Source organism: Triturus cristatus, chromosome 12, assembly GCF_964204655.1.
Source record: "Triturus cristatus chromosome 12, aTriCri1.1, whole genome shotgun sequence".
Lineage (NCBI taxonomy): Eukaryota > Metazoa > Chordata > Amphibia > Caudata > Salamandridae > Triturus > Triturus cristatus.
The window spans coordinates 160,976,320-161,264,677 of record NC_140595.1 but is presented as its reverse complement, the minus strand read 5'-3'; the positions used below and the strand labels follow the sequence as shown (position 1 = coordinate 161,264,677).

Genomic DNA, 288,358 nt, shown 5'->3' with positions numbered 1-288,358 from the left:
GCTGCATGCACTGGTACATGGAGACAAAACCTTGCTATGTCCATCAAACTATGCCCTATGGGATGCCCGAGTGTTGAAAACGATGAACATGTCTTATTTTTCTGCTCTGCTTAAAAAAAACAGTGTTCACATTGGATTCTCCCTCTTTGTCACCTCCTCCACCTAGAGATTCATCATTTAGTCCTGAGGATCTGCAAGTCAGACACAAGGCCCAGTGTTGTATACTCAGTCTCCAACATTTTACGTTCAGTGTGGTATATCAGACAAAAAACTGTTGGGGTAAGTTCCCTTTAAAGGTGTGACCAGTATGGCACTAAAACCACAATGGTTTAAATGTTATTCTTTGCATTCTTTTCTTGCACTGCGCACTTTAAAACACTAGCGAAACCTAGTGTTCTGAAGGAACCTCCAATTTAGACTACAACCTTAGTTGCCTGGATGGCAGAGCGGGCCCAACGAGAGCTTACTCTGGGCTATTGTTAGAGGTTTTTGTCCATCTGTGACACCAGTTGATTGAGGGGGTAGCCATGTGTGTTACTTTTTTTGAGTGCAAAGTTTGTGATTTTATCTATCTTTTTTTGTAAATTTACCAATCTCTAAAATTTGTTTGGGAATGTTGGCTCCCTGAGAGGGTGTTCCTGGTCTTCGAAAGCTTTGGGGGCACCTTACTAAATTCTACTTAGTCTTATTGTAACTCAACATCTCCAAATGCCATTATTTTTCATTTTATTTATACTGCTGAGAATTGTATTTTTTTTTAATTAATTTATTTTATCTTTTTATATTGATATATTGTTTTTAATCTAATGTGTTGATATGCATTTCTAAGGCTCTCTGAGCTGAAATAAAGTTGGTTGACTGATTGTAAGTTGACGGTACTGCTCTGTCATGTTGACAGAGCCATCCATCAAACTTACAATGCATTGACAAGAACTGCAGTGATGGTGGCTCCTGCCAATTCAGGAAATGTCTGCGCCAGCGGACACTTCTAAATTTGACAGACGGGACCTCTGTCAGAGTAATTTACTCTGTCGCCCTGGCGGTGAAACAGGTTGCCCGCCAAGATTTATATCGGGCCCTCAGGTTTGGAAAGCAGGAATTATTTTTTGTCATCAAACGTTTATTCAGATAGGACTGAGAAAGACAGAAAAAACTGAAAGTAGGAGGAAGACAAAGATAGAAAAACAATATGAAAGGGATGAAAGTGAACCTTTAAGGGTGAGATGCAAAGACAGGAAGTTTCGGATAGTGCAAGAAAAAGGCATGAGGTGCAATGGAAGCCAAGCAGCCTTGCAATCATCAGTGTCGGTAGTGGTCTCCCTTGGAAAAACGTTAGATCCTACACTTTTTTAAATATTGTTTTCTTTAAATAAATAAATCACTAGAGAAACTTTTACCTTGTGAGATGCATGTTCTACAGGATGCATTTGCAGATGCGAGGATGAAAAAGAAACTCATCCTGGTTTGTTGTGAATCAGCCTTGGAGGCAGAGCAGGCCCTTGCTAGGATAGCGCCCTGGGCGGAGAGAAACTTGGCGCCCTGGCTGATGCGAGTGAATAAAATGAGGCAGCAGGGGGCCGCTTTGTGTTCACTGGTCAGTACCTGGCTGAGCAGTGCCTGGCCCCTGAACACAAATATGTCTGCAACTTCCCCAGCCCAGCTAAAGATCCCATAGCTTAGCTGCCTTACACCGATGAGGGTTTTGTGGGTGTGTGTCAGAGTGGGCTAAGAGGGGGAAGGGAGGGCACGGAAGGCGGCTAATAGGGTGCTAGAAACCTCACCTACGGTATGATAAGGATGGACCACTTTAAACTGGCAAATCTGTCAGAGAAAGGAGCTCGCAGTGACACGGACAAGGATGGAGCAAGATGAGAAGGGTGCTGCAGTGTGCATAACCTTAATGCACACAGCTCCGTGCACCCCCCAGAAGACTGGCGCCCTGGGCCTGGGCCCCATGCGCCCATACCAAAAGTTGGCCCTGTTATGCCATGTTATGTTATGTCATGTTATGTTAAGTTATGTTAATACAGCTTAGTATAGCGCACGAATCACCTCCGAAGAGGTATCCCAGCGCTAACGATAAACACAGAATATTAAAAAAAAGATTATTTTAAGCAATTTTCTAAATTTGATGTAATCACGGCAGAATGCGTGAGGATGTAAGTGAACAAGGCAGACTGAACAAGATGATGGAATAGAGTCAGAGAGTGTAACGAGTCTAGAAACAAGGACAACAGAATGAGAGGACTGCAAAATATAGGCTGTGGCACATGGAGAGGCAGAACAAAGGCCTTATGATATGAATGAAGGACTATGATACCAGAAAGTGTTATGAGGGTGAAAATTATGAACAGGTGGAATTTGGGAAAAACCAAACCAGGCGCAGCAGGACACTCGACCCCGTCTCTGACCCCGTGCGGGGCAGAAAGTAGCGAACGGGATCGTCAGTGGCATAAACCTACTCTGCAGCTTGAGGTGTCCCTAGAGGAGGCCGCACACGTCTGTGTAGTGTAGTAGTTGATTAAAATGTAAGTTGTGTGAACAGGTTCTTCCCATCTGTGGTGGTTCTGCAGCATCTCCTCTGCACAGGAATGCAGAAATGGTGGTCTATAAAAGAAGCACCCATTTAGTTGTATCAAGCAATCTTGTTTTATTCTTATAGTCCCTCCTCATACATTTTATGAACTTAGGGCCATATGTATCAATGTTAGGTTTTGAGATTCTCAAATAGCGAATTTTTGAGTATGTAGGATTTGCAATAAATTTTGCGAATCCTACATATTCCTTAATTGCGATTCACAAATTGCGATTCACAATTAAGGAATACCTCCCCATTTGTTCCTATGGGCCTAGAGGCCCATAGGAATGAATAAGAAGACATTCTCATTTTGCGATTCCCAATTAGAGAATCGCAAATTGAGAATGCAATTTCAAGTGTGCCAGGGTATCAAAAGGACACCCTGTTGCACCCCTAAAATGAGCATGGTTGCACATGTGGCGCACATATATGCCCATATATGTGTTTGCGCCACATGCCATTTTGAAAAATGCAAAAATGTGCACTTTTGAAAGAAATCGCAAATTACCACCAACCTGTAGTTGGTGGTAATTTGCGATTCCTTATGCCTTATTCGCACAACTTGGGTGCTTCATACATTGCATTTAAGGAATCTCAAATTGCGATTCCTTAAATGCATATGCATATCACCTTGATGCATATGGCCCTAAGTGTCACTTAGGAGTCCAAAAGTGTTATTTGTGGTAAGAATTTTTCAACTCCCAACTCCACTTACTATTGGAGAAATCCGCTTGTGTGTCAGATCTGCTGCAGTGACGCATTTAAAGATGTGGCGGGAACATAAGAGTCCCGGATGAGGAAAGGAAGGGGGGCATGGCCGAAAGCCTTTTCAGCCCTTGAAACAAATGTAGACTTAGTCCAACAAAAGGATGCTGTGTTTTTGGGTGGGAAAGGTTATGCTTGTACAGGACAAGTTTTCTGCACCAGGTGGAAAAACACACAAAAAATCGGATACACTGATGAGTGAATTCCCATGACCCCGCGGAACCCACACAAGATAGACCCGTGCATGGAAGCGCTTCCTGAATGCAAAAACCACAATTTCCTCCGCTTCAGACTATGTGCCAAGGCGAGGGCTACGGTACCTCCTGCCACTCCGGCGCTCCACGGGTTAAAGCCGTCTGCTCTCCCTGTAAGAACAGACTGATTTGGGTCCCCAGAGGGCCTGCGCAATATGTCACCCCCTGCTCCTGCCAGGGCCTGCCTCTCTCTGGTGCACTGTAAAGCGCCGCCATGTTTCCCCCTCAGCTGCCTCTGGCCCGTGCTCCCCCATGGCAGCGTCACGCCGTTCTAAAGGCGTAAACACTGTTTTTTTTCCTGTCTACACACATAACTTGTCATCTCCTGGACCTGTGAATCTGACGTCTACCCTTCATATCATTACCAGCACTTTCGCACTGCTTAGATTCACAAATTAGCAAAACAGGACAGAAAATAAAACGTTTTATCTGCTTTGTGGCATCGTGTAGGGCATGTGGAGGAAGCTGTTCTCCAGTGACGTTGCAGCATGTGTTCATATGCTCTCTATAATCTGCTCGTCTGCAAATACTCAGCAGCCAGAAGTCCACGTTGAAATAGGAAACATTTTGCTAATAAAAGTAATGCTCTATAAATTTTAAAAAATCTAACAGCAATAGAAAACAACAAGAAAAGACAAAGAAAAAATTCTTATTACAGAATGCAGCAAGCGTAAAGGTGGCCGAATTATGTAAGAAGTGTTGTATGAATTGTCTATTCTTGTTTTTACCTTTTAAATTGCATTTTATGGCAGCCATGCGCTTCCTTAAAAATGGTTTGTAAATTTCAAATTTTTATATTGTTCTAATTCAGTCTTGTGCTGTGTACTTTTTAAGATCTCTGTGATCGAAATAAAGTTATACATGATGATGAAAGAAGTATGGAACTATACAAATGGTAGTGAGGGCTAGACAAATGCACTTAGCTCATCGCATAACATCTTATACGAAAAATGTGAGTTAGTGCGTCCTGTGTAACAGATTACACAGTTTTGTAAACAGCATCACCGAAACCAGAGAAATTATAAGTAAAGAGAAAGGCAGTTAAACAAAAGTAAAAAACAATGTATTGAAACAAATTTCTATTATGTTCTTTTTTTTTGGCAGAGTTTTATATAGCGCGAACTTGACCTGAATCCAATCAGGTATCAGAACGCTTTACATAGCACCAGTTACTGTTACGTTACATGAGGACACACATTCATTTTTTGTTAGGCACGGGGAGATTAAGTGATTTGCCCAGAATCACAGGATGTTTAGCGTCGTTACCAAGACTCAAACCCAGTTCCCCCAGGTCCGTGGTCGAGCGCCCTAGCCGTTAGGCCAACTCCTCTGGTAACACTTTAGTAAGAACTGTATCTTTTTCTCTCACGCAGAACCTGCGCTCATCATTTGTAGCTAACTGAGGGAATACTTCCTTGAGAAAACTGGACTCATTCCAAAAATCAACCATGCCCATTCTCATGATCGGTTAAAAACATGATTTGCACGTAGGTAATATGGAACCGTTGAGATTGGCTTTTGAGAGATGCTAATTTAGGTCTAATTTGTTCCCTATAAAGACCCTTTTCCCATAAGTGATCTTAAGTTAGGCATTCAAAGCACTTAGGAGGTCAGGGTCTGCTAGTTATAAATACAGCACACTAAGGGGCATATTTACGAGGAAGTGGCGGAGCGCGGCATTAGCCACCTTGGCTTAACGCCGCGCTCCACCACTTCCAAAACGCAGGGCTGCAACGTATTTACATGGATACGGTGCAGCTCTGCATTTCCCCCTGCGCTAGCGCTAAGTTTAGCTGCCTCGCGCCAACGCAGATACCCTTGCACCATAGTGCAAGGGTGCCTGCGTTGTAGGGGAAGATTGTTTATGGGCAGAAAGGTGCCCCTTCCTACACATAAACAATCTGAAATGACATGATGAAACTTCTATGTGCGCTGCTTAATGCAGCACACATAGCAGCTGCAAAACTGCCTTTTTATTATGATTGTTAATGTGCAGTAAGGGTCACCTTCCTGCACATGAACAATCAATTGCCTTTTGCTGTTTCTATGTGTGCTGCACAACGCCGCACACATAGAAACAGCAAAAACAAGGGGATATGAAACATTTCTCCTCGTTGTGCCTGTTTAAGACCAGGTTTTCCCTGGTCTTCATTTTGGCACTGCACTATATTTACGCTGCCTTGTAAAGATTTTGTACCGCTTTGTTCGCCATAAGTTGGCAGGGTATGCTCAGACGTGAGTTCCTTGCTCACTTTGCCACTGGAGTCAAGCTATCCTGGCTGAAGACGGCTGAAATGCCAGAAACCGGTCCTAGGAAGCTTGTTTCCGGTCCAGGGAAGACATGGCTTGGCAGTTCGGGCTGGACTGTTCCCATGAGGCACAGGGTCAGACTGATTTGCATATGGCCATGTCTGAACTGGGGTGGCAGAGTGGGCTAAAGAACGGTGATGGATCAAACCCAGATCTCTTGACTGGGTGTGAGTGTTTGATTGGTTCTGATGCTCCGTCCATCACCACCCCCTTTTGTACCGCTTTGTAAATATGGGGCAGCGTCAAAATCAATCGGTGTTGTGGTGGAACACCCACCCCAACACCTATAGCCCACCCCTTTCACGCTAAGTATAGTGTGAAAGGGGGCCTCGTTCACAAGGCGGTGTTAAGCCACATTGAGTGGTTTAACTCTAACTTGCGAAAAAGGCGAAGCCTCTCTCGCCATCAAAACGTCAGAAAAATTTATGTTATGGTGGCGATAGGGGCTTATAAATATGCCCCTAGGTTTATTTACCTTCTCATACTGTCTGTCCATGTGCCTAAGGCTACCTCATACTGTCTGCCCATGTTTCCTCTGGAACTCATCATACCTGTCCAAATCCTCAAGCTAACTCACAATGTCTGCCCATGTTTCCTAAGCTCTGCATGCAGTTTGTCCATGTGCCTCGGGGTACCTCATACAGTCTGTTCATGTTTGTATATGCACTATTTACTGTCTTCCCATGTTTGTATATGCACTATGTACAAGAATTGAGAGCACCAGCCATGAAATATGAGACTGAAAATGAATAGACACTGGAAAACCCTTCCGCTGTCTCTCCTAGGGAGGGCCACACTTTTTAAGATGATGTCCCTCCCCCGCTTCCTCTATGCCTTGCAAAATTCGCTTGACGTTGTCCCCGCTTCTTACTTTAAAGAAATTGAGCAACTCCAAAGGAAACTGCTATAGAATGGCCCACCGCGTATAGCTCTCAGTAAATTAACCTTGAAATGGTACGATGGAGGTATAGCCCTTCCCGATATTAAGAAATATTATTGGGCTGCCCACCTGGCTGCCATTAATCAAGGCACCTATGGGGCTCCTGACGACCCAGGCTATCGGATGGACAGGTGGCTCCTCTCGGTTGGGGACTATAATCGAGCTCTGTACTCTAAACCAGCAAGAACTCCGCTGACGGGCCCCACAGCGCATTCGGTGACTGTTTGTCGGGCTGCCCACAGATCTCTAGGTTGGGAGGGTAAATTGACATTGACCACCCCCTTGTGGGATTCCGAGAAACTGGGAAACTTGTGGCGAATGAAGGGATTTGACAAGTGGGACATAATTGGGATCTCCCGCATCCATGACATGTGGGAAAAGGAGGACATAAAAACATTCGCCTCCCTTCAGGCACAATATGAATTGGCCGACTCAGAACACATCCGCTACAGAGAGATAACACATGCCTTGCGCTCCGCCATAGCCATGGGTTCCTCTCCCCCCGAGTCCTCTCCACCGGAAAATAGGCTACAAGATGGCCACCTCCCAGAGAAAACTATTTTGCTGATATATAACAAACTGATTTATAATATGGATGACCCCCTCATAAAATTACGACAAAAATGGGTAGCGGACGGTATCGAACTGGATGACGAATACTGGCAGGAAGCCTTGTCCTCCCCTAGAGTGGTGGTCATCCCTGCAAGACTGCGACTGGTCCAACTGAAAATCCTGCATAGAATATATATGACAGGGCCTAGATTAGTGTTTTGACGGGGAGAGCGTCCACTGGGGACTGCCGCAGATGGTGTGGTCAACTGGGTACATTCTTACACATCATCTGGGAGTGCTCTCTCATTCAATCCTACTGGAGGGAGGTTCACGGGGTGGTGGGGGAGGTCCTGGGAGTTCATATTTGCCCAGAGGCACGCAGGTGTTTGCTCAATATATGGGAGCCAACAGATCTTAACACACCCCAAACACAGTGGACTACACTTGGATTCATGGTGGCCAAAAGGAACATTGCTTAGGCTTGGGGAGCCTTTGCCCCTCCCAATTTGAAAGACTGGAAAACGAGCATGGATTGGTCCATGTTCCGAGAGAAAACAGTCTACCTGGCTCGTGGCTGTCCTAAGAAATGGTCCCGTATATGGGGACCGTGGAATTCCTATAGAGGGAACATTTGCACCCCACCGCATTCTGTAGCTGCTGATGACTCACTTTCTCCTTGAACTGTCCCAAAAGTGTAAAATGTGCAACTTGGTTATCACATGAAAACTATTTATGGAAATTGTTGTGTCATTGTAAGATATGCTGTTTGTCAATGGTTGTTAATAAAAAAGAATTTAAAAAAAAAGAAAATGAATAGACACGAGTCTACTGACAACGGATGAGTGCCTCTCATATGGTCTGAATACCTCATACTGTCTGTCCGTCTCTCATACGTACCTCAAACTGTCTGTCCATATCTCATATGCACCTCATACTGTCTCTCATACACACCTCATATTGTCTGTCCTTATCTCATATGCACCTCACACTGTCTGTCTGTTTCTCATATGCACCTCATACTGTCTCTATGTGTCACATGGGCACCTCATATTGTCTGTCCATCTCTCATACGTACCTCATACTATCTGTCTGTGTCTCATACGCACCCCACACTGTCTGTCTGTGTCTCAAACGTACCTCATATTGTCTGTCTGTCTCTCATACGCACCTCATACTGTCTGTCCATGTCTCATATGCACCTCATACTGTCTCCACGTGTCACATACGCATCTCATAATGTCTGTCCATGTCTCATATGCACCTCATACTGCTTGTTTGTATTTCTGAAGTTACTCATACTGTTTGTCCGTGTCTCATATGCACTTCATACTGTCTGTTTGTGTTTCTGAAGTTCCTCATACTGTCTCTCCGTGTCTCATATGTACCTCATACTGTCTGTCCGTCTCTCATATGCACCTCATACTGTCTGTCTGTGTCTAATACGCACCTCATACTGTCTGTATTTCTGAAATGTATTTTTCTGTGTCTCCATGTGCTTCAGGCTACCATCATACAGTCTGTCCTTTCCTTAGATCATGTGTTGTCTGTAAATGTTTCTTAAGCTCCACCAAATTTTGGTGATGTTTCATATGTTCTCCTACTGTGTACAATTTTCCCAAATTCCACCTGTTCATACTTTTCACCCTCATAACACTTTCTGGTATCATAGTCCTTCATTCATATCATAAGGCCTTCGTTCTGCCTCTCCGTGTGTCGAAGGCTACCTCATGCAGCCTATGTTTTGCAATCCTCTCATACTGTTTGTCCTTGTTTTCTAGACTCATTATACTCTCTGACTATATTCCATCATCTCGTTCAGTCGACCTTGTCCACTTACCTCCTCATACATTCTGTACATGAACGTAAGTTCCTGACTTTGATCCTGCACCTGGCCCCAGCTTGTCACACTATGTGCCCTCAGCCTCCTTCGATGATCAGCTAGTAAGAAGAGGGGAGTTGGCTCCACCCCACTCCGCGCTACCTAGAAGTGGAAGCCATCCTACTGACAACCCCATGCCCTCGACCTACCACAAATGCCCGTGTCTGATATAATTCTTAGCTAGGCATAGCTGAGGACCGCTCAATAATATATCTTGGCAATCACCAGAATATGTTCAACAACCTTAAGCCAAACTGGGAGGACTCTTTTAATAAAGCGGCAGCAGTATTTCCTAATTTCTACAACAACAAAAAAACGTTCAACAAAAGCTATGGCTAAAGTCATGGAATTTGGGCTATACCTGCCTGACATGAGCACAGACGAAGAGAGAGCCATCTTTGTAGTATTTTTATACAGGGCCGGACTGGGAACCGAAACCGGCCCTGGCAAACTGCTCGGCCGGCCCACCTATGGTGCGGCTGAGCTGTTTGCCAGGACCGGTTTCGGACGATTTTGTTACAGGAGGCCAGGGCTTTAAGTGGGATGAACAAAATGGGGGGGGGGGGGCTCTCAAAGAGGCGTGGCCAATGTAATTAAGGGCATGGCTTAAAAACACATAAGCTAAAAATCTTGCTTAGCATAGTGTGCCGCTCGACTTGTATTTTGCTGTTTCTGTCATTGCATCCAGATATATGATACAAGTAACATCATACTTACAACAAGGCAGGACTATTGGCTTTGTCAATGGTTGTTTGTTGCATAAGATAAATAAGCAGCAACTATGGCTTGTTGTATATAATATTGAAAAAGCTTCCACTTAAAGCCCTGCTGGCACCACAACGTTGTTGCTGGTTCTGAGTTTCAAAAAGAGAAGGGAAATCCCGAGAGAAAATGACTCTCTTTAAAGGATTTCCCTTCTCCTACAACGCTCACCTGGCATGACGTCATGCTGTGACTTCTCTACTAGTGAGAAGAGCAGTGTGAGCAGGCGCCCATCTATGTGCCTGCGGTCACTGCAGTCTGGGAAAAAACGGACCGCCTGTGCCAGGGCACGAAACAGAGCCTGATAGAGACCTGTTTGGAGGCCCCATTAAAAAAACTGCCGGTGCTCAGACCCGGTGAGACCCGGCCCAATTAAAGTCCTGCAGGGGGCCAATATTGACGGCCCCCGATAACAAAAACGGACCCCCAGGGGCCCAAAATTCGCCCCCACCCTGGCGGCCCACTGGGGAAACACCAGTGCCCGCTACAGCCAGTCCGGCTCTGTTTTTATTACCGGGCCAACTAGACATTGTGCAACCTGTGGATTACCATGTCACAAGCCCAGCAACAGCCACATCAGCAGAAACCCATAATCTTACTAGAACATGTAAAGAGCAGTCACAGCCTGAAGAAATGATTCTGTGCTCTTGGACAAGTTGTACTAAAGAAACCTGAATATTCAGATGCGAAAGGTAAGCATTGACAAACAAGAGGGGTGGGACTTTTGTTTGCTTGAAGGAAGCCAGAAATGTCAAAGGAACTGGCCTTGGACAGAAATGATATAATATACTTAGAACTTGGACACCCAAGTTTCAGAAGGTAGAACCATCTCTCATGATACACTGAAGTCAGCAGAGCTAAAACCTGAGTTTACAGAAATCTTATTGGTTTAGGCCTCAAATGGCATAGTAGGCCTCCTTTTAAACAGGTCACGGATGCCTAAACCTAAGAAAGCAAGACTAACTCTCAGGTTACAGAGATCATACATCTTCAGACATTGACCGACAGATTTATCTTCCAGGTTACTCAAATCTTACAGTCTCCTTGACCCGAGTCCTAACAATCTCCATCACTCGTCATTCTTCACCGTCACCTCTCTTACCCCAGCCCTCTATTTCTCCTTTTGACCAGGTTCCTTTCTTTCCAGCCTGTTTGCACTATTGCCATGGAGCTTGTTCCCAGAAGACCATGTGAAGGGATCAATTGAGGTGGTTCAAACCTGCCATTTTGGTGTGAGAAAACAAAAGACAAACAATTCATGGATGGAACGCAGAACAAATCAAACATTCACCCCTGTCAAGAGATATGGGTTAAAGCCATCCTTCTTTTGCTCACCATACCACCCCAGTTTAGACCTGGCCATATGCAAATCAGTCTTGACCCTGTGCCTCATGGGAACAGTCCAGCCCGAACCGCCAAGCCAGGTCCTCCCTGGACCGGAAACAAGCATCCTATGACCGGTTTTGGGGTTTCACCCCTCTTCAGCCAGGATAGCTTGATTCCAGTGGCACGGTTTCGGGGTTTCACCCCTCTTCAGCCAGGATAGCTTGATTCCAGTGGCACAGTGAGCCCAGGACCACGTCTGGGAATACCTGGTGCACTTAGGGCGAGAAAGCAAAAGACGCAAAATTGATGGACGGAATGCAGAACAAATCAAAACATTCACCCCCAGTCAAGAGATCTGGGTTTAATCCATCATTCTTTTGCTCACCATGCCACCCCAGTTTAGACCTGGCCATATGCAAATCAGTCTTGACCCTGTGCCTCTTGGGAACAGTCCAGCCCGAACCGCCAAGCCAGGTCCTCCCTGGACCGAAACAAGCATCCTAGGACCGGTTTCTTTTCACTCCTCTTCAGCAAGGATAGCTTGATTCCAGTGGCACGGTTTCGGGGTTTCACCCCTCTTCAGCCAGGATAGCTTGATTCCAGTGGCACAGTGAGCCCAGGACCACGTCTGGGAATACCTGGTGCACTTAGGGCGAGAAAGCAAAAGACGCAAAATTGATGGACGGAATGCAGAACAAATCAAAACATTCACCCCCAGTCAAGAGATCTGGGTTAAATCCATCATTCTTTTGCTCACCATGCCACCCCAGTCTAGACCTGGCCATATGCAAATCAGTCTTGACCCTGTGCCTCATGGGAACAGTCCAGCCCGAACTGCCAAGCCAGGTCCTCCCTGGACCGGAAACAAGCATCCTAGGACCGGTTTCGGGGTTTCACCCCTCTTCAGCCAGGATAGCTTGATTCCAGTGGCACAGTGAGCGCGGGACCTTTGGTGTGTACAAGCCTGTGGGCCACAGCAATCCGGTACTCTAAACTGAGCATTAACACTAAACATTTACCCGCACAAAAGCCAGGAAGCATGTTTTATTTACTCAGTGCCGGAATTATTGCTCATTCAAAATGTGTGTTTTTCTGTAATCGAGCACATACCGCCTTTGTGGTAAGTGCACCCAGCGAGGGTGCACACCGGCACACTCTGAGACGGTACAGACAGCGAAGACATACTCTCCATTTTGTGTACTCTAAGAAATGACATCTCAGAAATCCCGTAAAACTTGATCTATCTTTTGACTCGAATGAATCCTTTAGGTAAACGTCATTCATTCGTATACAGCAGCCTACGGGAGTGAATGTGTGATCTTGTACAGTACCAGACACACTACATGCGCAAGAAGTGATCACTGGGTATGGCATGAGCCTCAGACAATGCTGGTGTAAAAACTAGACTCCACGGGGAAGACTGAGCGGTGGGCCAGAAGCTGCTTCAGGGGTGTTTTTCATCTTGCTTGAGAATACTTTTTTACGCTCATCATTTCTTGTCTCGAATTCTTGGTCAAATCAACGTCTGCCAACATCTTGGATTCCTGTGTTGCCTCGGCCTCCTCAGGTGGTGAATTTATTATTAGTATTTTTTTGCTACTGATGATAATGCACATACGTTGACATGTATGGGTGTCAATGCGTTTGTTTGCGTGTATGTTTTTGCTTGTCTAGATCTGTCTGTACAACTGCATATAGTATTTCTGTGTATTTACTTCCTGTATGTTTGTCTGTGTAAGTGTATGTCTCTCGGCTGGGCTGAGTATTAACCTTTACAGGTGCGCATGTGTGTTGTGTGTGTGCCTGTTCCTGTGCGCCTTGAGGTCCCCCCATCCCTGTCCGTCTGCATTAGCCTCCCACATCCCTGTGACTGGTCTGTGTGCGTTCCCTGGTGGCGTTGCTAAACTCACCAATTACCTAATTATCGCGCTGCCGCCCCCTCTCCCCGTCTGTCTCGCCCCTCACCCGCTCTCCGGTCGCCCTGCCGGTGCGCGCTGAGTGCGCGGCCGCCAGACGGCCTCGTCCCTCCATCCCCTCGTCCCGTCCTCTTTTATGGAGTCCAGGTTTTGTGTGTATTAGGTGACAGAAGGGCCCCGTGCTCGATAGCAAGGCAATCTGTCACTGCCGCTGCGGACAGATTTCGCACGGAGCCCCTTCGGTTGGCAAGTGCGCCGCACCCCCTTTGTTTCCCTGCTTCCCTCCCCGGGAGTCTCCCCTGCGCCTTCCTCGCCCTCCCCGGCCTTTGTTCCCCCTTGAAAGCCAGCGTGTGACAGAAGCTGCCAATCATAATATCGGACTAATCGAGTCTGCCATCATCCGATCCACTCTAATTACGTTTAGACGTCACCCGCCTTCCCGCGCCTCCAGTTCGGACTCTCGCCTCAGCCCAGCCTTTCTGTCCATCTGTTTGCCTCGCCTCTCTCCCCCTCGGAAGTCCACTCTTTGTGCGCGCCTCCATCTGTCTGTCGCTTTATGTCTTTGTCAAGCAGCCACCCCCCCACCTCACCTACTCACCTATTTGTTTGTTTCCTCAATGGTGGTTGGATCTCAGGGCCTCCCACCGACCTATGGGACCAGCGGCCTCCCAAGCCGGGGCCTAAGCCTAGAACAGTGGGTGTATTTATTTATTTATTTATTCATTTTTATATGGCGCAGACATTGACCCAAAGATGCTACAGTGCTTTGCAGACAACATGGATCATAAAGGTACACAATTACGTCTTCCGAAGATCTTGATACAGAAGATTTGAAGAGCCAATCCTTCCATAGGGTAAAAAGTTACATTATCCAAGGACAACGCTGCATTAAAAAGCCATGAACATAGGAGTGTAGTAATGTTGCAGTAATAGTAAAAGGTGCACAATAGGCTGTCGATTGGTGCAATTTTCAGGCTGGAGACCAACGAAATGGAAGTAGTGCAGTAAATCTTTACAGCAATTTTTATTGTTGAGAATAAGTAATGGTGGTGAAAACTGGGGAGATACATTTAGCAAAAATGTTGCTAGTTAAAATATTTTTGAAGGAGAAGGGCTGTCAGCTCCGATTTAAAGATCACCTCTGAGATGGTGGCACCAAGTTTCGGAGGCAAGGAGTTCCATATTTTGGTTGCGCTCCTTTGGGCCACGAGTCAGTCCTGTTTTATTAAAGGTTGAAGGTTCTGGTAGAAAGCTTTGGCATTTTGCGATGGTCACGTGTCCCCAGATAGCTTAAGTTCGTCAGTCGGGTAACTTTGAGTGGATGTGTGTAGGGCCTTATGAGTGCTTCAAGACTTCTTGTATGTGGCCTAGGATTTGATGGGCAGTCAGCCGAGAGTGACCAGCATATGTAAGATGTTGTCATTGCTCTTGGCTCCATAAACAAATTGAGATGCCGGATGCAGGATTGATTTAAGAGGAGTGAGAAGGGTCTTGGGAAGACTAGTGAAGAGAGAGTTACAGTAGTCGATGGTGGAAAGCACCAGTGATTCAAAAAGATTTCTTGGGTGAGTAGGCCAGAAAGGTGATGCGTTCAGCATGTTGACACTTTATTTGTGCCTTGTGGGTCAGTGTCTGCAAGATAGTAATGTTTTTGTGCAAATACATTGATAGTAGAAGCTAGGAGCATAGGAGGCAGCCAATTTCTGGGTGTGGTGCACAGACACACGGGGGAAGAGCCTAACCAATGGGTCTGGCGTGACTCTAAATGCCAGAGCAGAAGCGTAGCAACAAGAAAATGTAAATCAAGCAATACATGTCATATATAATATGACAAAGACTTCAAAGTTAGAGGAGAGAAGAGCAGCCGACCTCGATGCTAAGGAATCGGGTTCGAGTATCGGCAACGACGCTCAACATCCTGGGATTCTGGGCGAATCACTTAATCTCCCCATGCCTAACAAAAATAAACGTGTTTTTATGTAACGCAACTGGTACTCATGTAAAGCGCTCTAATATCTGATATCTTCGGGTCTAGCTCGCACTATATAAAACTCTTTTAAAAAAAAGTTTAAAAAATATTTTTCAATATCTCAATTAAATGCAAAAAGATATCACTGAATTGAGTGGCATTTACTGAAAGTAATTCCAACAAGAAACGTTCATGAATACCCTCATGCCTTGAGAATGTTGCCGCAAGTAACCCAAAATGCGCTCATGTTCTCTATTTACATAACGTATATAAATGTGAAGCAATATCTTTTATACTAACCATATTCAAGTGAAGTTTGTGAAGAGCATAGATGCTGTACCAAATTACTTCAATGTGCTCTCAAACTGTTTGGTTGAGGAAAATGATACAAAGTGAAGTAAATGATGGACCATGGATCAAGCAAATTGGTCAAGTGCAGAAGCTGTGATTTGAGACCAGGGTACTTACTTCCAGTTCAGAGAGGGTTAAGGTAACTTCCTTGGTTCTCCTGTTTAATAGCAATGATATCTCACCAACGGTGTGGGCATTTATACCTCGGCCCAATTAGTAGATTCCTCTCCTTACTGTACCTTTATTCCCTAAACAACAAATAGGGCACCGTTGTTGTACTACGGCGAGGCAAGAGGGCAAACCAGTGATGTCATCAAAAGGTGCCCGATGTCACATCCAGTACTCCTCGCATTTTGAAGAATCGACATCTATTGTATTTTTGAGTTGGCGAAAATTAACTCCTTTCCACAGTTAGATTATTTTTCAGAATTCACAGATTGAATCTCTCAAATTTGCTGCATGCGTTGCTACTAATCTTTGCAATGTGCTGGATAGAGCATCTCCCTGGAGCTTCAGTGGTGTCAGCTGTAAAGGCGTCTAAATAATCCTTTACATTTTTCTTGAATAATCCGTGAACAGCGGGGGGTATCCATGTTGCTTTGTTCTATATTTAATTTACCTTACTTTTCCTCCAAAGGCGTTGCGTCATTGTTTTCTCGTGCATCTATGCGGGGCAGGGTAGTCATAAAGGAATGGCACCTTTATAATCAGTCTTGTTGGTCAGCTTCCTCTTTCTATCATGCATGCTTTTTTGTCAATATACTTTAGAGTTCGCATGCGTCTCCCGTGTTGCTGTATCTTGTTTGTTGTCTTTTAATCTGGCTATATCATAAAAGCTATTTTCCCCTCATGAGGATCCAGATTGATTTTGCAACTGATGGTTTTCTAAATCTGAGTGCACTTTCTGTTTTGAAAATCAAATCTTTTTTAAACTACTTTAAGTTTAATAGATTTCATCTAAGATTTTTCATTACTGCGTGTTAACATATATATTTTTTTATTATTAAAAGTATTTATTTAAACCGAGTTCCTTCAAAAATGCATTCACTTTAAAATGTGATCGAGTTAAACTTTTTTGACAACTGCTAACGATTTACCAGGTCCCACTGCCTCTTTGGAAAAGTGCACATGAAGCCTCCCCCCTACCCAAGGGTTCCTTCTAGGTACAGAATAAACTGAAATGCGGAGGTGGGACATGGCCTTCCTGTGGTTGTCTGTCAGAATACAGTTGGCAAACATGTAATCTGACAAATATATTGTCCCCCAAATACAAAATATCTTCCCAGTAAAGCCTGGCCCCTTCTGTAACATTGGAGTTATTTCCCTTGCTTCTCTCTTGAGACCCTCAACAAGGCCCCATGTAACATCCCTTGTAGGCAATTTACTGATATCTGAAGGCTCAGCGCTCTCCAGTTGTAGAGCCATATGGCTGGCTTCTTTTTATCCCTTTTGCCCATACTTAGTTTGTGAAGATCTCTTACATTTAGTCCCAAAGCAGAGGCATCAATCATCTCCAATCTTCCCTCAGCCGCGCGTTCACATCGCTCAGTAATGAGGTCAGGATCGTTAGTGGATGACTGAAGCTCTTCACCCATCTTTTTTGTGACCAACCATCACAGATGTTGTCTAGCACCTTCTCAGTTAATTCATTTTTCTCCAGTTCTTGTATCTCCCCATGTGACTGCCTTAACCTTTCTGCACTGTGATCGCACTTGTAGGAGGTGCACTTACTGTTTATGCAGCAGAAGGTTTACAAGAAACACAAGGGCATAAAAATAATAACTTTTTTATGTAATCGAAGGATAAAAAAACAACTCGCTGTTCATAGTGCCCTAGTGATCCCCACCAGGCTTCCAGCTGCACCCATGAGCTAACATGCTGCCCAGCTTCGGCTACCTGTCCCCAGTGTGGGACGACAACACTCATCTGCATAGGTCTAGTCTTATTAAAGAGGGTGCCCAGTATTGGCCAGCCAAGACTTCTGGATGGAGGACTGAAGTATTTCCTGGTGATGTGTGTGTGTGTGTGGGAGTCTGTGTGTGTGGGAGGGGGGGGACTGAAAAGCCCTTCGTTAAAAAAAAAGTTCACATGGACCCAAGGTTTTTCTTGGAAACTCACTGGCTCTGCCAAATGCTGGGGCTGCTGAATCCCAAGGAGGCGTAGTCTTGAGTCCACTTCTTACCTCTTTCATTCACCATCCTACACTTCCTGTATATTTTATCTCACTCTGGTAGGCACTTTTCCATCTGGACTTTCTCTCTTTGTCTTTGTCTTCCTCTTTCATTCTCTCTTTTCTGTTCCTCGGTCTAGTGCCTTGTGGTTCTTATCTTGGTGAGGTTTTGAAGAGGTTGTTCCAAGGTGGCTGGATTGGTTATAAATTGTCCGCAGTTCTCTGCCATTCCAAGAAAGCTGTGCACCTCACTTGTGCTTTGGGGCTGCAGATGGAACAGTACCCTCCTGTGTCCGAGTCCTACAGGCTTTTATGTCGTGTTTGTGAGCAGTTTGATGAGCTTGTTTTTGAACCGTCCTAGACCAACCAATAGGTGATTTCCTCAATGTCCCAGGAGTTCATACTGCATGCAATGGAAATGAGGCCCAAGTCTTCAGGGCCACCCGGCCCAGAAGAGGGATAATGCTGCTTCATAAGATAGGGTTGTTTCAAATGTGCCTACTGTATACCTCCGTTATATGTAGTAGTTGTCATTTTGGGTCTTTGGCATAGTTTAAAGAATTGATGATAGTGCATTACATTAACTGATATGCCTGAGAGGTAGTGAGGCTTTGTATCTAGACCAAACATTTTGGTTGTTATCTAATGTGTATTTTATAGTGCACTATCACCTCAAGAGTGTCCTGGCACTGAGCAGGTGTGTGTGCCTAACCCTACTTGGTATGGTAGGTTGGTTAGTTGAAAAGCCAGGTCTTCAGCTTCTTGTGGAACTCAAGAAGGGAGGAGGAGGCTCTGATGTGGAGAGGGAGGACATTCCACACTTTAGGAGCGATGTAGGAGAATGCCCGTCTTCCTGATCTGGTTCTGTGTATGAATGGGATGTAGGCGAGTCCTGCAGAGCAGAGGTGTCTGGATGGTTGGTAGAAGAACATACAACTGTTCAGGCAGGTGGCGCCTGACCGGTGAAGTGCCTTAAATGTGTGTGGGACGAGTTTGAATTGGCAGCATTTTTGTATTAGAAGCCAGGGCAGTTCCCTGGGGTGTGGCGTAATGTGAGTTCACATATGGGAGGTTGAGGAGGAGTCTGGTTCTTAGAGTTGTGGCCTTTGTTCTCTAGAGGACCTATTGACAAACAAGATAAAAAATCTTCTTCTTCCACACCCCCTGCAAGCTCAGCGCACTGTCTCAGTTTGAGGTTTACAGCCAGTTGTCAGGTTTTTGCAAAGTGACTTGAAATTCTCTTTTTGTAATGAGGATATGCGTTTTCTGCTTGGGCAGCTTCTCCAAAATCCACAGCGTACCCTCTCAAAGAGATTAGACCTGCTACACGTATAGTATATCTTTTCTTGCGCTGTGCAATCATTATGGGGTTCATATCCAGCATTCTGTCATGAGGGCATCCACAGCTCCTATTCAATAGGCCTCTGGTGGAAGACCAGCTTCTTCTGGCGTCAACCTGTTCTGTCTTGATGGTTCTGATTCCTAAGACTCTGCCTTTTCTGTCATGCAAGCTAGTGCAGATTCCATCGTTTTTGCTCTAGTTTTGACAACTCATGATCTTCAGTGGGCAAGTATATCGTTTGGAGCCATCCGGGCTCATGGAAGATGAGGCTTCAAAGAACTGACAGAAGGAGAAGCCATGAGTGTTTCACTCGTCGTTCAGTATCTATTGTTGTTCAGCAAGCCTATTTAACCAACCCATCTGCATGCTGCCATTGTGGGTGCAGACAATTCATGTCACAGCAGTTGTGGGCTCACCACTGCACTGATGTGTAGGGTAGGATTTGGGTCAGCAGCAACTGGTGCAGGTGCAGACAACTATCAAACCAGGTGGGCATTGTCAGAGCCGGACTGGCCAGTCGGGCAAGCGGGCAATCCTCCAGGAGGCTGGAGCCCCAGGAGGCCGGTTTTGACACTTGGAGGCCGGTTTCGGCCTCCAGGAGTGGTGGTGCACGGTACGCGAATCCAGAGGCAACTTTAAAACGTTGCTCTGGTTCTAGCGCACATTAGCACTTCTGGACACGGGGGCTGAAGTTAGACTTTTTGCCAGGACTGTTTTAGGTTCCCAGTCCGGCCCTGGGCATTGTTATTGCATTTGTAATTGGACTAAGTAAAGAAAGAAAAAGGAGAAGGGAATAGATCTTATTAAGTGCTTCAAGGATCTTCTGGTTGGTGATCTTGAAATTGGTTGATATATCTAGCAGAGTAAGGCATGAACACAAATGACGTTGACTACTATTTTAAGACGTTCCATTAAGGATACTAATACAGAGTCAATATTGCGACTAGAATGGAATATATATTAGATGGAACTGGGTTTAGAGAAGCCTTTGACATGCTTGTAGCTTTTGAGTTGTAGCTCTTCTAGAACATTTCCTTGAAAGGGCAGGGAAGGGCTGTGTATCGACAACTCGACCCTGGGGGATGCGGTGTGAGTATTGCCTTCTGAGGATGGAAGCTCTGTTAGCTCGACCTTTCCCACAGTTGGCATAGTTGCCACCTGGATCTAACTACGTGTCGGGTTGCACTTAAACAAATTATCATCCACGAATGTTGGGTGAGTTTCATGGCCTTTGTAATCATTCAAGTGTTCATGTTGTCCAATATTGACTTTGTAGTTGTATATTTCATAGTTAATTTATTACAGTGATATGCCAGCTTTCAAACGCATAAATTCCCTTCTCCCAGTGCATTATAGGAATTGGAGCCAGTCATGGGGTAAATATTTCCTCAACTTTTGTCACATAGCAAATCAAAAAATCTATTTCGCACTGGTAGAGCTTATCAGGAGAGTTTAGAAGTATCATTTTGTAAGTAGTTAAACATTGCTACATTATAATGATCCACTGATGTTGAAATAACAGTCTGTGCCTCGAAGGACCAACCCTCGGTGCATAGCCACCAAGCCTGGGAAGTGCCTCATTATCATTCAAGCCTACATGGACCTATGCAATGCAATCAATGCAATGCTCGACATCCAGGTTACCCCCTGTATTGTTCAGATCGGGAAGACCAGGAACTAATGCTTCCCACGGGATCTATGCTCCTCTCCACCATAGACACCGGCCAGAACAAATAAAGAAGTCACTAGCCCCTCCTGGAAATCAGCAGCTTCAGCTTTGGCGTAGCTCTGTCTAAAAAGGACAAACTCCAGTTGCACTAAGGGCACGTAGGAATATCCGTAAGGTGCTAATCATGGAGAAGATTGATTCTAAGATAGGCCTTATCATAGATTACAAAAAATAAAGTGAATCTCACCATAATTGGGTCAGTATATCAGCTAGCACCCTGAAATCACACAAATAACCCGGAACACTCTACCCACTGGGAGTGATCTCCCCTGAGTGGACACTGACTTCATTGGGGAAGTAAGCCGGCCCTCCCTGGGGATGACCTGACATGAGCCAGATATTTTTGGAGTGGGTAGGCTACAGAGTCCTTGGGTGATGGTCTTTCTCTCTCTCTTTGCTTCTGTGTATCAATTGAGACGAAAAGGCTGAAGGCCTAACCTGTGGTGCAGATCCATAGACTGAAAAGTCCTTGTGGTCTTTTGGAACTCCTAAGCTTGGGGTGGGATGAGAGCCGCAACACCCCATTCAGCAGGGAGACCTGAAGTCTGCTTTTGCCGCTCATACAAACCTCGCAGGTCTGCATGCTGTCGATCAAGTGCAGACGCGTTCTTAATCACAAAGCAGGAGTTTGGTGCATTTGTATCCTCTTGGTGACATCATGAGGAGAGATGAGTGAGTAGTTCATATTATTTGAACTTTTCTTGAATGTCATCAAATTGAGTTATATCCTGAGTTCTGTAATCTTACATATTTGTTGGGATTGAAAGAAGTGACCCGAATTAGGTCACCCGGGTCACTCGCTACCTCCTCTCAGCCTTCCAAACAAATGAAGAGTCGGTCAGACAGTAGAGAATACAAACCAAAGTTATTTATTAGTCATGCACTCGAGTGGAGTCCAGTCTGACCAGCCTCCTTGGATTGCTGCAGAGGGACTGACCCCCATCAACATGGTAATACGTAATATACATTTCCAATACCCCGAAAGACACACCCAGACTGGAATTTTCCAGTTAGTAGCTGGTGAATAAAGGAGACACAGAGGGATGAGCTGCAATCCTGAGACCGGGTACATGCTATTTCAGTTCCAAGGTTACTCTGCCCGTGCCCACCACTCTTAGGGTGGGAGCAGGCCTATTCTAACGAGAAAGGTATGTAATGACAAAACAATCTATTCATTAGTGCAGCTAAGCTTAACCTTGGAGAAATAGAAAAATCATCGAGGCTGCTTTCTGCTGAGGCAAACAGAATGAGACAGAAGCTTAGTTTCAGTCATAGTACAAAATGGCAGCTGAATGCATAAGGGTGCCACAAATGCTAAGTTAAATTGTACAATTCAAGGGGAAGTTGACCAAAAACATTTTCCATTACAACAGCACTGTTTTGAGGTTAGGAATGGAATTTTGGTGGTTGGTTTCTGAGTAGTTGAGAAGCATAATCAGAGATTGTATCTAGTCTTGTGTAATTTGAGCAAGAGTAGTTTGATGATAGAAAATTAAAATCTGAATCTTTCAGTTTTTGAGCCACATCATTAACAAGGATGCGAGTAGGCATGGGGTGAAACAGGTGTGCACAATCATTCAGTTATTGCCCTACTAAGCCTAAATTTGTATGTATGTATGTGTGCATGTGTGAGCACAGACATATGTGTGTGTCATACACAAAAAGGATGTTTTTTTATTTGGATTGACAGTCAGTAAGCCTAAAAAATGTTTAGAAACGATTTTTGAATGCTCTAGTTTTGTACATTTTTGCATAAAGTACAAGACATGCAAATATAGAATGCAGCAGTGCTCTGACAGACTCAAGGTGCTGAAAACAAAATCATCACTTATGCATCCAGAGTCCAGAAGGAGTTTGAGCGGCTGCATTCTGTGGCAGTGAGTGAGGCCATTGTGTTGATCGATTTCAACTCACAATAAACCTATAGGCTAAAATATAGCAGCTTGGCTAAATTTAATGACCACTGTTACCAGATCCCTTTTAAGTAATGTGGTTTATGGTGACCTGATAAATGTAGTCAAGTATTGCTCTCTCAGAGTCAAAGTGAGAGGCTGGAGGCAAACGGAAGCTGATGGTGTTGGAGGTTGGCGCATTCCCCATAGTCTCACTTCCACCTGGCGTTGTTCGCTGGACTCAAACTTTCCCAGGCTGGTGATGCTGGAGTGTGCTCTCTGGGGTGGTGCAGGACGGGTGTGGCCGATGGCGATTCTAAGGACACTCCACGGAGCCAGGCTGAATTTTACTCGACTTGACAGCGGGTCATTGACACTCCACATTTATTTGAGGGGAGACTTGCACTTCGTATGTGTAGAATAACTGTATGCACAGATAAACGTCTCCTGCCTTAAATCAGTTAGCGAGGAGCAAAGGTATTTGAGCGAACTGATTTGAACAAACTATCCAGCATGTTATCTTCATAAAGAATGGGTCCTAATTGAAAAGCGGACTGATGCTTAGGGACTTTTTAAACAATCGACTGTATGTCCTGAAGATGGTCTGACGGGCACTTGCCACAACAGACCGAAACATCGACTTTCTCATCTATTTCTGTAACATTTGTTGTAACACAGTGATTGTTTTCTGTATTTCCAGATTCCTCACTTACCAGAATATGTGGAGAAGATGATTGCACTCATGATTTGTAGGTAGCTTCACACATCCTCAATCATGTTGTGTTGTTATATTTGAATGTACCCTTCTCAATTTTATCCATATTAAAAAACTTTTGTACTTTTGGAAAAAGATTCTTCCGTGCTTTTGAAATTTCTATTTACCCATTTATTGCATATCTCCATACAAGTACAGATTTGTTCAAAGGTTCAAGACCATTTAGGGTTGAACATAGAAGTAACTATGTGTATTCTATACTAGAGTAAGAATATTTAGCAAAATCCCTTGTAGGAATCCTTTCACTCATTATCACATAGATTGCCCAAGGGTATATTGGGTCTCCCACCTCCTTATACTATCTTTGTTCCCAGCATCAAACACACAGTAAAAAGTATGTGCTATGACCAAGAGAGGGAGCTACCATAAATGGCTGAGGGGGTTGTCTTGAACCTGTTAAATCCCCAAACCATGACCAGTTCAATGTGGGCCACTTCCTGATCAGGCACATCCTGTGGAGCACTGCGTTCTTCATAAGATTGTTGCTAATATGTTCCGATAGAGCTGGGTTCTCTCCCCGGACTCACATATTTTCATGCCTGCATTGAGCTGGGTCTTTGGCCCAGATAATGCCTGCGGATTGCAGATCCCCAGGGGATATAAGAACAACACCAGACACACATGACAGAGGGGACTGGTCACACTGGGTGAGCTTAAAAAGTACCAGCACCCACCACTAGGAGTCTGCCCTGCAGTGAATTTACCATCCAGTAAGGCTCAGAGCTCCTTTTGATGACTGGCGTTCGGCTCTTCTGGTTTAGGAGTCTGCTTCAAGGACATGTCTGGGGTTGCTTTCAGGGTTTGCTTGTGGCTGGGTCACGAACTACTTTTGTGAATCTGTGCGGATTGCTTGGACTATAGATCCGATTCACAAGTTAACATTTATGAGTATGCAAAATGTTACTACAGAAATACTTTTACATTTTCTTACAAGCCTCTGTCTTTCAGCCCCAAAACGTTCGACTCATGATTAGTAAATGTGCAAAGAGGGCACAGTCCTTTCTGTTTGAATCAATTATAAATTAATATTTTCTGGAAAATTGACATTGTATTCCCAGTTTAGATGTTCTGGGCACAATTCACAAAGGCATGTAAGAGTACTCCAAAATGTCTTTGGAATAGGGCTCTGTGCTTGGGGCACACTGGGATTCTGGTACGTTACGTGTCACGATTGCTGGAGGGTTTGATACTTCCGTTGAATCGCTGCTATCCTGCTGCCACACTTGATTTTACGGGATCCTAAAAGCTTCTAAGGTTTGTGATACACATCGAGGATCACATCTGATATTGTTTTCATTCTCTTTTAAGCTTGTGGTAATGCATATTTGTTTGTCTCTCCCAATTTCTCCTATAGCCAGGCTCCTCACAGTTAAATAACAATGTGTGTGTGGTCCAGTGCATATATGTCCTTGCGACTAGACCTCTGAAATATCTGAGAACCTATGCATCTAGTGTGTGAACAATCCTTTTGAATATCACCAGCCAGATAATAAAGCCCTAAGCTGGCATTTAATTAAAAAAATGTCTTTAAATCTTCCTGGGAGAAGCTATTCAATCTCCAGTATAAACACTCCAGCAGTAACTGTAAAGAGAAACCCCAAAAATGTTGCAGGTGGTGACACCCACAATAACTGCCTGCAAACCCTCTTTTCTCAGACATTGGAAAACAATCCGAGTACCATCACAATATGACTGCATGTGTCCAGGATACCTCAGATCCGATTCTAGGCGTTTGTTTGCCACATCAGTGCATTTTGAGACCTGTGGCCTAATTTTTTTTCTCCATTGGCCAATGCAACCGAATGTAATTTACGCGTAATATGAAAGTTGGGGTTTTGAGAATTTGTTTCCTGGTAACATCAAGTTCTGTGGCAACTACAACTAATGGCTGCTGTGCAACCCTCTTTTCTGTTTCGTTACTGGCAGCTTGTATAGACCCATGCCAACGCATCTCACTTCTACCCTCCACAAAGGCCTGATTCAGCACTTTCGTATCAGTGGCACTCCATGACAGTCTAGAACTGGCACCCATGGATAACTCCCCAAAAGGAAACCGATTTGGATTAGATTTCTAATATGAAAAGAAATCCTGGACCTAAATTATAACACTGTGTATTTTAGACTAATTAAACAGGTGTTGCTGTCAATCATTGATGAGAGACAAAATACATGAAGGGATCAACCTCGAATATTAGTGTATGAAAACCTAGCAATATGCAGTGTGTTGAGAGGGGATGTAAAGGGATATGTGGCCTGGGCGATTGGTGAGTGAAGTAACGCAGGGCATGTGATGAAACGCACTAGTGCACCATGGCAAGTGAGCGGCAATTTTGACGTCAAGGAGAAAATGACGCGGATTTACTTGGAAATCCATAGTGGTTGTCACTGGGACAACAAACTGGCACAAGGGCATCAGCACGAGGCAAAGCTGTGCCACAGCAAGTTTAGAACTGTATACTGTATTATCCATGGGCATTCTTCATTTATGTTTGGGCTGTAGTAATTAGTAAGCAGGTTGAGGAGTTGTAATAAACGTGTTGTGAACGTGGAGTCTCTAGGAAAACGACAACAGTTAAACACTTAGCCATGTTGCTGTCTTGATGCAGCCTGTGGTCACCACAGCTCATCAAAGACACTCTGGGTACAAAGCTGACCTCATCTACTTTGCTACACTCAAACTCGCCATGCCATTGTTATGTTATGTTTAGTGGAATTTGTAGAGCGCACATACACCAACAGGGCTCCTGGCGCTGTTGTTTGCAGCCATTTTCCTTCGCATGCAGCAGATACATGGTAAACCAAGAACCATGTTTTTGACCACGCACTAGTCTGTCATTTGATTGGCACTCTAAAAATGCCAACATATATGTGTATAAAAAAAGATTGTGCCACTGGAAGCTACTACAGACTTCTGAGAATACTGTGCAGCAGCCATATGTTTGCTAATACCATGTTTAAAGATAGAAGCGATAGCATGTGCACAGGTGAGGTGCCAGTAACAAGGCATGTTGCAAATAGACATTTTGCTGTGGACCTGACTGAGATTTAGAAATGTTCTCGCAATTCAACCCCTGGCCTGCTGCCTGAGATGGCTTTCATGAAAGTTTTGAGACATTTGACATACATAGGAAAAAGTTACTGAGCATTTTCTAAATCTTTTGCCCTATAAGAATTACTTCTCTGGGGGAATGGTATATGGTGTGACTTAAAAATGATGCAACTTTCTTGACATAATGTTTCAGGTTTATCCCAAACATAGCTTTTGAAATTGAAGAGCTGTGTGATTTCAGCAAAATACAAGCATTGACTAAGCTAATATGTCATGCCTAAACAACAGATATTGGTTTTGGCAATGCGTTTTTGCCATGATGTATGCCAGTGTGGCTGCTGTTCAGCATGGCTAAAAGTTAGTGGCATGGAATGTCCTAGAGTAGAGTGGGGGGAGTAGAGTGACGTAGACTGGACTTGTTGAAGTAGAGTGGCATAAAGTGGAGTAGGGAGAGTATAGTGTTGTAGAGTTGAGTAGAGGGTAGTAGAGTTCAGTGGTTCAGTGGCAGAGAGTGCCGTAGAGTGCAGTGGCAGAGAATCGCGCAGAGTGGAGTGGCATAGAGAGGAGTAAAGAAAATTGATGTAGCTGAGTGGATTAGATTGGAGTAGATGGGGTGGATTGGACTGAGGTGGAGTGAGTTGGATTGAGTGGAGTCAGGTGGATTGGAATGGGTGGACTCAATGGTGTGGATTGGATTGGAATAGGGAGGATTGAAATGTGATTGGGGGATTGGATTGTGGTGGATTGGAGTGAATTGAATTAGATTGGTTTGGGGTGGGGTGGGGTGGGGTGGATTGGATTGGGTGGGGTGGATTGGATTGGATTAGAATAAGGTGGGTTGGAGTGGGGTGAATTAGAGTGGAGTGAAGGGGTGGATTGGATGGGAGTGGACTGAACCGGAGGGGGGACTGGAATGGGGTGGATTGGATTGGAGTGGAGTGGAGTGGGGTAAACTTAAGTGGGGTCCATTGAAGTGAGTGGATTAGACTGGAATGAGGTGGATTTGATTGGAGTGGGGTGGATTGGAGTGTGGTGGGCTGGATGGATTGTATTGAGTGGACTGGACTGAACTGGCTTGGGGTGAATTGGAGTAGAGTGGGTGGATTGGAGTAGATTGGGTGGATTGGACTGCAGTGAAGTAGGGTGAATTGGAGTGGGGTGGGATGGACTGGATGGGGTGGATTAGATTGGAGTGGGTAGATTGCACTGGAGTGGACTGGAGTGGGATGGATTGGAGTGGATTGGAGTGGTGTGGATTGAATTGGAGTGGGGTGGACTGAAGTAGGGTTGAATAGAGTGAGGTAGAATGGAGTGGAGTGGGGTGGGGTGAATTGGAGTGGGTGGATTGGATTGGGATGAGGTGGGGCGGGTGGATTGGATTGGGGTGAGGTGAGGTGGGGCAGATAGGAATGAAGTAAATTGGATTGCAGCAGGGTGGATTAGATTGGAGTGAGGTGGATTGGAGTGGTGTGGATTGGATTGGATCGAGGTGGGTTGGACTGGGGTGGGGTGAGGTGGATTGGACTGAGGTGGATTAGATTGGGGTGGGGAGGACTGGAGTGGGGTGGGGTGAATTGGAGTGGGGTGGGGTGAATTGGAGTGGGGCGAGGTGAGGTGAATTGAAATTGGGTTATGTAGATTGGATTGGAGGTGGATTAGATTGGAGTGGGGTAAATTGGAGGGAGGCGTTTGGGAGTGGGGCACATTGTTTTGGATTGGATTGGGGTAGATTGTTTTGGATTGGAGTGGAGTTGATTGGAGTGTGGCACATTGTTTTTGGACTGGGGTGGGGCCGATTGGAGTGGGGAAGATTGCTTTGGATTGGAGTGGGGCAGATTGTTTCAGATTGGAGCAGGGCTGATTGGAGTGGGGCAGATTGGTTTGGGCTGACTGGGGCAGATTGTTTTGGACTGACTGGGGTAGATGGTTTTGGATTGGTGTGGGGCAGAATGGTATGGTGCAGATTGGAGGGGGCAGATTGCTTTGGATTGGAGTGGGTGGACTGTGTTGGATTGGATTGGAGTGGGGTGGGGTGGGGTGGGGAGGAAGTGGGGTGGCTTGGATTGGGATGAGGTAGAGTGGATTGGAGTGGGGTAGATTGGATTGGACTAGATTGGGGAGAATCGGATTGGTGTGGGGTGGCTTGAATTGGAGTGGGATGGATTGTGGTGGATTGGAGTGGGGTGAATTGGGATAGAGTAGATATTTGGGGTGAGGTGCATTGGATTGGAGTGGGGAGACTTGGAGGTGGGTGGATTGAAGTGGGTCACATTGGAGTCTGGCAGATTGGAGTGGGGCATATTGGAGTGGGTGGATTGGAGTGGGCAGATTGAAGTGGGGCAGATTATTTTGGATTTGAGTGGGGCATACTGGAGGGGGGGCAGATTGTTCAGGACTGGAGAGGGGAAGATTGGAGGTGGATGGATTGGAGTGGGCCGATTGTTTTGCATTGAAGTGAGCAAATTGAAGTGGGCAGACTGTTTTGGAGTGTAGCGGATTGGAGAGGGATGGACTGGAGTGGAGGGGGACTGGAATAGGGCAGTCTGGAGTGAGGCATAATGTTTTGGATTGGAGTGAGGAACATTGGAGTCGGGAAGATTGTTTGGGTTAAAGTGGGGCAGATTCTTTTGGATTGGAGTGGGTCAGATTGTTTTGGATTGGAGTGAGACAGATTGCTTTGGATTGGAGCGGGGTGATTGATTCAGAGTTGGGCAGATTGGACTGGGGTGGGTTGGGAGGATTGGAGAGTGGTGGATTGGAGTGGATTGGGGTGTGTGGTATGGATTGGAGTGGGGTGGATTGTATTGGCCTGGGGGGATTGGATTGGGGAGAGGTGATGTAGATTGGCGTGGATTGGAGAGGGGCAGACTGGAGTTGGGGGATTAGATTGAGTGGATTTGGGTGTACTGCATGATTATGTGTTAAAGGATCTTTTCAGAAATTACACATAAGAGATTAAGAACGTCGCTTTGCAATTAAATAATCCTTATCTTTTGAGACCAGTGCCCACGAGCAAAAACAAAATAAAACATGAGTGCAAAGTGAGAAAATAAGACTTGGTAAAGTAAAAGAAAGTTAACTATAGAAAATAAAACTTTGCAGTTTATTTGTCCTGCTGGGCATGTTTTTGCCAATCACACGCCTTTTGTTTGCAGGGCGTTAAAAGTTAAATTAAGCACAATAGTACATAAACCACATCCAGAGCAGGAGATAGGAGCTGATTAAGTTGAATCAATCAGTGCTTGGTCCCTGCTCCACAGAGAGGAACATAAATGATGTTAGGCCTGCCTTGACAAATTCCAAGGTTGTAAAGAAGAGTGCCACACAAGTCAACAGATGTTAAGCAAGGGGCAGGCTTCAAGCCCTTTTTTGTTAACAGTGTCTCTCAAGCTAGAGACATGCGCTAGCACAAGCTTGACTCTAAAAAACGTGATGTTATTTTGTGGATCTCTGTCCAGCAAGTCACATATATTTATTCTGCCTCTAAATAAATGGAAGGGTCCATTTGGTGTTCCAACAGCATTGAATATGCGTGCTAATCCTTGATTCATTCAATACTTGTAAGGCAATTGATGCTATTCCTTGATTTATTTATTACTTGTTAAGCAATTGATCCTTCCCGACAGAACCATTGTTGCTTCTCATGTACGTACCCAGGTTCTGAGGGACACAGGGTTACCCCATTTTGGTTATACTCAAAATAAATGGAGCCACTTTTTAACAGTAATCCATGATACCCAAAGATCTTACACTGGCTTTCAAAACACAAAGAAAGAATGGTAGTTTGCAGTTTTTAATCTTGGTCAATGCCACGGATTTTGTGCCTGCACCTCCAACACTGTGGCCACTGATAACCCAGCTTTAACAAGTAATAAACAGAGACGACAGACTCTCCTGGGTACTCTGTTATTCCCTCTGCTCCTTGATCAGTAAACATGAGCTATCATTATCCATTATGGTGATGAGCAGCACCTTTTGCCTCCTGTGGGTATACAAACATCTTAGCTTCACAAAAGCCTTCTCTCTCGCGCGGAAATTCTTGGCAGCCACACAAATTTAACAATAAAGCGAGGATCTAAACGCGCAATTCCGGCCGCCGAAAGGCTCTTGTCGGCCGCCATCTTTACTCTTCCCCCTAATGTGAGATGTTTCATCATTGGGAATAACCAGCGGAGATGAGTCATCTGCCTTGTTTACACCGAGCGGTCCGCAGGGACGCCGCCGAGGACAGCTGTAGCAGCTATTTACCAAATAACATATGGCTGAATGCAACGACAACAAAAAATGGGTCCGTGCATGCTAAATCGAATTAAAGCAACGCGGCTGCATCAGGAAGCCGTGAAAAGATGGCTGCGCGTTAATCAGGGGAATTCAAGTGCACTGGCGTGAAAATGTACTATCTCCAAAGCGAGTATTATTTCTTCCTTTCCCTCAGCAAACGTCCTTGTTTATTTATTGCACTCCCTTGCAACGTCTTCAACCCTTTCCCAATTGCATGGTTGGAAACCTTCCGCACTCTTATTACCAATGAGAGAGCAGGACACTTCAGTGAGTTAAGGCCTAGCTACAACAAAGAAGTGCAAATAACTCTCCGGTCACACAGTTTTGAGTACATTACCTTTAAATTGATTAGAATTAATAATTGGTATTCAATCTCCAATCTGCAATTCGGAATATGGTTTGTACTAATAAAAAATGATTATGCATTCTCCTCTGTAGTATATCAGGGGTGCCCAGCATTGATCCTGGAATGACAGCGAAATGCTACTTTTTAGAATATCCTCGTGAGGTACATAGGGACATGGGCATATGTAGGTTATAAATGTATCCTTTGCATGGCCAATGGATATTCTGAAGATATGGCAGAACTCTGGTCCTTGTGAACTAAAAGTTGGAAATCCCGAACTCGAACAATGGGACACAGTGATCCAGGCATGCAAAATAGGCCTCCACCTTCTAACTGCCCCAAATCGTACCATATATACTGAACACCATTCTCCCTGTAAAGCGCCTCCTAACGTATCCCTCCGCGACCAATAGCCAGGGCAACTGGAACCGTATGAATCTATAAACTGTAGAATTTTCCACATAGTTAGGGATTTGCGCGATTTGCCACATAACCCACCATCTTCTGTCACAACTTGCAGATTTAAACAAAAATATTTATAATTTAAATAGTTACAAAAACTAGGAAAAGGGTCCACGTTAGGTGTTGCGCAGTGACAGACACTCTGCAAAGGTCACCTGATCACTTTTCAGTTGCTGATTGGTCGATTGAGTTGTTAAACGTCTACTAATGAAGTGAAATGTTTGCTCAAGCAGTATTATTGTGGGAACGTATGCTAAAATGACACAGTAGTAAAATGATGCTGCCACATAATAAAAGTTGTGGAGGGCCAAAGAGTTTTCGAAGAGACAGATGGGTTGACCGTCTTGTTGCGCCTTGTTGAGAATGCTCCAAAGCATGTGTCTTCTTGTCCCCAAGACCAGCGTCTTCGTTTGTGTTCATTATTGTAGAGCTGGAGAAGGGTCCAGTTTTAACAGCACAGCTACACTGTGTGTTGTGAAGAGAGTATCATGGTCCAATGTATTGTATGCTGCAGATAGAGATAACCAGGGCCACTGGAATTATCTGGCAGAGAAGGGACATATTATGTGACAGGGTTGACTAAATTATGCAGTAACAAAAGATAAGGTATTCAGCATAATGTGGCACATTTAGTGGTTGTATTACCTTATTACTTTGACATTTTTACAAATGTTGACACTATCTGGCCAAATATTTTCCCTCATTGAAAAGCGCCTGCCACTGGTTGGCAACACCTGTTACTGCACTTTTGGTAACTTTTAATCCAATTAAGCTAGAAACATATTTTGGGTGAATGTACAGATTGTATCAGATGCAGTATATGATTAATTATGTGGCAAATGTGTAAAATCCATAATGATGGATAAAACGCCGCAGCCACAAAATGACAATATTTCAATGGCCCTGACAAAAGGTGAGTAATTGCTGCACAGGTAAAGGGCACCACACCGCAAAGTGCATGCTCTGTTCTCCTGGAAGATCTCACACCAAGCTGGGGGTCATGGAGAAGGTCGAAGACCTTCACTTATGATGAAAGTTGTCCGGTTGCCCCGGTTCCTAGAATTTTGCTGGTGTGAGGTAGGTTGGAAATAGACTAGTATTGAATAATAGTTTATAGTCTACTTTGTATGTTTTTCAGCAGAAGGGGTTGATAAACAATGTTTCATGAGATGAGAACCAATATCCCTACAAACAAACCCATTGACGGGTTCAATGATGTCAGCACTGCGCGCGGGTAATCATTCGATGGAGCATGCAGCCGAGCAAGATTTCGATTTTTTTCTCCTTGTAGTGCCTCATTCGTACCCATTGGATTGAAGATCGAGAGACAGCATTGTGGTGTGTGTGGGAAGGTGAGTAGGAACTAGTGAGGGTTAGGATTATTAACCAAGGCCTAGGGACATGGTTGTGATTTAAGGGTAAAACATATTGGTAGGTCCCTTCAGTGTCGTTGTATGGTGCCGCTAAGCCTCGGCTGGTTCTGTGTGGCATCTGATGCCTATTTTGTCATTGCAAATGTCTCATGGCTTTCCAACATGCGTAGTATGCAACTTTTCAACCGTTTATCAGAGTTAAAGCTGTGCTATTGAAATCACAACTCCTTCCCTACTGTTTCCATTTATAGATCTCTGTATTTGTTCATTTGTGAGTAACTTTTATCCCAGATGTCCTTGTTTTCCTTTCCTGTTGGGTGCAAGCACATCGAAAGTGAACTTGTTATGCTGCTGTAGACCTCTAGCAGGTCAGGTTCTACAATTGTTGTATTATGAATCTGTAGTATATTCATGTAATGTTATTAGTGCTCCCTTTTACCTTGTAATTAGCTGCTCAGCCAGTGTGAGTGTTCTGTGTGTAAATTTGACATGAGTGGAATGCTTGGGTGCCTGGTGTGTGTGAGACAGTTGGGAAGATGGAACCAGCTTACTACAGAATCTTTAATCAAACTATGGATCAGGCTGAATGGTATGGGATCAAGCTGTCCCTTGTTAAGGAAGGAATAACCCTAGTTGGTTAATTTTGCTGTTCTAGGTTAATGTCCAGACAAGAATCCTGGGGATAATGCTAGGTTTATTATTCAATGTTGTGTACATGGGCAGAGGTATAAAATACTGGGGTTGTCAATACCATGACTGCCTATTCTTCATTTAACCACATAATTGTTTCTTTCACCACCTTACACTTCCTCTCTCTTTATCTCACTCTTGCCGTTTTATTTACATCCCTCTTCGACATCTATGCCACTGTTTTCATGTCTTTCTCTTGGTATGACACCTTTACGAAAGTCCCACATTTACCACAAACCTTTTACTATGCATGACCTTTTACAATGCATGCCTTTACAATGGAGGGGAAGGTAAGTATCTAGTAATAAGGTACGGTAAGGCACCTGCTTAAGAGTTCAATGATGGGGAGAGGTAAAGGGAGGTAAGGGGTTTTCTTAGGACTCAGGAGAGGGTGGAGATAAAGGAAGGTAAGAGTTTTTAGGGGCTCAGTGGTGGGTAGAGGCAAAGGGAGCTAAGCAGTATTTATGTTCAGGGCTGAACAGTGGTAAAGGGAGGTAGGGGATATTAACTTTCAGTGGTGGGTAGAAGTAATTTGAGGTAAGGAGATTTTTAGGCTTCAAGGGCAGCTATGTTGTAAGGCATGGGCAAAGTGGGCTCTAGCCCAGGGTCCCAGCCTTTCAGGGGGGGCTGATAGAGCCAGTTATGTGCTGCAGAGTCTTGGCCTAATGGCCTTGAATAATTCTTAACCCCTTCCCTGCTCATGACGGAACCACTCCGTCATGAGCCACGGTCGCGCTGTGCTCATGACGGAGTGGTTCCGTCATGCCGCGGCCGTTGGCTGACGCTCCGCCCACGCGGCGCCTTTTCCCCGCCTGTGCGGGCGTGTAACGTAAGTGGGCAGCGCCGTGACGGAACCACTCTGTCATGAGCACAGCTCGCCCGTGACTCATGACGGCGTGGTTCCGTCATGAGCATGGCGGCGCCGCGCTCACCGAAAAACCCCCCAGCGCCGCGGCGGAATTCGCGCCGCGGCGAAGGGGTTAAAGGGATTGTTTTAAATAGCGTTTTCCTTTAATTTATTTTTAATATGGGTGATGGGTGAGTCTACTGCAGATAGTTTGCAGAGACATGCTGTGTTTAGGTTTCATGCAACATCCATAAAAAGATTCTATTAGATCAGGACCTCACATATGAGAAATGGGACAGTGTAACAGAAGTTATTCTCAGTAAAATTAGTGAGCTGCTGCTGTGTTACAATTTTGAACAAGCATTGGCATAGCCAATAGGTCTCGCTTTTGGGATCTTATAAGTATTTAGTTATGCAGCACAATATCCTTGGTGCAACAATAACTGTTGCATGGCAAAACACTTATAAGGTCCCAAAGGCGAGACCTATTGGCTATGCCAATGCTTGTTATGTCTTTAAAGCACTCTGATGGTCCCTGGGTCAGAGTCGCTCCCATGAAAGATTTAGAGGAGGGAATGGGCAAACAATATATGTCATGCTATTTGCTATACAGAGGCAATGGGCCAACATATTGGTCTTAACCAAGTCAATTCAATTTCAAATCTTTATTTCGATTTTTTCATCGTTAAAGACAATAAAACAAATGATAAACAAAAACAATAATAATAATTGACCAAGTTCATATCAAGGACTGCAGAAAAAGCATAAACAGTGGGAGTATTAAAAGAATAAATATTACATTAAAATATCAATTTATCAATAAAATAACAATATAATAAATATTTCATATCTAAAAAAGAGCAATAAAAAGACAGCCTTATTGTCAAATGAGAGATAATTTGCGTGCACGTATAATCCAAAACCAGTGGAGAAACTTTGCTACAGCAATAATCACAGATTGTGATGTGTTGGTTTTAAGACACCGCATAGCCTCAACACCCGTCTTTAGACCTAATAATAAACATATGGGTTTCAACCAAACCCGCCTAGGATTATTATACTCAGGGCATATAAAAAAGACATGCGCAATGCTTTCCCTATGGGCGGAACAAAAGGGGCAATCTGGTTTGAGTCCTAAACGCCACTTGGCTACAAAACAATTGATAGGAAGAGTTCCCACCCTAAATTGGTGATACCGCTTCCTATCTTCTGGGACTGTAATACAGTCCCAATAATTTTCAAAGAGAGGGCTATCCTTTTGTTCGAAAAAGTTCATAGTTATAGACGAACTAACACTAGAACCAAATCTCTTTCCCGTGTCTATTCGCCAATAATAATCTTTTAGAATCTTTTTTGGGGGGAAAATATGTTGTGTAGGTTCATCCCATAGATTAACCAGCCCCATAGCGAGGTAAAGTAATCTGACCTCACTCATCCAGGCAATTTTATGTGCCTTATCAGCCCCCCTGACATCCAGTAGTGCCTGGCCATACTTGAGGAGTTCGGGAGTTACCCAAAGCCGCCTCCAGTAGGCTACTGGACGATAATGTGCAATATCCTCTAAAAACAAGACCCCCAAGTCGTAATAGAGTGTAATAAGGGGGGTAGATGCTGGAAGGCCAGTAATATTACGTAGGAACTTACTTTGAGCCCTTTTTAAGTGGGTGAGATTACTATGTCCCCACAATTCTGCCCCATATAGGATTGCCGAGCTAATCTTAGCATCATATATTTTGAGAGCAGGTAAAATGGGTTTGGTCTGAGACAGGTGGAGTTCTTTAGTAAGAGCGCCCGCTAGTTGGGCGTGTTTAGTTAATACTTGGTCTATATGCGGTTTCCAATTCAGCTTTGACGCAAGAGTGATGCCCAGGTACGAGAAGACCTCAGTCTGATCCAATTTGGCCCCATTCATAAACACGGTCCCTCTGACATGTTTGGATTCATGGAGGACCATGAATTTAGTTTTTGATACATTTACAATAAGCCTGTGATCCTTACAGAAAACCTCAAACACGTCAATGGCTTTCTGTAGGCCTTGTTGAGTTTTAGATATAAGTAAGGTATCATCCGCGAACATCAACAAGGGGATCAACTTGCCATCCAACTTAGGGGCATCAGTAGGAGTATTCTTAAAATAGTTGATCACCCTGTTGATGTATAGGGAAAATAAAGTTGGGGCCAGGACGCACCCTTGGCGAACACCCCTGGCAATTGGAAATTTATCTGTGGTATTACCCGCCTGGTTCCATCTTACTTGGGCAAAATTATCTTCATGTAATTTCATTAAAAAATTTAAGATATCTAGAGGCATGCCTTGGTCAAAAAAAACTGACCACATTTTTGCTCGGGGGACTAAATCAAAAGCTGATTTTAAATCAACAAAGGCTGCAAAGAGTAAACCGTCACCCAATAAAACCACCGGCCAGTAGATTAACAGAAACCTAAGTACCTGGTCTACGGTACTTATATGGCTGCGAAAGCCTGCCTGAAGAGGTGAAAGGACTTCCTCTTCATCGATCCATTCCTGGATCCTTTTTAAAACAAGTCTAGCTATCACCTTTTGTATACAGTCAATCAAACTCATGGGTCGGTAATTACCTGGATCAGAGCAATCACCCTTCTTAAAAATCGGGATGATCTGAGCTCCCTTCCAGGTTTGGGGTATGGGTGTGCCTTTTGCTATGCAACTTGCTAGGCACAAAATATAAGGTGCCCATAGTTCACTGTCGTGCATAAACAGATCAGCCGGGACCGAATCTAAGCCAGGCGCTCTGCCTCTAGGGAGAGATTTCAATACAGCATTCACCTCATTTAAAGTAAAAACAAGGAAAACTGCTCCCTTCTTTGGATGGACAATAGATGGACAACAGTCCACCAAATCTTCATTTGATGCAAACTGGGATGCATAATGTGAAACCCATAAATTAGGTGGCACATGATTTGAGGGTTCTTCTTTCTTTGATCCCTTCCCCCATTTAATCAAGTCCCAAAACGAACACATTGAACGTTCTTTGCTGGCAGAGTGAAGATCCCTCCAATATTCCTGGTCCCATGGTCGTTTTGCTTCATATTGTGTTTTTTTATAAAGTGCACGGGCATTCCTAATAGAAACAATGACTTTAGTTTTAACAGCTTCTGATAGGGATCGATAAGCAACCCTACAAGATTTCCCATACCACTGATTCTCCTTTCTAATTGGTCTATTGGGCTTAACATGAGTCTGCTTTGTAAAGAAGAGACTAAGTTGATTAAAAAATTGAGTATGGATAATAGTGATATTATCCAAAGCTTCCTCCTTGGCAATAGAATTTTGTAGGGCATTATTAGCCTAAATAGTTAAGTTCCTAATAGTTAAGATCTGCTTATCATTCCCCAGACAATTAGCCCACTTAACACGCCTTAAGTCATTGGTTGGGACAACTTCAACCTTCGTTAGAGGTGGCTCATGACATTTGGTTTTAAATAGTTGGAAAGAGAGTAGTAGGGGGTCGTGATCACTCTCTACTCATGCCACCACTTCCATATCATTAATTCTACACCAATGTTCTTTGTTGGTAAGTATATAATCAATACGGCTTTTACAAAGGCCGTTATTAAACGTATGGGCCCCTTGCTTATCAGAAACTGATCTACCATTTGTAGCGCGGAGCCCATGGCCAATGCAAAGAAGCTTGAGTTGTAATGCTGCCTCCGTCCACTTCCTTATCGGCGTTAATGTCAAGTGGGGAATATTCCAGGCACTGTCCTCCTCGAACGTGAGGTCAATGTCATTAGTGTCCAGGGGTTCAAAAGAGCAATTAAAATCACCAGCCACTATAACATGGCCCTTTCCGCAGTACAGATCTAGGAGTTGGTCCAACTCCTCCACCGTTTTTGATGATTTACCCCCGGGTAACCCCCTGGCATAGACATTAAAAACATACAGGTCTTTTTGGCCAATACACTGGACACGCATGAGCAGAATGTCATTGCTTTTAGAGTCCAGTTGAGTCAAAATATATCCACTGTCTTGTTTGATCCATGTTAGAAGACCCCCCTTGGCCCTTCCATGAGAGCTAGGAACTGCGGGGACAAAAAAACTGAGGTAGCCAGATCTATAGTCCATACTAGTCGTCCAAGTTTCCTGTAACAGTATAAAATTCCTATTGTCAAGAAAATTGGACCAATCATCAGAGCCAACCTTATTCCTAAGTCCTGCCACATTCCAAGAAATTAGGGAGGACGGACCCTTGGGCTCATCACAACCATGAGTGGAGCTTATCATGACTTCCTGTGAGACTTCAGTGGCCGGGGCCCCACGATGATCTGAGCAAAGATCATCATATAAAATGGATTGGGGCAAAACATTCTCACCATGGGATACAACATTGTGTGTTCCCTGTAAATCTGTTCCTAAGCTATGATCAAGTCAGTCATTACAGTCTAGTGAGCTCAGTACTTCAAATCTATTACTAATAGAGATAGGTCTAACATAATGATCAGTGACTTGAGCTCTCCCTGCTACTGGAGCCATAAAACTAGGTGGGTAAAAATACCCTAAAGGGAGAATATTGATACGATCTTGGTGGATAATCAAGGAACCAGCCTGTCTCAAAATGTGCTCAATCAATTGTGGGGATGCAAAGTTAACAACTACACAGTCTCCTTCAAAACGTTTTTTAGTATCTCCTATCCATTCCACCCTACGGGCCATCTTAAAATTTGTATACAAGGCACCACCCAACACTGTTCTGGTATTTAAATAATGCAATACTTTGTTTTTTAGTGAAAACCAGTGTTCCTCCCTCCCATCTAATGTTTTAGGAACATTGGCAAGAATTATAGAGTAGGGACACGCCGGGGGGGGGGGGGAGGTGAAATTTGGGGTGCCTCGTAGGAATAGAATAGTTATCTCTTCTATGAGTTCCAGAAATTTTACTGGCAGGGATAGAATCTCTTTGCTGGATAGGGTTAGCAGGAACAGAAATTATCTGTGGTGTAGCCTGCACTCTAGATGTATAAACACCAGTATCCATGCAATTGTCTAGAAGCATTTGCGCTGGGACGTTCTCAGGGCATGAAGTTAATTGCTTGTGTCCAGTAGGAAAGCCCTGTTGGGTTAATATTTGTTTCTCCAAATTTGATAGTCTAGAATCAATTGTCTCCAGTTTTACCATGACCGGGGTAATCAAAACTTTAATGCGTTCCTCTATAATTTTCGCAAATCTAGACATGAAATCACCCTCACTAGATTTATCAGGAAAGGAGATAGTCTGAAAACTATCTGGTAGAATGATAGTAGGATTATCCTGAATCGATTGACTACCAATTAGTAAGTCTTGGGCAGTATTTATAGGGCACTTCCTGGCTTGCTTAGCTTTAGGTTTAGTAATGTTACCACCACTACCAGCCTTCCGCTTCCTCTGGGGCTGTTTGGGTCTGGTAACTTGCTCCCTACGAGCCTGTCTATTACGTGTATTTGGAAGAGAAAATGACTGACTAGTTGTGAGGGGCCCTGGAGTTGGAGTAATAGTAGTAGTAGTCCCCCTAAGCGAGCCATCCTCTAGTAGAGTGACTGCGCAAGAAGGCGAATCAGTCACGGCATTAGGACTACTCATAGGGGAAGTTGAGGGGACAATATTCAAAGTTGTTAAGATATTGCACAATGGATCAAGGGACAGTCTCCTCTCAACTAATTCAATCTCTTTGGCAACTACGGTTTCTGCACGCTTAAGAAATGCATCCAAAGTGCCAGACCCCCCTTTCACGTTCCTAGTAGCTTTAGCCATAACGCAAATGTAGTCCCACAAATCAAACAGTCACAAAGTCCAAATGCTCAGGGCATCCGAGGGAAACAGTTAATTAACACGAAACGGCAGGGACTAGTCCGTGTCTAGATTAAGTAAATATGAACTGTTCTGGTCAGGATAAAAATGGTGGGAATATCCAGAAACGGTGCACAAACTCACTTGTCAGAGGGGGGGCCCAGCCCGGCCTGTGTCGGCCTCAGACGGTCCCGCCCTTGTCCCGGGCTTAGCCCGGCGCCGCCCGCGCGCGTCCCGCGACGCGGAGGGAGCCGCGATCTTTTATGCGCCTTCGGGCGCGTGGGCGGCGTCGGCGGGCGCAGAGACTCCTGGGAGCTGTAGTCCCCCCCTGCTGATGGCCGCAAGATGGGGTGGCGGCAGGGGAGACTCACAGCAAGAGGTGCACAGGAGCAGCAGCGGCAGTGCGGACAGAACAGGGCAGCAAAGAAGATCCCCAACAGGTTAGGCGGCCTCACTTCCTCCGGATTCGATTTTCCCGCTCCCCCGAGGGAGCCGCGATCTTTTGTGCGCCTCCGGGCGCGTGGGCGGCGTCGGCGGGCGCAGAGACTCCTGGGAGCTGTAGTCCCCCCCTGCTGACGGCCGCAAGATGGGGTGGCGGCGGCGGCAGGGGAGACTCACAGCAAGAGGTGCACAGGAGCAGCAGCGGCAGTGCGGACAGAACAGGGCAGCAAAGAGGATCCCCAACAGGTTAGGCGGCCTCACTTCCTCCGGATTCGATTTTCCCGCTCCCCCGAGGGAGCCGCGATCTTTTGTGCGCCTCCGGGCGCGTGGGCGGCGTCGGCGGGCGCAGAGACTCCTGGGAGCTGTAGTCCCCCCCTGCTGACGGCCGCAAGATGGGGTGGCGGCGGCGGCAGGGGAGACTCACAGCAAGAGGTGCACAGGAGCAGCAGCGGCAGTGAGGACAGAACAGGGCAGCAAAGAGGATCCCCAACAGGTTAGGCGGCCTCACTTCCTCCGGATTTGATTTTCCCGCTCCCCCGAGGGAGCCGCGATCTTTTGTGCGCCTCCGGGCGCGTGGGCGGCGTCGGCGGGCGCAGAGACTCCTGAGAGCTGTAGTCCCCCCCTGCTGACGGCCGCAAGATGGGGTGGCGGCGGCGGCAGGGGAGACTCACAGCAAGAGGTGCACAGGAGCAGCAGCGGCAGTGCGGACAGAACAGGGCAGCAAAGAGGATCCCCAACAGGTTAGGCGGCCTCACTTCCTCCGGATTCGATTTTCCCGCTCCCCCGAGGGAGCCGCGATCTTTTGTGCGCCTCCGGGCGCGTGGGCGGCGTCGGCGGGCGCAGAGACTCCTGGGAGCTGTAGTCCCCCCCTGCTGACGGCCGCAAGATGGGGTGGCGGCGGCGGCAGGGGAGACTCACAGCAAGAGGTGCACAGGAGCAGCAGCGGCAGTGAGGACAGAACAGGGCAGCAAAGAGGATCCCCAACAGGTTAGGCGGCCTCACTTCCTCCGGATTTGATTTTCCCGCTCCCCCGAGGGAGCCGCGATCTTTTGTGCGCCTCCGGGCGCGTGGGCGGTGTCGGCGGGCGCAGAATAGGCAACAAAAATATCAAAAATATCATGCTAATATCTAAAAGGGGGGACAGAGCCGTAATGGAGGCTAGACCCATTCTGTGGATCCGGTTTTATACATGTATCCGTTTTGGTTCGTGCGCCAAAGAGGAGGAAATGCACGCAGTTTTAAAAGGCCTCTGTGGCTTGTGTATAGTGAAACACGAGAGTGAAATCATTTTGAACCTTTGTTCAGTCGAACAACTGGGAATGGGTTGGCATGGTGCATGTGCATGTACGTAGAAGCCAAAAAAGGGGTACTTTTAGTTCAGGACAATGAAATAACCCGCGGGTAATTTAACGGGAAAAAACAGTTGTCAAACATGGAGTACAACCCACTAGGAGGTATCAGTAACATGCGGGTATTTTTCCGATAGAAACAAAGGTACATACACATACAGGGTGGGGTTAGTGAGCCAAGGTACATAATATTGTAAAGACAGACTAATGAGAATCTGGGATTACTTGTGTAATCACTGTCACGTTCAATTTACCAGGAATTCTTATGCGGTTGTTGTGAAGTATCTGTAAAGTTTATAGAGAAAGTCTGAGCGGAGAGTGTAGATTGAAAACAGGTGGTGGGGAGAAACGAGAAACGAGGTCGGTATTGCATCGCTGTGTTGGGGGCCGCGATGCCATGGTAGAATAACCCGCGGCATCAGGGTGCCCAGCGCCGGTGTTCTGATAATACGCAAGTGACAAGGGAGGGATTGAAAGCGAGATAGCAAGGTGGCGTGTAGGCTAAAGTGCGAGAAAACGGTGCTGAAAAGATGCCAGCGATCAGGGAGGGTTTTGAAAATGATATAGTAGGAGGCACATAAGTAAGAAAGCGAGAGGACGGTATGAGGGATCTCCAGGAGGGGCATGGTGGGAGGCGCTGGGGAGGTGTTTGAAATACTCACGAGAGAACGGTGCACACAAGTCTGTGGTAATCGCTGGGTTTCAACTGCGGTCCAGATGCTAAAAGCGCGGTGGGTGCTGGTTCCATATGTTGTAAAGCAAATGCCGTAAGGTAGGGGGAAAATGACAACGGAGAGTCGTTAAAGTGACAAATTACAAATCCCAATAATGAGGTTCGAGGCTGCAGTCTGCAGTTAGCGAAAACACTAATTGATCTAACAGTAAGGCTGATAAAAGAGAATACAGGAAATCAGTTTGGTGAGGATTAAACTCGGAACAAGGGGTCCGAGGTTTAAGTAAAAAAGTATTAGAACGGGGAGCCGTGAAGGTGTCTAAATAACTCCTGCGGCAGGAGTTCGAGCCTGCAGTCCGCAATATCCAGAGGTGGATACTCTTGGATTACTGACAGAAGAAAAATATAGACAGAGTTCGAAGCTGCAGTCCGTGATATCCAGAGGTGGAGACTCTTGGATTACAGACAGAAGAAAAATATAGGAAGAAGAAAAATACAGAAAGTGGTGGGCAATAGCAACTAGGAAGGCAAGTTCGCGGCTGCAGTGTGGGGTGTTACCATGTCAGAGTCTAAAAACAAGGGCTGGAGCAGGAAGGTATTGTAATGGTGCAGACTCCAGGCGCAGGGGAGCAAAACCTCTTAGGTATGAAGACAAAGCTCGGTGACCAGAGGAAACAAGCAGCCGTGAAAGTGATCGCAATCGCGTCCGCGATCAAACATCAAAACGGCCGCGAAAGTGAAAGTAATCGCGGTAAAGTGCGGCGCGCGCGGCCGCGCACATGCACTGTAGGTCTAGGCTGGCCTGGTAGCACTTTTTGGAGCCCTCTCAATAAGTCTCGCCAGACCAGCGCATGCGCTGGGTCAGGCGAGACCTAAAAACACACATACCTATCCCTGAATATTAGATGTAAACATATTTAGATGAGTGTGCCTGTGCATTGACAGTGACTTGGCCATAGAGGGCATGAAAGAGCTAGAATTGTATCATAAATTAAAAACTGTTCTAAACAGGGGCCCCCACATATGTGTGGCCCAGGGTCCCCAAAATCCTTAAGATGTCCCTGTTCAGCATTGGGTAGAGGCAAAGGTAGGTAATTTCTTTCAGGGTTTAAGAGTGGGTAGAGGTAAAGGTAGGTAAGAGGTTTTTATGGTGCAGATGTGAGTAGATGCAGTGCTTAATTTGTAAAAATCAAGTTACAGGGCCTTTGACAGTAGGCCACTGCACCTTGCACCACCCACTGCCTCTGCCAGTATTGCCTGTGACAAAGCCAACATAACTACTAACCATCCCACTTAGGAAAAAACTGGATCTGGTATGTGAAAATAAAGACTACACGGAAAGCTGTTCTGTTTCTTTTGTGTTAACTAAATCAATTTCTCTTTAAATGTTGGTGTGTTGGGAATGGCGTCCATCCGTGAACAAGGTTCGAAGGGAAGAGCCGAAATGCTTTGGGTCTGTGATATATGTTTAATGAAGATTAAATTAAAATGTTTCTAGCCTACGTGTTAAACTCTTCTTTTATACAGAGACAAATTGAAGTGTGTATATATATATTATTTTCCCCCACTGGAAAAACCAAAGGTTACAGGGATGTTATAGTCAGGCTCACATTTCGCTCATACAAAACCATAGAAATTCAGCAGCTATAGTTACCTGAGCTAACTATAACATTCCCCCACAATGCACTGTTTATGACCTCGCATATTACATCACTCATGACATGGTCAGTGACATCGCTGATGACATCACTGATGACATCTCAAACGACATCACTGAGGACATCACTCATGGCATTATCCACAGAATCACTCACGCACCCACTCACATCCCATACAACCATTGACATACGTATTCAGAGACCCATACAACTACGCAATCACTCATCCATATAGCCACTCATTCACACCCACTCACTCACCCATACAGCTATTTGCACAGCCACACACTCACCAATACAGCACTTACACACCCACGTATTCACCTATACAGCCACTCACACACCCATATAGCCTCTCAACACAGCCACCCACTTACCCATACAACCACTCACTCACCCATACAACCACTTATACACTCACTCACACATCCACAGAACCACTTATATACCCATTCACACATCTATACAAGCACTCGCACATCTGCTTACTCACCCATACAGCCATTCACACAGACACTCACACTCCAATACAGCCACTCACACAGCAACTCAATTAAACAAACACCCACTCAAACAGCCACTCACCCACCCATACAGCCACTTACACACCCAGTCACTCACTCATACAGCCATTCAGACATCCACTCACTTGCCCATACAGTAACTCAGCCATTCACCCACCCATACCACCACTCACACAGCCACTCACTCACCGATACAGCTACTGAAACACTGGGTCTTTGAGTGGGTGTGTGAGTGGCTGTATGGGCCAGTGAGTGGGTGTGTGAGTGGTTTTACGGGTGTGTGAGTCAGTGTATGAATCGCTGTATGGGTCTGTGAGTGGGCATTGGAGTAGTTGTATGGGTCACTGACTGCGTGCGTGAGTGGCTGTATGGGTCTGTGAGTGGGTGTGTGAGTAGGTGTATGGGTCTGTGAGTGTCTGAGTGGGTCTCTGAGTGGATGCATGAGTGCCTAATGTGTCTCTAAGTGGGTGCATGAATGTCTGACTAGATCTCCAAATGGGTGCATGAATGTCTAAGTAGATCTGTGAGTGGGTGCATGAATGTCTAAGTAGGCCTGTGAGTGGGTGTGAGAGTGTCTGAGTGGGCCTGTGAGTGGTTGCATAGGTCTCTGAGTGGGTCTGTGAGTGGGTGTGCATGGGTCTGTGAGTGGGTGTGCATGAGTCTGTGAGTGGATCTAAGAGTGGGTGTGTGAGTGTCTAGGTGTGTCTATGAGTGGGTGCATGAGTGTCTGAGTGGGTTTGTGAGTGGAGACTTGAGTCCCTGAGTGGGTCTGTGAGTGGGTGTGTGAGTGTCTGAGTGAGTCTTTGAGTGGGTCTGTGAATATCTGAGTGGGTCTGTGAGTGGGTGCATGAGTCTCTGAATGGATATATGAGTGGGTGTGTGATTGTCTGAATGAGTCTGTGAGTTGGTGTGATATATATTTTTAGATTTTTTTGCACGGATATTTGCCAATTAGTCGCGCCGTTACATGGAAAGCCCTGCTGAGTGTCTCGACCAATTCTCAAATATCGCATGTGGGGGAAAGGAAACCATTTTTCGATATATTTGTGGAGGGATGCATTCAAACAATCAAAGTGACGTCTGAAACCTAAATGCTCCAGATGTGGTACAAACACCAGACGAGGGAAAAAGGCAATTTCATTAAGACTAGGGAACTGAAACAGACAAGGAAAACATCCAATCATGAACACAGGACAGACCCAAAGGGCACTTTAAGTATATGTTATAGAACTGGTTGATATGCTGTCTGCAACAAACAGCCAAAGCTGTCGGAAGGAAGACTACAAAACAAGCATTTACAATGCAATGGTCTCGGCATTGGTAAAGTTAGAGCTATTGGCATTGCTCATGACATTATTTTTGTTTATGTTTTTTGTTTTTAAAACATTTAAAGAAACGGCATTGTTATTTACAATGTCAATAGCTTAAGCACTCTCAAATGCGAGACCTATTGCATTTGCACCCACACACAGAGCCACCTACACACACACTGATTAAGCTATTGACATTGTAAATAACAATGCCGTTTCTTTACATGTTTTAAAAACAAAAACATAAACAAAAAGAATGTCATGAGCAATGCCAATAGCTCTAACTTTAACAATGCCGAGACCGTTGCATTGTAAGTGCTTGTTAATTACTAGCAGGTCTGAGACCTGGACAGAGTGGCCCACTTATAGGCCGAGCCTTAATTTATAGTGGTGGTCGATGTTTTGGATTCGACTATGTGTAGTTAGAATCTTTTGTCCAGAAAAAAAGAGCAAAATGATTGTTGTGCTACATTGTTGTCGTTGGCAAAATCTTTGTGCAATAAGTAAAACAGGCCATCACAATCCATTGTATGGACGTCACCATGCAGACAAACTTTTAAACACCGTGTTGTCCCAGGGTAAAATAGCCCAAAAGGATGTAATGATTTGTATACGAGCAACAAAATACATGTTTTACTGAGTTTCAGAAATTTTGTAAGCCGTTGAGACCTCGCAGTGCAGAAGTATAAAGTGCGCACGCATCAAAAATGGCGCGGCCAGTGTTTTGGCTGCATTTGTACTTCCGCCTCGGTAATCGCTGTGACGGCGGACCCCTTCCGCCGCCCTCCTGTATGGATGTCTGACATACACAGGGTTCCCACACCTCTGCTGCTGGCGTTTGTAGCCTGGCTGCTCTTCGCCACCCGCCCTCCCTCGATTTAACACACTCGCTAACAAACCCCTGCCCTGCATTAACCTATTTTTTTTGTGGCGCGTTCAAGGAAAACTGATGGCTGTTGCTTGTTGGCACCGCTAACCCCGCTAACAGCCAATCAGATTTTAAACAAGCAGAAAATGTCTGAGGCGGCGGAATAATCGCCCTGACACGCTGAGCTTGGAAGCGGGGCAGCTGGACAGACAGACAGACCGGCCAGAAGTCCTTCCAGAGTGGGGGGTGAGCCAGGTAGGCCCCTACGCCTCCCTATTGTTTTCCGTGCATTTGGCTGCACGGTGTGGCTCAAGGCAGGAAGTCCTCGAGGTGAAACGGCTGACAGAAATATTTACTGATTAGCCCTGATTTTGGCATACTATTGAATTTTCCAGTTCTTCGGGGCACTACGTTTAATACATCTTGGATTAATTTCAAGAGCCTATTAGGGTGCTTAAGGCGCCTACTGCCGACAGCCGAGTGCCCAAACTCAACAGGTTTCAATTCTAGTAAGATAGCTCAAGAGGTTCACGTCAGCTGCGAAGTTTATCTTAACATGCCACAGGCCCCAGTCCTGTAGGGAGGTAAGTCACTCGGTTAAGGCGCATGCTGCTTAGCTGTGCGAGTTACCTGCACATAAAACGACCCGGTTGGGATCGGGTCCCCGCTTCAAACCACACCACTCAGCTTCCGCAGGGGGGGGCGATAACAAAGAGGCATTGAGTGCTGAATTCGAAGCAGGCTCGCGGTACCCGGCTGCAGAGAATATGTCATGTTCTAGCGCCTATCCTGGCAGGATACTGTGTCTGAGTTAAATTATTTCAGCACTCACGCTTATTGCGTGGGTCTTCCTGGTGAGTGGATATCACCCGAAAAAGAGCCTGTTAAGGGACAAAACGGTGTTCTCGCAAATGGTATAAAAGACCATCTTTTCAAGAATGTTTGTGGTCATGCTGTTAAAAATAAACAAAGGTGTGCGCGTCCGCCGCCGCTCCACCGGTGGCACACACCCTCCCAGCCACTCGCTCCTCTGTCTCTACGTGCAATCTGTCTGCCTCGGTCCCTTCCCCCTTTTGTCCTGGAGACTGCCACTGGCGAAGACTTTTCAGGATCTGTGCAACCCCCGGCTCTGCCCCCCCCCCCCGCCCTCCTCCTGTGTATGCTGATTCTTGCTAGTGCAGAGGTTCCCTCCCAGCTCGCAGCAACTTCAAACCCACCCCCCCGCCCCCTGCCTTCCCCACGCCGATCACTTACTGGGCGAAGTTTCCCTCCCTGCGTGCTGCAAATTTGGGCTTGCTGCCTCCCCTCCTCCCCACCCGCCGCCGGTCGCTGCTGCTTATCCCTTCCCCTCACGCCTGCACCCCTGGCCGGGCTCGTCGCCTCCTCCCCAGCCGCAGCTAGCCTCTCTATTCCCTGTGTTACCAGGCGATGCCCGAGGAGGGTCCGTGCGCACTGCGTGGAGGCACCACTGGCTGTGTATCCCAGCCCTGACCTGCCGGAGGACCACTGGAGGAGGAGAGGAGTCCCTTCAAAGGAGCCAGCTCCCCCGAGCAGCGCCTCGACGTCCACTACGCGCAGGCAGGCGATACTCTTCTTGCAAGTGATACTCGTGTGTGGGGCGCTCTTTGTGGTAGGCGTGTGCAGTAGCGCTGGAGGAGGCAGGACGCGCTCCCGGCTCGGATCCTCTCGGGGCGTAGGGCGGCAGCTTTCTCCGGCATGAGACTGTTCGCGGGCGCTACCTGACTACAATGCTCGCGGAGTTCCTGCACTTCTGCCTTCTGTGTGGAATGATATGGACCTCCTCTGGTAAGAACGCAGTCGCGAATGCTCATATTTAAATATTTAACTGCCTAGATTGCTCACATTTTAACCGTTGATTTCCAGTGCTACTTGATGCCCGTTTCTTAGCACTTTCTGTCGCTTAATTCAACGTAGGCCTTATAATTCATAATCTGTTAAAGTGGCGACTGGTCTTTAGGTAGGTAAAGTAGTGTGCATGCCTGTTTAGGGACCCGATTGGGACCACACAGCAGAGGCACCCCACGGGGTGCTGTTAATTACAGATTACTTTGCAGTGTTCCAGAAATAAAGACGAGGTCCCTGGAGGGCCGTCACATGAATATGAAACTCTGTGGAAGACTTTAAAACACGACGAGGGCACCGGAAGACACCACCGCCTTTCTCCGAGGCACAGCAGAAAATGCCTCGGAGAAAGGGAGTGTCCTTTTCGGATTGGGGGGCGTGTTTTGCTGTTGTCTCCTCCCTGAGACTTCTCGCAAAAAACACGCCCCCCGATCCGAAAAGGACGGGGCCTAATCGGAGTGACTGGACCTCTTCTCCAGTGGCTGGCCAGCATTTACGAGGCCAGCCAATGGAGAACAGGAGAGAAGAGGGGCGGGTGCAAGCCCCTCTTCTCAAAGTCACTCCAACTCATTAAATCTCGGAGCGAGACTGCGCAAGCGCAGCCTTTCGCAGCCGAGACCTAACAATGGTGCATGTGTTTTGCATGAAAGACTTTCGTCTTAACATACTCTCATACATTATGCCATGCTTTGCTTAATTTTCCCAAAATGAATAAATATCTTATGAGCAGGTTTTCTTACATAGCGGTCACGCACTGCAATGTTCTTCCTATTAAAATCAGATAGGCTCAAAATCTTGTTGGTTTTAGTAAATTATTATAAATATCATCTCTTCACACATCATGTTTCTAAGTAAGTAAATAAATAAATCGAACCCTTTTCGAATTTTAGAAAATTCACTGAGTTCAACACATTTTCATGTTACGGGCACACGGAAATTGTGGATAAAAATGTGAATGCAGACTTGAAAACTATGCGATACTTGTATGTTATTGATGCTTAAATATTGATTCATTACAACTATTCAAATATATTTTCAAGAACCATTTACCTGTATTATTACATTTAGCAAATGTGAGTTTCTTCAGACAACATGCATTATGTATTAAACACAGGATCTACATTTGGTGAATATTGGCTTTTCTAATGTGCTCAAATAATTGTACGTATTGATTACTTGCCTGGGATCCTCGTCCGTGAAGCATGGCTAAATATGGTGGGTCATGGTCGACATCAGTAATATCATTACCGCTATGCATTTACACTGTATTCAGAGGTGTGTGGCTAAGGATGGAACATAACCGAAGGGACTGAGGCAAGTAAAGTATTTTTTTGGTGTTCTTATACACAGCGTCCTTAGCCCGTGTTTGACATTATCCTGTGGCAGCCTAAGTATTGTCACTGGCCACGCTTAACAAATACTCTTCATTCATTCACTCTGGGGTTAAAATGACAGAATTCCACTCACCAGAAATTTCAAAAGCTCAGCTGCATTACAGACAGAATAATTAAACAAGCAAGGTCTGGATTAAAAACAAAAGTGCATCTTCAGTCACTGATTGGTCTAGGTACTCAATAATAACTCGGAACCCGTCATCCACTAACTGACTCATTCTTACATTTGCCCACATACAAAACTACAATAAATCACACTCACAAACTCAATAACATATGCAAGATAACTTAGAAAAATAAAAATAAAAATACCTAAACATGGAACATAAGGGGCCTCATTGTGATGTTGGTCGGAAAGGCTCCGAACGGCATTCAGATTTTCCTAAAGCATGTCAGAACCCATTTTTCCCACCACTCGGAAACATTTTCCATTGATTACAATAGAAGGTAATTGTTCGGTCTTTCAGACTCTGAGTTGGTCGGAGCCCAATCGTACAGGACTATGGACCGTGTTTCCGACCGACGTATTATGATGTCGGAATCGGACAGCCTTTCCGAATCGGTCTGTCCGAAATAAAACGGCTGTCAGAAACGGACTTTGGAGGACTGTAGCAGGTCCCCCTTCACCCGGAGGCCTCGAATTGGGGCCCGTGGGGGTACCCAAGGTACCTCCTTTAAAACAATGCACAGTGTGGCAGTCACCATGGGGTGGCTGCAACAGGGTGCAAAGCTTTCCGGAACCACCCCTTTTTACATTGGGAGCCTGTGTTCTGTCTGTGCTCTCGGTCGGAACACAGGCTCTCATTGAAGTCAATGGGAGTCCGAACGAACGGTGTTTGGAAACATCGTAATCGGTCGGACTCACCGAACCTGAGTCGGTTGGAACCGATGCTTTCCAAACAACATCGTAATGAGGCCCATAGTCTTTCAATAACAAATGAAATTAAAACATAGCAAAGGGTGGCCATCTTGCAATGGTGTTCTACATAGTGCACAGGTATTTTAAAAGTCCACCATGACCGCCACATTTAGCACCAATGCGTCAGCCATCTTTAAATGATAAAACAATTATACATGATTTCAAATACCATTACAAGATGGTTGTCTGGATTGGAGGCAAATTCTTTCACTCACAGTGCAGAAAGCCAATGGCTGACGTGGGCTTACCAACTATTAATCCATGCTGGAGCCAACACCCACCAGCAACAGCGTGGCTATTGGATGTCTCCTACTGTCAGGAACAACTTGCTATATTCTGGGACGTTATGACTGCAAAATCCAGACCCATGGACATTTGGGAACCTTTCATTACAAACTTCAGAAATAGGACTGCCACTGCACTGGACGTGCCTAATCAGACCTAGCCTGGTGTTCTGACTGCCTCCTCAGGGCACGCCCAGATATACTACAGACCTCATGGAGACGCTGGATGTGTGTCACCAGTCTTGGGTAATGCTACGTGGCATAATTGTGTTGCAATTACAATATTGTTAAATGAGCACATATAGTAGGTATATAAGTTGCTTGAGTACCTGTAACATCAATGCCATGGACGTTGTGATGCTGGGAGGATCTGTTGAGCCTCAATATTGTAATGTATGTCTTTATTCAGCTCAATAAAGGTTAAAAAAGAAACAAACTATTAATCCATGCTGTAAGTAGTTATGGATGGAAGTAGAGTGCAAATTGCATCCATACAGAGCAGTGGCAGAAGGGGGCTGGCCAGCCCCTTTGTGTAAGTATAAGTATACGTATTTATATAAACATGCATGTATATTTTTTATTGAATTGTCTTCTTACGTGATCCTGGTAGACAACTAAGAATGTTAGGCCGTCTGAAGAGAGTCTGTCAAGAATGATCAAAGTGTGAACCTTCTCCCCCTAGCATTTACCAAAGGGTGCAGTTATCACCAAAACCCTTGCCTACCAGGCAATCTGTGAGATTTCTTGTAACAAGATACATGCCTGCAGGCTTTAACACAGTGCAGTGCCGTTCCAATCCACCCTTGAGGGTCTATTGGCTATAGCATATGTGTTTCATAATGAATAAATCAGGGTTAATGCCTTTGTCACAACGTTTCAAACTAAACAGGTCTGAAATAACTTTTTACGATGAAGCAATCATACCTACAGACTTTATCATTGGCTTGTCGCCAGAGCAACTGCCTACTTTATTGAGCATACGTTGTCACACAAGTCAGCTACTAGGAATACCATAGTAAAATTACAAATATGTTCAAAATTACAGTTGTCAATACAATATAAAATCCCTCCTCAGACAGTGTAATAATGATTAGCATAGTGCAAATGTTATACCACCACAGTTTGTTCAACTGCGTCACCAACACCAAAATTCTTGCCTACTATTATAATCTGTGATATTCTGTATAACAAAATAACTTCCTAGAGGCTTTAGAACAGCTTAATACCAATCCACTATTACTGGCCTGATGACTTTAGCACATGATTTTTATAATGAGTAAATCAGGTCTGCTTGCTTTGTTATCAATTGTCATAATAAACAGAATTAAAAAAAACATGGAATTTGACATAACTTTTCCCAAAGAACCAATAGGGCCTACGGCCTTAATCATAAACCTGTACTATTGCCTTGACGCCGCAAACAGCACAAGCTCCTGAGGTGCCCATACAATGGCATTCAACATGCACCGAGCAGTTAACCCCTTCGCCGCGGCAGGAATTCCGCCGCGGCGCTGGGGGGGTTTGGGGGCAGTTGCGGTGGCGCTGTGCTCGTGACGGAACCACTCCGTCACGAGTCACGGGTGAGCTGTGCTCATGACAGAGTGGTTCCGTCACGTCTCCGCCCACTGCGCTAATCGCCCGCACAGGCGGGGAATTAGCACCGCGTGGGCGGAGCGGCCGCCAACGGCCGCAGCATGACAGAACCACTCCGTCAGGAGCACAGCGCACCCGTGGCTCATGACGGAGTGGTTCCGTCATGAGCACGGAAAGGGTTAAATTACAAATAAGTACACAATTACAGTTGGCAAAATATAGATCCCCTCACAAAGAGCCTAACAAAGATTATCACAGTGAAAATCTTCTACTCTCATGGTATGTCAGAGGGGTCGACCACCACCAAAGACCTTGCCTGGTATGGTAATCCGTGAGGTTTTATGAAACAATATACAGCCTGTAAGGCAATAAGACAGTGTGATAATAATTCACCATTAAAGTCCTATTGGCATTAACAACTGCTTTCCACAATAAATAAGCCAGGCCTACTATCTTTGTCACAATTTTTTATGATAAAAATGACAGACCTATGGTATTGACCCTAACTTTTCCCAGTGAACCAATCGGGCACACAATCACAAAACTAGAAATGTATACAATATTAAAATCTGCATAGCAAAATACTATGTCTACCAAGCGGGACTAACAAGAATTATCAGAGTACTTTCACAGTTTGCCAGAGGGGTAACTTTTGTCTACTCTGGAAATTTGTAAGATTCCAAGTAAAAAACATACCTCCCTGTCAACTTTAATACAGAGTAATAATGATCCACCCTTAATTGTCTATTCACCTTAACATATGCTCTGCACACTCAGGGCTCGATTACGATGTTGGTCAGAGTTGCCTCCTACCGACACCGTCACGGTCTCGGGACCAACCGACCTCCATTCGGTGGTCCCAACACTACAATTACAATGCGACCGCACTTGGTGCGATCACATACTACCATTTCTCCGTAAACCGGCCGAAGCACAAGTTCCCACTGAGAAATGGGGGACTGTGTTAATCCCTGCATCGCGTGGCAGGCACCTCAAGGTGCCAGCCACACAGTGCAGGGTTTAAGGGGTGCACCTAATCGGCTCCCAACCGGAGGCTGCAAGGAGAAGGTGGCCATGCCAGGGGCCCCCAAACTAGCTTTCAGACAGGCTTTCCATGTCAGAAAGCCCAGCATAGAAAGCCTTTTAGAAACCGAACATCATAAACCCTATGGCAGAAATGCCCATAGGGATTATGGGCCAGTCCCCGACTGACCGATGGACTCCTTGAGCCTGTTGGAATCCAGCCATAATGACCGCCCGGTTTCAGTTTCCACCGCCTGCATGATAATGCGATGGTCGAAAGTAAAACCCGCGATGAGACCCAGAGAGCCTCCGACCAGAGCTCAGAACCATTCCGGGCCTCATCGTAGTGAGGCCTTAAATATTTCAAGCCTATTGCCTTTATTGTGATATTTTATAATAGTTCAGGCCTTTAGCCTAGATCATTGGCTTGCCACCATAGCCAACTCCATCCTGTTGCATTGGCCATAAGCTATCTCACATGGAAAATTTGTTATACAGGCACTCATTTTCAGTAGAAGCACACAATTTCTGCCCAATCAAATGCTGCCCTCTATGGAATCAGCATGTGGGCATACCCTAAGTAAATATCTTAGCTCTTTTTCTTTTGATAATATAAGGTCTAGATACCAGACCTGAGCCAGACCTACAAAGAGTTTTTTGTGCTAGGTACTTCCAAAACGTATGTTTTAAGTTCTTGAAGTGAGTTAAAGGCTGCATGAAGTAGCAGCTCAACAGGTTGGGCATTTAGATTTCTGGGGCAGTTCTGCTGGTTTGCGGGATTGTTTGGTGCACGCTCAATTGAGCTGCCAGCGAAGGGTGTCCTTGTTTAACATGTACAACACCATACAATAGACTTACCTCTGCCAGCCAAACTCAGCCCCAAAGTAATCTATAATGTTATACCACAGACCATAACAATTATAGGGCTACTGGGTGAAGCTTGACTGGTAAACATTATACTTTGCGGATACTTAAAAACACATTCACAACGTTTTGTCACCCTGGAAAATGTCAGTGGTTTACTCCTGTCAAGGAAAGAAGAAAATGTGCGTCCAGGCAGGATGTGATGGGGACACCGCCAACATTGGCGGGTTGTAGTGAAAGGGATTTCTCCACGTGTTGAATATTTTCCCCATGGCAAAAAAACCAGACTTAGTGTAATCTCACTCACAGAAGACACTTTTGTATGTGTATTATATATAAATGATTGTGCAGAAATGCAATCATGATAGCGTAGAAGGGCATCATCAAACGTTTTCAGGAGTATTTCTCTCCAGTCTCCCTGTGTTGCAGTTTTTTTTATATTTCTTCCTCCTTCTTTCTCCCTTTTCTGCATTTCTCTCTCTTACTCTGTGTAAGAATCTGATGATGAAAAATGTGTTCCAGTCTCCAAAAACGAGTGCTGATGCCCACCACCCACCTGCAAATGATGGAGCAGGGTTTTTTCTTTTAAACCAATTATCTGTTTCATTTTCGTATGTTTTATTAAAAGTACTACTGATTAATTATTAATTATTAAAGTTTGTCGGAGTCTTGATTAACCAACCTTATTAACAGAAGAATTACACGTGGGAATGCTATTGCATGGCTAAAATAATAAGTGAACTAAGTTGGTGAGCAAATTGACCAAATATATGTTGCTTATGTGGTGTTATTGTATTTTGCGCTTATAATCAATACGCATTAATGGCTTTTGATGTCGCAAATGGCTAGATAAATACATACACATAAGGGGATTAGCAGGGGAATAAAACTGTATAATCATTTCCGTACAGTAATTATGTTTTGTGTCTCCTTTCACTTAAGTTGACCATTGTGGCCTGCTAGAAAATGGCTACCACCCGCAGCCTGTATTTGAGTAGATGGAAAATCTAAAAGGAGGCTTTGCACTGACTGTGACCTTGCCCTCCTGTCGAACTGAAAAGCCATGATCATGACGACAAATCCAGGAGAGATGCCAAACGCCCCTGAACATAAAATTTGTTGCAAATCCAAAATACCGAATTTATGAACTTGTAATGATCCCACGAATGGGATACAAATTATCCAAAAGAGACATCCGTAGAAGTAACGAATTAGTGATGGACACCTTATTTCTATTCATTATTTTAGACGATCAATGTGTGTGAACAAATACCAATGTAACCCTATGTACCAAGATGACATTATTTCCGCCATTCATCCGTTTTGTACGATATGATTGCAACATTTTGGAATGTGATTTTCGTATAAATATTAGTAGACTAGAGAGGTCTAGCGCCACTTCTTCCCGAACCAATGATCAGAGGTCCCGACGCTGACGGAGAGGACGGTGACTCTACATGACGGCTAGAAACTTTGATTATTTTGCTGAGGACCAGTTCTGACTTAGAAAACGACTTTTAGCCAGAATAGGTAAATATGAGAATGATGATTTTGCATTTAATTGGCTTTTCTTACAAATCCTAGATAAACAAATATTCTGTTTGAATTACTGTGTCGGGTGGTTATTTTATTGTCATGTTTATTGAATTTATAGAGTGATAAGATGTTTTCGCCAGATCTATAGCAACTAGTTGATGCCATTGACCTCAGGGTACATGCAGATTGGTTAGGTATCGAAAGGTGTTTCCCCTTATATGTAGACGGATAGAGTGGTAGGATGAATGATTGGTGTTATGGGCCCCACCAGCGTGTGATGTGTGTGTGCGCGTGTGACTGTGAGATCACTCCGTCCGTGGAAGTCGAGGGGATTCGGAAGCTCCGATCTGCACCAGTTTCTTGGTAGTAGAATGATGGTTAGCTATTGTCTTGATTTGGTGAATTTGCGTGTATATAAGCTTATTGATTATTGATTGATATATGTACTAACACTGTATGTTGAAGTCGTGTTGAGTTTTATGTGGTGTGTACGGCTTCTGGGACGTAGAAAGTCGGAAACAGTTCCGTAGTAGGGCAGAGGGAAGCGCTGCTCTCGGAAGAGGCGGGATTGTTGACCCTGTATGTAGACAGGGGAAAACGTGTGACAATTGAAGTTGCGTGTCGCATTGTCTGGGTTCGATGAGGTAGCATCGCCGTGTGTTGCCATTAGAAACGTATTTTCTGTGGGAGAGAAGTGTATATGATAGCGAAGGTTATCTGTGAAGTTCTGGTCTTAGGTATCAGGGATCCTTATGGCATTCCATTATCACTTATCACTAGAAAGGTAATAGGTATTCTCTGAGCTTGTTAGAAGGACAGAGCAGAGGTAAGCGCTGTTTTGTTAACGTGTGTTATAATTCTGTAGTAGGACAGACTGTTCGCTGTTCTCGGGAAAGACAGGATTCTGTGTGAATGTACTACATTTTCTGGTGTGAAAGTGCGTGAATGAGAAGGCATTCTGGTTAATTGTAGAACTCTTAGGAGCATTCCGGAGAAAACAGTTAATTGGTGCTTGTTAGAAGGGTAAAAGTAGAGGGATGTGCTACTTTATCAACGGAAGTAACGATTCCGTAGTAGGGCAGAGGTAAGCGCTGCTCTCGGGAAAGGCGGAATTCTCGTGGGAAAGGTCTTTTGCGGTTCTGTGGTTAGCGAAGCAGACAATGGAGATGTTTGTATGTTGTAACTAACAGACTCGTAGAAGTTGAAACAAAGTCTACCGAGTAGTTTGTAAAGGAGGGGTAGACGAGAGAGAGACAGACAGGAACAGAAGCTGGTGCAGCAACTGCTGACGTCAGAAGGACCGCGCTGTGATTGGACAGTGGGTTAGAACGGTGGAAGCACGGTGATCGGTGTGCTAGTGTACGCCGCGCAAAGATTGGGAGACATACAGGGTGACGTAGACGCTCCAGGATTGGTGCGTTGATGTGAGTCGCGCTGGGATTCGTGGACTGAGTCAGTTACGTAGACGCTCCAGGATTGGTGCGTTAGTGTGAGTCGCGCTGCAATTGGACAGGAGATCGTACAGTTGTAGAACAGACTAAAGGGTTGCGGAAAACAAGAACATGTATTATCACACTGAGGAAAAAAAAAAGAAATCCTTGTTCAGTAAGGTTAAGAACTGGTTTGACAAGGATAAGGATATTGTGACTAGGGAAGGACAGTTACTTCCTCCGATAAGAACCCCCGCATCCTTTATGGTTGCAAAGTATGGGCAAGAAACATGTCGACCACCACAGAAGAGCATAGCCATGCTGAATCATAATATCAGCTAGCTGCCACTCTGTTTTCATTTTTTAATCAGGTGGAGAGCCACTTTCAATAAAATTATATTTCTGGACTTTCCAACTTGTTTTAACCACACACCTGCACTCACATCTACACCACTAGGTCCCTCTCACACACACTGCATCATACGGCCAGGAACAAAAGATCTCCGCTAAAGAGCCCCTTTTAGGGTGCCCGTCGGGCATTGCAGCGCCGGCCCGACGAGGAGCAGGTCCATATGATGAAGCATGACACCTAGCTTGCTGGGTGTGTGAGGACCCTACTTCCGAATAGAGGAATTCCCCTTTCTTACGGTCTCTTCTCTACACCATCACTCCCCCGTCTCTCTGAGGAACTGCATACTCTTTCTTTACGATATGATTAATTGGGCATATATGCTGGACCTCCTATAAATAAAAGCCCGTCAGTCCCTCTTTTGATAACATAGTTTAATGCACGGGCCACCCCCGTGGGACATCATTTAGGATACCACACGGTGCTAATTGCACTAAGTGGACCATCTTCATCCTTAAGCACCGTTCACCTAACGGCTGCTTTGTGTTGACCTACCTACCATGGAGGACAACCTAGGACTCAGCTTCAATGACGAAGCTGTAGCTGACATTTTAAGAAAAACTCCCTCCCTTCTTGGGGTTGGGGGTTCTGTGGCCTCAGGGTCACAATCAGAAGACTGGACCTCTCTCACAGCATTAAAAAGGGAATGGGTCAAGATCACGCTGCATGGGGCTCTAATGACGGAATATCTAAGAGCCAATATAGCACCCAGTGGACTCATCATTAACATCTTTCCCAGGCTTTTCCTGGAAGACCCAACCTTCAAGAAAGAATGGAGCTTAGTCTCTTGGAAGTGCACCAGAGACCTCTTGGTTCTCATTATTAATACGGCCCAACGATTAGCGGATGCCCTATTAGCGAGAATTCAGGCAGCAGAGAGTGCACTCAAATCCACAACCCAGAATACCGCTTTCAAAGCGAAACTGGCGGAAATAAATAGTGAGATCTCTGAGAATAAAGAGTATCTGCTCAAACTAAAGATCAAAAACTTCAGAAGGACATTCAGAAGTTTGATAAAGAGAAGATCTATCCTTATCTGAAAGCAGACTTCCAGGCAACCAAGAATAGTTATTCATCTGATGAAAGTCCAGACAATTCAAGAAGGGGTTCAACGAGTAGTGACTCGAGCTCAAATAGTTGGGGAGGTAACCAGCAGAAAAGGAATTTTCAATCTTCATACCCTGTTTACAGTAACGCTCCGGTCTATACAGGCCCACCACAACCCCCCTTTTGGCAGTTTCCTATGTTTCTGCATGGACAGCCCCAGTTCTATTCCCCAGGCAACCCTCCTTTTTTAGACAGAGGCTGGGGCAGAGGAAGAGGGCGAAAAAGAGGGGCACCCAAAGGAGTACAATGGCAGGATCAGGAACAATTCCCGTCGGCTCCCAGGGGCAGAAACAGAGGGAAAAAGAACTAGTTGTGAATCTGTCAGACAGACCCTTGAGTCCCTTGGAAGAGGAGGTCCTCGAGAAGGGACTCGGTTATGTCCCTACACCGAGAACAGACAAATTCAGAGACAATTGTGAGATCCATGAATTCCTTAGAAAAATACGTCTAAAGGCATTCTTTCAAGACCAACCAGCCATTGAGTCTACGGATACGGGTTTACGTAATCCATCCAGATTTACTCCCACTAACAACATGGTCCCCCCGGAAGTACTCACATTTGAGAAGGCTGTCCTTCGTGACCTGGGTACAATTCCTGCCAGAGGTACTTTTCATAACATGTCTAATGCGGAGTTGTCTGCAGCAAGAACCTTAGCCAATGATAACAACATTATTATCAAACAGGCTGACAAGGGAGGGGCCACGGTGATACAAAACACCATTGACTATGATCGAGAGTGTAGACGACAACTTGACAACACAAGGTACTACACTCCCATCTCCGTTGACCCTACACCTAGACTCACCACTATGATCACGACCATCACTTTTGAAGCTGAAAGTAATGGTTGGATCAGTAAAAAGGAAGCTGAATTTCTCAATACAAAGGAGCCTAAGATCCCATATTTTTACACTCTGCCCAAAATACATAAGGGCACGACACCAGTCCCAGGGCGCCCCATTGTATCGGGTATAGGTTCACTTTTGGAACCTCTTTCGAGGTTTGTTGACCATTTTTTACAACCCTTGGTCAAAAAAACTCCCTCCTATATCCGTGACACTACAGATATCTTGCAAGTCATAGAGGAGACACACGACACAAGAAATATTGACCTGTTGGTCACGCTGGACGTGGAGGCATTATATACGAATATCCCCCAGCGTGCCACCCTGACGGCAATTGAAAGTGCCCTCATGAGAGAGGAATGGACGTCACCTACCCCCATCTCCTTTGTGATGGAGTGCGCCACACTGGCCCTTACTGAGAACTATTTCGAGTATAATAAACAGCTGTTCCACCAATCGCAGGGCACTTCGATGGGGAGCACCTTTGCCCCTAGTGTGGCCTGTATCTACATGGCCACCTTCGAGGAGGAAGTCATCAGGCACCCCAGCAATCCCTTTATCAACAATTTAACCTTGTGGAGGTGCTTTATTGATGATATTTTAATCTTCTGGAAGGGGGACCAGCAGACATGTTTAGCATTCTGCGAATGGCTCAATGCCCAGAATCCATTCCTTAAATTCACACACACCATCTCTGACTCCAATGTACCTTTCTTGGACCTCATGGTCACACTAGGGGACACAGGCCTTAGCACCACACTTTACAAGAAACCTACTGACAGGAATAGTTTGCTCCTATACAGTAGCCATCACCCTAGGGCCCTAAAGGACAATCTACCCTTTGGGCAGTTTCTCCGTCTCAGGAGGAACTGTTCCTCCACCAACGACTACCTAACTGAAGCCTACCAATTGAGCTCTAACCTTAGACAAAGAGGTTACCCTGACCGCCAGGTAAAAAACTCATTGAAGAGGGCTCGTAACAATCCACGAGAAATCCTACTACAACCCAATAGTAAGGAAAAGTCAGAGACACTGACCTGCGTCACATCTTTCACTCCTAACTCTACATTCATAAAGGGCATTATCAAGAAACACTGGGGGATTCTCACTGCGGGTGACCTCACTATCCCGCCCCCACGTTTTGCCTTTAAACGCACCCAAAATCTGAAGGACATCCTGATTAATACAAGACCAAGACCAACCAACCACCATGATCAAAGCACCCTCTGGGGTCTCCCCCCAGTGAAAGGACACTATCCTTGTGGATCTTGTACTGTGTGCTATCAAACTGCGGTGATCAAGGAGGTGGTTTTTTCAGACTCCTTTACCTGGAGGTTACAGCGACATACCAATTGTAACACCACACAGTGTATTTACTTAATAACCTGCCCGTGCGAACAAAGGTATGTAGGCATGACCATGCGATCAGTTAAGACACGCATAACAGAGCACAAGAGTAATGTGAGATGCCAGAGAATAACCACGAAACTTTATACCCACTGCAAAGAGAATAATCACACACCAGACTCCCTTAGATGGTTAATCCTTGAGGCACACCCTAGGATTACACAAAGAGCCCTATTTAAGATTGAACAGCGATGGGTGCACCGTCTGAGGACAGACCTAGAAGGCTTGAACGATCAGATTCCATGGGCAGCACTCATGGACAGATAATACAGACCTTCTCTCATGTTAATACTGTGTTCTCTAAGGAGTAGACGTATCATTAACTCGCTACCCTGGGCCTTCCCCCTAGACACATTAGGGACACTTGTTAGGTTCACCCACTCCAAGATGGCCGCCGTCATTCTCATTCACTCTATAAATGCAGCCTTAGATGTCTAACACTGACCAGTGCTTCTAGTTAGCCAATTCATTGTTCAGGCTACAGGGCCACCGCATTGTCACACCCTTATTTGCAGGACAATGTTTTCCACTCTGTACCCAAGCAGGATTCATATCACTAATCATTGAGAAACGATGAGTTTAGTATCTTAGATCACATCTCAAGATGGCCGCTGAATTTGACACTCCCTTCCATGGGTCTGGCTCCGCGCACTCACATTACACACTTCCGGGTATTTTGCCCGCCCCCTGCCGAACACACCGGCCTGTATATCTTTCATGGAAGACTGCCGGGCATTAGTATTCCTGGGTCGAGTGGCCGAGGGTAGGTTGACAGCCCATTCCGGCAGCAACCTTCAAGTAAGTGCTGCAGCGATACTGCAACGAGCCCAGATGTAAGTGATGGGTCATGTGAGTGGTCTGAATGCATGTCCGCAACTTATGGGGTGATGTTTAGTGGTGATTGCAATCCCGCAGTTAAACTAGAGAAGTATTACTAAGATGCGGTGTTGTCGGTGCTCGCTTGTATACAAGTTCTGATATTACATGCTGTCAGTGTACCACACAAGCTGTACTTCTATCGGTCTCCCGGCGCACTTTGCTTGGCACTCCGTGGGAGCTGGGGGCTTCCCTTGGTTCTCGCCGGTTCCCTTTCACCGTTACGGCAGACCGGGCTTGCCCCAGACTCAATGCGTGGTGCGAGCAACGACGTGTTGGGGCCTTTATTTTATTTTATTCTGTGGCTACGCATCTCTGACTGGCTGATACCTTGTCCTGGTTGGCATTTACGATCCATACGCCTCTGGTGTGACTTCTTCTTTTTTAGTTTACCTCGGGGTGCTCTTTTATCATCTCATTGTCCCGTGTGTTTCACGACTCGCACCACGGCAGCTCATGTGACGGGATCGCACACGGGCGATATTGTTTTTAGTGTGCTGACGATACTTGTCGGGCTAGTTGCCCTCCGTGTATCACTCTGTTTTTCCATTTACCATTCTATTTCTCATTAGGACACCAGAGTCTTGGTGTCCCGGTGGCGCCACGGCCACGGATAGGAGCAAGATATCACACCACAATAGGTGAGTGCCCCATGACGCCACTATGGAGAAACTTGTAGTCACTTCATATTACTTCCTCAGAGGGAGTACAACACTTCCAGTCTTCTGTTTTTAAATAGCTTGGTTTTATACTCACTTTTGTAGGAGAACTCCTACTCACTGTATAGGATATTTTGACACTTGGTGACAATGGACGTGTACTTGTGCCATTCGGTCAAGGGGGTTATCACCACTATGTGAGATTTACCTGTACAGTACTAATTTTAATCACTGCCTATGCTTGGGTTGCCTTCCTAAAAAACTTTCTTTTTTCTAGGTCCCCTTAGACATATGGCGAGATCGTTTTCCATATAACGTGTGGCAGGTAACATTTGTACTTACCACGTTGTGTAGATCATTGACAGTTCAGTAGGTCCTGAAGAATTGCCACGGATCAATAGGACCACCGGGCAAGAAACATGTCGACCACCACAGAAGAGCATAGCCATGCTGAATCATAATATCAGCTAGCTGCCACTCTGTTTTCATTTTTTAATCAGGTGGAGAGCCACTTTCAATAAAATTATATTTCTGGACTTTCCAACTTGTTTTAACCACACACCTGCACTCACATCTACACCACTAGGTCCCTCTCACACACACTGCATCATACGGCCAGGAACAAAATATCTCCGCTAAAGAGCCCCTTTTAGGGTGCCCGTCAGGCATTGCAGCGCCGGCCCGACGAGGAGCAGGTCCATATGATGAAGCATGACACCTAGCTTGCTGGGTGTGTGAGGACCCTAGTTCCGAATAGAGGAATTCCCCTTTCTTACGGTCTCTTCTCTACACCATCACTCCCCCGTCTCTCTGAGGAACTGCATACTCTTTCTTTACGATATGCAAAGTATGGGTATCACACCTGTATTTGGTTGGATAACTGGGTGAAATATACTAAGGAAGATGGAGTTTTAGCTTTCCCGGAACATGGCTCATTTAATCTGGCCATACTAAGGAACTTACGGGAGCGAATGATGGGTCTAGAGCCTCGGCCTAGGCCGACACAATTTGAGGCATTAACTGAATGGGAAGATGAAATGCATGAACGAGAAAAGCAGAGGGGTGGAGGAAGTTACCGATATATGTTCGGGCGAAAGTATGAGCGTGAAACCCATCATGACCGGATGAGACGATGGCGTGATGCCAGCATGACTGAGGGATTATATCCTGTAAGAACAGCAGAGGAGACCGAATGGGAGAAAGTGTACAGAGAAAGAACATAATGTAGAGACAAGGAGGTATGGGGCGAATGAGTCTGATGATGATGTCCTAGAGGACATGCTCTATAAAAGACCACCTCCGTATAGACGAGAACCAGAGGTAGGAACAGCAGTTACCCCAATGAGAGACACCCTGCGGATCATAAAGACAGAGGTTATGACCCCTGAATTGAAAGGCTGTAGTTCTCTGGCAGAAAGAGAGAGAGAGAGAGAGAGAAAGAGAAAGAGAGAGAGAAACAGAAAGAGAAAGAGAGAGAGAAAGAGAGAGAGAAAGAGAGAGAGAAAGAGAAAGGGAGAATGAAGTTGAGGATGAAAAGACCAGAGAACTAGCGAGAACTACTTTCGAATTGACAGAGAAAATAAGAGAACTGACTAAAAATCTTGAGGCAGTTAACGGTGCCTGTGACAATAGGTCCGGTTATGCCGATTTTCGATAAGCAGAGGACTGGGGAAAGTGGTTTGACAGTGCCATATGTGGGCAATAGATTGGTTGTTCCTCCAGAACAGGCAGAAATGAGAACGGGAGAAAATCAGTGGAAACCAGGAGAAAATCAGTGGAGACATACCATATGTGGAGGAGAGTTGAGTGTGCAGACTAACTCAAGTTTGAACTCTGGATGTGTGGAAGAGAACAGAGGATCGATCCTAGAACCACAAAGAGTGTCAGAACCAGGGGGTGCAGAAAAATCCATGGGAATAACTGCTGAAGATTTGAATTATTGGCTGAAGGCTTTGCAGAGGAAAGAAAAAGAATCCCAGGGAATTGATGTAGCTAGGCTACGTATGGAGATGGAGGAGCTGATTGTGGGAACAATCCCTACAGACACGCTGAAAAATTATCAGGAAGGGGAGATTCTATTTCTTTGCAAGAGTATCACATGGAGAGCAAAGAACATACATGACAGGTTGAAAGGAATAGCCAGTGAAATGGGGATTGACATGGACAAGGTAAAAGCTTTACAAAAGCCTTACCGAGTGGATTTTTCAGATAAGGACATTGAGAATCTGAATAACGCAGGCCGAACAGGGCAGATTAAGGAGATGATTGCTTTGCTGAGAAAATGGGGAGATGTGGAGAGATGGAAATATAGATGGTATAGAAAACGAGAGGATGCAACAGACAGGACTTACTCAACATTCCCTATGAAAGAAAAGGAGAAAGCAGTGACAGCTTATCCCATGAGGGAGATTCCAGGAGGTGGGTACGTACATGTCCCATGGACCAGACAGGATATTTTATCATTTACAAATGATTTCCCTCGACTAAGGGAGAAGCCCGTCGAGTGGTATAGACAGGTCGACAGATTTGTGAAATTGTCAAAAGTGCTGTGGATTGACCTGAATAGTCTGTTTGATATAATTGTACCAGCAGACCTGTGGGCAGAATGTAAGATTGTCATAGATTGGCCCACTAAAGAGTACCCGAGAGATCCAAAGACAGGAGCTCCAGATCCGGAGGTCATGAAAAAGTATGAACAGGTTATGGCCTTCTTGAAAAATAAGGTACCCCCCAAAGAAACAGACTGGGTTCAAATAGATCGAACACATCAGGAAGTGAAGGAATCAGTCCATGCTTACTATGAAAGATTAATACTGGCTTTCAAACAGTTCAGTGGAGATGAACACCTGGGTGACAAGGATCTGAGCCATTTTGTATATAGATTTGTGTATGGCTTGCGACCTGAAATCAGTGAAATGATCAGGCAGCATACCGTAGACTGGCAGAGCAAAAAGATTGACGAGATCCTGAGACATGCAAAATACTTCAGTGATGAGATTGAGGCAAAACAAAGAAAGCTGAAAGAAAAGGCAATGTGGGCACAGGTGAAAGTTGCAGAAAGACAGGAAGCTCAGTTGGTTGAACAAGCAAATAACCCAGTAAAATAAACCCAGGTTTGGTCCAGGAAAAGGGAAAGGAAATATTGAGGAAGCCAAGAAGAAATTTCCTTGCCACAACTGTGGAAAATTAGGGCACTGGAAATCCGAGTGTAAGAACCCACCGTCTACTAATGATGACAATCCATCATTGAATCCACAGGTGCAGAGTGAGGGGTGTGGCCAGCATCAGCAACAGCAGAAGGCTGTTAAGCAGCAGAATCAGGTGCCAAAACCACCCTTGCCACAGAGAAGAGGATCCCAGAAGTACAGCCAAGAGTCGGGGTCCTACGATGAAGAGCAGGTAAACAGGCCAAAACGCGCAAGCGCTGTAGCTCAATATTGGCTGAAAAATGAGGGAAGACATTCAGAGGGTGACTTCTGACAGTGCCAAAGAGAGGAGGAAGAGTGCGTACTTGGCGCAACTCTAGAAATAGACCAGGCAGGACCTTTTGTAGATGGGAAAATCAATGGAGAAAGTGTTACTTTTCTAGTTGACACAGGAGCTACAAGATCAACTGTCAGGTCAGCTGATAAAGAATCTTCCTCTCTCGGACGAAGCAATCCAAGTAGTTGGTGTATCGAACACCCAGATAAAAACTCATCTTACGGAACCAGTAAGAGTTAGAATAGGGAAATTCTCCGACATGCACCGATTTGTGGTGTGTGACACGAGCCCTGTGAACTTGCTAGGCAGGGACCTGTTGTGCAAGATGAATTGCACTATTTTCTGTACACCAGATGGAATAACCTTTGAAACACCAGATGAGGATGTCCTATACAGAATGACCATGGATAACAGGGAATGTGAGGCTTTGGGAACATATGCTGTGTTTAATCCAGATGTATTACCCCCAGAATTGAAACAGACAGTGAAAGCAGCAGTTTGGGATTTTACTTTAGAAGATGTGGGTCTGATGAGAAATGTAGATCCAGTGAAAATTACTGTAAAAGAAGGAGTAGTTTACCCAAACATTCCACAATACAGACTGACACCTGAAATAATTGAAGGTATAACACCCATAATCGAGAAAATGATCCAGCAGGGGGTGTTAAGGGAAATATTGAGCAGCCCGTGTAATTCACCAATAATGGAACTGAAGAAACCTAATGGAAAGTTCAGAATAGTACAGGATTTGAGGAAAATTAACAAAATTGTTGTGTCATGCTGTCCCATTGTGCCAAATCCATCAGTGATTTTATATCAGATTCCCCATGATGCAGAATGGTACACAGTAATTGATTTGTGCCATGCTTTCTTTTCAATCCCGTTGCATCATGACAGCCAGACGATATTTTCATTTAGATTTGGAGAACGAATTTTGGCATGGTGCCGAATTCCACAAGGGTACACAGAAAGCCCCTCTATATTTAATCAATTGCTGAAGAAATCTCTGGAGAGTTTAACAATGCCTGAAAATTCAGTTTTGGTCCAGTACATTGATGACCTGCTTGTGGCATCAAAAACACGTGAAGCTTGTGAAGTAGACACCATTGCTTTACTGAATCATTTGGCAGACGGAGGATTAAAAGTATCTCCAGCCAAATTGCAATTCTGCAAGAAATAAGTCCAGTATTTGGGACATAATATTGAGAAAGGCCTGAGGAAAGTGACCATTGACAGGATTAAAATCATCAGGGGAATGAGGGCCCCAATGACACAAAGGGAAGTAAGAATGTTTCTGGGAATGGTTGGCTACTGTCGTCAATGGATAAGTAACTTTTCCTTGATTGCCAAGCCATTGATTAAATTGACCAAAAGTGAGGTGAAAGAACCATTGGAACTAAACCCAGAAGAAATGGCAGCATTTAAAGAATTAAAGAACAGGCTGTGTGAAGCTCCTGCCCTAGGAATGCCAGATTACGAAAAAGAATTTGAGCTATACTGTAGTGAGAGAAATGGATGTGCACTTTCAGTATTAATCCAGAAACATGGATGTCTGAGAAGGCCAATTGCCTACTTCTCATCAACACTTGACCCAGTAGCTGTGGGTTTACCAGGTTGTCTGAAAGCAGTAGCTGCTACTTGCAAAAGTCTAGAACAAAGTGAGGGAATCATAATGGGATATCCTGTACGGGTATTCGTACCTCATGATGTGGCAATCCTTTTAACAAGGAGCCGGACACAATTCATGTCTCATAGTCGGCTGACTAAATATGAGAAAGTCATTCTTGGTGCAACCAATGTGAGCCTGGAGAGATGTGTGAATGTGAATCCAGCGACACTGTTGCCTGATGCTGAATGTGTGGGAGTGAGAAATGAAGTTGATCATGACTGCCTGAATGTGCTTGATTACTGTACAAAACCAAGACCGGATATAAGAGATCTGCCACTGCCTGAGAGTGATCATGTGTTGTTTGTGGATGGATCATGTTTGAGAACGGATGAAGGAACATTGAGTGCTGCATATGCTGTGTGTACAGTTTCAGGAGTTGTGGATGCATCACCTTTGAAAGGAGTTAAATCCGCTCAGGTGGCAGAATTGGTGGCACTGAAGAAAGCCTGCAAGATTGGAAGAAATGTGAGAGTGACTGTGATGACTGACAGCCAGTATGGCTTCGGAGTTGTCCATGATTTTGGCCAGCTATGGCTACAAAGAGGTTTCCTGACCTCAAGTGGAACTCCCATAAATAATGCTGAAGTGGTTGGAAAATTGCTAGAGGCAATAAAGCTGCCTAAAGAACTAGCAGTTGTAAAATGTGCTGCTCATGGTCAAGGTGATGATTTTGTCACCATTGGGAACAAATTTGCAAATGACATAGCACAATACTGTGCAAGAAACAATCATTCCATTAATCGGAGTAAAGAGAGAGAAATGTCTTCTTGTTCCTTAATGTTTACTAATGAGGTGGGAACATGGGAGGAGGTGAAACAGCTGCAGGATGAGGCAGGAGATGAGGAAATGAGAGATTGGGTGAAAGCAGGTTGTGCACCAAGAAAAAAAGACCATGTGTGGGTCTATAGGGATGGAAGACCAGTCATGCCAAATAGCATGCTGTCAACAATGGCGAGGATGTATCATGGCCAAGGACACCTGGGGATGGATGCTATGATAAGAGCCTTTAAGCAGACCTGGTATAGTCCAAAATTCAGGCTGATAGCAGAGAGTCTCTGTCAGAGATGTCTGATCTGTCAGCAATTCAATCCTGGAAAGAAAACAGTGGTGAGCCTAGGAACAATAGGCAGGGAGGGAGGACCATTCACAAGAATGCAGATAGAGTTAATTGAAATGCCCCAAGTCAATAGATTAAGGTATGTCCTGGTGGTGGTCTGTTTGTTCTCCAGGTGGGTGGAGGCCTATCCAACAAGAAGAAATGATGGGATAACAGTGGCCAAGCTACTGTTAAGAGAGTTCATCCCAAGGTACGGGTTCCCAGTGACCATTAAATCAGACAGAGGAGGACATTTTTATAATGAAATCATGGGTTTGATCTGTGAAGCATTGAGTGTACAGCAGAAGCTACATTGTGCTTACCGACCAGAGGCTTCTGGTGTGGTTGAACAAATGAATGGTACCATTAAGAACAGAATTGGAAAAATGTGCCTAGCCACAGGAATGAAATGGCCTGATGTCTTGCCTCTAGTTCTGATGACCATTAGGTCTACTCCAGACAGAACCACAGGTTTGAGTCCGCATGAAATTATCATGGGTCGTGCTATGAGACATGCTTTTGTACCAGTCAACAAGCTGATGACTATAACTGATGACATGATTTTGGATTACTGTAAAGGCCTGGCTGACGCAGTTCATTCTGTGTTTCACCAGGTTGGAGAAGACGCCACCACACTTGAAAAGAAACCAGCCCATGATCTGAGCCCAGGGGACTGGGTAAGGATAAAAGTCCACAGAAGAAGGAATTGCCTGGTTCCAAGGTGGGGAAGGCCAAGACAAGTCATTCTGACCACAACGACTGCTGTGAAGTGTGCTGGAGTGAAAAAATGGATACATGCAAGTCACACACTGAGGGTTCCAAATCCAAAAGACGGCACTGGAAAGGAATACTTTGAAGAATCAGATTCCAGTGATGATGCGGACAGTGAGACAGTAAAAAGAAAAAAGAACCCTGAAAGGGGGGACCCACTGTCCAATCAAAGGGGGGAAAGTGAGTCAAGAGAAATTTTCATCCCACCAGAAGAGGTTCTGAAAAGAACATTGCAAACTGCAGAGACGAGTTCAGATTCTGAAGAAGTGTCTGAAGTTCCAACTAACAGTGACCAACACAAAAAGAAAGAAAGAAAAGAGAAGAACATTCCAACAGAAGTGACACCTGAATCAGATGTGGAAATTGGACAAATTCCACCTGAGATAATTCCTGAAGAGGAAGGGACAGAAAAAGACAGAGAGGGACAGATTGCGGAAAAACCCCGAGGAGGTGTAGGGAACATCAACAACAAGCTAGGTGAAGGGACAAGTAGACAGCAAGAAGATTGCGTGTCGGAGACCCGAGGAGGGACAGAAGTAGGGAAATCTCAATTGGTGGAAAAAGAGACTGTTGGAGAAAAAGAAGTTGTTGGAGAAGAGAAAACTGTTGATGAACAAGAGGCAATTGAAACAGAATCTGATGAAAGTGACAATGAAATACATGGAGGACGAGTTCTGAGAAAGAGAACTTGGATTGGAGAAAGAAGCAATAAAGAAGGAAGACAAAAGAGAAATGCTAAAGGAGATCTTTGGCCTAACAAGATAAAGAGACTGAGATACCGACTGACACGAGTTAACTCTTCGAAAGCTGAACAAGTGAACGAAGTGTCAAGTCAGAATCCAACGAAAGAAGAAGAAAGAAAGATATCAGAGAGAACTAAGAGAATCAGAAAACCAAACCAGAGGTATAAGTCACCAGAATGGACGTATGTGGCACTGCCTGAACAAGGAGAAGAAGCAGACAGTCAAGGAAGTCCAGAGGAGGCTTTGCTGAAAGTGGTTGATGAAGAAGAAGCTGTGGGAATCCTGAGAGTTATCTTGTCCGACATTGGAGAAGAAACGGATGTTCAGGACTTAATACAGTTTGATGATGATGAAGAAACAGTGAAAAGTGATGAAAATCCAAATTGAATAAATCCAAAGAAGTTTGGAGGAGAAAGAAAAGTAGAAAAATTAAAACAGTAAATTGTAATAATCTGTTGGGTACTTGTTGCCCTAAAGTTCGGTAGTGGAGTAGAAGAGGCTAAGTCAAAAGACACGGTCAAATTAACAAGATGGCTAACACTGACAATAATCAAAGTAGATGTACCTTCATGAAAAGAAGGTGCAAAATGTGCTGCTGCTGTACAGGATTATTAATGTTGCTTTGGAGCGTGCTTGCTCTACTGATCTCTTTTAGAGTAACTATAGACACTTTAGAAGGACATACAGAGAACACGACTAATATAGGGAAGAGTCCACTAAAGATAGTTCCAACTAAAACAAGTAATGTACATATACATAAGGATAGGTCAATTAATGATTTTTCTAGCAATGTGTTTTCAAAATTGTTGTATGAATACGTAAAGACAATGGATGTAAGGGATTGCTACGTTTGCATGCAATTACCTGCTTCTGTTTCGGAAGGAGTGACTTATCATCATCTTCCGGCTACGTATGGAATTTCATGTAGTGTGTTTATTAGTATATTTTATCAGTTAGGGAAATTAGATTATAATATGTCTAATGTAGATAATATTCTTGGGCAATTGCCTATGAATAAAGAACTGAATCCTGCAAAGGAAGTTAACACTTTAGATGATATTTTTTTAGAAACCAGAGAATTAACATTAGAATATGTTTTTAGAAATAATTTAACTTGCAGTTTGAAAGAAGAAGAGAAAGCTTTTCTAGACATGGTTGAGAGAAGAAGGTTGAACATGCACAAGAAAGCAGAAGGGCATAAAATGAGTGAAACAATGTGGGACATTGAGAAAGAAAAAGAATTGAAAAACTGAGCCAGTCCAACTATGGCTATAGATGCACCACAGAAAGGCAAACTATGCATTACCAGGAAGAGATCCCAGTATGATTATTATTTCATAGGGACTAGTGAGTGCCATGATACATACTTTATTGCAACCGGATGGGGATTTAGAGGAGGAGAAGATCCAGTTTTTCCGGGAGTGTATTATATTTGTGGGAATAAGGCTTATTACCGTTTGCCTGACCATTGGTTTGGCACATGCTATGTTGGCCTGGTCTTTCCAAAGATTTTTCACATGGATAGAGTAGACGATGCTGAACATACTAATCCGTTAACACGCTATAGAAGAGAAACATGGACAGAAATTGTAGGAGATATTTTTGGAGCTTTAATTCCAGCAGTGGGAATTTCTTTGAATGCATTTGGCATTCGGAAGCTGTCAACAGTGGTGGATCGTTTGTCAACAAGCACCGCTGGAGGCTTCCTTGTAGTAAATACTGAAATGGTTGCTTTACGCGCTATGGCAATGCAAAATCGACTTGCCCTTGACATTCTTTTGGCAAAAGAGGGTGGAGTCTGTGGAATGCTGAAAGTTCAACATTGTTGCACTTACATTCCTGACGAAAGCAAAGATCTAAAAGTCTATATCAAAAATATTACTGATTTGCATGAAGAATTAGTACCACTGGAAGCTGAAAGTATCTGGACTAAAATGGCTAATAAAATGATTGCTATTAAGAATTTTGTTGCAAAGATAGGTAGTACCATTTTTGGTAAGATATTATTTCCATCAACGTGTGTAATTGTTGCATTACTGATTCTTCGATTAGGGTGTATATGTTGTAGATATAGAAGAAATAAAAAGAAAATAACACGAGAAAATGTTAAAAAGAGACAAAAGAAACCAGAAAGAGATCCACAAGAAATAGAATTAGAAGAATTGAGGGAAAGCATGTATATAGAAACTAAGAAAGAAGATGAGATGGAAACAAGAGTTTAAAAAAATGAACAAGAAGATATTTTGAATTTCTTCAAAAGGGGAAATAAAATCGAATTTTGGGGGTTTTGATTTTTGTGGTGATAAAATATCACCAAAGGGGGGATTGATGGAGCAGGGTTTTTTCTTTTAAACCAATTATCTGTTTCATTTTCGTATGTTTTATTAAAAGTACTACTGATTAATTATTAATTATGAAAGTTTGTCGGAGTCTTGATTAACCAACCTTATTAACAGAAGAGTTACACGTGGGAATGATATTGCATTGCTAAAATATTAAGTGAACTAAGTTGGTGAGCAAATTGACCAAATATATGTTGCTTATGTGGTGTTATTGTATTTTGCGCTTATAATCAATACGCATTAATGGCTTTTGATGTCGCAAATGGCTAGATAAATACATACACATAAGGGGATTAGCAGGGGAATAACACTGTATAATCATTTCCGTGCAGTAATTATGTTTTGTGTCTCCTTTCACTTAAGTTGACCATTGTGGCCTGCTAGAAAATGGCTACCACCCGCAGCCTGTATTTGAGTAGATGGAAAATCTACAAGGAGGCGTCGCACTGACTGTGACCTTGCCCACCTGTCGAACTGAAAAGCCATGATCATGACGACAAATCCAGGAGAGATGCCAAACGCCCCTGAACATAAAATTTGTTGCAAATCCAAAATATCGAATTTATGAACTTGTAATGATCCCACGAATGGGATACAAATTATCCAAAAGAGACATCCGTAGAAGTAACAAATTAGTGATGGACACCTTATTTCTATTCATTATTTTAGACGATCAATGTGTGTGAACAAATACCAATGTAACCCTATGTACCAAGATGACATTATTTCCGCCATTCATCCGTTTTGTACGATATGATTGCAACATTTTGGAATGTGATTTTCGTATAAATATTAGTAGACTAGAGAGGTCTAGCGCCACTTCTTCCCGAACCAATGATCAGAGGTCCCGACGCTGACGGAGAGGACGGTGACTCTACATGACAGCTAGAAACTTTGATTATTTTGCTGAGGACCAGTTCTGACTTAGAAAACGACTTTTAGCCAGAATAGGTAAATATGAGAATGATGATTTTGCATTTAATTGGCTTTTCTTACAAATCCTAGATAAACAAATATTCTGTTTGAATTACTGTGTCGGGTGGTTATTTTATTGTCATGTTTATTGAATTTATAGAGTGATAAGATGTTTTCGCCAGATCTATAGCAACTAGTTGATGCCATTGACCTCAGGGTACATGCAGATTGGTTAGGTATCGAAAGGTGTTTCCCCTTATATGTAGACGGATAGAGTGGTAGGATGAATGATTGGTGTTATGGGCCCCACCAGCGTGTGATGTGTGTGTGCGCGTGTGACTGTGAGATCACTCCGTCCGTGGAAGTCGAGGGGATTCGGAAGCTTCGATCGGCACCACAAACACTGACACAAATTAAGCACTGGTTACAGTTAGGAATGGCCTCTCCATTTGCATCCGCTGTGGCAGGCAGTCAATGTGCTTCATTCTGAATGAGGTGTACCATAAAGAGGAGATCTTCAACTTTTTCTTGCAGAGGAGGGATGATGGGGACTGTTATACATTTTTAATGACAATTACATTTATTGGTTGCAATTTTCAAGATGCTGTTTTTTTATTGTTTTTTTTTATCTAAGCTTAAACAGAGACAGGAGTGGAGATCAAGGAGATATTCAAGAGGAAATATGGTCCACGAGTCGATTTAAGAATACATCCAAGGTGCCACTACTGGAAGTTATGTAAAAACATCCACAATATATGGCCATGTTTTACTTTCTGACTCTTAGTTCAGAAGATTTTTGAATTTTCTCTGGACTTAAAGAACATCCAAGCAAAACCCATCTGCCTTTTCCAGCTTGTAATCTTTTTTAGTTCGAGCCTACTAGACAAGCTGTCTGGCCGGCGCGGCTCCTCGGCCAAGGCAGAGGTGCATCGCACCACTGCTCTCCGAGCACTTTCAAAAGGAAAAATAAAATTATAATAACGCAATGTTATCATTTTATTTTCCTACTGCAGTGGCTCCGTTCATTTTGTGCGGGCGGGGCTGAGCTCCGAGACGCCAGAGCACTGCAGGGGAGGAGTGGTGTCACTCTTCAGGTGCGCACTTTGCATGTTCTCCACCGGCTGTATTGTACAGCCTGGGTGGAGAATAGGCCCAGGCTCCCTGTCCCTGTCTGAGCACCGAACCACTGCGCTTAGACCAATCACAACGCTGCAAAATGTTGAAGAAAAAAATTGCTTTTGCTGTATCACGTTTATTGCCTGCTTTGGGTTTTTATCTTAACTCTTGTTTATCTAAGCTGTTTCCTTTCATATAACAACATTCCTAACTCATAATTCTACAAAACTAGAATGACTAAAAACGAAAATGCTGTCCTATGTGCTCTTGATTGTCACGACTGACAGGTTTTACGCTGGGACCAATAAATAAGTAAAGACAAAAATAAATTCAAGAAAGAGGTCAAGTGAAGCCGTGACCTTCAACGAGTTGTCCCGTGATAGAAACCGAGAAGAAAATGAGTCCTGAAGCGTGAATTGATTTAGCATCACATGCAGGAGGGAGTGCCTCTCCTCTGCCCCCTCCCCCCAGCCAATGGTGCTACTCTACTCACTCCAACCAGATTTATTTATTGTTGATGCTAGTAGGGAATTCTCAGATATCACGCTAGTCCAAGGTCCTTTTATTTTCAAGTCAGATGAGTCAAAAAAGACTCAAAGACGTCTGGGATATCTTGGCCCATTTTGGAACAGGGTATGGATAATTTGTACATGGTTGACCCTGTCTGTAACGGGACTGTGAGCACAAAAGTGATGGAATGGAATGCTGCCTAGAATAATTACCAGTTGTTTAGATTGATTCACGCCTGTCCATCCTTAGCTTTTTGTTCTTATCACTTTACACATGAGGCATTGTGAAACAACTGGTGCTACTAAAAGTTTTAGGATCTTATTTGTCGATGGGTGTTAACGGTTCGTCGGTCAAAAAATGGTTAAAATAGTTTTCTCACTATCAGTCAGTCTTCTCAGAAAGGTTACCCCCATCTTTAAGAGCTACAGGTGACATGCGATACCCAATATTTCAAACCCAAAGATAGAGGTTTAATGGGCTAATGTACCCGTTGCAGATGTAGTGGGTTGCCATATTTTTTTCTGGTTAGAATCAAGGCCCTGCTATCTTCTCTTTTATCCTTCTAAAGTAGAAAAACATATATTTAAGGTGTTTTATGTTATGGATGTACTCGTCTAAGAACCTAGACCCAGTGGAAGGAGAATTTGCAGTATGCAGTGACAACATGATTAATATTACACCTGCGTAACTAAAGGGATACCATGCACAGTAAGTGAAATTGTCCCATGCAAATCTGAGGTTTTTGCTCCCCCCTTCAAGCTGGCCTGTGTAGGAAGCTGGCTCTTTATATAGTATGTTAAAAAGAGGTATACTGTGGAAAGAGTCCAGGTATTCGGCAGGGGCTTGCTCTAGCAATCCCAAGGTGCTCTTTTAGGGGGTAGTGTGGTCGAGCAGCCTTAGGCTTATCAGAGAGGAGTGTTGGACATCTGGAAATACACATAGTCAATAAATGATGCACACAACTCAATAAGTAAATCCACATCAATAAAAAAAATAACACATATCTTTATATATATTTAGGCACCAGAATCAATACGACCAGAAAGGACATTTCGAGATAGAAATACTTTTAGATTTCAAAAGTCGACACTGTGCAATTTTCAGAGGTTGTGATGTTATCCTATTGGAGGAAAAACAAAAACGACGTACAGGTAGAGTACAGCGACTTATGAGACTAATCTCCTGGATTTAAGGTGAGTATGGGGCAAGGGCCAAGGCAGCACTAAGAGGTCACACCGGGTGGCACTGGGGTGGCCGGGTGCAGAGGTGCAATACAGCATTGAGTGCCCAGTGATAGTCTATAGGGATCGGTCTGCATGAAAAGAGGCAGAAAGCTTTAACTGGAAGGACAGTTGGTCTGAACTGCAGGGAGGGCTAAGGTCTCACGATGCATGGGGACACCTTTGGTCCTCTTCTCCATGGGCTGGGGCGACGGGTGCAGAGGTACTTTGAGGCGTCAGGTTTTCATCAACGGAGCCATTCGCGGTTGAGGGGTCCTGCAAACAGAGGCTGCAGGCAACGTTTGGAAGTCCACAGTGGGCAAGTCCAAGGTGACCTTTGGCTTTGGAGAGTTGGGGGATCATGTTGGCACTGTTGACCCACTTCAGCTCGGGCTAGGTGGCTTGTGTGCAGCGGTGCTTTCCGGTGTCGGGTTTTGGCAGTCGGGTGTCATCACAGGTTACTTGGGGTGCCTGCAGGATACAGGGAAGAAGCTCTGCTGCTCCACGGGGGGTTCCTGGTTCTTCGGTGAAGTGCTGACAGGTCTTACAGACTTTGGAGACACAGCAGCTGTGGGACAAGTTGTCTTTGGTACAATTGTCGAAGTCAACAGACAAGCCGTCAGGGTTGGCATCACGTCAGTTTCTGGTTCTTCTGTTCTTGCTTCTAGCCACTCTTCACATCCATCTTCTTCTTTCAGGTCAGCAGGATCTGATTTCCTGGTGCCAGGGCTTCCCTAAATACAATATTTATGGGTGTTAAGCGAGTGTAGGGTTGTAGCCAATGGGCTACTTACCCCTGGGTTCACTACGCCCCATCTTCAGCACCTTAGGCCCTAGGTACCAGAGGTACCATTTATTAGGGACTTACAGAGGTGCTAAAGGTATTGCCAATTGGGGCATCATTTCATAGTTTTGGGAAAGTGATCTGGCACTGGGAAGCTGGTTAGCAAGAACCCAGTGCACTTCCAGTCAAAATCACATCAAATACCAGGCAAAACGTGGGGTGACTATGTCAAAAAGGGGCCCTTTCGAACAGCCTGGTCCTAAGCCCTCTCGCTTTTCAACGCCATAGAACTATAATGCACTAAGCTGTGTCTACGGCTCCACTTCACTCCCCTTTTTAAAGTTGATTAATTGTTGCTCTAATTTTTAATTCAAGAATAACAGAACAATAAATTGGCTCACGTTTTTACATATTGTTAGAAACCACGCACTATATATTTTGATTTTAACCCAACATGATTGCAATGATTTTAAGTAATTGTGCAATAAAAAATTATCTATCTCTCACTTTTCATGAATAAAAGATTGAACAACGAGACGAAAAATATAATTGATCTAGTTCACAATTTTTAGTTGGCGAAAGCTAGGATAAGAATGCAAGTGATCTGGCCACAGGGTTGTTCACTTAGCCATTACACCGTACTACACCCGCACTTAAGTCAGGGCAATAAAGTCTACTAGACTGCCGTATCTCTTGTTGTGACACAACACCAACAAACTCACTTTTATCCATCTGTTTAACTAACTAAATTAATCGCTCACACCTGCTCCTCCTTTAACATACAGGTATTGATCTGTTGGCTCTGTCACATCGACTTTGACCTTAACACCCAGTATTTCAGAAATAGGTAATGTGTCCCTTCTGTTCATAGATTTTGTGTCCTTCCACCGTCTTTGAGGTTCAGAGACACTTTTTTGTCACTAATCCTTGTCTGGTTAGCCCCCGCCTTCACACTGGCTCGGTTTGTCAATTCCTCCAGTTTTAATAGGCACTGTCACATTTTTTTTTATTATTGAGCCCCCATAAAGATCAATACAGCCAGCTGCACCCCAGTGAAATGGGATATAAGCTAAGTAAATGTCTCCGCGCTACGCTCTTCTCCTGTCCAACTGGAGCCGTCAGCGCCCTAAACTTGGGGCATAAATAATGAATGAAAGTGACTGCATAAAATATGGGACCCCATTTTGTTTATAGTGCTGTTTTTATTCGTTTTATTTATATGGTATTTCGCGCCTTGGTTGCCCAAGCAACCTCTGGGCGCCCATTTTAAAAATGGCAGCATACCGTCAGCAGAGCAAAAACATCCGTCAACCACAATGGAAATGCGAAATGACAGATTTAATGCAGGCAGGTCCCATCGCTGCCTCCCTCCCCTAGACGCACCCTCCGTGGAGAAGGCATTATTAAAATCAGATCTGAGCGTGGTAATAGTGTTTTTGTGTGAGGTAGCTCAGCTGTGCGATGCACGCGCCAATCCAGACGCATCTGCGTAACTTTTGATTGGCAGGCCGCAGGAGCCGCGCGTCCTCGCGCGGTTGATGAGAACGAACACCAACTGCGAAGGCATAAATATATGCAGAACACGACTGGGAAAGGCATGCTCAACAGCTTTGCTGCAGAAGCAATACTTATTTTCAAAGCTGTCCCGTTGGAATGACAGGGTTGGCTTTAGCCCCTTTCAGCGAAGATGTGGACACTGGTTCTAGTCTTGAAACAATCAACTATGCTTAGGTAACTTTTTTTTCCTGCTTTTAAGCTCAATAAAAGTATGACAAGTTAGTGACGTTGGTGCAAGAAATTTACCAGATATAAACTTGAGGTAAGTGAGCAATGATATTGAGGAGATCTCTTTGAACTGGCCAATACCAGGGCTTTAAGTAGGCCGGGTCCTGCCGGTGCTCAGCGCCGACAGTTCTAAAAAGCAGGAGCTGAGACGGGCCGCTACCGTCTCTCCATTTTTGCCCTCACCCTCAAGGTGAAAAAAACCCTCAAGTCTGCAGCAGTACGACTGCTCAAAGCCTTTGATGAAACTTCAAAGAGACTCGTTTTAGTTCTTTCACAGTCTCATCATTTCAGAACTGAAGCATTTACAACAAATCTATAGTTGTTGCTTATTTATCCTATGCAACTAACAACCATTGGCAAAGCTAATAGTCCTGGCTTGTTGAAGGTACAATGTTACTTGTTGTATAATATATATCTGGATGCAATGACAGAAGCAGCAAGGTACCAGTCGGGCGGCACTGATTTTTAGATTACGTGTTTTTAAACCACACTCTTAAGTACATTCGTCGCGCCCCTTTGAGATGCCCACCCCCCCACCCCCCCTCAGTTTTTTCCATACCACTTAAAGCCCTGCTGCCCAAGACCTTTCATTCAAGAATCGACTCTCCGTCGTAGTTAGGACCGCAATTCTACTTTTATAGAGGTTTACAAAATGTTTCACTTTCTTCCGTCATCTCCCCTCGCGTCCCACCCCCACCCCACAACCATCACTGCAGCCTGTCCCCCTTCTGCTGTCCTGCCCCTTGTCCATAAATCCCACTGCCTTCTGTAACTTAAAACCCTCTGCCCTCTTCCCCTGCTCTTTACCCCCCACTATTGTACTGCATTCCCTTGCTTTATGGATAGATTTGGGATATACGATGCTATACAAGTCCAAGTTGGAAAATAAAAACGCGTAGTATCCACAAATAACTGTATACAAGCATCATCAAAGCCAACAGCTCTCGCATTTGTAACCTATTGTCTTTGTCAATGGTGTTTAGCCATGCTCACAGCATCCGCCATGCTGTACAACGTGGCTAAAGTAAAAAAAAAAACAACACTGGTGCATCAAATGTAAGGAGTAACTCAGTGGATGCTCGGAGAGCAGATAACGTCGTTATTTACTCAAAGAACTGTGGAATGTAATAAGTTACAGTTTCCTCCTCATATTTTTTATTTTGAATTAAAAGTTCAAAGCTCAGAACGAATGTAGATTTAAGATGATCCTGCCTTTTCAGTGTGAACATAATAAAGTGAATTTCTCCCCCCCCCCCCCCCCCCACATTTATATGGCTGACACCAGATGTGGGTATAGTCCGAACCCGGTGGGGTTAACTCCTGCCCAGATGTGATATAGTCGTGCCCAGAATGAGGCTAAGTGCAGGGATGTGGAAGGGTTGGAGGTGCTGTTCCAGTAATAAGGGCGCGAAAGAACCAGTGCCTGAACCAGCCCCACCTCGTGCAGGCTTCTCAGCACATTCACCGTCTTGCAAAGCATGTGCGCTCTTGCCTACCATTCATGTATACAGTGCCAAAAATGTACATAGCGTCAAAAAACAAAGCACATAGACTGACTGGCCACTATGTAGTGTTAATAGGCAAATTTAGTTTTCAAGGCTTTCCTAAAATAAAGGAGTTGCTCATTATGCACGAGACCTTCAGGAAGTGCATTCCACCAAGGGCTTGTAATACCAAATCTCCTTGAGCGCCAAGATGTGTTTTTACAGAAAAATCAGATTTACAAAAAAGTGTTTTCATTTTATCTGGTTTAACTAACGTATGCATGAAGCTCGAAGAAGTATTCCAGAGGTGTATTCTTCTCTTCAACTTAAATTATTTCAAGATGTCCCTTACATAATTATAATACTCATGTGGCATAAGTTATACACTATTCCATTTGGACACGTCACTGCCAAAGCTTGACAGTTGATTCAAACGAGGGAAACGTCCTGTTCTATTACATTTAACATTTAATTAAATGCATTAGTCACATATGACAGCACTGCTCAAAAAGGGCATTTTAGTTTGGCAAAAATGTTGTCTTGTTAAAAAAATTATTAAGCATATTCCCCCTTCCCATCATGTAGAGTGACATAGGATTTAATGGAGGCTCTATTTAGGGGTGTTTCCCCCTCCTAAAGATACAAGGGCAAGAATTTGGACTGCACATTATGAAGTCAGGGTCAGTGAAGGTCAAATAGTGATGTAAGCCCCCCTGGAGGGCTTGAATATATGGGGGGGTGGCAGTGCTTAATTTGTAAACAAGTAAGTGCTGGGGTCCAAGGGTGTGTTCAGAAGCCTGTGGCTGACACTATCGAAGGTTGGGGTGCTGAATACAAGGCCTGTGTAGTCTTCATTCCACCTCACGCCTTTCTTCCACCTCCAGACACTTCCTGCCTCTTTATGTCACTCTTACAGGTTCTTTTTGTATCCCTGCTGGCTCCCGTTGTCACTATTTTTGTGTTTCTTTTCCTCCTCCTTTCTACCTCTTGTGTTTTTCTCTCTCTTGCTCTGGATTAATTTTCTTATGCTCAGGAAAAGGAAATGCTGGTTCCCAAAACTGAGTGCCGGTAGGGCCCCACCTGCAACCACCGGCACAAATTAAGCACTGTGAGTGAGGGAAGAGTTTTGCCAAGAAGAATTAGGATGTTTCAGACATATTTATAACGATTTTTATAGCATGTGCTGCCAAGAGCATCAGAGGGCTTTACACACCTCAGCAAAAATCTGCACCAGCAACTCTAAAAACCAATATCGTACTTTTTAACACACTTAGAAAAATGTGCGTTTCAAAGAGGAAATTTAACATGATGCAATATAGGCAATATAAAATATGTTTAAACTCAATGAAGGATATCTTTCCTGCCCCCAAAGAAATATTTTGGCACGCCATCACAAATTCTTTTTATTGTTATGTTTTGAATTTAGTTGGGAGAAGTCAACACAGAGGACTGTTTTTTGTCTTTTTGAAACACCCACCACACAATTCTCCCCCTACTTTTAATGTTTACATTGCATACACTTTTATTAGAAATAAAAAGCCCCTCCACACATTTCTGGTGTCAAAATTCCAAGTAGGTAGTGCCCACATAGGCCTGTGCTGTGTTTTAGCCTGCTAGCAAGGTCATTCATTTCACATATTAAATACGATCAAGTATTAGATGTTACGTCATTTGGGGAAGGAGTGAAACAAAAGTATTGTCCTCAATTCAATGCCCTGCTTTTAAATGGTGTAAAACCAAATTTCCGTAACTATAAATAGATGTCTAGATTCCACTGGCACCGACTAGGTGCGTCCCTTGCCGTTCTGGCGGCCCGGGCTTGGAATGCTCTACCGCTGGCGCTTCGCAGTATGGAAGACCCGGTAGCTTTCAAAAAATTGTTAAAAACGTATCTTTTTGTATGAGTTTTTTGTTATGCTTTCAGTTTCCATATGCTTGCGCCGGGACACTCCTCGGAGTAGCTGTGTGCGTTAGAAGACTAGTTAACATAACATAGATTGAATAAACCTACACAGGGCACCTAGTTCCTCACCATCTCGGCAGCCTAAAAGTGCCCAGAAGCCAAATTCGAAGCGCTTTGCTGGCACGAAAACACCCCTTCTCTAGTGCTGCTACATCTGCTTGGAATTCATTGCCCCTTGATATCAGAACTAAACCTATCCCTCTTTGATTTAGGAGAAAACAAAAAACTGTCCTCCTCACCTCACTTCAATTAATTCTAGTTCATCCTCTCTTCCAAATTCTGTTTTCTGCATCCTGTTCTTTACCCTGTTATTAGACTGTCTTCTGCAGTGCTCTCAGAAATGCATCATTATTTTTACTACTTTGATTGATGTTCGGCGTTATTTGAGATGTGAGTGATGCCCAGTGATGTCATCTAATAACTTTTTAAAATAGCCATTATGTTCTTCTGGTGCCAACACACTACATAAAACTAGCAAATAAATAAAAAATAAAAACATAATTAGAAGATGGTTGACTAAAGTTCCATGTTACAGACACAACGCACTGGTTAAAAAAAAAAGCAAAATTCATTCACATTATTATTCTGCTGCATCCGTGATACAGAATCAGGCAAAAACTTTACCTTAAATTCATAATACATAAAGATGATTCACATGGGTAAACGATATAAAAAGGCTTTCGTGGTACTTTCCATAACAGAGACGTTTTACTTATAAAATTTTTTAACATGTTTAATAGGAATTTTAACAAAATAATCGAATCTAGGAACAAACCTTTGGAAAAAAGTGAAACTGATTTTCACAAAAAAGAGCACATCTTGCCTGAAATGTAGCCCTTTCGGTTGCACTTTAAAAAATGAGGGAAATGTATTTTCTGTTCTCATTTTTGCACTCTGTTTTTTGCACTGTTGCACATTTTCTGTAACAGGGGCCGAGGGGGGAAAGTCAATATCCGAAGACTTAGGTACATTCCATTAATAAAGATTGAGCTACTAAAAAATTATATTTTATTACAATTTCTCATATATTTTTATCAGACTGGTATGTATACTCCAATCAGATACATTTAAATGTAAACATGCTTATACCTAGTCATCAATTTGTTCTGAAAAGAAAATAGTCAGTGACCCACAGAAAAATTGATAAGATCAAGCATTCTGCAGCGCACATAGAAAGAGCAAATCACCTTTCAAGATTGTTTCTGTATAGGAAGGTGTCCCTTCCTGCACATAAACAATTGCAACTGCAGCACAGGCACCCTTGCAACATGGCACAAGGGTGCCTGCGCCAGCGCTAGGCAGCTTTTTTAGAGCCAGCCCTAGGAGTAACCTTGGGGTGTGCCGTATTTTTGTAAATACGGCGCATCCCTGAATTAAAAAAATGTCAGAGCGCGGCGTTACCAATTTTGGCATAACACTGCACTCCAACATTTTGTTTTAAATATCCCCCCTTTCACCTCTGAATACAAGAGGCTCATCTGCGAAGTCCCTCAGGGCACCTCACTCAGTCCAAACCCGTTCAACGTGTACATGGCACCTCTCACCCACATCATTAGAACCCACGGCGTCAACATTGTCTCATACACCGAAGACACTCAGCTCATCCTTTCCCTCACTGACATGAACAGCAACAGGACTAATTTCACCGCCTGCTTGTCCAATGTGGCCACTGGATGCAAGAGAACAGCGTCAAACTCAACACAGATAAAACGGAGATCCTGATCTTCGGAAGTAAGAGCTCCATCTGGGACTCCTCCTGGTGGCCACGTGACCTGGGTCCCATGCCCACTCCATCAGTCTACGTCAAACACCTCAGCATCATCCTTGACAACAAACTCTGAATGAACAAACATGTCAATGCTGTGATCGCATCCTGCTGCCACACCTTAGAATGCTTCACAAGATCTTCAAGTGACTCTCAACACACAAGGTGCACGAACACCCAGGCCCTCATCACCAGCAGACTTGACTATGGCAATGCACTCTACGTCAGCATCTCCAACCAACTCACACAAAGACTTCAGACCATCCAAAACACCACCGCCATATTCATCCTAGACGCCCTCTGAAGCAGCCACATCACTCCTTACCCAATAAACTACACTGGCTACCCATCCAAAAACATTGCAAATTCAAGCTGCTCTTCCATGCCTAGAAAGCCCATCACTACACAGGACCACCATACCTCAGCGGCCAGCTCCAATGCTACCAAGCCTCCAGACAGCTTCTCTCCACATCGCTCTCCCTCGCATAAATCCTACACATCCCCAGACTCGAGACTGGCGGCACGCTTTGGTCTTCATCGCCACCAAAAACTGGAGTGAAATTTCAGTGAGAACGTAACGTTTTAAACTCAACAAACCACTGGAATTCACCAGTTATAGTTATCTCAAGGAACTATAAGTCTTGCCCTAAAGCAACTACAATTTGGATTGAGAGGCAGAAGTTAGTTGTGCTCGTGACGCTGCGCTAGCGCTTTGATGCTTTTTATACTGCACAAATTGTTTTTAAAAAATTGAATCACTGTGTCAGATACTGTTTTGTGTGCTCGACGACTCCCCGGTCCACCGCAGCAACACATGTGCTGATTGAGTGGAGGGAGAATACCGAGCTGAGAAAACCCACTCACCCTCATTACTTCCTGGTAGGGACATTCGCGGGCGGCCATCTTTGTTGGGTGACGCTCTAGCGTTTATGGTGGTTCTTCTACTTAAGCACAGAATGGCGCCGACGTGCAGCGGACGCTCGCAGCGGGCGCGCCGCGGGCGCGCCAAATGCGCGCCCAAGGCAAGCCCGTCTGCGCCCGCCCGCGCCTGTCCGGGCCTAGGGGCCAAAATCCCGGTCATTCCCCTCAGAAATAACCTACAACTCCCAATCTCTGCATACACTGAGAAGGGATATCAACCAAAACTGCCTTCACTCACTGAACATTGCTAACAGGCCTTCTCACTGCCCCCACTGCAATTTTAGACTCCAACCGCACAATATTCACGCGCCTCAGGCCAAGATCCCAATCAAGATGTTTCTCTTAAATTGTAGATCACTCCCTAAACATTCTAGTGAATTAGCATTATTAACAGAGGAGCTTAAGCCAGACGCACTTTTCCTGACTGAGACGTGGCTCCTGATCGAAGCTGATCCTGCTGTCATCCAAACCCTTCCCCAGGGCTATTCAATCCTCAGAGCCGACCGCAAGGCCGGCAGAGGTGGAGGCTTAGCCATAATATTTAAAGACACTGTTAACGGTCGTATTTTTATGAACACGTTACCAGATTGTGAAAGCATGGCCTTCTCTCTGGAATTATCATCTACGAGTACTTTCTCTGGTTTACTGCTCTATCGCCCCCCGGGTCCCCTAGGGCAATTCTGCTCTAATCTTTCGACGTCAGTCGCTAATCTAGCTCTGGCCCCAGCTAACTTCACGGCGCTTGGAGATCTCAATATCCATCTAGATGATCTCTCCATTCATGCAACCAGTGAGCTCTTGCTGAGCCTTCAAGCATTCCAACTTAGACAGAAAGGATTTGCCCTTACACATGACAAAGGCCATCTTCTTGATCACGTGTTCAATAACCTGGACAATCTCGTCGTAGGTACCCCCACCCCACTTCCTTGGACGGATCACTTTCTGATTCCTCTTTGTTGGGAGACCCCTATTCCTCCTCCCACCCAGAGAGCAGTGCCAACCCTGGATAGGAAATGGGCTAGACTTGTGTCTAACAAATGGACCACAGTTTTTGAAGCCACTAGACCACTTAGTAATTCCAACATTGATTTGGCCAGCGAGAATTTTAATACTTGGATCCAAAGCTCCCTTGACTTAGTACTCCCCAAAGAACCTACCCATAGGAAACGCAGACTGAAAACAGCTCCATGGTTCTCTCCTAAACTGAGGGATCTAAAACAGTCATGCAGAAGACTGGAAAGAAGATGGAGACACAACTTCTCTGAGGCTAGTAAACTTGTCTACAGAGAGGCAATAAGGCGTTACAAATCAGAAATCAAACATGCCCAAACTGCATTCTTTACGGAGAAAATAGCTACGGCCGCTAATTCTCCCAAAGAGATTTTTCGTATAGCCAAATCACTCATCACCTTACCTCAGAAACCTCCTACTACTGATGGAGCACTTACCCGGTGCAATAAATTGGCAGTCTTTTTTCACCAAAAAATTCAAAAGATTTATATGTCCTCTCCAACTACACTGACAAGCCCCATGGCTACCAGAACGAGAGGTGCTCATGCGGATGTATGATAGTACATCGCACACCGTTTCAACGCGTGCTTTTACCACGCGGTTCCCACATCGCAAAGACTGTAACATCGCAAGTTTTCCCAACGCACGGCGTTTCAACGCCAATGCTGTTTACCCAATTGCGAAATCCATTAGATCGCACACTGAAATATCGCTCGCTGTTACAACGCGTATTTTGGTGCCGCTGGCTCCAACACCGTCAGATATGCTCTGAGGTGTGTGTGTCATACAGCGTTTGGGAGCTAACGAGTGATATGACCCTGCAGTGGAAAACAAGTTTGGTTTTCCTCTGTGCTGTGATGTAACTGCAGTGAATACCAGTGATTAGAAAAACCTGTTGATAATAGTGGACGGGAATGGAGCCCTTACATATAGTATTTCTTCTCAGTAGGAGGGGAAGCTCACGGTCAGGCATTTGTTGTAAGTGCGTAATTGGTGAACCAGTGAAACAAAGGTTCTATCTATCGAATTATGACTGAAATCTTTACTGACCGTATGGTATTTGCCGACTCTGGTGCTGGAACAATTTAACGCTAAGTAGACTTCATTTGGGTCTGGATTGAGCAAAACACATGTCATGGGTCCCCAAGTAATCACTGTATTCCCACAGAGGCTAATTTGCATGTTTGTCTGTAAACAAGTTCTGTCATCTTTATAAAGCGTTTTATTTAGGGTCATTTTTACACTATAAATTGGTACACTGTCCTTAATTTGAGTCTGTGATTGGCAGTGTTGCCCACCTCTATTTCATTTTTAGAGCATCAGATATTTACGGAGAGCAAGAAAAGGAGGTGTGATCAAACTCCACCCGCCCGAAGCTACACCCCTGTATTCGTCGCGCCAACATTCAGTTGCACCAGCTGCACACTTCTAAGAAGAGCTTTGAGCACCAGCACTCATCCTTTTGCAAGTTAAGGATTGCTGGTAGGGCATCAGCAGCTGCAGGTGTGTCTTCTGGAACATGAACGTTGTCTACATGGGTGTCACAGATTTTTACCAGCTTTAGGAGGATTGGCAGTGCCTCGCTGTCTGGGGGGTGGGGGGAACTGTTGTGGCTATCTTTAGATGAGCTTTTTGTTGGTGAAGTTAAACCAGTCCTAAGTGCACCTGTTGTCAACACACCGCACACACATATATTATAAAGATGAGTTTGAAAGGAAAGGATTACATACATTTTCCAGATCCCATCATGGTTCGTGCTACTCGACACGTCCACACGTCAGTTCCCGCCCAGGGGCCAACAGTCTGAAGGACCGCAGCAGCGAATACTTACTACTTCGGCAAGCCTTGCTCTAAAAGTCACAAAGAGTTTCACAATCTGTGTCTTCTGTGCGTCAACCAGAAGGAGCGGTAGTATTGATGTTTGTGGGTCGTGTGTTTTCGGCGAGTAGCACATGTCACAGTGCTGTCTGTGGCGGCATGGCTCACTCCTGGGTGGGATAGCATGCATGTTTGGGTCTTTGCTGACTATTATCTGGTGTTGAAACTTGGCTATTGAACATTCTGCCGTCTTTCCTACTTATTTGCCCTTGCCAATCTTGATTCCTGTTTTCTCAGTCATTGAAGAATGAAAGGCCAGGTCAGCCCCTTCATGATTCAAGATTGTGGCATACATCTTACAAACAAATCTGTGCAAAAATGCATTAGCCCACTGAGCTGTCTTTTGCCCGCACTCTCCAAAGCAATGTTTTCTGTATGAAGCTGCATGGCAGAGGGCAGACGTGGGAACACAGAACAGCCCACACCATTGGGTAATACAGAAAGTATGGACACAACAGTCTTCCACAGGGGGAAGGGATTGCACCAAGTCCAAAGTCTCTCGCCCGATCACTCCGACATCCTTGTCTGTTGTCAGAAATGAAACCATGGTTACACAAAACACGACAGTCGTCACGGCAAGAGCGAGCTTGGATGTTTGGAAATGCCATTCAAGTCAATCGGTTAAGGGTTTATCTCGAATCAGGATGCACCCGTAGGCAACGGGTTTAACATCTGCCTTCCCCAAATATTTGAAAAGTTTCTGCAGGCAAAGTCCTCCGCAGCTTGGGAAAACAATCCGCCTGCGATTACATCAAAATCATAAGCTAAATCTTGACAAGCCGATAAATGCATTTATCTAATTACCGACTCCTCGCCTTGCTTGCGATTTAAATGCTCGCGATGTAAATGTGCATGCGCATTACTAGCATGCGATCTAAAAGCATGCGGTGTCAAGCCTCCTGCGATGTGAAAACCGCGTTGCGATGGCAGCGCGTGAAAACAGAGTCGTTGTAATGGGTGTTTCCCGCTCATGCTAGCTCTCAATGTTCGTTAGAGCGATTCCCCCTCCTAGATGCGGAAACACTGGACCTAATCATTTCTCGGGTTACATCAGGCTCCCCTTCTGATCCTGCCCCCCGCATTCTCTTACCGTAGTCATCAATTCCATTCGCCCAGTGATTCTTGATATTTTGAATTCCTCCATTACCACTGGTACGGTACCTTCCATATGGAAATGTGCAATGGTTAGGGCCCTACTGAAGAAACCTAACCTTGACCAATCTAATCTGGCCAACTATCGCCCAATCTCCCTTCTCCCCTGGCTGAGCAAGCTGATTGAGAAACACATTAACTCCACACTTGTGGATTATCTGGAAACCAATTATCTGCTACATGAGTCCCAAACAGGCTTTCGTCCCCAACGTGGGACTGAGACTGCTTTATTAGCAGTAACAGAGGAGGCTAGAAGGATACTGGACCAGGGAGGCACAGCGGCAATCATCCTTCTGGACCTTAGTGCCGCTTTTGATACTGTCAACCATAACATTCTGTCTCATCGTCTCAAAAACGTGAGAGTGACAGGCACGGCACTAACCTAGTTTCAGTCTTTCCTCAGTGACCGCTTCTTTCAAATCTTTGAAGGAGAAGTGGCTTCCACCCGGTTGCCTCTGAGCGGCGGGGTTCCACAGGGCTCCGCCCTGAGCCCTACGCTATTTAATATCTACCTGAGTCCCCTGGCGGAGATTGTACATCCATTCGGCCTTAAAATCATCACCTATGCAGATGACAAGCAGCTAGAAGTGTCACTAAACAACCCTGAGGGGTCATCTTGCACCCTAGGTCCCTGCCTAGAGGCGGTAGCCGAGTGGATGGAACTCTCCTGCCTTAAGCTTAATGGGGACAAAACCGAAATTATGTTCCTGGGCAACCCTCACCCTTCCACACCCTCTCTCTTCACTTCTTCATGGCCAGTCTGTCTTGGCACGGCCCCGGTTCCCAAGGCTCAGATCAAGAGTCTTGGCGTGTGGCTTGACAGTTCTCTTGACTTCAACCACCAGGCCTCTAAGCTATCAGCCACTTGTTATAGCCTGTTGAGAATGCTACAAAAAATCATCCCCCTCTTGCCCTTTCAGGCAAGAAGGATAATGGTACAGGCCCTCATACTCTCCCGCCTTGACTACGGGAATGCTCTATACCTGGGAGCTCCCAAATTAACTATCCATAAACTACAAACAACTCCGAATTGTGCTGCCCGTCTTCTCCTTCAAGTGCCCCGTTGGCAATCTGCCAAGCCAGCCCTTAGGAACCTCCATTGGCTCCCAATCTCAGCCAGGATACAGTTCAAAGCTATGTGCCTGGCCCATAGAGCCATATGGAAAATGGCCCTATCATCACTCATTCCCTTATCACTCCTTATCAACCCTCTAGGAATCTCCGGTCCAGCTTTTCTTTTCTGGCCACTCCAAAGCTAATACGAAGATCAAGATGGGGTGGACGCTCCTTCTCATTTAATGCCCCTAAACTTTGGACCATGCTTCCCGATACCTTGCGGATGGAAAAAAATCTGCTGGCCTTCAAAAAACTCATTAAAAAACACCTTTTTAAGACATCGCTCTAATCGACCTAGCTGACCTGCCTCGTCTGTCCTACAGCGCTGGGAGGCCTCAGGGTAGCCATGCGCTATATAAATTTAATTTCATTCATTATATAAATTTAATTTAATTCAATTTGCACCCCCGCCGTGCACAGTGTTGTCATCAATAATGTAATTTTGGATGTTGCAATGATGTTATCAGTGATGTTATATATCATGTCATGAGTGATGTAATATGTGCAATAATTAGCAGTGCACTGAATCCCTGATGTAGCAGTGATGTATTAATATCTAGTGGGAGGTGAGATAACTGGCAGGTATTCCCACGTTGCTAGAGGATGTTCGGATTGGCTGCCTGAGCACGGCCTTGCAGGCAATGTGCCTGGTGTGAGTGTGTGTTTAGTTAGGTGGGTGGATGGGTGTGGCTGGCACCACTAAGGATGTTTTAGTCATTATACCCACATTGATCTGGTTTCTATTCATACACCTGGTACCACCAATAAAGGAAATTCCCTTTGGGTTTTCCTCAAGGCATTTTATATAATGACCTGTATCCCTAAACTATTCAAAATTTCTTATTAAGAACTCCCTCTCTCTAAGGTTAAGTCCAACCTGATAGTATCATCTTTTGAGGGTACGATGAGGTTACCTATGGTGAAGCATTCCACAAACGTGTGGATGAGGTTTCCTCATCCAACTTATGTTGTATTATTCAGCGGATCAGGTTGTTTTCAGGGTTGCAAATTACATTAAGCACCATTGCACCTTTAGTGGTTTTATGTGTCTGAAGTATGCCTGAGCTAGAACGTTCTCAGAGAACGAGTCACTTAGAGAGAGTCTGAGAAGAGTTGCGTAGCACATAGATACTTGTAGTCAGGCAAGTACTCTGTGTCCTCTGGGAGAGACCCTGCAGCTGATGACAGTACCACTGTGGGAATAAGACCTTTGCAGGAGCTCAAGAGCTGGACAAGTGGTCACTGGGCCCAGCCTGAACTCCTGGTGGGCCTAAAACCCTGCACCCTAACTTACACTACCCAGCCCCCGGCCACCCCCCGCTGGCTCTTAAACTACCCCAACCCTTCCACTGTCCTAAAACCTACCTGACCCCCAACCCTAAAAACTACCCCAACTACTCATTCCTCTCCCACTGCCTTAAGGCCTAAAACCCTACACTAGCCTGCCCCTGTGCTGTCTCTTAAACTACCCCAACCCCTTTCACTGCCCTAAAACCTTTCCCGATCCCCCACCCTAAAAACTAACCCAACTACCCATTCCCCTCCACTGCCCTAAGGTCTAAAACCCTGCACCCTAACTTACACTAACCCGACCTCCCCGCCCCTCTGCGCTGTCCCTTAAACTACCCTAACCCCTTCCGCTGTCCTAAAACCTACCCCGACCCCCTCCCAGCCCTAAAATCTACCCCAACTACCCATTCCCCTCCCACTGTCCGAGGGCCTAAATGCCTGCAACCTAACTTACACTACCCCAACAACCTGCCCCCCTGTTCTGTCTCTTAAACTACCCTAATCCCTACCACTGTTCTAAAACCTACCCCGACCCTCTCCCAACCCTAAGAAAAAAAAGAAGACCCACTCACCTCACCGCGGCATCATCCTGCTTCCGCCCTCCAGCAGCTAGACCACGCACTGCCTTAACCACGCATATGCGTGGCTACTGCATATGCATGGTTAAGGCAAGCGTGGTAGAGCTTGCGTAGTCGGAACACGCATGGTTCCGACCGCGGTGTTCCAACTGTTTTCCCCTAAGTAAAGACGTCACAAGTAGTCCATTGCATGTTGGTTCATTGGACAGGAGAAAGGAGCAAGTCAAGTGTTGCTTTAGACCACCTGACATGCTGCTGGCATTCAGTGCCTCTCCTGTGAGACTGGTTCATTTCCCTTTAGGTGGTGGGTGTGAAGAAAGTTGAGGGATACCGCGGGGTCTAGTGTGTCCCCAGAGCCAGGCAGCCCAGTTAGAGTAATAACCACAGGGAGCATTAATACTCTGCTCCTGCTAGCCTATTCCACCTGTGTACTGAAGAATGACTGAGGCCCAACTAAGAGGTTCGTAACCCATAACCCTCATGGTGTCCAGAAGGTTTGGGTTCTTTTTAATCCTCCTATAAATTCGCTTTGGGATTGAAGATCAGACCAACTGATTACAACCCATTCCATTGAATAAAACAGTGTATGGTCCTTTTATTGTGAGTCTGCAGTCACTGGAGGGAGATACAATGTGTTTTAAAGGGGCCATCCCTTGCATGATTGCACAATGCATCTCAAGACCCCAGCTGACATCACCAAACACGCGAACATTCTTGAAGGACGTTAATGCCTACTGTTAGGGAATTTAGGGCTGAGCAAAGAGAACTGCTTTTCTCTACACCGGATGGCTCTTCTAACCAATATTTGGAAGGTAAAACGCTAGTACGACAATGCATTTGCATTGGTTTGAGAAGTGCACACGCACATGGTAAATCTTGCTCTCTATGCACTAACCAATTACCTTCTCCTGTATGCACACACAGGCTGCATCACTTCCTAGCCTTTCCAGTAGACATAGGGAATACTCCTACGTTAGAGGAAATGGAAGTACCATGGACTATGCATATTATCAACTTCCCTTATAAATATTTAGTATTTTAATCACTCACGTTAGGCAGATGTAAGTATGTTATCAAGCAATAATAACTTGTGAACAGTGGTATACTATTAAGGGGAAATGGCGCTCCGAGGGTGAGTTCACTCCCTATCTGATTTCACTCTAATAAGTGTTTTAATGGTGCTGAAAGGCGGGGAGAACCACTGACCTTCCCCAATTAATGCAACAGCAGTCACATTCTCAATAAACAAAAACAATAACCCCAGCACACATTGTTTATAATGGGATGACAGCTATAGCAATAGTGTGTCACATAAGAACAAGAAATCTTGGGATGAATATTTTCAAAGTCCTTTATTCTTCTTATTTTGGGCTCCTTGGACTTCTGTATTTTATGAGAAGCAGGTCATACAGGTAATAAGCCAACATGTGTTTCGTCGCCAGCTTGGGAATTAACCCGCGACTTTTTCAAGGCTAGATAAAAATGTAAGATGCATAATCAGTGCACATTTTGAATATAAAGCATAATTAACATAGTTATATCAGGAAGACCAGAAATGTGCACCCCGTATGATCAAACAATGTGTGCTGGGGTTATTGTTTATGTTATCAAGCAGGTTTATAACTAATGTCTCATAATTTGCCACCATTAGACTCTATAATAAAGTTACTTTCGCGTACTGCATTTGAATATGAACCAATTGTAACAAGACATTGTAAACATCTAATAACGATTACTTTGGAATGAACGTATTCATTATGCTTGAAATGATGCTATTATGATCTCATGTAGGCCTCTGCGCATCATGTACCTCTTAATTTAGCTGGTAACAGGATTTGTATATCGTATTGAAACTGGGAATAATTGGGGAACATCACAACCCTGATATATTCAGCCCGGACGATTTTGCCCACTGGAAGCAGGCAAATGTGGAGGTGACAAATAGGCAAAAACTGTCAAAAATATGCATGAGTTGGTGTGAAAGAAAATGTAGATGTATTTCCAATTTTTCAGGAAGAATCTTGTAATTGCCCAGTATTTGCTCAGCCATAAAGTATGGCTACCCATTGGTATTAGTGCTGCCAGGAGTACCAATGCTGTAATAATTGGGTACCTAATGGTACTCAATTTACAAACCTTGCGAAGGATGTGCGGCTGAGTGGCTTGCCAGGAATCATATCGCGCATTCAACTCTATGAACCATCCTGTCAGCTAATGACTATGAATGGTTCAAAATTATTAGTTGAAACACCTAGGACCTTGTGCAGTTGATTAAATCTGGGTACTTAAAGAGTTTATACCATGCGTCAAGAGGTGTTACATACGAATAGCTAGAAGCAGAGCTCCAGACATGTGATGCACAAGTAATATTCACTCATTTCATTTAGACCAGGTCTTCCACACTTCCAAAATAATGAATGGCAGATAAAAAACAAGCATTGGCATAGCAATAGGTCTCGCTTTTGGGACCTTTTAAGTGTTTAGCCATGCAACAGTTGCATAACTAAATACTTATAAGGTCCCAAAAGCGAGACCTATTGGCTATGCCAATGCTTGTTTCTGTTTATTACTGTTCTGTAGTAATGGCGGCGCACGGGTGCCACCATTACTACATAGAAGTAATAAACAGGAAAAAAAACCTGGCTCACGGAGAACATCAAAGCGGCCGAAAGTGAAAGTGATCGCAATCGCGATCAAACATCAAAGCGGCCGTACGCCGCGAAAGTGAGGCGCGCACGCCCGCGCACATGCACTGTAGCTCTAGGCTACAGTGGTAGCACTTTTTTGAGCCCTCACAAAAAGTCTCGCCAAACCAGCTCATGCGCTGGGTCAGGAGAGACCTAATGAGAGAGCACTTTCCCCTCCACCCGCGCCGTATTAAAAATGTGGGTGCAGAGGCGAGGAACTGTAAGAGTGTGTCTTAAAGAGGCAGCGCATAGTCAGTGTGACTGCGAGCATGACTACTGAAAGGGGAAAAGCGAGTCCCTTGGATCTCCAGACATTCCTTGCAGGACGCTCCAGTCATTCACTGCACCCGCCTGCAAGGGGATATCTATAGCTCTTTCACTAATGCGCTGCCCCCAGGGCAGGCGCGTGTTTCTGGCTGCTTGGGGCAGCACATTTACTGTAATAGGTGCACTGACTAGGTCTGCACCCGCTCAACCATTTAAGCGTTCGCTGCAGCACAGACTATGGCAGCGAGCCCTGTTCTCAATACAAACCCAGGAGAACTCATTTCCAGACTAGAACAGCTAATTGAAGCACCACAGTAAAGTAATTTGTTTAGCCACGAATAGCCATTAGAATAATACCACAGGTGCCAACTGCAAGAGGTTGGTCATATTCAAACTTTCATTAGGTGAACAACAGCTGTCAAGGGTAAAGCGTGTTCAGAAGACAAACCCAAATGAGAACCACCAGGTTGAGACAGAGCTTGACATTAATGTGGGTTAATCATTTATTTTATTTATTCATTGTATTTATTTTTCGATGTTTTTTATTGTGCATGTTTACTGGTGCTGAGAAAAAGAAAGAGCTGAGCTGATTTCTTCACATAAACATGCTAATGACACTAGAAGGTACAAAGCCAGGTCATACTGACATTTTGAAATTGATTACCAGTCGAATAGACAGAAATTAGAAGAATATTCCAACCCTGCATTTTGATAGGAAAAGAAACTCCCACCTTGGCATGCTATTTTTATCCGAGGAACCGTCAAGGGGAAGGAGTTTGCAAATTCAAAGCCTTTTTGATTTTACTAAAATTATATATATATTATACTTCGGGCTTTCAGCAAGCCCTCTTCATCCATTGGTCTGTTGATGTGTCATTCACATTGTTCTACTCCATACTACAGCATATAGCATTTGGGGAATAAGTCAGCCCAGTTTAGTCATTGGCTAACTTCACAGTGAGTGATGGCATTCTTCCCTTTCACAAGGTGCACATCCACGAACAAAGTAGTTCTCTTCAATGCATGAGATTATTATGGCAGTGTGTGCTTTTTTAGATTTAAAAAAAAAATGCTTTTAGCCCAGTATTTTGTTATATTGCCATGGGCGGCCTGGCAGCTCCTCCGTCATAAAACGTTCTACAAAAACCATGACAAACACAAAGCAAGCTTTGACAAAGGCTGGAAGTCAATGTAAGGCCTACTGCTTTGCCAATGCTTGTTTCCATAGGAAGTCAATGCAAGTTTTTTTATGCAGAGAAATGTGGGAGCGAAAATGAAGATTGAGCTAAAGTCAGGCAGGGCAGAATTCGATCACCTAAAGGCAGTGATGAAAATAATTAGGTAATCCTATGAAAAGACAGCTACAATCCCCCAGTCAAGATCCCACTGTGACCTGCATCAATGAAAAGTGCATACACTTTGGTACGAAAATAAGTGCCTTTCTTAAAATCTTGAACAGTAGAAAGCAATCCTCCAAATGCACATCAAAGCCTCATTACAAGTTAAGCAGAATAGGATTAATTATTTACCACATGTAGTAAATATCATTATCCCAGGGTTGGGTTTTTAGCCACGTGATAAATGCCCTCTATTCCGAGTTTCTAACTTTGAAATTAGGCATAACATGTAGAATAGATATTTAACACACCATGTTCTGCCTGTTTTCCCTCTTGTTAGGTCTCAGCCTGATGTCAGCAGCGCATGCGCTGCCATCGTCATACGAGCCTTTTTGGAATCGATACGATTCCAGAAGCCTCATCCCAGCTCTGCCTTCAGCTTTCATTCGTGCGCGTCGTTTGGCGTCACGAATTATGCCAAAGGCAGTGCAATGATTGCACTAAAGGCATGCCAATCATTCCTTGTTGCCACCCTGTCTCCTTTTAGGCACGCTGTGGATCGTTTACGAGCGGATTTACACTCATTCCTTTAAATGACTCGAAGCACTATTTTTTTCTCATTTTCAGCGCCGTCCACACGCTTGTAATGGCCGCTGACAGCCTCTCCTGCTTCAGACCCACACCTTCGCAAAATGTGGAATTCTGCTGCATCATCAACGCACCTTATCTCTCTGGTGTTTAGCTTTTTAAAGCAATCTATTCATTTGCACATTATGATGAGCTGACAAGTATATTTCGTGTGAGGCGGGGTTGGACTACAGAGGTATGTTTGAATGGTCCTAGTTAAGGATACAATGTATATTTGTAATACATGTTCTGGCTTGCGGACATGAACCCAGAGGTATTCGGGGTAGTTAGCCAGGCCTTGGAAGAAATGTGGGCTCTCGTCCCACAGGGAGTGCAGCGTCATCTTAGATCTTGCACGACAAGGATGCAATGAGCCCCAGTGGGACACTCACCGCTTAGAGGTGATGCAGACACACCACAGAATTAACACAAGTGCCTTTTGTGCACCCCCATGTGCATCTGTTGTGACTCCGTGCTTGTGCCCTGGTGCTGTGCACACGGAAGCAGGTCAGTGGGAAGCAGGGCTGTGGGAACAGAGGCGCCTGGAGGGTACTCGGTCTTTGTGTACAATATCGTGACCCTCTGTCGGGAAGCAGGTCAGTGCTGTCTTTAACGATTGGAGGAGATGAGACCCCCTGATGTACACAAACTCGCTGTGCATCAAGAGGCAGACAACCAGGTCAGCAGAGCTGCTGTAGAGCCAGAGAAACCAGGTCAGCAGAGCTGCTTTAGAGGGAGAGAACCAGGTCAGCAGAGCTGCTCTAGAGCCAGAGAACCAGGTCAGCAGAGCTGCGTAAGAGCCAGAGAACCAGGTCAGCTGAGCTGCTGTAGAGCCAGAGAAACCAGGTCAGCAGAGCTGCTTTAGAGGGAGAGAACCAGGTCAGCAGAGCTGCTCTAGAGCCAGAGAACCAGGTCAGCAGAGCTGCTCTAGAGCCAGAGAACCAGGTCAGCAGAGCTGCTGTAGAGCCAGAGAAACCAGGTCAGCAGAGCTGCTTAAGAGGGAGAGACCCAGGTCAGCAGAGCTGCTCTAGAGCCTTAGAACCAGGTCAGCACAGCTGCTCTAGAGCCAGAGAACCAGGTCAGCAGAGCTGCTTTAGAGCCAGAGAACCGGGTCAGCAGAGCTGCTTTAGAGCCAGAGAACCAAGTTAGCAGAGAAGCTTTAGAGCCATAGAACCGGGTCAGCAGAGCTGCTTTAGAGCCAGAGAACCGGGTCAGCAGAGCTGTTGTAGAGCCAGAGAACCATGTCAGCAGAGCTGCTCTAGAGCCTAAGAACTAGGTCAACAGAGCTGCTCTAGAGCCAGAGAACCAGGTCAGCAGAGCTGCTGTACAGCCAGAGAAAGCAGGTCAGCAGAGCTGCTTTAGAGGGAGAGAACCGGGTCAGCATAGCTGCTTTAGAGCCAGAGAACCAGGTCAGCAGAGCTGCTTTAGAGCCAGAGAACCAGGTCAGAAGAGCTGCTCTAGCTGACACTGACTGACTGACACTGACTGACACTGCCTGAATGACACTGCCTGACTGACACTGACTGATTGACATGGACTGACACTGACTGACTGACACTGACTGACTGACTGACTGACACTGACTGACTGACACTCACTGACTGACACTGATTGACACTGACTGACTGATACTGACACTGACTGACATTGACTGACTGAAACTGACTAACATTGACTGACTGACACTGACTAACATTGACTGACTGACTGTCAATGACTGACAATGACTGACACTCACTGACTGACACTCACTGACCCTGACACTGACTGACACTGACTGACACTGACACTGACTGACACTGACTGACTGACAGACACTGACTGACATTGACTGACTGACAATGACTGACTGACTGACACTGACTGAACTGACTGGCACTGACTGACTGACACTGACTGACTGACTGACACTGACAAACTGACAAACTGACACTGACTGACTGACACTGCCTGACTGACACTGACACTGACTGACACTGACACTGACTGACACTAACAGACACTGACAGACACTGACTGACACTGAATGACACTGACTGACCGACACTGACTGAAACTTACTGACACTGACTGACACTGACTGACTGACACTGACTGACTGGCACTGACTGACTGACAGACTGACTGACTGAGACTGACTGGCTGACAGACTGACTGACACTGACTGAAACTTACTGACACTGACTGACTGACACTAACTGACTGACACTGACTGACACTGACTGACTGACACTGACTGAAACTTACTGACTCTGACTGACTGACACTGACTGACTGACACTGTCTGACACTGACTGACTGACACTGACTGACTGACATTGACTGAGTGACACTGACTGGCTGACATTGACTGACTGACACTGACTGACTGACACTGACTGACTGACACTGACTTGCAGTGTAGTTCCTATATCCCTAATAGGCTCTGTGCATTGGAATAATATACACTATAGATTTGACATACGACTGAGGTCAGTATGTCTCTATCGAGTCCATTAAACTTAATTACTTGTGTGTGCCAGACTCAGAGGTCACTAGAAACTTCTCAAATACACAAGAAGGGATTAGTTTCTGACAAACGCATAAACATGACAAGTTTGTTTCCTTTAGAGTCGGAACAATCTCAGAACCGTGGAAACAATAGATAACAGTTTCACTCAGTCAATCGTGCATGCTTCGTTTCTACAGAGTTGCATTGAATAGAGAGACGGGCGTTTCAATAAAAAGGGTTTATTGAACAGTTTTATTTCTCGTGCAAGAGATATGAACTGCTGCAATCGTAAGACAGGCTGCAAAGTACAGTTAGATAAAATAATACTGCAATAGCATGGTTTGTAGCTATCACACATATATTAATTAAAATACAAACATAAATAACACAGGCTAAAAGGTGAATACTCATCTGATGCTTCTAAATAGTTCTATCCCAGTGTACCTAACCTAAGTGTAGTACGAGGTAAGAAGTAGGTGCTGTTTTCTAAAGTATAGCTAACTATAGTTATAGTTTTAGTTTTGCCAAGTGTTGGCAAAAGTTTCTCTAAGTTCTAGTCTGCTCCATACCTTAAAAAAAAGCGAAGTTGGAATCTCTTTTCCAGGACTCGATATCTAACACCCCGCAAGGGGAGTCAGAAACACTGGAGCTGGATTCTCTGCGAAGAGGATGACAGCGTCTGGTCAGTGCGTCAGGCTGGAACTTGATTTCCTTCCGAACTTGCCATGGCAAACCGCAAGTACGCAGTCGAGCTGGATCGTGCCGGAACCGTGGTTTGCCAGGGCAAGTGCAGGTATATTTATACCTTGTAGGTGTTTAGGAATGCCTGTATTGACGTAAAAGTCGGACATCGGAACGTCGTGAATGAACGCCTAAGGAATAGATGTTCATGCATACTAATCGAGTTCTCGGAGAAATCAATATCCAAGCAAGGAAAATTCCTAAAGGCTTAAGAGTCCGATTTTTCAAGAACTCATTGTGATGTGGATGGACGGGTGTAGGAGACCATGCCTGTATTTGGTTAGCATGGACAATGCCTAAATAAGGGCTGGATTTTCAATGCCTAAATAAGGGCAATATGAATTGTACCTATATAAGAGCATAAATCGGGAAACCTATATACGGAATCTAAATCTACACACAACACCCACTCCAGTTTCGTATGAACGACATTACTAAATCCTCACAGAAATGGAGGAACGTGTTTTGTCAAAGGGCTTAGGTTTTGTACCTACTAAATATGGAGATGACTTTATGACACACAAAGAACTTGCGGAATTCTTTCGCAAAGTACGTCTTTGTTTCTTTTTTAGCAACATTGACAAAGAGTCACCTTCCCCTAATTCTAACACAAGGCTCAGGAATAAATCCACTTTTGTGCCTTCATCACAACAAGTTCCATCAGAAGTCTTGACGTTTGAGAAGGCTGTTCTCAAAGACTACGAGTCTATTCTCAGCCAGACTACAAGAGTATTCTGCAATCTCTCCAATGTAGAAAGACGCTGTGTATCTACATTGGGTAATGATCCACTTATTACCTTCAAACCAGCAGATAAATGGGGAGCCACGGTGATCCTTGACACTGTGGTGTACCGAGAGGAATGTCTGAGACAACTCAATAACGTGAGATTCTATACACGCTTTACACAAGATCCCACTATACGTTTACAACAATGGATCAAGTCACTAGTGGAAGAGGAGAGGGAGGCAGGATGGATAACTAAGAACGAGGCTTAGTTTTTGATACAAAAACACCCGAAAATACCAGCCTTTTATATCCTGCCAAAATTACATAAGGAACAACGACCTCCTCCGGGAAGGCCGATCGTATCGGGAATTGGTTCTGTTTTGGAACCTTTGTCCAAATTTGTGGACCATTTTCTTCGACCGATAGTGGCACAGATGCCCTCAATACCTACAGGATATGAAACATGTGCTGTCCTGTTTAGAAACCATTTCCTTTGATCCTAATGTAGCGATCACCCGAGGGGCAACCGCTTGGCAGGAACTAGGTAGACACAAACAGAACCCGAATTCAGGAAGCTGGTGGAAGAAAGGCCCGGGATACTACATGTCCCAGCATGCCGTGGGCTGCCTCAAAAGGAGGCTAGGACCACCCTTGTATATAAGCACCACCTCCTCAAGAGGAAGGTGCTTGACAATCAAAGACCGAGAGGAGATGGCGGATGGTGCTCCCCGCCGGATACCAGCGAGAAGTATTTGCAGCGTCTCTCCAGTCGTGGACAGCCAAGCCGAGTTGAGTGAACAGCGGAACAACGGAACAACCCTCCGAGCGAAGAACGGAGCAGGAGAATCAGGTATTCGTAGGAAGGGCAGCGCGCCGCCTTCTCTGTTTCCTTACACCACGGGGGTAAACCGCATTCCCATCTAGCCCAGCAGTTACGGGAGGAACTGTCACCGCCTTCTCGAGCCTCCCAGGGAACACGGAAGAAATCGTAAAAGCGAAGGAAACGAACAGCGTGCGACCGCCAACCCTGCTCTCGTCAGCGTGTACCTGGTCTTCCGACACGCTGATTGCCGGTTCCACATTCTGCCGAGATAAATCGTTCAGTAGGCACTACTGCTACGTGGCCGCTTTCCGGGGGACGAAGAAGCGGTGAGTGAAACCGCTTCGTACTTACCGGAGCGTGGTCTCTCCCATCGCGGAGATACTTACAGAAACTTTACCCGTTCTCAAATACCTTTCCTTTTATGTTATAACGAGACATTCCGCAGGTGACAACAGACCCTTTTGTCGAGACATTCGACCAGTGTCATTGCCGGAATCCTTTGTGTATTATCGTGACTTGTGCAGGTGACATCAGGTCCTCCTCCCAGGCACCCTACCAGAGAGTTGAGGAACTGCGTCCTGGGTGTAGGGGAAACCTGGTGAGTGGTACGGGTAAAACTAGAGGCAAAACATGGAGGGGAATAATATCCAACAGGCCGTTAAGAGAACTATTAATCCTTGTTGTTTTTGTTCCCCCCTCCACAGCAGCCCAATCACCAGAAGTCCTAGTCCTCTCGAACTGATCTGGGGGACACCTCACCTGCCGCAACTACCTTTGTTGTTCTGTCCCCTCACGCAGAAGGGTGTTTTCTCTCTGTGGGAGGGGGCGCTTACGGGAGGTGGGGTTCACGCAACTACCATCGTTCCTGCTGAGTCCCCGCAACGAAGGTTAGTGACTGTGATATCATTTGTGTCACTAATTCAGTCCCTGACACCTAATTGTCAACTGATGGCCACGTATGATGTTGAGTCGTTATATCCTAACATTCCCCAGAATGACACACTTGATACGATATGTGACCTCTTAGATATCAATCTACGTGATGACCAGACCCCTAATGACTATGTTATGCGCTGTGCCACTCTAGCACTTAAAGAAAATTTCTTTAGTTTTGAAGGAGATCTGTTCTGGCAAACCACTGGAACTTCCATGGGGAGTACATGTGCACCCAGCATGGCTAATCTCTACATGCATGGGTTTGAAACTAAACATATCTACACGATGGAAAATCAGGTTCAAACAAAGCTTAAATTGTGGAAGCGTTATATAGATGATATTCTGGTCATCTGGGAAGGTGACCAGGAATCTCTAGTGATTTTTTCAGAGTGGCTTAACTCATGTGATATCAATCTGAGGTTCAGGGGGAGGCTAGCAATTTATCAATTGCATTTTTGGACCTAAGACTATATCCTAAAGAAGGGAGGAATAATACTGAATTATACCAGAAGCCAATGGCTAGAAACTCCCTACTAAGTTATCACAGTTTTCATCCTCGGGTCCTACTGACAAATTTACCGGTGGGACAATTTCTTAGATTGAGGAGAAATTGTACGGAGCTAGCTAATTACCACAAACATGCCAAGAAATTGAGTGAAGAACTGGCTGTGACACATTATCCAGCCCAATTAATCAAAAGAGCCTCAAAAAGAGCGCGTAACAATAACAGGGAGGCACTCCTTGAAACCTACACCAAAGCCAAAACAGAAAGAATGGTTTGTGAGACTACCTTTAGCAACCTTACAGAAAATATTAAAAGGGCTATTAACAAAAATTGGCACATACTCAATGCTGGCAATTTGACACTAGACCGTCCCCTCTTTGCACTGAAACGTAGCAGTAACCTACAAGACCTGATGGTACACACGAGACCAAGGAACACAACTAGCCAGAGCAGACAATTGATGCTGTGGGGAGCGGCCCCAGTGAGTGGCCACTTTCCCTGTGGATCCTGCTCAGTGTGTCCCTTCAAGTCAATATATTACCAGGTACACCTTGGAAATTGAATAACCATACCAATTGCAATACCAGTGGAGTGATTTACATGATAACATGCCCATGTTCACTTATCTACATTGGGATGACAACACGGAAGGTCTGACACAGGATAGTTGAACACCGGAGCGCTTTCCGGTGCAAAAGATCCAACACACGCATGACTAAACATTATTTAGAAAAGGCACACACAGAGGATGACTTGCAGTGGGCTATTATTGATAAACCCAACTATGACATCAATATGGGTCCCCTTGATAGTGTTCTCTTTCGTCGCGAACAACGTTGGATGTTTCGCACGAAGAGCCATATGAGGGGATTGAATGAGGACATTCCTTGGTGTTCTGTGTAGCCTTTTTCCCTGCCCTCTATCTCTGGGATGGTGAGTTTATGTATGTGTTGAAATCCAGTGTACTTGTCACACTTCAGGCTTTGACTGGGGTGGGTACAACTAAAACAGATGTATATTATTGCATCAGTTCCGGTTGGGATCCTGATATATTGTATGATACAGACGAGATGTTTTTATAGCACTCCATACTAATGGTAGAAGTCTGTCTAAAACAATTGTACTCATGTAAGTGTGCTGTGGCCTGCTGGAACGTTTTGCGTTCCCATGGAGGGTAGTTTGGTTTGCCCACGTGTGCACAGTGAGTGTCTTTTGTTTCCCAGCTACACTGAGTTAGCAGGACCACATTGACCAGGCTGCTTTGCTGTTTGTTATTTTTACTGCATGAAAGCCTGTTATAAGTGGAGGCTGTTGAGTAGTGGTGTACGTGCAGTGAGTTGCTGGCATCGCATTATGGTTTATATAATTGTGCACACTTGATTTTGCAAGCACTAATGTACACCGTCATCTTTTGCATAAGGGCTCCCGGTCCGTATTACGGACATCGGGAGGATTGCGAACTACAGTTCTCATGAATCAAATGACCCAGAAGCTTACATCGTCACTTCCGGGTCAGACGCATTCACGGTGGTGCCCTCTGGTACATAAACACACTGCGATAATGGTTTCCTCCCTTGGTTTTTACCACTTTAGCAAGGACACAGAGGAACATGAGGTAACGTGGACTTGCTTTACACAGGAGGACGGATGTTACGTAATTGGTATCTGGACCTAATGGATTTTGGGAGTGAATGCTTGGTATTCTGGTATTCGAGCCTTGACAGTACTGGTGGACATTGGCTGTTTGGAATGTTTGTTATCGAGTTCTTGGTAACTGTGGTGCCCTGGGCTATTACTGTTTAGATGCACAAGAGACTCAGTTATCTCTTTAGCGATTTTATGAATATGTATAGCGGATACATATGTTACGCATACATGTATTAACACAGTGGCAAGCATCGTATATGTACTTATTAAATAAAGTTGAGATGGCCACAATATATATTTTTTAAGAAGCTACATGCTCGTGGCATCTTACCCTTATTAGATGTGGCATCATATCGACTACACTACCAGTCCTAGCATATACATCATTGCATGGTATGGGTAATAGGAATGTGACTGAATGATGTTTTGCACTAATAATGTGTTGTGCATACTAGAGTTTGAGTTTCAGTTTTTTCCTTTTCATTCTCAGAAATCATTGATCTGAGGTAAAAACTCCCATAAGGTGGAGGTAAACTTATATTACCGCCTAGGTGAGTTGTTTTGTGTTAATTTAGAAGTGTCTCCTTTTCACATTTTCAATCACGTGTGTGGTTTTTAATCACGTGTGTGGTGTTAAGGGCATTATAATGGCAGAATATAATAATGAAACTGACATTAATGTTTGTCCTTTTCAGACATTGGACCGGACTGCAGCTGGTACCATTGTCATAACTACCATGACAATTAAGTATGCTTTTTAAATACATTATTATCTTTCACTAATTACTGGCAGAGTGACATCGCTTTAGGTCCTGATGAATGTCGCAAACTTTTTTAGTCATCTGGCAGAAACATGTTGACCTCTGACGAATAGGACATTCTTTCAGTCCTATATATCACTAGCCTTTTTAATCCTAGTCTATGGGGACACGTATTAAATTTAGTTTAGTCACCCAGGAGCTAGTTTTAACACACATTTTGTTGTTTTTTGGGACTCTGCCCCTCACCCCAATCACCTAAATTGGGAACATTATAAAACACCTTACGCTCCTCTCCACAGGGAAAGTTGTAGCCCACACTCTGCACCTTGCAGTCACAGTGTGCAAGAGGGGACCCAATGATGAAGCATGTCACCCTTGGGTTAGTGAGGGTTCTCGTCTTTAAGATAATGACTCCTCCTTTCTCCCATACACAAGTATATTTTTGTTTTGTTTGAACTAGCGTCCCATTACTTTGTGTGAGTACTATTACTAAATCCTAAACATACTAATCATGTCTAAAACAGAATATCGCATGATAATCGAAAACATGCTAAAACATATCTAAAAACATATGTCCTAAAAATGCAATACAAACCCATTGCTATGCATAAGGTGCTGTACATATTAAAAGAAATGTTTCAGTCTAAGCATATGCATGTATTGAAAAATGCCAACAAGAATGAACCATAAATATATACATTTGATGAAATGGCTCGTTAATATAGAAGAAAAAAAGGGCTGAAACCATTTCATATTTGGTTAACACACATCAAATGTTAATGTGACAAGGTGGCATAATGTCCCTGGAAGATTTTCAAAGAATTCTATTCTCTATGAATAGTTCTACTATAAGCAGATTACTGTGCCAAAAATGAAAAATACAAATATGGAGAAAAAAAATTAATCATAGGAAAAAGTTCCAAAGTCAGTCCCTTGTTTGAAAGAATGAAGGCCAAATTCTGAGTCTCCTCGGGACACTGTATGCCTGAATCAAAAGTCAGTGTGTGGGCCTGGAGAAAACATGAAATCTTCTAATCCTGTAGACAAAAAGTCATCTACCGTTGTGGGTGAAAGTTGGAATACCTCGTTTAGAAGATTAACTGCACATTGGTCGCATCAGCAATGTTCGAAGCGGATGTTACCTGCGTGCTTGTTGTTTCCTCTCGTACCTCAGCAGTAGCAATTTGCATCTGTGAGATCTCAATGAATGCCGTCATCAGGATTGGTAGCCGCTGGGGACAACACAGAGCATGGGCCGTTACTGGGTCCAGCAGAGTATCGATATCCGTAGGCATGATTGATGAGAGTGTTAGACAGATGTCTAGCAGGCATTCTTCACCGCAGAGCAGGCAGTGTAGAACAGGTAAGATGCAATCTTTCCAGATTGGTCTGAATGACAGAAACCATGTGGTATTTAATTCTCGTAGACGAGGTAAACCCAAAATTTGGACGATGCGCTCACAACACTTCATCTCCAATAGAGCTCTCTCTATGGTGCCTGGAGTGACACTGGTGGTGAGGCTTGCCATATCGTAGCAGTAGGAGCAAAAATAGGATCCCTGCAACAAGTGCTAAAAGGAGCAGTAGTCCGCCAAGCACAGAGTGCACCAAGTTTGGAAAAATTCAGAGGACTGCTTGAAAAGGTGCTAACAGTCCTGCACACATGTTCTTAAATACATGTATAATACCGCTCGTATCAGACATGTTTAAGATAAGACCTAACATTTCTGAGAAATGTACAGGGCAGTTTGTATACAAAAGGGTATGTATCTCTGCAGAAGTCCTTGCGACTTGGAGATCATAGGTTTCTTTGGCCGAGATCAATGGCACTGTTTTTTGTAAAAGAATGGCTTTCATTCTGCTTAGAGTATCAATTTGTATAGAAGAGATGTTCAGTGAAGGCCATAAAGGCGACTCCCTGACTGTATCTATTTGTGGAAACAAGACTTGCATACAGCAAGGGACCCTGGATGTAACCGTAACTAGATATGGAATACCTGGCAACATGCAACAGCAGCTGTTGTGATCATTCAACATAATGTAACTCCCGTTAGAAAGTTGGCCGAAAATTAGATTAATCACTGCAGCCCCTGAACCTTGCAGGTGACAGGATAAGTTTGTAGTGAAACCATCACAAGCCCCGTGTAAGTTAATACCCTGACAAAGGAGAGAACCGCTTAGTGTGTGTTCACAGTTATCACCGCTAAGAAACACTTCATGTTCCCCACTCCAACATCTATGTGTGTAAGGTAAATCCCAGGATGTCTTGGTGTATCCTTTACCCAACCGTTCATATTTGCCAACTGGTATATGTTTTAGGCAATACTGAAAATGGAAAGTTGGAACAGGCAGAGTAATTTTACCATGTATGATCCACTCAGTAGCTGGTTTTTCTGCCACCGTGAATGGTAATTTTTTCAGTTTTTCAATGCTCAGCATAGTGTAGTCTGCTCCCCTTTGTGCCAGTCTGATCTGTTTATCAGTGAGATTGAATTCTGAAAACAGTGACATAGTGTTGATTAAATGCCAAGGCACATAGCCTGCACGCACGTTTTGTAGCGTCCAGCCTAGTAGCATGATAGAACGTAGCTGAGACTGACCATGTGGCAACATGACCAAGTCTTGCTCCATGATGTCTATGACAGAAGACACAATGCTGTCCAATGAATATATTCTGGGCGACAGAGTCGTTAACGCTCTACTGCAGAGAGAGTTTTCTCTAAATTAATACGATCAATTTCTCGTATTCATTCTGCAGTCTCTGCTTGGGTAACCTTCCATGCTTCATTATAAGCAGCGTAGATACCGGCATATATGAAACATTTTTGACGTGGTTTTCTTGGTCCTAGCAAGAATTCCCTAAAGTCTGCTCCTTCTTGAAGTAAAGTTAAGTGTTGTTTAACATCCTTCAGTGTAGCTTTCTGTAGCCAATCAAGGCAGAGTTTCCCTACACTGTATGTTGTTACTACCCCTGGATGCTGTCTTTGAACATAGCGTGGGTCTGGCCTATTGATAGTGACAGTTATTCGTGTCTGTGGGCCAGAGCAACCATTTTTTCCATTCTGGATCTGATCTGTTGTGATGCAAAATATTATGTCCGTCGACCTCCCCCCATGTAGTGCTATTGCTTGCAGGTATAGGTATGGTCGGTATGTTCATGTCTTTGATCTTGGCTAACCCAAGGCAAGACGTTTGTTGGATAGTGTCATTCAAAAACATAATTTGCTAAGGGATGATACAGGCTCTAAACAAAGCTTCTACCCCCTGCACTTGCCAATCTTTTGTACCCCAGACAGATTTTGTCTCAATGTTGTCTTTCCAAAATTTGAAACAGTGTCTAGACAGTTGGGCAATAAAGGCTGCAGAATAAATCTATTTCGTATTAGTTGACATATTTTTCGTTCCTGTCTTGTTCACATTTTTAAAGTAAAACATTTCTGGATGAGACAAATTGCAGCCTGAAAAATATGGATACTTCAGAGCAAAAGTTTTTGAGCTACCCTTTGGAGGTGTAGGACAATGTTCCCATTGGTTATACATAAATACATTTCTCAGCGTTGCAGATTTATGCAAGAAATGATGACCATAGTGGTTATAACAATACATTTGTTCATAGTCCGATGAACCCTCTAAATATTCATGATTTGTGAACACAGTAGACATCTCTAGATCAGACATCATGTTATTAACAGTCTCAAAGTCCCAATCATCAGAAAAGGTACTAGAGGTAATAAAGTCACTTAATGAAATCTTAAATAAATGTGGAATCTTCAAAAGCTCCGACAGGCCAAAAATGTCATATTGAGTTTGGTCCAAAACTATACCATCATGTATAGGAACGGCTGTGATATTCACTGCTGATAAGTCTCTTGCTTCACGATGGGATGATTTGTGTGGCTGGAGAAGTAAGTTCACTCTTTTACTTGCTGTGTCCATTTGAATATATCTTCCATTGATCAGCATACTCAGAGTTATTACCAGAGCTAACCATAGTAGAAAGAAGAATATTCCCAAAACAATCCATAGTTCAATCCATGGTGAAACCAGATAAGACTTTTTCAGGAGATGAAAAAAGTCTGTTGCTTGTTTTTTGAAAGTTCTTTTCACTGGCGTCGTTTCTGGTTCACTTGGATCCTCAGAAAACATATCAAAGGTCATGAAATAGCCAGAGGCAGTTCTGTCAATGGTAGGCATTGCATCAGGATTTGTTGAATTTGCTGGAACCAGTTGATCACTTGTTACTTCGTTGTATACATGTGTATCAGGACGAACTGTTATTTGGGTTTCAAGAGGGACAAGTTTTATAGCTTTGTTGCTTAGTCCTTCATTTCTCACTGCAGAATCTTCAAAGGTGATGAGTCTCTCAGTTTGAACCTCTTGGATTGTAGCCAGCGGAGTGCATCTGCTACATTGGCGGAGTCCACTTGGCCTACTGCTTAGTATCAGCCACATAGTGTGGTTTGATCAGGTCGATGGACACAAATCTTTTCTCCTTTTTACCAGCAAGGGACGGCAAAAGTACTGTTCTTGATCCATGGATTGCTAGGACAGGTACTGGTTGTCTGTAAGAAGGCCCAAATTCCTATTTGTTCGCGATCTTTTCTCTGACTAGATAACCAAGATTTGGGTTCCAGACAGGCCTTGCTGGGATGGCTGGTTTTATCTCAGTGATGGTTGGCTTCAGGAGCACGTTGCTCTGTTTTGTTCTCAGTTCATTTAAGTCCTGTAAAACAGCCAAACGATCTTTGATATCAAATTTCTTATTTTCCATCACTGTGCCTCGCATATCAAGGTCCGGTACCAACATTCTAGTTCCAAATAGGAATTCATACGGAGTGACTCCCCCCTAGAGAAATTCTTGGCAAGTTGTTAAGTGCGCGTTGGACCCCATAAAGGTGTTTGACCCACCCATCCCCCGAACCTAATACCCTAGCTGTTATAGACTGCTTTATGTCCCGCTTTTTATGCTTGATTGTGCCACCTTTTGCATCCTTGAAACCATTTTGAAGCCAATTCTGTAAATATTAGTTGTAGGATTGAACACAGTAAAAAGAATCGCACACTGAGTGTGGGAAATTCGCGATCCGTGTTTTCAAGTGCCATCTTGAATGCTTGTAGTTCAGCTCGCTGAGCTGTACAATCTCCTAGAGATTGTGTTTTTGTGACCATTGGTCTGAATTTGCCATCGCGCATATGACCTTTAACGATCACGCAAGCTGCACGGTGAGCTTGTTTACTCTCATTAGCGGGTTGTGCAGATCCGTCAGTATAAATTATAAATTCGTACTGATCAAGAGGGAGAATTTCAATAGGCAGAGGATATTCATTCGTGTTCGTATTGCAGGAATGCTTGTGTTTTCAAATAAGGATCAAAAACATATTCAACTTCAGTTGCAGCAAGAGAATTAACCCATTGTATCCATCTCGGATGTAAAGCTTTTGCATTCAGAATGCTAGCTTTAGTAACTGCCTCTAAGGCTGGTACAGGAGTCACAACCATTATTTGTTTCCCCTGTGCTAGGGCTCTTTCTTTTGCTACAGCGGTTTGAACTGCTATCAGAATCTTTTCTGTAGAAGTGAATTTCATTTCTGCTTGTGTATACAAGTGTGATTTGTATGCAATGGGTACTTTTTCACCTTCGTTAAATGTTAAGTAGGTGAATCCGCATTGACCCAGAATGATTCGGATCACTACGTTGCGTAAGTTTACGCGTGTTTGCAAGTGTTTAGTTGCTAACATGTCAGCTTGAAGTGAACGCAGGATTTCTGTGTGTCCTTGTGTCCACGTTGTGGATTTGAAATCTGGTTTGATTAATTTGTAGAGAGGTTTAACCCTCTCTGCGTAGTTTAGAATGTATGTTCTTCCAAATTTCAGGAAACCTGGAATCAACTGTAAATTCTTCAGCATTTTTGGAGGTTGGAGCAGCCCACACTTTTCAAAAAAGTTGGCTGCCAGGCTTTTGCCTTCACTTGAAAGTTCATATCCTAGGAAAAGGACGTTGAGATGGGCTATTCTGGACTTTTTAAAGTTGAATTTGTAACCCTCAGAGGCGAAGCCCAATATAATGGTGTCCACCCTCATCTGTCAGATATATATCATCTACATATGACAATGCCTCGTCATCATAAATTTGTAGTAACTCTGTTACCCTTGCTGAGAACAACCCTGGGCTGTTCTTGAACCCCTGTGGTAGTCGACAAAATTGACGGTGGTTCCCCATAATTGAGAAAGCGGTCAAATAACTACTTTCAGGTGCAATATTTTGACAAAAGAAACCATTTGAAATGTCTAATGTGGTTTTGTACTTTTTACGCACAATGTTATTCATTAATGCTGTACTGTGTGCATTTTGCACTGCAAATGTTTTACAACATGAGTTTAGGTTTCTGTAATCCAAAACTAGACGATATGTGTTGGTTTGGAAACAGGAAACAAAGGATTGTTCATTGATGAGGTGCATGTTTCAATCTCCCCCTGGAATTCAAGTTGATCTAAGATCTCCCTGACCTGTTTTTTAGCTTCTTGCTAAACTGGGTACTGCTTTTGTGCAGTTGGTTGATTTTTTACTGGATTGTGTGGTGAGGTGAGTCCTCATCCCATCCTACATGATTTTTGTACAATGCTGGGGCATAGGCCACTGCCCATTTCCTGGCATAAGTATATTTTAAATGTATTGGAACATGGTTAGAGAAGGCTGGCATGATGATGTCTTCGCCATGTGGGCACTCTCTGACAAATTCTGGTGGCCAGTCTCGTTCTGCTAGAAGTATATCATAACCCCTTGAAAGATGCTCCCAAAAGAGTGCTTTCACTTTTCTTGGTATGTCTCCCTCCATCCGGAGTGTCATTTCATATAACTCAAGAGGAGAACTAACCCTGGTGTCTGCAGTTTTAATTTGAATGTCCTCATTCATGTCCACTGTCTCCAGAAGCCCCTTCAGGTTCTGGTGAGCTACTGTAACTCCTGCTGCACTGTCCAACATTGTCTGAGTCCATTCTCCGTTCTTTAGTTGCGTCCTCATAATCCTTTGCATGTCTGATCTTCAGACCTGCTACCTTCTTCTTGGAGAATTGAGGTTTTTGATTGTTTTTCTGAACGTGTTGATCGTCTTTGGACTTTACGCGTTCTTCTTTGTTCTCTGACCGTCCTCTTCTTTTGGATGTCTGTGATGATATCTGAAAGGTACGAGAGGAACGTGTATCAGTATCTTGATATCTGTCAGGTTTTCTCAAATTATCCCTATTCCTGAGGTTGTACCTCCTTTCAGAGGGCTCCTTTTGAGGAGACCTACCTCGGGATTGAGAACGCTTCTCTTTGGAATGCTGTTTGCTATTTTCCCACTTCTTTTTAGAAGAGGTAGGCGTGTTTTTAGAAAAGACCTTATCAGGACTTTCAGACCGTTGTGGTTTAACTGGTCTCCCTCCCAAACTGTCTCTGCCTAATTCTTGATAGGATGTTTCAATAATTCTGGCTAGTTCTTGTGGTTGTTTTGTTACATCAAATTCCCTTAATTTCTGGCGGATTGCCACTGATACTGCTTCTCCTTTAATATTAGATCATATTATTGTTGAGACCTGGTCGAAATTTTTCAGTAACTTCATACCTAAATTCAGAGCAGGCTCTGCCCCGTATTCGTTTTGTATTTGTTTCAGGACATCAGGTATAACCGCCATGGATGGAACACCATGTGTTTTTGTGTAGATTGCAGCAAAGACTGTGCCCCAAGTGGTGCAGTCTTCCAGATGTGGTGTGATCCCCATCGGTAAACAGATTGTTAGAATTCTGTGTTTCTCATAAGGGCTTGTATTAGGAAATACTGCTTCGATTTGAGTCATTTTTTGAGCTATCCAGAATGGAATTTGTTCACGTTTTGTGGTCATTTTACCCATGACTGCGTGTAAAGTCTGTGGAGTGATTTTTAGTATATTCCCCTGATGAGGGGCTGGATTTTGAATTGTTAATGGTGGTTGGACTGTGAAAGTCCGTATGACATATTGAACCAATTGTCTATACATTTTGATCAATTCTTTGAGTTGAGCAAGTAATTCTACATCTGTCATTTCTTCATGTCAGGATGAGGTGTGTAGCCGGCTAAAATCGTCCATGTTGCTCCTGGTCTACCTAGTGGACCAAGCCTGGTAATGTGATTGTAATGTTTTAGGGCGCCTTTAAACCAGAGCTCATGCTCCTGGTATGTGAGTGGAATTTCGATATCCTCAAAAGGAATATATTCCTCAGGTGGATCATCTTCTTTGTAGAAGTGAAACAAGTGTGTTACCGGATTTGATTCTGGGAATACTATCCATGAATAGAATAACTCTGTCTGGTGAGATTCATGTGCCTCTATCAGAAAAACTGCTCTGTTAGGCCATGTTTTATAAGTTTTAGAGTGATGGCTCTCCTTAAATTTGGATGGATGATTATAGCATCCTCGTCGGCTTCTTGAAAACCTGTACCATTAATAGCTGCTATGACTTGGTCAGCCGCAGCTCCACCAGTATCGGTGTTTGTGCTGTTTTCGGTCATTGTTTAATGAAAGTTTCAGAGCAAGTTTCAAGGGAACAAAGATAAGGTGCCCCATCTTTTGGAACACTGTATCCTTCAACGTTGAACAAACCAAACAGCTAATACATAGGATTTTTGTCCTACTCACCTATGGCGGATATTATCCCTATCCACTCCAGACGTCTTATGGAGTATTATGATTAGGGGTCGCTGAGAAAAGCATGACTGAGTTACTTTAGTATCTAGCGTTAAATTAGTGCCTTACCAAACGTTGGGCGCCATGTAGTGTAGTTCCTATATCCCTGATAGGCTCTGTGCATTGGAATAATATACACTATAGATTTGACATACGACTGAGGTCAGTATGTCTCTATCGAGTACATTAAACTTAATTACTTGTGTGTGCCAGCTAACTCAGAGGTCACTAGAAACTTCTCGAATACACAAGAAGGGATTAGTTTCTGACAACCGCATAAACATGACAACTTTGTTTCCCTTAGAGTCGGAACAATCTCAGAACCGTGGAAACAATAGATAACAGTTTCACTCAGTCAATCGTGCATGCTTCGTTTCTACAGAGTTGCACAGAAATAGAGAGACGGGCGTGTCAATAAAAAAGGGTTTATTGAACAGTCTTATTTCTCATGCAGGAGATATGAACTGCTACAATCGTAAGACAGGCTGCAAAGTACAATATGTACAGAGTTAGCAGTAAGATAAAATAATACTGCAATAGCATGGTTTGTAGCTATGACATATATTAATTAAAATACATACATAAATAACACAGGCTAAAAGGTGAATACTCATCTGATTTTTCTAAATAGCTCTACCCCAGTGTACCTAACCTAAGTGTAGTACGAGGTAAGATGTAGGTGCTGTTTTCTAAAGTATAGCTAACTATAGCTATAGTTTTAGTTTTGCCAAGAGTTGCCAAACGTTTCTCTAAATTCTAGTCTGCTCCATACCTTAGAATGTGCGAGGTTGGAATCTCTTTTCCGGGACTTGATATCTAACACCCCGCAAGGGGAGTCAGAAACACTGGAGCTGGATTCTCTGCGAAGAGGATGACAGCGTCTGGTCAGTGCGTCAGGCTGGAACTCGATTTCCATCCGAACTTGCTGTGGCGAACTGCAGGTAGGCAGTCGAGCTTGATCATGCTGGAACCATGGTTTGCCAGGGCAAGTGCAGGTATATTTATACCTTGAAGGTGTTTAGGAATGCCTGTATTGACGTAAAAGTCAGGCATCGGAACGTCATGAATGATCCCCTAAGGAATAGATGTTCATGCATACTAAATGGGTTCTCGGAGAAATCAATATCCAAGTAAGGGAAATTCCTAAAGGCTTAAGAGTCCGGTTTTCCAAGAACTCGTTGTAATGTGGATGGACAGATGTAGGAGACCATGCCTGTATTTGGTTAGCATGGACAATGCCTAAATAAGGGCTGGATTTTCTATGCCTAAATAAGGGCAATATGAATTGTACCTATATAAGGGCATACATCGGGAAACCTATATACGGAATCTAAATCTACACACAACAGACTGACTGACACTGACTGACTGACTGACACTGACTGACTGGCACTAACTGACTGACTGACACTGACTAACATTAGGTCTCGCCTTTCATTAAGTTAAAGCCATTTGCATGGCTATACAATACCATTAGCAAAGCAAATGTCTTTAACTTAATCAAAGTCGAGACCTATTGCATTTTCAATGCTTGTTTGGTCTGTCCCTACTCGATAACTTTTACAGGTCAGACGTACCAGAAGCTGTTAGGGGAAACTGAGAGAATGTGATAATTATCACGCAGATGGTGTTTAGCCCTGCGTGTGAAATGAGGATCCAGCTGCCACTGGGGTAAAAACAAATGACAAAAAAATCAGGTTTTTAACTAAGAACGTTACCACTGAGATAAAAGTGCAGCTCTCATAGAATTTTAGGTTTGTAGATTTGTGTAGCGCAGCTTATCACCCATGAGCGTATTCAGGTGCTGTCCATGGGCACAAGGAGATATAGTGATTTGCCCAGAATCGCAGGATGTTGCGCCGATCCCGAGACTCGAACCCAGATCCCCAAGTCTCCCAAATTGGAAGCTCTGGACTCTGCACCACATCCTCTCCCTATTAGGATTGCTGATTAGTTGTTGTAAATGTACTTAAACCAGTATAATCTCCAACTAAGGAATGCTAGATTAACTTTAATTCTAGCCCGTGTGTCCAGTGCCCTTATTGTCACAGCAGCAGGACAGAAGTCAGGGTGAACGCGGGTGGAATGAGTAACCCCAGTAATTTAAGAGAGGGGTGCTGCCCCCCATAGCCAAGGTAGGATCCATCTTCTATTATAGACTGAAATTCATGGCCATCACCTTGCTTAAGCCTCAGGTGGTACCACTGCTACACTTGCAATAAGGGTGGAGTAGTGGGGGGCGTTTTTAGCCCTTCAGGCAACTTCCTTCACAGGCTTGAGATTGTCACAGGCAGGGATAGGTGAGAGGGGACTTCCTCACGATGGCCTTTGCATCCCTTAACAATGTGACTGTTTTGTGCATTGACGATGGTTAAACACACAGGCAGGGAGCAAAAGCAATCGCACCAAGCAATTTACTCTTTAAAAAAAACACCAAGCGTCTTTTATTCACTAGGCAAAAACTGCTGTTTTAAAATACAACTAAGAAGTACCACGTTTGTTTAAAAATGGCCATCATTGTTTGTAATAAATAGCTGAATAGTTCCTTTTTATGTGCACGTTTTTTTTTTACAAAAACGAATGACTTTTGTGACTCTTTTTTAACTTTTACATTACTTTTATTTTGTTCTGGATATTGCTTTACATCTTGTATGAGTTATCTCTCTTTAGTTCCCGAATAGTTCACAGTCTATTGTCTAATCCTGCGCATTAAATATGATCATTGCACCTATGTACCTTGTTAGGTGTTTACATCATTGTTTTTTGTTCCATGTGCAAAACCTAATAAAATTCTCTGATATTTAAAAAAACTTTCAGCGGCTAACTTGATTGGACTGGACAGTGCAGCTATTTAAGACTTTTAATCTAACAGGCTCAGGTTCACTTTCTTTGCAATTTCACTCTAACGTGTTCAGCCGTTTCACTGTCTTTAGACTCTCAACCTAGCTTGCTTGCGCGGTACACGTTTTTAGAACTTTTATTTGCTAATTTGCTCATCTGTAGTACTTTCTTTGGACGTTTCACAGCAGCTAGCTCAGCTAGCTCAGCTCTCACACTTCCTGGGGAGTTTCACTATATCTTACTTAAATGGTACAGTTTCTAGAGAATTTCCATCCAGTAATTTGTTTAGCAGGTATAGTTTTTTCGGAATTTCACGTGATAAGTTGCTCAGCTGTTACACTGTTTTTGGAGTTTCATTCTAACATGTTCTGCTGTTACACTGTCTTTGGTCGGTTGGTGGTTGCTTGCCCGGTACAACTTTTTAGGACTTTAATGTACTTTTTTTTTTTATTCTTGTTATTACAAATATTAAACACAAAACGTTTCAGCAGACATAGCTCTGCTACAATTTGCAATATCAGCACCGTTCTCTCCCATCCCCAATCACCCCATTGAACGTGTCCCAGAGCCACACATCCTTAATTAGAATCTTGTGCATTTCCATGTCGCCCATAGTCACAGATGTTGCCTCTATGGGCGTTTCAGCCCCCCCCCCAAAAATATGTTACCCCATTTCCGGAGGTAGCCTCTACTTTCAACAAGCATTTACAATGCAATGGTCTCGGCATTGTTAAAGTTAGAGCTATTGGCATTGCTCATGACATTATTTTTGTTTATGTTTTTGTTTTTAAAACATTTAAAGAAACGGCATTGTTATTTACAATGTCAATAGCTTAATTACTCTCAAATGTGAGACCTATTGCATTTGCACCCACATACAGAGCCACACACACAAAGCCACCCACACACACAGAGCCACCACCCCCCCCCACTACCTCTGCATTTATTTACATTGCATAAGGCCCCAGTGCTCCAAAACAAACGGATGCCTCTGAATGCACAGAGGTTCTTGAGCTAAGGGCTGGGAGCGGAAACCCTCGGACATGTGTTGAACATACCAGTTGTTAACCCGTTCCAGACTGGGGTGTCTCAAGTTCTGCCAGTTACGTTACACAAGGACACATTTGTTTTTGGTAGGCATGGGGAGATGAAGTATTTTGCCCAGAATCACCGGATGTTGAGACGACACCGAGGATCGAACTGTTTCCCCAGCTCCAAAGCGCTGTTCTGGCCGTAAGGCCACAAGTCGCTGCTTGCACGAGCCACGGCTGTGGGAAAACTCTGCACCCACTGGGGTAGGCTGCCTGCTTTCCGCGCTCTGTACTTACTGCTCCAAGGAGAGTATGCCTCTCTGCGTCCCTCTTGAGGGTCTTCAAATGCTGCCTGTTTATTTCAAAATTACAACTGAAATCTTGCAATGTCTTCGTTGCTTCAATGTTCTGCTGACGGGTCGAGTGTTTAAAGGGACAGCGTCTTTACAGTGTAACACATTCACCCGCACCACGCGCTGCCACATTACTCAAATCCTCCAAACTGTGGGATTAGCTCACTCAGGGGCTGCACCGAAGTGACGAAAGATAGGTACGTCCCACCGTAGTACTGTTCCGTGCACACAAGTGTGTACATGGTCTTTAGCTTTAGCTTTACCCACCAGCTAAAGTTATTTTCCCTGTTTATTTTCCAGCGGTGAGGTGAACTTCCCACTAGATCTCACCCAAGGTGAGGGGTCCGCCAAATTGGCAGGGCGTGGGCAACGAAGCCTGGAACTGCCCAGGAGACAGCCTAAATAGTCTCTATGGTTAAACCGCAACTCGCGATATCACGGGACACGCACTCTTGATATTATCGTGCACTGATTCCCTGCGCTGTCTGCAGTGAGTATTAGCTGCAAAATGAGAGGCCTTAAGGGGGTGGAGGCCTTCTTACTGGCAGATATTTACGATTCACCTCTGTCCGTTATTATCACAAGCATCACTTCGTGATGCTCTAATTTTGTACATTTCAGTGGAAAGTTATTCCTCGTCACAATCCCTGAACTTTCTAATTTGCCATTTTTCGAATACTGATCGATATACCGAAGGCTCATTAAAAATGTAATGGAGGATCGAATTTTATGAGTTGAATTCCACATAAACTGCTACATAAAGGTGTAACATTAAACCAGTGTGCTTCACCCAAAGAAGGATTTTCAGCGGAACAGCCTGTGCATCATTTATGTTTTCTTGAAGCTGTTGAAAATTATCCTTTTTTGCACTCTTAGTTTATTGAAACCATGTGATTCATATTTTCAGACACATCCTCCCCTGTCAGGGGCCAATCATGTGACGCTTCTTAAGATGTCTGCCCGCTCGCGCTCAGCGTGCATCGTGACCCCATCACGCGAGTCGGCACAGGCCACGCCAGAAGCGCTGAATGGGCCCGATTATCTGCCTCGATTCACCACACATTTCTCCCGACAGTGCGAATCGATTTATCGCTGAAAATAGATTGGCACCAATTGGTGTTTACAGTACGTCCCAAAGTCTAAACAATACCCGGGCAGTTTTGCCGAATCCCGGCTGGGCGCCTTGCGAATCGCGCGGCCTCGTGGAGAAGAATTTGTGTTTTTTTACTGGCTAAGTCGAACTTTGATGCAGATAGAGTTAGTGTTCATGGGAGCGTGGCAGATTTATAAGTAACCCCGTGTGGGGTTCTTTGTGGGCCCCAGAAAAAGTCCCTGTGGTATTGCAGGCGAACGGTCTGGATCACACCTGGGTAGCGAGAGACATGAACACCACCGCCTTTCTCCGAGGTCAAGCAGAAATGCCTCGGAGAAACGCAGCGGCATTTTCAGATTCGGGGCGTGTTTTTCTTTCTCTCCTCTTGCCATTGGCTCGAATGTTTACATTCCAGAGGAGAGAAAGAAAGTAAAAATCACGCCCCCGAATCCGAAAAAGACGGGGCTTAAACGGACAGACGCCCCTCTCCTCCAATGGCTGGCCTCCGTTTAGGAAGCCAGCCAATGGAGAAGAGGGGCGGGTTCAAGCCCAGTACTAAAAAACATTAAATCTCGCGAGCGAGACTGCGCAAGCGCAGCCTTCGCTAGCAGAGACCTAAAAACCACTTTTTCCGCTAACTTGCACCAATCTAGATCTCGTTTCAAGGTTAATTTGCTAACTTGCTCAGCTGTTACACTTTCGTTGAACATTCGCTCTAACTAGCAGTGCTGCTACAGTGTCCTAGGACATTCAGTCTATCTGCCTTGACCAATACAGCTTTATATCACTTTAAAACTTCCCAGCTGTTACACTTTCTTTGGACTTTCCCACTAACATACTCAGCGTTACACTCACTGAGGAGTTTGCTAAAATTTGCTTGCCTGCTAAAGTTTCATGAAACGTCCATTCCCTTACTTGCTCACACTTATATTACTCAGGCCTATTGTAGGGTGACCAGATTCTCAAAACAAAAAAACGGGACAGGTGTCATAGACATAGAAGTAGGACTGACAGAAGTACCCATGGCTTTAAGTGGGATGAAAAACAGAGAGGGGGTGTCTCTCAAGGGGTGTGGCCGATGTAATTAAGGACGTGGCTTAAAACACATAAGCTAAAAAAATCTGTACTTAGCATAGTGTCCCGCCCGAGAAATGTGCTGCTTCTGTCATTGTATCCAGATAAATATTATAACGGGTAACATCACACCTAGAACAAGCCTGGACTATTGGCTTTGTCAACAATATAACGAGTAACATCACATCTAGAACAAGCATGGACTATTGGCTTTGTCAACGATTGTTAGCTGCATAAGAGAAATAAGCAACAACTTTGGCTTCCATGTACATAACATTGAAAATGCCTTAGTTCTGGAATGAAGAGGCAGACTGTGAAAGTACTACAACGGGTCTCTTTAAAAGGGTGGTTCTACTACAGCAGTAAGCTTTTTTTTTCTCCGTAAGGGCAAAAATGGAGAGCCCAATAGAGACCCGTCTCGGCACCTGTGAGAAGTAAAGCAGGCGCACCAAGCGAGACACTATTTAAAAACCGGGACATTTATCTGTTTAACCCGGGCACTACGCAAAAACCGGGACATTTCTTTAATTTGCAGCAAAGTGTCGGGACACCGGGACACTGCTCCAAAAACCGGGACTGTCCGGGGGAAGGAACCGGGACGTCTGGTCACCCTAGAGCCTATGCTACTTCATCCTCTTCTACCACATGCTCCTGCTAAGGACCTAAAGGGAGTGGCGTAGCTAGACCTTGTGCCGCCAATGGCAGTCCCTGCGCGTACCGCACACAGCGCCCCCATTTAGGAGCGGGGTGCGGGCGATTTTTGCGACGGCTGCAGGTATGAGCGGGGGGAGGCTGCCGCCCCCAAAACTCATGCCACCCGGGGTGGACCATCCCCCCTTGCTACGCCACTGCCTAAAAGGCTAGCTGACTCTACTTTTACGTACCAGTGAGCACTCTTATTTAATTGGTACGCCATCTCCCTTAGCAGGCAAAGCACCATGAGATGGCTACCCTCGGCGCCCTTTCCTTTTCAAACACTCTAAAAATAAATCAATATAGAGGCAATCTTGCATGAAGATTAATACACAACAGCAGGGACTGTCACTGAACTCTTTAAATCCGATTCAGATGTAAAATATAGTGCACATTACATATGCTTTTCTAATATATATTTCACAACCTATGTTTCTATATTTATCTGTAAGGCTACTACAGGATTACCGGCAAGAAAGTAATTCACAATAAGAAGAATCCAGTCTTGACATAAAATTGTGCCTGGCATAGAAATCCTAGTTACCCTGATTGTGTGTCGAAGGGAAGCTTGCCTCACCTCTGTACTTGTGTGAGGTGAGTCCCCAGCTGCATGCACCATGGGTAAAATAACACTTTCTTCACTTTTTACACAATGGCTAGTCTTTCTTCCTTTTCTATACTGAGGCCCTGCCTCATTCAAACATAGCACTGCCACATTCCCAATACTACACTTGACAATACTAAGCACCAGTACCAAGCCAAGAGCTCTGGTGTCACAGAGGAGGGCACTGGAAGGTAGGGCGGACGGCACTGAGGGCTGGGACGAAGAAAACTAGGACTCAGTGCAATGAAGATTACCAGTAAGTCATTTGGCTAATTAATTTGGGGGTTCTGCAACAGGAACCAGGCCAATCATGAAAAAGATTGACATGCTAAAATACAAAGACCAGAAAGTAAAGTCGCAGATTGAACTGTGGTGTGTTACTCTAAAGGCCCTCCTCAGTTACAGGGTGTTGTGAAAAACTGTGTGGCACTAACCCAGCAAAGCCTTGTCAGGTGTAAAGTAGAGTTACATCTCAAAAAGTTGTCAATTATGTATGTGAATCATGCATATTTTTATAAATCTGTAGCTATGCCAAAAGTATGCATAGGCATGCGCTGTAGGTGGGATGGGGGGGGCGTGGGTGTGTGTGTGTGTGTGGGTGTGTGTGTGTGTGTGCATGCATGTGTGCGTGTGTGTGTATATAGACCGTCCATACTCCTGCACAAATGGTGATTAAATAAATACTAAAAAAGAAATATTACTGCCCAGACCTGATTTTCTTCATGGTGCCGTGGTTGCCCTGCTGCGTGAGTTGAAAGCGTTTGGTGAACCTTGAAGATATAGATATATATATAGAGAGATATATATAGATATTATCTACTGGAGGTCGCCAGTAGATAGTTATAGTTAGGACCGTGTTTCCATAGGAAATCCGCAACATTCTATTTGGAATAACTTTGGCGCCGGTTGACGAATCCTCGCGAAATTTTCAAAATAGGTGGGGCGCTCCGCTCAGCTCCTACCCTGAAAGTCTCGGGGGGATTCGTCAAGCGGGGGCTGAGAAAAAAGGGGGGTCCCAAAACACGTTTTCCCCATGCAATTTTCCATAGGGACCTTTAGTCCAAGGTACTGCCCGAACGGCTGAACAGAATTACTTGAAATGTGGCAGAGAGGTAGTCCTCAGGTCAGGGATGTGCCTTTTGCAGGTCTGGTGTCAATCTGTTCAGTAGTTCCTGAGAAAATCAAAAGTAAAATCATATATATATGTGGGCGGAGCCTAACCACACATCTCATCCTGAGATCTGATTGGCTGTCAGCACTTCATCCAAGAAGTGTTGGCAGCCATCTTGGGACCAATATACATGATAGCACCTCATTAAAAAGCATTGCAGTTAATAGAAGGTTTTAAGACTTTAGTTACATTATAAATCATTTGTTGATGGTACCATACTCATTTTAGGAATTGTGGTATGTTCTAAGGTGATTTCACCATGTGAAAAAGCCTTCTGCTGGGATATCATGATTGAGAGAAAAATATTTTCCCATGCTTTTCCCACAGAGGTTTGGAAGGTGATCTATAAGCTAAACTGAGAGCTTATTTTCTGTAAATTCACATTATCTTTCTCAGTCATGTGAGAATGAAGTCTGACATTCTCAGTAAAACATGTACATCCAACAAGGGCAGAGACTGTCAGTTGATTCCTTTGTGTTCTACTGCAGCTTCCCAGAGTGTTCCAAAGAACTAGAGGGCTAACAGTCCTACTTATGATAAACGTATGGCACACCTGAAGCCATCTTGCTTGGATTAAAGTGGTAACTCTTAAAACATTTAATTTAAAAAGGAACAAAATGAGGGGGTTCATTTTTCCATAAAAAGTATGATTAGTGCTGCAGAAAGAAAAATTAGGGCACATTTTGAGTGACTTCTCAAATCCTCTTCTATTTCATTAAAAAATTCTGACATGCAGACTGAAACATGCACTTTCAATACCAGCAGCAGTTTTCCCTGGTGAGCAGTAGCTTTACTACAGTGATCTAATGAGCAAAAAGAGTGCTAACATTCTGAATTTATGGCAAATGTGTGACACATCCGAATGCCTTTGGAATCAAAGTAAAAAACTGAAAGTATTTCCTACTGAGGAGACTGCAGTAAATGAGGAAATTAGGAAACTTCATAACAAATAAGTCTGCCAAGATGGCTACCAGAGACAAAAGAGCCCAAATGTAGCCCAAATATCACCAAGTATAGCCCAATGACAGAATGTCCCAGAGTGTTCTTAAAAACAACTAGAGCGCTTACTGTCTTCATTATGACAAAAGTATGGCACACCTGAAGCCATCTTGATTGGAATAAACTGGTAACACTTAAAACATTTAATTTAAAAAGGAACACAATGAGGGGGTTCATTTTGCCATAGAAATTATGATTAATGCTGAAGAAAGAAAATGAGGGCACATTTTGAGTGACTTCTCAAATCCTCTTCTATTTCATTAAAAAATTCTGACATGCAGACTGAAACATGCACTTTTAATACCAGGAGCAGACTTCCATGGTGAACAGTAGTTTTACTACAGTGATCTAATGAGCAACTAGAGTGCTAACATTCAGAATTTATGGCAAATGTGTGACATATCTGAATACCTTCATGATGGAATCAAAGTAAAAAACTGAAAGCATTTCCTACTGAGGAGACTGCAGTACATGAGGAAATTAGGAAACTTCATAACAAATAAATCTCCCAAGATGGCCACCGGAGACAAAAGAGCCCAAATGTAGCCCAAAATCACCCAGATGTAGCCCAAATATAGCCCAATGACAGAAGTGTGCAAAACACTTATTATTTTGTGTTTTTGCAGTGTTATATAGTGCAGACTTGTCAGGTATTGGAGTGCTTTACATGAGCATTGGTTACATCACACAAGAACAAATTCATTTTGGTTGTAGACATGGGGAGACTAAGTGATTTGACCAGAATCACAGAATGTCGAGCTGAAGCAGAAACTCCAACCTGGTTCCCCAGTTGCAAAGTCTGCAGTTCTGGAAGTAACACCACATCCTCTCCCCTAAGTGCAACATTTAATCAAGTGGTCAACTGGATAAAAAAACATAAAGGTAACAAATATTTAAAAGTGCTTTCTCGCTTTTTGAAAACTCAGAAAACATGTCCTTATTTTAGTCTTTTAGAGCACTAACCATAATTTTGATGCCAATAAGACCCTCTCATATATGTAATATCTAAAGGAAATGCTCTAGGTATTACAGTTTTGATTACATCAAGATGACGTCAGGCGTTCCACACTTTTGTAATAAATATAGAATGTTAGCAATCTAGTTGTTCATTAGGATACTGTTGAGTAGGGGTGGGCGGAATTTGCGAAATTAACTTTCGCAAATTATCGCGAAAATGTTTAAAATTATCGCAAACAAGTGGAAATATCGCGAAGATGCGGAAGTTTTTTTCCGGCATGTTCGCGAGATTTTCAGCATGGTTGCGGGTCGCCAACTTACCCATGTGGTTGCTTGCGGGCGCGGCCATCTTGTTTTGAGTTGTCTCGCGGTGCATGATCGCGAGAAGAAAGACGTGATCGCGCAACGCATGACGTCACTGCGGGCGCGAACTGTCGCGAGACAGCGCAAATGGCTAAAAACAATACAACATCTCATGGAGAACGCGACCGGATCAAGAAAACTTGTCGGCGAACGCAGGGATTCAGGCAAGGCGATCGCGCGCGCGCGAGAATGTATTATTTTACAGCGCGAGCAAGAAACAAATTATCGCCAAGCTGCGGAAACCGGAATTTTTGACATTTTCGCGCTCTCCGCGGAACGCGAAAATGTCAAATTATCGCAATTTCCGCGAACGGAACGAAATTTTCGCCCAGGCCTACTGTTGAGAGGCAGAGGCCAGGGGCACGGACTCTGAAAATTGAAGGCAGGTAGGAGGGTGCAAAGGCAATAATTTAACCACACTGAGCAGGCAGGAAGGGCCGTGGCAGCACAGCAGACTATGGAGGGCAGTGGAAAGGGGGGCAGGGGCAACAAACCAACAATACAGGACTTGCAAGAGAGGCTGTGGCAATGTAATAGACCATTGTGGGCAGAAGGAAGAGGCAATGGTAGTACAACCATACATGCCAACAGACCCGATTCAGCCAGGAAACGTCCAATGTTTTTAAGCTCAAATGGGCTTTATTTTATCTGTCTCCTGTCTACAATCTCCTCTTTTTCAATGTAACTCAAAGGGGAAAATCAATACCCCAGTTTTTTTTCAAAATCTCCCTCTTACCAAGTTCAAAATGTTCGCAAGTATGGTACATTGGATCATGGAAGGAAATGGGGTAGGGACATGGACTTGGATAACAGAGGACAGGAGGGACATGGAGAGGTGCACCAAACTGACCCTGCAGGGCAGGCATCAGGGTTTGCAGCAGCACAATACACCACACAGGGCATGCGGGACGGGAGTGCAGCACAACAATCCATAGAAAGCAAGAGGGAGGGGACAGGACCATGCACATGGACTACAGAGAACAGAGGGGCAAAAGGCAGGACCATAATGGACAGACAGGAGAGAAAGTTGCAGCATAACAGACCATAAAGGGCAGGAGGGATGGATCAGGGGCATTACAATGGAACAGACAAGCCAGGAGGGAGGGAGTAGGGGTCTGCACATGTAAACAGAGGGCTGGGAGCAAGGGGGCAGGGCAGGAGCAGCAAGATAGCCATGGAGGTCAGGCAGGATGGGCACTAGAAGCAAGACACACCATGAAGAGCAACAGTGAGACTTTGATGGCATACACACAGACCATGGAGGGAAGGTGGGAGGGGTTCAGGGGCAGCTAACTGACCACACAGGGAAGGTGGGAGGGGTCATGGCAGCACAGAAGACCATGCATGGCAAGTGGGAGGGTTAGTGGTAGCACAATGGCTATGATGGGCAAGAAGGAGGGTGCAGGGGCATGCACAAAGGACGATGGAGGATAGAAGGGAGGGTCAGGACCTGTGCACAGACAAGAAAGTTCAGGGGAAGGGGCCTCACAACAGACCGCACGGGGCAGGCAGGAGGAGCAGTTGCAGCACAACAGACCAGGGAGGGCAGAAGGGTGTGGCAGTACAATGGACCATGTAGGACAGGAGGAAGAGGATAGGGGCATGGCATGTGGACAGGCAGGGTGGAGGTGGCAGGGACAGGTTACAGTCATCTGACAATGCTAGGCAGGTGGGAGGGGAGTGGCAGCTCAACAGAACACTCAAAGTAGATAGGAGTGGCAGGTCCATGGAACATGGTGGGCAAAAAGGATGGAGCAGGGGCATGCACAAAGACATCGGAGGGCAGGGGGAAGGAGAATAGGGGCAGCAAGCTAAGCACAGAGTTTAAGCAGGAGGTCAATGATGGGGCATAGAATTGGGCAATGGGGGCAGGAGGAGTGGACTGGTACATCATACTAAATTGAGGGCAGTGGCAGCACATCAGACCATGCATGGCAGGAGGGAGGAGGCTAGTCCATGGATTCACACAACAGAGGATAGGGAGGAGGGAGATGGGGCAGCAAGCTAACTGTTCAGAGAAGGCGGGTATTAGGAACTTTATTGTTTTTAAAACGTGTGTCTGTGCGAACTACTTAAAATATGAACAAGTATGCAGCATAATCTCACTTTTATTCCTGAAGAAGAGGACGTTTGTGACTGTGACTCCGGGCTCACTTGGCAGAAACACCCCTGACCCTCCACCCCCTATCGCAAAATGTAATGCCCTTGAAAAGGGTAGGTGAACACAGTGTTATATAGAACATAGTCCTGAGAGCACGATTGAAACTGAAAACTAGATATAGTGTATGGTATAAACTATGCACCATAAAGTGTGATATAAGATGAACCGGGCGTGAAATATAATATGCAATACATTGTGCGCAATGACAGATTCATTGGAGAGCGCGAGATAGCACAGGCACTAGCGCGTGCTATGCGATATTCGCCTTGGAGTGTAATATGCACAGGGCAGTGTTGTGTAACCTAACTAGTCTCTAAAGTTGTAATATAAAATATGTGCTGGGGAGTGTAACGTTGCATATGCACTGTGACAAAGATATGGATCCCAGATTGTAATATGTATGGCATAGCACTGTGCGTTATAACATAGGCATCGAGGAAGGCACGTTAGATGGGGCAATATAACCCGTGCGAAGACAAGTGTGGCATGACATATTCACGGGGTGGTGTTACAGTGCACATGGGCTAGAGAGTGTCATAGCATATGCACTAGCTAGTGGAATACAACACAGAGGTGTGTGGCACTCAGCAGGCAATGGTGGGTGTAACACAGCATTGGGCTCTGCCAGGAGCGCGCTGTGACTCTCAAGTGATGTTCGTCCCCTTTCCAGAGAGTAAAATAAAAAGTATTACACATCCGGCAGTGGATGTGTGTTTTATTAACCGTGAGGGGGGTTTCTTGCATAGTTTTGGTCGAATTTTTGTCGAATCCCCTTTGAATGGCTTGGTGTGCATGTGTATTAAATGTGCCCGTCAATAGCTACCCATGTTTGTATAAATAAACGACAAGGGTGTCTACCGGGATTAGGCACGGTAGGGCATCAGACATGTCAGAGCTTCACTAGTGGTATAAATACATTCCACGTGGATTCATTGTATGCATAGTCGCCTTTTAATGAATATCACGCAAATCGTCATGGTGATAGGTACGTACGGTTTGTCCAGCATGTCCTAGGTGTGTCTATAAATATATATTTTTAAAAATAATAAAAAACAGTGGCCGGCCCTGGGGATTGGAGTCAAAAAAATATAATTAGGAGACAGGCCCTGGGGGATGGGGTCATCAGGGCCAATAAATTAGAATAAGAAGGGGAACCACACAGCCCCCCTTCTTAAAAAATTTAAATAAATAAAAGACTGGAATCGTGCCGGAGGCCACGCCCCCTCCTTGCAGCACTCTGCAAACGCGCCCCCTGGCGAGTTGTAAGTTGCGGAATTAATTCCTCTTCAATACTGAGGGTCCCTGAGGGCCAACTAGCCCAACAGGCATCTCCAGTATGCACCAGGGAGCTGCGCTGCAGACAGGTGTTCTGAGGCCAAGCCCCTTTTTACACCTCTCTGCAACGCAGCTCTGTGGCGCTTACTGGAGGTACCTAGTGGTCTAGTTTGACCCTAGGGACCCTTAGGATTCAAGGGGACTTAATCTCTCAACTTAGAACAGCCACAGGGCGCGTTTACACAGTGGTGAAGGGAGGGGACGGGGCCTGAGGTGACGTGTGCAAACACGCACTATGGCACGTTTTAAATTGGGGATATAATTTTCCTTCAATACTGAGGGCCCCTGGGGGCTAACTAGCCCACCAAGTGCTTCCAGTAAGCGCCACTGAGCTGCATTGCAGAGAGGTGGTCCAGGCCGTGCCACTTTTTACACCTCTCTACAACGCAGCTCTGTGGCACTTACTGGAGGTACCTAGTGGGCTAGTTGGACCCTAGGGACCCTCAGGATTCAAATGAACTTAATCTCCCAACTAAAAACGGACACAGGGCGTGTTTACACAGTGGTGAAGGGAGGGGACGGGGCCTGAGTTAACGTGTGCAAAAACGCCCTGTGGCCTGTTTTAAGAGGTCGTTTTAATCCCCCTGCCCTATTATATACTAGGGGCTTACAGAGGAGGTCATGCTAATCACAGGGGGACCCCAACGCATAATGTTCCCTAGTGTATGTAGGTGTTTTTACTGTATTCTAAGTGTCTTTTAACATAGCACTGGCTCTAGGACTGGTTAGTCAGACTCAGTTACCACCAGTATCCGTCTGAAAAAGTTGAGGGTACAGGATGATTTTGCAACAAGGCTTCTTTCTGCTCTTCTTTTTGTTCTTTCTGCACGTTATCCTTCTTCCTGCACTTTCCTTCGTCTTTGAGGACTTCTGTTGGTTCTTTCTGCACTTCTTTTTTTCTTTCTGTGCATTTTTTCTTCTTTCTTCACATGTCCTATCTCTGTAGGCATAGTTAGAAATTAGCATTTAAAAAACCTTTGAAATTCACAGAAAAAACCATAGGTTTCAGGCACGTTATAGTTAGGAATTAGCATTTAAAAAACCTCAGAAATTCACTGAAAAAACCATAGGTTTCAGGGGTGTTATAGTTAGCTGGACTTTTCACTTGTACAAAACCATTGAAATTCCCCCGTTATAGTTAGTTCAGCTAACTATAACTCGCGAGCCCGCAATGCACTGCTGATGACGTCACATATTACATCACTCATGACATGGTCAGTGACATCACTCATGACATCACTGATGACATCTCAAATGACATCACTGATGACATCATCCTTGTGATAGAGTGGCAGACCTCCTCTCACCCTAATATAACCTTTGATACACACATTCAAAAATAGAGACTAAACTTTTTAAAACAATGGACATACCAATACCAGTTACAACAACCTCTTCAGTAATTCTAAGATCCACATACACATCCACTCATTCACCAACAGTCCTATACAGTCACTCAAACATGTATTCACTCATCATATGTACTCATACACCTATACATCCTGTTACACAATGCCACTCATCCATAGAGTTACTCACACACATAGTCACTCATGCTAATAAAGAATCAAACATACATTTATTTGCATATACAGTTATACACACACCACCACACTTACTTCTACGGAAACGTACACATACTTAGTCTTTTAAACAATCCCTTATAGAAACACATACTTATTCATACAGGAACTCTTTCAATCTCTCACTCTCACATATACTCACTTATATACACCAATAGTCACATATACTAGTTTAAAACATATGTAGTTACTCATAAAGACACTATTGAGACAGTCATTCACTCACTAACGCACCCATACACACACTCATCCACCCATACAGTCCTGCACACATGCTGTCTTCAACACATACAAAGAGTGAGTCACTCATTCATGCACCTATGCACTACGTAATACCCCCCACCGAACCATGCAGATACTCAGACTGATACTCAAAAAACCAACTAATAACCTATATAGACACCCATGTAGCTACTCACCAACCCATGCAGCCACTTATACACAAAGTGAGAGACTGATACAGATATTTACATATTTAAACATTACTCACTAAGCCATGTATTCACTATGATACACTTAATCAGTCAGTTACACAATGAATTTTTTAAAAACAAATCATCCATTTAGACACTTATATACCCATTTATTCTTCCATCGACCTTGAGATATACATATATAAAACATATTTAATTTTCAGAAAATCACACATTTACTGGATGATGTCATCAGTGATGTCATTTGAGATGTCATCAGTGATGTCATGAGTGATGTCACTGACCATGTCATGAGTGATGTAATATGTGACGTCATCAGCAGTGCATTGCGGGCGCGCGAGTTATAGTTAGCTGAACTAACTATAACGGGGGAATTTCAATGGTTTTGTACAAGTGAAAAGTCCAGCTAACTATAACACCCCTGAAACCTATGGTTTTTTCAGTGAATTTCTGAGGTTTTTTAAATGCTAATTCCTAACTATAACGTGCCTGAAACCTATGGTTTTTTGTGTGAATATATATATAGATATATATATATAATATGCAGGCTTATGATATGTGCTATATTTAAGGAATTCTCATAGCCAAGCGTGCAAGTGCATAAGTCTCAACAGGTTCCAAGTCATGGTGTAACAACCATCTTTGTGGTTTTTTAACCACCAACACCAAGAAAGCTGGTGCTTGTGGTTTCACTTTTACAATAATAAGATTGGGCTTCTGTGCCCCACAACATTTACTGCTGCTGGCTGAAGATCAAAGACCGGTTCAAAGTCACCCTCAACCCTTGGTCCTGGCTGTCAAGTAGGCAACTACATATGCCTGGTCTAAGATGTGAAGGGAGTGGGTGAAGTACGGTTAGCAATTCAGGTTAGACAAACTGTGTGCAGGTAGTGATGATATGTATGAGAAAAAACCTGCAGGAAAAGTAATGACATTTAAACGGCGGCATACCATTGTACTCAAATACCACAGATAGACATAAGGTGCTCATTATGCGGCAGCTCTCCAGAAATGTGCATGATTGGGCTGAGTAAAGTACAATGCACATGTGAAAGAGCTACTTAAGCCTTGTGCAGTTTTTCAATTTTCACCAAACATTAGAGAATCTTTCCATAAAAGTTGAATTCTGGAAAATTCTGGTCCTACAGGGCTCCTGCTACCTACTACATAGCTTTGGATGATTTAACAGCACTTCATTTGCATGAGTAAATGATTCTCTAAGCAAAGGGTTTTTAGAAGCCAGGGTATATGGGAACTCTGCTAAATAACGCAAACTAAAATAAAAGAGATGTTGATTGGTGCCACTAGGAGAGGGGATAAGCCCTATAACCCCCCAATTTATGTGAGGGAGAATCCCTAACAATGTACAAATTTCTAACAAGACCTAGGCACACAAATAGATGATACACAGTATGTAATGGTTTTACAACAATTCAATCTAATCAAGAATAATCCACAATCTTGCTGCAGTGGTGTTGCTGTATCTTTAATGCGATTTTCATTAAGCCACAACAGAAAACAGCCGACACGTGTTTCGTCGCATGTGGAAAGTATTTCCGTGACTTCCTCAGGGCTGAATATCGAAGTCTAAATCTTTGTAATCGCGCTGCCGGTGATAATTCCAACCCGGCTGGGCTTAGGCGGTATCAGTGCACGGATAATCTTGAAGGAACGCCAGGCAGCCGGTTCAGTAGTTCTCCGGCATGCCAAAGCAGTGTTCTTGAAGTAGCCAAAAACGATATAGGTGGACCCAGCTGCCGGTGAAAAATAGTTCACAAGCTCGCTATTGAAAAGCCCCAATAATGCTGGACTCGTTTTGTTAGGGTGACCAGTAGTGGTGGTTCTCATATGTCGAGGGCGCCGTGAGGGGGAACGTGAGTGAAACTGCGATCGTGTCTTTAGAGTAATCTGAAGCGTGTATGCTATCACCTCCTCACGGCAGTCATCTGTGTTCCAGGTAGTGCACTGATACCGCCTAAGCCCAGCCGGGTTGGAATTATCACCGGCAGTGCGATTACAAAGATTTAGACTTCGATATTCAGCCCTGAGGAAGTCTCGGAAAAACTTTCCACATGCGACGAAACACGTGTCAGCTGGTTTCTGTTGTGTCATTTGTATGAGTAGTTGCAAGGGTTGGGTGCCCGTACTCATTAATGGGTACCGGGACTGTGTCCCACAGCTAGAGAGAGAGAAAGACAGAAAAGCAAGAAGTGAAAGAGAGGAAAGCTGTGACAAAGGAAGAAAGCAGGAATTAAAAATAACCTAATGTGAGATAAAGAGACAGGAAATGTAGGGGACAGAAGAAATAGGCATCTGGTAGAAACCATACTAGACAGCCTTGGAATTTAGAAACCCAGACATTGTGCATCAACAGTGATATGCTCCTAAGGAAACATTTGGGCCTATGCACTATGTTTAAATAGCCTTAGATACACAGATAATGGAGAAGCTTTAGCGACCTGGTCGAGAATGGCCAGAGCACATAGGCAAGCACTTCGATTAGGTCCGTTTTCAATTTTTAACCCAAGTTCATTGTCGCTTTCAGCACTTTTCTTGCCTTCCCTTGTATGTATCTGCTTTATACACCCGGATATCTGAAAGGACAGGTTTCGTTCTACCAACCGTTCTCAAAAATCAAAACTAAAGGTAAGGAATATTTTTATGAGATTTTTGAAAACATAGAATGAGGATTCTTTAAATAAAATCTACACCTAAAGTCTTCTTTCGGTTATTCAAACTTGTGATAGTATTTTTTTGTTTCGAAATAGGTTTTATTCTCTTATTTAGAGGGTGTTCTATAACAGTGACGTACTTCTGTTGGGATGGATAGTGCGTCACAGCTACAAGATAAACATTTCTCAAATTTGTGTGGAACAAAACATATCCAGGTTTCTTGCCCTATGAGAGACATAATCGTTTTGTGTGGCAAAATAGAAAGCAGCGTCGCATTTTTCGCCGATTATGAAGCATTTGGCATTAGGATGAAGGCGGGCGGGAGGGTGAGGAAGGAAGCTGCGAACATCCCTCCCTTTCTCTCGCGTTCTCTCCCATCTTGTTGCGTCTGCCACATATGTTCCCCCTCTGGGCTTCCAGGGCAGCTGCGCTCCATCCTCGCGCCCCTCGAGGGAGGCAGCCGGGTTCAAAGGTCAAGAGAAGCAGCGACACCTTTTTTTTGTACCGAAATCGGCTTCCAGAGTCAGATGTTGAATCGAGGAAAGGAAATCAAAGCTGACAGCCCTGAGGGCTTGGCATTATCTCGGCGAACATGTTGTACAAACATGCTGGAAGCCTGCTCGGCGCTCCTCTAAGCTCCGTGATGTTATTTTCACTTTTGGCATTGAATTTGCCCTTTTTTTTAGGTATTTATTTTTAAGTCGTGCTATTACCAACAAGAGCGGAAAGACACGGCACGTTAGGTTTTCTACCCCACGCAAATCTGGTTAGTCAGTCATCGAGGCGGATATACTTTCTTCGCTTTTTATTTTAACTTACTCGTATATTTTTAAATAAAAAGTGTTTGGTACGTATGGGCCTGATGAAAAGTAATATATGTACCGGAACGCAATGGGGGAAAAAACGCGACATTATCAACGGGATTACGTTTTAACTCTAAACCGTGATGTTTTGTATTTTTTAAATCTTAAAATTCTTACCAACATTTTTCACAAAAAAATCTTAACATAGCGTAGGAACGGCAAAGAGAGAGTATAAAGCAGCTTCATGGGACACAAAAATTGTCTATATATTTTACAATTACTGGAATGCAGTGACCACGCACACAGCACCACACAGGTCCCCGGAAATGGTGACATTGCGCACAACCCCACAGGTAGCTACAGGCAGAGCGGTCTCCCGCCATGGCGCGCGCCCGAGCATGGGACTCTCTTACTCGCCCCCCTGGGCGCAGTGATACGCGGAGGTGAATGTCACTGCCCTACTCAGGGGACGGTATATGTTTACATCTGCTTGTCTGAACGAGAGTGACGTGACTGGGATGCTTTTGAGTGAAAGGTAACGAGAAAATTCAGTGTCGTGGGCATGCCTATAAAGCGCTCAGATGCCTTCGGGCCATGTCCACGCTATATAAAAGTCAAAATAAATAAATGCATACATTAACCCCTTCAGCGCTCATGACGGAGCCACTCCGTCATGAGCCACGGGTGCCGTGTGCTCATGACGGAGTGGTTCCGTCATGCTGCGGCCGTTGGCCGCCGCTCCTCCCACGCTGCTCTGATTCCCCGCCTGTGCGGGCGATTAGCGCAGTGGGCGGAGTCATGACGGAACCACTCCGTCATGAGCACAGCTCAACCGTGGCTCATGACGGAGTGGCTCCGTCATGAGCACAGCGCCACCGCGCTGCCCCCAAACCCCCCCCAGCGCAGCGGCGGAATTCCCGCCGCAACGAAGGGGTTAAAAAATGCCTAGAGTTTCCACTCCAGCCCCTCTGTTAATTGTTGTTCTTGCTGCTTCAGCAGACTTACAGTTTACAGAAGCTCACAAAATTGACAACATTCTATTTGTTGAGAAAAACTGTTGCAAGCATATTCAAAATGTCTTTATGCAATAGGTCGGTGGGGTTAATTTACGGGCAATCCAAGTGTTCGGCACTATTTATGACTAGCCCAACATCCATTACGAGACCAAAACAGAACCTCCTGGAAACGCAGTGATTGCGTACTTGCCATACACATTACAGGCAGCGGAGTCGCCATCACGTCCTTCTCATGGCCCCTCTGGCCTGAGAATATCAAAGTTCGAGAACCACATCTCCATCTTCCGGAGTACTTTTCGCATCTTGAATGAATGAACCCGCATTTGTAGAGCGCACAGCTACTCAGCAAGAGTGTACCAGCGCTAATAGGCATCGCTCCACTTTTCCATGTGCCCCTTAGTTGCAGAATAGCCAGGTTTTAAGCTGTTTCCTAAAAACAGTCAGATTCGTTCTGGCTCCGATGGTCGCCGGAAGCTGGTTCCAGGTTTGGGCTCAGAGAAACATAAAGGATCTCCCTCCAGATCGAGCCCGATGTATCCTGGGTAAATCTTGCCTTAGGCTTGCCCGGTAACTCCGCTTCCAGTGCTGTAAATCAACAGATTATTTGTATTTCGGGCTCAGTGCGTGACACTTGGGTGTGGTTCTTTCATATGCTGCTGTCAACGAAAAGTGGGAGAGCAGGAGTGCACGCCTACAAAAACACCCCCGACCTGGGCCGGACATGACGTTATTTGCCCAAGCTACAGGTGGTTAAATCACACCTGGCCACAGCTACTTTGCTTAGCCAAGAGGCCACTGTAGAAATACCATTCCCCCGGCAATGTGGAAACACTAAGGAGTTGTCCCCTTTAATGTCCCCTTGTGGGTGATGTGGCCATCCACCTACCGTTTCCACCCCGAGCCCCTTTGTCATTTGTTGCGCTTGCTTTTAAGACAGACAGGCAGTTTCATCTCACAAAACCGATCACACTCTATTTTCTGGGAAAAAACTAATGCAAGCTTCTCCATAATTTCTTTATGCAATACACAGGCAGGGTTAACTTACAAGCGATTCGCTAAGGGAGCCATGCCTAATGAGCCAAATCCATTGTTCTTTGTGAGCTTCTGTATCATTGCATTCACTCATCTCCTCGAGACTTCAACCACGAGTGCGACAGAGCACACCACCATTCCACCCTGGGAATTATCTCTGACCAAAATATATCACACGCTACATGCTCCACAGCCAATCTAAACAGTGTGGATGTCATGTCATGAAGCAGCGGGCCTTTGCCGAGTGCAGTACGGTTATTCCCCTAGGTGTATCCCCAGTATAGTGGACATATTCTCGCCTTCTCTCGAATCGTGCCTTAATTTGAATGGACGGAATGCAGAACAAATCAAAACATTCACCCCCAGTCAGGAGATCTGGGTTAAATCCATCATTCTTTTGCTCACCATGCCACCCCAGTTTAAGACCTCGCCATATGCAAATCAGTCTTGACCCTGTGCCTCATTGGAAAAGTCCAGCCCGAACTGCCAAGCCAAGTCCTCTCTGGACAGGAAACAAGCATCCTAGGACCGGTTTCGGGGTTTCACCCCTCATCAGCCAGGATAGCTTGATTCCAGTAGCACAGTGAGCCTGGGACCCATGTCTGGGCATACCCGGTGCACTTAGGGTGAGGAAGAAAAAGACACAAAATAGACGGACTGAATGCAGAACAAATCAAAACATTCATCCCCAGTCAAGGGATCTGGGTTAAATCCATCATTCTTTTGATCACCTTGTCAGCCCAGTTTAGACCTGGTCAAATGCAAATCTGTCTTGACCCTATGCCTCATGGGAACAGTCCAGCCCGAACTGCCAAGCCAGGTCCTCCCTGGACCGGAAACAAGCATACTACGACTGGTTTAGTGGTTTCACCCCTCATCAGCCAGGTTAGCTTGATTCCAGTAGCACAGTGAGCCCAGGACCCACATCTGGGCATACCCGGCGTACTTAGGGTGAGGAAGCAAAAGACATACAATAGATGGATGGAATGCAGGGGTTTCACTCCTCATCAGCCAGGATAGCTTGATTCCAGTGGCACAGTGAGCCCAGAGTGGGATGGGTATGCCCAGACGTGGGTCCCATGCTCTCCATGCCACTGGAGTCAAGCTATCCTGGCTGATGAGGGATGAAACCCCGAAACCGGTCCTAGGATGCTTGTTTCCAGTCCAGGGAGGACCTGGCCTGGCAGTTCGGGCTGGATTGTTCCCATTGGGCACAGGGTCAACACTGGGTGGGTTCAAACTGGAATGGCATGGAGGGCAAACAAACAATGGATTTAGGCCCAGATCTCTGTACTGGGTGAATGTATGGCATTCTTCGGCATTCTGTCCATCAATTCTTCTTTTTAATTTGTGTTCCAGCATCGCTCGCGCCATGCTGGTTGTGCCTTTCTATCTAATTTGTGCACTCAGGCTTTAGTTTTAACTGATTAACTTTGCTCATCATGATGCCCTGAAAATGAAATAATGACAGTAACCCAGATTCTTGTACCTAGGAGCAAGGAGAAAGGGACATTTAGATACGGAGCCCCTATTATTTCAGGCCCCACATATGTGACACACTCATGCTGTGCTGCATTCTCATGCACCAATCACGCACTGAAACCTGCCACATTCCCCATACAAATGCCACTACTACAAGAGACCTCGGGTGTCTCACCCAGGCAGCTTCCACCCAGGAATGCAACGGCACACCTTGGCTCCTGCAAACTATTTACACAAATGAAAACGCTCCTGCTCAAGAGTCCTTGACAATCTGTTGTATGCGGTCTCCCTCCCACTTACATCTTCGTTTCTCCTTGTGTGTGGTGTTGGGGTGGGACGGGACTGTGAACTCTCACTCTGGACTTAGGATCTTAGATACAGCTTGAACTTATTGAACGTCCAGTGGCCAATGCTTTCGATTCTATCGTTGGGAAGCTCTCCTCGAATGCCATTGTTGCCACCCCAATTCCAAACAAAACTGGAATATGGCGAGTGGTGTGGTGTCCATGTGTATGAACAAGCATGAATTGTTGCACTCTTGTGACTGGGCAGTAATTGTTGCCTTTAGGGCACGTAGCGCGATAGTGGTACCCCTCCTTACCTGGTCGATTTTGGAGTTCCTCACTGTGATACTGACTGTCTCTGGCCTCAGTGTTCTGCACCGCTAGCCCTTTCATGGTGGTATCCATTTTGGAGCATACTACTAACTCGCTGCATCTGAAGGTACCAAAGAATGCTAATGAAATTCCACCCTGAATAATGCATCTTCATATTTAGAGAAGCAGATGATGCCCAGCCCATCCAGCATGCTTTTTAATTTCCAAAACTCAATTGGTAGTCTGCCGTCTGGTGCCTTAGGCTCCTCATGGGCACACCCTCTCAGAGCGTCCTGTAACAGGAAGTTGCCAGTAGGTTCTGGTTGCCCAGACAGCCTGGCGAAGCATGATATTGCTGCCCTATGCCTTCACACCCAAGCATGGATTTTCATGTTGTCACTGGACGATAATGCAAACTGTTACACCCTTGCTTCCATCAACGCCAGGCCTCCATTAGTCTGACTAGCTGTGGTAGACAAGAATGTGAAGAATCAGTTCTTTTACTGTGTTCTGTTGCCATGTGCCAACGCCCACTCACCTAAGTCCATTATTCTGGGGTACTCTGTGCTGTCTCCACCAGTCCTCCTGAAAGGCTTAGTCATTGGATCTGCCTCTGGGCAGCCTGCTCGGAATTTCTCCCACCGGGAATGAGAAAGTGCATCCGCTGCAGTGTTCGTTATGCCTTACACGTGGCATGCACAAAAGTCCACGTTGTTTTATAGTTGAAAGTTGAAAAGATTTTATATAGCGCTCTATCACCAAACGGTTTCTTGGCGCTGTAGGCCGGAGACTAAACCTGAAAGAAAAGGGGAGGAAAGAGTTTAGGAGGGGTAGGCTAGGGAGAACAGGTGAGTTTTAAGTTTGGCTCGAAAATCTAAGTAAGAAGGGGTGGAACGGATCGCAAGAGGAAGTGAGTTCCAGAAGAGGGGGGCAAGAGTAGAAAATCTAGTGCCACCAGATTTCTTCTTACGGAAACGGGGCACCTCAAGAAGGAACAGAGTGGAAGAGCGAAGGTCTCTGCAGGGGACATAAGCAATTATTTTAGATCTAACAAAAGCAGGGGCAGTGCCAGTGAGGGACATGAAAGTCAAGCAACCTATCTTGAAAAGTGAGCGTTCCCTGATGGTAAGCCATGACCAGTTCTGTAAGAGACTGAATATGATGAGGCATTTTAATGTCTGAGTATTAACGGCATGCACTACCACCATGTTGTCGGACCGGAGCACACCTCTCTGTCCCTCAGGTCCTAGGGCCATAACAGCGGTACTAGAGCTATGGTGAAGAAGCTCTAGGACTGCTGCATTCTTCGTGATGCCGCACTTATGCTACACATTCGGCCCCATCGCTGCTCCCCAGTGGGATTCCTATACGGCACCAAATCCTTCTCACTTTGATGCATCAGTGAAGTGTCAGCTTTGATTGGTGAGGGGGCTGCGGTGTCCGTTTAATTATGGTTGCTTCGTGCCTGTACCTGCAGGTGTGCCCATGGGTTTGTCCTGCCTTGGGCTTTGCTCGCCACAGGATGTCACGAGTTGGGCGTATCTAAACTTACAAGTGGTCCCCCGAGTGCATTTTCTGCTGTTGTAGAGGCTGCACACTGAGTTGCCCTGTCTCCGAGTTTCATCACCCTGTAACACAATGCCCTCCCCCCCCCTTCAAATTTCCCACAAAGGGGCTGTTGAAATCTCCTAGAGTAGGCGCTCCTGTACTGCTTCATATGACCAAATCAATGATTATATATTTTAAAATCATTGGAATACAGTGATTGCATGCACAGCACCTCAGATCTCACTAGAATGCAGTGACCACGTGCACAGCACCACATATTACACTGAAATGCAGTGGCAGTCCGCACAACACCCAGACAGACCTGTCTCTAGGCATTGAGCGAGGCCAACCATGGGACTCTTTTAGCCGCTCCCCTAGGTGTTGGGATACCTGGAGTTGCATGGCTTTGCCCTTTTCTAAGGGACCGGACCCATTTCATGTTGTTGTCTGATTGGAAGCGGCATGACTGGAGGGCTTTGAGTGTAAGGGCATCAGATAGCTCAGTGTTGTGGAGACGCTGTCATGCAGGTAGACCCGCTTATGCGCAGCAGAATACATGGAAACGAATGAACACCACTTCACCGTTATTTATCCCATGACACTGAGTCTCGCTCCTGGGAGGGAGAGTGTCTGATTGCACACCTGGTTGTTGCTGGGGGATACGCTACACTTCTACGCAACCTAGATACATAATGACAGAAGTTGATGTAGTAATCCCAACATGGTCTTGGTTACCACTCATGATCTCCAAACTTTTGGGACAGCTGTAGGCTTGATCTAAGGTTGTAACACAGTACATCTCATTCGAACAGGTGACTGGCTCTGGGTAGCAGCTTCACCCCGATTGATCTACTTGTCATTTTATGATAATGATGTTGCGAGGCAGTACAGCGTAAATCAGACATCTGGTTCATGCAGTCTTTCTAGTCCGAAGGATAGCCCACAAGGCTCCGATCAGCTTTTACCATGATTGGTGTCCTCTTCCTGGGATGAAGGCCTGTCAGTTTCTTCAACATGGACACATTGCATGTTTCCTTTTCTTTACAGCTCAGAACTCTGTCCAGGGCGTTGTGCATACTTCCTCACTGATTAACGGAGTGGGGGTGATTGTTGTCTCCTGTGAATTGGCCTAGCTGGCATTCATTGGCTGTCTGCTCTACAAATGTGTACAAGTAGGAGAGGTGGGGGGGGGGGTACAGTTTCTGCCTCAGCCTCGCCTTCGTCCTTGAAGTCACTTGGTGGGATGGACTGGCCGTAGCGGGCATCAACGTTTCCCCAGTGGGCCAGAGGCAGGGCCGGCTTTTGCACTGGTGGCATCTGATGCGACAATCATTTTTGGTGCTTCTGACATACCACAACCGCCTCCTCGGATTCCTCACTACCACCGTCCAAAAGTGCCCCTCGCCTCTCCAATCATAAGTTATTGGTAAACACAGTGCCCCCCCTGAGGTGATCGCCCCCTTCACAGGTCAGCGCCCAGTGCGGCCGCACCAGTCACACTGCCCTAAAGCTGGCCCTGGCCAGAGGGATGGAGGCCGGTTTTCTGTCCGTGGGGGCCGATTTTGCAATCTCGGCCCCCAGTAACAAAAGTAGGAGAGGTGCTATTTACCAGCTCCACCCCTGCTCCCAGGGCCTGTCAAGCAGCAATCGGCCAGGGCTGGTTGCTGTTCCCAGTCTGGCCCTGGTGGCCTTGGTGTGGTAGTTCAATTGCTCAGTTTCTTGAGACTCAGGGATCATTATTTTGTATGCTTAGAACACTAACTCCACATCAATGGTGCCTATTCCACAGTGCAGACATGGTGTTTTGGCTCGCTTTGTCCCCGTTCTGTATGCCAGCTAAAATTATTTTCCAGTAGATGGTCTTCACCGCTGCTCTTTGTAGGAATTCATCTTCTGCATACTTAGCTGCAATTCCTCCTAGAAACAGTGCTTTAGGGCAGGCCGCTTAAGCAACAAAATGTATGCGATTCTCCTCATCTTTCACTAGAGACATGGGGGCAGGGTATCATCAGTCAGGTCTCTTAACAGATAATCAGCCGAATATTCACACCTTGGGTGATGCACAAGTGATAACCTCTATCTTTATAGATGAAGGGTCAACTTTTGGAACCTAGGTGTTGAGTAGGGAGCATTTCTGCAAATAGAGGTATCAGGGGTTTATGGTCACTGACAATACTAATATGTTGTCCATTTGCTGCACTTGGCTTTGAGGGTGAGTAGATGTATTATGATCAGTGTCACTAGAATTACTCCACGGGGTGCATTAAAATTATGTGGCAGAGTTCAATAAATTATGCAGCATGAACAACCCAAATTATGTGGCATAATGCGACACTTTTTGTCCACCCTTACTTCCTTATTTTGGAATGTTTACACAAGGTAGTCCTGTTTTGGCAAATATTTCACCTCATTAGTTCCAGTTTAACAACCATACACAGAAAAAAGCAACCAAAAGCTGACCAATTAACCTTTCCAAACTTCCTTTCACTGGATACAAACAAACTTGGCAACGTTTTTGGTAACTTTTGTTCTGTCTGAGCCATAAACACATTTTTTTTTAAAAATCTTCAAATTATGCAGCAGATGATGGATTCTGTAGCAAATGCAGCAATTCCAAAAATGATACAGAATTGCACAATTCCAGTGGTCCTGATTGGGACACACCTCATCAGTGCTGGGCGTTACATTACAAGTCACCAAGAATGCAGTGCTCCAGTCCTGGGGTTTAGGTTAACAACCTAATGTATTGTAGGAGCTGTAACCTTGGATCAGTTCACTTAATAAATTGAGCTAACACATGTAAACCAATGAGTTGTAAAGTAAACCCTGGGACTAGAACATTACGTAATGGTGGAGTCATCTGATAATAATACTAGAGTGGCCCAGTAGGAAGCCCTTCACACAGACCTGAGCGGTGCACTAGTGCCCCTGGGTGGCCAACACTTCTTTTCATGGTCACTGGTAGGGAGAAACAGCAGCACAGAAAGCAACATGATGTTTGCCATCACCTTCTCTCCTTGTTCTTTGTTTCAGCCTTACTGATGATGTATACCAAAGGAGAGATCAAATATATGAAGATGGGTATCATTTGGGATAAAATAGGAACAACACTGACAGTAGGAGCTGCTGCACCGTCCAATGTACTGTTATCCCTTATGTATGTAGGAATGGCACTGCGAGTTTGCAGCACTTTGCTTTACACCACCTGTTTGCCCCCGCCCAGACCACTGGAACTTGATAAAAAATAAGATAGGCACTTGTGCGCTTACACCCAGGTCTCTCCGATGCAACTCTCTGTAAGACATACTCCCGCACCCCAGCCCAGGCAGGCAGCATCCCAGTGAGAGAGGGGCCTCGAACCCCTGCCAGTTGGGGGACTTCGGTCTGCAATATGACAAGGACATGGATATGAACGGAAACGGTGGACACGGATTTTAGGACTGTAATGGTCGCACGCCACACGCCTAATATTATGGTTAGTTTACATCATCGGGGAAACTGTGATTTTTAGTGAGGGGAGGGATGGGTGACCACAAACTCTTTCACTCGGGTGGTGCTGCCCTAAAGTGGGGTAAGGCAGCAGCCTTAGGGCCTACAATCATGTTACACAAATTACAACATCCAGGACTAAAAAAGGTCCGTTTAAAGGGAGGGGGGTGCTCTAATGGAAACATTTTATTTTCCATATGGTGCAAAACCCTTGCACCTTTCCTGCCTCTAGCCTTGCTATATTGTATGCATTCCCTGACTCTTTCCCCCCCCCCGTGCAAAGCCCAACCCTGTACCCCACTTGTACAACGGTTCCGGCTCCCCAGCTGGTGAATGCTACATACATGAATGATGCATGATTGGAGCTTGGCGAGTCCAGGGAGGCCGTGCCTGGTTTGGACCAAAGATCTGGCTCTTGTCTGTCTTTTGGGTCCAATTTAGGTACGAGCCACAAACGAGCCAGTGCACTCTTCTCACCCCCCTCCCTATTGTGCGTTGCGGCAAAAAAACAAACATATAACTCTGCAAAATTAAGGAGGGTTCCTGTAACACATTCCAACATGAGTAAATCTGATATGAACGTTTTTCTTCATCCGTTTCTCCATCCATTAAAACTTGCAGTTTCAAGTAAATGCAAAACAACTGAAAATGTTTTTAAAAATGCCAACCAGACTGCAGCCGGTGGAGCTCGGCACTGCCATCCAGTAACATGAGAGGAAGCGCCCTGTCTCCTGTGATCTTCTGTCACGACTTGTTATTCTAATAGCATGTTTTAAAACATCAGATATAATCCTAACCTGTATAGCTTTTCAAAAAAAGTGAGACTGGCAAATAGTAAACTAGACTCCTGTGAACCGAATTTAGTATAATTCAGTCTATGTCCCTCATATAACTATTTAAAAGGAATGCCTTTAAAAAAGCTAATGTGCACACAAAGACTTGCCCTAGAAATCACATGCAATGGATATAAAGTTGAGGATCTTCGGTTTACCTAGCTCAACTGAAGAAACTAGTGGTGGCCACCCTAGGAATTTTAATGGGTTTTTATAATTGTAATGTGAAAGCATTTTTATGTGCTTGAAGTGTTTTTAAAACCCGTTTTTTATCACTAGGCTGATTTTTCAAGTTTCAAGATAGAAAATTGTAGGATTTTAATTAATCAAACAATAAAATGCTTCTACCACTGACTTGTTACTCTAGTGCACTGCACCTAGTGGGCTGGGGGGCTTCTAGTGAAACCATGTGCGCAAGCTTGAGAAGCCCTGTAATATTACCGCCTTAAATGTAACACGCTGTATCCAGGCATTTACATTTGTTCTGTGGGGGAAAACAGAGATGCATTTTTATTCCATGTAGTTTGCTGGAAACATTTATACTAGATGTGAGCAGGGCCGGACTGACCATAGCAGGCACCGGGCGTTTCCCCAGTAGGCTGGAGGGGTGTTGGCCGGTTTTGTGCTTGTGGGGGCCGGTTCTGTCACTGGGAGCCGAGTTTGCAGCAGTGCTGCAATATCAGCACCCGTAACAAAGGCGGGAGCGGTACTTCTTACCCCCCACCCCTCCCGAAATCTGCCAGGGCTGGTTGCTGTCCCCAGTCCGTGCCTGGATGTGAGGGCAGTCTCATGATTTGCTTACACTTTTATTTATTGCTAGATATAATTGTAGGTAAAATGTATCTTTTGCAAGATCCTTAGTGTAAACCTGGCGAGAGGAGACAACTCTTCGACAGAAATGCAGACTGCGGGAACCCTGTGCTGAAATCTTTGCATTAGCCCTACACCAAATTTTGTGATTCTGGGCAAACAACGTTGAGTCATTGTGAAATCCTATTGTTAAATGACAGCTTTCGGAACTTTTACAAGTAAAATAGCTCCGTTAGGCCTGCAAAAAAAAATATAAAAAAAATATTAAGTGGTCTTGGCATACTTTTACATGTCATATGTTCAGTGTTTAATTTGTAAAATAATAAGTGCCGGGCTCTAACAAGGAGGCACCTACACCTTGCGCCACTGATTGCCTGTCATCACTGCCAATGACGGGACCAAAACAACTGCTAACCAGCTCTTTCACCTTCAAGTGCGACAGTTCAGATTATTCCTGATCCCCAGAGCTAAAGAAATGGCTGGGGAGGCAGGAATTTTTATTTTTTTAATGTATTTTGTGTTCATAAACAAACGATGTTCTGCTCATCTCTAAATTAGATGAGCAGCGCCACCATGTAGCATAGTGTCGTAAGTGTGGTGATGAAAGTTAAGTGTGGTGCTGAGCACCTGAAACTAATTAAGTGCTGGAGCCGAGCACCGGAAAGCACCAGCTCAAATTAAGCACTGCATATGTGAGGCCTTTAGGGCCAAGCCAGACATATGCCTCGCTCTGGCTCATCTCTCCTCATGAAGTTTGTTACTCGTGAACCTGTAATACATATAAATCAATGCAGAATTAATCTGTAACTTGGAATATAACATGATGAGCAACACGAGTTCATATTGCATGTAAGGTATATAGCCAGTATATGAATTATTCCATAGGCTGTACTTTGTTTATATCTGCCAATTACTAAGTACTATTTATTTTTCAACTGTGAAAGAAATGAGGCACTTCCTGTCAACAAGCACACCGAGTAGCCCTATCGCTGATCTACTCCTCCAAAGAGTCTGTCTTTTGCTGGGTTTCAAATGTTTTCTTTTTAAATAGGGGAGGTAAAGTATGCAAACATTTTCATTTATTTTGTAGTTTGTAGTTATCAATAGTGCACCAGGAGCAGTGGCACCCGGGACAAAGGACATGAGTTGCCTATTTTGTACCAATTAAGGTAGGTTTTTAGGTCGAGCCTGGGCAGCGATGCGCTGCATTGCGAGCCATGCTGTATTGGAGTATGTACTTGAAGACCCGCCCACACTCCACCCAAATTTGTCATTGGCTTGTGTCATTGTCCTTCGTGGCTTCTGATTCGTTATTAGGCTTGTTAGTCCGTCCTTAGTACCGCCTTATCTTCATTTGTAACCTCCCATGAGGACTGGCCCATTTACTTCTGATGTTACACGGTACGTCTTCTATAGTCTGTAAGCACTATTTTCTTTAATGAGTTTCTCTTACAACAGAAGGGGCTCTTGTTACCACCGACTCGTAGCAAACTGGGAGGTTCCATGGGAGACAACTCAGCGATGCCGTCAAGCATTTGGGATGCAATAGGTCTCGCATTTGTGAGAGTTTAAGCGACTGGCATTGTAAATGACCATGCCTTTTATTTGTTTTAAAAACCAAAGCATAAATAAAAGGTATTGTCATTTACAATGCCAATAGCTCAAACTCGCATAAAGGCGAGACCTATTGCATTGCAGATTGCTGTTTTTACCATCACACCAGGGTTGCTTTCCTGCATGTGGATGTATGGTGCCCCTGCTACGCCACAGCTGCAAAGGCATTATCGAACAATCCTTCCTGTCTGGCACCGTCGCATGAAAGAGAACCATTGATTTCACACATGCAGAATAAACGAGCAAACTCTGCCGTGAGTGCAAACAGATCAATATGCAGCTGGTAGCTGGCTGCGAGCACGCGGCGAACACTTTAATGCAAGTCACTTTCAAACCGGGCTGTCCTTCTGGGCGCTTGGTGACACTGACGTATAGATTATCAACAGGCCGATTTCTGAAAGAAAAGCTGTTCATGGTGACAGGATGCGATGACTAGATTTTGAAAACTGAAAAGCGGGACATGCACCAAACATAGAAGAAGGACTAGGAGTGGGGTGTAGAGGTATTTAAATGAAAGCGTCCGCCGGCATAGAAAACACACGGCAGTGGCGAGCAAAGGGGAGCGTGAATGCACGGTTTACACGCAGTATCACCTGTGCGTATTAAAGCTGCTGCCTGGTCGGTGAATGGAGCATGTGCAGACTTGTCTCCCTCTGTATTTATTAGACTCCCGCGCCAAATGTGGTCAACCTATGTAACCTATGCAGTGCTTGAAATGGAAAAATAGAAGTGCAGGTACTCTGTACCAGAGCACCTGCTTGTTTCTGAGAAGTGCCGGTACTCTCCAATTAAAAGTATAGCATTTCTCTTGAGAAGTGCCGGTACTCCCCCTCTCAAAATAGAAAAGTGCCGGTACTCCGTACCTGACAGTACCGGCCCATTTAAAGCACTAAACCTATGTCATGATAAGTGTACATAAGTCAATATCCGATATGGGGATACCTCACACCTGTGTTGTACATTCTATGATGTCTGGAGAGTTATGGCATTAAGGTGACAGGACCAGACCTATGATAGTAGAGGCCTATGAGAATAGAAAGGAATTGCATACATCACATATTTAACATTTTTAAATTATTAGTTAGAGGCCAGTATGGAAAGCACTTGCGCGGGGTTGGGGGGGGCGGCAGAGGTCATCCATTAGCAGGTGCTATGCTGCAGTGGTAGGAGACGTGCTTGGAACAGTCTTGAAGGTGTCATGCCGGAAGTTGCAAGTAGAGCAGCTTCATTTATGGTGATCTGGTTGCTCATAGTTGAAAGGCCCGGTCCCTTTGGTGTCTCCCAGGCACCTCAAATTGGGCCCAGACAGGGCTCCTATACCTGTTATAATTCACAAATGTGCATGCCAATACCACACACATGTTTGTGTGTGTGTTTGTGTGTAAGTGGCACAGAGCCGTCGGCCAACTCTCGCCTCCGGTCTTCAGTAAAAAGAGCCAGTCTGTGTTTTTTGATGGTCAATGGCTTAGGGTTTTGCAATAGGGGCGTTGATAATGGTAAATAAACTAATGGGTAAAAATAATAGTCACCACGAACAAAGGTAACTTTATCTTGTCGATGTGTCTTGGCTCTCGCCATGCTCAACATATGAGTAGATTCCTCAGCAGCTAAGAATAAACAAGCGTTTGCATAGGTCTTGCCTATGGGAGTGCTATTGGCTTTTTCAATGTCTTACGGCCATGTTGTACAATAGCGAGGCTGCTGTGCAGCATGGCTGAAAGTTAGAACAAGCATTGGCATAGCCAATAGGTCTCGCCTTTGGGACCTTATAAGTGTTTAGCTATGCAACAGTTGCATAACTAAATACTTATAAGGTCCCAAAAGCGAGACCTATTGGCTTTGCAAAGCGGCCATGCAGCCGCCAAAGTGAAAGTAATCGCGGTAAAGCGAGGCGCGCGCCCACATGCACTGTAGCTCTAGGCTGGCCTGGTAGCACTTTTTGGAGCCCTCTCAATAAGTCTCGCCAGACCAGCGCATGCGCTGGGTCAGGCGAGACCTAAAAAGGGGAACGTGCCAGTTAAACATGTTGAAGAGCATAAAACAACCGACCGTTCCCCCTTAACATGTGTGTCTTGCCTGAAGGGAATGAGCCTTCACCACGCAGGACCTCTGCCACACAGTCTTTACCACACAGGTAAGTACCACCCAGATAAGTATTGTTTTCCTTTACCAAGCAGTAGCTTACTACACCGGTAATTATTTAATTGTAAATAACATACTATTCATGTTCTTTTTTTTTTTTTTTTTTTAATAAAAAAAGTGTTTTTAGCGTTTAGGAATGGGTGGAGGTAAACAAAGGTAAGGGTGACTTAAGGATTCAGGGGCGGGTAGAGTTAAAGGGAGGTGAGGGTGACTAGAGGGTTCAGGGGTGGGTAGAGGGAAGGGGAAGTGGGAGTGACATGTGAGTTCAGAAGTGGATAGCGGTAAGTGGAGGGGAGTCTGGCTTGGGGGCTCAGGAGTGTGTAAAGAAAAGGGGAAGTGAGGGTGACTTGAGAGTTCAAGGGTGGGTAGAGGTAAAGTGAAGTGGGGGTAATTTGAGGGTTCAGGGATGTGTAGAGGTAAAGATAAGTGTGAATGGCTTGAGGGTTCTGGCGTGGGTATTAGTAAAGGGAGGTGAGGGTGGCTTGAGGGTTCAGAGGTGGTAGAGGAAATGGGAGGTGAGGGCGAGTTGAGGGTTCATGGGTGGGTAGAGGTAGGGTGAGTTGAGGGCTCAGGGGTGCGTAGACGTACGTTGAGGTAAGGTGAGTTGAAGGCTCAGGGGTGGGTAGAGGTAGGGTGAGGTAAGTTGAGTTGAGGGCACAGGGGTGGGTAGAGGTAGGGTGAGTTGAGGGCTCAGGGGTGGGTAAAGGCAAGTGAGGGCGACTTGAGTGCTCATGGGTGGTTTGAGGTATAGAGGGGTGAGGAGAACTTAAGGGTTCAGGGGTGTGTAGAGGTAATGATAAATGTCAGTGACTTGAGGGTTTTGTCTTAGAAAACAAAAACAGGGAGACGAAGAGAAGTTGACATGAACAGATATGCGCTCACTAATTAAAAGGATAAAAATCAGAGTGACAATAAAGCCAACCCACAGTAAGTAAAGGAATGGCTAGAAGCCTATTTTTAGAGTTTTTTTTTTTAGAAACTATAGACTGTTACAAGCAAGAGCACATGCACTCTGTCTCAGGCATGACCTTAAAAGTGAAGCTGAAACATGCAGACATGCGCTCACCAATGAGAAGGAAGAAAATAAGAATGACAATGAAGCCAAGCTATGCTGAGTAATGGGCGGTCGGAAATCAGTTTTTTATTGTGAAATTTCAGAGCAGTTATGCAGAGCGAGTAGCAGCTAATGTCACCATTGGCAGGTAAAAAGCATTACACATCAGCTATTGTTACACTCTGAATGACGGCTAACCTCCGTCCTGTGTCAAGGCACACTCTGCCACAATTAAGTCGGCGTCTGTGCCATTTTCCAGGGATATGCTGGTAAGGGACATGCAATCGGTTGACACTAGTAAGTTTAACTAGGCATTCATGAACAGCTTTTTTTCTTGCCTAGGCTGCCAGATGCTGCATTCCTCCTCCTCCCACTTAGGTCTGGCATGAGACAGCACACCTGGACTGTCGCTTTCAATCTATGGTTTTGAGGGGAAAAAAAACTCTGAAAAGGCGTTCTAAACTGGAACCCTGGTTTGGTCCAGGTTAAAGAGCAAAGTGTGCTTGATGTCCAGTTTTGATAGTTCTCCTTGGCAGTGGAAGCATTTGGGATATTCATAAATGCAGAATAACCACTCACCTATGAAATGGATGTCTGATAGTCCTTTTAAAATGAAGGACGGGGCTTCAGAAATCATCTTTTCACTATGGAAGATTTTGAAAGGTTCCAAGCCACTAAGGAATTAAAGCTCTGTTATGCACCTGTTGAAAGTTATGGTCACCAAGAAATCTGTCTTCCGCAAGAGAAGTTTCATGTTACAGGGGTCGTTTAGTTCCATAGGCTTGTGCATCAACCTGGTAAAAACTAGTGTTAAGAAACAAGGGGCAGGGGGATAGCATAGCGCACAGAGGCTCACATGCAAGCTCCGATGGGTTTTTAGGTCTCGTATAGGCAGCGTTTGCGCGGTCTCTTTGAGACATGCTGTACTCAGGATATGTGCAATAAGCTCTGCCCACTTTCCGCCCATCTTTTTAATTGGCTGCTGTCCCCGTCCTTTGCAAATGGCGGCTTTTCATTGGTCAATAGGCCTCAGTAGTACCCCCTTAGTAACCTCCTTGTCTCTTCTTGTAACCTCCCATGAGGACATCCCCTGTTACATGAGTCATCACTGCACTCCCTATGTCTTAATTACAACCTCAAGGGACTATTTTCTTAAAAGGCTTAAGACAGGACATACACTTGGTCCCAAGCTAAGCTGGCAGTTCTTACTTCACTCACAAGAACATCTCAGATTTAAATGAGACCGTCTACGGAATTAATATATTAATTCTTTCGTCACATTTCAAAGCTACTAATTTTATATATGGACATAGCTAGTTGAATGTACTTGTGGTACTGTCTTGCATGCAATGTATTATTGGTAGGGTGGATTAACCATATCTTCTGCAGGGTGCAGTACCATATGTAGCCAAAAGAGGTTCCTTTGGACCTCTTTTGGCCACATATGATACTGCACCCTGCATCATGTCTAGTTAAAAAAAAAAACATGGCATTTATAATGCCAGTAACTCCAACTCCAACAAATGCAGAATGTTTTAAAGTTAGAACTGTTGGTGTTGAAAATGACAACGTATTTTATTTTTGCTTTTTTATTCCTTTGGCAATAGGGAAAAGCACATATAAAAATTCCACTAAAAATAAAAAAAATCGAAACTGCTCTGCCTCCTTTTTTTAATTGGCTCCTGTCCCTGTCCTTTGTAAATGGTGGCTTTCCAGAACACAAGCTATGTCCTCCTTAAGGATGGCTGTGGTTACATTACTCACTAGCACATCTCACATTTATATGAGAACTTCTATTAATTTCCCTTCATCAGCTCCACACAGAGAAAAACTTAATCCGGAATTAATATAATATATATGGACATAGCTATTTGAAAGTACTCGTGGTACTGTCTTGCTTGCAATGCATTATGGGTAGCTTGGATTTACCATATCTACTGCAGGGCGCAGTACCATATGTAGCCAAAAGAGGTCCCATGAGACCTCCTTTGGCCACATATGGTACTGCACCCTATAACATGGCTAGACAAAAAACATTGGCATTATAAATGCCAATATCTCCAACTTTGCAGGGTGCAGTACTATATAGGACCTCATTTGGCCACATATGGTTCTGCACCCTGAAACATGGCTGGGTAAAACAAGCATTTACAATGCCAATAGCTCTCGCATTTACACAAGTTTGAGCTATTGACATTGTAAATGACAATGCCTTTTATTTATGGTTTGGTTTTTAAAACATAAATAAAAGGCATTGTCATTTACAATGCCAATAGCTTAAACTTCCGTAAGTGCAAGACATATTGCATTGAAAATGCTTGTTAGATATTGTAAGTAGCTGAGCACCACAGTGCACATGGTCATCCAGTAAGGAAAAAATAAGTATTCTGGAAAAAAAAGTCCTGCAAGGGCATCACTGGTAGTCAACTTCCATTTGAGCCAATAGTGATCCTACTACAGAGTGTAGAGGTATACAGTATATATGCTTTTACAAGAAAACTGGTCTTATATTATTTATTTGCTTCACATCCGACGATTGACCAGAAGGAGAAAGTGGGGGACCAAAGAATACAGGCTTCGTGTTGGACAAAAGTACGGAATATATATGCACTCGGGAAATTGGCTGCCACCGTATGAAATAAGATGAGATTTGCAGGATATCGGCCGTTTTTGCATTGTCATCCTGGATGGTTCACGTTTGCTGGACCTTCTAGTTTTTCTGGATTTAGGACTCTGTGCACCTTACCCCCTGTTAACCATTAGTAAGGCTCCTGTGCTCCCCCTTAAACATGGTTGAATTGACATACTACTAATTCGCATATTTAACTTGCCTAAAAGTCCCTAGTATATGGTACAAAGTGTACTCAGAATCTGGAAGTTAAATGCCACTAGTGGACTGCAGCACTTATTGTGTCATTCGCATCAGTAGCAAATCAAACATGGATACGGACCTAATAAAATGGCCTGACTGTAGCTGTTCAAAAACTGTGACCGTAATTTGTGTTTTGTTCCTCCCCCGTTGTTTGGAACAATCCTGTAACAGCCCAGTCGGTCCCATATCTAGGGGCACGGCCTGTGTGCTCAGCATTCTTATGCCTGAGTTGAACCATAAGCTAGACAAGAAAAGAAAGAGGCATGAGATGGAATGAAGAAGCCACAAAGACTGAGGGTGAGGATGGAACTGTGCCAGAAGCCAGAATACCATAGTAAAAGTAAAGCAAGGAGACATATGTGAAGCAGCATTGAGAGGGGCGGTGCCACAGGAAAGGAAAAATGACTGGAAAACGTTATTCCAGCTGTCCCTAGCTGTTTTTCAAAAACATTTTGGATGGAAGTTCTTCCCTGTTCATTCTCACCTAATGATGCCAGCTCTGTGCGCTACCACCCGAGTGCCACTCTGTGACTGGCAACAGACGAGTACCAAAAATTACCCATACCTTGATTTTAAGTCTGTACCATCAAGTGATTGGCTTTGGGGGTTCTGCATAGTAAGAGGGAGTCAAATAGGTTAGAGATGCAACATGCTACCGTAGCCCTGGTGTGCTGTCTAACAAGTCTTGTTTAAAATAAATAAATATCTTACAAATAGACACCTCCCTCCACCCCTGAATGGGTGGCAACCATGTGCAAACAAATGGTGGACATCCCGGTTTGAATGCAAAATTTGCATTCCCACTAGATGATCAGCTTCATGGTCTGGATTCCCCCTCTTCCCTTGAGTCACAGTCAACATACCAGATGAACCAAATTAGGTAATTTTAGATGTTTACCTTGCAGCATACGCGTCGTCAAACATAAGCCCATTTTCCCAGTTTTTCAGGAAGAGAAACGTGTGAATATGCCTCATGTGCCTTTAAGGTCTGTCATCCAAAATTTCAGGGTGTACGGTCAAAATAGCGACAATAAATTTTGAGATTCAGAAATATCGAGTTGCACATATCGTGATGCACAATTATTGTATCCAAGAATATATGTTGACAAAAATATTGATTTTCTAAGGTAAGTAATATCGATGTTAAAAATATGGATGTTGTTAATATAGTTTACAAAAATATCTATGTAGTTAACAACGGCACAATTAAGAGGTGGTGGGGCGGGGGAGCAGATAATGCGCGTGGGGGGAGTAACTAAAATAAAAATAAAACTTACCTTAACCTACCAGCCGACTCAAGCATTGCATCGCGCCTCTGTGAACTTCCTTGTCCCACCAGGCCCTGGGGCAGTGTCACAGACTCCTGTGCAATCCACGCACTGCTGTTCATTAAATAGAATTAATTTATTATTAGTAAATTATTATTAATTGTTTAATTGATCATTAATTAGTTTGTAGAGGTATATGGTGGGAAGTTATTTAAGTAATAATACATTTAAAAATAGTTATTCATACATTAAAAATTGTGTTATTTATTATGTTATGTGTTATTTGTGTTATGCTTTTTAATTAAAAAAACATTTGTTGGTTGTTATGACTGAGAATATAGTGTGGTATTGTAATTATTTTAATATGTGTTTTAATTAATAATATTTACTAAAATGTATAAATATATTTTTTGTATTTATATATTTGTATTTCTTGTTATTTAACATAGTAGTTAAAATATTTTACTTCTTTGAAGTGAATTACTCTCTCGCCACTGTTGCGCGGACTGTAGTGGGAATAGTAAATTTTACCCCTCTGCAATACACTTTCCCAACTGTTGCACCAACTGGAGTGGGGATAGTAATTTGTACACCCCTGAGTCCAACTCTTTCCCTACTGTTGCATAGACTAGAGTAAATAGTAAATGTAACCCCGCCTGAGTCCAACACTTTCCCTATTGTTGCACTGGCTGAAGTGGGAATAGTCATTTTTACCCCTCCTGAGTCCAACCCTTTCCTTACTGTTGCGCAGACTGGTGTGGGAATAGTAATTTTTACCCCTTTTAAGTCCAACCCTTTCCCTACGGTTACACAGAGTGAAGTGGGAATAGAAAATGTTACTCCTCTGCAATCCAACACTTTCCCTAGCATTGCACCGACTCGAGTGGGAATAGTAATCTGTACTTCTCCTGAATCCAACACTTTCCCTATGTTGCTCAGACTGGAGTGGGAATGGTAAATGTTACCCTTCCTGAGTCCAACACTTCCTCTTCTGTTGTATCAATCAATCAAACATTTGTAGAGCGCACTACATACCCGTGAGGGTCTCGAGGCGCTGGGAGGGGGGGGGGCGGCGCTACTGATCGAACAGAGTAGCCTCCTGAAGGTCAGCAGGTCTTGGGTCTGTTGTAGGCTCAGTGGGATGTGTTCCAGGTCTTGGCGGCGAGGTGGAGAAGGATCTCCCACCGGTGGTTGTTCTTCGGATGCGTGGGATGGTGGCAAGTGCGAGGTCGGTGGAGCGAAGCTGGCGGTTGGGGATGTAGAAGGAAAGTCGTCTGTTGAGTTAGGCTGGGCTTGTGGAGTGCCTTGTGTGCTTGGATGAGGAGCTTGAAGGATATCTTCTTGTTGACGGGGAGCCAGTGCAGGTTTCTCAGGTGGGGGGTGATGTGGCGGTGGTGTGGTACATCGAGGATCAGTCCTGCCGAGGCGTTTTGGATGCGTTGCAGTCGTTTGATGAGCTTGGCCGGCGCTCCTGCTTAGAGGGCGTTTCTGTAGTCGGGTCTGCTGCTGACGAGGGCCTGGGTGACTGTTCTTCTTGTATCTGTCGGTATCCACCTGTAGATCTTGTTTATATTGTTTACATTTATATTATGATGTTTGTGTATTTAGAATCATTATTTTGAATTAGTAAGGTTTATAATAGATTTTTCGTAAAATGTAATTTTTTTTATATTGTTTACTTTTTGATGTGTAATTTATTTGATATTTTTTAAGAACGTTTTCAAGTTTCTTTGTAACGTTTTTTTATTTATTGTGTGTGTGTATGTGTATATATATATATATATATATATATATATATATACATACACACACACACGTTATATAATTAAAGTTTACAGAAAAAATTTAAATATTAAAATTATTATTTTAATTGTTTTTAATTATGTTTGAATAAACACACATATATGTGTGTGTTTTTTTAAATAAGTATAACATTTATATATATTTATTTACATTATTTAAATGTATTTAATTTACATTATATTACTGTTACATGTTAATATTTATAATGTTTACTATTTTTAAATATATGCTACAAAAAAAAGATATTTTTGGAAATCGACATTAGTGTACAACGATATTTTTTCCTCAATATTTTTGTCATTTACATTTAAAGTATAGGGAAACAATATTTTTGAGCTCCATATTTTTGACTCGGTCCTGCTGTTCTGTAATATCTCATTACTAGCCCTATGGAGCCATTAATCTGAAGAACAACACACTGATAAACTGCATGGACATGAACAATACATTCGGGAAACTGGATCTGATTTCAACATATCTTTCAAATACTGGGAGCATGCTGAACCAATACTACTAGCCTTGGACTAGGACGCTGCATGGCGAAGGATCCAACCAGATAGACAAGAATGGGAACAAAAGCACAGCCCAGAGTTACCAACTCCCCAATGGGCATATCCCTCTTTGTGTCCTATATACAGAGGTAGGTACACCCCTACTATCGATGTACACTTACATAAAAGCCAGGGCCTCAACACATACCGCGAATTAGATTGCAACTATATATAGAACTGCACTAGAAACACTGCATTGGCCTAACACGGGATAGGGTAAGGATAGTATATGGGTCTGGATTGGACAAGAGGAAAAAGGATATTCTAAAATAGCCAGGTCTTAAGCCCCTTATTGAAAGAAGTGAAGTCAGGGCAGGAGCGAAGGCCTAAGTACGTTTGTTCCAATCATAAGGAGCTGTGCAAGAGAACAATCTGCCCCCATATCTTGACGTACGGATGCGAGGAATTACCAAAAACACTTAGTCCGACAATCTCAAGCACCTAGAAGGGAGAGAAGTATTTAGAAGGAATGACAGGTAAGCTAGACGCGCCTCAAAGAGGGCTTTGTGTGAAGCAACAGAGTTTAAAGAGGACACGCTTCCTACCAGGCAGCCAGTGAAGCTTTCCGAGGAGCGGAGCAGAAGATGAGTGCGAAGGGAGGTTACAGATTAGTTGTGCAGCAGTATTCTGAACCACCTGCAGTTTTGCCCGCAGCGTATCATTTACCGAGGTAAGTAATGCGTTCCCATAGTCCAGGAGGCTGGTGATAAGAGCCAGGACCAGAGTCTTCCTAGCGGTATCGGGGAGCCAGGGCAGGGCTTTGTTTTAGATGCCTCAAGGAAACAAAGCATAAGCCACAGGTGAAGCTGACATGATCTTTCATAGAATGAGACTGATCTAGCCTCAAGCCCAGATTTTTTACCACCTGCCTAGGTGTAGGAGCCAAACCAAGGTGTACGGGCCACCAGTTTGAGCAAAGACAGCTGTGGTTTTTTTTCTTTACACTGTCATACATCACTAGCAATAATCTCAATTGCCATTCTAGAGCAGACGTTTGTTTGATGATGTCAGCTGGGGTTTTGAGATCTATTTTGACATCATTCATCGGATGCCACTTTAAAGAGCCGCCTTGTTTCAAAGGGTCAGATAGACCCTATGACCAAGCAATCATTCGAACTCCATCCCGACAACCCGAGGTGTGGTTAAAGGTACAATAACTACACACAATAACTACCAGACAGTGCAAAGGTTTATCTTGATGTACTTACCTCATAAACCTATGTTGCCTTTAGGTTGCTCGCTTTTAACATGGCAGAGCATCTCACAGACAACACTTTTGACTGACCACCAACATCTCTCACTATTTGATTCATATAATTGATTTTCACCCCCTTCTCCACAGACAGATACTGCACATCCTGGACACTGCTTGTGCAAGGAGCTGGCATAAAAACATTTCACTGCTAGCTAATTGCAATTCCAATATTGGGCATTTTATTCCAAAGTCAAATGATTACGTCGCCACAACCAGCGCTCACAAGCTCATGCCGACAAACCCGTGCAGCTACCTGCTTCCCACTCACCCGCAGGCTGCCATGGACCAAGCTGAAATGTGCTCCTAGCATAGCATTTCCTTTCCACATTATGTTCACTCCTCTTCTCAGAACAGCCAGTGGTAGCAGTGTGAACAGCTTAAACATTTCACCACATTGTGGTGTTCTGCCACTCCTCACCCCCCGCCGCACCACCTCCTTTTACACTCTTGACATGAGCGTCTAGAGACCCGGATGAAGATACTGTGTGCTATAGAGATATCTAGTGTCAACCAGTAGTAACTCTTGACAACTTCACTGAATCAGAAAAATATCAAAATGATGTCTACATGCTTCAGATCACCAAGGAGAAGCTCCCGCTCTATGACACAACCACACTTCCCGCTGTTGACCTAAACATGTTCCTCATAACTGCAGAAGCTTGGAGCCACGACATTAGAGGATTGCAAACTGACTTGTGTGTAACAGCAGATGGGTACCAACATTAGATATGGTCGACACATATAGGTTAGTTAATCTGCAGTCCAGGTCCACAATCCCGCTTTCCTGAACACATCATCGCTGCTGCCTCATGTGCAGCCTTTACTACGAATCCTTAGTGAGCTGGTTGCTAGCAGGCATTATCTTGTGTGTGCTGTCATTTGCCAGTCATTCCTCAGCCTTTGTAATATTATACTCCAACAGGATAACCAGGTTACTCTGTCAACGGATTTAATCTGTCAAAAGTATCAAAAAAGGCTGAAACCAGGTGCCAGTTTGAAACGCCAAAGCATTAGAGCTTTCCCTGGCATCGCCCCTCGAATTTGGAACACTCTACCTCCTGAAATAAGTTTGATCCCTTCAACTACATCTTTCAAGAAAGAAGTCAAACTTGTATTCATTAACACATTTTTAGAATAGACCTTCAGAACTCCATTTTACAAGCATACTGTTCTCTTGTCCTGTATGTATATAGACTGTGTATTGATTTATATGTTTTTGCCTTCATTCATTCGTAAAGTGCTCTGATACCCGTGAGGGTCATGTTCAAGCACTATGAAACTTTTAAAATTAAAAAAAATCAAATAAATAAAGTGATCATACACAGTACACTCAATGTCTGGTCAGACAAATACCTTCTAGAAAGAATAGATCTTTGTTTACATAAGGACATTTAGCACAGATAAGGCTATGCTCATCGAAACAAAAAAATGATTGTACCTTCTGTGGTCAAGAAATGACCCAACATACTTTTGGTACGCACATGTGGTGAAGCGCTAAAATAAAAATGTAGCTTTTATTGATTTCTTATTCTAAGTGGAAACAATTAGGAAGCACTGACTGTGGTTAGAAACCTCTTGCCAAGGTGAGAGTTTGTCTAAAAGGTCACGTTAAGGGGGCTACTACACTCTGGTGTTTGTGCAATGAATCATTGGACACAGTTCCAACAGCAATCATTTTTAGATCCAGCTGGTTTCCATACTCCGAGTTCAAACAAAACTATTGGTGGCAGAAACAGGAAAATGTATTCAGTTAGTGGGTCCCACAAGTGTTCCAGACTTGATAGATATGTCTCAGCGTGGATTCCGTAGGCCATCATCCCAGATGCAGTTACAAGGTATGGCAAGGAAGACTGTAGGAAGTGTCAGAGCCACAAGTCCACATGGAGGCGATTCATTGTAGCATGAAACGGTTGGGTCTTCAGGAAGGACACCGTGCACACCACAAATGAACACAACATGACACAACTCACCACACTCATGCCAGCGAAGGGAAGGACCCCAGTGGGTAGACTCCCCTCCCTGGGAACAGGCACAAAGTATCGCACTCCTTACTGTAATCACAGTTACAAGCAGACCTCAGCATCCCCATGCCCTGGTCGGAGGCAGTATCAACCAGCAACTTTGGGAATGTGCATACGGTTTGTGTGCAAATGACACCCTTTCTCTGCTAGTCAGCTGGGTCTGGTGGCTTAGTGGACTAATGCATCCACTTCAGGGGCCTGTGTTCGACCTCATGGTCACAGGTTTCAAATCCCGGCGGGTCCACTCAGCCTTTCATCCATCTGAGGTTGATAAAAATTAGTACCATTGAGTTGGGTAACAATAAACATCTGTTATTCAGCGCCTTGAGACCCAGGGGTGATAAGTGCGCTTTACAAATACATGTGTCATGTTATGAAGAAAACTAAGTCACAGAGCACCCTCGATGGGCTGAACGATTATTAAGCACACTGAGGAAAACTACAGACAAAAAAGTAAAAGTTGAACAAGGTCAAGATGCGACAGCGGTCTTCAGTATCCACTGCAAGCAGCTGTATTCAAACGCAGCTCTACAGTCGCGCCTACTGATGGCTGCATTGGCAATAGCCCTCAGATCACCTTCCTTGACCCCTGACCATGTTCCAGCTGGCCAATGCAGCCCAGAGATCACCATTTGTTGTGGTTAATCCGCCACCAACAGATCTTCCACCACAAGCCGAGTCACAAGTTCTATTTCACACAGCAGCACCCTTGGAGAGACGAAAAATAGAGAGAGGGCGTAAAGGCGGGCGAGCCACTGAGAGCTGGAGCCAGGCTCGAGCCTGAAGCCTGTCCCTGGCTCAGCTCGAGGTCCTGTTGGAACTTCGAGCACGTGGCACATCGCAGCTTCTCCTCTAAAATTGTGTGATCTTAGGCAAATATTGTATTACACTAAAAGTCCTTTTCCTTTATTATGGCGTATTAAAAGCACTTTCAAATATGTGAATGCCATTTGTACAAAAACCTATTGCGTTTGATTTAATAGACCATAATGTTGCTGTATAATAATCTGTGCCAAGTTCGGGGTTTATATGACATTTGTCCTGCTCGTATTTCAATAATGGTTCATATTTTAAAACTATCACATGAGTACTTCTTAGTGTAGTGTTATAATGTGTCGTATTAATGTCAAAGCTTCTATATGCTAAAGAAATGCACTTTTTAAAAGAGACTTTTCACATTTTACGTGGTTTGTTGTGTGATTTACATCACAAACATTTTCAGGGCTCGGCTCGTGAATGGGCTCCAAGATCCGAGCCAGACCCTTGGTTCGCCCACCTCTTAGAGAACACTGCACCCAAATCACACATTACCAAAATAAGGGCACTGGGAAGAACCTGTTCCACACACACTGTGGGTTCCATCATACAAGGCACCCACCCTGATCTGGTAAAGTACCCAACATGCTTGAAGCATGAAAGCCGGCACGTGGCCTCCTCCAACGCATGGCACATCCAAAGTAAACATTTTATTACAACAATTGTCAGTCGCTTCCTAACCCGCCGAGGCCTAGACGCGCTTGTGGCTATTCTGACTGTTGCGCTGTGTGTCGCCTGACAGCCCTCTCTGAGGGTAGCCACACACAATATGACACGAATAGATCGTTTAAAGAAAAATGCACTGGAAGCCGAGACTAAAACAGTGAACTAGAATCATTTGGCAGATGAAGCACAGTCAAACAGCTGCATCCAGGGTGGACTCGAACACGCGACCGCTGCGAGACGCGGTCCTTCCTCCCCTCCATCTTGGAGAGGGAGGCGCAGCTTAATCACCGCTCACCGAGAGGAGTCGGGCAAATCAGCGGAACCCTTCGGGGCAAACAGCAGCGCTGGGCACGGTGCCACCCTCAGCCAGGAGCGGCTGCTCGGCCTCAGCCCCGCCCCATCTCCCCCAGGCGTTGGTTTTCTTGTTTATTTTCCCTCCTGGATTCACAGCTTGGCTCTTGCCATACGTTGCATCATTCTGCGCGAGGCACCTGCGGAGCCGCCCCTTCCCCTTCAGGTCTCCCCGGCCAACGAGGCAGTCCCCAGAGCCGCAGCTTTACGATAAACACCACATTTAAATAAATTAAAAAAAAAAGACACGCGCCTCTTAAACAGTTCTGTTGTTTGAGGGGGCTGTACTGTTGTGACGACTGAACTAAAGTCCAGTGACTTTTTTTGAAAAATATATATAGCACACAAAAGTGCAATTTACTGTTTCTAGCACTTTAATGTCTTGTTTTTGCAGGGAGGCATAAAAGCCATCGGGAAATAAAGCGCGTTGCCTCTGTCCACTCCATTTTGTTAACAACACACGACTGCAATCACTAACGCGTAACTAAATACATTCTTCCAACGTGTACACCAAAAATAACTCGAGCCTCCCTGTGTCACAGTAAACGATAGATTGGAATTTAAACAGTGCTTAATTTGGGTAAGAAACAAAAAAGTGTCGGAGCCCTCCTCAAGAGGCCACTGCAGCTTGCATTGCCCCTATACGTGCGGCCAGTGACAGAACCAACACAATTACTAATCAACACAGCCTACAAGTATGACATGTCAGACTATTCCAGACCCCAATGCTACAATAACGGTTTGGCAGCAGACATTAGTTGTTTTAAATGTTCATTGAAGCAGTAAACAACTGTTGTGTTCCTCTCTAATCCGGGGCGGCTCCTCCATTAGGGCGGAGGAGAGTCGCACCCACTGCTTTCTCGCAGTGCAAGAAGCAGAAACATAAAATGGTATTTTTCTTCTTCTCGCAATGTGAGAAAAGCAGAAGGCGGGGTATGCCTGATTTGGGGAGGGCGCGTGGGCGGGTCGGGGAGGAGTGGTTTGCTCACTGTTGTGGGCCCTGACTGTTTGGTCGGCCCTCTGGCGATGACCAAACCAGTCATGCGCACTCTACATTTTCCCTTTGTAGCTGCCTGCAGCCTACATAGAGAAAATGGTCTCCCTACAGGCGCCCAGTTGGGCGCTGTCCGAACCAATCACAACACTGCCAGTGCAGCGTTGTGATTGGCTTACGAGAGGGGAGGGAGCATGCCGGTTCCTGTTCAGGAGCAGGAAAACGCCAAATGCGGGACCCGGCCCAGGAGCAGAGGCAGCGCAGGACCCTTTTCAGGTAAGTTTTTGATATTTTTTTTTCTTTTAATCCCCCCCACCTCCAACTGCGAGTATTGCGAGCAGAGACTGTCTCTAATTTAGATAAGCAGTGCAGACTGTCATAAGTGCTGGTGTTGACACGTAAGTTCCGGTGCCAAGCATCGGAAACCACCAGCTCAAATTAAGCCCAGAATTTAAACAGAAAATACTACTGCACTGTGACTATTTCCTGAAGTTTTGCAGAACATCCTTCCATGGGATTCTGCATCAGACTTCAGTGGGTCTTGCTTCGATTAGGGGGGCGGTGAAGCCAACAAAACAGAATACACAATAAGCTGATTAACCTGCTGTCTGCAGCAAGCTTAGATGACCCGAGGAGTCTCAAGCCTGTCACCAAGACCAGCTTTATACATCTCCCCCATTTCTCTACTGGACGACACTAAGGGTCATGCCCTAAAATGTACACTGTGGGGTCATGCCTTGGCTACAGCAACTCCATCCACTCCCAACTCCCTTCGTTACCAATCGAAAGGCCCGAGCCAAGAGGCCAGGCCAATGTTCCACCAGAGGCTGAGACATAACATCCAGCCTGGGCCTCAGATACCTCCATCAGCCTGCAGTTGTGGCAAACATTCAATTCAAGGCTCCTGTCCTAACCAGAAATCAGCTACATAGAAGAGCTCAACTTCCCTCCGCTCCGGTATACCTCCAAAAGTACCATCCACACGAGCATCAGTGAGGCCAATCCGCCACCACAAAGAAACCCAAGACTGGTGGCGGGACAGTTGGCGTCTTTGTCCAAAGCCACGTAACTCTTTACCAACCTAGATCAAAGTAGCTGTAAGACATCCAGTCTTCTCACGAAAGGCTTTTCCATGTCAACATTCTTTTCCCGCTGAGAAAACCAAGGCGCAGCTTCTCGCCGGCTCCACATTCTGCTTCCTGGTTCCCTCATGATGCCCCAATACTACACCTGACCACCATATTTGATCCAACATTCTCTGAGGCAACCATCTATGTTATCTTGAAGTACAGTTAACTCATTCAGGGCTGTTTTACTTCTATATCAGCCTTGAAAATCCCTTGGCTCAGATTCGTACGTGACTTCTTGGTCGACACTGGTCACTCTGAGCTTTACGTACATCCAGAGTTCACCACCAACATTCAAAGAAAGGCTCTCAAATTAAAATGCTTTTCCCCATCTAGAGGATCTGCGGTTATCCACCAAAATTATGAAAACCTCAGTGAGGAAGAACCTCTTAATTTTGGCTAGCTAGGACATCCAGCCTTACTTAGTTAATGTAACCAACCATCGGGACAGATTTGACGTGACTAGGTTTCGGCTGGACATTTTCCATCACCGAACGACCTTCCCAAACCCTAATAACTGGGCCTCTGATCTCCCGTCATGTTCCTGTGATAATGTCTCCAAACAAAGGACTATCCACACTCTGTTCTTCTGTTTATTTTATAAAAAGTTGGAGTTTTTTTTTTTTTTTTAATCAAACCGCCGCTAAAAACTTGGATTTGTGCAATGTTGCTCAGCTTTTATTTATCTGCAAACCTTAGCAAGCTTGTAAATATGTTTTATGTTGTCACAATATTTATTGGCTGTGATAAAACAAAGAAAGCAGTTATAGAAATGTTATTGCCCTGCATGGTGGCGCATGTCTGCTTTTTATCCATTGTGTACATACTTTTCTCATTTAATATGATTAATTCTTTTTTTTTTATCGTGTGTTTTTATTAATGTGATGTTTTATCTAGCTTTTATGATACACAATGTGTTTTTGAATAAAGCTTATTTGAGCTCATTCTCACATACAAGCATCTTACATACATACACATTGCACTGGCACAATAAAAAATATAGTAGATGGGGACTCTTCCTGAAGCGACACAAAAAACAGATTTTTATCAAATTGTTCTTAAAAATACATTTCAAAATAGCAACTTGTACACATAGAAAAGAGATATTTGCAAGTTGTTATGTCTCCATTCTTAGTTTTCTGATACACCACATTTGCATTTTGTGTCCTCTTTAAATAACATACACAAAAGAAAAAGCTTAGTAAGTAGTATTTGCCCAGAGAATACACGCAGGGCCGCTTGAATTCTACAGAAGGGTTGGACCAAATTTTGCGGCTATGAATATGTGGTTTATTTATCCAGGAAAAAAACGCAAATTAAGCAACACATTGTGTGACTGCATTACTTCCTATTTTGTTATTTTTACTCATGTTAACACAGTATGGGTAATGGTTTCACCTCATTAGTACCAGTTTAGCAACCAAATACATCAACAAGCAACTCAAAGATGACCAGTCAACCCTGTGAAGGGTCTTCCACTTCACAGTAACACGTTGCTACATTTTCTACTAACTTTTGATCCGTTTGAGTTAGAAATATTTGTTTATTAAAATCTGCACATTATGATGGCGCAAAAGTGGCAAATCTATGATTATGCGGAAAATGCCACAGCTGCAGATTCATATAATGGCAGTGGCCCTAATGTACGTTACGAGGTTATAGTAGCAGAGTTTGCTGTAACGTGATACATAGACGCTGTGAAAACGGTTTGAATTTAGTAGTCTGGAGTGGAAAACCAATAGCTCTCACATGCCAGTAGGTGGTGCCATGACTCCACCTCAATTCCCCATGCAGACTTAAACGTAGCCATATAAGGTGCTTCCCAGCATGTTGACATATAGCCCATACTTTTTAGGTTTCAGTTGCCAACAGTGCATCTGCTTGTAGCAGTATTGTTTACTATACAGGTATTGGAGCCTGCCCATTGCTTACCATTATATGGCATCATTGTCACTCTTCTTTGTTGCCTTTTAATTGGCCAGCGTGAGCCGGGAGTAACTTCTTTTTGACTGGTGGAGCATGGACCAAGCACAGATTGATTCATCTTACTTCGTGTGCATCCACTGCTTGCGCTGATTAATATTTTGACATATATACAATACTATTTCACAGCTGCACTTTTTAGATCTCACCTCTAGACAGCGCACATACGCCGTCACTTGGTGACAAGCTATTGTGTCAATTTTTTTTAAAACACTCTAAAAGGGGCTGTTAGCCCACCCATTAGTTACCATTCGTTGGTATCACTGTTGGTCTTATTTGCTGATATTGGAGATTGCAAATTGCGATTCTCTAAATGCATTACCAAAATAGGTAATAGCAAAAATTGCAATACCCTATTTTGCAATTGCATTTTAGGATGATACATCCCAAAAGGCTTTTTCCCATTGCAAATCCTACATATTTCTTAATAGCGAATCACAAATTGTGATCAGCTATTAAGGCATACCTTCCCATTCATTCCTATGGACCTAGAGGCCCATGGGAATGAATAGGATTGCATTCGCAATTTGCAAGTACCAAATAGGTACTCGCAAATTGCGCAAGTAATTTTAAGGGTGCCAAAAGGACACCCTGTTGCATCCCTAAAATATGCATGTGTGCACATGTGCTGCACATATATGTACATGCATGTATGTGCGCCACATGGCACTTACAAAAATGCAAAATTGTGCATTTTTCTAAGGATTTGCAATTTACCACCAACTTGAAGTTGGTGGTAAATTGCAATTCCTTAAAGCAGGGTCGCAATTTAAAAAAGTGCTTTCTAAATGCATTAGCAAAATAGGTAATAGCAAAAATTGCAATACCCTATTTTGCAATTGCATTTTAGGATGATACATCCCAAAAGGCTTTTTCCCATTCGCAAACGAACCGATTCTGAGAATCGGCCCGTTTGAGAACGGGAAAACGCTCGATACATCTGGCCCTTAATCTCCCAATAAAAACAACACCCAAATCTAAGTGGTCCTGTGCAATGTAAGTGGCGCTCATGTAAAGCACTCCAATATCTTCGGTCCAGTTTGCGGCTACATAAAAGCAGCCAATTTTTAGGTCTCGCACCTAGCGATGCAGTACGCAGCACTGCTCGCGCAGCGAGAATCCTTTTGTCCAGGGTTTCAAAACTGAGCCTGGAATCGCACACGCTCGTGCATGTGCTTTTCCTTTTGGCTTCCGCTATTGGGCTTTGATTGCGTGTTTTTTTTTTTTTTTAAACAGAGCACGCAAGAGGCCAAAGGCGGGCGCATTGCTCCGCCCATGGCCTATTGGTGTCTATTACGCGTACCAAAGGCCATGTGGTTTCAATTATCGTGCCCAGACTTGGGCGCGATAATTGAAAGCACATGTATCACTGTGGCGCGCGCCCCACTCGCGGGCGTGTTTTTTTTCCCCAATAGCGATCGCTTTCACTGCCGCTTGTGATCTCATGGTCTAGCGATAACTCGCCGAGTGTTCTTTCAATCCCTATATTTCCATCTACTATTCTGTGTGATCTTGGGAACATTTCTTCCTCTGCTCAATTATTAAGTACACTTAAATCAGTCACCATTACCAACTAGGAATGTTCAGGGGGAGAATAGGCCTTTTCTAGCGGCTTTCAATTGTCGCAAGAGGAAAACCGATTCCCCACTTGACCAGATGTGTGATCTGGAAGTAAAACGAACCAGTGCATGATTATTAAGCGCCCCATAACGTGCACATTTACATCTTACACAAATTACTGTGGTCTTGTTCCACATGAGACGCGTGAGGCGTTCCTCATCATCGTAAGCGCTTCTGTGGGTGTGAATAAATAAGGGCTTTGCCACCTACTGCTAGCTTAGTGTATTCATGCTATGAGAGCACATCTTAATATTTACACGTTTGGAGCCTGTGGTTGATCTGTGGCGACTAATAGCTTTCAGCGGTGTCACCTTCTTTAAGGGTCCCAAAGGGGTGAGCGCTACCTACCCTGTGGGTCCACACGAAGGGCATCCTCTCCAATGCTGATAACCTGTGGATAGAGCTGCTAGGCCTACCCATCAAGTCCCAACCAAATTATGTGGCATGGTCAACTGAATTGTATGGCAAGAAATATAGCAAATGATGCAGCTTGTTCCGTGCATAATTTATTTAGTGCTTCATTTTACCACACCCCGCTGTTGACACGGTTAAGAAGACACTGAGGTTTCTAAAAAATAAAACTACAAATAATCAAGAGACACTATTTAAAATGTTGTTCTCTAATAACGAACGAGTGCCTCTTGCATGGCAGACCAGGACATAAGCTTCTTTCTATTTCAGGCTCACTTCCCTGAGTAAGGCGGTGCTTGGAATGAATGTAGAGTGTTAGAATCTACACGAATACATCTTCCAATCAAAGCTGCACCTCTTTAATTGCGCTCATCAGCAATATTGTAAAACGTGTCTCCCGGAGCGGTCTCTGGTTTCCTCTATATTAACACAGTGGGACTTCTTACGTCTCCCACTTCAATAGAAACCGCTCTACAAATATTATTATATATTGCATATTTATAGTGTAAACATCTATCCAGGAAGCACCTTATGTTCAAAGGCATCAACCAGACGCGGAGTCGCCTCTTAAAATCCCAGCTGCTTTGACAACAATTGGATATAAAAATAAATTGTCAGCCACAGTGAAACAAAACATTTTCCTGATCTCCACAGTACATTGCGCCTGCCAGGGGAAACAGTATGGCACAGATAAAACCCAAAGGGTACTGACTGACGTGTGCCTTCTCGTCCGGTGCACGTCGAGCTGTGTGTGGTGTTTGCTCCAGTACTATGGCCAGTAAAGGAGCGAGGCCAGTAAAAAATGTTCGTTAATTTTAACTAATAAGTCACTTGCACTGTTGACCACGTTCTTATTCTATTTAGCGACTAATATTGTAACATAGGTGTTCATTCTGGCAAATTGCTGGGAATTCATGTTTTTGTCAATACCTGAACAGGAGTTCGCGAGCCTTCAAAGTGCAGCATCGAATCCATGTTAAAATATAATGCTGCACAAGTCCCCTGAAAGCAGTGGTCTTCAATCTTTTTAATGCCGCGCCCCCTGTGTAAAAATAAACAAGCATTTGAAACGCAATAGGTCTCGCAATTGCAAGATTTTGAGCTATTGGCATTGTAAATGACAATGTCTTATTTGTGTTTAAAAAAACCTGCAATAATAAAAGGCATTGTAATTTACAATACGAATAGGTCAAAGTATCTAAAATGCGAGACCTTATCAATAGGTCAAAGTATCTAAAATGCGAGACCTATTGCATTGCAAATGCTTGTTTTTTAAAATTAAAAGTCCCTGAATGGAGGTGTAAAGGACATGAGGGAGGAGTGTGGGGGATGCGAGGGGGGAGGGTGGGGGACACGAGGGAGGTCACGTGAGGTGGATGAAGCAGGGGGGTGGTTAAAACAACTAGAACAGGGAGGACAGGGAGGACAACGTGGTGGGTTAAAAGTGGAGGGGTTAATTCAAAACAGTGGTGGCCGGCATGGGGTGGTGGGTTAACACGCCATGGAGGAGTAAACCAGCTGCAGATGCATTGTAATGGAGTGCTTGCTAAGTGTCCCTGTGTAAAGTAAGCGGTGCTCATGCAAAGCACTCCAATCCCGCAGGTCGAGTTTGCCCTACATAAATGTGCCTAAAGAATAAATAAATAAAAGGCAATGTGGTGCAGTAAGACGACGGAGTACAAACACATGCACTCGTATGGACTGCGGGGAAGAAAGTAAAAAAAAAAAAAAAAGAAAGAAAAGTACCTCGGACGTGCACGGCCAGTGGAAGGGCACTGGTCGCCAGCCAGAACCTATACTTGGTCCAAGCTCCAGGGAACGAGTAAGTGAAAGCTGATGATGTGACCCTGATGCTGCTGACCAGTGAGAAGCAAGAAAAAGACTGACCGCGAAGCCTATGAATGGTAAGTAATGGGTGGACTGCAAGCTACTTTTAAGAATACATTTTTTTAATTACAAGAGATTTCGCAAGCACAGCACTTGAGCTGTGCAGGCAAAACCTAAAAAGGGAGGTTTGGGCTTTGCCATTGCCTTAAATTGCGAAGTCGGGTTAGCAGTTTAAATTGCTCTTCCAGTCTGCAGTTCCAGATTAGGAGCCATGTTGTATCTTGACCCACTCAGGGTTGCAGGACAAGTGCTGCCGTCCCTGGGGAACACTAACTTACTCTGAGTATCCCTGGCACATATATTAGGGACTTATAAGCAAGTTAGGCTATGCCAAATGGGGACAAGCCACTTAAACATACATCGTTTTAAGGGTCAGAGCACATGCAGAGAGTCCGGTTGAGCAGGGCTCAAGGAATTTCAGGTCCTTCAGAGCCATTACACCGATTCCGTAGTAGTCAAAATGGGGGCGGAAAGTGGAGGTAAACATGCAAAAAGTCTGTTTCCTTACAACTACCATTCCATAAGTACTACTGGATTCACTTCTGGAAAGGTATTGTCAGTAACCATTATGTTAAGATGGTGCATGCCCACCTGTTAAGCAGTGGCAATCGTATTGTCACCGTCACTGTGGAAATCATGACTCCAGCGGTTTCATATGTTATGAAGCTAGCACTTTATTGTGAATGCATCCAGTGAAGCAGTCGACAGCAAGGACCACTGGTAACTGACCATAGCAATACATCCACAGTCGATGACAGAGCGCGTTGCAGTTCTGCAATTAAAGATCTACATGTACTTTTGAGGTACCAGAGTGCACAACAGTTAGCCATTGCAGTGCTTTGCACAAGGGCCAGATTGGGCAAGTCGTGATAAGAACGATTCCGGCAGCAACAAATGAGAGCTGGGGCATCTATCTGTAGGGCCTGCTACAGCCATCCAGAAGAACACTCAAGTTACAAGCATGATAATTGTAAGTGTCATCTGTGTTGTATGTGTTAGTTATCACTCTTACCCGGATTAGTGTCAAAGAAAATAATTATATGACATAAATGGCAAAGTGAAAAAACGACATGATAAGCGAATGAATTGGTAGGATTGTTTCTTTAATGAAAACCAAGCTATTTACATATGTACAAAAATATATTGCACATTTAAAAAAAAGTCACTATTAATTCGGACCCCCCCCCCCCCATCTTCATTTGTTCAACACATTGCCCATTTACCCACCCATAAATGCACAGGGTTCAGTCAGTTTCTTCTGCAATTAGCATAGGCGAAAGGACATCGGTAAGAGCCCTCCCACAGGAGGGGCAGAGACATGTAGGACTGCTTGAGCAGCCGGGCAAAGCTCGGTCCAGCTAATGTGACCGGACAGGCAACATCTCCGTTTGGCAAGCTTCTTGGGTAGTAAGCGATGCACTTCATCCGGCACGCTAAGCAGCTTCACATGTGGATGGAATAAACTTAGCCGTCGGCGCTATACAGACCTACTAGCTCACTACATAGGCACATCCTGGATTTTAACCAGAATGATGTGTCAGACACAGGCAAACACAAAGGTGGGGTAGTGGAATGTTCAGAACTACAGAATGCATTGTAGTGAATTGAACAACACTGGAAAATTATACAAATATGCCTTACCTAAGCATACTGTGAGGGCCACTCCCGATTACTGGCGTACATGAGCCTCTTAGAGCAATCGTGGCCTATCAGTTGTCACCAATAAGTTTCAGAGTTGGTCAGGAGGCATAGTTGCACATTATAACTTATTCTTGATCTTTCTCAGAAATCCCTGAACTCTTGACCCAGCCTCTGCAAGTGCATGAGGTATTGCATGTAATGCTGTTTAATTAACAGAAACAGTAATAACAATAAAAGGAGTCACCGTTGTCTGGCCTGAACATCTCAAGAATGTAATCTCAAGTCTGATTCTGCAAGTAAATCATTTAAGTTTAAGCAAACTGCAAAAAGAACATTCCATCGCCGAAATATCCCAATGAAACAGCGTTCATTAAATGGGTTGAAATTAAGACCCACTTCTTTACTTGCAAGACATATAAAGGTATTTCTCTAGTGGCTTCTGTCTAAATCTGAAGTCTGATCTTGTAGATGCCTTGCTGTTGGCATCTTCTGATCATGTAAGAAAAGTGGCAAGATCCTCTGAAAGCAGCTCTGCCATCACACAGGCTGCTGAAAAAGTGGGGCATAGTGGTTAACCAGAGGGCAAGCCCTTTCAAATGTATTCAAATTTTACACAGGGAAACCTCTAGCTGCTTATATTGTTATTTAGGAAAAAATTAACTTCTTGGCGGGAACAGATCATTAGAATGAACAAATGCATTTGGTTTAGGTAAATAATGGCCACACACTACAAATTGGTACCATTCACCTTCTCTCATACACCAACCCTAACCGAGACCAATCCCCCTTTCTTGCTAAAGTGCTTTGCTTTACCAAGAACACTTTTAGGATAGTGCAAACAGTCCGTCTTGCCCATACTTTATTAATAAATCACACCATTTTAAAAGATCATCGTCAAAAAAATTGAGAAATCAAAGACTGTCGGATAAGTGGGCGCAAGGCAGTCATGCTTAATACGATGATATAAGGTACTAGAAAATCTTAGGATAAAGCTTTCATTCCACTAGATTTTATCTTTTTGTACATCTGTGATGCTTTAGTATCAAAAGGTGGGAATATGGGAATCCACTGCGGTAGTGGAAGATTCCTAAATTACGCCTTTCGTAACGACAATGTCCTTTTTATCCACACATATCTTTACTTGGACAAGTTACCACTTGCCGCAGTCTCAAATAGCATAAATACATTTCTTGGAGTAGAGATGCAGACCATTTTGCTTCCAAACCAGTGGCTTTAGTGATTTGGGGACATTGTGATATAAATGACGAAAGAAGTAAAAAATTGATGGATTGGAGACTCCCATTATGATCATTCAAAGAGTGTTTCCATGTTTTAAGCATGCTTCCAAACATTCGCTTGCATCAAGCAACGTGTTGAATACTTGGGTGTATGCTTGAGGTTCTCCAGCACTAAGCCCAAAGATGATAGTACAGAAATTTGGTATATGTCAATCTGTTTGGCCAAGTTGCTTATGTATACAAAACCAACTAGAATTATATAGATAAAAGCTGAAAAGGTCGCACTCAGAGGTAGGTACATCTGCCTTAGGAATAAATAATAAAACAGTAAGCAAAGGTTTAAATGTTCGGTATAGAGCTCGACAATGGTGATGATAACAACTCCTTTCAATGTAAGCATTGCATACTTCTGAGTAAACTTATAAAGATGTCACACCTGCCTAACTTCTTTTGTTTCCTGATTAATCGCTCTGGGTGTAATCACAATGTTAAACTTGGGTACAAATTGCACACTCGCAAATCTGCAATGCGCAAAGCTCACCAACAAGTGCGTTTGTAATATGTGCTCATTTAAGTGGAAAAGAAGAAAACATGCTAGTAATGGGTTATTTCCCAGCCCAATCTATGCAAACAGTGCCTCTGACAAGGTTTCACTAGCTGCACATTGCAGAAGCAAATACCCAGTTTCCAAACTCTATGTAATCCAGCTTTGGGCGCCAATATGACCGTGACGGGTTAGCTGTCCTTCTATTGATCTCTATAACTTTTTATTGTCATGGTGAAAAATAATTTAGATTAAGCCTGCGACATACATTCATTTTTAGCAGTTAGACACACCCAGAATTGAGGTGTAGACACACAGTCTGCAGTTTTGAATTGTAGCCTCTGAAACATTAAATGTAAATACCAATGGACGCTTCAACGCTCTAATGTCAATATTGAAATTGTCCTTTTGGGAGACCGCCACTGAGTCAGACTTGAATCCCGAGTATAAAAACATCAGGAGCACGTGGGATGACCTCAAATTAGAAGATTTTAAAAAGCTGTTGTGCAGGAAAAATCTCCAAAAATGAAGTACAAAAGCATTGGCAAAAACAAAGTAAATGGACAGCATGAATACAGGCAAGAATTGTATGTATGAAAAAACCAATTACACGAGGATATGTACTGCCAGCAGTGTAGTCATCTAAGGGTGATAAATGAGTTGGTTATCAGATATTTACAACATTTAGGATGAATACGTTCATGAAAAAAAAGAAACCCAAGCGTTGAGCGTTCCATGGTCTGGTCAGGGATGGGAAATGCTTCCAGGTTGTAAGAGAGAAACTGCACAGCTCCGGCTCATCGTATGCTACAGAAATGCTGCAGTGCACGAGGGATTAAAATCCTCCAGTGGATAATTAAGGGAGGCCCTTCCTTCATGACATGGAAACGCTAATGACGCTTTGCTGCCACAGAGATGGCATAGAATAACGCTGTGTTGAAGCCTTTAATGATGTTGCCAGCTTCCACAAGCATTTATGCTGCTTTATATCCGTGTTACTCACGCAAAGCGGGCAACCTGCCCTATGCCTTGAGGGGGTCTGTCACCAGTCCTGGTTTCAGAGCCAACATCGCATAGCACTCTGGCCCTGCAGTTCCACTTCGGCTATAAGCATGGGCATAGAAGTCCCAGCATGCTTAACACAGTTGGCTGAAAAATCTGGACTGATGAAGGTCAGAGAGCTGGAATGGAGCTGGTTGACAGCTTGCTTTCATACCTTACATTTATGCACCATACGGATGGTACTTTTAACTTCTACATTGGCAGTTTGAGATAACCTATACAAATATCTGCCAAGAAAGTTGCAAGAGGCCAGCTAGGGACAGTAACTTATCTGAAACAATTCTGGCAGGGGAGGGTGTGTGCTCAAGGCTCCTGCAGCACAGGCTCCTCTTCTGCAGTTGTGGTTTAGGTCCTTCAAGCAGCAGGGAGTGTTTTCATTCCAAAGAAATGTGCCCTCTGACAACTCCCCTTTGTGAAGGTAATAGACAAGTGCTGGACTAACTTCAAGTTCAAATCCCTTTCATTCGGACGTCCTTTGCCAACTCCTCTTGCATGGCCTGCATTTATTGTACTGGGACAAAAGCAACATTCAAGGAACAAGCATTAAAAGATAACAAATCCTCTCCAAGGATGACACTATGTTCAAGTACCTCAAATCAGTAACCAAAAATGGAGCTGATGACAGATCAATAACGTGGACTGAGCTCGTACCTATGATGGAAATATTTATCAAAAATACCGACAACACTCCTCTCCTGGAATAATACCAAGTGCACTCCAGTCTGTTTAAAATCTGGAATGGGCCTTTCAAGCAGAACAGAAATTCTCGGTTTGGTGCCATAAATACATTTCTTGGAGTAGAAATGATGCATCTTTAACATATACGACTCCTTATCGAGTTCCTCCATTCGCACACTCTCTCTCTCTCTCTCTCTCTCTCTCTCTCTCTCTCTCTCTCTCTCTCCTTAATGAAAAAGATCACAGACTACACGGTGGTTACAAGAAATCTTCGCACAAATTTGAAAAATAATTCAAATGTTCCCCTCAGAAAACTATTTTTTCATTTGACTGATGGGTGAAAGGAGCATCCTTCTATGCCAGTGTTAAGACTGCAGCCAATCCTTTACTAGTTACAGTATGTAGCTCACTTGTGCATCTTTAGGACTGAGAGGGCACCTACCCAGCAGGCCATACATTTCTTACAGGATGTGGAGATAGTACCAGGTGTGTACACACGCCAGGCACGTAGGCTCTCGCATTCCTTCGAAATCACTCTTGTATTGCGCAAATTCATTAATTTGCCAATTCTGTATTTGGAATAACACTAAAAATAAATAACCGTTGTTTGATAAACGCCATTTCAAGAACACCCCTGTGCATTTCCCACCCACCCATCACAAATAAAACTCCCCAATCAAAAAGGAAGTTACTCCAGTGTCAATCTAGCAGAATTTAGTAAGAGCAGTCTTTGTCTCTTTTGTCCGCTTGTAGTTTTGCTTTTGTTGCTCATGATGCAAGATTCGTGGTGCTGAGATCCTCAGGTCTGCAAAGAGTCTTTAGTAGGCGACAGACCCAGTGTCCCGGGCACTGGTGAAGAGAATGTCTGCCTTGGCGTTGATGAAGTAGGTAGCGAGTAGGGAGACGATCAAAATGACAATACCCACCACTAGCGTGATCACCTTGAGTGGAAAGAAAGTAAGATATTAGTTGTAGGGACTTTTTAGAGTACAGCAATTTCAAATGCAAAAAAGGCAAATTCTGTAAAACACAAAGTGAGATATGCTAAAAGGCAGCTATCAGCAGTGGTATCCTGGGCTGGCCCTTCTGTGTGCTTACTCCTGAATGTTGCAGAGCATGAGTAATGTTCTCTGTATTTTATATTCTAAGGCCCAGCTTCTTGTCCTTTCCGTCATTTGGTAGCCAGCCTGAGCTATTCTTGAATCTGAGTTTCTTGTGTGGCGTATGGTGTGCTGCTACCACTTAAAACATGGAATCTGTACATAGGTTTCTTTCTTAATTATGGGACTTCTTAACTGTGTGCTGCGATTCTTCCAGCTATCAACAGTGCCGCAAGTGGAGTGGGCTTTTTGGAAGAGGTTGCTGTACTTACAGACAGCCTAATTAGATACAGGTGAACAAATCCCAATTGTAACCTCTTAACTATCGCCTTAAAGGCTACTGCTCCTACAAACAGGAAAGAACCACCTATAAAGGTGGAGCTGGTATTATTACCTCATGCCCTCCGTCCTTCACAAACGTTTAGGACATGGCTGTCCCTGCAAGGAAGACTGCAAGAATCTGCTTTTAAAAGGAATGCTTTCACTTTCACCTGGAAAACCCTGCCCCTTCACCTCAGGCAATCCACGTCGTTGACACAGTTCAGGAAGGACCTCAAGACCTGGTTCTTCGACAGAACCTCAAACCCAGACGGATCAGCACCTCCCCTCCCCTCCCCTTCGACGCCTTGAGACACTCACGGGTGAGTAGCCAGCCTCCACAAACCACGGATTGATTGACTTTAAAAGCTTTTGGAGCCCTCCAAGCACTAGCTTCATGAGGAGTGCTTAAGCACCATAAACCAAAGGAGGGACAAAGTGCAGAATCAATCGGTCCAGCACCGAGCTCCTAAATGGACAATCTAGCACAAAATTAGAGCACAGTTCCTCGAAGAAAGAGGATAAGGCTGTCAGAAGGACATGGCGGGTAGACCAGAGAGATCTGTTATTTGGCAAGAAAACAAGCAAAAAATTGTGCAAACGTGGGCCAATTACAAGAATCTTGATGGCTTCGAATCCAAACGTTCCAAATGTTAAGTCACTTGGTTTCACAGAAGACTCCAGCCTTATTCTGAAGGAAAACCTTGCCAAGAAAACAAAGACGGCCTGGTACGGGTACCCCTTTCCATCACTCCTAAGGAAAGAAACTGTAACCCCCAGAGCTGCTATTCAAGACGTGATATGCATGCATCACAATGGTGGAAGCACCCTACTCTCAGACTCCACACTGGCCTCTGTAAAGTCATCCAAAATGCTACAGCTTTAAAATCCATAGCCTGCAATATGATGTGACCCCCCGATGGAACTCCAGTAGTTCAAATTGCTGGCCTAGGTTAGAGGTGGGCGGAATAGGATTCTGCGGAATTCTGCAGAATTACATTAAAATTTTGTGAGATTCAGCGGAATTCCATGACGGGGAGAAGTGGGCATTTGACGATATTTCTTGGCACCGAGGGGTATGAACTCCTATGGAGTTAGTAGTTTTTAAACATGGTCAGAAGTTTAATTTCAGTGTTTTTTTTAAACAGAGGGGCTGCTCCGTCTTCCAGCCCCATGTTAAAATCAAACATTGCAGATTAATTCCACCAGCAGAATTTATTAGCAATTCCACATTGCAACAGAAACGCAGAATTACCAAACTCCTCTAATTCCACCAGCGGAATAAAAAAAAGTCTGCCCAACCATAGCCTAGATAATCTTCAAAATCAGTTGCATCATTCACAGACCCATTGCAATAAACACCGCTGCATAGTTGACTTACAAACTCACCATATCCAATGGCTGTGGTCACACCCGAAACCAAGACATATCAGACCGGAGGCAAAGAAGTGTGAAAAAGAAAAAACATGGAAACAGGCATTCACCAACTATGCACCAAGGATCAACATTGTGCCCCCCAATAAGATGTGGCAAGTAACAGGAAGAATCTTCTGAGAAGTTGCCCTGGACCTGAAAGTGACGTATATTTTGAGAATTACTCAAAGAATTCACGTATTATTTGGAGGCACGACGCGACATATCATTTTGGGCTTTGCTGAATTTATTGGAAGAACGTGGAGCAAATAGCTGCTTGCTCTCTTGACAGATGCGATTACGCGTGACTGTTCATTAAAGGTGATCGTTGTCCTTCCTGAGTGCTGGACATAATTTTGCCCTTACTAAACCTTTTTGAAGGTGAAACGCATTGGCTGTGCATTTGTGAAAAAATAAGAAGAAAGAATTATTAATCAATTAAAGAAAATAAACTAATTCATCAACCAAGACTTGCGATTGTTTATTCACTTACCTGTTCATTTATTGACATACAGCTCTTTACTATGGTTGCCTCTCCTACTTTTTTTTAACACTGCAGATCTTTTGCAGTCTCCTCCAAAATCTGAACTTGGTCAGAGAGGTCCTCTTGGTGGTAGGCCCACTAAGACATCATACCCCACTGCAGAGTCAGCATATGCTACCTGGTGTACTTAAGTAGCAGGATGGAGGAGGGCATCAGTCCGAGCAGCCTCAGAGTCAACTTCACTAAAATCCAGGACTGAGGGTGAAAGGTTGGGATCATAGCCTAAATATCCTGTACTCTCCATTTCTGGAGAAAGGCACAAAACCAAACCGTTTTCAGAATGGCTTTGATGACTGGGAACATCTGAGGAGTTAGGTGTGACTTAGGCATGTAGATAATGGATCCCAAGGAGGACAGGAGATTCGCCATAGTCTGGAGGTAGCTGACCACTGCCTAGGGCAAGCCTCCATCAACAGGCAGTGGTTGAGGCTGGGGGAAGACTAGGACCCCCTGACCTACGTAGGTGTGCTGCCACCACCGCCATCCTTTTCGTGAACACCCAAGGGGCACTGGCGAAATCAAAGGGGATCACTATGAACTGGAAATGTGCCTGCCCCACCATGAACCTCAGGTAGCACCGATGGGCCTGCAGGTGGGTATATGAAAATATGGAGAATTCCTCCATCTTGAATGGTGGATGGCCCCGGAAAGTCAGGTTGTGCCGGAACAAGTTACAGGATACACTCTGACTTAGACCATCTTTGGGAGCGAGATCAAGATGAATGGGGCTGCCCCGCACCTTCTCAGGAGTATTTGAGTGGCAGGAAGCAGTTGAGACCCACTTGGATTTCTTGTGCTTTTTCTTCAAGTTACCTGATGACTTTGATGGAGATGAGGATGGACCTCTGGAATGACTCCTGCGACTTCTGGATCAGGAACGGGATTGGAATTGAACTTTCAACTTAGACCCGTTTCACTGCGGAGTCCATAGGTGCTTTGCGAAATAGAATTTCGGCTAGTGGTCGCATATAGCCTTCAGGTTCATCGATGTGGATTCACTAAAGGCCTTAGAGTTGCAACTTGACTCCAGGCACCAAAGGTGAATCTGAGGAGGCTCGGTCACAGTTTGCATCAGCCCTTACAGAGTTTAAAAAGTGTAATTTTGAGAGGTGACTTTTCCCCTGTATACTGAAAAGTTTGGATGAGGTGAGGGTCTCAAAGAGAAGTGAGGTCGATCTGGAACCACATCTGGTGGAGTGGAAAGAATGGAACGGACCTCAGAGCGCTGGTGTGGCAACTATGTGGGCTTTGCACGTCATTTCCGGAGCAGAATGCATCAGTGCGGAGCAGCACAGCCCACCTAACGGCAAGCAGTTACTGCTGGAAAGTTTCCCGATCCAGTTCAACACCTCCAGAATATTCAAAAGGTGCGGATTCTGCAGCTAGAAGTCTCCATCAGAAGTTCTTCTACTGGCACAGAAAAGGAGAGAGGCTCACTATAATCTTTAGAAGCAGCAATATTTTTAGATTGTGATAAATGATATACCAAAGATATTGTGATAAAGGATACACCTAAGCTTGCGAGACAACCTTATTTACCAGCGAGGTTTCAGATGGAAAGTTAAGAATAGTGTGAGAATAGAGTCTGGAATCACCTGCACCAGCGCAGACATTTTAATTTTTTCTCCTCTTTACCATTCTTATTATGTTTTGACAAAGGAAGAAGAATTGGGTCCTAACTAGTCTGAGGTATAGAAAATGATACCCTTTTGATTTAGAAACTTTGCTCGCCACTCCTCTGAGGAGGACATTATGTGAAACAGGAGCAGGGCGGGGTGATTTCTGTATTATCTGCGTCAATGCTGGACACCTTGATAAGCCATATACTGATAAAATGTACCTAGAATAATATAATAGAGTAAGGAAATCTCAACCTACAAAATGAGCCAATTGGCCAATAGCTAGCTTTTAAGAGGGATTCTGCTCCAGGAACCTCCGGTAGCCCAGGATACTGTTTGGTGGAGTTCCGATGAAGAAGTAATGCTTTAAAACAAATTCAGTTTGAAAAGATCATCCTGTACCACATGCCCCACAGTTTTCTCAATGCGGGGCTTCCCCTTACAAAGATATTCAGAGGTGCGTGCACTGGAGATTGTCTCCTCAGTGAGCAAGAGGGGTCCCCAGAACAGCAGGGATGACTGTCTTACAGGTACCGACAGGCACTGATAACTTAATGGATATGCCCAGTAATGGTTTCCTCTTCTCTATATGAGTCAGCCTCTGTCCTTGTCGAACCAAAGTGTTTTTCTATATGCAGTAGTTACTAAATATAAATAGAAAATGGTTCTTCAGAAAACATAGATGAAATCCAACACAGAGGAGTCAAGAAATCTCTCGATGCAGCGTCTCTAAAACACACGCTTGCACGAGCCAGCCAGCAAGTACATTAAAAGTGACAGCTTCTTATTTTTGTTAGGAGAAACCATTACAATTAGTTAAGAAGGAGAGAGAGGAGGACACATATCCTCCAAGTCTGCACTATAATGTCATTGACTGCTTGCCCTCTACACAATTGTCACACAAACACTCACACCCACTTTTTCAAAACACTTAATGTGGAAGACACTGTGCCTATTGCAAGTAAATCCTCGCAAAATGAAATATATGTAGATTCTGAGCCGCCGCAAATTTGAAATGAAAGCAAACGTTTAAAAATGTTGGCCTATCACACATATATGTTCATATTTAACATAACATATACCCAACATAACATTATATCTACCATAGCACAACATATGCAAAACGCACTAGAGATACGATGTACATTTACGTAACCATATGGTTAAAAGGGGTTATTTACTGTTTTTATAAAAAAAGGTCACCACACATACACCTGTGTGATCACCAATTATAAGTGTGCCATTTTGTTTATCAATCAATTCTTCCAATGGAGCCATGCCTAGTGTAGATCTATTAGTCTGTTGTTGATTGAACATGGAAAGCCCGCTAAAGGATCGTACCATGTTGTTCAATATTCAAATCATAAATACAGGTCTCAAAACTCTGTACAGTACGTCAAATGGCTTTGTTCATGCATAACAAAACGCCAAATCATATCAAATGAACCAGATAGAACATGGCTTTAAAAGCTTCATTTTCATTAGGTGTTTCAGACACAGTCTGTTAAGTTAAGACACTGGAATCGTCTTTTAAGGACATCAGGCTTGAAAGGTGCTTCCTTACAAATACACTTATTAGCGTCATGTAGGTTCACCTTTGTTGTGTCGGTCAAATAAGAGTTTCCAATGAAGGGTAATTAAGATTTTTTTTTCAATTTATACACTACAGCCTTTTAACAAGTGCATGATATATTTCCACATGCACCCTACAGTCAGGAAACATTTGTCATCAACAACCGTAAGCTCCATCTTACTGCAACCGAACCTGTAGCACTCGCTTCAACAAAAAACAGCATTTCCTTTTTCTACTGCAAATACAGTATGTCTTTGTTACCTACAACAATAAACCCTATTTCACCACAGCAACCCCACAATTATCTCTTTTTTGAACGAAGAGCTAACTGTTGGTATATCAAGCACTTAAGATTGCTTCACCACTTATTCAGGGTACTGTCATCCACATCAGGCTAGCCATACACATCAATGATGTCGGAGAGTTACTGATCCACACATGGATAAGAATTTCACCTCTATTCTTTAGGTGCCACTACTCACCCAAGCACCATACAGAAACGACTCACCTCTAGCTCATGGCTCGCTACCAGAAATATCCTGGCTCGGATTTCCTTCCAGCGACTCTCAGTCCAGGTGGAATACTCTGTGGATCCCCACTCATTGAGCTCAAACGCAGGCGACACTGCTTTACTCATGCGGGTCAATGTTTTCACGCAGAATGGTGTCCTCGTAGTGGAGTTATCAAATGAACCAAGTACCCATAAGTATTCATAAAGCTGGAGAAAAAGAAATATTTGAGAAGGAGATGTGGATTTATATCAAGAAAGGAAAAGATACTTGTAATCCTGGTTATTAGCTCATGGATCTGATCTCTGAATCCATAAACAGTATAAAAATATCTGAGTACATATGGAATCCAAGATTTTTAAAAAAGTATGGTTTAAATATTTCTTATGAAAACACATTAAATAAAACATCCCTGTAAGATGCCACAATAATTTACATAAAACAGGACATTTAATTGAAGGGCCACTGCAGCAAAACTAAGTGAAATAAACTATAGGAAATTAGGCTTCTCATTAAGCGGTATTTAAAACACATAATTATATACACAGAACCAATATGTTACTGCAATTAGAATTACAGAATCTACCAGCCTTACCCATCATGGAGTACAGAGTCAGTCAGTTAATTTTTTTTTAAGTCGCATAGTAAAATGATCACTCCACCAGTTTACTCTGCACATGTCACTTTGGCTGGCTGCCTAGTGACGGCCAGCCGGATATCCACAGTGTAAACCTCTCCAACAAGGCGTCTTAGACAGCTGGGTGGAGAACAGGCACAGGCCCCCTGTGCCTGCTGGAGCGTCGAATCAGCCCGCTCCAGCCAATCCTGGCGCTGCTCATCTGCAGCATGAGAGCAGCAGAGAGGGTAGCTGGCTGATGCTCCATGAGGTACAGTTGCACTGACTAACAGGACAAGGAGCATGGGAGAGTACATTTTTCCTCGTATTTTTTATCTTTTTGGCCCATTGACAGGCAATGTGAGAAACTTGCATTGCCTTCAGCCTTAATTCCAGAGCTCTCAGTCACGGGCAGTTCTACAACCTATTGACAAGCCATGATTGAGTCTAAAGGCATTGTGTTTTATTGCAGTGCCTGCCACTGCGTTTGGTACTCTGCTCGACGACCCTCCACTGCTGAGGTTCACTGCTTGCCACTGGTTACCTCGTTTAGCCAGTCTTCTGTACTCCTGTAATATGTGTGGAAATTGTATGCAACACTGTGGTGAGTTATTGTTGGTATGGTCACATTTTATAAAGTTGTGGCTTTCGAGCAGCAGTGGAAGACATTTCAAACCAAGTTTTAAGTAGTGTTTGTCCGACCTGGGCTTCTGATCAGTCGTGAATATCCATACAGCAATATTTATTAAATATGTGGATACTACACCATTTTGCAGTGTTACAGATTTCTGCAAGCGGGGTGTTGACTAGGAAAGCCATAGACGCTTCATTTTTTTGAGTTTAGTGTAACCTTGGCATGTTGCTTTGGCATAAATACATTTGACAATCCATCACACAAGGCTTACTTTGGAAGGAAAGTGTTACTTATCCTGTAAGCATCGTAGCATGTAGTGCGGTAGATTCACATGCTCGGCATACTCCTGCCATCTAGTGTGTGCTCAAACATTTGCAAGTTGTTGCACTTCGATGAAGCCTTTCAAGTTAGAGATGTGCTGTGACTCCCTCTTCAGTCCACAAAGTGAACGGTCATTGAATCTATCTTAGATTGTTTTTCGCAAAGCAGAGAGAATGTGGATGGGGTGTTAAGTGAACATAGTCTGGTGCACCACGCGAATTAGGAAGTGTCGAGTGGATAAAAAACACAAGAGATCTACAATCACCACAAGTCTACAGGTAGGTGTCTGGAAATCTACAAATCTACATGCTGCAAACAAATGCTTACAGAGTAACTGTAGGAAAGTAAATTACTATGTGATGTGGTTTTTAGAATTCACCATGTAATAATGTCGCAACCTTTATCATGTCCAGTTAGATTTTTTTATTTTTTTTTTAAACTAACTTAGTCCTGGGGAGCTGTGGGACAGAGCAGCCAGGCTCAATCCAATAAACAAGTGTAAAACATTTAGAAGCACCAAAACAACATCCAAGTAAGAAACATGGCACAATAAAAATACAACACCAATTATAAAAAATAGAGTGCGCATTTTTATCTTAAAATGGGCACCAAAATCACAAAAATCTATAGAGGGGAATCACAACGATATGATTTTTCGTAGTTAAGTAAATTCATTGTTTTTAAATGCAATACATTGTAAGCAGTTTAATAGTTAGTAGCCAAGTGGTTAGCACAACTATTAGTCTTTACTTGGACGGGCCAAGACAGGTCAGGTGGCAGCAGCAGGAACCAATCAGATCCGGGGGGACCGGTACCTGTCACTACCTAGAGTATTAGGGTCTTATGAGTCTTTTTCCCCCTTTAACGAGGTCCAGTGCACTACAAAGTCGAAAAACCAGCAGCACCAGTCAGCAACTTGAGGGATGCTCATGCAAAAAGAGTTTTTTTCTACAGTGACATTTTCCATTCATAGCATGTGCGGCCATAGATACACATGCTCTGCATCGACTGTAAAGTAGTGCCCTTCGTAAGTGGCAGCTAGTGAGCAGATGAAACGAATGTCTGGTACAAAGTCCTTAATGCGGTCTGGCCATCCATAGCTTGCTGGCGGCATAAGACGTCCACAAAGTATGTGGTGTTAATCAGTCGGCCGCTTTGGAGAGGTCTACTGAATCTGGTTGTGGAAACAAGACTGGGAGCGCTACCGCAGGAAGTGAAAAGGTGATACTACCTTGGGGAGAAACTTAGGACTTGAACCATGGGCACCACAAACACTAGATCTTCCCAACGCCAGCTGCTTGTGACCACTGTCTTGCAAGGCACTCTTGCAGAAGAGCATGTGCAATCAGGCATTTGGGACTAGTGCATTGCAAAACACCATTATTTCAAACAGTTTCCCAATCATTCTCACGGTCTGGGGATGGGAATTTGTGGTAAAGGGGAACCAGCCTTTGACATGCCATCATCCTCTCATTGCTGGTGTAGGCTTTGCATGTCACTGAATAACATGAATACCATTGTGCTGAATATGTGCAGCTACTGCTGCCAAACATTTGGCAAACACCGGAGAAGGTGTTGTAACCCCAAAATGCAGGACCGAGTTGACAGTAAACTCCACTTAACACAAACCTGAGGCACCGGTAGCGAGCTGGGTGAGTGGTGATGAGGAAGCAGGCAACCTCGAGTGTGAGGTTCACCATGTACTCTGACACAGAGCATCAGAATGACCATCTTTAAATGCTCGGACATGATATATTTCAATTGAGCAATCGTAGGTAGATTATTGGCCGAAACGTCCCCTCTTTCTTGGAGATATGAAAGCACTGGGAAAAAAATTGGAGTTCTTGCTGGTGTGGAGGAACAGGTTGGATAACTCCCTTTTTGAGTAAAGTCTACAATTTCTCTTGCAGCAGCTGGTGGTGGTCTTGGCTGATGCTAGGCCAGCCTGATGGAAAATCTGGTGGTGTGGTATGAAATTCCAGGCAACAGCCATGGGTGATGATGGAACGCACACTTTGGCCAGTGGTTATGTCCTTCCACTGGAAAGTATAACCTGGCATGTGCCCAAACAGGTGTTGAGTGGTGGGGGGTGATGTGAGGGATCACTGTCTGGGGACAGAGGTGTCCTTGCATGGAGTACCACTGACCCGGAATCCACCTCTAAAGGAGTTTTAGGTGTTTGACATTCTTGAAAGGATTGAAGCAGCTGGAAAAAAGGGTGCTGGACAGAGACTGGATATTTTGCTACTGCCTGTTTGATGTCTATGACATCCTCACCTTTGAGGTTGGTTCCGGAGTGCACAAACAGCTTTTGCTTATTATTTTTGGATTTTCTTTCCCCCAAAATAAATCAACATGTGGCCCAAAAAGGTGTTCCCGTCAAAAGACAAGCAAATAAGAAGCTGTTCCACTTCAAATGAAGAATACTTTAGTTGGTGTCTTGACATCAAAGTTACAAGTAAATCCCCAATAAAACCAGTATCATTATCACTGTAGCAAAGTTAAAATATGCGACATAAAAACATAATACATCTTTTAAGGCAAAATACCCTCATTTAAGAAGAGATACAAGACTACAAGTATAAAAAGAAAATATAAAATTCCACCAATCACAAGCTAGACATATTACAATTAATAATTTTGCAAGTATAAAACTAGTGAGAAAAAACATGAAGGATTCCTATGAAAATTCATTGGCTCCCGACTAGCAATGATCCCATAGGCCGGAGTCCTTGATCCGTGGGTAAAATGGTCTCACAGCAAGCTTGTTCACACCAGCGTCTGATCACAAGGCCCTGGAGGTTGTTTCAAGATCTTATCACGTTTGAGCCAGACATTGAACAATTAGCGTATCACCGAAAATACCTCAGGGCCAGATGTATCAATTCTTAAGATTCACTGAGCTTCTATACAACGAGTTACCCTCATGTTTAGGCAGACTGGTCGAAGCCGTCTGAGGCATAAATCACAATATACCAGGCAGACACAAATATTTGTTCTACTGTTTCCGGTTCCAGGCCACAAGAAGGACAAGTCACTATCGCCTTGTCGAACCTCCAGTTACTGCTGAATTGATCTTGTCGGTAGGCTGTTCCACTTCTAAATATAAGCCTGAGGCTCTAAGTAAGGTCTCCCTGAATACTACATCAGCAGTGTATATGGTGCAAAAAAGGATTTCGTTCCAATGCATTTTTCCTTCCTGAAGGATCTTCTCTCCTCGCTTTCTGTAAGCGTCAAAAAGGTGATTTACCAGTTCCCCTATATCATCCCAGTTAGATTGGTCATACACTGACAACAGACTAAGAGTTCCCAATAGGTCTTTGTATTGCAGCTCCTTCTGCCACTCTCTGCCCTGTCGTATCACTTTTTTTGCTTTCTTTGTCAGGTGGAGGGGTAGCCCCTGTACTGTGTGCGAAAGCCCTCTTGCGTGATGCATGTCCGGTCAGTGAATCCAAAGGGACTTGGTGGCAATAGATGCAGCCTTTTTTTCACCTCTAGGTGTGATGCGCTACTTATGCAGTGCTCCTTGAAGTTTTCCATTGAATATTTGAATATGCTCTTTTACACTGGCATGGCTATGCCGACATCTCAGTCTTTGAAAGCTCCCCAACAAGGAAGTCCTCCTCCTTTTCCACTACAAGAAGCTTGATCTTGTGGTGGCCTGCTGCAAGCTTGATATCGACTTGGTATGCAGATGTGTCATAAGGTGGCTGTTGGAGATGGTACTTTCTGCAGGGTCATCCCCAAACTATTTGCCTTCACTCCTCCTAGGATTCCTGAATTCTTTTTCGTTAGCTTTAGGAAACTGCGCATATTACCATTGCTAACCAATGCTACAATGCTTGCGCTCTCTCCTTAAAACATGTTAATTTGGCTTATACCCAATTGGGATATTTAATTTACTTGTTGGTACCTAGTAAAGGGGCACTGTCTGTGCCCAAGGTCTGTAAATTAAATGCTAATAGTGGGCCTGCAGCACTGATTGTTCCACGCATTTGAGTATCACTTTGCATATGTCTCAGGCCTTCCAGTGCAGCCTCTGTGTGTGCAGTTTTAATTAGTCATGTCCACCTGACAAAGTAAACCCTTTGCTAGGCCCCAACCTTCCTTTTAGATATATATAAGTCACCCCTAAGTTAGGCCCTGGACAGCCCAGGGGGCAGGGTGCTATGTATTCAAAACGTAGATGTACTTTTAAGTTTTATATGCCCTGGTAGTGAACAACTCTTAAATTTGCTTTTCACTACTGCAAGGCCTACCTCTCTGATATTCTAACACTGGAGTCACCTTATTACATTTTATAAGTGTAATTTCCAAATGGGCACAGGAAACCAGTTCATGTTTTGGATCTCTAGAATTATAATTTAAAATCCTAACTTATGTTTAGGTCGGATTTTAAATTGCAAATTTTAAAATGCTACTTTTAGAAAGTTAAAACAACAGTTGATGGACAGAATGCAGAACAAGGTCATCCATTCACCCCCAGCACAGAGATCTGGGCCTAAATCCATCGGTTTTTTTGCTCACCATGCCATTCCAGTTGAACCCAGCCATATGCAAATCAGTCTTGACCCTGTGCCTCATGGGAACAGTCCAGCCCATACTGCCAAGCCAGGTCCTCCCTGGACTGGAAACAAGCATCCTAGAATCGGTTTCGGGGTTTCTCCCCTCTTCAGCCAGGATAGCTTGATTCCAGTGGCATGGAGAGCACGGGACCCAAGTCTGGGCATACCAGTCCCACTCGGGGTGACAAATGCAAAAACAACAGTTGATGGACAGAATGCAGAACAATGTCATACATTCACCCCAGTACAGAGATCTGGGCTTAAATCCATCGTTTTTTTGCTCACCATGCATTCCACTTTGAACCCAGCCAAATTGAAACCAGTCCTAGGATGCTTGTTTCCGGTCCAGGGAGGACCTGGCTTGACAGTTCGGGCTGGACTGTTCCCATGAGGCACAGGGTCAAGACTGATTTGAATATGGCCAGGTCTAAACTGGTGTGGCATGGTGAGAAAAAGAATGATGGATTTAACCCAGCTCGCTTAACTGGGGGTGAATGTTTTGACTTGTTCTGCATTCCGTCCATCAATTGTGTGTCTTTTACATTTAGAAAGTTGCCATAGTCATTTGGTGCCTGCAGCCTGTCTCTGGGTCACAGGACTGGGCATAGCTGATAGTTGGGCTTTGTGTATTCCTCCTAGAAAGCCACACACAATGGGGAGCATAGTTTGAGTGGATAGGCTTTCGCTGGCAGGATGGGAAAAAGGAGCTGGGCCCAGCCCCATTTACATTTGAATAGGCTGTGTCGTGCCTCCACACAAAGGGCTGCATACCCCATGTAGTTAGTCTGGAGCTAGGGTCAGGAAGGCATGGCACCGGTGCACTTCAAAGGCATTCTTCTAGAAGCGTATCCCCACTTTAAAGGGACAACTGGATATAAACACTGGCACTCAGACACCACCACTTCAGTGCACTTCTGGACCTGTAGATACTCTGCCAGGAAGAAGTACTGCTGTGCTGTTGAAAATACTACCACTCTGCTGGAATGCTGCTCTGAAGGCACTGCCTCTCTGCTGTCCTGGCCTGCTGCCCTCTTGCATGAGTGAGAAAATAACTAGACCTGCACCTTCACCCTTTAACCCAGAACACCAGAGTGACTCCAAGAGCTAGTCTGCTGGCATACTGATCTGAGCCTCAGGAACATAAAAGGCTCCCCAACTTCCTGCACCATCACCTGAACCCAGCTGCAGTGAGTTTCTGACCCCCAAGTGGTACCCCCTCAGGCCCTGGGCCCTTGGTGTTGCTTATGGAATTGAATTCAAAGTTTTGGCTCTTCGCGACCGTGAACGGACCGTTCGCACCAAGGCTTACCCCTGGCACTGCGATTCATCTTGAAGATCCGGCAGACGCCTCTTTGCGCTACAGGATCGACCACTAGCGGGAGATCACTAATGCGAAGCTCTAGCAATGACCACCTGCAATGCTTGACCAGCTATGCAGACAGCCTCCCCTGATGCTTTCTCCGCTCCTTGTGGCCCCCTCCTTCGCAAATGGTGTGGGACTCTTTGGACGAATTTGAGAAGGTAAACTTCAGAAGGCCTAACCTGGTGACTGTAGCCAACCTGTGCTCCATCGCGGTTAGCCTGAAAGTGTGACTTTGACCTGTTCCACCACGACCAGATAGCCCCACTTAGCGCTCTGTGCTTTTTGGCGCTATTCTCAGTAAAATCTTTAGAAATTCATATCTTCGGTTCTACTGATTGGATTTTTGTTGTTGTGGTCTTGTTTTATTTATTAAATTGTACCCTATATTCCAACTTGGTGTTGAATCCTTTTCGCGAAGTGTTTAGTTGTCACTTATTAAATGTAATAAGATAACCCCATCTTATCCTATCTGGGAGGTAGGCCTCACAGTAGTAAAAAACAAATTTGTGAGTTTAAAAGTACATGTCCAACATTTTAAATACAAAGCACACTGTCCTATGGGCTGTTTAGGGCCTAACATAGGGGTGACATATGTAATAGCAAGGGAGTTTAAAGCCTGGCAAGGGGTTTAATTTGCCAAGTTGAATTGGCAGTTTAGAGCTGCTCACAGGTTGCAATGGCAGGCCTGGGATATGTTTTAAGGGGCTGTGTAAGCGAGTTCTACAATAGGTTCTGAAAGCCCACTAGTAGCATTTAATTTAGCAGCCCTGGGTATATGGCATACCACTTTACTAGGGACTTCTAAATAAATGAATTCTGCCAATTAGGTGTAAGCCAATTTTGCCATGTTTAAGGGAACAAACACTTTAGCACTGGTTAGCAGTGGTAAACAGCACAGAGTCCTCAGACCAACAAAAACTGAATTCAGCAAAACAGGAGGGTAGAAATAATTGGGGGAAGTCCACCCTAAGGCTGACCGGTGAAAACCTTATTTGCCTTAGGTTGATCAGTTGGAGGTGGCGGTGTCAGAATGTGACCAGAGACCTGATCTGTACAGCTTCTCCGCTGCCTTAAATCAGGCTGCTTGCTACCACTTTCTTCTGGGGGTCGCTAGCTTGGAGTTGTGAGGGAGGCTGGCTTCCCGGTCCGGAGGAGAGGCAATTATTTAATATACCGTTCCTGTACTGACTTTCAAAACTGGAAGTCAGGTTATGACAACTAAACATCAAATCCCCTCAGATGTTAAGGCTTTCAATGTCACAAATCTCGAAAGCAACGAGTACCAGGTTCGATAAGATGAAAGCTCCCTGATCCCGCTGTAACTGGTAAACCATGAAGATACTTATCCTAATGTTACTTTGTTTGCACTTAAACTCACTCCCTTGATACCCTCAAGCCTCTTGTAAGGAGCCTGCAGACGTATTTTACACTTTTTGTTTACAGAGTGAGAGTTTGGAAGGCAGATAACACAGACGTCACACTGATTCTGCCAAGACTCACTCCACCAAAAGAAGGGCATTTTTCAGAGTACAGGCTCAGTGACTTAAGACCTTGCCTGAGGTGAGTAAGCATAAGAGAAAGGAAAAAAGAGACTTGCCTCCTGACAGAAGGTGCTATTATTGAGAAACAGTTGAAATACCTCGAGAGGGGGGAAAAAATGAAGTTTTCAATCAAAAAGTGGTCTCAGAAAAGGCCGTTTTGTAGATGTATACTTCGCTGTGAGCCATAAAAATGACCCGACAGATGGTGCACTTCTTCATGGGTTGGCTGACAGCTTCTGAAATTCTTAAAAGAGCAGTGCTTTGTTCTGTCAAATGTACTGTCCAGCTGAATTTCCTGATTGGATGTCTTTTTCAAAATAAAAAAAAGTTCACAAATGGCTGCCTCTTTGCAGGTTAAGGTTTGTTATAATTAATGATTTTTTCTTATGAAATAAAATATATCAGAAGAAAGAATCCTGCGATTTATAAATATTGTATATAATCCAGTGAGAGAAACTTTCCTTTACTTTTTTGCTGCCCATAATCAGTTTTGTTTAAGAACAACAATTTCCCCTTGCCACTATAGCAATATGGTTCGTATCTGTATAACCAATTTAACCTCTACTTAGGACAGCCAGCCTCATTACTTTGAGTCTGCACACTTTAGTTTTGTGTCTATTTCCTGCACGTACAGACAGATTACAAGCTCTTCCACTCTGATCCACCACTGGTTTGGGCATATTTTGTTTGACCTGACCAATCACATTTCAGGTAGTCATCAACGTACCTTGCTCTCCGGGCTCGCGCTGTCTTTGGGGTTCTGGCACTCCTCCTGGGTGAAGTTGACCACTGTGCCAGTCAGGTTTGCCAAGACATACCTCACAAGGGAAGTTGGTCTTGCTGGGCTGTTAACGGACACGTAATATTGGGGAGCCTCCTTTTCTGTATGAAATTGAGAGAAAACGATAGACAAAACATTGTAAAATAAGGTAGTCAGAAAGGGAGTGGATGAAAGCAGGCAACGTAAATATTCGGACTTTAATTCAAAGAGCTGAAGTTTTCAGGCACTGTAATTAAAATAGGTATGTGCGCTTGCTACTGTTTTTAGCCACTGAAAGAGACAGAGCCTGTGCTGGAAATCAAGCATGCCGATTAATAGAAGTAAAATACTTGTAAATCCATCACTGAAATGGGTAACAAGTAAACACATCCTAAGGGGAAAAAAAGAGCAGAAAACCCATCTTTTTGCACCCACCCTCTCCCTATTTTGGAAATTACTTCGAGCTCTCTAAGCTCAAAATCAAACATCTTTGTATATTTTTCTATCGGGGAGTAGTGCGCCCTGGTTAATGAGGGGAGTTGTTGGGGGCCCTCATCACACCAGTATTGTTGTACTACAGCGAATAAAGGCATGTTCAGTGGACGAACATTAGCAAATTGAATATTAATTAAATGGGCAATCAGTTCAGTAAGTATTATCTTAATGGTCTCAGCATTTTAATTTTCAATCCTACTGGAGGTGATTTATGTGGATTGTGATTACTTTTTGTATACTTTGTATGCTTCAAAATCAGAGCCGAAGACTCAAATATTTTGGATGCTCCCAAAGTGTGTGCTACCCAAACTGGAGGGGGCCGCTTTTGGCTGGGAGGGCTATGTGGAGACAGAAGATTTTTGATCGTATGTGACGGATAGCATGGGGAACATGTTTTTTTATATGTACCTGGGGGCGGGTGGGGGGAGTTATCTACTGATGGTTTGGTTCACAACTGTTTAGTGTCTAATAACTAGAATTTTCAGTACTCCCAAAAGTAGAGTATGTGCTGCATGGCTGAGTTTCGTGTGTAGGAAGCCTGTTTGCTGTATGCTCTTCTAGATGAAGGGATGGAAAGATACAGGATCCTTGCATTAGGATTAAGGCCAGTTCAGCTTCCCTGCCCTTGAAGCAACGCCTATGGCCATCGATTCTGACACACGGTAGTGGTTTCACTCGTCTATTTTCTCAACTTCAATCCGCATCTGGCATGAAACGTCTCATTTCACATTCTACTGGTCTTAAGTTATTCGCTTTTATCTCCAAATTAAGAAGTCTGAAAAAATGCTCATAAAGAGTCATCATGTTCTGGTTAGCTCCTAAATTGGGGTAAAAAGGAGGTACACCTTTGTGATGAGCTTCCCACCTCAGTGTCCCATAAATACTGGATCAATGGAGCTAGCCAGTACTGTGCACTTATTTTTTACTTCAAAAAAGAGCTATGAAGTAGCTGCTGAGAGACAGCACACCTGCTACTGCATTTCCTCAGGCTGGAACTGAGCCTAGAACTACAGGAAACGGTTAAGATGTATTCCTGCTTGGCCGATAAGGAGCTGGACTGCGTGCCATTGAGAGAAACTTCCTTGACCAACAGAAAAAGAGGCAAGGTGCACCAGACTGAGCTGAATGAGTGAAGGACAACTGAAGAGAAGAACTAACCTAAAAGTCATGAGGACCTGCAGGCGAAGGGACATGTGCCAAGCCTGAGGCCCAAGAACCATTTTCTGCATCACAAGATGGCTGAGGCCCTTAAAGACGAATAGCACTTGTTACAACGCATGCATTTTCTATGCATGCCATTCCAACGCAAGTCGTTATAACGACGTGTTGTTACATCGCATGCCATTACAACGCAAGTCGTCACAACGACTTGCTGTAGAGGGGGGCGCTGGAGTTTGGAATAGTATAATTTACTATTCCAACTCCAGTGTGTGCAACAGTAGGGAAGGTGTTGGATTGGAAATCCAACACCTTCTGCCCCCTACAGCAAGTCGTTGTAACGACTTGCGTTTTAATGGCATGCGATGTATCGCATGCGTTGTAAACGAGGTTTCCCCTCAAAGACAGTATCTACACTACTACACTGACTTAGTACAACTGCATAATAATTCGGTATTGCGCTCCCTGTCCTCGGCTTCTCCTTCAACTCTGTGCCTTTTGTTCAAAAGCCAATAAAAAGTTTTTTTTTAATGGTATTGTGCATTTGGGCAAGTGAATCAGTAGTGGGCAGGAGTTAGCATTCAAGAAGTTGGTGCAGCCCCTTCAAGGGTTGTGTGTTTCTCAAAAATAAAAAAAATGCAGTTAATTCTGTTGCACCCAAGACCCTTGAAATTAACTGTGTGGTTCTGTTCATCAGCGTTCTGGACCACAAACTCCCCTTCTAGACACTCTTTGCATCTTGTGACAGCTGGAGGTTCTATTGACACCCTAACCTTACCTGGGGTCCTCCCATGGAATGTCACCCAGTCCACAGGAGCACCCATCTCTCCTCACCCAGACACATAACATCGTGTCTGAGACCTGCCTGCACCTAGCGAATGGTGACTAACATGTTGAACTCAATGAAGTGGCAACCTTGAAATGACATTACACTTCCCAGTACTGCTTGGCAAGCTGAATTTGACTGAAGGCCAGTTTGAGTGATAACTGGACTTCCTAACTGTTAATGGATGCAGTAATAGGAGCATGCAGGCCCCATAGTAAATATTTACTTGAGACAGTCAAGTTGCACCTTCTTACCACTAACACCTCTCCTCTTGCCCCGCAGTGGTTCCTGATCCTCAAACTTCTTTTGGGCTGCGAGTTCGTTGAATTTGGTGCGGGCACCACAGTACTTGCTCCGTTTGACTGTTTTCATTGCATAAAAATTAGGACTTAGGCTAGATATCTGCTACCGACACCTGAACTCCATTGACTAGTGTGAGGCAAAAAAACCTCATAGCCCCCTAAACAAGCCTGTGGGCACTTAAAATGTGTCTTTATGAATCCATAGGATAACACGACGGATAGTCGCAAGTCTCAAATGAATTACAGCGCTTAACCACATATGTGCCAGAGTGACATTTAGGGTAGTATTGTAGGTTCAGAAGGTGCTAATAAAATCTCTTTTGGTTTGGAGCTATTTCATTTATGATATAGAGAACAGAATGTATATTGGTTTTATGGTGTGTGGTTAGTATGTAATACTGTATCTGAGCTTCAACCCTAGTACTTAGAGCATGTCTAGACTGCTTGCACATGTACGAATGCTTGGTCAATCCAACTGTAATACAACACCATCCAAGGGAATGCGATACATAAATTGAACATCCACAACAGACACTGCCCAGTAACACCAACTGCCAAGGATAAGGGGGAAGCCCTTACAGAAGTTCCCCCCATAAAATACAGTAGCAGTTCATATGCTTGGGAATACAGATAAGGAAGTGGAATAAGTAACTCGTACAAAAAAACTCTTTCATACTTACCCAAAATTCCGTCTGACTTCATATAGTCAGTGTTGGTGATGGACTGGAACCAAGAGTTGTTGGACTTTATCAGGAAACCATACAGCATTCTTGCTACCTAAAGCAAGGAATGGAAGGTGAAAAAAGCCATTAACAATTACTCACTTAAAGGCAAAGAAAGAATCTAAAAACCAAGAATAGAAAACAAAAACACAATTTATTTTGAATCTTCCAGAACAAAGGAGGGAAAGATATAATGGACATAACTTTTTCAGGAGGCTTCTAATGGAAACAGCCTTGAACAAAACATATCTAACACAACCTATTCAAATTTCTTTCTGACTAACTTTTGTTGGCAAAAATAACTTCCCCATAGAAATTATAACCTGGTGATTCAGTAAAATATTTATACTTTCAAAATCATATACCCTGTAAATAAAACAGTCAAGGTGTACTTCTGTATGTAAACTAAAAGTAAAACAGACAAAAAAACAAAGAAACAGAGTAGTCTAGTTTAAAACAGGCCTGCAGCAGTTTTTCCTTCATCTATTGAGCAGGCACCCATAAATATACCATTAGTGGAACAGAAGAGTAGGGGAAAAATAAAGTCCCAAGGATATTGCACCTACAAGCAGAAGAGACATTAATCACAGGAAAACTATGGAGTGCAGTGAGAAGGATTAAAGGGTCGTGGACAGGGTGTTCAGGGTACATGTTAAACTCTTTAAACTTTTTAGTTTAAAAACTTAAGTCAGGTGGAGGCAGTGAGGTGAAAAAAAAAAAGGAAAAGGGAAGGAGAGCTAAACATTTTGAAAGGAGCTAAAAAAAAAAAACATGAATCAATAATGTGTTAAATGGAAAGAGCATACAAATTAGTTTGAAGATGGTGCTTAATGATCCATTTGGAAGCAGTGAAAACAGCAGGGACTGTATTATATAAACTGGTGTAATATCCCTGACTGCCCCGGGCACACTCATGGGCTGCACCTAGGACATACAAGGACAATGTGTAATATTACAGATAAAATATGCTCTCCCTTGTGCATGCACCAGACATTGGACTCCTCTGTCCTAATCTCTGTTAATCCATATTTCACTTGTTATTCACCTACACATAACATTACAGAGGCTTGCAGCGGAATAGTACATGGCACTCTATAAATGGTATGACAGACCGTAACCACATTATTTTGTCATAAAATAAAAACAAACTTTACAGTCCACAAATCTTATTACTTCAAAATGATCTTCGCCCATTGAGTTTTGAAAAAGAAAAAAAAAAATACATCCAAGTGCAAAATGTATATACATTAAAATGTATCAACGTAACTTAGAATTATCCCCTAATATGAATCATTAACTACCAATCAAGGGGTATTTCCGGCATCTTTGCTGCCATGTGGTTCACAATCCTGCCCTGAATGGGCATAATGGCTGACGGGGCATTCAGTACAAGTCATTCGCCTATGTGTACCCAGAGTTTCTCATCGCTGTTTAGACCACCAGGAGACTTGGTTTGTGGATATACCTAAATTACAGCCGACTCAATGTTAAGACCTTATTGCACCCCTTTTCCCCCACAGATACTCGGTCTAGGCAATGAGGTATCTCAACAGGTCCCTATGACTCGCATGCAGTGCGACAAAATGTCTAACGACTGGATAGGAGGAATCCTTTAGAGGCGTACTCCTCCTATAAGTCACTAATGGATGGATAGATATTTCATCCCCATAGTGTGGCATGCACAGAATACCTGCCAATACCGTTTGAAGATACAGTAGATCTGGGATGCACTGGATGAAAAATTCCAAATCATCCCGACTTGATTTCCTTCATAACCACTAATCTTGTCCACTGGGAGCTCCTAAATGAGAGCATTGCTGGAATATTTCTCTTGCTGTGTTCAAAACTGAAATGGGACACACTCTGGCCTTGAACCTGATCATCATATCTGCCTCAGTTTGAGCATGTTCTACTTCTGAACAACAATAACACTTCATGCTAAGGAGTTCCCATGGGATAAGCCATTTAAGAATGCGAGAATGGCTATTTATAACATGTAACAGAGTTCCCCGCCGTGAGGCTTCTGTAAAGTGTGGTCACGAATAGATTCTCCTTCACATATAATATCAAATTCAAAAAGACAAACATGCTTTCATTGATATAACTGGTAAAGGGCAAATTATCGGAGTATTGATTTAAGATGGCAATATAATCTTCTGCGGACTCCTTTGTTCCTTTTCAAACTATAAAAAGATTGTCAATATAAAGACCCCATGGAACTAAGTTCTCTAGCGATGCTTAATGTTCATTTGTCTAGGCCACCCTCTTCTCCCACCAGTCTATGAATAACTTTGCATAACTGGGGGCAAAGCATTTACGTGCCTTATTTCGTTCTCTAGAACTGCCTCCCAAACAAAGATGTTTTGATTATAGCAAAATTCAGTAAGTTGTATAATCATTCGATTATGCTCATAGAAGCTTAGTGCCCTTCTGGAATAATTGTACTGCCTCAATCCCTGCTGTATGTGCAGTACTAGTGTGGAGGCTTGTGATGTCAAGGGTGATCATTTGAAAATTATCCTCCCACTCTATACCCTGAAATTTGCATAGGAAGTCATTAGTGGCTCTAATGTAGGAGCTTAAATATATTTTACAAATGGAAAAAGATAATCCACATAAATGGACGCATTCTCCAACAGGCTAGACTTGAAACTACTGGACACCCTGGAGATATCTATCTATCTAGATACACAAAAACTGCAATACGGTGCAATTATTATATTGCAAATCTGTAGTAATGGTTCAGTTGCACTTTCTGTACATAGGATTTTATTTTTTTAAATGCCGAAAACTTTGGCACTGTATGACGAATGTGCATGAAATCCTGCACACCATTAGCTAAAGTGGCTAAGGTTTGGCATGACACTTTTTTTGCAGATGCGTGTGGAAGAAAAAAAAGAGTGGGGGGGCTGGAGGAAGAGATATGTAATTGGAATGAATGGCTTCTATTGTTCTCTTTTCTGATTTCTTCAAACTTGCAAAAACATTAATTTCATCTAGCCAAGCCCCACATACAACCTTAGCTGTGCATGGCCAAGCGGTGTGTGCAGTGGGAGCTGGCTGTACCACAGAAGTCAAAGGATGAATATATATAGCCCTGACAAGTACAACGCATGAGTGGTTAGTCTACCGGGTTTATTGCTGGTGTCAGCATCGCCACCCTAAAATGCATTAGTCACGCATCATACTCCTCTGAGACCGTTGTGAGGTGATTAAGGAGCTGTATAACAAAAGTAGCCAGCACCCATTCAGCTTGCTTTGGCTGCAACAAAGTTGTGCAGCTGCTGGCTGCCCAGAGCCTCAGCTCACTCAGCTGGACTGGAAGAGGTGGGTGAAACATTCCATTTCAAGTAGTTATTTACAATTTGCGCCTGGTCTGGATTTCTTACAGGCACCAGTGACCACACGCTACAGGTACTGATTGGGCTATTGGCGGCTGCAGGCCACGTGTGACCATCACGTTGTTTCTGTGGTGGAAAGATTGTGGTGTCACAGGATGTTTTCACCTCTCTGCAGTCAGTCCATCACCCTGCTCATCTGGACATAAATTCGGCCACCTGGACAGATTTTTTGTTGAACTTTGCCCTCCGGTCATATGTGTTTGTACCTGTCCAGTGGCGGCAGCCGAGCGCATAGCTGCCCTCCTCAGAGACAGCTGCCACTGGAATTCTACTCAGTCTTTCTTCGAGATGCGAGAAGAGGACGTGACTGCAGGCCTAACATGACCAGTGGCAGTGACACCACAGCACAGAGGTTGCCTGACTCGACAGGACGCCAGCAGCAGCAAGCGTCCCTGCAAGAGCAGTGCTGGCCTGAGAGGAGCTGAGAGCTGCTGTGTGTGAGTCAGCACTCAGCTGCAAGACTAGAGTGTTTGCAGCAGGGTCCGGACTGCAGCGACAGGAGAGCAGTATCACTTCTCCCTACATCATTCACTGAGCACAGCAGCAGTCACATAGTGTACAGCCAGGAGGTTCGGAACAGAAGACCATCACATAGAGCATATTGTAATAGGTGTATTTCCACTTTTACCAAGCGCAATATTTGTTTGCAGTTACTGATGTTCAATATTCTTTTCTGTAACCTATTCAGTATCTAAGGATTCATTTTTCAAAGAGCAGCATGCTTTTTGTCAATTGCACCTTTTCCAGTTTTGGAAGGCACTGTTATAGCTGCATTTAGGTTGAGTAACAATTTGTATGTAAAAACAGGGTTCAACATACCATTAATGGGAAAAGTAAAACTACCTGTTCCATAATGGTAAGTGCCATTGACAAAAATGTCAGGACTCTGCGTGTTACACATGGCACGGAAGAAGCAGATCAGCAAAAGTAGATCGATTTTAGAATATTTTAAAACAGAGCAAGCATATATATATCAGGTTTCAGTGAACACAGGACTCTGATGAAATTTACACTGTAGTACATCTCTGTATGTGCTCCTTCTCAATAAAAGAAAGCCTGTTTGAGGAATATTTGGAAGGCTAGCCACTTGAGTGATGTTTGGGGTGACTGTATGCTCACCGAGTAGTGTGCTGGCATAAGCCCTATTTATAATAAGGTAGAATAGTAGTTTAATACCTGCAGTGGAGAGGAGCTCATAAATTGAGGGTGTCCGTTTCAAAATCTGGTAGGACCGATTAGGTATTTAATCCAGAGTTTCATAAAACAAGCACTATGACTACAACTGCAATTCCTTCCATGAGAAAGAGACATAGGGTGCATGTTGGGGGAGTGGAGGAGGGGTGAAAATACAAATGACAAGCCCCTGTAATAGCTGTAAAGCAGCCTAGTGTCTTCTTTGGCCATCTCATGTTTATAAACCAGCACTGCACAGTTTCCAGAACATTATAATTCAGAAAGGAATAATTTCTGTAAGCGCTTTCATTACATGTAGAAAAATATCTTGTTTTACTGGTGATTATACATCACTCCATTTGTCTCTCCTAAGGCATGGAAATGTCACACAAACACCCTTTAAATATTGACATGTCACACATGCAAACTGAAACATTGGCAGATATGAATAGATAAAAGATACAAGAGTTTGCAAAAAATCCAACATAATTGAAGTATTAGTTAAAACTCGGGGACCAGAAACAACTCTGAAAACAGCCATCAAGTTTTGCAATGCACACTGCACACCATAGCTGACATCCATGCCATATTTTGCTCTTGCAGGCGAGTTTTTTTTTCATGTGCCTTCCTGAGCGTGTATATATGTGTGTGTGTGTATATATATATATATATATATATATATATATATATATATATATATATCCTCCAAAAGATCCTCCTTTGCACTTGAAAAAAAGAGTCCTGTCACTCAAGATAGGGTGGGACTGAGAACTTTATTGACTGCTGTTACCCAGATATATATTACCTACTGGCGGTCGCCAGTAGGTAGTTATAGTTAGGACCTATTATCCAAAGGAAATCCGCAACATTCCATTTAGAATAACTTTGGCGCCGGTTGACGAATCTTCGCACATTTTCAAAACTCGTGGCCCGCTCCAGTCCGCTCCTATCTTGAAAGTCTCGGGGTGATTCGTCAAGCGGGGGCGAGAAAAAAGGGAGGTCCCAAAACGTGTTTTCCCCATGCATTTTTCCATAGGGACCATTAGTCGCAGCTACAGCCCAAACTGCTGAACGGAATTACACCAAATTTGGCAGAAAGTTAGACCTTGGTCTCACTCGTGCCTTTTGGTTAAATGGTGTAAATCCATTCAGTAGTTGCTGAGAAAATCAAAATCACATATATCTATGGCCTCGGAGGATCCGCACACCCAGCGCGCACCCTCCCGATCACGAGCTGCATGCTAATTGGCTGTCACCTGACTGTAAACACTTCAAACCAGGAAGTGTTGACAGCCATTTTGTGCCTCGGTAGAAGCGAGGCTTAAGAAATCAGTTGATGAAGTGTGCAAAACGTTTAAATGGGGCAGGGTAGAAATACCATGACCCTCTATATCTGCTTAGGGGGTCACACATTTTTTTTGTTGTTGAAAAAACGGCAAAATGCGCGCTGGGTGCGCGGATACTGCCGTAAAAAAATAAATAAACGAAGCACGGACTTCCGCGCTTCTTTAATAATTAGCCCCCGGGGGGACAAATCCCGGGAGCAAAAACTGTAAAATTTGATGGGGGGGCGCAGAGAGGTCCCCCAGCCCCAGGGACCGCCACCCCCTGGGGCTACAAAATAAATGGGTTGGGGGGCTCAAAGGCCCCCCCAAGCCCGGGGGTCCACCACCACCACCCCCCTCGGGCATTTAATATTGTGGGAGGGGGGCCGCGTGGCCCCCCTCCTGGAGCCGTCGATGCCCTGGGGACCGCCACCCCCGAGACCCGGCTCCTGCAGTGTCTTGGGGTGCCCACCCCCGGGACACTGCTGTTTGCTATGGCAGGGCGTGAGCCGAGACTCCCGCCCTGTCATAGCAAACTTGGTTTGGATTTCAGGAGCCCTGCTCTCTTTTCAAATGCAAACCATATTGCTTTTCTACACAGGGAATTGCATGTTAGCAGCTTCCCGTGTGGAAACGCAATGCCGGCTCCCGAAGGACGCGGGGAGCCGGCTGAGACCGTGGGGGCATTGGGGCTCCCCCCACAGTCTCCAACGTTGTATATAGGTCCCGGGGGATGGGGTCCCCGGGGAGAATAGAAATTAGTAATATGTGCAATTTTTTTTTTTAACGCTAAAATTAGGAGTCGCGCATCCAGCGCGGCGCTCAGCGCAGCCCCCTGGTGTGCACACGCTGGGTACACGATTCCGCTTGCAGCCCCTGGTACGTATATGACGTCACGTTAAGTAATACGTATATCTCGCGTATGCGGCTGGAGTCGCGTACCGGTCGCATAGTAATCGCGCATGAAAATACGTACTCATCGCATATCCCACGTGGATCCTATGCAACAGTCCTAAAATGGCGGCTAGGTTCCACACAATGATCGAGGAAGGTACGCTTTGGGTGCGCGGTTCCCCCCCCCCCAAAAAATGTGAAAAAAATGAAAATAAATTTTTGCAAATAATTCTTAAACAAAAAAAAATGTTTTAATATTTGAAAAAAATTAATCAAATTCAAAATAATTAATATAATAAAAAAAATGTAACAATAATTTACAAAAAATGTAGAAAATGAATATCAAAAAAATAAATAGAGCTATTATTACATTTAAGATATTGTCATTTCAGAAAATCTTCGAAAATCACCCCAAAAAAAAGTTTGACATGTTAAATTGAGGAATTAGCATTTAAAAAAACCTTTGAACTTCACTGAAAAAACATGTAGCTACTTACCAACCCATGCAGTCACTTATACAAAAAGTGAGAGATCGATAAACATTTACATATCTAGACATTACTCAGTAACCCACGTACTCACAAACAATTTTACAAAAAAAAAAATACTTTAAAAACACATATCCCCATTTATTCCTCCATTAACCTTGAGATATACATATAAAAAACATTTAAATTTCAGTAAAACACACATTCACTGGATGATGTCATCAGTGATGTCATGAGTGATGTCACTGACCAGGTCATGAGTGATGTAATATGTGACGTCATCACATGTGCACTGCGGGCGCGCGAGTTATATTTAGCTGAACTAACTAGAACGGGGCAATTTCAATGGTTTTGTACGAGTGAAATGTCCAGCTAACTATAACACCCCTGAAACCTATGGTTTTTTCAGTGAATTTCTAAGGTTTTTAAAATGCTAATTCCTAACGATAACACCCCAGAAACCTATGTTTTTTTCAGTGGATACACACACACGCACACGCAAAAAAAAGTAACACTGTAATATGGTACTTTTACAGCCTTCAAGCGGTTCTGGTGCCATCATAAACCACAAAGTTGAGTGGTTTGTAAAAGTTACCAAAATCTCAAGATCACAAGATAGAACCATATTACTAGTTAAAAATGCTTTTTATAACATGTTTATCTTGGGGTAATTCCCTCGATAAAAATGATTTTCTTCAATGGCAGCTAACAATGGCCCCTGACTAGAATTGGAATATTTAGATTTTGGTTACCTTCCATGAATTATTGATAAAACAATGGGCAACGGAAGAGGTTTAGTGATTTGAGGAGATTCTGTGGCTGAAGTGTATAATATATCATATATATATATATATATATATATTCATTCACTGAAAAAACCATAGGTTTCACACATGTTATAGTTAGCGGAAATTTTACTGATAAAAAACCAATGAAATTTCCCCGTTATAGTTAGTGCTGGCAACTATAACTCACGCGACCGCAATCCTCTGCTGATGCTAATACTGTATTTAGACACTTATTTGCCCATGTCTTCTTCCATACATTTTTAGCTATACATATATTACAAATATTTTTTTTTCATAAAGACACATATGTCATCAGCAGAAGATTGCGGTCGCGTGAGTTATAGTTGCCAGCACTAACTATAACGGGGCAATTTCATTGGTTTTTTATCAGTAAAATTTCCGCTAACTATAACATGTGTGAAACCTATGGTTTTTTCAGTGAATTTGCAAGGTTTTTTAAATGCTAATTCCTAACTATAACGTGTGTGAAACCTATGGTTTTTTCAGTGAATTTGTACGGTTTTTTAAATGCTAAGTGACTTTACGCCATTCGTGGCGTGCGCGCCCACTTAACGCAGTTCGTTCCGTGCGTGCATGGTGCGCTTCGCGCACCGTGCGCGCACAGTGAGCACGCGGTGCGCTTCGCGCACCGCGCACCCACTTTACGCAGTTAGTGCCGTGCCCACGTTACGCTAGATGGGCCATGTACGCACGATGCGCTTCGCGCACCGTGCGCACATGGAGGACATATTATGCGCTTCCTTGTGATAGGTAATCTGTTGAAATTTTTTGGGAAATTTCTGTGCTCTGATAAGCCATGCACAAATGGTGGCCTTCGGCCACCATTTGCACAAGGGGTGGAGAAAGTGTGGATAGTGTTTTTTTTATTTTTATTTTTTTACCGTACGCTTACGGTAAGCGTACGGTAAGCGTACCCCGCGAAATTGCCGAAAAAAAAATAATGCCGTTTTTGCTCTTGGGGGATGTTTGGGGACTCCCTCAACATGACTATGTGAGAGGGAGTTGTCAAAACATCCCCATAACATGTTTTTGGCCATCATATTTGATACATAACACTCAGTGCGGTAGACAAAATGGCGGACGCCGCTTCCTGGTTTCTGCCGATTCGAATGTTTACTAAGATCTAAGAGCCAATCAGAATCGCGCTCGCGCACGCCACCGTACGCTTACCGTAAGCGTACGGTAAGCGTACCGTAAGCGGGCTCAGATATATATATTGATTTAAAGGCTATTTTCTCAGAATCTACTGAACAGATTTACACCAAACCTACAAAAGGCACTTCCTTGACCTAGGGACTACCTCTCTGCCAAATTTCTAGTAATTCTGTTCAGCCGTTCGGGCTGTAGCTCGTTCTAAAGGTCCTATGGAAAAATGCATGGGAAAAACGCGTTTTGGGACCCCCCTTTTATCTCAGCCCCCGCTTGACGAATCCCCCCGAGACTTTCAGGGTAGGAGCGGAGCGTAGCGCCCCACCTATTTTGAGAAATTCGCGAGGATTCGTCGACCGGCGCCAAAGTTATTCAAAATAGAATGTTGAGGTTTTCCTATGGAAACGTGGTCCTAACTATAACTACCTACTGGCGACCGCCAGTAGGTAATATATATATATATATATATATATATATATATCACATATATATACATACACACACACACGTTAACCAGTTCACAAAACTTTCCAAAATGGTGCTACTTTGGGACCAGCATGAAAAGTGTCGAGATGGTCCATCAAGCCGGGGCGGAGAAAAAAAGGGGGGCCCAAAACGCAAAATTCACATGCATGTTCCATACACTTCTTTAGGCAGGGCTACAGCAAAAACTGCTTAACTAAATTACACCAAATCTGGCAGGAAGTTAGATCTCAATCAGCAGATTGTGCTTTTTGTGGTTTGGTGTATATCCGTTAAGTCGTTTTGAGAAATTAAGGTTCAAAAATATTTTTAGATCTTCTGCAGGAGGGAGCGAACTGATTGGCTGCCAGCAACATGTGAAAAATGTTGCTGGCAGCTATTACAGGGCTCTGGGACTTAGTTCCCTGTCCGGAAGTTATTAAAAAAACAAGTATATATATATATAATATACAAGGAGCAGGGTATGGATATACTCCCCTCTAGGCCACACACACACACACTTTCGCACTCATGTTTTGTTAAACAATCAGTTTGAAAGAGGCCTAGCTATGAAGCATATAATCTGATTTTTTACCTAAACTTCTGGTATTGTAACTTCATTAATGACACTATTTCAAAAACCTTCTAGGGAAGATGGCTAAAGATCCCTCGATCACAAAATTCTATACTTACCTAGGAAACAAAGGGTAGTTTACAGTCAGTTGAAAGAATATGCTAAAACGCAAAGTCTCCTTTACACACAACAGGCAGATTTGAGGCGCACAAGAACACTGAAACGGTGATAGTTACGTGTGTGTGTGTCCTACATAGCACAGAGAAGTCATCAATGTTAAGAATGCACTCTGATATATATATATATAAAAAAAATATCTACTGGTGGTCGCCAGTAGATAGTTAGGACCTATTTTCCATAGGAAATCCGCAACATTGAGAGAGAGAGAGAGAGAGAGAGAGAGAGAGAGAGAGATGTACACACACACACAAACATCTACAGCATTACATGAATATCTTAGCTGTCATTCTATATTGACTTATGGCATGTAAGAAAAATGAGAAAATTATTTAAGTGTCAAACTTAAACATGGAGTTTACCAGTTTAGAATCCGCTTTGATAACAGGCGATGTACTATTTCCTCCTGCAAGTTGATACAGGCCTTTTGCGACAAGTGTGGCAACATCAGTTAGTGCCTGCAAAGCAAGGATGTTTAGAGATTACAAAACCAGATTAGTATCACTTTTAGAAATTAAATACTGGCAACGATTTTTCATCACCTTATATGCAGCAGCTAACGTTTCTTTTCGTGTTTTCAGGCCTTTATGCATATTAATTGTACGGACTGAACTGGGGTTTAAGGATTAAAATACAACTCACTATACTGGCAGAATGCTACATGAAATTACACTGTAATGTGGTATGGAATAAGAGGGACATTAATAATTCACAAAGAATAAGTGTGACGATAACTCCCTTTAATTAAACAATTAGCAGTATATAGAATAATAACTGCTTGAAGATGGTTTGAAATGTAAATGTAACAAAAACACAATTATAAAACAATAACAAAAAAATTACACGCAGCACATTTAACTTTTGAAGTTAAACAAAGCTAAAAATTCCCTACGGTGAAACCACACACTTATCAGTTTAAGCTTATAGGAAATTTTTGGTCTTTGGTCAGTTAATCCCACACGCAGCCCTATGAGAGTGTTTTCAATATAAACCTCACATACAAGATATTGTACATAAGATAGGTAGGTAACTTATTGATGGGATCGTCAATGAAGTGGGCCCCAGAAATGATCTGTGTGAAAAAAGGAAAGGTTCACTGTTGTCCTAGTTTGAAAAAAGTTTCTAGAGACCGCAGAGCAGAACTGAATTTAGAAAACCTCATCATTGGTTTCCGACAATTCTATGATTAATACAGATGTTTCTGAATAAACCCTTCGTTTCAACAAGATGAACAGCAGCTCCTACCGCTTCCGCACACCTCTTCGACCCAAAATTACCTAAGGAAAAGTTAGACCTACCTTAGCGGTTTCCAATTTCCTTTGCAAAGTCTTTGTGTTAGATAGATAACCTTGCACACTTGCAGTTCAACTGAACCTTCAGTGTAAAGCACTTGGATGCCATTTTTGAGCTATGCTTGATAAATCACTGAAAAGTAGCATGGACAAAAACCAGGAGGTACCGGGTCACTTTATCACAAACATAATATAACATTCTACATCGACCTAACAGTTAGATCATGTAGTTTGGCTGGGAAAGGATTGCGACAACACACGAAGAAATGGAACTAGGTATAAGGCATATAAATATATACATATATCTTGTCACAGGTAATATCTTAGCTAAACCACATTCAACACAGCAACCACCCACTGCCCTGCCCACCCCCATGAAAAGACCTCTACCATTTGAGGATGCGACCTCTGAGGAACTTAAGGCAGGGAAATAGCCTTTACAATGCAGCTAGAACCACACATGCCTTAACACAGGCTTTGAAAATGCACAAGTCTTTACCACGCATGCCTTTACCCCGCAAACTTTTAACATACACAATACCAAAGAAATGAAAGCCCAGGGAAACCTCACCATGACTAGGACAGTCTCCTACTGCACAGTCTCTGTCTCCGGAGTATTGTGTACACTCCTCAGATCAGGGCATTTCAAAGTACCCATTACACGATTAACCCATAAGTACAGATGCCGGGGACAACCCAGGGGATGACTACTATCTTGACTCAAAAGATGATCCATCATTCAAGCCATATCGAGTAAAACCATCACCCCCTAATCAAACTACCGCATTCCATGTGGTTGTACAAAAAGCCACTGAGTGCAATCAAGTTAAGCTCCGTGAAGTGGAAGAGGATGATTTTATTCCATAAATTTAGAGTGGGGTCTCTCCCATTTAATTCCTTTAGAAGCAAATGGAAGAATGGTCACAATAGGTTCTGTCCCGCATGTCCCGCATGCCCCACACAGGCAGAGACTATCACACATGTCCTATTTGTGTGTCCTGCCTATGTTCGTCCTAGGTTCTTTTGGCTTAGGCCGATTTGCTTAAATCTTGGTACTAGATCATCTAAGATAGCACTTCGCATCCTAAGCACAAATACACAAGAGGATATAGTCATTGCAATGGCCAAATTTCTGAGTTGGTCCTTGGCTATTCGTAGATTGTCAAGTAGGCATCCCCTTCAGCACCTTCTTTTTTTTATATCTTGTTGCTCGTTTAACTTAGTTGTTTCTTCCATCTGTATTGTTGTTTTATGATGTAAGGAAAGATTGCTATGTTTATTTAATTTCTTTTTAGAAGAGTCTTAACGGGCTGGTCGAAGTTATGAAATGCTCTTTTAGGATTTTAGGATTTTAAGCTTTTGTGATTTTGGTTTTTCTATGTTTCGGCACATGGACTTTGTTTTAATTTTTTTCCTTTTTAATTTTGACATAGTTTTCTTTCATGATGTAATAATCGAATAAAGAATTTGATGATGATGATGATTTCCTCATCAACACACTGTAAAGAGTTCAGTTACATTTCTACCCGTCTACACAGGCATGCTTAAATGCTCAACATAAAATTTCAATCCTCAGCAAAGAGCATGATGGTAATGCCCAAGATCGAAAGGAAATCAACAGCATCACCAACAGACCCAATTTACATCACAACACGTTGCACCAGGCTCTCTAGTAGTGTAGATTTGTAGGAAATGGGCTTACATACAAAAGGGACAGGAGACACTACCCCACCAAATAAAGTTTAAAAAAAAGCTGTGCATCGAACGTGAAGTGTAGATGTTAATGTCAGCGTGCAGTTGTGCATACGAAACTCAGTAGGCATACTATGGACATGAACGATATCACTGGGGAAAATTGAACAGCTTATTCAGGCTCTCCCAGAGCCTTGCATAAAGTGTATAGAAATACTACTGCTAGAAGGGTAGATCATTTCCAACGTGAAAATCAGACGTGAACTGGACGGGGCCAACACTACTTAAAGAGAAATAAACAAGTCAGTCTTCCTTCACCATGAAGGCAGAGGTAAAGTGGCACAAAAAAGTTTCTAGAGACCCTCAGATGGGGAAATTTTTTTTTAACAACAGAAGTCGAATTGATGCTAGAAAAAATAAATAAAGTACGCTGCTACTACTAAAGCGATGGGGGCTCTGCAACCTCAGCCAGAGTGACGCCTTTGGCAGAAAACAATATAGTTACTTGCCACCTACCAAGTCACAAAACAAAATCAGTGAAAAATTTACAAGATCAGTCACCAAATCTGTACTTTAGGAAAGGATTCCAAAGCAACGGCCAGGGCAAGGTCAGAGGCAGCCAAGGTAGTGGCAACTCAGACTCGAAATAAAGTCCTGAAATTAATTTCTCATGACCACTGCTAACCCGTTGAGTGAAGACTGAAGTTACATTTATCCAGAATGGCCGGAAATAACCCCAGACAAGTGGTAACTATTTACCGTCGCCCACAGTTACAGTTTGAAAATCCATAATACACCACCCAACATTCCACTAGTCAGGGACAGTATCAGCCAAAACCATCACAGGCTGTCGAGAGGAAGTACAGATGTTGCTGTTAAATAGAGGCAATTAAACCTGTCCCTCCACACCAAAGTGGAGAGGGAGCTTAGTCACTCTACTTCCTCATAACCAAAGTAGGCAGACTCAAGTGATTCTATACCTCGGCTGCTCAATCGCGCACATCAGATCAGAGCATTTCAAGATGACATTGCTGCAGGAGGTCATTATGATGTTCTGCGTGGGGTACTTCATGGCTACCTTCGATCTCAAGGATACCTACTTCCACATCACCATCCATCCAAAACACCACCACTACCTCAAGTTCACAATATATGGAAAACTTTACTAGTCCAAAGTGTAAAATGTTGGGGTCACAATAGCCCCACAGTTGTTTACAAAATTTTTGGCAGTGGTTGCAGCACTGGCATTTATGGTTTCACATTTTCAATGACTGGTTTGTAAACCGTACCAGCTGACAGCAACACCTTGCTCACACTCAACAAGCAGTGCCCCCTCCTTCATAAATCAGGGTTTACAATCCAAGCTAAAGGTTACACCCGCCTCACCAATAAATGAAATCTTTTCCAGGAGTGATTCCAAATACATTGACAAGCAAAGCCCACTACAACAATGAGAGAACGATGGCATTTTAAAGGCTGCATCTTCTTCAAACTGCGTGTTCTTTAACAGTGAGGTCATTAAACTCTTACGAAAGATCAGGTCTTGCGTTGCAATGGTCCCAAATGCTCAGTTACACATGCGCCCACTACAAGTGTGTCTGGGCATGCAACAGTCACAAATGATTGGACATCCTATTGCAGGTGGAGCCCAATTTTAATCTAAAACTGCAATCGTGGAACCACAAGAATCTATTATTGTGCAGGTCGTTCCTTGACACCCAGCCACTGGTGACCATCACCACAGACCTGTCCTTCAAAGGGTGGGGAGGACACTTGACCCACATCACAGTCCATGGCAATGCACTATGGATGAATTGGTCAGTGACATTTACAGAGTCTTTACCAACATTACCACTTATGCCATATGTAGTAAGAAAATGGAAACAAGTGTCAATGAGATTCATTCTTACACCTCCCACCTGAGAGATACAGCGATGATACTCAATTCACCTAGAGATGTCAGTACATCCACATGAGAAACTGCTTCTTGCGGAAGCCCTACTCACCAAACACAAAGGTCAGACACAACATCCCAATCCAAGGCTGCTGAATCGTGACATCTGGCACCTGAACTTTTGAGTTTTCTTATCTAATACTTCAAGAGTAGTATGTGACAATTTGATTTATTAGGTAGGATATAACGAGGGTGTGTTCACATGTCACGGTATAGAGAGTATAAGATATAGTGAAGAAGTCTGACGAGACAAACTATACAGAACGGTTTCTCCTTTTTGCCAAATATGTAAATGCGCATTCATGAAGGTTTCTGCGTCTTTGGACTATAACACGATTAAAGCCGCTATACTAGTGGCAATGTAACACCATCATTGTAAAGATGTATAATGAATAACAGTACATGTTGTTATGGAGGCAGACATACGTGGTCATGGATGTGAACCAACCCTAATAAAATAGGTCTAAAAAAAAAAAAAAATAGTATGTGACAATTCTGAAAGAGGCCATCAAGCCTACTACTCAGGCATGTTACTGGCCAAATAAAAGTTTTGTAGCTACTGCCCAACCCTTGGCAAGCAGCTCCTACAAACACTGATGCAAGACAGTGTATGTTAAAAGGGGCATTTAACTTACTGTTCAATAAGTGTAAATTTATCTGCTGTAGTAGCTTACATTTAAAATAGACAGCTCCAGTCAAGTAATAAAATAACAGCTATAAAGCTTTCAATGAAGGCCATAAAAGGGTATTTCCCTCCTTTGGTACTTAAATACTTTTACTCGGTTCATGGCCCGACTATTAAACCATTACGACCTCATCCAAAGCATTCCCTTTCATGGAGGATGGTTTTCTTACTTAACTCTTTTGAGTTGCTGAACTACAAGCTTTAAAATGGAAGAACGTTTTATTTGTGTCCACAGAGATCAAGTTATACTTAGGACAAATCTTTGTTTGCCTACAGTTATCTCCACGTTTCATATCAATCAAACCATTAACTTGACAGTCATGTTTTCACAGCCTCAAACCTCACATACTTTAGACATCAAAAAAGCATAAGACAAAACATTTTAGTAATACTAAACTTTTGATGTCTGGCATTGCTGGATGGATAGCGAAGTATATTCAGGTTTGTTATTCTAAAGGAAAATGTAAACTGAATGATGTGCCAGGAACACATTGCACTCACAAAAAAATCGAGCCACTATAGGTTTCTTGGCCAACATACTGCTAGCAGTAATAGTGCACATGTAGTTCACAATTTTGAGTAGGTGTTGCAGACTACAGGTTAAGAACCACTGCTTTAGAGGATTCTGTTTTAAGTGATGGAGTGACATCAGTCTTAGATGATACTAAGGGTATTAACTAGGTAAGCACTGTCATCAGGTGTGGAGATTCTGACAAAGATGTGTGCCATCAGCGAATTGATGCTACAGCACGTCTGATTTCTTGATGTTGTCTCCGATACGTTAAATTGGGTTTGAGCCATTACAGATATTTGAGGTACTCACTGTAAGATCTGGACCTCATTAGAAAGATTTCCTCAGAGAAAACCAAAGTGAACTGTAAAATAGGTAGGAGGAGCCCCTGTGATATAATGCTGATGCATTCTTTGAGGGTTAAAATGAGTAGTATAAAACATGTCCGTAACAGCAGGTCAAGGAGAATAAGTAAAGCCAACCTGCCAGATTCAAGGACACGTCGAACAGCATCCACCATCTATAGAAGAACAGTCTGCACTGTACACAAGTGTGAAGCCTAACTGGAATTAATCCAGTATTTTCTGTCAGGTATGTGTTATCTCGAGTGAAAAAGCTACAAAGCTTTAAATTATCTTTCGAATGAAAATCCATTCATAAGCAAGCACTGGTCCAAATGGCAGAACCGTGCATGAATCACCACACAGATAATGTGGGTTAGAAACGGCCAATAAAATAACATTTCCATGGTATAAAATTGTTTGAAAGAACATTATTTAGCAGTTAAATATGGGATTTCAGAAATGCATTTTGGCGAAAATGAAAATCTGTTTAGAAGAACATTGGCAAGAATTAATCTGTCCAACACAAGCAACACACGCTATCGCTCCACAATTCTCTATTTAATTAACTAATGGTCAAATTCAACAAAAGACTTAATTATACATAATCTCAAACCATCTGGTCGGCAAAAGGGAAAAAGGCACTGGATGCAATAAAGAAAACTCATACGGATGCAAACATTGGGTGGTGTAGGATGATCCATGCTAGAAGTCACTATACAAATTTCATATTATTATAGAGAAGTACATTATGGTGTCCTTTATATCAAGATTCCTCTGTTTTGGGTTCAATTCCTAAACCACTTTAGAGGATTGCTGAACAATTTTGAAATGTATTTCCCACGTTTTAACTAATTTATAATCGGAAACAAAATGAGTATTTAATTTTAATTTGCAGGGAACATCTCACCACTTTTAAATCTCAATGCCAAGGAGAAATGCCCTAATCAAAATAACATATTTTAGCATTCTGGGATTTCCAGAGCATTCTACATATTTAAGACAAACTGTGTAATAATTGGAGGTTTCCCTTCAAATCTGCAAGGGAATACATTGGTGAAGAAAGGAGTGTTCCAAACATAACATCCAGTTTAAACAAGTTGATCCATTAGGGTACATATGAGCTATTTGAGAAATCACTCACAGACTAAAATAACAACCTGAATGAAACTATGTAATTGTTGGAGTGGTCCAGAATCTCACCAGCCATCACCAAATTTAACATTGACTTGCCAGAACAACATATAACACAAAAAAACAGCCTTTCCCCTCATTGAATCCCAAATAAAATAGACTCCTTCTATCTCTATTTGCTGTATGTGCCAAAGAGAGAATGTCCCTTAAAATCATGTGTACTCATCTGCCCTAAGTTCGAAAGTGGTTCCAGAAATAGAGCTGGCCCTTTAAAGCCATCATAGAACTCCCAATTGAGGTCTGGAGGCACTCAAATAATCAGAGTTGAAGTTAATACTGGTATCGCAGTATATACAACTCTTATACTGGTACAGTTCACCTTTCGGACCAGGATTTGGTGTGGTTTGCCAATGTGAGGGATGAGAACAAAGATATTGTCTGACAACAGGCCATTCATTACTCTGAAAACTAATTAATGAGATGGAGAATCACTTTGAAAGACTGCACTCTGTGGTAACTTTTAACACACCTTGAGACTAAGATCCCAATTGCTGAGGCTCAAGGCAGGTTTACAGGCTTCCTTAAGCCTGTTTCTACCTTAGTTTACCATCACCCTATTTATAAAGGGGACTTGCATGTATTGAAGTAATAGGTCAGACTATATAGTATGCAATGGATAGAAAATGTGTAGCAATTTTTGTATTTATTTCTGGTTCAACAAAAACAGAAAAAAAAAAAAAAAAAAAAAAAAAAACGATAGAAGTCTGCTCTATGGTACGAACAAGCTACTTATGATGGGAACTTACCTAAAAAACAAATATACTTATGGCTAATGGCAAAGAGAAGGTGATTTCAAATGAATATCTGCACATATTGATCAAAAGGGAAACATATCGCAGGTAAATTGAGCATAGAAATGGATTGTGCAAATAATTATGGTTATGTGAGTATGCAGTTGTGTATTATAAGAAGACATAAAAAAGGTACACAATGGGCTATCAAAAGAATGTATTTATAATAATTAACAAAATATAGTGGTACTTACTTTTCTGTAAATACATTAGTATTTAATTGTGGCAAACCGTCTTCTGAAGGTTCCAGAACTATCAGGGATATGCTTTAATGTTTAAAAAGTGCAAACCTCCAAGGTAGAGGTAAAAGCCATTTTAATCACAGAGGGTACAAAAGCACAGCATATACTGTGTTCAGTGTAGTGTATCACCATAGCAACCAAGTTTGGAAAGGATCAACAAACAGCACCTGGATAAATGGCTCACAGTGCTTTTACATGCAAAAGTAGACTAGGAGTGGAACCAATATATAAATGGGAGTTGATATATCCAAGTTCTCAACTGAATTAATAAATAATACTGGACTAGTTATCATACATCAAGTGCTGTGTCTAGCAAAGGAAGCAATAAACTGATCAGAAGATATACATCAACAGTCCTAAAACAGGCACAGCTAAAATTGAATACTAGATTTACAACCTCAGATATATTGGTGACATAGTCCATTTCTTCTTCTGGGCTGAGTCCGGCAGGGTATTCCAAACGAATATTTTCAGCAGTGTCATATATACTCCGGTAATATCTAAAAGCAAAAGTAAATGTTCCATTAATTCCTGTAAGTTGCAAAAGGGTAATCTTCACGTTTTCTAAACGTCACAAAAGACAAAATGTTATTGTTTTCCGTTTACAGGCAATCATCGAGTGAAATGGGTTTTGTGACCAAGAATTTCAGTCATCACACAATGCAAATGGGTACAGGAGGCAATGGAGATGAGTAAACTACAATCATCAAACAGAACTTTCTCACTCGGCCTGTTAGGCTTGGTCATTCTCATTAAACTTTGTTACCGGAGATTCGTAGCAATTACCCTGCAATTAGCAAACAGAGAAATAGGAGTACATTGGGGAGGCAAGACCAGACCCACAATAGTGGCATGGACGAGCAGCTTAGCCTATTGTAGCCTACAAACAGAGATCTATGCCACACTTCAGCCCCCAACGTCAAGACCTAAAGATATATGGTGCGTCTATCGCTTGTACCTTCAACAGACACCTGATATGCCCGGAGCCTCCTCTTCACCTCCTCCTGCAGCCCTCGGGAATATAGCCACCATGCCTACCCCCGGCGTTGTAGGTCACCAGACTGTACTAATGCAACCCCCCGTAAGACCTAACATCATACCGCTTATCCCAGATAACATACGCACCTGCCTTCATACCACAAATGTTTATGGTGATCAATGGAAGAGTCAAATCAGTGGAACTTCCCCCCCTTCCCCTTGTATCCACTTGTATAAGAATGTATATTGATTATGGTGTATGTTGCAGTCTTTATTGATTTCGGTCTTTTTTTCTTTCAATGTTATGCTATTGTCATAATTTGTAAAGTCTACACAAATCATGCGGGCAAAATCAAAACCCAAAGAAATTTTCCAAATAGTAAAAAGCCTCACCAAACCGCCACCACCCTCTACGCTCCCATGTAAAACGTTAACTCACTGCAACGACCTGGCAGAATTTTTCCATAAAAAAGTTCTCCAAATCTACTCTTCCTTTTCGGCCATAGAATCTCACCCCCACTACTCATACACGGCCTAGCCCGGTGGAGGCTCCCCGTCAACCCGCGGCTATCTTGGCACACTTTCCCTTGTTGGATCAGGACTTCCTGGAATCTCTAGCGCGGCAAGTAAAATCAGGGTCACCATGTGACCCAGCCCCCCCATGATTTCAGTAATCCAGGTGGTCCTCCCCACTATCAGGAACCTCCTCAACGCCTCTATTACTTCCGGTATAGTTCCGCTTCCCTGGAAGCAGACTATGGTGCGTGCTTTACTGAAGAAACCCAACCTTGAACCGGGCAACTTTAGTAACTACCGCCCCATTTCCCTGCTCCCCTGGGTGAGAAAAATTTTAGAGAAGCACATCAACACACATCGGACTGACTTTTTGGAGAACAACCAGTTGCTGGATGATTCCCAAACGGGTTTTCGTCCTAGACATGGGACGGAGACTGCCCTACTAGCGGTCACCGAGGAAACCAGAAGGATCTTGGATCGAGGCGGATCAGTGGCAGTGGTCCTCCTCGATTTGAGCGCAGCCTTTGACACGGTTAGCCACGACGTGCTGCTGTGTCGCCTTTCTGAAGTTGGAATCTCAGGTAGGGCACTACTCTGGCTCAAATCCTTTTTGAACAACAGGTCCTTTCAGATTTTTGAGGGAAACACAATCTCCTCTAGAAAACCCCTGAGTTGTGGGGTTGCGCAGGGCTCGTCGTTAAGCCCTGCGCTATTTAACATCTACATGAGACCACTGGCTAAGGTTGTTCGTCCGTTTGGCATTAAGATCATTTCTTATGCGGACGACACTCAGCTGGTGGTGGTCTCCTTGGCACAGGAGGCCGGTCGATCGGCTCAAATGGGACTAAGGCATTGTTTGGAGGAAGTGAAAGGCTGGATGACGAGATCCTCCCTTAAACTTAATGGGGATAAAACTGAGCTGATGCTCCTGGGCCCCGCTGCTCCAACGCTTTTTGACTCCCTCTGGCCTCCATGCCTAGGCACGCCACCTGCACCTAAGGACAACCTAAAAAGCCTGGGAGTATGGGTGGACAAAGCCTTAACCTTTGACACCCAGGCCATCAGGCTGTCTGCGACCTGTTTTGGCCTCCTCAGGATGCTGAGAAAAGTGCTCCCACTCCTACCTATGGAGGCCAGGCAAGTTGCTGTTCAAGGCCTGATCCAGTCTCGACTGGACTTTAGCAACTCCCTGTATCTCGGTGCTCCCGACTACACACTTCGTAAGTTGCAGATTGTCCAAAACTGCGCTGCTCGCACATTGCTCCAGCTGCCACGGAGGCTATCAACTGAACCTGGGCTGAGGAGCCTGCACTGGCTGCCGGTCCGGCAAAGAATCATCTTTAAGGCTATGTGTGTCTCCCATCAAGCCTTCTGGCACAAAGGACCGGCAATCAGCCGTGAACTAATTACACAGCATCACCCTAGAAAACACCTTCGCTCCAGCCATGCTTTCTTAGCAACTGTTCCCAGAATTAGGAGAGCGAGAGCTGGTGGCAGGATGTTCTCCTACAACGCCGCCAAGCTGTGGAACCTCCTCCCCCTTCAACTTAGATCTAACCCTAACCTGCTTTCCTTTCGCAAGCACCTAAAGACCTTCCTTTTTAATTCTCATAATTAACCCCCGGCTCACTGCCTCTGATAAACGACTACACTTCTCAAGTAGCGCTTGGATGCCTCAGGGCGGCAATTTGCGCTTTATAAATCTACGTTTCATTTCATTTCATTTCATTTGTGTCAATAAAACTTTAAAAAATGTTTGTTTTGTTTTTGTTTAACAAAACTTTCTCAGGCCCAAGCCCTAAGGTAGAAGCCCCAAGCAGCACACAACAGAGAAGCCTTGATGGGTCAAAATTCTTCTGTGTGGCTTTGTAAAGCGGTGCTGCCTTGTCCTTGCACACATGCGTTTTTCCTTCAGTAAGTACATCAATTCTCAAAGCCCATTGGAGTTGCTCCTGGTCATTTGAATTTTTTTCATCATTCGAGCTATGCTCTCCTGTAAACAGAACGCCTTAAGTGTATCCCTCTTTTGGTGTGAAAGCGGCTACTGCTCTTTCAATCAAGGCTCTAAACTGACAGGGGAGGGTATAATTCTAGGGCACGATCAGAGGTCTATTACTTGTAACTCTGTAAGAACACATCCAAGTGGCTCAACAAAGTATAAGACCCTTCTAGACCCATTTATCAGGGTCCTCTGCCTTTATGATGACTGAGAAATGCATAAAGGAACTTACCTCTGGGTGAAAGTGCATGTGGTTCAGATATGGAAAGGTGACTTGAGGGGTCTATCCGGATCCCCGTTTGTGATGCACAACACGGGGTATCCTCGAGTTGAGCTGATGGTGTCCATTTCTGGTATTCCTCCCCTTCCTTCCCCTATTCTGGAAATGTTTATCTGGCAGATTTTGGTGCGGAGGCGTAAAAGAGATGGGTAATCCAACCTATCCTTCTGTCCAGTATAGGAGTCCCCTGCTATGGGTGAAATGAACATCCTGTATGGTGCTGCTTTCCATGGCAACAGGGGCACGTGTAAGCCTTACTTTGAGGTAAATAAGTAACTCCTTGACCAGTCAGAACTAATCAGATTGTGGACTGTGGGCTCACTAGGCCAAAATATTTGGTCAGCAAAAGGAAAACAATGCTCTTTCCAGATTGAGGCAGGCTAAAAAAAAAACAATGAATGTAGAAAACTTCTGGTTGGCTTTGGCATCCTTTTATAACCAGCTAAGGAAAATAGATACAGGACAAATTGGCTTGTGCTTAGTTTACGTTTGTTGCCTTCACACTGCAGCAGTTGTGCATCAGTGACGAAAGAACAAACCAGACTAGGATAGAATCCCTGCTGGATTGCCAACTTCTTTCCCGCCAGTGTGGGCCTACATCAGCTACCATAAGAGTCGTTTTTCTGTGATCTGGTGAAAGGATGACGATCCCAGAGGAGTTGTTCTGCACCTGCTGTAAGCTATGGCCTGATCCACCAGAATATCTGTAAAAGGTCAAATTGACTAAGCTCTGCTTGAGGACAGCCCCTTATATGACCTCTGTTGTTGAACAGATACGTTTTGTGGATGGTGCCTGAATACAGTCACTGCCTTCTGGAAATGTCCTGCGATCTTGATGGGTTATTTCCCTTTCTATATGGTGCCTGTTTCTGCTAAGCTTCTAGCAGTTGAGCTAAGTGCTGACGCTAGGAGTACAGCTAGCAGTAAGAATGTTATGGTATTTGTTACAGCTGTTAAATACAGGACTGAAATTGACCTCTGAATGAGGACTAGCTGCTGTCACGGCCATCACCATGCGTCTGAATGTAACAGCATTCAAGGTGGTAGGTGTGACACCTTAATTAGAGGTGTGCTGAGCCTATAGTGGGATTGGAATGCCTTTTAAGGAATTCAGGTTGCCGGTTTTCAGCAGTTGTTTTTCCGATGGAGATATAGTCAATGGTCATTATTAACGGTGTGGTGGCAGACAAAGTCATTGATAGAGTCCTTGTCGTCCTCACGGTCACTGACAGAGTTGGAGTCATCGACTGGGATAAACCAGACTTTCACGCATGTTACTGTCACAGATCCAGTCGACAATGCAGTGGTTGATGCCTTCATTGATTCTGCTAACTGCCATAGTAAGTTCAGACATGGGTCCTTCAGCTGAGGTTTCAATGGAGATTTTGGTAGCCCCTTTTACCTTGGATTATGGTCGCTGGCAGAGTTCCTGTCCATTTCTTATATGATCTACGGAGGCGGTTCTCCAGAAGGCCGGTAGTCTATGTGTGTTTAGAATGTTCCCTTCTGGGAATTTTTTTGGCATGTAGTACAAGCCTTCTGGGTCTTTCCCTGAGAACGTGGTGTCTTTGACTTGGGCTTTTGAAGCCATAACACCAGCCATCCACGCAAATTGTACTTAAAAAAACACTGACACATTTTGCATTCCCTTGCCTCATGCGAAGGATAAACAATATTGTTATGAGATACTCAGAAAATAGCCTAATACACAAAGTCTGAAATTTCCTTGTTTGAAGATTAAGACATGGCTTGTCCACACTCCCAACTTCAGTGTGAGAAGTGTTCACTGTGCTTTCTCCCGACTCGCTTAACTTTAGGTCTGTTCTAACGGTTGGATCTCTTCAATGAGTTGAGTGGGTTGCTAAAGTGACCATGTTGAAAATCTACCAGCCTAGGTTTAACATTGCACTGCCTTCTATTACTACTGTGGGACTACCAGCTCGGTATTGGTGATGACTGAAGAACTTAAATCTAAGAAAGGTCCAATGCTGAAGAACCACTAACTATTCCAGGATCCTGAGAAATGGCATCACATGTCTAATACAAATGCGATTTCATCTGACCTTGTAACTAGACAGTTTTACATGCCTTGTTTTGGTTTACACTATTACAGGTCTGCATATCAACCAATGCAGCTTATCAGTATACTCATCTGTCTGCAACACAACACCTATCCTCAGTCATACAATCCAGCTAGTTACTTATAGCGTCTATTAGCCCGACAGTTCTAAAGTTCAAAATAATATCATGAAAAATAAATCAATTATTTCTAATCAACAATCAAGACCTAGTCAAAGAAAATCAAATGCAGAACTGAATAATACAATTACAGGCCTCTCTGAGAAATTAGCTTGCATAGTTTAACTTCAACTGTTTTCCACTTCTTTATTACTATTTTAACGCCTCAAAGTTGAGGGATGAGCTTTCTACTATATTCTGTTTTAATATCAATAAATATCCCATGATGGAATGCAAAAACAGGATTACTTAAAATCCTTCTTCTCCCCAATAGGAATCTTCTTTGAATTCATATACAAACTCCTTATTTCCCTGGTAAACCCAAACAATATTGAAATAAAATTTCTTAAATCTCTTCTTGTTTCATTCTATCAAAATGAAGTGAAATGTGGAACTGCTACGCATTCAGAACACTAGTGTATTTGGTTTTGTTAAAGAATCAGTGTCAAAATCATTTTGTGCTTAACAATTTAAAGTATCTTTTTGAATAACCCAATACTCTTACGCTTAATTTTTCCGCTTTGTATTTTTTTGTCATCCTAAACAGGGCTTTACATCCCATAAGCATGTTTCTAAAGAGATCATTTAAAACTATATCTGCTTTACAATGAGAGGTTACATAGATAGGCATTTCTATAACACAAATTTATATTCCACATGCCAAAATCAGAGAAAGAGAAAACAATGTTTTCATGGAAAACAAGGCACTAAAATAGACAAAATATCCCAGTTTAGATCTTTCTCTTGCTTTTTATTACAGCGACCTAACCACTCCTGTTCTCTGCTAATCCTTAGGTCCACAAAATGATGTATGAAGTTAAACCTAAGGACACTATTGTCAGACAGCTATAACTGAAAAGGCCAAACTGAGGATTTGCCCTATATTGATCATGATAAGCAAATTCATCATAGTCCTGAAATTATATAGGAGTGGTACACTACTAAAAACAAAAAAAGTTCTGGTCTATATTTGTCAAACAATGATGCCTCTTACTCTGTATTTAAAATGAATGAATGAACTAAGCTAGAGTAAGGAATTTAAAACACAACTTACAACAATTGCACACTTGGGTAATGATGCAATTCCCTAATACAGATTGCTAGAGTAAATTATAGCATGTCAAAATATTAAAACCAGGTTTAATACACAGCTTCAAAGCAGTAAGAATAAGGTCAGGTTTTTATTTGTGTCAACGTAGTTCTGAACCACTTCTATTCAGAGAGCGCTTTAAAACAGTACCTATTCTGAAAGGCACTCTGGTGATCGGTGAGCACTACTCCGGGGATGTTTTGGGCTTTAAGAAAACGCTGGAAGGAAGACGGTGGGAGTGGCTGAGACTGGTCAACTTCCTTTAGAGTTACATTTGTGTTCTGACTGGCATCCAACAGGGTCTTCACCAGAGTCGTCACCTGAAAATATGTAACATATCATAACATTTTTACTTTCAAATAAAGAACAATAACCATGTTACTCAGATGTATAACAAGTTTGAATGAAAGATCTAAAGAAGAGTGGTCGAAACTACTGACGGATTAGAAAAACAGACCTGAATAGCTAAAGTCAGACGTAGTACACAGTTTTCAAAGTTAAGATGCAAAAATTCCATATAGCAACTTTCCCCCTCGCTCTCTGGGAGTTGGAACAAAACCCTGTTTTATATAAACTGCTCCCACTGCCGACTTATTCCAGAGGCTGAAGGGCAGAGGGTGCAACCTTACCTACGTTGGTCCCAAGTTGCAGCCATACTAAGCAAGGAGCTTGGCACAGCAGTGGGTGATGCTTCATGCTACCATCAAGTTTGCCAATCGCATTGTATGTTATGCTTTTTATGTGCAGGAAAAGCAGATGCCATACAGGGAAGATGTGAGGTAGTAAGAGGTGGCATGCAGAAGCTAGGTATAGCAAGTAGGACCAAGCACTCTCAATTTTCCAAGTTCCACAATTCAGAGTCCAATGTCAAATTAGGCTAGAATTTTACTTGACAAGGCAAACGGATATGAAAACACTCCACCTTCCTTATGTTTTCCCCCCATCTCTGCCTCACTCAACAAGGTTTTATAAAAAACGAAATCTTTGAGGGGATCGAGAAGACATGTAAAACCCATGTGTAGGAAACAGGCTTTTTATGTAGTGTACTAAAATGAGGTACACTATGTAGAAAGTCCAGACAACCATTATAAGCTTACAGGGCTTAAATTAAAAATCCTAATGCCCTCTTATGTGGTAGTGTAGGCGAGCAGTGTAGGCTTATCAGAGGGTAGTGTTAAGCATTTGTTGTACACATAGATTGAATAAATGTGAAACACACTCTGGAAGAAACGCAAGTCAAGTTTTGAAAAATAATACAGACTTGTATATAAATTTTGACACTACGATTATTGGAATCAGGTAAATACTTTAGGCGTTATCAATGTTTACAGTAATAACAGTAGACAATGACGGCTATCAGATTTGAGGCATGAGCCTAGAACATTTTAATGTTATCCTATGGGAGAAACATTTACTGCATAGACACTTGCAGGACTGTTCTTCTGGACTGGAGGTAAGTAGGGGCCAAGGTACTAGAAAGCCGTACAGTTCCAAGTTTACCTGCCCAGGTGCAGAAGTGCTTTATGCTAGTCTTGAACGCTACCCGCTAAAACCAACGGGGAAATGTACCGGTAAGAAAGAGGCTACAAGGGAGGACTGGGGTACCAGTACAGCAGAACCCAAGGGGGGGCTCGGCTCTTCAGGGTATCAGGATCACAGAAACCACGTTCGTTTACGTGAGTCTGGGCTGGGGAGCTCGGGTGAAGAGGTGTTTTGTCCGGCAGGTCGGTGAGATAGAGGCTCTCATGGTTGTAGGTGTACCTGCAGAAGAGGGAAGGGAAACACAGCAGGGCCACTATCGGTGTGGAGCTGGCCTCTCTCAAAGTCCCTCGCTGTGCAGGTAAGTTTTGGTGGCTGTGGTGTTACGACTGAATACAAGCTTTGGTGCTTGCAACTGGCCGTGGTACCTCGGGTATTGGTCCTGGGAGGCTCCTGGGGGTCCCGGCATCTCCAAACTCAGTAGGGAGACGGATCTGACCTCCTGAAGCAACAAAGACTTTTTTTGGGGGTGCTGCTCCCTCGGTGGGCTGGGGAGGTTGACAGAACCGTGTACGGGCAGATGCTGTTGGTGCAGGAAAGTGGCTCCTCCAGTCTAAAGACGATGTTATTGGGCCAATGAAGTGCTGGGAAGACCTCCAAGGGGTTTGGGGAGTTTGCGATTGTGGAGAGAGCAGCACCCAGGCAGGGGTTTGTGCCAAGTTAGGTGCTGGTCCACACTTATTACATTTTTGGCTCTTTTCTGTCCTTCTTTCAGGCAGAAAAACTGAGTTCCTGGTGTCAGGGAGCCACCTCAATTCTACATTTAGGGGCGTTAAGGGAAGTGAATGGTAGTAGCCGATGGGCTACTTACCTCTAGGGTCACTCCTGTGGGTAGTGGGCATAACCCTACCCCAGAGCTCCTAATTCCACCAAAAACAATATGGTGTAACCTTACTTTTGTGGAGCACATCAGGCCGCCCACCTTAGTGGTGTGACTTGCCTGGTAGTGCACCATGCCTCCCTCCATATCTAATTTCCCACCTGATCTAGTGCCAAGTGGCCCTCAGAGCAGAGGGTGGCATCTCCCAGGACTGGGGAAGTCAGGGTTGCATATCAAATGTATCAGGGGCTTTGAAGCCCCTCGCCTTGATATGCTAAATCACTAGCCATCCTTCTGGAGGAGGTGTGAACGCCTTTGTCCAGAGCAGGCATTGTTCCTGGCCTCAGAGAGGGCAAGATCTCACCTGCAGAAGGTCAGAAACCTGTCTTTGGTGGCAGGCTGGACGATAGCATTCAGACAGCACACTAGACACTGGTAGGTTTTTCCAAGGAGCACTTCTAGGGTGCCCTCTGGGAGCAGGTCATAATAAATCTAGTACTGGCAACAGTACAGATTTATTAAGACAAGGTATTTGATATCTTACACTATACGTTTCAGTAAAGCCATCATGTAGCTGAGGAACATGTAATGACCACTGCATATACATGGGATGGCTTCCCCGTTCACTTATACCATCTAGTAATTGAACTAGACAGCAAAAGGGCATATTTGCTCATGCAGATATACCCCCGCATGTAATATAATGCACGCTGCCTTAGGGCTACAAGGCCTGACATAGGGGTGACTTACATATATTACAAGCAGTGACTTTGGCATAAACACAGCGAGTGTGCAATGTGGTGTTTTCACTCATGGTTTACACCATGACACGCAGTCTGCAGTGGCAGCCTGCATGCAATTTGTAGGGGGGTCCCTTAGGGTGGCATATTCCATGCTGCACCCCTTAGGGGCCATCCTTAGTACCCAAGCCCCAAGTACCAAAGGTACCATTTACTAGGGACTTACAGGAGTGCTAGAGCGTGTGCCAATTGTATCACAATTAGACCATTTTACCTTGTCTTTAGGGAAAGAGCACTGGAGCCTGGTTAGCAGAGAACCAGTGCACATCAGTCAAAAAACATCAGTACCAGTGGCAAAAAGTGGAGGGGACTATGACAAAAAGGGGCACTTTCCTACACCATGGCTATAATACCTAAAGGAATCACTAGGGTATTTGAATCTTTTTGTTTACCAATGATTTTCGACCATCAGTATCAAGCAACAAATTAGGAGCATATCTTTTAATTAAATAAAATGTAATTCTATATATTTAATACTTGGGCTGAATTCAAGAGCACAAAGACTTTGAAACATGTTGTAGGAAGTTAATTTTTTGGTATAGTTCCTGTATAATTAGTGCCCCCTACGTAGGCAGTAAAGAGAGACTCAAACAGTATTTAAAATATTACATTTATTAAAATTCTGGGGCTTTGAGGTCTTTAAATTATTGCCACTGTTTGTGCAGAACGGGTGATAAGGACGTCATTTGCATTTGAATGCATGTATCATAGGTGGATGTAAATGGACTGGACAGCCTTTTGCTGCAAATGGCATTTGTTCTTGCGTGAAGGCCAGTTTACATGCACTTAGTGAACTGAACCCTAAATTGATGTGATAACTTGTAAAAAATAAAATTAAGATAAAAGTCCTTTCATTTTAAGGTTTTTCTTCTGCTATAGAAAATGAGCAGATGAACGGTACCTAAATAGGAATAAAGCTACTTTGGGACATTGTGGGACATTGATATTTTGTATAATATTTTGTCTTATTTGTTGTTTTCTGCTTCTATTTTCTAGGATTGTAAATAACCAACAATATAACTGAAGTGAAAAACGGGTAACTTGCCCATAGTTAGAACAGTCAGGTCTCAACTTAAAGGTAAGTTACCCAAACTAACCTTTCATACTGGACTTGTGGCAGACAGAGGGACTACAGTGTTAAATCCATATTTTCCAATACCTACCTCACATGCTACAGAAGATGCGAGGTAGCACCATGGCTAAAATAATTAAGATGTGACTGTTGAGCACTGCAGTAAAATTCATCAGAAGAAGTCTTAATTTTGATTTGGAGCATTGAATTATATGGGTGTAAACTAATTTCAAATCAACAATCATCATTAGAATGATGTTGTGCAATAAGCACATTAGTTACCATCAACAAAGAAAAACATGGACACAGGAGATTTAGGTTTTTCTAGGCGTTTTTCTATCGACACAGAGTCAAAATCCAAAGGTTATACTTTAGAACAGGAGTCTCAGTGTGTGCGAATGGAGTCTCACTGGCCAAACAGTTTATATTTAATGCAATTCTATGAACTGGTGCAGCATTTGAAAAACAGTAAAGTGTCATTCCACAGTGGCCTCCACCTCTAAGAAGGCCAAACTTCCACACTACATTTAAAACTTATACAAGATGTGAAACTGAAAACTTGGCCCAGGAAAGGTCTCTAAATTAGAGCTTTGCAGATTAAACAAATAAGGAGTTTAACGTGACGTCTGAGAAGGGAAAACTATACAGAATAAACATGACTCTGATCTTTTAGGTATGGTCTCCTCAATCAGAGGACCTGCTTCGTAGAGTAAAATTACAAAACTACTAAGTAATTTCCAGTCACACGTGTCATTTGGCAAACAAATCTTCAGAAGCAGACACCAGAGGTCCACATTGGTGATACAAGGCTTGCTGGAATCAAGTCATTTACATAGATGTAATGGTTCAGTTGGTAAATCTGGAACTTTGTGACCTGGTTTTATATAACTACAGTACACCGATACAGCTTTTTTCTTTTTAGCCGAAAGGACTGTAAGAAGAGGAAACCATATACCAAAATGGAGATTCTGAGAGAACACTTATTACAATCCAGTAATGTAAATTGAATCCAAACATCTACAGTGACTGGTGGTTAGCGACTTAAGCGTTGAAAACTGACCTCTTGGCCACTGACACACTTCTGCACACGCTCAGTGTGCCACCACCAGTGAGATTATTTTAAGCCCAATATGTTCTTGCCTATTTTTTCTATGGCACCCGTGACCGAATACTATAAAACTCTGATCCAGTGGGCATACTCCTTTGTGTGGTAATTTGTTGCGGTGTAATAAAGTACTTGTGCTTTATAAAGATGACCTATGGGTTGGAAAAAGTTAACTGCAGGCAACTTGTTAGCTGCTTAATAAATTCTTGAGGTTCTGGGTTGGAAAAAGTTTTAGCGAGTCAGTGGTACCGGAATATCAACTGAAAATTCAATACTGGATATTTGAGTAAACTGTCCATGTCTCAAATACTTAAAAAAAATAACTATACAATGTGTGACAAATACAATGATAAACTTGGGTGTACTGAATAAGGATTGTTTATTGTACTCTGCATCTTGAACATCTGTTGGAAAATATCCCTTAATGTTAATAAATACTAAAAAGTGAAGGCTAAATCAAGCGAGATGGTAGTAAACATATTAGGACAATAGACATTATGTTATCTGGTTTTCTGTATAGGGCTTCATGCGACTTAAAGGACACCTCAACGCACAGGCAGACAAGAGAGATTGAAAGGAAGGACAAAGAGGGCCACATAGGTTTCTTTCAATTTGTAATCATAGTTGCAGCACTCACACTCTAGTAATGGAGCAGCACCACTGCTGGAAATACACACGCTCAAGTTGAAAGAAATCAACCTCAGTCTCCACACACAGGAGATATATATATATATATATATATATATATATATATACACACATACACACACACACATACATATGTTGAGTAGTGGGGAGATCAATGTATTTTTGCACCCTGTGTGTAGGATAAGAGATGGAAACAACATTGTGACAATGTGGATTTAAGAAAAGGGCCACCGTGGCCATAAAAGTAAAAATACAGACAAAAAACAAGTGACTGCAAAAGCAATACACAACAAAATTTGGTTGAAGAGGTCTCATGATAGTTGAGTGAACCAATCAGATTACCTGTGGTGAAACAGTATCATTCTTTCGAGAGATGGGATCTGTATGCAGCCAGAGGACGGATGCATTTCTTAAAGCAACCTGGAAATTAAAAACAAACTTTCATTTTCCAATACTTTACATTTACAGGAAAATTATCCCTCATCAGACATCCTTGACATTTTGTAATGTTTTCTAGAGCGATATGAATATCTTGAGCAGCAGGTAGTGGCTGCTTAAACATGAATACAGATCCTTGCTAACAGATGTTGATTTTTAGTGCAACAGTGAAAAACAAGCACACAGCCAGTGACACATGACTGTTCTCAGTAGTGGTTAATTTGAGAAAATATCAGTGCCGGGGCTCTCATCAGGAGGCACCAAGGACCAGCAGTATAGACCATTGCTCCTATTAGCGCTGCCTATAACAGAACAAACCAAAATTCTACAAGTGGGGGAGAGGATGTGGCATAAGGGCCAGAGCTGCCGACTTTGGAGCTGGGGAACCAGTTTTGAGTCTCAGCGTCAGCTCAACATCCTGTGTTTCTGGGCAAATCACAATCTCCCAGGGCCTATAAAATATGAAACATTAATGCGTTCATGAAAAGCGCACCTTTGGGTCGAGTTCGTGCTATGAGCTCCAGTGATGACGATTAAGAGCTGGTGCTGAGCACCGAAAACCACTGGCTCAAATTAGGCACTGGTTCTCAGAATCCCGATTTCCCTTATCTCCAAAAGACCATGCAAGCAACACTTTACAGATTACATATCACAACGATGTAGCACAAAGCATACTATTTTCGAAACATTAAACAAAATGAAAAAAATTCAATGCAAAAGTGAGGGGAAAAATTTGTGCCTAAGGAAAGGAAAGTGTGATTTTAACGCGCATGTGAGGCAATGGTGAATTTCCTCATCGTACAAATCATCTAGAAAAAACTGTACTGAACAAATATAACAAATCAGAATGGAATTTAATTACAAATTAGGAATAGTCATAATATTGTGAAAAAGAATGCCTCTTGCTCTGCTGTCATGTAATATTCATTTGCACTATTGGTCCAATATTTTTGTAAATTCTCCTGCTGGAAAATTGTTAGGAATTCACCTAGACTCGCAAAAGCAATAGAGACTGCACACAGATGCCTACCTGGCTAAGCTCCACGAAGGAGTGAATGTTATTCAATCCAATTGGGAATTTGCCCTTCTGCATGTCGTACACCATCCTTGAACTGCCGATGTAATCAAAGGTCTCCTACAAAGAACAACAATAATCACACATAACCACCAGGCACTTTGAAGCACGTGGCATGTGTCCACAATTAAATTACATATGCAAGACCAATTTGCGTGGGACAACAAATGCCGCTGTCAGACCACTCACCTAATCCAACCTATATGCCATCATGCAGGATTGTCTTTTAACAGTATTAAAAATGGATCCAAAGTCATGAAGGAGCTTAGCAAGTCCAGTTTAAATTTATAAAAACAAGAATTCATTTAAGTAGCGAAACATTCTATTTATTTCTGCAGTAAAAAAAGGAGGATTTTTTTTTTAAGGAAGTGAAGGTGTGAAGTGTATTTTATTGGCTCCTTTCAGTGTCCTTTAGAAATGCTGGCTTTTCATTGGTGAATACACTTAGTAGAATCTCCTTTTGGAATTTGGAATTCTCCCATGAAGACTTTCCCTCTTACATGTGTTCTTACTGTTCAGATTATTTATACTTTTTTAGTTGGCCTGCCTCTATGATTTAATTGGTGCAATTGACCTGGCCTTTGCATATTCTATCCCACTGACAGCTATGACTCTAGATGCCACCAAGGCCTTCGACAGGGTGAACTGGATCTACCTGTCGGAGGTCTTGAAGAAAATCAATCTAGAAGAAAAGTTCTGTCGTACAATACAGTCGATTTACCAGAATCCAATGGCCAGACTTCTTGTTAACGGCAATATTTCTGACTCCTTTAAGATCTCTAGGGGGACCAGACAGGGTTGCCCACTCTCCACTCTCCTCTGATATTTATATTGAGCCATTTGCTCAACAGCTCAGGGATGATCCCAATATTCAGTCTTTCAAGCATGGGGAGTGGGAGAGGAAGGTAGCCCTGTATGCGGACGATATTCTAGTTCTCTCAGCCAACTTACTTGTAGCATTTCCAGCGGTCGTCAGTCTAGCTCAGGAGTTTGGTCTCGTTTCAACGCTCCAAAAACGGAGATCATGGTTTGGAATCAGGAGGCAACCCAGCATCAGTACCAGACAAGCCCCAAAATAAGGTATTTGGGAATAATTATCCTTCAAGACATAACTAAGATCGCTGAGACCAACTTGACGATGGTGGCAAGGGAGTGTCAGAGGCTAATGAAATCTTGGGCCTCACTCCCCTTATCTATTATCAGCAGAGTGAATCTGGTCAAGATGTCAATACTTCCGAAAATTACTTTTGTTTTTAATTGCATTCCCCTTCATTTTGAGAAATCTCTAATTGACAAGCTGCAGAGGGATATCAATTTGTTTGTTTGGGGATATAAATCCCCCAGGATTGCGTGAAAATAACTGATGCGCAGGAGAGAGAAGGGAGGCCTTGCCTTAGCAGATATTCAGTTCTACGCTTGGGCCTTCCAACTTTCACATTCGGGCATGCTTCTGAAAAGGCCTGTTAACACTGGTGCAGGAGGTATGTTTTTAGTCATGCTCAGGGGTGCTAATTTACCGGTGGAGGGTTTTTTGTTCAAATTCGTTGATCCAAAGTTAAAAAAAAAAACAAAAATGAAGCTGAAGGTTCTCCAGGGCTTAGGTAAAACATGGGCAAAATTAAGGAGATCGGTCACACTTGGCTGTTTTTCCAGCTTGACTCCTCTCTGGGATTCCCCTGGGGCTCCAGAGTGCTTGAGGGACAGCTTGGCAATTCCCTTGAGGGAAGCCGGACTGGTAGCCTGGGGGGATCCGATTCCAGATGGCACCCTTGTTTCATGGGAACAACTTAGGGACAGGGTTGGTGCAGGTCTCTCTAAATTTAAATATCTCTAGTTGGAAAGCTGGGTTCATTCACACTGGCAAACAGTTTCTGGAAGCTTACTCGGAGGTGGCAATTCCCTGGAACATCACCTTGTGACTAGGCCCTCTGGGAGGAAGGAAGTTTCTTTCTGGTACCAAGCCATATCTGAAGCGGTGGATGGTGAATTCAAACTTCCCGAGGAACTGTGGGGAGGCTCTTTGCCAGCACAAGACTGTGATACATTATGGCACAGTTCATTTAAGATCTTATACGAGGTAGTAAAACCGGCATGGCTAAAAAGGAACCACCTGTTCATCATCCACAGGGCTTATTTTTCCCCACTAAAGCTTTCAAAAATTACCAAAGGCTTTACCCGTCCGTTTGCTGCAAGAAATGTGGTCTGGCCTCAGCCTCTGATATCCACATGTTTAAGGAGTGTCCTACCCTTGTTTCCTTTTGAGACAGCATCGGAATATTTCTGGCAAGTACTCTGGGGAGCCCTGTGACCATTGATCTACCCTTGATCATTTTTGGCTTGACAGATAATGTTAAGGGTCCTGCTAGATCGCTGCTTTTTTACGCCATCCTCCTAGCTAGGAGGCAAATTTGTATAAAATGGACAGATTCCACTCCACCCTCCTTTTTAGAATGGTAGACTTCGGTCTTGGCAGTCTCCAAGCTAGATCTTATGAGATCATGCAGCAAGAAAAAGAAAGCATTCTGGAACATTCTGCAACTCAGATGGGGCTCAGGTTTGATTGATTGAGTTTTTTTTCTCTTTTCTCTGAGTCCTATGATTATGCTGCCTTAATCCTCTTTGGGCTTTATCTGGTACTGGTAGCTTTACGACGAGGGCACTCTAGCTCTTGGAGCTCGAGAGAAGAGCTATCTTAGATGGCTTCTTAATTAGCACCCAAGCAAGTTCTCGTACTGGTAGGCTGGCCTTTCCATCTCTACACGCCTACGCCTCTCAGCTCGCTGAGTGTGGGTATAGACAACTTGAGGGTGTACTGAAGTGAGATTGGTGGCGAATGATTAAAAAAAACACAAAAAAAAAATGATTGGCATATGGCTGGGTTTAAACTGAAATGGCATGAGGAGCAAAAGAAAACGATAGATTTAGGCCCAGATCTCTGTACTGGGGTGAATGTTTGACTTTGTTCAGCATTCTGTCCATTAATTGTTCTTGTGCATGAATCTTTAATAATGATGTCTGCGCAAACTTCTTGTATTTCGCGCGGCTCGCACAACTACATTTTTGAAATAGTAAATGTTTATTTTAGAAGCACGGCATGCTGCAGTTCATCAATGCTAAGCAGTGCAGCATGCAAAATGCTTAATCTTTACTAATAGCAGCTGCGCAACTTTTATTTATTTCGGAATGCTGAATAAATCAAACATTCTCCCCCAGTCAAGAGATCGTTCTTTTGCCCACACCACCACCCCAGTTTGGACCCAGCCACTTGTTTCAACTTCATTTTGTTCACAGAACATTAAATAAATACAGTTTGAAAATAATATGATGAACAAATAAAAATTTGGCTAAACACAGACCAAGGGAACTTAACTGAACCTTTACATTTGATGGGGCTGATCTGGGAGAGAAAGTTGAGGCAAGACTGAGCCTCAGTATGTGTAAACTCTTTAATGGAAGCTCTCCACACAGCAGTAGCATAAAAGGATCCACCCTTCTCCCTTTAAACAGCAGTGTATGCTTATACTATTTACTTCTTGTTCTCCATGCAGACAAGTCCTATTTTTCCTTTCTCTAATTATACTTGTCTTTTGGGCTGGTTGTAGATTGTTTAGCAGGTATGTGGCGGCATTTATTACCCTTCTGAAGACGCCCTCTTTGACTGTTAAGTGTGCTTGCCTTGGGACATATTTTGTGTTGTTCTTATATATTGCATCATTATAGGGTGTTCTCTATTTAAATATGTGCCAACAATAAGAATGTTCTCCTGACTTACACCTACTGGCGACTCACTGCAAAGCTGTATAAATGAATTTGTGATAAACCCCAAATAATTGACCATCATCACTGTATTGCCTCCATATCATAATGTTTTTATGTTAATCTAAATATTTCACGGAGCTAAAATAAATATATTTAAAAAAAATCATGATCATAATGCATGGTTTGTGGACTAAGGTCTCCAGAATTAGTTGACAAGAAAGAAACACGAGACAACAAGAACAGTATGGTTCACAATTGGTTCCTTAAGCAAAGGCACCAAAGTTGGTTGCATCAATGGATGGGGATAATTGCCACAAAATTTGATGATAATTTGAGAAACAGATGTGGTGCCTTTCCTGTGCTGCAAAACAGACTAAATATTCAGTGAAGGTCCAAATTTCATCAAAAGTAGTTTACAGTGCACACTTTTCATCTTTAATATTGAAAAGGAGAGGATATCGAAAGGCGCCCCAGAGTTAGATGCTTAGTGATGGCATGGATCACCAGACTGGGCAAACCCTGACCCTTTTCAGCTCAATATTGTTAATGGAGACATCTGAAATTTCATCTAAAGAAGACGGGAGGATTGCTTGTTCACCTAGATAAAATAGCCAATAGCAAGACAAGAGCAAAATAATTATTTGAGGGAATGTTTGTTGACGTTTCAACCCCGAGTGAATGTAAGGTTCTCAAGACATATCATTGATTGATCTTTTTATTGAGTCGCAGGATATTGTTCTGGGCTTTCAAGGAAACATTCCTTGTTTATGAGTGCATCCACTGTTTAGGTGGTTGGTAGTCAGTTGGCTACGCCCTGAGGAGACCCTTATATTCACACGGGTTTGAAAAGTCGACAAACCCTCCCTTTTGGTTGACCCTTGTGATTTGTTCTAGAAGGTATCAAGTCATGCACCCTTGTTATTATGGTTGAATACTACAGACATCCATTGGGACTTGTACAGTGTTTTTGTTCATAAATGTTATGAATGATATAATTTTTGAGCACTACGTTGTCTGCACAATGATCACTAATGTCTTTGTAATAAATGATCGTATTTAATGCTTTTAAAATGGAAATCATGTGTCCCGAGTGATTCAAATTAGATTTAATACGAGTAATACTGAAATAATTAAGGGAATCCTATTCTAAATAAATCCCAGGGGATAATGATTTCCATCAATACGTTGGCTTACAGGGTTGTCCTTGTACATCTAAACATCAATGGTTGTAGTACTCATAGTGAACGACAAGGAGGCCCCATCCATCTGCAAGATCTGCAAATGTCTAAGACCATGAGATGCAGGATAACTGGCAGATGTTTAAAATGGACAAAACAGAAGTACACCCCACAAATACCAAATCACAACTGTGGGCTTCCCGTAGCTGGCCTCACATTTTCAGCTCTTGCTCTATTCTCTTTGCCTTCCTTCAGAAACCGGATTATTCACATACATAAGAACTTGGCCTTATACCTCGCAATACCTCTGTAGTCATTTCTCGTTACTTCGATCTCCACACACTGAAAATAATCCTCCCTTGACTTTCATACTACACAGTGTCTATGATTGGAACTCAAAGAGATTTAATCACAGGAAAACATTCTACTTGTGCCTTCTCTCTTTTCTCTCCCGAAAAGCCCAAATGGTCCTAGCTGCAACTATACTGAGGGAGGCTTAAGAAACACTGCCACATTTTTCAAGCTCTCTTTGTTTTACTGTGGATACCAGTGGCCATACGGACTCAAATTCAAATCTTCTACAACCAAGTTCTTCGGCCATCAACTGCATCCAAATTTACCCATTACATCCTCACCACGAATCTTGAATTATTTTCTTAGCTCCTTCACTTCATAAAATCGCTCAAAATAGCACAAGCATTTGGTCATTGTTTCAGGATTCAAACCTGAAAACTGTGGGACCTACAGCTTAGTCGGCTCTGGAACAGATGTGGCAATTTAAATTTAACTACAAAGCTGTAAAGACATCTATTCCAAATGTAAATCCCTGCGTTTATGGTCACCCTGTTCTTCTATTGGACTAGCTTCAAAAGGCCTTCTAGGTGTTATAAGGCGCACTTACAAATATCAAAAAATAAATCTTAATGGAAGGGTCTAGAAAGACACAAAACATGTTTGTTCACATTTGTTGTAGGAGTTGAATAAAAAGGTTATAAAAGATACATTGGCAATATTATTCACTGTGCATGTTGTGGGCGGGAGAAAACCCCATCCACCACCCAAATCCATAGTATTACAGTGCTGGCTCAACATTTCCAAGATCGTTACAGTTTACACGAGTATGAGTGAAAAATAATAATACTGTATAAGTATTCATTTACCCCCTGGAAGAAGACAAACATGATGTTCCTTGGCAACATTTGAGAGTCCGGTAGTTTTTGGAGAGCCTCAGCAGCAGCAAGTTGAGTCACAAACCCTGATACGGCACTGTCTGCTGCAGGGGCCAGGTCCCAGAAAAATGAACGGCTGTCCAGCTGGGAAGAAACATGGAGACTGGATTAGGAAAATGGACTGATTGAGCTTTAGTCAGGGCCACTGGAATTATGCAATTCTGCGGCTGTGAAGGTTTTATGCATAGTTATGGATTTGGAGCATTTGTCACATAATCCATAATCTGCGCCTTTAGAAAAAAAAATCGTTTCTTTCTCAAATGGATCAAAAGCTACTAAAATGTAGTGCTGTGTTGCAGCGCAGTGGATGACCCTTCGCAATGGCTGACTGTTTACCTTTCAGTTGCTTATTGATGTATTTGGGTGTTAAACTGGTACTAATGAGGTATAACCTGTGCACAGTCAGTAATAACAGGAGAAAAAATAACAAAATAATAAACACAATACTACCACCAAATACGCAAAATTAAATTGCATAACATGCCTTTTTTGCTGCATAATTAAGTTGACACTGACTAATCATTTCGCCCTCCCTTGCCGCAGAATTCCAGTGGCCCTGGGCATTTTTTATTGCTGTTAGTGTGCAGATTCCAGGCCATAGCATTTCAAGCATCAACACTTTATACAGTTACCTGTGATATATAACATAGTAACACAGTTTTGGTGGCACTAACCACTAGTAGGAATACTGAGAAGCAGTACATTAGACAAAACACAAAAGCTGATAACATAACTGAAATATCAAGTCGTTTTAAACATATGCTCAATTTTCAAGTGAAAATCATAATTTTGAGCCAAATAAGCAAGACCATAGACAAGAAAGTTCAGCTGAAGGGTAGCTTGAGCATTGGCGAAGTCTTTCATCTGGAACAGCAGTTTCACACTGCATGTGTCTTCATATAAACTGGTTCCAAGGATCCATTTATAACCAAATAAGATCTCACTACCTTCCAAATATGTAGTATTATTTGCTTGCTACAGAAATTCCTCAGTCAAATCTTTCCATTTAAAATGAACTAATATAGGTTATTTGAGTTCTAGACACCCTGGTAAAGGCACCCTTTTATCACCAATGGGTAGGCATATCTTGTTTGAGTTGGTTGGCGATACAGATAGGTAGGCTGGGCTAGGCTAGTTCAGATAGGCTGTCGTTTGTGGTGTTCGAACCCTAAGGGTGCTTGCAGTGGCAGATGAAGAGATCCAAAGTCTGCAAATAGGTCTACAAATTTGTAGACTTGGCTGGTAAATGTTAAGTGAAAAGTGGTCATGAGGTGGAAGTCACATAGTGTCCAAGATATAATAAAATGGTTATAAAATGTCAAAGGGCCACCACAGAAATAGCCGCTCTTGGCACTTAGCAGGAGATGACTGGATAGAGCGCCATCAGATTTATGGAATTCAACCCTGTTGGCTATTTGAAGCATGAGATTAATTAAACTGTACAGTGGAATGAGAATGGGTTCTTGCACAAGACTGGGTGAAAGATCCCTTGCGCCTGAAATGAGGTGAAGTGTTGAATCGGAACACCATCATGAAGGACAGTACATATTCATGCAAAGGCTGAAACACCAGACATTGTGTTAACATATTGACATACATCATTAGTGAATGGTACAGAAATGCTCTTACTGACGTGATGGTGGGTGGATATTATTGTTGTGTGTATTCAATCTGCATTTTAGAGTAATGGCTGAAAGTTGACTAAATGAATCTAAACAGGTTGTTAATTAGTGGCTGCTCCTTCATCAGAGGGAGGTGTTACACCCCTGTTCTGTTTGGACACCTTTATAAAATGCAGAACCAGTAAAGAGAAAATAAAAAAGCAAAGTGGTGCTGCCTTTTCTTTAGTAATGGCCTTGGAAATGTTAATCACTCCAGAGACCATACCCTGGCCAATGAACCTAGTTAACATCCACATTCACGTGACAGCTGTCTTGCTTGGTTTGTGATAAATGAACCTCAGAAGAACAATGATCATCCTAGAGAAAAAACTTTGTTTCCCGCTTATATGATTCCTATAGCATTAAAACTAAAATATTGCCCCCAGACTAGAAACAAATGACCTCATACAAAGTGATATAAGCAAACTTCTAAGAAGTTCATCTCCTCCTCTGAGCTATGCAATCAATTAGTAAGCTGCGAAATATGAATTTGGAACCAACTACTTCATACTTACCACACATTTCTACTAGAAAGCTAAACACAGCAGAGAGATAGAAGATTTGGAATCAAAAATGTGTGTATGTCTGACAGAACATCAATACAAAAATAGTTATGTGAAACCAGCACCATTGATATTGTGTTTGCGCTTTTATTTACTTTAACGTCCTTAAAGGGAGAAATTGCGAGTTTGGAATCAAACTGGGTACGTCTACAGCAAGAAGGGGCCTTCGATTGCTTTGGTAGTCTACATCTTACCTCCATTCAGTCCATTCCAAGAATGATTTAAATGAGACTAGACCCATCAATGTAATTACTATGAGGAGCAGAACTGACCTACAGAGATTAAGAAACGTGTTCAATTTCTCTGAGGTAGAACAGTGTGGACATGCGGGCCCCGTGCTAAGATAAGGAATGGCTTCACGTTTGCTTACGGGAATGATGATCATACATTCACTTTGGACAGGTTAATGAAAAAACCAGTGACATCCATATCCCAATGATCCTTGGCAGCCGGTTGAAACCTCATGCAAATTCAAATTGAACTTGCAATGGAAAATCAACTTATATGATGATAACCAACAAAATGCAGCCCTTGATCAGTGCATTATAAACCAGAAACCAATGCTATTCAAATATTCACCAAGAATATTCATCTTTTATTCTTATAATTCCAAGCAAAGGCTCAGAATAATATAATTGAAAGCAGTGCCACCTTAAAGATGGGCCTTTCCAAAAAGCAATTCAACCACAGATACCTGGTGGCGATCACCTGTGTTCTTTTTACAGTTCCAATGCCCAACATTGAAGTCATAGTAGAGAATGTGTTACATACATGATAAATAATAGTGAAGAGACCAACAACAAAGTAGCAAAGAAAAAAAATAAAGAAAATAAAAAAGTGTGAGAAATACTGTCATGGTGCGACCAAAGATTGTTGGCAGATACTTTTAGTTACCAATTCCAAGGAGGGTGGCACTTCCATGTGCGGACAGAAAGGTGTTGCAATTCCCCTAAAATGTATTTGGATCAAATGTGAGCAAAGCATGTATAACTATGCAGGGATTTGAGCAAGTGCAGTTCAATGAAATAGACTTCCACAAAATCTTCCTCCACTGAGCAAATGATGGATCACTCATAACTTTTTTTTTGCTTATCGACGATGCAAGGTGCTATGATTAGTGCAACTGCAATATAAGCACATTCTGTTCATACACCCACCTACCTAATCCATTACTCACGTGTCACTGTATGATGGGGTTGACACCAGTGAAAATTTCTGCCCAACCGTGCTGGACACCTAGAATGGCTAATCTTGTCACTCATCTTGCGATTCACCCTCTGTGTGGACTATTACTTCCATGCCCTCTCCCCAACATCATACTGTTGGTAGTTCAGCCATGTGACATAAAAAAACATACTGCTGTAGTTTGCATTTATAAACAGTCCGTGTAATATGTGTAAAAAGTGGTCAAAAAGACTTTGCCTACTAGATTTGTTCCTATGAATTAAGCAGTGATTTGCCCAATATGTCACTTCATCGGTGAAGGAACGTGAAAATGTGGCAACCAACACGAGCTGTCTGAAGTGGTAAATCTTAATATCAGATTTCTGAATAGACGCCTATATATGAAACTGGTGATATTTAAAGGATCTCATAAGATTAATATTAAACTAATGAACTATATCCACAAACTATTTAAATGTACTTTTCTGGAAGCACTGTTTTTTTTTTATCAGTAACCCTGAAGTGGTCCTTAGAGGGCTTGCAATATTACTAGTAATGGGACTAGTGGGTCTACTTGTATACACAAAGACCGACTTGGTCTCCATTTTGGAACAAAACCCCTTGATAAGTGGCAGCTTGAAGAAGCTTTATGTAGGTGAGCACGGCGAAGATTACAATAACTGATTAACGTTTGTGTGCAGACCTATACCTTAAATGTATAACACGTTCTTTTCAATAGACTGTAACAATAAATGTTCTCACGACTCACAGGATGCTTCAATTGCCTATTTATCTTTTCAGTCAAGACTATAATAGTAAATGATTTGGATGAAGGCTAAAATGAAACCACACTTTTATTCAAGGGCAGATACTTACACGAGTAGCGACTACCACAACCCTTTCATCTGGATCCAGCTGGCCTGAGATATTGACAGGTTTCAATGTACTCCAAACATTAAAGTCACCAAGGGCATCACAGACAACTTCTAGGGAAGACATATGTTTTTAAGAGTTTCTCCAGGACACATGCAAATCACATAAAGCATTACAAAATCAATGTTTTTCAAAATATGAAGATGCATAAAATATAAACATAAATATGCATTAAATAGTGTATCACTCTGATAAAGATTCAATATTGATGTACAGACATTTTAAAGTTTTAACCAGATAGTGTCCCATCTCAGATTCATGCCAATTAATGTATTAATTAGAGCTCATGTCCGTTCATATTTGTTTTCATAATTCTGCAAGTTATAAAAAACAGAAAATTCAATCACCTGCAAAGGTTTCATTTCTTCAACCATTCGATTTCATTTGGGCAAATTAAATAAAAAAACAATCTTTCACAATAAACAGGCCAGCATCAGAGGTAGTCATATAAGTAGAAGAAGACAACTTCTAGCCATATGATGAGACACTTCAAATATAAGTAAATGTTGTGAATTTGGCAGCTCGCATCAAATAGCCTGAAATGTTTATTAGTACCCTTTCCCAGTCTCCGGGCTTCTTGTACTAAGAGGACTCACTAGAAACCCTCTCATCTATGTGTTCGTAACCTAAGGATCTGCAACGAGGTCCACTAGAAATATATATTAAGACTGTACCTAAGGAACAAAAAAGGAAATTGTGCATCCTTTTAGTAATGCAGTTAGAATATGGTAATCTTATCTCTAATGATAAATACTAAGACCACTTATATCTTCTGCCCATTCAAGCATATTGCCAAGCAACTATGCTAAACAAGAAGAATTTGTCAAAGGCCCTATACTTTTGATTATCATCCTCCAAATGACTCATTCATAGTAAGTCTTTGGTTCTGAATTGATCATTTCTACAAGGGGTAACACTGTGACACCATGTGCAGAGGTCAGCCCACAAAACACATTTGGCAGGTTTGAGACCAACTGATGCAAAAAGGCCTTCAGAAAATGTAATTCTGCATTATTAATTCTACTACACTCTATGGCTTAATTCCATATCTTAGATACTGGGATTCTCTCAGCACGGATACAAACATCCTCTTTTGGGAAACACACCCATCGCATTTTGGATACTTTATCAGGCGAGTAAATGGCAGCATCTTAAACAAATGTCTATTTTGCTCTATATAGTTTCTACCAAATAGTTCATGTAATTTACAGGGTCCATCAACAAGATAAACACTATTGAAAAGAGTGATAATGAAAAACAGGATTAGATAATCACTAGGAAATATGTGTACCCAGGGAGTCTGACAGAGAGCTTGGAATCCTCTGACCATGTTAGGGCAACATCCCTTATCACCCGATTATGGCCATTTGAGGAGGGTCTTCTCTGAATGACAAGAGTGGGTTTTCATCAGTAACCGCTGCATCTATCAATGTAATTGTGAGATTTAAGGGCCAAAGTACTCTTTGGGTCAAACTCCTTCTGATCGATATGTATTAATAAGGGGGTCAATAAGGTTAAAACATGTGACCACACTCTATAATAAAGCTAGGCTTTTCTGTTATCAGATTCTACTTGATACATATTTTGGTGGGGGGTTCAGCATTTTCTAATATTTTCAAAAAATGTAAAAATCAGTGGCCATCTCTCGCCCTCTCTTTATTGCTTTGTATATAAACATGGGACAAGTATTTTACAAGCGCTTACTAAGATATGGTTGTTCATTTCCTTCCTAACCTCGTTCATTTTTAGTATCCTTTTTTCCTTCGTGCTCCCAATTCTCCTCTGGACCTTTTCCTTCAATTTGCACTTACAATTAACTTTATTATTTCCCTCACATCCCTGCCTTTAGCATTTTCTAGCAGTCAAGTCCCACTCCACATAAGTGGAAGTTCTTTTCCTGACATCCTGTGCATGTTACATACAAATGAGGCCTACTTGGGTGGTTAACAGGACTGTACCAATCTAGGGCATAGGGAACTAATATTTGGGACTGTAACAATAGCAAATAGACTGTTCACGGTCATCATATTATTTAATAAACAGGCTGTCATCAGGCGGACTAACAAAAACAATGAAAATGTAGAAAAACGTTCCTTCTGCTGTTTAGGAAGCTACCTGCACTAAGCAACATTTCAAGTTCATCTGGTCAAGCACAGAAGTAACGTGCAGCATTATGTGTGTACGTGTTTTTTTTTCTCCCTCTCCCTCTCCTTCTCCCTCTCCCTCTCTCCCCCCCACCCCTCTGTTCATAGAGAATAATTGAGGAAGAAGTGTATAAATAGACCTAAGCACTAGAAGGGGTCGACATGAGAACTGGTTCCTTGGGGAGAATGGTAGAGAGCTGATGTCCGAATGCTAAGATTCTTGGATGTATGCAGGGAAAACGTAACATACAAAACAGACGATGCGAACAACTCAGCCAAAATCATAAATGGGAGGCCAACAATAATATAGGTATATAGATAGGCATAGTTTAGCCTAATTAGTAAGACAGTAGTAATGTGAAATATAACATGCTTTGGGTTTTTCTATTTTTTTAAATGCCTTTTATTGAAATTTAGATAACAACGAGAAACCAACCGGTACCAAGAGCAAGGCAACAAAATACATAACTTTCCCAGCAAATGGCAAAAACAGCAAACTAACGGCAAAACTAAACTTATTACTCAATTGGAGCATAACAAACATAATGGTTATTTAGATGATAAAGATTATTTTCGCAGAATTAAGAACCAAAAGAGAACAAGTTAAACAAAAGACACATAATACAAAACAGAACATAGGTGAGGGAGAGCACGGTGGAAAACAAATTAAACTGACAAGCTAGGCGGACCAGTCCTGTGAAGCAGCCACCTCTGCCAACAAGCCCCAAACGGGGTCCCAAATCCAACCAAGCTTTTACCTCAGAGGATCATTCTCAATTAGCACCATCTCCAACCTACTTGTATGCAAAAATTCCTGCCACCAGATCCGTGGATCTGGAGACTCACTGGAAAGCCAAAACCATGTCAGAACCTGTCTAGCTAATGCAATAAAAAAGAAATATAAACCGGATAAGTAGGAAGGAATAACTGGTGAATGGCACAACATAATCAACTTCGGATCAGCCACAACTGCCAAGTTAGAAATGCCACATAATTTGCCAAAAACAAATTCACAGTACCAGTGTAAAGCAGAGCAAGATGCAAAGACATGGAGCGCATCAGCTGCCGCAAGGCCACAGCAGAAACAGTGATCATACGGCCATAGCTTCATAGTGAAGCGACAACGCGGGGTATAATATAAATCACTAATACATTTGAGATGAAGTACTTTAATACAAGCTACATTCAGAACGTAATGAAACGCATTGGCTTTTTCTAATATTCAATTGGTTTATGTGGTGGCTGGTGAAATAATAATAGTTCCTCTCATTAATATACACAAGGTTTGTGGGTGGATTAAACATAATAAATAACTAATCATTATAAACGCCAATTTCAGCGTGTGCCTACTACGTTCAGGGATCAGGGTAAGGGTCTGCCCAACTACAGCTACGAGTACCTCTGACAGGGTTGTCTGATTCGCAACACTCTTAATGGTTATAGAGAAGAGTAAAATATACCTGCTGGTTTTCTTTTTTTCCAAAGTTACGGACAATGAGCAAATACTCATTCGGAGCTAAGGAAATCTATCCGGATGTGCCCCAAATTTGGGGCAACTTAGGATAATCCAGGATGGGCAAGGATGGGGATATGTTTGCAAGACCGCATAAAATAAGCAGAACATAAAAGGTTAATGGTAAGCATTTAAGGTGTTCCTACTGCTCTGTTCTTCAAACACAATAAAGATAGACGGAACACAGATTTTCTATTTAAGACCCGAGATATGTATAGGGAGTGTTTGGTGCTCAGTTACTACACGTCTGTTTCACACTACTCTATTCTTTGTATCGAGACACCAAAACAACTGGGCTGATGTAGGAAGCTGGCTCTTTATATATAGTATATCAAAAAGAGGTATGCTATGTGTAGATTCCAGGTATCACTTTTAAGTGAACAGGGGCTTGCTCTAGCAATCTCAAGGTGCTCTACTTGGGGGTAGTGTGGTCCAGCAGCCTTACGCTCATCAGACAGGAGTGTTAGACATTTGTTGCACACACAGAGTCAATAAATAAAACCCACACTCAAGGAGAATTTTTAACACTAAGACCGCCATAACTGGGTAAGTACTTTGTTTGGATATATCACAGTTATGTAAGGATATACAATAAATACACTTGCACTGGGTGAGTTATCATGGTTTTTCAGGGTAGAGCAGTACACTGGCACTTGTATCTTTTAAAGAGGTAATGTTAACCTATGGGATAGAAACATATACTGAATATGTGCACTTAGCAGCACCTTACAGGACTGTTCTTCAGGACTCAAGGTAAGTACAGGGCAATGTCCAAGGCAGCACCAACAGGTCACCTCGGTCAGCTGTAGGGCATCCAGGTGTACAGCTGCAATTTAGCATCGGGTGCCCTGTTGAAGTCAATGGGAAACGGTATGGTTACAAAGAGGCTGCAAGTGAGGATGGAGGGGGGGGGGGGAGGGGGGGGGGGCTCGGTCCTGGAGAGGCTCGAGCACGTAGGGACACCACTGGTCCACTGGAACTCAGGCTGGTGGTCTCTGCGGCAGTGGTTGTTTCTCCGGTTGTGTCGCACTGGCAGGAACTGGGGACCAGTCCGGCCAAACCCAAAGATGGGCTCAGCTCTTATGGGCCCACTTCTCCTTGGGCTGTGGGTCTCGGTGCAGTGGTGCTGTAGGTGGGGACTGGGGGGGCAGTCTGGTGGAGCCCGATGGGGGAGATGGACTTTTGAGAGTCTCTGTTCCTCAGGGGCATTGTTCATTCACAACAACTCGGGCGGGGGGGGTGGGGCTTGTGTGCAGTGCTGTTTTGGCCAGCGGGGTCGCGCTGGTAGAGTCTCTCTTTTCAGTCCTTTTGGTGCCTGCCAACGTGCAGGAAAAAGCTGCTCCGCTATAAGGTGTTGCTGTCCAGGTGAAGTGGTGGGGTACTCTTCCACAGATTTTGGAGGTGACACCTATTTCTGGACGAGCGGATCCTTACAATTGTCGGGGACAGCAGGCACGCCGGCAGGGTTGATGCCATTTCAGTTGCTGCTCCTCGTGTTCTCATGTTGTGGGCTCTTTGTCCTTCTTTCTTCTTCAGGCAGACAAATCTGATTTCCTTGTGTCAGTGGTCCTCCTATATACTCAATTTAGGGGTCAAGAGGAGAGAATGGCAGTAGCCAATGGGCTACTTACCCCTGGGGTCACTTCACCCCCTAGATGACCACTTCCAGTAGGGAGTGGGCATCACCATGTCCCAGGGTTCCTAATTTCGCCACACACTAGATGGTGGAATTCGCTCTTTCGTGTTCACTTCTCACCTTAGAGGTGTGACTAGCCTGGAGGTGCAAGATACGTACTCGCATAGCTAATTTCCCATCTATCCTGGTGCCAAATGGGCCTCAGGGCAGTGGGTGACATCTCCCAGGTCTGGAAGAAGGCAGGCTTACATATCAAAGGCAGTGGGCTTGTTGAAGCTCCCTGCCTTGACATGCTAATTTACTAGCCATCCTGCTGGAGGAGGTTTAAACACTTCCTGCCAGAGCAGGCATGGTTTCTGACCTCTGAGAGCGGGCTCTCACTTCCTAGGGGTAAGAAACTTGACTGTGGTGGCAGGTTGGACAGAACCAGTCAGCCAGCACACTAGAGGACTAGTGGGGTTCAGGGGGTTCCTCTAAGGTACCCTCTGGGTGCATGTATTATTACAACCATGTCTGAAATTAGTGTGGCTTTATTAATACAAGGTGTTTGATATCAAACAGCAAAGGTTTCAGAGAATCCAATATGTACTAGGGAAACTCATTTTGACTAGTGCCTAGTATATACTTTAAGATGGCTTCTCTGCTCACTTGTACTATGTAGCTATGGAACAAGACATAACAGGGGCATATCTGCTCATGCAGATATGTCCTTATGTGCTATAATGCACATTATCTTAGGGTTAAGGCCTGCTGTAGAGGTGACATATACAGCGTCTATTACATGGCACACTTGAGCGTGCCATGTCATGTTTTCAAGCATGGTTTACCCCATGTCACGCAGCCTGCAATGGCAGCCTGTGTGGAATTTGTGTGTGGTCCCTTAGGGTGGCATAAGATATGCTGCATCCCTTAGGGACTCTCTTTAGTACCCATGCCCTAGGTACTTAGGGTACCATTTACTAGGGACTTAGAGGGGTGCTAATGTGCTCATCAAATTCTGAAACAATCAGACAACACTTTGTTTTAAGGAAGGAGCACTGGCCCAGAGGTCAGGTTGGCAAGTCCCAGTGCACTGTCAGTCTAAAACCAGCATCTAGTAGCCAACAAGCATTTGCAATGCAATAGGTCTCGTTTTATTTATGCTTCAAAAACGCAAAAATAAATAAAAGGCATGATCATTTACAATGCTGATAGCTCAAACTCGCGTAAATGCGAGACCTGTTGCTGAAGTGATGTAATGGACAGAATAAGGAGAAATACATACATGATTCTTGTATCGGATCTTTACATAGACAGACAAGACAAGTGTTTATGTGTCTGCCATTTCTCACCAAGCGGGAGTGGCCCCCAATCTGAATCGAACATATAAAGATCTCAAACAAGTAGGATACATGCATTCTAAATATGATTCACAGCCCCTAGCTCCTGTGTCTGGTTGATACCGCTGGCCCCTACTCATAGAAATAATCTAATGTAAGTTGCCACAAGAACGGACATTTTCTTTGATGGCAAAATCATCTATAGAATGAACAGAATCTAGAGAGAACTATATGTTAGGGGTCTCAAGACTAACCCATACTTTTTTATATGCTTAAATAAAGGGAGAGACAATTCTGTCTCTTGAAAAAACAAGCTGAAATACACACAAAAAATGCTCATATAGGTCTTGATAAAAACAAAAACACGTACATCCGAAAGATATACAAAATGAAATGCATCGCTACAGAAAGGCGGCCATCTGTGGAATAAGAAGGAAAGAAAGAAAGAAAGAAAGAAACACAGACAGACAGACAGAACACGAAGCAGAAAGCCATATAAAAATATAACACCTAAACACACAACAAGCGTGTGTCTGCTAAAAGCTGAATAAAGCGTGCGGTGGGAGCGTGCGAGGCAGAAAGGAGATGCCATGCGCGTGAACATCACCTGTCCGTGCGCGCACATGGTATGTCTCCCTTCGCGCACCAAACCCAAAACAATAGTCTCGCCAATGCGAAGTAGCACGCATGCGCTGCGTTCGCTAGGCGAGACCTAAAAAGGGGACTAAAAGCAAGGGGACAACTGCAACAAAACCCCAGTTTCCTACAGCATGCTATAAGTGTTGTAGGATACTGGCTTTTCATGTTGTGTACCCCAAATTCGGTACACTAAATAGAAAGTCCAGACGACCCTTAGTGGCTTACAGGGCTTAAATTAATAATTTTAAATGCTCTCTTCTGTGGTAGTGTAGGCAAGTAGTTTAGGCTTATCAGAGGCCAGTGTTAAGCATTTATTGTACACACAGAGTGAATAAATGAGATACACACGCAAGAATCAGCTCAAAACCAATTTACAAAAATACAATTTTTATATGATTTTAGACACCAAGATTATCAGAATAAGGTGAGTACTTTAGACGTTATCAAATTTTACAGTAAAAACAGTGGAAAATCACAGCGGTCAGATTTGAGGCATGAGCCTTGAACGTGGTAATGTTATTCTACAGGAGAAACAGTCTCTGCATAGGTACACTTCTAGACTACTTACAAGACTGTTTTTCTGGACTTAAGGTAAGTAGGGGCTAAGGTCCAAGAAGGCACCAGCAGTTCAGGTTTTCATGCTCTGGGGTGTGCAGGTGCAGAGGTGCTGGCCGCGGCAGTAGCCTTGAGCGCTACACGCTTAAGTCAACTGGAAAAGTACCTGAAAGAAAGAGGCTGCAGGCAGGGTCTCGCAGGCCAGACGGCAAACTCAGGCAGGGGGGCTCGGGTGTATAGGTGTTTTGTCCGGTGGCTCACGACGGTAAGACGCTCTCACGGTTGTCGTCGGTTTTGCTGAAGAGCGGAAAACAGGACAGCTGGACCACTCAGACATGGAATTCACAAGCCTTGTAGGCCCTCGACGTGCAGGTATGTCTTTCTTGGCAGTGGTGTCTGGGCTAGACACAACAAGCCTTGGCTGCTGCAACTGCTCCGGTACCCAGGGTATTGGTGCTGTGGTGGTCCTGGAGGGGTCAGAGTCTCAAAACGTGCTTGGGAGATGGGGCTGACCTCCTAGAACCTCCGTGACCTCCTCCTCACAAGATGCTCCTTGCTGGACCAGATGGTAAGCAGAACAAGATAATAGACAGCTGCTTTTGGTGCCTGCGGATGCAGGGGGATGGCTCCTCCTCCCCTAGGGAGATGTTGCTGGATTGATGAAGTGTTGGGCAGACTTCCAAGGGTTTGGGGAGGCAAGCCAGCTTCAAGACGTGTCAGTCTCGGTGACTGTCGCAATGCAAGCAGCCTGGCAGGGTTTGGCGCCAATCTTTGGTGCAGGACCGCTGTGCTCATGTCTTCGGCTCTTCTTTGTCCTCTTCAGTCAGATGATTCTGTTTTCCTAGTGTCAGGGGGTCACCTAAATACTCAATTATGCAGTGTTAAGGGCAGTGTAGGGTAGTAGCCAACGGGCTACTACACCCTCTTTATGACCACTTCTTGTGAGGAGTGAGCATAACCCAGTCCCAGAGTTGCTGATTTCACCACATACCAAGATGGTGAAATCCTTCTTTTTGTGTCCACTTCAGGTAGCCCACCTTAGGGGTGTGACTAGCCTGACAGTGTAACATGCTTCCTAACTATCTAATTTTCCGCCTGTACTGGTGCCAAACGGGCCTCAGGGCAGTGGGTGGCATTCTCCAGGTCTGAAGGAAGCCAGGGTTGCATATCAAAGGGCAGCACCGGCTTTAAAGCCTCTGGCCTGGACATGCTAATCTCACTAGCCATCCTGCTGGAGCAGGTGTGAACACATTCTTATGGAGCAGGCATTGTTTCGCACCTCTGAGCGCGTGGGCTCTCCCTGGAAGAAGGTCCAAAACGGGTCTGTAGTGGCATGCAGGAAAAGTCCGGTCAACCAGCACAGTATGACACTAATACATCATAAATCTAGTACTGGCATCAGTACAGATGTATTAAGACAAGGTATTTGATACCAAAACACCAGTATTTTTAGTGAAGCCATCATGTAGCTTGGTAACTCATGATGGCCAGTGCCCAATGCATGACTTAAGCTGGCTTCCTTGAGCACTTGCAATGTCTTCCAATAGAACTAGACGTCACAGGGGCCTATCTGTTCATGCAGATAGGTCCTCACAAATTCTATAATACACCCTACCATAGGGCTCCAAGGCCTGCTGTAGGGAGGACATATATATATAGTACATGCAGTGCACTTTGGCATGGCACAGGTTGAGTGTGCCATGTCATATTTTCAGAATGGTTTGCACCATTTCAGCAGCTTCCAATGGCAGTCTGCATTTAATTTGTGTGTGGGTCCCTTAGGGTGGCATAAGACATGCTGCAGCCCTTAGGAACCTTCTTTAGTACCTATGTCCTAGCAACCAGGGGTACCATTTACTAGGGACATAGAGGCACTAAAGGTCTTGCCAAATGGGTTACAAGTAATCTTTAACTTGTTTTAGATGAAAGAGCACTGGCACTCAGGTCTGGTTAGCAGGCCTCGGTACACTCTCAGAGTTGAAAACCAGCATCTGGTAGTCCTAAATGGGGCAAAAAGGGTTGGGACAACTGCAACACAATTTCGGTTTCCTATTTTGGAACAATTCCTGCTCTACCAGGTCATAGGGGAAATGTGTCTTCTAAGGAACGGACATGCATACCTGCACCACAGGGTCTTGGGTGACAGCAAACTCTGCGAAAGAGGTAGTAAAGACATTTCTTTACCTGCAGGATGCCTTGGATCATTTGCCTGTGCCGTTCACATCAAGTATGAAGCTTATTTTGCATTGTTGTGCTATGCCTATGGGTTTTTGATTTCATTTCAAAGCCACTGCAAGGAATGTCAAGCATTGATTTATACCAAGGATGACAGTAGTGTAGGGACTGTGCTGCTGAAAGGCTTTTGAGACAATTGCCAAAGTCCCTTTACCTTTATGTCCCACAAGGAGTTCACTTTTGCTGTGCATTTTCCTTCTAGGAGGGAAAAATACTACCAGAGCGCAATAGTACTCCATTAAATATGATCACCACGAGTAGTACAGGTGATTTTGCCAAATGTCTAACCTTGTTTCAGCACCATAAGTTCCATCCTTCATTTGTACAATGAGGGAATAGCAATGAATGCTGAACTTGCTGATCCTGTACCAAAACACATTTTACTTCTGTATGCAGGCTTGCAATGGATCCATGAAAATGTTTTGCCCACATTGTGCTACCTGCTGAACATAATTAGAAACACATCATTCTTTAATGGTTTCAGCAAAATTGGTGCCTGGACCTCTTGTAGGCCAGCGGTTGATGGAGGACGATGATGAGGATGGTGAGGATGACGATGAGGAGGATGCTCATGATCTGGACCTTGCCCTTCAGTACGAGAGGATGTGGGTCCTCCATGCATGCTTTTCAAACCTTCTCAATGTAAAACTACGAACAGGAGAGTGGAGTACAGTGTTCAATTGGAGGATATTGCTATTAGAAGCTTCGATAGGCCCAGTGATTTCGAAAGCAATAATGAAAAAGACTTGAAAATGGAATGCAGCACAGTGTGAAGGTGGTGACTCTAGCTCTGGACGGAGACCCTGCTCATAGTTTAGCTGCAAACCTGCTAGTTATTATACAGCAATGTGCGCTGAACAGTGAAGGGCAGTTATACGAGATGAGACATGCTACCAAAATAACAGTGGAAGTAGGACCACGGAGTTCAGGGGGTCCAGGGTCATTGTGGGTGATCAAAAGGAGCATATTAAATGACTCATCATTGCTTGAATGGCCACACTCAGAAATGTACGGAGAGGTAGATGTTGCACCCATACTGCTTTGACATAAGAGGGCACTAAAACAACAAAAGTGAGTAAAATTCAGTTTCAGGTTTCTACTGAAAAGCAAATAGTCCCTCCAGTGGTGTTTTATCGGTTATAATGGTCTTAATCAAAATCCGGAAATCCGTCTGAAAGATTGGGAATACCACAATTGTGGCTCCTCCAGTGGTGGCAGACTTTTTACGGATAGAGAAAATGTGATTACTTATTGCCTGCCATAGGGCCGATTCAGTGCCATTGAACCTTTATTAAGAATTGAATGACAGGGATTGGAGGTGAGTGAGGCATCTAGGCCAGTTTCCTTAGTATTAGGACTATTCTGAATGACCATATCACTTTTGTCAAAAGGACATCTGGCCCACCAATACTCCACTCCATTTTTAAGTACCATTTTGCAGATTTAAATTCACAGACTGCAGATCGTTATGAGAGGCAAGGATATTTCTGGTAATTCAGTGGTGTACATATTACTATAGAATTCTGGGAAAAATCTGAGTTTTTGCTTTCTTCACATTCCTGCATTCGTTTTCTTTTATTGTCACATAGCAAGTCTGTCTACTATTCTTACTACCATTTGCATAGCAATGTGCCTTTATCCCAGCCGTAACAATCTTAGCCTCATCATCCATTTGAATTTTAAAGATCTGGAGTTCTGTTGCTTTTCATTGACCAGTATGATGGTCGACAATGTTTTTTATTTCTGATAAATGTGCGAGTTGTACCAGCATAGGGCCCGATGTACTAACATTTAATTTGCCAAAAAGCTGTCACAAATTATTCACTGACTTTTTGCAAATTAAAGCAGATTTTACAAACTGACATTTACTAATGGGTCAGTTTGTAACATGAGGATTCAGAGGGAGTTATAATTCGACTTACCTCATTGATAGGCATAAGGTAGATCGCAAATTGCAAATCAGTTTGATTGGAGGCCATCACGGGATGGTGGCGTGCTCCATTAGGGTCAGCAGAACACCATGTCTTGGATTGCCTTTCAACAGAATAAACCTTTTTTTTTGCAGAATTTTTTTCTTAAAGGAAACCGGGCTGTCTTTAAAAGTCTTTTAAAGTTTAAGAGTTCACAGTGGGCCTTTCCCTATGCAATAGAGTTACCACCCTTTCTGAAGAGTTGGTTAACTTTTCAATGGTTTTCAACCAGAATTGCAGTTACAGACCATCGATATCCTGCAGGCTGAATCGCACTTTGACAGGGACGCCAAATACAAGCCGCTTCCAAATTGTAATTGGTTACCCATTTCTACTTCCATTTTGCGATTTGTTAACCCTTTCCTGAATCGCAAAATGAGTTTAATATATACCAAAAAGCCATTTTGCTGTTGCGAATCCTGTGATTCTGTAAATCACAGGGTTTGCAACCAGACGAAAAAATTGCTTAGGACATCTGGCAATAAATTCTTACTCACACTTTCTCACTCCTCCCTGTTTTTCCCACAACGCCCAAGAAAAATAGGTAAAATGCATGCTGCAGTATTTTTACAAGAAAACAGTGTAAAAAATGCTGACCCCTCTTTTCTCTTGTTAACAGTTTATCTTATGTCCATCTCAATACCAGGCCTATCATGTTTAGAAAGGCTGCTTTGTCAATGATGATCTCCTAGACCATCAGTGTATCTGCCCAGAAGTAATTTAAAACATATGGGAATCCAAATCTTTTCCCATCAGACTGCATGTCATTGAGGTTTCAACCAAAAGTTTTTACATCAGTCATAATTGCTAAAATCCCCGGGGCAGAATCACTTGCCACTTCTACCATAGGACACCATAAGGATCCGCCCAGATTCCAGCTTACACCAAGAGGACACCTGATTTTCCAGATTCTTCCTCGCTGATCCTTTGGCGTCCTCCGCCATATTCATTGGGTAACCAAAACCAGAAAGCCTAGACTTCAGCCAAACGCAAGAAGCCAGAAAAAAAGTACCAAAGATCCCACAGTCTGCACAAAGTGCCAGAATCTTAACTCATTCACTTAAAATACAACTACCAAAAATAAATACCAAAATCAGATTTTACTAATCAATTCTTAACTTCCAATAAATTCATTTAAAAGAAGTACTTGTCTATTCTCCAAAATGCATCTCTTTGAAGGTAAATGGTGCGTTTTGATAGAAGGGAAGATGTCTGCAAAGCAAAAGCACAGATGTTGAGCTCTGCTTTTGGAGGTGTGGATATGTAGAGTAGTGATCGCTTCCTTCCATCCCCAACGTCCAAAGACAGTATCATCATTACAGAAGATGTAAAGATAGGCTGATGGGTTACCTTTACTCTTAACAGTCCCTTATACAAAGGTTGAGTAGCAGCAGAAAAGACAGCAGGACAGTGTGTTGGGCCCGGTTACTGAGAAAGATGGTCCAAGGCCAGCGTGTACAGCTGGAGTGGCAGAGGTGAAAAACTGCTGGAGAGCACGGTTTGCCACAGTGCTGAGAATTATCGTCTTTTTACTTGCGATTGCGCAGGATCTATCTCCAGGTGCTTGTCCTCATGCAAGCCCTGGAATTGCCGAATGCACCTTGATGGGCGTCTAAGCATGGTAAGGCTCTTACATCCCGGACAATAGGAATGTGGCATGCTGCAGCCCCAACAGTCTTCCTGGGCCTGGACTTTCCAAAGGTAAGAGTGAGGCTACAGTGGTTCCACTGCAGTAGTACTTGAGAGACAAGCAGTCTCTCAAACACAAAGAGAATCTGGAATGGTTTAAGCTGCCAATGGCAAAACTGGTTTCTTCCTCCCCCCCCAAAAAAGACAAAAGAGGTAAAGAATCTTGTTGCTACTTCTCTCTGGACTAATCAGGCTTCCTGCATGCTCTCGGTCATTACAGTTGCACAAACAACTTAAGGGACTGTACAGATCATACTTGTTGCTACATCTGAAACAGTGGGTTTGGTAGGAGATTCATGTGAAGACACATTTATGCTGATGTATAAGGTGGAAGTCTTATTTGGAGACTTATAAACCAATGTAGTAGCTGAGGCAGCAGAACAGGAAAACAGCAACACTGAATTTCCGATCATCACAAATAAAATGGTTTCAGATAGGCAACAAACAGGATTGGGTATCCTACGTATGAAGTAGGAAGCAGCCAAGTTCATCTGAGGCTTCCCATGGAGCCTCTATTACATCCATTACCCTAGGAACATCTAAAGGTGTAATACCCCAAACAACATTATCTAAGATACAAATATACAGATAAAATTTGCTACCTGGCAAACAATCAGCAATAACAAACAACCTAAAGTGATCCTAACATGCAGCTTGGGAACATGCTTTGGTAACTGAATGTTCATTTCAAAACTGTGCCTGTGCCTACACTGGAGGATATGACATATTTAAAATTTGAAACAGGTGTGTCAAAACAATAACTAGATAGAAAGGGTACTGGGCAACCAAAAGCAGTTTGAAAGGGCCAAATCCTACCAGGTTAAGGTCCAGGAGTAAACATCAGGGATGTTATGGTCAGGGAGAAGGTCAGGATGGTTGAGGGCCAAGTAAGGGCCTTTAGAAGATTTTTCAGTAAGCCCATGAAGAGCTTAATAGTCGTAATCAAAATGACAAAAAACAAAAACTTTGAAGTCCACCCTACTTTAGGGAAGATCAAACTAGCGCTTTGCATCAGAGCATTGAGGATACTGGCATATCTCCACCTCATCATTAAAAAGGCACTTGCCGAATGTTCACATATAATGCAGCTAGGCTTTGGAACAATCTTCCCCTCCACGTACGTTTCAAACCCAATTATCTCAAGTTCAGAAAGCTTTTGAAAACTTCTCTCTTTCCCTGATCCTCTCATGGTATAATTGGCGCCACAGCGCTGGGATGCCCTCAGGTAACCATGCGCTTTAGAAATGTTCCTTCATTCATTCACTTGAATTCTGGGACCTTACATTATCAATCGTCTCTGTACATCAGGCATTTACCAACACAGTTAATACAGGAGATGCTGAGCTCAGCATGTCCCTTCGACTCAGAAAGAAATGTAGAGATTCAAATAAAGGGTCGAATACACGGTCAGCACCAATGTAACAATTTTTTTCATTCCTATTTGCCATGGAGGAGGAAAAGCGTCAACAGATTAAAGCAATGTTTCAACCTCTGCTCTCCTTGGGAAAAGCTGTGTCTGATATGCAAACTCTGCTAACCTCATTTCCCTGCCAGAAAGGAGAAGCATAACAGTGTATATCTGATATTGGAAATAACAGTTCTCTCTCATTAGTGTGCACTAGACAAAGGGGAAAATCAAATGGGACCATTACTAAAGCTCAAATGTGAAATTGTAGGGTAGTCCAGAAAAAACTAAAACTTCAGACCTCCCATCGCAGTCATAAATATAATGATTTCTCCCCAGTAACGAAGGGGATCTGGTGGAATAAAAATAAATAATTCAGTGGGCACGGTGGGTGACAAGGTCTGGAGTCAAGCCCTGAGCGACAAGGTCAAGGCCATATACTGGTGTCATCTGGCAATTTTATATTTGAAGATTAACTAACCTGCTTGTCTCACCCGAGTAAGCTCATTAACTGAGAATAAAATCATTATTTTTCATCAGACATGAGGTAATGTACTCCTTTGAGAAAATGGTGATCTAGAAATGGATATCCTTCATGTAGGCCAAAGGGTTAATTATGAAGTATACAGAGATCTTGCAAATTCACAACGCATACTTAAGTTGTTTCCCAGAATTGTAGTATGATCCACACACAACCTATTGTGCCTATTGTGTAGGACATCCTATATTTTCTTCACCTGCAGAGAGGTGAAGTGCATGTTTCCTTTGCCAAGAATTACCCATTTTCACAGAGAAATTTCCAAAACTGTGCTTCCAACTATAGTATTCTGCTGTACCTAGGATGCTGTATTGTGATCACAGTATGATTATTTAATTTGCAGAGTTGCTTTAGTAGGTAGCCCCATTTGTCTTATACAATTATTTCTAAATTCAGTGTAAGCGATATCCATAGGTCCTTGATGCAGGCTGGCGCAAACAGATCATTTAAGTACATCCAACAAGTACAAATACAGCATTTGCTAATGGTTAGTGTTAAGGTTTCAAATTTTTAAAAAAATGAAAAGGTGTATCTTTGAAAAGTTTAGGATCAATTACTGGGTTGCTTATCAATGAGTAGAATCATATAACCTGGGCTTCGGCTAAGAAGCCAGCACCCCTTTATCCAACAGATAAACAGCCCAGGTTCCTGAGATGCTTGGGTGGAACACCGCCAACTGCTCGTGTACATTGCACCAGAGCTCCTCTAAGGAGTAGTGTACAGGACTCTGATAGAAAGCAAGAGGTCTAACACAACCTCTCTGGCTGCCTCATCATTCAAAAAGTCCATGTTCCCATAATACAACTCATACATCAGCTCAGAGGGCTTCGTAGCAGCAGTATTTTTTGCAGATTGAGATTACCATAATATATATGTTATATTTCACAGAAGGGCACAAACCAACCTCTACTGAGACGCCAGCCCGGCCAAGTGAATAATACTCCTCTGCTCGACTAGATTCCGGAGTTCTTCGCGGCTCTCCTAGTCGATAGGTGATGTGGAGTGGCCACGGAAGTGTCTCACACTCCTTCAGTAAAACAGAACAGTCATGTGTCTTATGTTGTCATACTAAATACTAACCAGTCTGTCACTTTTTCCCCATGGCTTCACTAATCCACTTAAGAAAGTTGGAAAGAATTGGGACTTTGTGCACAGCCACATAGTCCAGGAGGAGGAGTACAACAACAGTCTGCCAAAACCAGAGTTCATAAAAGCCTGGTCATTTTGCTTTCAACTGCTATCCTAGGCCAGTACTTTTGGTAGCCCACTTTATAATTCAGGCCTGAAAACTTTACCGTTCTAAACCTACTTGATCATGTATATTTATTAATGTTGACTAATTTTTTTTTTTTTTTATTTGACAACCAATTGTTTTTCATCAATTGGCACGTCTGTAAGGAGAAAAGGTTCAGTAATTCATATTTTTGAGATGTCATTGCATGGATAAAATGTTGAGTCAACCAGTTTTTCAAGATGCAAATGAACACTTGACTGGAGCCAAAGTTAGGCCAATCTCACGCAGATAGTTGGTGCTAGAGTCAATTACTGTAATATTGAAGCAAGAAAAGCACCCAGAATACATATTAGTAAAATGTCAACAACAAAGAGGCCAAAATATAGCTCGCCAGTGACATCACTCTCTGAAATGTTGCTGTTCTCTAAGAAACTAAAGACAACAAAGCAAATTCAGAAAAACACTGAAACGCTTTCTTTCAGTCATACTCCATAAGTCTTCTCACCAGTGTATAGTCAATTTTTATAATCAAAATTAGGCTTCCAAGTTGTACCAAGTCGCCACGAAAACACCGCATACATTCACAAGCGCAACTTCAGGGGCCTATGACACAAGACACTTGTCATCCGGTATGCCTAGCTCTGGAGAGAAAAAAAAACTGAGCAATTGTATGCTACAACACGATGAAAACTCACCTGGGTTGAGGCTGAAGGTGCTCTGAATAGAAGTGCGCCGCATACAAGTAACAGTATTGGTGACAGCATGCATGTGAGAGGAGAGCTGCATGGCACATAGCGGGTACTGCGGGATCGACCCATTCACAGGGATGTTGTGCTCCTGGTAGCACTGGAGGCAAAGAAATAATGAGATCAGGTGAGCAGTGAGCGGAGAGGGAATAAGAAGGGGCGGAAAAAGTCTGCAATGTTGGTTAAGCCACACTGTAGATTTTCTGGCTTTCCGATATCACATTGATAATATTCATGTTTCCCTTGAAGAGGAAAAAAAACTACTTGTTTACATGTGGTTTTAGTAATACGACATGCAAAGATCTCACACACCAAGAAACATGTATGCGTGAAATCCTCTGGTACTAGAAAGGTCTTATTTTCAACTGAAGACTGCTCTGTTCCTTTCAGAAGCACTGTAAATGCTGCTATAAAGTAGCTCAGTATTGCAGATTGAATCCTGAATCCTGGCTGTTCTAGATGCGTTTGTGAGTGCTGTGGAGTTTTGTCCCCCAAACATTCTCTGAATGATGAAAGAGATGAGTAAGTAACACATGAGACAAAATAGCATAGCACAACATTTTGGGAACCACCAACTCCAAGTAATCTTAATTTCAATAAATATTCTTTTGGAAAATTGAGATGGCTGACTGTAAACAAAACATAATATTTATGGATATTGACTGGCATGACCACAATTATGCTGGCTGCTTTCTTCAAGGCACTGCTTTTAACAATACTACACACTCCGATGACTAAAAAAATACCTGTTTGATAACTTGCGTCTCATTTTCATCATTGATCAGGAAGATGGGGAACTTAAAATCCTCATAAGAAAGTCCATCACCAAATGGATTCCAAATAGTTTGATTGCAATGAGCATATTCAGGTCCATAGTTTGTTGAATAGACTCCTGCGAAAGACACAGTGATAATGACAGATTATTTTATCATCCTAAAATAAGGGTTACTATCGGGTATGGTCCAGGGTTTTATATTGGGTCAGGATTTATCAACAATTCACTTAATCACAACAAACAATTGCTAAAAAGGATAGCCCAACTGAAGTACTGGTCAGGCTAAGGACAGATATCCCCATCTTGCATCCCAGTATACAGAAGACAATTTACCAAGAAGGGAAAGTTACTTAACTGTAATTCTAGTTCTCCATCAGGAGTTTTTTTCTCAGAATTTATAAACTGTAGAATGTTTCCGCATGTGCGGGATCCAGTACCAAATTGTAAACATATACAAAAGGCCACTGGAAATGTGCAATTCTGCAGTCAGGAACCTTTCTGCATAATTATGGATTTGCTGCATTTGCCCAATAATCCATCTTCTCCTTCACAATTTGGAGAGGTTAACAAATTTGTTTTCTTTCTAGCTCAAACAATCAAAGGTAATTAAAACAGCTAACACAAGTGTAGCCAAGCAGTGGCAGGCCCGTTGGAAAGGTTAAGTGGTCAGTTTCAGTTGTAGATTACTGTATTTAGGTCTTAAACTGGTACTTGTAAGCTGAAAGTTTTGCTCACACAGCGTTCACAGATATATAGATGACAAAATAGTGAAGTAAGATTGCTAAAAAAAAGTTCAAAATGGCAAATAATTTTGTAAAAGAATTATATATTTGTTTTTTTATATTTAGGTAAATAAACCAAGCAAGTCTTAATAAAATACATTTGAATAAAGCAAATATTTATAAATATATTTAAAAATAAAGGAATGGAAAAAGAAGGAGAATGATACAGGGTTCAAAGTGAGAGAAAAAAGTGTCAATGCCACTACAAGGCTTATTTACGGTGTGATCACAGGGTAGGTTTCACTGGGTGCACTGCCTGAATCTGCTCCTCAACTCACCTTAAGCATGGTGAGCTGGGCACAGAGTGGGTGAGTGTACCATATCACAATAAATGTGTTGCCTCCAGTGCAGCTCCAAGCTTGTGCCTGCACTAGGAGCAGCAAACTGGTGAAAGATTTTCTGGATGTTAAAGCCGCTGGTCCGCCTTTCACTGTGTGGTGACAGTGAGTAATTGCCCAAGTGCATTTAAGGGAACGTTGTCATGACTCACACCGCATATCATTAGAACCAAAAACAAGACATTGAAGAAAACAAAGCGATAATACTCTGTTTACAGCAGTTGCATTTCAGTTTGTACACAGAAATATCCTTCGACAAATATTGTACCCTAAATATCATTTAAAAAGTACAGGTCGATAAGGGTACATTTTCTATAATTACGTCCGATTGGGATCCTATTTTCCATAAGAGCTTTTTTTGTTTTGCAATAACTTTTGCGTCGCTTGATAAAACTTCACGAAATGTTCAAAACGTATACTTTAGTCGGTTCAGCTGCTGAGTTGAAAGTTTTGGGGTAATATGTAAAGCGGGGGCCGAGGAAAAAGGGGGGAGCAAAACATGTTTTCCCCATCTTAATTCCCATAGGGATTTTGAACACTACTACAGCCCGACCTGCTGGACGGAATGACAGCAAATTTGGCAGAAACCTAGCTCTTGGTCCAGAAAGCACGCTTTTTTTGATTTGGTGTAAATCCATTCAGTAGTTTCAGAGATATTAAAGGGCAAAAATTATAGATATCTGGGAGCGCGGATCCTCCGCAGACCAACCTATGGAGGACCCAGAGGAGAAAGGTGAAACCCTGATTGGCTGGCTTGAAAGGAAAGTTGTGCCCACCATTTTGTTTATCCATCGTTCAGGTGCAGGGGAAAATACAGTACAATACAGATATAAGGAGCGAGGATACAGGTCTCCCGACCCCCTGAGGACAGATACAGTGGTCCCCGAGTGATTGCTTATTAGCCTAGAATTGAGGCTTCCCCGCCCCGCCCCAACTAATAATCTGAGGATTTACACCAAAGTTGAAAAATGTTACCAATAAAAAAACCATAGAAATTCAGTAGTCATAGTTATACTTATAGTTGGACTAATCTGAAGAAAGTATAATTCGTGCCATTAAGTAAATTAAGGGAACGAGTCAGTTTCTTAACATAAGTATAACTATAACTGCTGAATTTCTATGGTTTTGTATGGGTAAACATCAGCCTAACTATAACAACCCTGTATCCTTTGGTTTTAACAGTGAATATCATATATATACATACATATACACTGTCGAAACACGTAATGCTGGGCACTTGCTGCTATCTATGAAGCGGATATCTCTGCAATAAAGCGCACTTGAAGCTACCAATGCACGCTGTGGTCCGTACCTGATTTTTGCGGCGAGAAAGGCAATTCAGGATTGTGGATTTATATAAATGGCAGGTACTGCTACTGTGATATTTTTGGATCAATAAATTGCCACTGCTTCACCCACCTATGCCTTGTGGGAGTCCGCGATTTGTCGTTGGGAGTCTGGAGGTCCGTGCCTGTGGTTCCGCCATATGGGAATAAGTGTGGACAGGACGAGATATATATATTTTTCTTTTCTCTGCACAATATTAAGGAGCACTATTCACATTGGATGATACACTGAATGATATTTGGGAACCGTCCCCAACTCAACATTAGATCTCTATAAAGTGCACCCCACATCATCGATAACACGTGGTGTAAACACATCCTTCTGTGAAGACTGTGTACTTTCTGTTCCCTTTCCTCATCAGTCTCTTCTCTAACTGCTTTGCACACCGTAACTTTCAATCTTATCTGCAGTCTTTACTTTCACAGGCCCTATCTTTATTTGAGTCACCATTTACTCCATGTGCCCACTTGTGATTGAAAAGAAATAAAGATGTGCCAATGGTTCCTGAATATACAGAAACAGTTCATGACCTCACAAATAAAATGAATATAGGACTTTAAGATATACTAGACCACTTTGGCAACTAACTCTGACAACTGGCAATTGCAAAAAAAACCAAACGCTAGTGAATCCACTGTAAAAAAAAAAAACACAAAAAAAAAAACTTGATAAGAGTGATTTTACGCAATAGGTTTTTTATTTTTATAAATAACTATCAGGCCTTCAGCCAACCAAATTTGCTAATAGCACTAAATGGCCTAATTACAAGTTTGTCACAATTCCATGCAGAGATTCCCAGCGACCAGGATTACCATTATTCCACCTATTACGAGGTAGTCACCTCAGAATGGGTAATAAATATGTATATACACAATTATGGTGCGCATGCTTCATGAGATTTTAACATCCGGCTACTCCAGTGTTTCTACACCCGGGAACAATGGGCCAATCGTGATCAGGCATAACGGAATTCCATTCAGCAATTTTGCTCCACCTGACATGTATTAGGGACTGAGTGAGGAAGGTTGATACAAGTACCGGAAAGGCTTGCTAAATTTATTTGGAGAACTAAATGTCTACCTATGAAATAGCTTATTAGCACCTATAATCAAACTTACTTTGTTTGTTATGGGACTCAATTCCAAAATCAGTATTGCCGAAGATCTAAAACGATTTATATTAGTTGGAGACAATTTTTTTTACTTTTCTTACCAAATCCATCATTGGGACATGGGAGGTCCTTCGAGAAGCTTCCAGGGGGGTTAGATTTAGATCTGACCACAGCCATTCCAGAGAGCCTGGAGATCCCCTTCAGCTTCAACATCGTATCCCTAGCTCAAACAAGAACAGAACAAAACACAGAAAACAGTGAGACAACTCTTAACGCTTTCAATCGTCACAACTGAACACTGGACATATGCAACACGAGGCAGAAAAATGCAAAATGTATCACACACTAGTATAAGCACAATCCTACAATATTAAATGCTTTGTTGGTTTTGCTTTCCATGGTAGGATGTGATCGGAAGTGCCTCACTCCAGCAGAAAAATAGATTTTCTTTACAGTTAAGTGTCATGCAGGCAGAGGCAGTGCAAACTTCCTTGCAATACCATGTTACTGTGCCTGGAAATGTGTTCTTTTCTGGAGCCCTGCAGGTAAATAGGAACTTTTAATCTTCAAATCGTAGCCATCGTTGGAAAGATTATGTGCCCTTTATTGCCATTTTTATCCCTAGCAGTATTTATGAATCACAGCAATAATTAGCCATTCACTATTTGATACATTATCGAAGGCGGGTGCGCCAAGTGATCATATGATGAACCTAGCTACAAAGCAACAGTGTGCGGTACAAACGGAGATGGAGGTTATTGCCGGGTGTAGGAAAGTTCCCCTTTTTGTCATGGCCACCCTCACTTTTTGCTCACCAATACAGATGTTTTCGACTGGAAGCCAGCTAACCAGGCCCCAGTGCCAATGCTCTTGTCCTACAATAAAAGTAAAATATACAATTGTGCTACAATTGGCATATGCTGTGGCACCCCTGTAAGTCCCTAGTAAAGGCCTAGGGCATGAGTACCACGGAGGGTTCCTAAGGGCTGCAGCACGTCTTATGCCACCCTGAGGGAACCACAGTCACATCACATGCAGACTGCCATCACAGGCTGCATGACATGGCACAAACCATGGAGAAAACACAACATGGCACATACCCCTGATATGGGCCTGTGATGTATAGCTCAATTGCTAGATATTGCAGGCGAACAGGGAAGCCATCTTAAGGTATGTACTGGGCACTAGTCAAAACGAGTTACCCAGCTACATAATGGCTTTACTAAAATCTATTGCGTTTGGTATCAAAGACCTTGGCTAAATAAATCTGTACTGATTACAGTATAAGATTGATTATAACAGGCACCCAGAAGGCACCTTAGACGTGCCCCCTGAAAACCTACCATCCTTTAGTGTACTGGCTGACTGGTGTAGTCCAGCCTGCTACCAAAGACAGGTTTCTGTCCTCCTTCTTCCCCCCCCCCCCCTTTGCAGGTGGGAGCCCACGCTTTCCGATCCTAGAAACATTGCCTGCTCTGCAGGAAAGTGTTCACACCTCCTCCAGCAGGATGGCTAGTGATTTATCATATCAGGGCCAGGGACTTACTGCCTTTGATAAGTGACCATGGCTTCCCCCTGGAAGATGCCATTGCCTGCAGGCCCATTTGGCACCAGAACAGGTAGGAAATTAGATGGGGAGGGAGGTGTGGTGCAGTACTAGGCCAGTCACACCCATAAGGTGGGCTGCATAGATGTGATCCACCATCTTGATTCTGGTGGAATAGGGAACTCTGGGACAGAGTTTCTGCCCACTCCTCACAGAAGTGGTCATGTAGGGGGTGTAGGGACCCCAAGGGTAAGTAGCCCACAGGCTACTAATCTTCACTCCCCTTAATCTAGTATTTAGGGGAGTCCCATGATGGCACCAGAGAAGAAGGATTAACTGACTCAAGAAGACGGTCACCGAGGTGCCCTGAGAAGCAAGAACTGAGGAGCAGCAACTGACTTGGCGCAAACCCTACCAGCCTGCCTGCTGTCCCAGACAACTGTAACAAAGATGGCTCGCCCTGCAGCTGTTCAGCCTCCAAAAGATTGCGAGGGGCTACCAGCACTTCACAAAATAGCCAGCATCTCGCCTGGAGTAGCGGAGAAACGCCTTTGCATCCTGCAGGCACCCAAATGCAAGCTCTGGTTTACGAACGTATGCTACCGGCCTTACTGACGCAGGGTCACCCAGGGGGAGGTGTTCTATACTCCCAGAGGTCAGCCCCATCTCCCCAGCAAGTAACGAGACACTAGACCCTCCAGCACCAAAACTCGGGGTACTGGACCCCTTCAACCAGCCAAGACTGGTTGGTGGTCCAATTCGGACACTGCCCCGCCCCCCCCCTCCCAAAGACCAACCAGCCAACGAGGGACATCAGCATCGCAAAAGCCACCATCCAGGGTGGCTCAGCTGACCTGTTTTATCCCCATCTCCTGGTCGTCACCTAAAGCACGTGTCGCTGATCGACCCGAGACTTCAGAACACCTCTGCACCAGAGTCCCTCAGCTAGAGTCCAAGTGAACCTACGGAGTCTCTAGCACCCAAAGACTCAAGCTGACCTTTGAGCTCTGCCAGACTGGACCCAAAGTCCCTGCCTGGAGGCTCTTTCTGCAGGCTCACCGAAACGGAGTGCCTCTGACCGACACGACCAGTTGGACCATAGACCACTGCACACGAGCCTCACAGCCCGAATCCAGATCAAATGACGGTGCATCCCAGCTCCAGAGACAGTAAAGCCCTGCACCCCCTTCCCAATGACTTTAAACGGGTCACCCGACACCGAAAAGTAATTCTGCACATGGATGTCGCATGGCCGACAGAGTTAACCTGTTGGTGCTACCTGGGACCCTGGCCCCTACTTACCTTAAGACCAGAAGACAAGTCCTGTAAGTCGTTAACGTGTGGTCCTATGCATGGTATGTTTTCCCCATAGCTTAACATTACCGCAAATACAGTATTGTCTATTTAAATGCTAAAAACCTATCTTAACAAGCATTGGCATAGCCAATAGGTCTCGCCTTTGGGAGCTTATACGTGTTTAGCTATACAACAGTTGGTTGTTGCAGTAAGAATATTGTGCTGCATAACTAAATACTTATAAGGTCCCAAAGGCGAGACCTATTGGCTATGCCAATGCTTGTTTTTCTTCTTTTTTTTCTCTCCCACCCCCGCCCCTGCTCGCACCACTGCCCCGCCACTCTACTCAAAGCCGGCCACTGCTGTCTGCTTTGTGTCTCTAATTTGCGCGAGTGAAGGTCACACTGCTGTTTATGAAAAAACTTTGCACTGGCCTCCCGCAGTTCGTGATGTATGTATGTGAAGCTTGCACTGCTACTCTCCCTGCTGCCCAGGTCTATCGGGCACAGCCGCTGCCTGCACTGTATCTTCTCTTAGTATGTATGCCCTTGTACTCACGTGCAGTGGTTGCTCTAAGAGTGAGAAATATTTCCCTCACTTTGCCTGGCCTGTGTATGATGGAGGTGTGCACTGCTGGCGACCGCTGCCAAGTCTTCGATTTCAGTAGCGGACTACTGCAGGGGGCAGGGGGGGCTGAGTAGTGCTTCTGCTCGCAGGCCCTGCCTTGCAGCATCAGTGACAGAGTTTTCAGGCACTTGGGATGGCGAGATGGGGCATTTCTCTCCGGGTAAAATATCCCCATTTGGAATCGTAACTAGTTCAGCAACAGCACAAACAGCAGCAGAAAAAGAGTTCCAGGATATAGGTGGAACACCAGGGTGGTCACAGAGGAAGAGGCACTGCCAAAAGGGAAGGAGAAGGGCCACGGAGGGAATAAGTAAAGGGGTCGAAAGGCCACGGATACATTTTTGAAAAATAACCATGAAACGGCATTGAAGATAATAACGAAATGGGAACCAGTGCAAATTAATCAAGAGGGTTGGAGTACTCTGGGTGGTTAAACAAGCGAGCAGATTTCAGAGGCCAAGAAGTGGAGGCAAACCCAACCAGGGTGGGAAAACACTGAAGTCAATCAAGGTGGGGGCAGGCCAAGGGGCAGGAAAAGGCAGACATGGCGAATGCTCAGTCTGGCAGTGGTATGTTCGGGAAGAAGTAGACCCCAGAGATGAATGACCCAGTGTAATTAAAAAGGACCCACAGTTCTGAACTCTACTGCACGGTGTAATGGAGGAAATGGAAACAGAGCGATGGAAGTTTTAGGATCTGGGCGACGCGAGCAGAAGGAAAGAAAACAATCTGTTGTGGATCAAGAAATATGCAGAGCTCCAAGATTCAACATGACGTCACCAGCATGAGGCTTTGTACATGACCGGACTGGCCTACCCGACGGTCAGTGCCACAGGGGCCACTTTAGCTTAAGTGCTGGACCAGTTTTGTGGGCACGTGTGGGCCGATTTTGTGAACTGCATCGCGGCACCAGCACTAGTCTGTGCCTGTAGGTGGCGCTAGGTCATGCACTGCTCGCAGGCTCAGATCCGCACAGATCAGGTGCACAGAGCTGTGTCATATCAGGGGCATCCGCCGGCGCCGAGGCCCGAGTATATATATATATATTTAAATTTGAAATGAATCCGTTTAAACACCGATGACTGCATCTATCTTGACTGTGTTCATGGGTGCAAGCACTGCTGTTGCTCTCGCTGTCTCTAGTCTGGTACGAGGGGCGATTGCACCGCTGCTGGAGTTACTGTACCGACTTAGTCCATGACAGAAGCTGCATTGCTGTTTGCAGGGCTTTAAGTGGAATGAAAAAACAGGGGGGGGTCTCTCGATGGAGCGTGGCCAATGTAATTAAGGTTGTGGCTCCCAACTTGTATTTTGCTGGTTTTGTCATTGCATCCAAATATACGACACAACAAGTATCGTATCAAAACAATTCCAATGTTATCAAAAACATAAATGTTGCAAAAAAGGTAGAGGAGAGAGATGAAGGGGATGAGGGAGCTGGTAATTGTACCTTTTTTTGTCAAGCTTGGCAGGGCTTTGAATGCCGGGGCTGTCAAGGCGTGCACACTACATTGCATTCTAATTTAAGACGTTAAGGTCACTGGCAGCAAATGAAGCAATGTTTAAATTAAAAAGTAGAAAAAAGGGAGAATGCGGCGATAAAAGAGAAACCAGCATTGGGCGCGCGCGGACGCAAGACAAGATATGTGGTGGGGGAGGGGAGGAGAAGCGGGAGTTGTATGCGCGCGCGGCCAATGCTTAAAAAAACAAGAAGCGCAAGCAAAAAGTGGACGCGAGTGGTGCACGCGATGGGAAAAGTGAAAGTAGGCTGGCGAGTGGTTTGCGATGTGCGCGCACCATGACAAGAGAGGAAAGGCGTATGGCGCCTCTGCTGGTCATTGTGCGCGTAACCGCACGCTCTGCGCCAGCCAAAAGTGTGTGGTAGGACTTTTAAAAGCCCACACACACTAAATGTCTTGTAGAGCAGCGCATGCGCAGACTCAGCGAGACCTAAAAAGTACTTACCTGATCAAGATTCTTGAGTCTAAAACAATACAAAAATTGGTGTCGATTTCTTTATTGAGTGTGTCCCATTGATTGGCTGTGTGTACAACAAATTCTCAACACTCCCCTTTGATTAGTGAAAGCTGCTCAATCGCACTATCACATAATAGAGCACTTTTAAAAAAAAGAAAGCCCTGTAAGCCCATAAGGGTTGCCTGCCGCCCCCCTCCACACCCCAGTGCATTTCGTTTTATTACACTATATAGCGAGCCAGCTTCCTAAACTAGGCCCCCCCCCCATTGGTGCATTTATGGGGAACATTAAAAAAATTAACTTACCGGGAGCCCATGCATTACTAAATTCTCTACATCTCTGGGTTTTATGCTAGACAAAAATCTGAAACTTTGTACTCACATAATTCCCCATGTTCGAGGCCTTGATGTGCCAATTCTGATTTCTAAGATTAATAAAATATTATAGCCATAAAAAGGGCTTCAAACAACTGTGTACAATCCCTAATGAAATGGAGCTTAGACCACAGCAGCCACTCCCACACTGATGATTCCAAAGATCCACCTGATTGCGGCAGTACTACATGCTGCTGCTAGGCTAACACCAACATTTAAACAGTGTTAACACATTACTCCAGTCATGATGACACTTAAATGGCTTCCTATCAAGGCCCAGAGCATGCTCAGGTTGGCTTACACGGTCCATAAAACACTTTGCTTGAGAATAATGACCTACCTAACTCATAAACTGGTTATCCCTGGTGGCCTTCGCTTCCTTTAGAACTCTGATATCCCTCTTCAAAGTCCATCCTTCAGAATTAGTTGTTTATTTTTTAAAAAGAAAAAAAAACACACCTAAACAATCCTTCTCACGGCCAATATATGGAACTACATTTTACCAGTAAATCAGGCTAAACCCGCCCTAACAAGCTTTCACAGTGAGCTGAAGAATATCGCATTCCAACACCACATCAAGTTGAACCCATCTCCAGATTACGGTTTCTGTTGGCTCCAATGTACTGAACGCCCGATATAATTCCTGTAATTTTACACGTGTGCTTACTCAAGTGCTGCTTCATTTTTGTGTTGTTCAAACCACTAATCGGACACACCAACCATATTTTATAACATTGTGTTTCTTATTCTACCCATAATTGGTTATCTTATGCAAGTTTGCCTCCTTACATCAATTTCTTTTTGAATCCAGTTTCTGCAACATGAACCCACATACTAAATTAAAAGGGACATTCGGATATGCCGTAGTGCAAGCAACCTCATTAAGTTTTACGTTTCTTCACAGTCACAGAATGGTAAACAAAATTGCAAAGGAGTTGCCTTATGATTAGGGAATACTTGAAGCGAAATAAAACTAGTCACAGTTGTGTACGGACTACCAGATTGCAATGCTAAATTTAAACTGTAAATGGCTGATTAATCGCACTTTTACATTTAGACTGTGGGGTGGGAGATTATTTTGTTTGGGAAGTTACATTTTGGGTGGAGAATTTATTTTCAGCTGTAACATATATACCTTAAGCGCAGCTTCTGTTTTTGACAATGGGTCCTGTGCCAAATAGTTGTGGCGTTTACACACAAAGCTCGTTAATACACTTGACCTAATTTGTGTGCCCCAGGCTTTGTTTTGACAATATCGATTAATACAAAGGCCTTATTATGTATTTTGGTATCCCCTTTTTAGGTCTCGCCTGAGCCAGCGCTTTAGCGCTGATCTGCCGAGAGCTATAGAAAGCGGGATTTGGAAGGGCAAACTAGTGCTTTTCAGGCCGCCAACTACAGTGCATGTGCGCCGGGCGCGCGCACCATTTGTCAGCCTGCTGATCACTTTCGCGGTTGCTTTGATGTTCTCAGTGAGCCGCGCGGCCACTGAGAACATCAAAGCGGCCGCGAAAGTGATCACCATTTGCCACCCCCTCCCTTATCCCACTTCCTGCTCGTTTTTTTGGGCTTACACTCTCCATGCCCTCTGGCTCCTTCGTGCTGCTTTACCCTTCCCTCCGCTTGTGCTTCCTATCTCCTCCCACTCCTGCTGTTCTTTCTTTTTCTTTTTTAAGTCATTTTACTAAGTGCCAACGCGAACTGAAGGTATCGGAGCGCTTTACATGAGCACCAGTTGAAGCACCAGTTAATTGTACAAGGATTTAGGCCGGGTAGATTATGTAATTTGCTCAGAATCACATTCTGTTTAACGAGCACCGGGACTCGAACCTGGCTCCTCAGTTCCAAAAGCCAAAGGCAGCAGTTTTAGTGGTTATGCCACACCCTCACCCCTATGTTAACCTTGTACATGAGAAGAACGCTTACCCCATTAAGCGTCTAAACGTTCCACTTCGGCTGATTCAATCCCTATGCTCAGGTAAAAATGTGCATTTAATACAGATTCACCAACGTTTAGGAAGAAGTTGGAAATCTATCCCTCATAAATTGCAGCCCTTGATGTGCTTGCATAGATTAACAGAAATAACCGTCCGTGCGATTGAAAATCTACATTAATTGGGACCCACTCTGACCAAATGTGGTTTGTGCCTTTCATCCTTCAAGTGTCTATTGTGGCTTGTGGGTCTCGGGGAGCCTGCAATCCGATGAAGAAACAGATCGTCCGTTTTTGTGTTTTTATTCAATGCTTAAAGCCAGTGGTTTCCAAGGGCTTGCAGTTTAGGCAAATAAAGGAGACAAGGGGGAAAAACGCGTATTGCTCAGGAGCACACAATTCAGGCAAATGGGACTTACAACCTGTGCTCCTTGTGTCAGAGCGTGCGATGCAATAGATCTCGCATTTACGCGATTTGAACTATTGCCATTGTAAATGACAATGCCTTTTATTTATGTTTTGGTTTTTAAAAAGAAATAAAAGGCATTGTTATTTACAATGCTAATAGCTTAAACTTTTGCAAATGCGAGACCTATTGCATTGCAAATGCTTGGTCTACGTTGTTGGCAAACATGATTATACCCATCAACTAGTGTTCTAAAACTGGATATGAATGAAATGTACCTTTTAGTACTCCGTACCCTCTCTGAACCTCAGAAAGCCTAAGCCTCGCTTAAGTAATTATATGCTTCTAAAATAAGTGAAAACGGACATAGTTCCCATTTGAACAAAATACCTAACCTAATGGAAAGACATTTTCTCCTTTGTATGATTGTTAATTCGCCAACATTCCGGAACTCCTGTGAAATGCCAATGGAGAGAAGCTTCAATGTGCTTGCTAGGCACTGTACAAAAGATATGAATGGCTACGAAAAGGTTTCGGGTTTGCTTCGAACAAATACTACTCATCCAGAGTGGCATACTTCGCAAATAAGCATTAGCAAATTTGAGATCATACATCAATTAACAACACTGGAAGCCACAACAACTACAAACATACCAGCAATCTTTACAGGTCAATTGTATGACCCTTAATTCTGAAGTCGTACTTTCTCAGCAAATCATTTGAACTACCTATTTTTCTAATAGCGTAACATCCATGTACCCTGGAATGCAGGAACTGGCTAACTTCTCGATGTTCTCTGTATAACAACTTTAGATTCTTGGTGAAATCAAATCGGTCTTTCACCCTGACCCATGGCCTATTCCTGTGATGAATTTACTTCTTTAAAAACAGCATTCTTGTTTCTAGGACCTACAAGATGCTTTGAAATCAACTAATGCTTTCTCCTTTGTTCAAAAACCAGTCACAAGATCTTCAAAGCTCTGCACAATGGGTTGGGAAGTTATTGGCTGAAACTCATAATTGAACAAAACTAACATTATGTATCCGAGTGGCAAAAATGATCTCTGGACAACTACCTTCAGCCTGTAGAGATTGGAAGTGGTGGGTCAAATCTGCCCTACTCGTGCAAGTCCAGTAAGAATTAGACTTCAAATTTGACTTAATTTGCTGCATCTAATGATTGTAATGGAAAGTACCCGCTTCTAACATCTCCAAGGACCAATGCAAGTTTTGTCACTATTGTTAGGATTGCAGTAGTGAATACAATAATCAGCTTGCAATTAGACTATGGGAATTCCCTTCATCTAGATCCCCTGCATATGCAATTAATAAAACGGCGAGCCCTGTGGCCAGAATGTCTGCCAGAATAAAATATGATTTAGAGTTTTTGACTGGTGGACTGACCACTGGAATTCACCTTGAAGTACTACTTTTGTTTCAAGGTAATTTAGAGTCCACAATCCTCAGCATGGCACAGTATCCTGTTCTTCCAAAGACAAACTGAGGTATTCCAGGATCGTTTGCATTTTGCAGTCATTCAGTTCCAGTCTGAATAAGATTTCAAGCATTATGCAGCAGAATACAGATGGCCAGCCTCTCTTTTGGGGTTACTTCTTTGCGGAATATCTTAATTGCTGCCCAGCAATCACAAAATGTGCTTTGCAGTGTCAGAAGTTAACTGTAGAAATTTTGGTCCTCATTACACAGGACTGTTAGTGTTTGAACACGGCTGAGTCTGTAAATTCCAATCCCTGCATAAATAAACATTCTCACAGGGATCAGATTAGGAGTTCTAAATTACCCCAAAACCCCGACATACTTGGCCAGGAAAAACCTGCTGAAATATAATTAAGTAAAAGGCAAGACATGCACTTTTTGGTGTGATAAATATATACTATGCCTAATTCCTAGGACAGCGGTAATTACCTCCCAATTTAAAGACCTCGGGTTATGATAGTTAGCCAGAGTGGTAAATAACCCAGAGTTCTGGTCAACTTGTAATAAGGCCGCAAGGGTTCTAGTCAACTAAAACACTAGCTTTTTTGTAACTCAGGCCTTAGTCCTCACATAACAGAATGCAGACTACCCTTTTCTATTTTATACCACAAAAACAGACCGGAATGTTTTTCTCGTGTCCCCTACGTTACCTTGTGAAGAGCTCTCCATCCAAAAGAACCATATAGGGTGGAGTTGGTCCATCTTCCAACACCCACTTCAGGTCCTCAACCTTCTCTACCACATGAATCACACCGGTGTCTCCACTGATTGAGGCTGTCAAGAGAAGGAATGACAAAAATCAAGCATTTACAAAGAAGGATGAACTGAAGCTGGAATGTAAGCACAGGAGAACTCATTTATCATACTTGAAATGTATGAAAAAGTAAAGTTAAACCAGTCCAATGAACATTACGGCAAACTGACCACACCCAATCAAAAGCAATTCAAAGCAAATAGTCCAAAAAAGGCCACAACCTTGAAATTCGCGTTTGTCTGCAGCGCTAGGACGCCTCAGGGTAGCTATCGCGCTTTACAAATGTTCTTTTCATTTCAAGATATTGTACTGAAGTTAAACACTAAATGTATATTATTGAACTGCATAACAAAGAATTATAGTAAAGTACCACAGAAATCAGTGAACTGCGGAAACAAAATCTAAGTTACACCTACTGAGCTGACCACTGAATTATGCTGTAAATCTATACCTCAAATAAATATATATAAACACATGATATGGCCATGGTTCACATTGGGGTATTTCAATTATGCAGATTTTGACAATCATCTTTGACTAATAGTATTCTGGAGCCTCAATATCACAGAGCTCAAACTGAATCGCCATCATTCTTTTAATACTAGACTCTCCAAAGGTAGCAGCTCAATCAGTCGAGGGTTGCCTGGCGGGGTGGGGGGAATAGAACCTCCAAATAAGATTTACACTTCAGCTAACAGTTAAGAACCTGAATGTACAATCAGCTCATAACGTATCAATGGAAAAGGAATTCATTACAAGTAAATTATAAGGCAGTTTAGAATAGGATATATCAAGAAAACAAGAAGGGCCTATCACCTTCTGGTCTAGCAAATCAACCTAACCCATTGTTCTAGGTACCTCATATTGGGCTGCAATAACAGATCAATATTGAGGGAGAAGGCCAATGTTATTCTGTGGGAAAGGCTTAGATCCTCTCAACTCAGCTAGTAGGTGCTTGGATCTCCGCTCGAAAACTTAAGATTTCAATGACAGTATCCGGGCAAGGACACCGGCACACAGGATTTACTTTGACCAAGCCACCTGGGCTCTCAAATAAAATTATGCACTCCTTAAAATAGTGAGCATTTAAACACTGTGATCTTAAAAATCTACCACCCAAGCAACAGGCAGCCCACCCATGGGATTTACTTGCACTTCTTTGCAGAATTCTTGTGGCCAGCTGCCTGGCTTCAGGTGAATACTAAGGGTTACACTTCCTACGCACAAGAGTCCTGAGTCTCATTGCATTAAAAAGCTGTGGTAGAATTCCTGATTTATCTAAATCAGGGCATACAAGCTCCACATCAATTACAAATTCCCCCTGTCCCCTGCTCCTCAATTCCACCCACTACATTCCACCATCTGAGAGCTGGTGAAATCGCTGCTTGAAAAACAAGCTGTAACAGCTGTAATCCCGAGTTCCATGTAATTCCCCATGTCTCTGGGGCTGCTCAAAGCCAAAGTCAAAACACAAAGATATTCCCAGTTCATGAAATAATGGAATTGGTAATTTCAGGTCCTGGAAAACCTCTTTGGGACAATTGTCCTTTAGCAAACAAGTAGCCCAGTATTTTCGATTTATCACAAAAGGTGCGAGTTCTATTTCTGGTGTACACAAACAAATGTCATAGTGGAAGGGCAACCACATGACCCGTGCTACTAGTGCATGTCATGGCTGAACTTGAGGCCACTCGTTCAGTCTGATGAAAATGTGAACATGACTTCAACCATCCATATCGCCAGACCTGCGAGGGCTATGAGGAGGAAGCAGGAGTTCAGAAAACATGGTAACCACGATCTCCAGGAATGGGACTAATTCTGAGTTGAGTTCTCAGAGCAGAGGCAAAAAAGGTAGATATAGGCAGTGAACAGGGCTCGTTGGGAACGATGCAGGCTCCCCCTTCTCAACTTGTGAAGAGGATATGGCAAATACTCCACATGGGTGTCTCACTTGATAGTGTTGACCAACTGACCTGGGGTGATGTTGGAGCTTCCAAATACTTTCCCTATTTTGGAGGTGCCCTCCCTTGCATGTACTTCGCTTTATTTGAGCTTTCATTTTCTATCTGTATCTCATGTCAATTCGCAAACACGCAGTTGGTAGCCCTTTATATGGTTACAGGTACAGTTGATGACAGCTTGGTAGAATAGTATGTCTAGATTTGTGGCGGACTACTGTCCTAGGGCTCCAGGTAACAGAAGGATAAGAACCCTTGAAAAAAAGCAGGAAAAAGGTCCCGCAATGAACAGGTATCCAACAGAACAATTCCATATTCTTACTTGTTGACCTGTGAAGAGAAAGAAGACTTGCCTGTCTGATATGTGCCGCTGGAACGTTTTGTGCTCCTTCGTGGCAGTCTTGACTGTGGTGCGGCTCTGCAGTCCTCCTGCACCTAGGTGGTGCTTGAGCGTGCCAGCCTGCAGTGGCATGTATTTCAGAATTCCTGACATACCAGAGGAATCGGAGCCTTGTCCCCTGGAGAGCGATACCCCGAGGGGTTCTGTACCGGCTGAGCGGCTGTTTTTTCCATTGAGTGAATGACGCCCTGCTTGCAGGGTCGGTATTTGCACACTGTGGGGACTCCCCCTGCAGAAGGGTTCTGTATTTAGCGTATAACACGCTCCCAGTAGGGCCTCCATTGATTGTGCACTGGGAGTGTTGTGTCCCCAGGCTTGAGGCTTGCCCCAAGCCATATTGGGCTGACACCCAGCACCCCCCCTTGAAATTACAGCCCCAGTGCTGTACCAGGCTAGTCCCAGTGCTTGAAATTCGTGTAAGCAGTTGACACCCACATAACTGGGGCTGTCCACTGCTCAGTGCTGATTGGAGGGTTCAGCTAGCCTTTTCTCCTTACGGGATTGAGCCCTTTGATGAGGATCAGGGGGAGGAGGACCCCCTGGTGGACCTCTCTTGGGATGACGACTTCCATAGTGCAGTTGATGCATCAATTTACCCTCCCCTCACCCCCCATCCCTGACCCAGATGGGATACCGGCTGTGTCCCTGTGAGGTTGGGGTGGACCTCAATGCTTTTGACATACTAAAGCAAGCATTTTTAGCCAGCAATAACCCTGCCCCCGCTCCACCATCTAGGGATCCCTCTGGGTTGTTCACAGAACCCTCAGCACCTCTCAACCAAGGGACTCCGACCGAGGATGGTGACAGGGACATGGATGACGAGGGCCCCTACTGGCCCTGGTTGTGTCCTCCAACCCACCCAAACCTGCCCCATGTGACCAAGGGACCTGTTCTGACAAGTTAGACCCAGACGACATCCTTCATCCAAGCCTTTGGAGAAGGAGTCACGTAATTGCCTTAGGACGGAGTGCCCCCGCCCCTCCATGGAAAGGAAAGTGGCTCTGACCACCGAAATTAACCCACGGGTAGCCACCTTTCTGCAGAAGTTTGTGAAGGATCCAAAAAAGGGGACTGATAGGTCCCGGCGGACGTGCCAGGATAAGCTTCTTGACACCTTTATGGCCCCTTACTAAGATCCTGGACACGGACAAGGAGGCCAAAGCATTACGCTCCCTGTCAATTAAGGTTGACCCAGAGCTTAGGGACTTAGTCAACTCTGAGGCAGGTCTATAGCTCAGGGGGGACTCTTAGGGGAACCATTTATCAAAGACCTAGGGAAATGTGTTAATACTTTTACCTAGATAAGGCGCAGACCTCCATCAAGAGGGTTTTTCATCGGGCCGGCCGAGGTAGGGGCCGCTTGACCGGCTGCCTCTACATTCTATACCCTCCCAGAGGGCAAGGCTCCTGCCAAGACAATATCAGGACCAGGCCCGATTCGCCAATTACTAACCCACCCGAGGGTGGCACGGCAAAGGCAGAGGTGCCAGAAGCGCAGGTGCCTCCTGTGAGTATTCTCCCTTCTTCCCCATTAAGAGTAGGGGTCCAGCTGGCAAATTCTTTCCTGGCTTGGACTTCCATCACAAACAACGCCTGGGTTCTGCAGACTGTGCAGGGGCTTCAAATAGAGTTTTACGGTTTCCCCTGGCTGGCTGTGGCTCCCTTTTTCGGGGGCCGAGGTGTCACTGGTAGATGGGGTGGTGCACTCCCTGCTATCCAAGGGAGTCATCTCCCGGTCTGTCACGCAACTGCAGGGCTTCATCAGCAAGATCTTTTTAGTCGACAAGGCTGATGGAGGCCAGCGGCCGGTTATCAACCTCCGCGAGTTCGAGTGGCTGGTCTACCGCCACTTCAAGATGGAGGGGATTTACCTCCTATGGAACGTTCTTCACCCCCAGGATTGGATGGTGCGCCTGGACCTCAAGGTTGCCTATCTCTCGGTCCCAGTTGTCCTCCCTTACCAGCTGTTACTGCAGTTCTTGTGGCATGGTCAGACATGCGAATTTACCCCCATGCCTTTCGGACTCATCTGCCACGTGGAGTTTCACGGAGGTTCTCAGGCCGGTTGTGGAAATCGTGCGGGTGCAGGGACTCCACTTATCGTCTATCCCGACTACATCCTCATCATGGCACAATGTCCCCACAAGCTGTCGCAGCAATTACAGACTGTGGTGAATCTTCTACAGAGCTTGGGCTTCATGGTCAATGACACCAAGTCCCTCCTAACTCCTTCTTCAAGGGTGATTTTTCTTGATAGACTCAGTCAAGGCAAATCTCATCTCGAAAGCTGGCAAAGATCTGCCACGAGTTGCGCCGGACACTGACCAGACAACAGGTCTCGCCGTCTGGCCTGATTGGTGGGCCTCCCATCATCCTTAATTCTGCCCATTTTTCCCGGGCCGCTCCATTATCGGGCCCTACAATGGTTGATGGACACGTACCTGTGCAAGGGTCTTTCCCACTCTCAGACTGTAGTCCTATTGGGGGACGTGTGAGCGGAGATCGATTGGTGGTTGACCAACATGGAGGCTTGGAACGGACGGGCAATCTTCAGCTTTGCTCCAGACATAGTCATAAAGTCAGATGCCAGCAGATCAGGATGGGACGCCAGATGTGGTAAATATTCCATCGGAGGGTCGTGGTCTCCCTATGAACAACAGGTACATATAAATTGTCTCTAGCTATTGGCGGGCTCCTTCGCGGTCAAATGTTCGACATAGGACTCAGTTCAGGAATGTGTGCTTCTCAAGATGAACTATGTATCGGCATTACGACACATCAACCACCTGGGGGGTACTCGGTCTACAGCCCTCTCTGACCTGGCCATCAACTTCTGGCAATACTGCCTGGATCATCTTATTGTGGTCACAGCAGAGTACATGCCAGGCCAACCCAACCAGGTGGCGAATTTCCAGTCCTGCAACTTCTGGAATTCGAGTCTGTGGAAACTCCACCCAATGTTTTTTTTTTCCCCTTTAGGAGACATAGGGTTCTTTCACCGTTGAGCTCTATGCATCCAGGCTGGACCATCTGATGTCCAGGTTTTTCAGCAGGAAGATAGACCACCTTACAGTAGCCATGGATGCGTTCCTTCAGGATTGGTCCCATTGGTCCCAGGAGAGGGGGCATGTGTTTCCTCAGTTTGCGAAAATTGCGATTTAAAAAAACATAAGTTTTGAATTATTCCCTAATCTTTCACCCCAACAGTTTCTTAATGTTTTATTTAATGCAACACAGAAAATCTGTTACATTCATCCCTTACATGTGCAGCGGGGTTACTTGTAGAATTACCTACCGTCAGATCTGAAAGCAACAAGGTTGCTTAAATCTAGAAGTGGCTTTGGTATCATTCATCAGCAAGTTAGAAAGGTCAGGGGAACGGACAAGGCAAAGGAGGAGAGAAGAGTGGGCAAAGTGGGAGATGAGAGAAGAGTAAAGGAAAGCATGGATGGGAAGAAAGAGATAACTGAGGCATGGGAGGATGAAGAAAGGACAAAAGAAGTGGGGGAGTGAGAAAGAGGAACCATTGCTGGAAAGCAGGAGGGTGAGAGAGAACTTGGTAAGCGGACAGGAGAAGAATTTAAAGCCACAGAGATAGTGAGATTAGGAGAAGCCAAGAATAACAAGGAACATGTGTGGCATGCAAGAGAGGATATGGAGGATGGCTGGAGAGGAGCTGAAAGAATTACAAGAGCTGACTGGAGCAGGGAGGATGGAGTAAAGCAAAAACTGGGCAAAGGCAACATGATGAAATGGTGAGCTAAGGCGCGGATTGGAAAATGAAATGGGAGGGGATAAAGACTAGAGCAGTGGGTCTTATCCTTTTGTCTTCTGTGGACCCCCAGTTAATCATTACTGGAATCCGAGGACCCCCACTAAGTCATTACTGGAAGCAGAAAACCACAGCCTAAGGAAATATAATCTAGTTTTCTAAGAAGTCATGGCCCCTGAGTAGGCATCATTGACCCCCCCCCCCCCGCCCCTCCAAGAGTCGCCGAATCACATGTGAAAAACCACTGGACTAGAGGTTTTCCTCATACAAATGCAGATTGAAATGGGGCAGGAAATATGCATGACATGTTGAAACAGGTTCAGCACTCAAGCCAAATAGAACGTTATCTGAAACATCACAAACAGAACATTTAGACTTACACTGACAGCCTATCTGGTGGGTGGCATTTAGAAGACGGACACAGGTGGCTGTTTTATTCAGGGGAATATAGATCTTCCTTTCAACTGAATTGCCAAAACAGGGACCTAAAAATGAAAATAGATCATTAATACATTGTTGAATGTATTGCACAATTGGCTTCATATATAGACAAATGTAACAGGAACAACTCTCAGCAACTGCCAAAGGTGAATATAAATCGTGAAATTAGTAAAAGGGACCTAGACCGCAAGAATAAGTGAAATTTAAACAAACCTCCACTTGTCCAAACTGGAACTAATGGGAGCCTTGGTAATAGTAAAGCTAGATTACTGCAATACAAGCTAAACTGGACTTTTCACTAAGTCATGCTGAGCCATTAAAGCCCTGAATCTGTATTCTGACTGACAGTTCAGATCAGGATCCAAATTCTATGTTTCCATGCATGTTACTTACAGAAGCCCAGGGTTTTGCCGGGCACTTGTGCTCTAGAGTTTAATAGTGATTAGCAAATTCCCAGACCATCATTCAGTCAGTCAATATTCAACATGACAGAAGTGTGGAGGCACATCCCCAGGAGTCCAAAGACTTGAGCTTTGGAATCCATTAAATTGCCATTGTGAGAAAATAACTCAAACCCTTGTGGTTCAGGAAATGCATAAATATAACTCAAGTCGCAAACTAAATTATTGACCAAAATAACAACTCCTCCACCAAGAGCACTTCAAAGTTCCATTGAATCAAAACTGAAGAGAGACTTGCGGAACCTTGCATTCCGCCAGACGGTCAGGCTGATTAAGTTGCATAAAACCACAATGCTTAAAGAAGACTGAAGAGATTACCAAGGTCACATCCAGAGTGAACTCCACCTATTCACAAACCCACTAGTCTGCAGCCCTTGCAACATAACCTAAAAGCTGCTCCATATTTACACTCCCTTGCCTTTACCTGGAAGAACCATGTTGAATTCCCGGACAGCACAAGAAATAAATGCAACTATGATAAAACAAACATTTTAAGCATACTTTTATGCAATGTGGATTTACTCATCTGTACCCCAAAATATATGAACTTGCCATGAAGCAATACACTATTAGTCTATGAAACTTCAAACAGATCAGAGATCATCAATTAATGCAATACTTCCACTGCATCCTTGTCCTTCAGGCCAATAGCACCAAACCATTTTTTAACGTCATTTGGTCCCTGCGTAAAAATACTTTTCCAACATAAATAGGTTTGTCCCTACAAAAGTGTAAAACTGCTAGTAGCTTTAAGTCATGGGCAGATTAAAATCATAAGCAGATCACTGCATCTGGATGCTAGCATTAGCACAGTACTCTATCTGGATCATTATTCTTAAGAAGTAATCTCCCGTAGTTTAACTCTGTAAACTGTCTCCCATCATTTAATTGTGTAAAACTGTTTAGCTAAAAAAATAAAAATGGAGCAGACTAAGAAATCAAAATTTGTCATGTGGCCAAACATGCCACTTCATGTATCAAATTCATGCTTAAAACATATTTAGAATGTGAAAAAGTATAACACTCAAGATCTTTTATTTTGTAACAGTGGACTTCGAGGACAACAATTTCTGACCATTGGCGGGCTTCCATGTCACACTCATTTGCTTGCTTTTTATTGGTCAGCTGCCACTAGCTTCCTTCATTTTTATGTGTCTGTCCCTCCCATAAAGAATGGATCATTATCTTGTGTCCTTTAATTGCTCATGGTTTTTATGAACTACTGTCTATTTGTGTGTAAACACTCAACCAGAATGTTTCTTTTTCAGATTTTCTTTATTTTCCCTCCTCCATGTGCCTCCCACTCCCTCCCTCCCTCAACCGTTTTGCTTGCCACCAGTCGGCCCTCCCTCGCCCGCGTAGTTAGCCCCTACTTGCCCCCCCCTCCTCCTGTTGTTGTTGTCCATGTTCCACCCACTTTCCCGCTCTCCGTTATTGCCCATGTTGTCACTTGGCCGCGCAGGACCTCCCTCCTTCCATAGTTGTCCATATTGGTGCTTACCCCACTCAGCCTAACTCCTGACATTCTCTCAGTGTCTACAACTGCAGGCAAATCGAGATCTGGTGCTACCTACTTGGTATTTTAGAGCTTTAAAGAGTTTCCCTGAACTCACACCACCCCTCAATGTATATATGAGCCACTCATAATCACCCAGAATCTACCAGCTCTCAAACACCCACAATAACTCCTTCTGCACTGACCATCTCAACACAATCAACCCTAACAATCTCATCTAACTCTAAACACAATCTCATCCTTAAACACACACAACAAACTATATACTTCATGTTCACCAATGTTCAATCAGCCATATGGCATTGCAGCAGACACCACAGTCACACCCACCACACACACACACACACACACACACATTTGCTGCTCTTTTCATCAGAGACCTTGTTCTCCACCACGTTTGACTGTACATGGACAGTGATGAGGAGGAATCAATATGGTGAAACTATCAACAGGACAAAGCAAACACAAAGATGATGGACGGAGCACTGAATCTTTTCAGACACTCACCCCCAGTCACAGATCTGGGTTGAATCCATCATTGTTCTTTAGCTCACTTCGCCACCTCAGTTCAGACACAGCTACATGCAAATCAGTCTTGACGCTGTGCTTCATGGGAACAGCCCAGCCCGAACTGCCAAGCCATGTCTTCCCTGGACCCGAAACAAGCATCCTAGGACTGGTTTCGGGCTAACACACCTCATCAGCCAGGCTAGCTTGAATCCAGGGGCAAAGTGAGCAAGGGACCCATGTCTGGGCATACCCTGCCAACTTAGGGCGAACAAAGCAAGAATGATGATGGATTCAACTCAGATCTGTGACTGGGGGGGGGGGGGGGGAGGGGGGGGGAAAGAGTGTCTGAAAAGTTTCATCGCTCCGTCCATTATCTCCTTGCGGAAACTATCAATAATACACATACAAATTCAATCCTATTCTATGGTACACAGTCCCTTTCTATTTGAGCTTACTCACATTAACTCGCTTACCACCTCTGATTCCAATAGGAACAATTAGTAAATTATTTTAATTGTTCTCTTATTTATATCAACACATAAAAAACAAAGCAACGCATGGAATACATAAAGTACATCAGTACAACAAATCACAACATTAAACATAAACAAGGATCAATTACATACATTCAATTACACATAGTAATACACCTAATCATATATACCTTCCTACCCCAAACTTAAAGTTTTGTGTTTGCTACATAACTATGAGCAATCCAACTTTGAGATAGTCCTATCCACACACAAGAGGTAAACACTTCCACCTCTAAGTCAATCCACAGTGTGTATATCAAATTTCTTAACAAAAATATATTTTCATTTCATTGGACTCCTCTTATTCATGCAGTCGACTCGTTTCAGCCCTTTCATCTGGGCCTCATCAGGACAAGGGTACAAGTACAAAAACATCGCCCTGAAAGGGCAGCGCTGGACATCAAGATCCAATCCACACTAATGGGGGGGGGGGGGGGGACTCTCCATGGGAATGTAAACAGATTTTTCAAATTCAGATGGGCGAGAAACTGTCTCTTCGCTGGTCCCACACAGGATTTGCTGAGGCAAGTGACATGCTTCTCTACATCAAGAATGGTAACTATGTTGTTTTTATTATCTAATCAGTTTATTGTTGACCGATGATGTGGTGACTCTGGTTCTTCATGTTTAAAAATATATTCTCTACTAGTTTTATACATAAAAAGAAGGACAACTGGCTACACAAAGAACCCTTTATGTGCCTCATCACATCCCGATTGCACTGCTCGGATTTTGTGTCACAATGTTCTAAACAAACACATGGGTCTTTTGGTCCTTTTGTTTTAGGATGGCATTTATATTGTGGTTTAAATGGCACAGTGGAATGGTACAGAGTAGAGTGCGTTGATGTAAACTGCAGTGGCATCAGGTGCGTTGTTGCAGAGTAGAGTGTGATAGAGTGGAGTAGTAGAGTGAAGTGGCAGAATGGAGTGGCACAGAGTGTAGAGTACAGTGGTGAAGACTGCAGTGGTGCATAGCAGATTAGTGTGGGGTAGAGTGCATTGGCATAGAGTAGAGTGATGTAGATCAGAGGGGTGTACAATGAAGTGGTGCAGAGTAGAGTGCAGTAGCGTGGAGTGGTGCAGAGTAAAGTGGAGTGGCGTATAGTGGAATATGTATGGCGCGGTAGCATACGTCCACTACAGACAACACATCTTCAAAGGAATTTACCATTACATTTGCATGGAAATCCGGTTTTACTGATAAAAGCATACAGAGCACAAACGATAATGTGTAGAAACGTCATCAACTAGTGTTTTGAGTTGTTTTAAAAAAAAAAAAAATCCACCACCCTTCAGAATTACCCAAAAATATGCTTCATTTGGGCTTTTCTAATTCTGAAATATCTGCACAGTTAATTTATGGAAATGTTATTGCTAGCACAGAACAAAATTTAAATAACATCGGACAGCCTTCGTCAAGCACTACCCTGGAACCAGCATGATGGTCACGAAATCCTCTCACCTTGAAGTCAGAGAAAGAAAAGCAAATACCAAGCTCCCTGGAAGACATAGGCTTTATCAGTAAAACTAGATGTTTGTCTAAATGTAATGGTCAATCCAAGTGAAGATGTGTTGTCTGTAATGGCAGTACGCTACCACATCATGCATACTTCACTTTACCCCACCCCACTCCACTCTACTCTACTCTACTCTGCACCACTGCAGTCCACTCTGCGCCGCCCCACACTATGCCACTCTACACTGCATCATTGCACTCTATGCCACCGCGCTCCACGCCACTCTAGTCTAAACCACTGCACTCTATGGCAATGAACTCAACGCCACTTTACTCAAAACCAATGTATTCTACATCAGCTACTCTGTACCACTGTACTCTATGCCACTATATTCTACAACATGCTACGCCACTCTACACCATTGCGCTCTACTTTACTCCACTGTACTCTAGGCCACTACTCTCTGCACCACTATACTGTGCACCACTGCTCTGTATGCCACTGCACACTAAGACAATCTACTCTGCAAGTCTGCATGCTCCACCAATGAACTCCATGCCACTCTACATCATTCAACTCCACGCCACACCACTAAACTCCACGCCACTGCATACCACTCATCTATATGCCCCAAGTGTGGTTATGATGATGCTAGGTTCCTACACATGACATGGGAATGCCCTACAGTATCTCCCTTTTGGGGGGCAGTCTTGGATCAGTTGAAGCAGGTTACGGGGTGGTCGATTCAGCACTCCAGTATGCAGGTACTCCTGGGACTTATATCACTGCCCAAAGCCAGTTAAGCTTTCAAGACGTTTCCTGCAGCTGGGATTAGTGTTGGCAAGGAGGCGGGTGGCGATTAGCTGGCTGAGTGCACAGCCACCTACACTAAACAAGCATTTGCAATGCAATAGGTCTCGCATTACTTAAAGTTTGAGCTATTGGTGTTGCAAGTAATAAAGCAACGCCACTAGCTCAAACTTTCAGTAATGCGAGACCTATTGCATTGCAAATGCTTGTTTCTTTCTGGGCTAGGCAAGGTGAAGCAACACAAAGGTTGGGGACAGCAATACGGAAAGGCGGTGGGAAGCAAAAACTATGGCACGGAAAGCAACATAGAATGCCGGGTTGAATGATGCAACACCGAAGGTAGGTAGGGCGGAAGCAGCATGGAGGGTGGGGAACATGAATAGCAACACAAGAGGCAAGAGCGGAAGCAACACAGGGGGCAAGAGCGGAAGCAACACAGGGGGCAAGAGCGGAAGCAACACAGGGGGCAAGAGCGGAAGCAACACAGGGGGCAAGAGCGGAAGCAACACAAACACAGGGGGCAAGAGCTGAAGCAACAAAGAGAGCGGGAAAAAGTATACAACATGGGCAGCATGAAGAGAAAAGTACCACACAGGCTAAAGAGCAGGGCGACAAAACAAAGAAGGGACATTAACACGAGGGTGAGTGCAATACATAGGGGGTGGGAGAAAAGTACACATACAAGAGCCGAGTGAGAGCATTACGGAGCACAGAGCGCTAGAGAAGTACATGAGGGAGACAGTTGGAAAACACTTGCCCTGTCATTTTAGACTTATACAGAAAGAAATAATTAGTGCCTGAAAATTTAACAGTGAAAGGGCACGAGTAATGAGAACATAATCCAGGGTTGGGCGAAGAACAGAAAGCAAGTCAACACAAGCTAATGAATACAAAGTAAACAAATCAGAGTGAGGCCAAAAAAGCAAACCGTGGGTAAGCAGTGGCGAGCTCTAAGCTCACGGTAAGAGGACAATAGATCTTTTCGCACATAGCTTGAAGTGACTAGTAGGCACGACCTAAAAAGAAGCAATTGTAGGGCCATTAGGGGATTACATGGGATGTGAACGATCACTAAATGAGGAGGGCATCGCAATACAGACTATCGACTAAAGAAAGAAGAGTGATAACTCGGAGCACAAACTCGAAATTAAAGTATACATACCTAGATGCACACGTCTTACTCTTAAAGTAAGAGGACAACGACATTGAGATAATAATAAAAAGGAAGAGAAAAACGAAGGCACAGACCACCTACACTGTGAACATACATTAAAAGGGTAAGTCCAGCATCGCTTACCCTACGCTGAAAATAAAGAGGGTCAAGGGGAAACACAAGACTCACTAATGAGAAAGTAAAATTAAAAAACAATTGTATCAAAGACGACCTCACTCCGGATATACGATCTGCCTCTTCTCGAAAGGAGGTTAGGGTAAATGGCTACAGGTAGCAGGAGCAATGATGCTGATGGTCCTAGGGACATAATGCTCACCCGGCATCGGAAGCAGGAAGAGGACCAATACAGCGGTGCACTGACACACCCAGCTCCATCTCCCTATCGTCTCTGCTGTCATCGTCCTAATAATCCTAGCAGCCATAGTTTAGTGTACTTCCGGCTTCGAAAACCCGGTTCCGGAAACAACCCAGCTTCTGTTGCTCTCTGGTGAGTAGACTGAACACAAGCTCGTCTTTTGTTTCAGTGAGCACTCTGCTCTTTCGTCCCTTTTCTATGTCAACAACCGAGGAACTATACGGAAATAAAGTCCCCCCTGGAAACACCCAGTTTTCTTTTTGACCAGTCTGCGATGCGGGCGTCCATCTTACATTGGAGTAGATTTATACTAACTACCACCAAGCGTCACATAGAAATTAAACCTTCCTTAGACTTTTTATCTATGCGCCAAATTACATATGTTATAAGTAATTATAATTGTGATTATAATGTGTATTTTACGATTCTTGATCTTCTTTAAAATCGAGCACATATAATTTACACTGTGCGTACCTTTTCAGAAACAACTACTTTAGCGATTGTTTTGAATTAAAAACGTCGCAAGCAATTAGGTGTCATTGTGGCTTAGGGTACATTAAAGTAAAAAGAAAAGTAAATATGTGCAAGAAATTCGTTACATTTGCATGATCTATTTATTAATTGCAGCATTTCAACGTTAATGTTCATAGCTGCCTAGGTTTCAAATTGGTATGAGTGAAATTTTCATAATTTCAGTGTAATTACGTGTGACATTTCAACGACTATGAGTGTCACTTTCTCGCAAGCAAAAACAAGCATTTGCAATGCAATAGGTCTCGCAGTTACACAAGTTTAAGCTATTGGCATTGTAAATGACAATGCCTTTTATGTACGTTTTTAAAACGAAAACTAAAATAAAAGGCATTGTTATTTGCAATGTCAATAGCTCAAACTCGCGTAAATGGAACACCTATTGCATTGAAATGCTTGTTCTAGTTACATTCGGCATATATTTTCGCTATTCCAGTATGTATAAAAAGTGGTAGTATTGCTGTTCTTTATTTTCCAGCCTCCATACATGTTGTTGCAGATCAGTTCCTGAAAAGTGTTTGACAGGCAGCATGAAACTGTTGATTTGGCCATAAGGGGGGCAAACGCCATTGTCTATCCACCCCAGGCTTACCTCAAGGAGCCAAGCTGAGTAGACTGTAGAAGAATGCTGCGGTTCAGAGAGCTGTGAACGTGACATTGCATTTATAAATGATAGTTCAGTGAGGGTTCAGCATTCATTTCCGTGTAGAGGAGATTAGCTCCCTCTCTCAAGCTGTCTACACGATTACATATTTAGTGTAATCGAAAAATCACACATTATCTATAATACACAAAGTATTTCCGTTTCTAGGAATAGCTGGCCGTCCGTTTTATTAAAAATACAGTTAGGGCCCCGTGACGTTTCGCCAGATAATAGCCGAGCCCGTCTCGCTGACTTTATTAATGCTGGCGTAGCCTGAAAAGAAGCCTTTCCGTCGCGCAGGGATGTACAGAACATTATTTGCAACAACGAAAAACAAGACAGGGGCAGGGACGAGCTGGGCTTGCAGCGCGTTTCTCATACAATTTTTAAAGGCAGATTTTTTGGCTGGTAAATTCGGGTCCAGAAACACTATGTCAGTGGAATCGGGCAGAGCGGTATCCTACCTGGGGATTCTTTTCAGTCTGACTCATATCTCGTCATTACTTGGCCTGCTTTGTTGGTAAAAGTCATCAGAGTGTTGTTAACTGCATGACGTTTGCTAGTAAAAGAAAACACAAAGTTAACTTGCGTTTTCACAGGACGGACAGGAAAGTTGTTTTGCATACACAGGTCTCTCGACCACATATGATTATTTTGGCAAGCAATCGCGTTGGATTTTTTTGAGAGAGTTTAGTGCTGTCTTTTGGCTCTGTAAGTAATTTGACGTTAAAAGGTTATGAGCTTTAGTGTGAGAGCAGATTTAAGAAATGTTTGCTTATGAAACTAGTGCGTCACTTTCCTTAAATTAAGCGAAATCGCGATCGCGATCAAAGCGGCCGTGCGGCCGCGAAAGTGAAAGTAAGCGCGGCGCGCGCCCGCGCACATGCACTGTAGCTCTAGGCTGGCCTGGTAGCAATTTTTGGAGCCCACATACAAAATGTCTCTTCGAGCCTTTGGCTCGCGAGACCTAATCAGGTCAC

General features: G+C 43.6%; 1 protein-coding gene across 2 annotated transcripts; it reads right to left on the bottom strand.

Annotated features, from left to right (window-relative positions):
- Positions 1 to 171,734: 171,734 nt before the first annotated feature.
- On the bottom strand, positions 171,735 to 286,404 carry NCSTN (nicastrin). Of its 2 annotated transcripts, none has more exons than XM_085639198.1 (17): positions 286,166 to 286,404; positions 279,326 to 279,430; positions 272,712 to 272,835; positions 262,507 to 262,625; positions 258,799 to 258,944; positions 258,002 to 258,152; positions 240,373 to 240,482; positions 236,040 to 236,192; positions 229,898 to 230,002; positions 228,772 to 228,849; positions 222,596 to 222,765; positions 215,742 to 215,844; positions 207,005 to 207,100; positions 196,149 to 196,245; positions 192,655 to 192,809; positions 182,887 to 183,096; positions 171,735 to 176,752 (listed from the first exon to the last, which is right to left on the bottom strand). In XM_085639198.1, exons 1-17 carry the CDS (start codon positions 286,269 to 286,271, stop codon positions 176,630 to 176,632), a joined length of 2,151 nt encoding a protein of 716 aa, XP_085495324.1. In that variant the 5' UTR covers positions 286,272 to 286,404; the 3' UTR covers positions 171,735 to 176,629. The 2 variants fall into 2 exon arrangements, with proteins under 2 accessions (XP_085495324.1, XP_085495326.1); XM_085639200.1 differs by having other exon boundaries at positions 240,373 to 240,479; positions 286,166 to 286,353.
- Between the last annotated feature and the right edge of the window lie 1,954 nt (positions 286,405 to 288,358).

Excerpts from the sequence above, each read along its gene's own strand:
- NCSTN (XM_085639198.1), bottom strand. The coding sequence starts at position 286,271 with ATGGCTGCTAGGATTATTAGGACGATGACAGCAGAGACGATAGGGAGA. Across the intron at positions 230,003-236,039 it reads TGTTTGTCTTCTTCCAGGGG|GAGACCTTTGATTACATCGG; the intron begins GTAAATGAATAC and ends TGTTCTTTGTAG. Across the intron at positions 176,753-182,886 it reads TAGCGAGCCATGAGCTAGAG|GTGATCACGCTAGTGGTGGG; the intron begins GTGAGTCGTTTC and ends TTTCCACTCAAG.